The sequence below is a fragment of the Anomaloglossus baeobatrachus genome, chromosome 2 (genome assembly GCF_048569485.1).
Source record: "Anomaloglossus baeobatrachus isolate aAnoBae1 chromosome 2, aAnoBae1.hap1, whole genome shotgun sequence".
NCBI classification, from domain to species: Eukaryota; Metazoa; Chordata; class Amphibia; order Anura; family Aromobatidae; genus Anomaloglossus; species Anomaloglossus baeobatrachus.
Window position 1 is genome coordinate 96,204,882 of NC_134354.1, and position 288,358 is coordinate 96,493,239.

Consider the following 288,358-nt stretch of genomic DNA (forward strand, 5'->3'; position numbering starts at 1 on the left):
TTTAAAAGAAAAAAACATGACAGACACCATAGCAGAATCTGATGACTGCTTTCAAAGTCAATCCGATCCAAGAGTGCAAAAAGAAGTGGCACTGTGCTGTGGCTTCTGTTTATAGTGGAAAATGACACAAGATGACAATGTAACCCAGTCTCATGGGAAACGTGTCAGAATCTTCCCATTCTGTTTTCGGCATGCAGCTATTCACTATTTATTACAGTACAGTAACTTCACAGTGATATGTAAAGAATATTTATTATGAATATACATGTAAAACTGATATAAAGGCATGATTCCATAAAAAGTACAAATATTACAAAAGCCAACACACTTTTTTTTGCTTCCATGCAGGTAATAAATGGAGGAACCGGCTTCATTTCTAACTTACTGACAATGTACAATGATTATATTTTAATGATATAGAAAGGTAGATTTAAAGCAGAGCATTGTTCTTACACTAGCAGACAATCCTAATGATACAGCACATTTACTATTGGTTTCTATTGCACCATGATATGGATGCATTAATACTATTGGAAATTAAAGTCACTACTACGTCATCTGTTTTGACATTCCATTATGTCTCTCATTTCAGCATCAGTGCGAACGTATCTAAAAATTCATAATTATAGAGGAAATCTGGATTTTACATATTCATTTTGAACAATAACTGAAAAAAAAGTCATAAAAAAGCAAGTAAACAATACAAAAAGGAGTTCTCAAAGAGTTATACAGACCAGAAAACCCCAATCAAGAGAGATTACATTGTAACCACAGATGGCTGTGATACTCAATGTGGCAGAATGCTGTGACGACTCAGGGTTTGGCCACTTGGTGGGGGTGAACTGTTCTTAATTAGGCCAGACATCTTTTGTTAGTTATACCAAATGAAGTTAACCATTGTCTCATGCGAGACTGATTGGAGCCTTATTGTCTGTAAATGTGTATTCCCTCAGCCTCTTTGACTACAAAATTCAGAGGAAACTTATGCTGTCAGATTGAACTAGCGACCCATGAGAGAGGAGCCATATCCACCAATCCGGTAAAGGAACTGAGGGTATGAAAGGACCCTGTTTCCATCACCAAAAAAAGATTTTACGTGCTCTCGGTCGAGGAACTTCAGTTCCAGCTGGGGAACCACAGAACTGGTTCACTTCCATTTCAGCTGAAGGTTCAGAGAACTGCTTCACTGCTCAACACTGCGCCCACAAATTTGCTTGGAGAACCCAGGTTGAGACAACTCTGTCTCCTGGCTACATATATTGATGCACTCGGTCAGCTTCCTAAGATTGTGACTATCCCTGCTCAATCGGGGACCACCAAAAGCTGTACTGGGATAGTTGGCCCTGGAAGCCCCGAAGTGACGAAGACTCTAATCCCTGGTGGTCCAGCGGAAGGGTGAGACTCTGTTGATTTTACCATCTTGTGTTCTTGTTGGGAATGTACAATTTGTTTTTTCCTGTTGGTGAACCAATAAAGCCTTACCAATGTGTGGTTTCCTCACCCTGTGTTGTCTGAGTAGTATTTTGCCCACAGGAAGGAGTGAAAACCAGTGGGATGAGCCCAGGTCAGTACAGTCTTTCTAAAGATAACCAGGCCAGCAGACATGAGCACCCACTGACCCTCATGTTTCCACAGATGCAGTCTTACATTGTGGACAATACATCATGTAAAATAGAAGGACATTAAGGTAAGCACTAGGCAGGGATTAGTAGTGCTGAAACACCCTGTAGTTGGCAATCACAGTGTAGCATGTGCTGAAATTCCCAGTGCCGTAGCAGTGAGCCACATCCTACGTGAGACTGAATCAGCCATTACTTAAAACCTGTCCACAAGTCAACCCAGTGTCAAAACTATTAGGCTGGGGCCACACGGGCACTACTGCGATCCACTTGCATGAGACTCGGCTCGTGCTGGCAGTACAGCAGAGCCGAGTGTCATGCCTGTGTCCTTGCAACTGAGGTCCGTTCGTGCGAGCAGACCTCAGCTGCGGGGGGCGGGCCGGCACTCAGGAGGGGAGGGAGGGATTTCTCTCCCTCTCTACTGCGTAGCCGGCTATTGCCATTCTCGCACTGCACTAGCAGTACACCGGTGTACCGCGAGTGCAGTGCAATTTTTCTCTCGCCCCATTCACTTGAATGGGTGCGAGAGAAAGAGACTCAGCTTACAATCGCAGCATGCTGCGATTGTTTTCTCAGTCCGATTAGGGCTGAGAAAATAATCGCCCATGTGTGCTGACACACAGGCTAGAATTGGTCCGAGGGGAATGCGATGTTTTATCGCACTCCACTCGCACTGTTTTTCTCGCCGTGTGGCTTAGGCCTTAGTGCTAGGCTAGACCTTCCAGCTACTACAAGTCATGAAAACATTGCAGCATTTTCAAGACTTGTGCTCAAACTCAATGTTTCTTGTAGCATACCAAAGTTGTTCAATAATAGAAATACTTTCGACTTGGTCAGAATTCTTGTGATTGTTTCAAGTTGACGATTTCTGTCACTGTCATACAGAAGTTTTTCACAAATTTTGGTACTGCTACGATTTTACCATGATTCGTTGACTGAGAAATCCAAGCCTTAGGCCGGGTTCAGCTGAGGGTATGAAAAACTCTTTTTCAAAAGGAAAAAAAAACTATATTCATCCGCATTGTCGTCCATCTTTCTGTTTATTACATCTATGTTCTACCATTTTTTACACATCACCAGTTACAAAAAAAACATTTACCAAATACAGTTTCCTATGTTAATAATGGCAAAAAAGAGACGAAAAATGGATGACAATATTGCATGCTGGGATTTTTTTTCATATATACACTGGGTCTATGTGAATAAACTGTCTTCTGAACAGTGGTGGATATTAAAGAGATTATCTGGTCTAAAATGACAAGTCTGTAGTCACTCAGTGTCACTCTATGTGACTGCAGACTTGTGAATCCTCACACCGCACGCACTGTGCCCTGTGAGGATTTTCCGGGGTCAGAGCTGAGAACAGCGGTCACGTGATATACCAGAATCCTGCATTGGGCAAGGCTGTGCCCACCTAGATGGACTGTGGCAGGAATATTGACAGACGTATGTATATCGCATACTCGCGGCCACATGACTGCCATTCCTAATTCAGAAACTGGTGAATCCTCACAGCGTGCAGTGCGTATGATGTGAATATTCACAAGTCTGCAGTCATAGAGTGACACATAGAAGGACTGCAGACTTGTCATTTTAGACCTGACAGCCCTTTTAACATTAGTCAGTGTGCTGTCCATGTACTTTCCAATTTTAACACAGGCTGCACAAAATGTGAACATCTGAATCTGGACTAAAAGAGCATTTTGCCCAAAACTGGACTTTACCAGGTGGAGGTTGATCAGATAAATTGAATAGGACCTTGATACTAAATATTCAGTCAATAAACTGCCACCATAGTGTTACCACGCGGGAGGATATCTTTCTGACTGTGTCAGCTATAAGTAAGACACCCACCAACAACCATCTGTTGCTGCTAAACAGTCATGCTGCACTGTCTGTAATCACGCCTGTTCTGATTTGATTGACATCCCAGAGGCCAGTATACAACATTACAAACCAGCTCTGGGGAGACATGGCGCATGTGCCTAACGAAGCAAGCAGAACTGCCCTCGGCGTCAGCTGCACACTTAGTGATGACACCAAGTCTGGCTTATCAAGATGGCTTTGTCTTGTAGTGAGATGCTAATCCAGGCTTGATGGGTGTGACTGCACACAGGACACTTCACCTAACTAGAACTACCCTTGTGACTCTTTTTGGGTAATATACACATAGTCCAAGATGTATTCTAACTTATTTATACTCCTGAAAAATACATATTAGACAAGAGTAAGTTTAGAATACTATTCCTCAGCATGGTGGAGTTTAAGGGGCAAAAACCTACTGACAGGTTATTTTAAGTAAAAGTTTATTCTGAATTTGTAAAGGGGGCTTTTGGCTTTTTGGTAAAAATGGAGGGAAAGATAGAAAATGACAATAATAATAGACTGTTATTATAGCTCTATATAGACTAGAATAAAGTTTACTAAACTCCTCGGCCATAGTCAATACTTTTGTGTAGAACTGAGAATGTTCCAAACTTTTCTGAGCTTGTTGTATCTAAGTTGTATGTGATATGTGGAGCTTAGTAAGTCATCGGGCATAAAAACAGAGAAAATTCAGTGCTTATATGAGATATTGCAGTAAGAATACTTTTCATGGAGCAGATGGAAGACATTACCTCTTCTTACTCTACGGTTGGTGATAGGGGATGTAGACAAATACAACAATATACTCTATATGGCACATATTACTGAATGTGGTATAAGTATAGATGTAGTGAATACGGCCTGGTAATAGACAGTTCCTGGTGTATTGCCAATGTCAGTCAGATGTATCAGCAGTAAACATGAACCACTTAATATAGAACAATCTTAAACTTTTTCCCCATCTGATGGACTTGTGGACACAGAGTTTAATGGCACTTGCTCCTCCTCGCGTGCTCTTTCTTGAACTCTGGAAACCCAATGGCTCCAGCCTGTAAAAGAAATTGGTGTTAATAATAACATAATCCATATTGTGTCTAAATCTATGAATATTTATGAGTTTAGTTATTTTTATGTGATATTAAATAATTGTATGTTCTTTTCTCAAAATAAGATTGCATGAATAGGTCTACGCAGCCATAAGGATAAATAGATATGTTTATATACTCCTAAAGAATCAGTCACCCCAAATTGCAAATTCAGCTACTTAAACATTTATATAAGGGTCGGGACTTACTTCTATAAAAATACCATACTTGTACTATATATACTTAGATCTTCATACTGTATCATGCATTGTCCCAGAGCTTCATTGACAGTGCTTTCTGCTTTCTCACAGAGAGTGCTCTTTAAAGTCAAATCCTTCTTGCTTGTGCGCACTAACACTGTCTGAGTCATGAGCATGTTGGGGTGAGCACACACTCTGTGCGGATGCAGGTGCGCTCTCATCTCTAGCTCCTCTCTGAAGCCATTTGTTTGCAACAATTCCAGGTATAGTAGGCCGTGGCCCCAGAATGACAGGAGCCAGACATCAGAGCCGAAACTAAAGCTCTGACCTTCAGCTTCTGCCAGTCTGTGGCCGGTGCCCAGTACACCCAGACGTGTAACATGCAAGTGGCTTTAAAGAAGAGCCAGAGATCAGAGTGTACGTGCACCTACACAGTGTGTGTGCTCGCCCTGACACTGTGCACAAACGCCTGGGTCCTCCGATTTCTGTGCGCACATGAAGGAAGAAGGATCTGATGCGATCTCCATACTTCTTCTGCTGAGGAGAGCCATTAGATCAAATACTTAATTAACCTCTCTATGCAGAGGATTGTGAGAATTGTGTTAAATGACATCGATTCTCTATACATAAGCCAGGTTTTCAGATAAACTAAGATGGCCACTGATGACATCACAAACCCTCCATCAGCATGAATCCACCAGATGACGACAGACCCTCTCATTAGCATCACCATGGATCCATCCAATGATGTCATAGACCCGCCTACGATGATGCCCACCAATCAGCTCATGGACTAACACATTGTTCAACCCACTGACCAATGAACACATCCGGACATGTTCCTTTCCAAGGTTATATCAGGGCATGCTTCAGTTGAAATGAAGCAGAGTCTGGGCTGACTTTGGTCGAGGAAGGATGAATATCTGACTGTATGTCTGAACTCATTTTTCAAGCATGCACTCGATCTACACCAATTAGAATCAGGCAGTAGGCAACTTTTGGAACTTTGTAAGAGTTCACCCTAACACTTCTACACAGCCCAGTATGGATGACGTGTCCTACATCATCCAAACAGTCCAGCATTGCGGTCCTCCGCAGGTGCACTTTGATCTGCCCTGCTAAGGGCGGATCAAAGTATTGTAATGCGCAGTCGTGAGGAACGGTTAAAGACCGTCGCGCATGTGCACTACAATACTTTGATCTTCCCTGAGCAGGGTAGATCAAAGTGTGCCTTGTGCAGGACTGCAATGCTGGCCAGTGTGGATGATGAAGGATGCGTTATGCACACGGGCTTCAGAAGAAGGAGGACGGCGATCGCAGAGAGGAGGTGCTGGACCAGAGAGCAGTGACACCCATTGGACCGGACTGCCCCCTAGGTGAGTGAAGTAAAGGTGTTTTTTTATGTTATACAGAGCGACCTGGGCTCTTATATGCAGTATTCTGTAATGCTGTATATAAGAGCTCACTGGTGCTGGCTGCAGCTTAGAGTCGCCAAATCTGGTGACAGGTTCCCTTTAAAGAGTGCCGGCTATGAGATCGCACCAAGCCATTGGCCACTCCAAAGGTGCACCGAAGTGCCCTCATTTGCGTATGCATTAAAAGTGAATTTTTCTACAAATACAACACTAAAATATGTTACTGGTATGACTTTAAAGGGGCTATAACCCGTATATAGATGTTTAAGTATCTAAATTTACTATTTGGGGGAGTCAGACTCCCTATAAATCTGATAGATACCTACAAGAATTTAAACAATAAGAGCATCCTTTCTGCTTTCAAATTTTATATCCACGAATTATTTTTGTTTTTCACTTTTATAAAGCCGATTAGCGCAGAATACAACAAATAACGTTCATACAGTATGGTTTGATTATCCTTATAAGGTATATCAATGTAATAATACCAAATGGATATATTTTTATTGTTCTCACCTTTTGGTTGTTTGTAAAGTTTCAGGTTTGCTTTAACCTTGTCACCCGGTTCCTCATTAATGCTGACTTGATCCTTCCCAAATGATCCCCATTGCATTTCCTCCACCCTTCAAAGCAGAAAACACATGTTATGTGACCATCTATCCATCCATCTATCCAGGTATGCCGCAATTTATGATTTCAAATCTACATTTCCATTCATGTCTGGTCCTTGATAGCAATGGGGCCTTGTTATGATGCAGTATTAGGGCCCAGGGGCTTCAATGTACATAGCTGGATATTTCTAATATTCAGTAAAACAGATGAATTGCAAAGGTTATAAGATGTTTTCCACAAGTGATTTTTCTTACCTCTCCACTGCATAGATAGTAAATGTCTCATCACTGTGGATTTACCGCTGAGTCTGTTCTTCATCACTTTGTTAGACAATGAAAGCGTAACATTGTCACACATGGGCCACCCTCTTCTTACCATACATGAACACTACTGCTAATTCTACTTCTATGGCCTGCAACACACATCCGTGCCACCGGTATGTGTTTGGGATTTTTTGACACATACCGGCGGCACGAACACACGTGCACCAATGTTACCCTATGGTAACAGGCACACACACATAAAGCCACACGGAACGTGTGTCCGTGTGGTTTGTACGTGTGTGGGTTTTTTAACACGGATAACATGTCCGCGTTTCACCGGCAACACGCAGACACGGACCCGCTAAAGTCAATGGGTCCGTGTCTGCACGTACGTGACACGGACGTGTGTTTTCCGTACAGTCCGTGTGTTTTGTTTTTTTAAAAAAATGGTGAAACGGCTCAAGACACACGGACTGCACACGGACATGACACGTACCTATCTCACGCATACACGGACATTCAACACGCACGCACGGTAAGCATACGCCATCACACTGATGTCACACGTATCAGAGAAACGGACATTCAAAACGGAACACGGACCCAAAAAACAGAACGCAAGACACGCACGTGTTTAATGCGGATGTGTGTTTCAGGCCTATGGCTGTACATGCTTAGATAATGAGAGTCTGCTCTTGGGTCCACCATGCTGAATACGTTTGGAGATAGAACTTTCAGTGCATGTACCAGACAAGTCTGCTTTACCTTCTGTATCTCACCAATGCCAAACAGAAGAGTTAATTAGTCCTACCTAAAACACCATCTTTCATCTGTTTTTCCATCACGTGTTTTCCCTACTGGGAGGAGGAGACCACATCTCAGTTTTTTCCTAACGAATCTTGGAAGGAATCTTTCAATATCCAATATTGTAGCAGCTCTCTGTGGAGAAAAAAAAAATCTCTTTGACCCCACACAGAATCCATAGCATTTTAAAAAGCATGAAAAGCACATTATACTAGGTGTTTTCATTGGCACTCTTTGTAACTTTTTTTAACTAATAAGTTTGCACATATAGAGAGATATATAGTAGATGGATATGAAAAAGAGAATTAGAAAGTTCTGGTGCTCACAGATCCTGGATTTCTCCTTTCTCATTTCACTGTAACATAGTAGATTAAAACAGCCAGAAAGTATTCAGACCCCTTTAAATGTTTCACTCTTTATTTCATTGCAGCCATTTGGTAAATTCAAAAAAGTTAATTTTTTTTCTCATTAATGTACACTCTGCACCCCATCTTGACAGAAAAAAAAACAGAAATGTAGAAATTTTTGCAAATTTATTAAACAAGAAAAACTGAGATATCACTTGGTCATAAGTATTCAGCCCTTTTGCTCAGTATTAAGTAGAAGCACCTTTTGAGCTAGTACAGCCATGAACCTTCTTGGCAATGATGCAACAAGTTTTTCACACCTAGATTTGGGGATCCTCTGCCATTCTTCCTTGCAAATCCTCTCCAGTTCTGTCAGGTTGGATGGTGATGTTGGTGGACGCCATTTTCAGGTCTCTCCAGAGATGCTCAATTGCATTTAGGTCAGGGCTCTGTCTGGGCCAGTCAAGAATGGTCACAGAGTTGTTCTGAAGCCACTCCTTTGTTATTTTAGCTGTGTGTTTAGGGTCATTGTCTTGTTGGAAGGTGAACCTTCGGACAAGTCTCAGGACCAGAGCACTCTGGAAGAGGTTTTCTTCCAGGATATCTCTATACTTGGCTGCATTCATCTTTCCTTCAGTTACAACCAGTCGATCTGTCCCTGCAGCTGAAAAACACCCCCATAGCATGATGCTGCCACCACCATGTTTCATTGTTGGGATTGTATTGGGCAGGTGATGAGCAGTGCCTGTTTTCTCCACACGTATCGCTTAGAATTATCACCAAAAAGTTCTATCTTCATCTCATCAGACCAGAGAATCTTATTTATCATAGTCCGGGAGTCCTTCATGTGTTTGTTTGCAAACTCTATGTGGCTTTCATATGTCTTGCACTGAGGAGAGGCTTCCATTGGGCCACTCTGCCATAAAGGTCCAACTGGTGATGGCTGCAGTGATAGTTGACTTTGTGGAACTTTCTCTCATCTCCCTACTGCATCTCTGGAGCTCAGCCACAGTAATCTTGGGGTTCTTCTTTACCTCTCACCCAAGGGTCTTCTCCCTTGATTGCTCAGTTTCGCTGCACGGCCAGGTCTAGGAAGAGTTCTGGTGGTCCCAAACTTCTTCTGTTTAAGGATTATGGAGACCACTGTGCTCTTAAGAACCTTGAGTACTGCAGAAATTCTTTTGTAATTTTAGTCATATCTGCGCCTTGCCACAATTCTGTCTCTGAGCTTCTTGAGCAGTTCCTTTGACCTCATGATTTTCATTTGGTCTGACATGCACTGTGAGCTGTGAGGTCTTATATAGACAGGTGTGTGCCTTTTCAAATCAAGTCCTATCAGTTTAATTAAGCACAGCTGGACTCCAATGAAAGAGTAGAACCATCTCAAAGAGAATCACACGAAAGTGGACAGCATGTGACTTAAATATGAGTGTCTGAGCAAAGGGTCTAAATACTTATGACCATGTGATATTTCAGTTTTTCTTGTTTAATAAATTTGCAAAAATTTCTACATCTCTGTTTTTTCTGTAAAGATGAGGTGCTGAGTGTATATTAATGCAAAAAAATGAACTTTTTTGAATTTACCAAATGGCAGCAATGAAACAAAATGTAAAAAATTAAAAGGGGTCTGAATACTTTCTGTACCCACTATATATATATATAGATATATATATATATATACAGTGCCATGCAAACGTTTAGGCACCCGTTATCAAAATTACAAAATTATTGTTATTGTGAGTGTCTAAACAAGTTGAAGATGAAATGATCTCTAAAAGACATTAAGTTAAAATTACACATTTCCTTTGTATTTTAGGCCAAAAAATGTTTTCATCTTTAAAATTTTAAAAATTACAAAAAGGAAAATGGGCTAATGCAAAAGTTTGGACACCCTTGGAGATTTGTGTGCTCAGATAACGTTAGAGACGAAAGAAGAAAAATCTAGTTCTTCAAGCGAGGAAAGCCACGGTCTTTATTTTAGTATGCAGAAGCAACGGATAGCATGACCAGCACTACGTGTTTCAGGTGAAACAATCACCCTTAATAATTTCTTCTTTCTTCACTTGCAATATTGGGCTGTGGCAGCGCCTGTCCGTGCTCCAGGGAGAAGCCAGGAGTGAGCTTATACATGGTGAACTGATACATACAAATTGGTCAGATAACGTTGACTTAAGGTACCGTCACTCTAAGGGACGCTCCAGCGATCTCACCAGCAATCTGACCTGGCAGGGATCTCTGGAGCATCGCTACATGGTCACTGGTGAGCTGTCAAACAGGCAGATTTCCACAGCGATGAGAGATCAGCCACCAGCGACCTGTGTAACGACTCTGTGCTTCATAACCATGGTACACATCAGGTTACTAAGCAAAGCTCTTTGCTTATAGTTACCCGATGTGTACCTTGGCTACGTGTGCAGGGAGCAGGGAGCCGGCTTCTAGAAGCTGCGGACGCTGGTAACCAAGATAAATATCGGGTAACCAAGCAAAGCCTTTGCTTGGTTACCCGATGTGTACCTTGCTTACCAGCGTTCGCAGAAGCTGGCTCCCTGCACATTCAGATCATTGCTCTCTCACTGTCAAACACAGCAATGTGTGCTTCACAGCGGGAGAGCAACGACCAAAAAATGGTCCAGGACATTCAGCAATGAACGGCGACCTCACAGCAGGGGCCAGGTCGTTGCTGGATGTCACACACAGCGACATCGCTAGCAAGATCACTGTTCCGTCACAAAAAACGTGACTAAGCAGCGATGTCGCTAGCGATGTCGCTTAGTGAGACGTGGCCTTTAGGTGTCAGACCTTAATTAGCCTGTTAGGGTTAAGTCTTGTTCACTATCAAGGTTAGGGAAGGCCAAGTGATGCGAATTTCACATTTTTATAAAAACCCAGCCCCCTCTAATCTTGTGCCAAAAAACAGCAGCTATGGGTTCTTCTAAGCAGCTGCCTAACACTCTGAAAATATAAATTTTGGAGACTCACAAAGCAGGAGAAGGCTATAAGAAGATAGCAAATTGTTTTCAAGTTCATCTTTCTTCATTTCTAAATGTAATTAAGAAATATCAGTTAACAAAAAATTTCTGTGAGAGCTGCTTGCAGGATTGCTAGAGAGGCAAATCAGAACCCCTGCTAGACTGCTAAAGACCTTCAGGAAGATTTAGCAGACGTAGTACATTGTTCACCTGCACAAAAATGTCTTCAAGGAAGAAAACCTCTCCTGTATCCTCTCTATAAAATTCAGCGTCAGATATATGCAAAAGAACATCTAAACAAGCCTGATGCATTTAGGATACAAGTCCTGTGGGCTGATGAGGTTAAAATAGAACTCTTTGACCACAATGATCAAAGGTATGTGTGGAGAAAAAATGGCACAGAATTTCAGGAAAAGAATATTTCACCAACCATTAAATATAGGGGTAAATCAATCATGCTTTGGGGTTGTGTTGCAGTCAATTGCAAGGGGAACATTTAACGGGTATAGGAAAGAGCGGACTCAATGAAATTCTTGATGCAAACATAATACCATCTGTAAAAAAAGCTGAAGTAGAAAAGAGGATGGCTTCCACAAATTGAAATGATCCTATATAAATGTCAAAATCCACAACAGACATCCTCAAAAGGCCCAAGCTAAATGTTTTACGACCTCACAGTCCCCTGATCTGAACATCATTGAAAATCTGTGGCTAGACCTCAAATGAGCAGTGCATGCAAGACGAGACAGGAATCTCACAGAACTTGAAGACTATTCTAAAGAAGAATGGATAAAAATCCTTCAAACACAAATTGAAAGTCTCTTGGCTGCTACAAAAGCGTTTAAAATCAGTGATACTTGCCAAAGGGGGTGCTCATAGGTACTAACCATGCAGGGTGCCCAAATTTTTGTACTGGTCCAGTTTCCTTTTTGTAAAAGATGAAAATTATTTATTTTTTTATTTAAATGCAAAGGAAATGTGTCATCTTTAACTTTATGCCTTTTAGAGATCAGTTCATCTTGAACTTGCTTAGCAGTTCACAATAACAGTAATTTTGACCAGGGGTGCTGCCTTTGCAGAAATACTCGGTGGGGCTGGCATCATTCCAGCAGGACCCCAATGGGTATGTGCACATTTGTACACTTTTAATGTACCTTGATCATATACTGTTTTTTTTTTTTCTTTGATCATTGCCCTTGTATTGTATATTCCATATTATTTTATTTACTGGTACAAGCTGTACTATATACCCTCTCCTGTTACGTCTGACACATTTTCATACTGATATCCAGGTGCTTCTCAATAAATTAGAATATCATCAAAAATATAATTTATTTCAGTAATTCAATACAAAAAGTGAAAACACATATTATATAGAGCCATTACACACAGAGTGATCTATTTCAAGTGTTTATTTATGGTAATGTTGGTGATTATGGCTTCAGCCAATGAAAAGTCATTATCTCAGAAAATTAGAATATTATATAAGACCAACTGAAAAAAATATTTTAAACTGAGAAATGTCCTACTGAAAAGTCTGTACAGTAAATGCACTCAATACTTAGTCAGGGTTCCTTTTGCATGAATTACTGCATCAATGCGGCGTGGCATGGAGGCGATCAGCCTGTGGCACTGCTGAGGGGTTATGGAAGCCCAGGTTGCTTTGATAGCAGCCTTCAGCTCGTCTGCATTGTTGGGTCTGGTGTCTCTCATCTTCGTCTTGACAATACCCCATAGATTCTCTATGGAGTTTAGGTCAGGTGAGTTTGCTGGCCAATCGAGCACAGTGATACTGTGGTTATTAAACAAGGTATTGGTACTTTTGGCAGTGTGGACAGGGGCCAAGTCCTGCTGGAAAATGAAATTACCATTTCCAAAAAGCTTGTCGGCAGAGGAGGGAAGCAAGAAGTGCTCTAAAATTTCCTGGTAAACGGCTGCGTTGACTTTGGTCTTAATAAAACACAGTGGCCCTACACCAGCAGATGACATGGCTCCCCAAACCATCACTGAGTGTGGAAACTTCACACTAGACCTCAAGCAGCTTGGATTGTGGCCTCTCCACTCTTCCTCCAGACTCTGGGACTGCGATTTCCAAATGAAATGCATTTACTTTCATCTGAAAACAACACCTTGGACCACTGAGCAACAATCCAATTCATTTTATCCTTGGCCAAGGTAAGACACTTCTGGCATTTTCTATTAGTCATGCCCATGTCCTGGATACGTCTGTGTGGTGGCTCTTGAAGCACTGACTCCAGCAGCAGTCCACTCCTTGTGAATCTCCCCCAAATTTTTTATGTCCTTTTTGTAACAATCCTATCAAGGCTGTGGTTATCCCGGTTGCTTGTGCACCTTTTTCTATCACACTTTTTCATTCCACTCAAGTTTCCATTAATAGGCTTGGATACAGCACTCTGTGAACAGCCAGCTTCTTTAGCAATGACCTTTTGTGTCTTACTCTCCTTGCGGAGTGTGTCAATGACTGTCTTCTGGACATCTGTCAAGTCAGCAGTCTTCCCCATGATTGTGTAGCCTACTGAACCGGACTCAGGCACCATTTTAAACACTTAGGAAGCCTTTGCAGGTGTTTTTTGGTAATTATTCCAAATTTCTGAGATAATGACTTTTGGGTTTTCATTGGCTGTAAGCCATAATCATCAACATTAACAGAAATAAACACTTGAAATAGATCACTCTGTGTGTAATGACTCCATATAATATATAGAAATAGATCACTCTGTGTGTAATGATTCTATATAATATGTGTTTCCCTTTTTGTATTGAATTACTGAAATAAACTACCGTAACCTTTTGATGATATTCTAATTTATTGGGAAGCACTTGTACCTTTTCTTTGTCCTGTATTGTTTTTTAAATAAAGTTTTTTTTATTACATTTATTTTTGTTGTTGGGTCACTTCCATTTTTTGTTTTTCTTTGTTGTTTTCTTTTGGTTTTCTGTGCCCTATATCTGTTTTTTGTATTAATATACCCTTTAACACTTAGTATTATAATTGTATTTACATATTGCATATATACAAAACGTTCCTTTAGGGTGTTTTACGTTGAGTCTATTAGATTATTTATTTACAGTATAGTATAGAGTTGAGCGCGGTTCGTGGTTCGTGGTTCTCCAGTTCTAGGCTCGAGTGATTTTGGGGCTGTTCGAGATCGAACTAGAACTCGAGCTTTTTGCTAAAAGCTCGATAGTTCTAGATACGTTCGAGAACGGTTCTAGCAGCAAAAAGCAGGGCTTTTTACAGCTACAGTGTGCAGGAGCCATCGCTGGCAGCCTGCCACAAGCTGGTAACCAAGATAAACATCGGGTATCCAAGCAAAGCGCTTTGGTTAGTAACCCGATGTTTATCTTAGTTACGTGCAGGAAGCCCACACTTTCCCGCTCAGCTCGCTCCGCCCCCTCCTGCCCGCGGCATGTACACATACATACACACACACACACACACACACACACACACACACACACATCCCCCCCCCCGCTCGGCTTACCTGCGGTGATGAAGTCCCGCCATCCCGACCTCAGCGCTGTCACTGTCCTCCATGGCCGCCGCTTGTCACATCACCTCTCGCTTCCGACCCGAGACTGACTAGCGGTGACGTCACGGACCTCTCGCGATACTTGCTGTGAAGGCGCCGGTCATTGACCTCAGTGACAGGGGCTGTCAGTGTGCTGGAGATCAGCGCAGGTAATGTACCTCGCTCCTGACAGCAGCACTTGTCACCCCCCTGCAGTGACCTGGGCTGACCCATTGATGTTAGCTCAGGTCACTGCATTGCTCTCCCAGCCAATGGGGAACATCCTGCTCTTCATTGACTGGGACAGTGTGGATCGTCATGGCAACCCCTTGGATTACACCAGACCTGGATTTGTTTTTCAATCTAATAAATTGGTTAAAGAGGGAATGTTTTGGGGAGTGTTTTTTCAAATAAAAATGTGTTTGTCGTCTATTTTTTTTTATTACTGACTGGGTTGGTGATGTCGGGTATCTGATAGACGCCTGACCTCACCAACCCCAGGGCTTGATGCCAGGTGACATTACACATCTGGTATTAACCCCATATATTACCCCGTTTGCCACCGCACCAGGGCGCGGGATGAGCTGGGGCGAAGCACCAGGATTGGCGCATCTAATGGATGCGCCACTTCTGGGGCGGCTGCGGCCTGCTATTTTTAGGCTGGGGAGATTCCAATAACCATGGACCTCCCTAGTCTGAGAATATCAGGCCCCAGCTGTCTGCTTTACCTTGGCTGGTGATCCAATTTTGGGGGACCCCTACATGTTTTTTTTTTAATTATTTATTTAATTTAAAATAACAGCGTGGGGTGCCCTCAGTTTTGGATTACCAGCCAAGGTGAGGTTGCCAGCTGTGGTCTGCAGGCTGCAGCCGTCTGCTTTACCCTAGCTGGCTACAAAACTAGGGGGAACCCTACGTCATTTTTTTTTCATTTTTTTGGCTAAATACAAAGCTAAGCACCCCTTAGTGCCACATGAAAGGTACCAAAGGGTGTTTCACTTTTTCTCCATTTTTTTCTCCACTTTTTCTCCACTTTTTCTCCACTTTTTCTCCATTTTTTTCTCCACTTATTCTCCACTTTTTCTCCTCTTATTCTCCACTTTTTCTCCACTTTTTCTCCTCTTATTCTCCACTTTTTCTCCACTTTTTCTCCACTTTTTCTCCTCTTATGCTCCACTTTTTCTCCACTTTTTCTCCACTTTTTTCTCCACTTTTTCTCCTCTTATGCTCCACTTTTTCTCCACTTTTTCTCCACTTTTTCTCCTCTTATGCTCCAATTTTTCTCCACTTTTTCTCCTCTTATGCTCCACTTTTTCTCCACTTTTTCTCCTCTTAATCTCCACTTTTTCTCCACTTTTTCTCCACTTTTTCTCCACTTTTTCTCCACTTTTTCTCCACTTTTTCTCCTCTTATGCTCCACTTTTTCTCCACTTTTTCTCCTCTTATGCTCCACTTTTTCTCCACTTTTTCTCCTCTTAATCTCCACTTTTTCTCCTCTTATGCTCCACTTTTTCTCCACTTTTTCTCCTCTTATGCTCCACTTTTTCTCCACTTTTTCTCCTCTTAATCTCCACTTTTTCTCCTCTTATGCTCCACTTTTTCCCCACTTTTTCTCCACTTTTTCTCCACTTTTTTCTCCACTTTTTCTCCTCTTATGCTCCACTTTTTCTCCACTTTTTTCTCCACTTTTTCTCCTCTTATGCTCCACTTTTTCTCCACTTTTTCTCCACTTTTTCTCCTCTTATGCTCCACTTTTTCTCCACTTTTTCTCCTCTTATGCTCCACTTTTTCTATACTTTTTTTCCACTTTTTTCTCCACTTTTTTCTCCACTTTTTCTCCACTTTTTCTCCACTTTTTCTCCACTTTTTCTCCTCTTATGCTCCACTTTTTCTCCACTTTTTCTCCTCTTATGCTCCACTTTTTCTCCACTTTTTCTCCACTTTTTCTCCACTTTTTTCTCCACTTTTTCTCCTCTTATGCTCCACTTTTTCTCCACTTTTTTCTCCACTTTTTCTCCTCTTATGCTCCACTTTTTCTCCACTTTTTCTCCACTTTTTCTCCACTTTTTCTCCACTTTTTCTCCTCTTATGCTCCACTTTTTCTCCACTTTTTCTCCTCTTATGCTCCACTTTTTCTCCACTTTTTCTCCACTTTTTTCTCCACTTTTTTCTCCACTTTTTCTCCACTTTTTCTCCACTTTTTCTCCACTTTTTCTCCTCTTATGCTCCACTTTTTCTCCACTTTTTCTCCTCTTATGCTCCACTTTTCTCCACTTTTTCTCCTCTTATGCTCCACTTTTTCTCCACTTTTTCTCCACTTTTTCTCCACTTTTTTCTCCACTTTTTCTCCTCTTATGCTCCACTTTTTCTCCACTTTTTTCTCCACTTTTTCTCCTCTTATGCTCCACTTTTTCTCCACTTTTTCTCCACTTTTTCTCCTCTTATGCTCCACTTTTTCTCCACTTTTTCTCCTCTTAATCTCCACTTTTTCTCCACTTTTTCTCCACTTTTTCTCCACTTTTTCTCCACTTTTTCTCCTCTTATGCTCCACTTTTTCTCCACTTTTTCTCCTCTTATGCTCCACTTTTTCTCCACTTTTTCTCCTCTTAATCTCCACTTTTTCTCCTCTTATGCTCCACTTTTTCTCCACTTTTTCTCCACTTTTTCTCCACTTTTTTCTCCACTTTTTCTCCTCTTATGCTCCACTTTTTCTCCACTTTTTTCTCCACTTTTTCTCCTCTTATGCTCCACTTTTTCTCCACTTTTTCTCCACTTTTTCTCCACTTTTTCTCCACTTTTTCTCCTCTTATGCTCCACTTTTTCTCCACTTTTTCTCCTCTTATGCTCCACTTTTTCTCCACTTTTTCTCCACTTTTTCTCCACTTTTTCTCCTCTTATGCTCCACTTTTTCTCCACTTTTTCTCCTCTTATGCTCCACTTTTTCTCCACTTTTTCTCCTCTTAATCTCCACTTTTTCTCCTCTTATGCTCCACTTTTTCTCCACTTTTTCTCCACTTTTTCTCCACTTTTTTCTCCACTTTTTCTCCTCTTATGCTCCACTTTTTCTCCTCTTATGCTCCACTTTTTCTCCTCTTATGCTCCACTTTTTCTCCACTTTTTCTCCACTTTTTCTCCACTTTTTCTCCTCTTATGCTCCACTTTTTCTCCACATTTTCTCCTCTTATGCTCCACTTTTTCTCCACTTTTTCTCCACTTTTTTCTCCACTTTTTTCTCCACTTTTTCTCCACTTTTTCTCCACTTTTTCTCCTCTTAATCTCCACTTTTTCTCCTCTTATGCTCCACTTTTTCTCCACTTTTTCTCCACTTTTTCTCCACTTTTTTCTCCACTTTTTCTCCTCTTATGCTCCACTTTTTCTCCACTTTTTAATCCACTTTTTCTCCTCTTATGCTCCACTTTTTCTCCACTTTTTCTCCACTTTTTCTCCACTTTTTCTCCTCTTATGCTCCACTTTTTCTCCACTTTTTCTCCTCTTATGCTCTACTTTTTCTCCACTTTTTCTCCACTTTTTTCTCCACTTTTTTCTCCACTTTTTTCTCCACTTTTTCTCCACTTTTTCTCCACTTTTTCTCCACTTTTTCTCCTCTTATGCTCCACTTTTTCTCCACTTTTTCTCCTCTTAATCTCCACTTTTTCTCCTCTTATGCTCCACTTTTTCTCCACTTTTTCTCCACTTTTTTCTCCACTTTTTTCTCCACTTTTTCTCCACTTTTTCTCCTCCTATGCTCCACTTTTTCTCCACTTTTTCTCCACTCTTTCTCCAGTTTTTCTCCACTTTTTTCTCCACTTTTTCTCCTCTTATGCTCCACTTTTTCTCCACTTTTTTCTCCACTTTTTCTCCACTTTTTCTCCTCTTATGCTCCACTTTTTCTCCTCTTATGCTCCACTTTTTCTCCACTTTTTCTCCTCTTAATCTCCACTTTTTCTTCTCTTATGCTCCACTTTTTCTCCACTTTTTCTCCACTTTTTCTCCACTTTTTTCTCCACTTTTTCTCCTCTTATGCTCCACTTTTTCTCCTCTTATGCTCCACTTTTTCTCCACTTTTTCTCCTCTTATGCTCCACTTTTTCTCCACTTTTTTCTCCACTTTTTTCTCCACTTTTTCTCCACTTTTTCTCCACTTTTTCTCCTCTTATGCTCCACTTTTTCTCCACTTTTTCTCCTCTTATGCTCCACTTTTTCTCCACTTTTTCTCCACTTTTTTCTCCACTTTTTTCTCCACTTTTTCTCCACTTTTTCTCCACTTTTTTCTCCACTTTTTTCTCCACTTTTTCTCCACTTTTTCTCCTCTTATGCTCCACTTTTTCTCCACTTTTTCTCCACTTTTTCTCCACTTTTTCTCCACTTTTTTTTCCACTTTTTCTCCTCTTATGCTCCACTTTTTCTCCACTTTTTTCTCCACTTTTTCTCCACTTTTTCTCCTCTTATGCTCCACTTTTTCTCCTCTTATGCTCCACTTTTTCTCCACTTTTTCTCCACTTTTTTCTCCACTTTTTCTCCACTTTTTCTCCTCTTATGCTCCACTTTTTCTCCTCTTATGCTCCACTTTTTCTCCACTTTTTCTCCACTTTTTCTCCTCTTATGCTCCACTTTTTCTCCTCTTATGCTCCACTTTTTCTCCTCTTAATCTCCACTTTTTCTCCTCTTATGCTCCACTTTTTCTCCACTTTTTCTCCACTTTTTTCTCCACTTTTTTCTCCACTTTTTCTCCTCTTATGCTCCACTTTTTCTCCACTTTTTCTCCTCTTAATCTCCACTTTTTCTCCTCTTATGCTCCACTTTTTCTCCACTTTTTCTCCACTTTTTTCTCCACTTTTTTCTCCACTTTTTCTCCACTTTTTCTCCTCTTATGCTCCACTTTTTCTCCACTTTTTCTCCACTTTTTCTCCAGTTTTTCTCCACTTTTTTCTCCACTTTTTCTCCTCTTATGCTCCACTTTTTCTCCACTTTTTTCTCCACTTTTTCTCCACTTTTTCTCCTCTTATGCTCCACTTTTTCTCCTCTTATGCTCCACTTTTTCTCCACTTTTTCTCCTCTTAATCTCCACTTTTTCTTCTCTTATGCTCCACTTTTTCTCCACTTTTTCTCCACTTTTTCTCCACTTTTTTCTCCACTTTTTCTCCTCTTATGCTCCACTTTTTCTCCTCTTATGCTCCACTTTTTCTCCACTTTTTCTCCTCTTAATCTCCACTTTTTCTCCTCTTATGCTCCACTTTTTCTCCACTTTTTCTCCATTTTTTCTCCACTTTTTCTCCACTTTTTCTCCACTTTTTCTCCTCTTATGCTCCACTTTTTCTCCACTTTTCTCCTCTTATGCTCCACTTTTTCTCCACTTTTTTCTCCACTTTTTTCTCCACTTTTTCTCCACTTTTTCTCCACTTTTTCTCCACTTTTTCTCCTCTTATGCTCCACTTTTTCTCCACTTTTTCTCCTCTTATGCTCCACTTTTTCTCCACTTTTTCTCCACTTTTTTCTCCACTTTTTTCTCCACTTTTTCTCCACTTTTTCTCCACTTTTTTCTCCACTTTTTTCTCCACTTTTTCTCCACTTTTTCTCCTCTTATGCTCCACTTTTTCTCCACTTTTTCTCCACTTTTTCTCCAGTTTTTCTCCACTTTTTTCTCCACTTTTTCTCCTCTTATGCTCCACTTTTTCTCCACTTTTTTCTCCACTTTTTCTCCACTTTTTCTCCTCTTATGCTCCACTTTTTCTCCTCTTATGCTCCACTTTTTCTCCACTTTTTCTCCACTTTTTTCTCCACTTTTTCTCCTCTTATGCTCCACTTTTTCTCCTCTTATGCTCCACTTTTTCTCCACTTTTTCTCCTCTTAATCTCCACTTTTTCTCCTCTTATGCTCCACTTTTTCTCCACTTTTTCTCCACTTTTTCTCCACTTTTTTCTCCACTTTTTCTCCTCTTATGCTCCACTTTTTCTCCACTTTTTCTCCACTTTTTCTCCACTTTTTCTCCACTTTTTTCTCCACTTTTTTCTCCACTTTTTCTCCACTTTTTCTCCACTTTTTCTCCACTTTTTCTCCTCTTATGCTCCACTTTTTCTCCACTTTTTCTCCTCTTAAGCTCCACTTTTTCTCCACTTTTTCTCCACTTTTTTCTCCACTTTTTTCTCCACTTTTTCTCCACTTTTTCTCCACTTTTTTCTCCACTTTTTTCTCCACTTTTTCTCCACTTTTTCTCCTCTTATGCTCCACTTTTTCTCCACTTTTTCTCCACTTTTTCTCCAGTTTTTCTCCACTTTTTTCTCCACTTTTTCTCCTCTTATGCTCCACTTTTTCTCCACTTTTTTCTCCACTTTTTCTCCACTTTTTCTCCTCTTATGCTCCACTTTTTCTCCTCTTATGCTCCACTTTTTCTCCACTTTTTCTCCACTTTTTCTCCACTTTTTTCTCCACTTTTTCTCCTCTTATGCTCCACTTTTTCTCCTCTTATGCTCCACTTTTTCTCCACTTTTTCTCCTCTTAATCTCCACTTTTTCTCCTCTTATGCTCCACTTTTTCTCCACTTTTTCTCCACTTTTTCTCCACTTTTTTCTCCACTTTTTCTCCTCTTATGCTCCACTTTTTCTCCACTTTTTCTCCACTTTTTCTCCACTTTTTTCTCCACTTTTTCTCCACTTTTTCTCCTCTTATGCTCCACTTTTTCTCCACTTTTTCTCCACTTTTTCTCCGTTCTTTTTCTATGGTCAGTCTACCCATTAGCTCTGCCATGCATACTGTAGCTCTACACCTACTGCACATGTTACTTTATGATTGACATCTCTTTCGTACCAGAGCTGTCTAAGCCTACTCTGACCCCATATTTGTCATTACTATATTGTCCTTGTACTGTATTATGACATTTGTATCATGTGTTTCATTTCTTGCTGTGTTGCAATTTTTTTGCTGCATCCCAATTGTACCTCTACATTGTTCGAGTTTATGTTATTGTTCTCTCACTCTTATGTGATACTGATTATTGTCATTTTTCATGATTACATGCAGATAAGTCCAATCTGACGAAGGCTCAGGCCGAAACGTCATTTGTAACTTGTTTTGGACAAAAACATATATGCTTATGAAAATTTGTTTTTTCTTAATACGGACCAATAAAGAGTGATTTTGCATTACTATCCGTTGTGACTTACTGACTTAGTCTGGGAGATATAGAGTGCCGAGGTTACTCACTAATTTTATCTATTATTACCTCTGAGCACCTATATACCAGTGAGCAGAGCTTCCTCTACAGTAGTTCTCCTGATTAGGCATGCCCTTACCTCATGAGCAGGGCATTGCAGCTTTGGTAGCAACCATTACGACATGGACTCTGCTGCTGTGGACCCGGGGAGAGTGAGTGCAGATTCATTGCACCCACACTCCTCACATGAAGGGTCCGCACTCCTAGAAAATGGGGGATACGTTCCCTGAGTGTCTCCCCCCCATATTCTAGACGGTCCAGAGTCGTCGTGGGACCCCTTTATTTTTTTTCTTACAATAAATTGGTGAAAGAGGAAATGTTTTGGGGACTGTTTTTTCAAATAAATTTCTTTTGTCGATTTTTTGTTTTTGTTAGTACTGACAGTTTATGATGTTGGGTATCTAATAGACGCCATGACATCACAAACTGCTGGGCTTGATCTCAGGTGACTTTACAGCTAGTATCAACCCGATTTATTACCCCGTTTGCCACTGCACCAGGGCACGGGATGAGCTGGGGTGAAGCGCCAGGATTGGCGCATCTAGTGGATGCGCCACGTCTGGGGTGCCTGCGGCCTGCTATTTTTAGGCTGTGAAGGCCCAATAACTATGGACCTTCCCACCCTGAGAATACCAGACCACAGCTGTCCGCTTTACCTTGGCTGGTGATCCAATTTGTGGGGGACCCTACTTTTATTGTGTAATTATTAATATTTATAAAATAATTATAAAAAAGAGCCTGAGGGGACCTCCACATTGGATCCCCAACCACGGTAAAGCTGCCAGCTGTGGTTTTCAGGCTACAGCCGTCTGCTTTACCCTAGCTGGCTATCAAAAATGGGGGGACCCAACGTAATTTTTTTTTTTTAACTATTTTTTAAATAGAAAAAATTAATGGGCTTCCCTGTATTTTGATTGCCAACCAAGGTAACGGCAGGCAGATGGGGGTGGCAACCCATAGCTGTCTGCTTTATCTGCGCTGAGAATCAAAAATACCGCGGAGCGCTACGTCATTTTTTTAAAGATTTATTTTTACAGCACTGTGATGTCCAGCAATCAAAATACAGGGAAGCCCATTTTATTTTTAGTTATTTAAATAAATAATTAAAAAAAATATATATAGGCTCCCGCTGCATTTTTTGTATTGCTAGCTAAGGGTAATCCAAGCAGCTACTGGCTGCTAACCCCCACTGCTTGGTGTTACCTTCACTGGCAATGGAAAATCCAGGGAAGCATTTTTTATTTTTTTTGCCAAAAAACTACAAAAAAAGGACGTGAGCTTCGCCATATTTTTGTATGCTAGCCAGGTATAGCAGGCAGGTGCTGGAAGAGTTGGATACAGCGCCAGAAGATGGCGCTTCTATGAAAATGCCATTTTCTGAGGTGGCTGCAGACTGCAATTCGCAGCAGTGGGGCCCAGAAAGCTCAGGCCAACCGGTGGTGCGGATTCCAATCCCCAGCTGCCTAGTTGCACCTGGCTGGACACAAAAATGGGGCAAAGCCTACGTCATTTGTTTTCTAATTATTTCATGAAATTCATGAAATAATAAAAAAAGGGCTTCCCTTTATTTTTGGTTCCCAGCCGGGTACAAATAGGCAACTGGGGGTTGGGGGCAGCCGTACCTGCCTGCTGTACCTGGCTAGCATACAAAAATATGGCGAAGCCCACATAATTTTTTCAGGGGGCAAAAAACTTCTGCATACAGTCCTGGATGGAGTATGCTGAGCCTTGTAGTTCTGCAGCTGCTGTCTGTCTGTATGGAGAAGAGCAGACAGCAGCTGCAGAACTACAAGGCTCAGCATACTCCATCCAGGACTGTATGCAGAAGTTTTTTGCCCACCAAAAAAATGACGTGGGCTTCGCCATATTTTTGTATGCTAGCCAGGTACAGCTGGCAGCCACGGGCTGCCTCCAACCCCCAGTTGCCTATTTGTACCCGGCTGGGAACCAAAAATATAGGGAAGCCCGTTTTTTTTAATTATTTCACTTATTTCATGAAATAATTAAAAAACAAATGACGTGGGCTTCGCCCTATTTTTGTGTCCAGCCGGGTACAACTAGGCAGCTGGGGATTGGAATCCGCAGCACAGGTTAGCCCGAGGTTTGTGGGCGCCTCTGCTGCGGATTTCAGTCCGCAGCCGTCCCAGAAAATGGCGCTCTCATAGAAGCGCCATCATCTGGCGCTGTATCCAACTCTTCCAACAGCCCTGGAGCCGGGTGGCTTGTTGGGTAATCATGAGTTAATACTGGCTTTGTTTTACCAGCCAGTATTAAGCCAGAGATTCTTAATGTCAGGCACGTTTGACCCGGCCATTAAGAATCTCCAATAAAGGGTTAAAAAAAAGACACCACACAGAGAAAAAATACTTTAATAGAAATAAATACACAGACACATTAGAGACTCCATCTTTATTACCCCTGTCAGCCCTCCACGATCCTGCTCTTCTGTCTTCTTTCTTTCTAGTGTAGTAGTAGTGACGATTGTAGTGAGGAAAAGATTCACCAGCTCATCACTTGGGGCTGGGGAACCTCCATCCTCACTACAATGCTCACTACAATCGGGAAGCAGCGTACAGCCTTCACTCCGTGAGTGATCACTGCTGGCTGTCAGCGGTAACAGCGGTAACGCTGACAGACGCGTTACCATAGCAACGGTGCTCCCGGAGCCGCGGTTAGCGGTGACGTCACCGCTAACTGCGTTGCTATGGCAACGGTGATCTCCGTTAATGACCGGCTGTGTCAGCCGGTCCCTAACGGAACGGGGAGTCGACCGTGTGCTAGAGCATGTCGCCGGTACACGGCGATACACATATGTGCACCGTGTACCGAAGAGATGCACTCGCAGGTCCTACATGACGTGTCATAGTCATGTGACCAGTCTGTAGCCAATGAGATAATAGCCACGTGACTGGTCACATGGCTATTTTGACGTCACGATAGGTCCTGCTTCTCTGCTGGCAGTGCAGGTCACCGGGAGGATTCAGCGATCATCGAATGGAATAGCGGCAGGAGACAGAGTGCAGAAGGGATCGCGAGGACCGGTAAGTGTTATGGCAATGTTTATTAACTGTTTGTGTACATTTATAATGCATTTTTATGTGTTTGTGATTGCCTCCCATTATAGCCTATACGTTCGAGTTCGGTCCGTCGAACGTTCGACGAACTGAACTCGAACGGGACCTCCGTTCGGCGAACCGCCTCGAGCCGAACCGGGACCGGTTCGCTCATCTCTAGTATAGTACAACTATCATAAGCAAAGTAGTCTTATTCCTGTGTATTGCAAAGCAGTACAATTTATGGATGCAGTGTGGGTTACTATATACTGTATGTATGTGATATACACCAGTATTTATGTATTGCTGTGAATATAAATTGTAACTTCAGTTCTGACTCTGTAAACGGAGACAGATTTTAATGAGTGGAGGGTGAAAGAAATTCTATGTATGACTTTGGCTAAAGTTTGGCAATAAATAAATATATACGGTATATATCATATCTAAACCTCCTCATTCTCCCCAGTCATAGCCATTAGATAGCAGATACTGTAATTTTTCTATATAAAAAGAAAAGTATTATAAATTAAGGTTTTACTATGGAATTTACTATTGAGCAATGATGTCTACAAAACAAGAATCAAGTATAATACAGTGATGAGTATACAGAGAAAATGAATCATGTATCATGCAGTATAATTAGTGATGAGCGAGTACTAAAAAGCTCGGGTGCTCGAAGCTCGGGCCGAGCCTCCCAAGATACTCGTGTACTCGGCCCGAGCAACGAGCCCAATGTTATCCTATGGGAGACCCGAGTATTTTTGTGAAATGACCCCCCGGCAGCATGGAGAAACCCTAAAAATGGCACAAAAGTCTCAGAAGAGTGCTCAAATGACATGGCAACAGCATGGGGAAGACCCCTTGAAGCATTTATCACTCAAAAGTCACAGCTGTGAACAATTTTGTCCGCGTTTTACGCCATTTTTACGGACTCACCAGAAAACCTTCCAAAATGACCCCAAAATGTTTTTTCATGGCGGAAATGTTAAGGGCACATACCCAATAGTGAGATAGAGCTGGTGTATGTTACTTTTTGAGATTAATACATGAAAGATTTTACGTGAAAACATTGTGTGGCACTCCGATGTCCCTGAGAAGAGACGTACATGAAGGCCTCTTGAGTCTAATGTGCCCATTTTGAGGAAGTGAGTCTTTGTAGTATTTTCCTTTGCCAGGGCAGTCCAAAATTGTGAGGTTCACCAATGCCCCTGCATACAGACGTGCATGAGGGCCTGTAAACCTGAAGTGCCCATTGTAAGGAAGTGGGTGTATTATAGTATAGCCCTTAGGCAGGGCAGCCAAAAATTGGGAGGCTCCACGTTGTCCCTGGATAGAGACGTGCATGAGGGCCTGTAAACCTGAAGTGCCCATTGGAAGGAAGTGGGTCTATTGTAGTATAGCCCTTAGGCAGGGCAGCCAAAAATTGGGAGGCTCCACGTTGTCCCTGGATAGAGACGTGCATGAGGGCCTGTAAACCTGAAGTGCCCATTGTAAGGAAGTGGGTCTATTGTAGTATAGCCCTTAGGCAGGGCAGCCAAAAATTGGGAGGCTCCACGTTGTCCCTGGATAGAGACGTGCATGAGGGCCTGTAAACCTGAAGTGCCCATTGGAAGGAAGTGGGTGTATTATAGTATAGCCCTTAGGCAGGGCAGCCAAAAATTGGGAGGCTCCACGTTGTCCCTGGATAGAGACGTGCATGAGGGCCTGTAAACCTGAAGTGCCCATTGGAAGGAAGTGGGTCTATTGTAGTATAGCCCTTAGGCAGGGCAGCCAAAAATTGGGAGGCTCCACGTTGTCCCTGGATAGAGACGTGCATGAGGGCCTGTAAACCTGAAGTGCCCATTGGAAGGAAGTGGGTGTATTATAGTATAGCCCTTAGGCAGGGCAGCCAAAAATTGGGAGGCTCCACGTTGTCCCTGGATAGAGACGTGCATGAGGGCCTGTAAACCTGAAGTGTCCATTGGAAGGAAGTGGGTGTATTAGAGTATAGCCCTTAGGCAGGGCAGCCAAAAATTGGGAGGCTCCACGTTGTCCCTGGATAGAGACGTGCATGAGGGCCTGTAAACCTGAAGTGCCCATTGGAAGGAAGTGGGTGTATTAGAGTATAGCCCTTAGGCAGGGCAGCCAAAAATTGGGAGGCTCCACGTTGTCCCTGGATAGAGACGTGCATGAGGGCCTGTAAACCTGAAGTGCCCATTGGAAGGAAGTGGGTCTATTGTAGTATAGCCCTTAGGCAGGGCAGCCAAAAATTGGGAGGCTCCACGTTGTCCCTGGATAGAGACGTGCATGAGGGCCTGTAAACCTGAAGTGCCCATTGTAAGGAAGTGGGTCTATTGTAGTATAGCCCTTAGGCAGGGCAGCCAAAAATTGGGAGGCTCCACGTTGTCCCTGGATAGAGACGTGCATGAGGGCCTGTAAACCTGAAGTGCCCATTGGAAGGAAGTGGGTGTATTATAGTATAGCCCTTAGGCAGGGCAGCCAAAAATTGGGAGGCTCCACGTTGTCCCTGGATAGAGACGTGCATGAGGGCCTGTAAACCTGAAGTGCCCATTGGAAGGAAGTGGGTCTATTGTAGTATAGCCCTTAGGCAGGGCAGCCAAAAATTGGGAGGCTCCACGTTGTCCCTGGATAGAGACGTGCATGAGGGCCTGTAAACCTGAAGTGCCCATTGGAAGGAAGTGGGTGTATTGTAGTATAGCCCTTAGGCAGGGCAGCCAAAAATTGGGAGGCTCCACGTTGTCCCTGGATAGAGACGTGCATGAGGGCCTGTAAACCTGAAGTGCCCATTGGAAGGAAGTGGGTGTATTATAGTATAGCCCTTAGGCAGGGCAGCCAAAAATTGGGAGGCTCCACGTTGTCCCTGGATAGAGACGTGCATGAGGGCCTGTAAACCTGAAGTGCCCATTGGAAGGAAGTGGGTCTATTGTAGTATAGCCCTTAGGCAGGGCAGCCAAAAATTGGGAGGCTCCACGTTGTCCCTGGATAGAGACGTGCATGAGGGCCTGTAAACCTGAAGTGCCCATTGGAAGGAAGTGGGTCTATTGTAGTATAGCCCTTAGGCAGGGCAGCCAAAAATTGGGAGGCTCCACGTTGTCCCTGGATAGAGACCTGTTAGGTTCTTAGTGCCTCCGTGCTTGCATTTAAAAACCGCACGTGTGTGCCTGTTGGTGGCAGCTTTCCGCTGCATTTGTGTGAGTTTTGCAAAAACTTGGATATAACGCACAAGTCTAGTGAATACACATCAGCACAGCATTGCAAAATGCGCAAGGGCGTTGTCAACGAACAAGGAAGTGGACGTGATGGTGGTGCAGGCAGAGACCGAGGTTGTGTGCAAGCTCTAATTTCGCCACAACAAAGGGCCACATCTAGTCGCTCGCACGTCCTGTCCCAAATTCTTGGGGACCGCAGCAGTACACCGCTCTTGAACCAAGACCAGTGTCAACAGGTTGTTAGTTGGATAGCGGATAATGCTTCCAGTCAGATTGGCACCACCACAAACACTCTGTCTTCCACACGGTCAAGTGTCAGTAGCTGTGATACTGCACCGCACATTTCAGAACCTGATCCTCCTTCCTACCACCAGGCCGAGTACACGTCCACGGACATTACTGATCCCACACTTGGACACTCGGAAGAGCTGTTCGTTCACGTTTCCATTCACAAATTCTGGCCTCTCGCCAGCTCCTGTTGAAGTGGGCCATGACGAGATTGTATGTACAGATGCCCAAATATTTGAGCAGCCACGTTCTCACGAAGTTGGCAACGTGTCTCAACAAGGGGTGGACGATGATGAGACACAATTGTCAGGAAGTCAGGAGGAGGAGCAGGGTGCGGAAGAGGAAGACGACGTGGTGGATGATCCAGTAACTGACCCAACCTGGCAGGAGGATATGCAGAGCGAGGACAGCAGTGCACAGGGGGAGGGAGGCGTAGCATCACAACAGGCAGTAAGAAGCAGAGTGGTGGCCCCAGGCAGACGTCAGGCAACTGTTCCCCGGAACAACACGACACAAGGTGCCTGTACAAATGTTAGGTCTTCCCGAGTCTGGCTGTAATACTATTGTATGTATTGAGGATTTCGATTGCGTTAGGGCAATGACAACCAGAGACGAGTTCTTGGTGCAAGACGTTTATAATATGCAACCAGCAAATATGTACATAAACGGAACAAAAACACAGTAGAACATAAATACAGGAAATACCTTCCAGGGACTGAGCGAAAGGGAATTCCCGGGACCGCGCACCGGACTCCCCCAGGGAGACCACCAAGAGCGAACCCCTATACAGGGACTGTCTGGCAATCACCCCAGAAGCCCTAAATGCGCAGCAGCCGGGACACAAAAGGGCAATAGGTAAGTCCAAAAATGTCCGTACGTGATGTGAGTCCAGAGTGGTATTAAACGGAAGGAACCGGGCAGAAGTGCCGACCAAAGACGGCAAACGGAGTCCAGGCACAGCTAGATGATACCAGATGAAGTCCAGAGTCGGTGTCGGTTGTTTTCCAAGAGGATCCGAATAACAATCAGGAACCAAAAGCAGCAGGGCAGGAGCACACAGGAAGCAGTATACTCAGGCACTGGACTAAGCTTTAGGGGTGGCTTTTAAACAGATGGACAGGAAGTAGGGCAACAGAACAGAAAACTCCATGTTAACAAAGGGCAAGCTCTTTCAAAAGAAAACTGGAAAACCCGGAACTCTGACACTGGCAGTTTTTTAAGTTGGCTCCAGATGATTCTAAAAAGGCCATTTGCAACACCTGCCGTGCCAGCATCAGCAGGGGTACCAAAACTAGCAGCCTGACCACCACCAGCATGATCAGGCACATGTCAGCCAAGCACCCGACTTTGTGGGAAGTACAACAGAGTCGAGGAGCAGTGCTTGCTGATGTCACTGCTACGTCTTCGCTGGTTGTGCATGCGAGCCAATCCCCTGTCCATGCTGCCTGCGAACAAGCCTCCTCCACTCCTGCACCTGCAGTTGCCTACGCAGAAAGAACACCATCATCAATCACGTCCTTGTCCCAGCGCAACGTTCAGTTATCCATTCAGCAAACCTTTGAACGCAGGCGCAAATACACTGCCAACACCCCACATGCCACAGTTCTAAATGCTAACATTTCGCGAATGCTTGCGCTGGAAATGTTGCCTTTTAGGCTGGTTGAGACAGAAGCATTCCGCGACCTGATGGTGGCAGCTGTCCCACGTTACTCGGTCCACAGCCGCCACTATTTCTCCCGGTGTGCCGTCCCCGCATTGCATAACTAAACACGTGTCACAAAACATCACACGTGCCCTGAACAACGCTGTTTCAGCCAAAGTCCACCTAACCACAGACACGTGGACAAGTGCATGTGGGCAAGGCCGCTACATCTCGTTGACGTCACACTGGGTTAATATTGTGCAAGCTGGGACCCAGTCTGAGCGAGGGACGGAACACGTCCTTCACACACCAAGTTTTGCAGGCCCTACCTCAGTCAGGGTTTCACACACACTCTACAGCTCCGGAATGTCATGCTCCTCAGCCTCCTCCTCCTCCTGCGCATCCTGATCCACTTTACCCTCCACACCAGTCCCAAGCTGGAAGTGTCGCGGGCGGAGGAGGGGACGGTGCGCTCTCCCACTGCTCGGGTCCGGCTGACGCAGCTCTACGGCTGCTGCTGCTCGTTGGCTCGAGCGATGGCCGGATCCCGGGGACTCGAGCGGCGCTACTCGCCCGTGAGTGAAAAGGGGTGGTTTGGGTTTTGGGGATATTGTCCGTGATGCCACCCACGGTTGTGGTGATTGTGTGGACACCACCGCTGCTCTGGACGGGGATCCCGGGAGCCTGTGACAGGGAGCAGCTTTGTTGTTATTTCTCCCCTCCGTGGGTAGGGGGGTTGGTTGTCCCGGGGCCTGGTGATGGGGTAGAGATGGATGACAGGCGGGTTGCGGGGCCTGATGAAGTGCAGGGTCGCAGGGGCAGCGCTGTGCCGCACGGCACGGAGGTACTCACTCAGCCCAATGATGATGACACAGTTCACGGTAAAACAAGTGGCTGGATGGACGGGTCACTCGGACGGCTGCGGTTGTTCCTCCCTGCAGGTTAGTGATGACTGTCTCTCCCTGCACCTAAGTTAAGTGTTGGTAGTGATGGTTTCCCAACGGTAACCCGCTCCCTGACCTGGATATGGGCCGGAGGAGCCCCTTTTGCCCACAGGCGATGGCACTGGGAGACGGTTGCCCTTGGCGGTGGCTGTGTCTCCCCTTCACGGTTGTACGGTTGCCTTCTATCTGGACTTGGCTGTTTGGAAACCCTGAGGTCCCCTTCACTAACGGGTTTGGCAAATTCACGGCGACACCAAGCCTTGCCGGGATCCGAAAGTCCTCTGCCAATGGTGCTGGCTTCTCTTTGTATACCGGTCCGGTACGGCCGGGTCACCACCCGTCCACGGTCCTTACGGCAGACTCCAATCGGCCTCCACTGCAGACGGTCACCACATCCTGCCAACCTTGCTGTCCTGTCCAGGCCACACACCCGGACCAACTTCAGGCTCTTTGCTGTCACTTTTCTCCTCTCTACTACTTTCCTCCTTCCACTTCCTTAGCTTAACTCTCACTGCCTGTGTTTTCCCTCCTCCTCGGTGGGTGGAGACCAACCGCCTGGCTCCACACCCTGGTGTGGACAACAGCCCCTGGGGAAGGCAACAAGGATTTTGTGTTTTGACTATGATATGCCTGCAGGGAGTGTGGGGTGTTTAAGTGTTGTGCTCTGTGGCCCCTGGCTTGTCCAGGGCGACACAGAAGCACTGCAGCACTGCCTCGGCGAAGCGGCAACAGGCAGTGCTGAAGCTAATCTGCATAGGTGACAAACCCCACAATGCAGAAGAGGTGTGGACAGCTCTGAAACAGCAGGCAGATCACTGGCTCACAACTCTGAACCTAAAGCCAGGAAAGGTCGTGTGTGACAATGGCCGGAACCTGGTGGCGGCTTTGAGGCGAGGCCAGCTGACACATGTTCCATGCGTGGCCCATGTGCTCAACCTCGTGGTTCAGCGGTTTCTAAAGTCATACTCAGAGCTGTCTGATCTGCTGGTAAAAGTTCGCCGCCTGTCTGCACATTTTCGAAAGTCACCTACTGCTTCAGCCGGCCTTGCCGGCTTAAGACGCCGTTTGCATCTTCCGGCACACAGACTGGTGTGTGATGTCCCCACGCGTTGGAATTCAACTCTGCACAAGTTGGTCAGGATATGTGAGCAGAAGAGGGCAGTTGTTGAGTACCTGCATCACCTAAGCCGTCGGGAAATGGGTCAAACTCCACACATAACACCTGAGGAGTGGAGATGGATGTCCGACCTATGCACCATCCGCCAAAACTTTGAGGACTCCACCAAGATGGTGAGCGGCGATGACGACATTATTAGCGTCACCATACCGCTTCTCTGCCTTCTAAAATGGTCTCTGCTCAAAAAACAACCATGATGCATTGCAGGCGGAGCGCGATGAGTTGCAGCAAGAAACAGTAGTGGGTGTGGGTGATGATAACACACAGCCCAGCATTGTCTCATCACAACGTGCAGTGGAGGACTATGACGAGGAGGAGGATGAAGACATGGAGCAACTCTCTGGCCAAATTGAGGATATGACATGCAGTCATATCCTCGGTTCAGCGTGGCTGGCCAGAGGACAGGGTAGATGATGAGGAGGAGGAGGAGGAGGACAGCATGTTCAGTCATCGTGTTGGTCAGGATACTGAAGTGATGGCTGTTAAGAGTCTGGCACACATGGCTGACTTTATGGTAAGCTGCCTGTCTCGTGACCCTCGCGTTAAGAACATCTTGGCCGACAATCATTACTGGTTGGTAACACTGTTAGACCCACGCTAAAAGGAGAACTTTATGTCTCTTATTCCCGAGGCGGAGAGGTCAGGCAAAATGCAGCAGTTCCAGAAGGCCATAGTCACGGAAGTAGGCAAAGCATTCCCCTCACAAAACGCTAGCGGCATAGGTCATGAATCAGTGGACAACCGAGGCGTACAGCCGAGAGAGGCACAAGTCCAATCCGCCAGAGGTAGGGGAACAGTCTTTAAGATGTGGGACAGTTTTCTCAGCCCCTCATGTACCACAGCCCCTGAGGTGCGGGGTAGTGCCACAAGAAATCCTAAGTTTGTCCAGATGCTGAAGGAGTACCTTGCAGATCGAACAACTGTACTCCGACATTCCTCTGTGCCTTACAATTATTGGGTATCCAAGCTGGACACGTGGCATGAATTGGCTCTCTACGCCTTGGAAGGCCTGGCCTGCCCTGCTGCTAGCGTTTTGTCAGAGCGTGTTTTTAGTGCCGCAGGTGGAATCATTACAGATAAACGCACCCGCCTGTCAACTGAAAATGCTGACAGGCTGACTCTGATCAAGATGAACAAGGGTTGGATTGGGCCAGACTTCACCACACCACCAGCAAATGAGAGCGGAATTTAAAGTTTGCCATGTACCTCCACTCACCCATGGGTACACACTTCTGGACTTTGGATAATCGCTGGACTGCTCCTCCTTCTCCTCATGCGCCAATATGATGATGACCGTTACAAATTGCAATACTTAGGGCTTTGTTTCAGGTATACCCCCAGTGGTAAATTTTTTCGCCCATTCTTTGCAGAATGGACATTACAACGACAGGAGACCCGCTCCTTTGCAATGGGAACAATGTTTTGAGGCCCTCATGCACGTCTCTACCCAGGGACAACGTGGAGCCTCCCAATTTTTGGCTGCCCTGCCTAAGGGCTATACTACAATAGACCCACTTCCTTACAATGGGCACTTCAGGTTTACAGGCCCTCATGCACGTCTCTATCCAGGGACAACGTGGAGCCTCCCAATTTTTGGCTGCCCTGCCTAAGGGCTATACTACAATAGACCCACTTCCTTACAATGGGCACTTCATGTTTACAGGCCATCATGCACGTCTCTATCCAGGGACAATATGGCACCTGTACCCTGCCACCGACTGCCACACACGTGCTGTTTTTAAATGCAAGCACGGACGCAATAAGAACCTAACTGGTTTTTAGGAGCGACAATTACTGAGAAGTCTGACACTATCAGACACTGCTGACTGACGTGTATTATACACTAGACTTGTGCGTTATATAATAGTTTGTGCAAAACGCGCACCTGTACCCTGCCACCGACTGCCACACACGTGCTGTTTTTAAATGCAAGCACGGACGCAATAAGAACCTAACTGGTTTTTAGGAGCGACAATTACTGAGAAGTCTGACACTATCAGACACTGCTGACTGACGTGTATTATACACTAGACTTGTGCGTTATATAATAGTTTGTGCAAAACGCGCACCTGTACCCTGCCACCGACTGCCACACACGTGCTGTTTTTAAATGCAAGCACGGACGCAATAAGAACCTAACTGGTTTTTAGGAGCGACAATTACTGAGAAGTCTGACACTATCAGACACTGCTGACTGACGTGTATTATACACTAGACTTGTGCGTTATATAATAGTTTGTGCAAAACGCGCACCTGTACGCTGCCACTGACTGCCACACACGTGCTGTTTTTAAATGCAAGCACGGACGCAATAAGAACCTAACTGGTTTTTAGGAGCGACAATTACTGAGAAGTCTGACACTATCAGACACTGCTGACTGACGTGTATTATACACTAGACTTGTGCGTTATATAATAGTTTGTGCAAAACGCGCACCTGTACCCTGCCACCGACTGCCACACATGTGCTGTTTTTAAATGCAAGCACGGACGCAATAAGAACCTAACTGGTTTTTAGGAGCGACAATTACTGAGAAGTCTGACACTATCAGACACTGCTGACTGACGTGTATTATACACTAGACTTGTGCGTTATATAATAGTTTGTGCAAAACGCGCACCTGTACCCTGCCACCGACTGCCACACACGTGCTGTTTTTAAATGCAAGCACGGACGCAATAAGAACCTAACTGGTTTTTAGGAGCGACAATTACTGAGAAGTCTGACACTATCAGACACTGCTGACTGACGTGTATTATACACTAGACTTGTGCGTTATATAATAGTTTGTGCAAAACGCGCACCTGTACGCTGCCACTGACTGCCACACACGTGCTGTTTTTAAATGCAAGCACGGACGCAATAAGAACCTAACTGGTTTTTAGGAGCGACAATTACTGAGAAGTCTGACACTATCAGACACTGCTGACTGACGTGTATTATACACTAGACTTGTGCGTTATATAATAGTTTGTGCAAAACGCGCACCTGTACCCTGCCACCGACTGCCACACACGTGCTGTTTTTAAATGCAAGCACGGACGCAATAAGAACCTAACTGGTTTTTAGGAGCGACAATTACTGAGAAGTCTGACACTATCAGACACTGCTGACTGACGTGTATTATACACTAGACTTGTGCGTTATATAATAGTTTGTGCAAAACGCGCACCTGTACCCTGCCACCGACTGCCACACACGTGCTGTTTTTAAATGCAAGCACGGACGCAATAAGAACCTAACTGGTTTTTAGGAGCGACAATTACTGAGAAGTCTGACACTATCAGACACTGCTGACTGACGTGTATTATACACTAGACTTGTGCGTTATATAATAGTTTGTGCAAAACGCGCACCTGTACCCTGCCACCGACTGCCACACACGTGCTGTTTTTAAATGCAAGCACGGACGCAATAAGAACCTAACTGGTTTTTAGGAGCGACAATTACTGAGAAGTCTGACACTATCAGACACTGCTGACTGACGTGTATTATACACTAGACTTGTGCGTTATATAATAGTTTGTGCAAAACGCGCACCTGTACGCTGCCACTGACTGCCACACACGTGCTGTTTTTAAATGCAAGCACGGACGCAATAAGAACCTAACTGGTTTTTAGGAGCGACAATTACTGAGAAGTCTGACACTATCAGACACTGCTGACTGACGTGTATTATACACTAGACTTGTGCGTTATATAATAGTTTGTGTAAAACGCGCACCTGTACGCTGCCACTGACTGCCACACACGTGCTGTTTTTAAATGCAAGCACGGACGCAATAAGAACCTAACTGGTTTTTAGGAGCGACAATTACTGAGAAGTCTGACACTATCAGACACTGCTGACTGACGTGTATTATACACTAGACTTGTGCGTTATATAATAGTTTGTGCAAAACGCGCACCTGTACCCTGCCACCGACTGCCACACACGTGCTGTTTTTAAATGCAAGCACGGACGCAATAAGAACCTAACTGGTTTTTAGGAGCGACAATTACTGAGAAGTCTGACACTATCAGACACTGCTGACTGACGTGTATTATACACTAGACTTGTGCGTTATATAATAGTTTGTGCAAAACGCGCACCTGTACCCTGCCACCGACTGCCACACACGTGCTGTTTTTAAATGCAAGCACGGACGCAATAAGAACCTAACTGGTTTTTAGGAGCGACAATTACTGAGAAGTCTGACACTATCAGACACTGCTGACTGACGTGTATTATACACTAGACTTGTGCGTTATATAATAGTTTGTGCAAAACGCGCACCTGTACCCTGCCACCGACTGCCACACACGTGCTGTTTTTAAATGCAAGCACGGACGCAATAAGAACCTAACTGGTTTTTAGGAGCGACAATTACTGAGAAGTCTGACACTATCAGACACTGCTGACTGACGTGTATTATACACTAGACTTGTGCGTTATATAATAGTTTGTGCAAAACGCGCACCTGTACGCTGCCACTGACTGCCACACACGTGCTGTTTTTAAATGCAAGCACGGACGCAATAAGAACCTAACTGGTTTTTAGGAGCGACAATTACTGAGAAGTCTGACACTATCAGACACTGCTGACTGACGTGTATTATACACTAGACTTGTGCGTTATATAATAGTTTGTGCAAAACGCGCACCTGTACCCTGCCACCGACTGCCACACACGTGCTGTTTTTAAATGCAAGCACGGACGCAATAAGAACCTAACTGGTTTTTAGGAGCGACAATTACTGAGAAGTCTGACACTATCAGACACTGCTGACTGACGTGTATTATACACTAGACTTGTGCGTTATATAATAGTTTGTGCAAAACGCGCACCTGTACCCTGCCACCGACTGCCACACACGTGCTGTTTTTAAATGCAAGCACGGACGCAATAAGAACCTAACTGGTTTTTAGGAGCGACAATTACTGAGAAGTCTGACACTATCAGACACTGCTGACTGACGTGTATTATACACTAGACTTGTGCGTTATATAATAGTTTGTGCAAAACGCGCACCTGTACCCTGCCACCGACTGCCACACACGTGCGGTTTTTAAATGCAAGCACGGACGCAATAAGAACCTAACTGGTTTTTAGGAGCGACAATTACTGAGAAGTCTGACACTATCTGGACTGTTTTACACTGTGTACACCAGCCCCAGATATGATGAAGGCTGGTATACGGTCACCACTACCCTGCCTGCCTGCCTGTATACTGCTACAATAGTCCTGACAAGGACTCTTCTGGTCACTAGCCTGTATTCCGACCTGGCTATACCCTGCCTGTATATAGCAACAATAGTCCTGAGAAGGACTCTGCTACTGTACTCCGACCTGGCTATACCCTGCCTGCCTGTATACAACTAGAATAGTCCTGAGAAGGACTTCTGGTCACACTGTTTGCAGCCCTGCTCCGGAACTAACTATAAAGGGCCGCAAAGCTTTCCCTGACTCAGCGACACTCTCCCTGCACTCACTGTCTGGATAGCTGTGAGCAGAGCACAGCGCGCCGGCCGATATAAAGGCTCGGTCACGCTGTGCAGGCCGGCCAATCACTGCAATTCCACAACTAACAGGGCTGTGGCATTGCAGTGGTCTGCCAGCCAATCCCTGCATGAGGGCTGGCTCTCAAAAGAGCGCCAACATGCAGAAATGAAGACCACGAGTACAGCACGAGTATCGCGAGATTACTCGGTCCCCGCCGAGCAGCCCGAGTACAGCGATACTCGTGCGAGTACCGAGTAGTGACAAGCATGCTCGCTCATCACTAAGTATAATGTTTCCAATTTTAACTCCTTAAGACTAATATTGAAACTAAGAAATAAAATGTAAGAACAGTTTATGATGTGTAATTGCAGTTTGATAAAATTGCGAGACAACCATGACGGTGTCAGAAAGCTGATAACAGATCACAATATTCTTAAAGAAAGGTTAACATCCTTTTAAGGAAAACGCCTCCCTCAGTAATTAGCATATCACAAAAAGGATTTAGACTTTTTTTGCCATTTACTGCAACAAATATACAGTACAAAGGGCTTGTTAGGAAGGGTATTATCATAAGAATAAATACATGGGGGCGGTTTGGGGGGTCTGGGACACTAGTCAGGTTCCCTTTAAAAATGTACTTTGCATTACTTCTTTGGTTACTGATCCTCACTCAGTATTATTGCCCACAAGCTCTATTCACAAATATCCTAATTTCTACTAAAATGAAATAACATTTTCCATTATATCAATGGGAAATACAAGACTGGCCCACTGCTCCCAAGGCTACAATAGAATGCTATATATGCATGTATACACGGCTGGGGTGTGGATGGAGCGCTCCCCTAGGAATAAATCAGGCTTTCACAATCTGTGTAAAGCACCACTCTAGCGTTAATTTTTGTTCAGCACTGTAGTGATGCTTTAAATCTAAGTCCTTTGCCCCTGGTATTGTCGGGGGAGACCACTAAGGGGCCTTTAGGGTCACAGAGTCGGAGTCCAAATCAAATCTGCACAGATGTGTGTATGAGGAAAAATGACCACACAGAGACGTGTCTATCTGGGAGAAGCTCAAAGTCCTTCTAACTAATATTATAAAATTATAAAATACACACAGTTATTCAGTTCAACATTGTCCCTGATTGGTCAGAGATAAACAGCAAAGTCCATATAGTACGTCATCAGACTGTTACTGGCTTTCTAATACCAGTTCAAACCAGCTACTGAATACTTCTTTGTTCATTGTACATTTTGGCTTCATTCTCTTTGTTAACACCTTGCTGACCATACATCTTAGCTGGTGAGAATGAACGGATTACAAATTCTCTCAGTATATTATGAATACTTGCATTGTTCAGCCTAGAATAATTTGTTTCAATGACACATTCCAAAGGCGCATCCTGGTATGTACATCAGCATCTGAACAATATTCATACAAACACAGATGATCTTATTATATGGGCAATTGATTCATAGCCTGGACCTTCACAGTATTATACTCATCCTCCAGCGTTTTTACTTTTAGTCAGAATCACTCGGATCCCTCGGTGACATCTGGTGTCTGTAACTTCTGACCAGCTGTGAGTCAGAAATTACGTCGCAAGATTTCAATACAAGTCTATGAAAGCCAGAACGAGGCCCCAATAGACTTGTATTGAGTTGTGACCATCAGCGCGCTCCACGAAACACTGGCGCTGCCAGCAGGTCACTAAGTGTCGAAGCCTGATGGGAGCAACACTGAAGACAGATGAAGACGCCAGATGGTGAGTATACTATAGGGGGTTAAGATTTACAGCATAACTCCAGCGCTGAAATAAAAATAAAAAACACTGGAGTGGTGCTTTAAGTAACTATTTTTAATTTGTCTTGTTGTATTTGTTTTTTGAGTTCTTTAAATTGGTGCACAAGATTCATGAAATAAAAAAAAAATGTTTTTTAATTTTGTATTTAAACGGTTTTGTGACTTTATCAAATGTTGCAGAATTTGATAAAAAAAAATATATGGAAACCCCAATCCCCGTTAACAATGGCAAAGATAAAAAAAAAACACTTGAATATAAAATACACTTTAAAAAAAGGCACAATTTAAAAGAAGAAATAGGCGCAAATGAAAAATAGGTGAAAAACACCAAAAATTAAGACAAAAAAGGAGCAAGTGCAATAATGATGAGGCTCTAATTGTTGGGTTAGGTGTATGCTTTCAGCTCTTCTAACAGCCAAACAGCACAATGTTCTTTGTGCCGTATTAGCTACTTGGCAGTATAGAATCCTTGACTGGTAGCCTGTATGCTGTGTGACTTCAGGCAAAGGAGTCGAGGAAGCAGAAGAGCTGGAGTGACAGAGGTTAAGATCCACGTATAGTTCTTTAGCTTTATTTGCATAAAAAATTGAAGCGCTAATTCCTCAATAATAGGGTTATGGACTGGCCATGCAATGTATTGCTGGACTTGTCTTTGAACATACATCAGCATACAAGTAGTTTTGAACCTGAAATCCTGCTGACCGATTCCATTAAAAAATAATTAAAGGAATCCTGTCACCAGGTTTTTCCCTTATGAGCTGCGGCCACCACCTGGGAGCTGTTATATACAGCTTTCCAGAAGTAAAATATTCGCGGGCGGTCTTTGACCTTTCCTCATGCCTGTGCATTAGAGCACTTTCCCCTGCCCTCAGCAGGACAGATCAAAGTGCACATGTGCAGGAGCGCAATGGTGGCCTCTATGTGGATGACGCAGGATGCGTCATGCACAAGGGGCTGGGAAAGAAGACGACGATCGCACAAGATGGAAGACACTGGACCAAGACTAGTGACACCAATAGGACCCAACCACCCCCTAGTTGAGTATAATAAAGGTCTTTTTTACATTATACAGACCGGCCTGGACTCTTATATTGAGGGGCACTGCAGCCAGAAACTTGAGATGCTGCCCCCTGACTGCTGGCCCCTCTGCATGTTTAAATAAAGTTCTCCCCCCTGGAAAGACACTGACCTGCCGCCCCCGCCTCCTGTGGTGTGACTGGCCTAAGCCCCGCCTCCTGGATACATATCACCGTGCTGCCCAGCTTCCAGCCTCTCGGCTGCAGGACCCGGACCTGTTTCCCACCCTCCCTCCCTTTTGTTTTCCAAGTTTGTTGGAGTTTACTGTGTTTTAAGTCGCAGCAGCGGAAGGGGTAGGAAAAGTGGTGGTGAAATACCCGCGCCGGACGGCCGGAAGGCGGTACATTTGCCTGAACCCCGTGATGTTGGCAAGTTATTGCCTGGTTAGAAGCTGCGACCAAATTTTATGCCAAAAGATGAGAGTGGTTTTTTCCCCATACCTCTCTCCAAAAATGGAAAATTCAAATAAAAGTATTTTAATTTATAAAAGAACGGTGTTGTGTCTTTCTAGGGGGGGAAAAATGGTGGTTGTTGGGTCCTGGCAGTCAGAGTATTCTGGAATGATGTCTATAAGGGCTTGCTGGTGGTGGCCGCAGCTTATAGGAGAAGTCTGGTGACAGGTTGCCTTTACTTCAGAGTTACTCACTGTCTCAAGATCTAGGGCTGTGCCTATGTGACACCCCTGGACTATCAGGTTGTCACAGGTTACTGCATGCTCTTTTCCCTTAGTGCAGTATTCAAATCCATCATGGTTCTGGGTCCCCATCTTACAGTGCTGCCTCCAACAGCAAATCAAATCATAGGAACACCCTGCACCACACCCACCAGACACACCAGTAGGCAGCTTGAGCAAAATAGGGTCCCCCACCTAGGGGTCAGGTAGGGAGGGTCAGGAGAGTGTCAGTGAAGTAGAGAGAGTGAAGGGAAGTGGAGGAAGCAGGGAGCGGTGACTCCCCAGAGTAGCTGTCTAGGTTGCAGACGGTGGTCTGGACCTAGAGGAGTCGGATCCCCGGTCGCAGGGGATTGAGGCAAGGTGCCTGGACCTATTGAGTGAATGGTCGGCAGCCTGGTCGTATCACTGGTTCGGCACCGAAAGCACCTAGAGACTTAGGTTACCCGGTTGTCAGAGTCTGCTTATTGGCTGAGTGAGGGTAACAATACCTTGATGCCCCATTCCATCACCCTGGGTACTCCCAACACCAGACGTTCCCAGAGGGCTGGAGACCCTCGAGGCACGAACGGATATTGCCCACGGATCCGAGCGGTACGATCCGCTGCTGGGGCGGCACACTAGTGCCCTCGTCTTTGTTGACTGGCCGCAGCGGCAGCATCATTACTATAGAGCAGGTTACCTCTGCAAACAATCCCAGTGATTTGCAGCAGAGGTCATGTGGGCTGTAGTCATAATGTCACCGCTGCAGCCAATCCACAAAGACATGTGCAGCGGTGGTGAGAAATTAACAAAAATTAAATTTACTGTTTTAACCTAGTGGGATGCCAAAGAAGAAGGAATGTCCTCATTTACAATATGAGTTCAGATATTGTAGATGGAGTCTGAGAAACACAACTATCCAATTTGATGCTCAGCGTTCAGGAACAACAGAAAGGCATAGGACATGTTACAAAGACACCAAGTTGACTTTATTATGAATATTTGTACATAGATAAGATCACTCAAGCACACGGACTTTATCAGTGGTCACACATAATGGTCACAACTATTAAAACCAGAGGTCATCATCAGTCACTTCTGTATCTCGTATCTAGCGTGATGATATCAAATATGTGTGAAATCTGCTGTTTGCAGCAGAGTGAGTCATAACTTTGTGAATGGAGAAGGATGAGAATATTCTGTGGGACGTGAGTACGTCTGGTCTGGAACTAAAATTAACTTTGTTCTGTTTTTCTTTCTCATAGTTACAATAAGTCATGCCACTGAATTTCCATATTACTGAACAGAACCATCAACTTATTTGGAAAACTGAGAGATCAAAGGAGTCCAAAGTCCATGACTTGAGTGTAACCTTCTTTGAGTACTGATAAGTAATGTAATATCTCCAGTAAAGAACTCCTGCAAGTCTACGACATAAGGAGGGAGATCGGTTTTCTCGCCTGGCATGGTAACAACAGGCACAGATACATGGGCTTCAAATGTTAGCATACAAGAAAGGTCAAGATAATATACTCAAGCCATTAACATGTCATGGCAGCACCAAAACTACCTCTCGTAAGAGGTTAGAAGTATGAAGGAGTAAGGCTATGTGCGCACGTTGAATATTTGGTGCTGAAATTTTCTGCATCAAATCTGCACCTTCTGGCAGAAAAACGCATCAGAAAACGCATGTGTTTTTTTGTGCATCTTTGGTGCGTTTTTGTGCCATGTGTTTTTCTTAGTAAATTCAATTGGTAGAAGGGCTAAAAAAACGCACCAATAATTGATATGCTACAGATTATTTTCTGCACCAAATCTGCATGGAAAACATAACAACGTGAGCATAGCACTTCAGAATTCTCATTGACTTTGCTGGCATAAAGATAGTGACAATAAAAAAGTATAAAAAAAATGCACAGTGCGTACACAGCCTAAAGCTGCTTCTGAGAGGGACCCAGTTTTTATCTGTTCTCAGTCCTCTGCCCTCTATGATGAATTTAGGGAACTTTTTATTATTAATGTTATTATTATTATTATTATTAATGTTATTATTATAATATGCTAACAAAAAAGATTATTTTTCTTTGCTTATAATGCAAAACCTTCTTAGAAAAGTAAGGATAAATTTACAATATTTTTCGTAATAGACTCTTATGTCAGTGATCAGTATCCTCTAAAGCCCGCTTTACACGCTGCAATATATCTTACGATGTGTCGGCGGGGTCACGTCGTAAGTGACCTACATCCGGCATTGTAAGGTACATTGCAGTGTGTAACAGCTACGTGCGATTGCAATTGAACATCAAAACGTTCATCGCACGCACGTCGTTCAATTCCTAAAAATTGAACGTCAGGTTGTTCATCGTACCCGGGGTAGCACACATCGCTGTGTGTGACACCCCAGGAACAATGAACAGATCTTACCTGCGTCCTGCGGCTCCCGGCCAGCAATGCGGAAGAAAGAAGGTGGGCGGGATGTTTACGTCCCGCTCATCTCTGCCCCTCCGCTTCTATTGGCCGGCTGCTGCGTGACGTCGATGTGACGACGAACGTCCCTCCCACTCCAGGAAGTGGATGTTCACCGCACACATCGAGGTCGTATGGACGGGTAAGTACGTGTGACGGGAGTTAATCATTTGTGCGGCACATTCAACAAATTGACCGTGCCGCACATACGGCGGCGGTTACGATCGCATACGATATTGTATGCAGAATCGTAACATGTAAAGCAGGCTTAAGGGTATCATCTCCTCTCATAAGCTCCATAGATGTACATAACTTGGTTCTTCATACATCTGGCTTTACTTTGTCATGGTCCCTCGCTCATAGCTAGCCTAGTGTATGTCATTTCCTTCCTCACTGTGGTATGCTGCTGCTACTCTACGACACGGCTGTGTGGTTTCTAAACAGTCTGTACACCTGTCACACAATTTGTGACTCACAATTGAGTTCTTAAATGGAATCTGTCACCACATTTGATCTATCTAGCTTATTAACATGCCCATGAATGTTATAAACTGCTGAAAATGTCATACTTGTATGTCTCATATCAGATGTCTTGTTGTGGAAAAATTATCTTTTATTACTTTATGTACAGTAAATGTACTCTTCCAGGCTATGGGGCAGATGCTGCCTGGAAGATAACTCCGCCTCCAGGGATTATTATAACTAAAAGGACGTTACCAGTGTGATGTCAGATGGTCACCAGTGATATGTGTGATGATTACAAGCGTGAGACAAGTAACTGACACAGAAGAGGACAAATGACATTTGTCTTCTTGCAAATAGAGTTTGTTGCAGCTCCCTAAGCTTTCATTCATTGAAACAATATTGAACAATGTCTGCCTGTGAGATGGAAACTGAAGCTGAGAGGCACCTGTGGAAGTGTCAGTTATAATCACATACAGCTCTGCAAGGAGAGAAAAGAGCGACCATCACACATCACACTGGTAACGCCCCTTTTATTTATAATAATCTCTGGAGGTGGAGTTATCTTCTAGGTAGCATCTGCCCCATAGCCTGGAAGAGCGGCATCTGATATGAGGCAGACAAGTATGACATTATTCAGCAGTCTATAACCTGTATGCTCTGTGAGACTGTGACCGGGGTTATCTATGACGGCCGGTATGTCTCGCCCCGGTTGTGCTCACTATATGATAATCCACTATAGGGTTAATGCTGTTTTCCCCACAGGCTGAAGGGAGGGATAAATAGATTCAGGAACAAGGGCAGGTGTGCCGGGTGTGAGGGAGTGATCACATCTCCCTGAGTTCTCTGCCGGAAAGGCACATATGTACTATTATGGACTTTTTCTTTTGAATAAACCGTGTGCTGTGAACCTTGGTGCCTGGATCCCGTGTCTTCTGCAGCGCAGCCGACGACGCTACCTCACATATGGTGGAGAATCGGCGGGCATGACAGCCGGTGAGGTGTAGCATTCATCCCTGGTGACCCAGCTGCGCATGTCCTGGATTCGAGCGGCTATACTACAGCCCAAACCCGGCGACGCCATGGAGGACATACTAAAGCATTTGGCTCAGGCTAATGCACAGCAGCAACAGGCTAATGCACAGCAGCTACAAACCAATGCACACCTGCTCCAATCCTTGCAAGTGCAGGAAAAAAAATTCCAAGAACAGATGGATCAGGCCAATGCACGTCAGCAGCAAGCCTTGCAATTGCAGGAAAAAAGGCACCAAGAACAGATGGTTCTCCTGGCCAAGTCGATCCGTGCCGGACCGGCAGCAACAACCCAGGGACCGGGTGACGACGGCAGCGTCCGGAAAGCGGTGAGACAAGCGTTGCAAAAGATGACCCCGGGTGATGATGTGGAAGCGTTCCTGGCGGTGTTTGAACGGGTGGCCGAGCGGGAAAAGCTGCCGACCCCGCAGTGGGCTGAGGTATTGTCACCTTATCTAACGGGGGAACCCCAAAAAGCATACCTGGACCTCTGTACCGAGGACGCCATTGACTATGTGACCCTGAAAGCCGAAATACTGGCTCGGTTGGGGGTGAATACCTATGTACGGGCTCAGCGGGTAAATCAGTGGTTCTATGAGGAAGCCAAACCCGTACGCTCCCAGGCCTATGACTTGTTACATCTTGTAAAAAAGTGGTTGCAGCCTGACACTCTGAGCCCGGCGCAAATGGTGGAAAGGGTAGTAGTGGATCGTTTTGTGCGCACTTTACCCGTCACCGTTCAACGGTGGGTCGGACAGGGTGACCCGAGTACCCTGGACCAATTAGTGTCCCTGGTAGAGCGGCATGTGGCTACGCAGGACTTGATACGGGACACTGAGACTTTGCGTACCGCCCGTCGGTCCGGCCCCTCCAAGCCTAGGGCCAAGGACCCACCGCTGACACCAGTGAGGGAGTCCGCTACCGTCCCGTCTGAAGCCGCACCCTCCGTCCCTGAGGTCCGGAAAACTATGTACCCTAAACGACAACTCGTCAAGGGGGTGTCCTTCCCTATTAGATGTTGGCGGTGCCAGCGGGTGGGACATATGGAAGCCCAGTGTCCACTCACCACGGAGCCCATGGATTGTGGGGTTACCCGGCGGGGTTCACTGTATGCTCAGGTGGTGTGTACCGCTGACCTGGTCTACCCAGAGACTGAGCCCCACTTGTGCCAAATTCAGGTGAATGGATGTCCGGTTACAGGCTTGTTGGATTCCGGAAGCTTAGTGACCCTCGTGCGATCAACCCTAAGGGCTAAAGTAAAGGCCACCGGACGTACCGTGGGGGTGGTTTGCATACATGGGGACCGCCGAGACTATCCCACGGGGATAGTCACCATCACAGCACCTTGCGGTCAGGTGCAACATGAGGTGGGACTTATTAATACTCTTCCCTATGATGTGATCCTAGGAAGGGATCTGCCCTATTTTTGGACTTTATGGAAGGGACCTCCTAAGTCCCCTCAGATATTGGTCAGTCCGGGACCTGAGCCCTACAATCCTGAATCCGGGACGCCTGCCGTAGGGGTCCCCATGATAGGGACAGGATGTGAACCTGATAGGTCGCCCCTAGAGGTATTGGCAGGAGAGGCTGAGACGGTCGAGCCCATCCCGGAGTTGGAGGCGTCCCCGGATACGTTTGGGACAGCCCAACTCCAGGACCCTACATTAATACATGCCCGGAGTCGGGTGACAGTAGTTGACGGGGTGGCACAGCTGCCTGGTGCCCAGGTAAGATACCCCCATTTCGCTCTTAAGCAGGATTTACTCTACCGGGTAGATGAAATACGGGGCGTAGGGGTAGAGCAGTTGGTGGTGCCCCAGCCGTATCGCCGGCGGGTCCTCGACTTGGCTCATAAACACCTGATGAGTGGTCACCTAGGGGTCAAGAAAACGCAGGAGCGAATATTGCAAAGGTTCTATTGGCCCGGGGTCTTTGGGGAGGTAAAACGGTTCTGCGAAACCTGCCCGGAGTGTCAGCTTACCGCACCCCTGACCCACTTTCGCAGTCCGTTGGTACCGTTACCCATTATAGAAGTCCCTTTTGAACGGATAGGGATGGATCTGGTGGGGCCCCTCGTAAAGTCTGCTCGAGGGCACCAGCATATCCTAGTGATCGTTGACTATGCCACCCGGTATCCAGAGGCGATACCTCTCAGACATACTGCAGCCAAGCTTATAGCTCGGGAGTTGTTTGCTGTGTTCTGCCGGGTGGGGTTGCCCAAGGAGATCCTTACGGATCAGGGGACCCCATTCATGTCTAAAGTGACCAAAGAGCTATGCCGGCTACTCCAGATCAAGCAGTTGCGTACGTCTGTGTATCATCCTCAGACGGATGGTTTAGTGGAACGATTCAATAAAACCCTGAAAACCATGCTCAAAATGGTGATTTCCAAAGACGGGAAAGACTGGGATATGATGCTTCCCTATTTGATGTTTGCCATACGAGAGGTGCCACAGGCATCCACGGGGTTTTCGCCTTTTGAATTGTTATACGGGCGACATCCCCGGGGATTGTTGGACCTGGCAAAAGAAACCTGGGAGCAGGAGCCCACCCCCCATAAAAGTGTGATTGAACACATTTTGGGTATGCAGAACCGCATAAGCGCGGTCATGCCAATTGTGAAGGAGCATTTACAGGAGGCTCAGGCCGCGCAAAGCAGCCGCTACAATAGACAAGCCACCGTGCGGACCTTTAAACCCGGGGATCGGGTGTTGGTATTGATCCCCACGGCGGAGAGTAAATTCCTGGCTCAGTGGCAAGGCCCCTACGAGATAAAGGAAAGAGTCGGGGTGGTTAACTATAAAGTGTTGCAGCCCGGTAGGCGGAAACCTGAACAAATATACCATGTCAACCTATTAAAACCTTGGCAGGAACGGGAAAACCTGATGGCTGTTTTTTCCCCACCTCCCTCCTCCTCGGGTCGTTCACATCCGGCTCCAGCGACCTCCGGAGAGGACGAACCGGAAGTAAGGATTGGAGAAGCCCTCACCAAGACACAGAGGCGAGAGGCCAGACGGTTGGTTCAGCAGAACCCCGATGTCTTCTCCGAGCTGCCCGGTAGGACCAGTCTGATACGACATGATATTGTCACCGAGCCCCACCTGAAGGTACGCCTGAAGTCATACCGGGTACCGGAGGCTCGACGACAAGCCATATCAGAGGAAGTAAAGTCAATGTTACGCCTGGGGGTCATCGAGAAATCCCGGAGTGAATGGGCTAGTCCGATTGTCCTAATACCAAAACCCGATGGCTCCTTAAGGTTCTGCAATGACTTTAGGAGATTGAACGAAATATCCAAGTTTGATCTCTACCCCATGCCCCGGGTGGACGAGCTGATTGATAGGCTGGGACAGGCGCGATATTTTACCACGCTCGACCTGACCAAGGGGTACTGGCAGGTGCCACTAACGGAGTCCGCCAAGGAGAAAACCGCTTTTGTTACGCCGGAGGGTCTCTTCCACTATGTTGTCTTGCCTTTTGGGTTACATGGCGCTCCGGCCACGTTCCAGAGGTTGATGGACTTAGTGCTGGAACCCCACCAGGCGTATGCTTCAGCGTACCTTGATGACATCATTATTTACAGCTCCGATTGGCAGACCCACTTGGAACAGGTACAAGCGGTGGTGGACGCGCTTCGAACAGCCGGATTGACAGCCAATCCCAAGAAATGTGCGTTGGGACTCACGGAAGCCCGCTACTTGGGCTACGTAATAGGCCAAGGAGTGATTAAGCCCCAAATTAACAAAGTTGAGGCGATCCAGAAGTGGCCTAGACCCCTGACCACAAGCAGGTTAGGGCCTTCCTGGGTATCGTGGGGTACTACAGGAGGTTTGTAAAAGATTTTGCGGGACTATCGGCCCCCTTGACGGACCTTCTCAAAGGCAAGAAGTCCGTCATGGTGCACTGGACTCCGCAGGCCGAGGACTCCTTCCGGGCCCTGAAGGGGGTCCTGTGCGGACAGCCCGTTCTTGTAAACCCTGATTTCCGGAAAGAGTTCATAGTACAGACTGACGCCTCGGAGGTCGGCCTGGGGGCAGTGCTGTCTCAGGTGGTTCAGGGGGTGGAACACCCCGTCACCTTCTTAAGTAGGAAACTCACCCCTCCCGAGCGGAATTATAGCGTAGTGGAGAAGGAGTGCCTGGCGATCAAGTGGGCCTTGGAGTCCCTACGCTATTACCTGCTGGGACGGCAGTTTCGCTTAGTGACGGATCACTCTCCACTGGTCTGGATGAGGTCCGCCAAGGAACGGAATGCCCGGGTTACCCGGTGGTTCCTTTCTCTGCAGAACTTCCGGTTTACGGTTGAACACCGGGCCGGTAGGTTGCAGGGCAACGCCGATGCCTTGTCCCGCGGCCCGTGTTTGATGGCAGGAGTTCAACCCCGCACGCTTGAACTGAGGGGGGGGGTATGTGAGACTGTGACCGGGGTTATCTATGACGGCCGGTATGTCTCGCCCCAGTTGTGCTCACTATATGATAATCCACTATAGGGTTAATGCTGTTTTCCCCACAGGCTGAAGGGAGGGATAAATAGATTCAGGAACAAGGGCAGGTGTGCCGGGTGTGAGGGAGTGATCACATCTCCCTGAGTTCTCTGCCGGAAAGGCACATATGTACTATTATGGACTTTTTCTTTTGAATAAACCGTGTGCTGTGAACCTTGGTGCCTGGATCCCGTGTCTTCTGCAGCGCAGCCGACGACGCTACCTCACAGCTCATATTAATAGGTTATATAGATCAAATCTGGTGACAGATTCCCTTTAAGTTATCACATAATATATTTGTCTGTTTGCTTAGAAGCTCTGTCTGTTTTGTCTGTCCACCTGATCTTAAGTACTTCTTGTTCTGCTTACTGTAGGGCTTTGTCTGTCTGGTCAGTCTCTGTTTAGTCTCTGCTCTGTCTAGCCTGTTTTTTCCCTGGCACGTTCCTGTTTGTCCTGACTTCTCCTGCCTTGCTTTCTGTTTGTCCTGATCTGTTCTCCCCTCTCTTTGTCTATATGTTGTGCTTGTCTGTCTGCTCAAGTCTCTGGATTGTGCCCTGTCCGTCTCCTGCACCCTGACTCTATGGTCAGCTGCTGCAGGCCGAGGGACTGACCTGGAGTAACACCTAGTGCCTAGCTGCAGCTCAAGTCTATCCTCACTACTAGAGGCTCTAGCAAAAACCAGGTCGTTGCTTAGTTATGCCCCTCTAGGGTAAGTCCAGCTCCGCGGCACAGTGGATCTACACAGCCTGCCCATTGTCACACACTTTAAAGTACCTGCAATATTACAACAATAAGGTAGTAACAAATATTCAACCCACCTGAAGTTTCCAAATGCTTTTACTCTCACTTGACACTCTGTTGACAGTTTCACTCATTAAGGCAATGAGCATGTTCAGGAGGAGAACGTAAGTGAGGACCACATACAGGATGAGCAGGAACATGAAGAAGTGCTTGAACTTCAGATTCTCATTAAACTGCAGATCCCCCATACCAATGGTGAACTTGAATAATTCCAAGCAAGAGATGTAAAGACTAGAGTATGAGTTTGCTTCTTCCTTCTCCCCAGATTCAGTGCCATTTGCGGCCTCTTGTGGTGCTTCACCAATAAGTGTTACCAAAGCTGTAACAGGAAAGAGTGTTAACTGTTTTATTTTTACATTCAGACACATAAAACAATTTCACTCATTATCCTGGTTTATATTTGGACAGCAACTCTTCATCAGTCTGGAGTTAGTTTGCATTTTGAGGAAAGTGTTACCAGCTCAGCTACATGGTTTTAACCCTTTTCTGAAATAGGACATAATAGTACATCTTATTTTTGGTTCAGGTAAATGGAAAGGGGTCAGGAGTTGCGCTCACTGCACATATGGCAGATGTTGGCTATGTTGTCCAGCTGGCATCCACTTTTAACAGCAACATCCTGTAGGGGGTTCAAGGCTATGCCACCCCCTGCAGAAGTAGGCGGCACACAGAAAGGTTTCTCAGATATGTTAATTGTAATATGTATTTTATAAATGACTACCAGATGGCAATGTGGTTTAGTGATGGCTGTCCAGGCACCTAGTTAGGTAGGAAAAGGGTTAAGTGAAAGGAGGAGTATAGTGTATATATAGGGCAGGATACAGAAGGAGGGGAGGAGAGTTCCCAGTAGGAGAAAGAGAGAACAAGCCAAAAGATTTGATTAAAGATCCTAAGGATCAACCCTTTGACACCAGACACGTGGGGCCTACTCTTGAGAGGACTGTTGCAACTGCACCCCCAGAAGAGGGGTTGAGTCCGATTGGTCCGGGTGCCATCTGTCTTTCCTGGATTAAAAACCCAACGAAATCTCCTGCGACACTGAAGGTCAATGGGCTCTTAAAGGAGAAGAGTAGTATCGTGGCCCGAGGAGTGCTGTTACAATAAGCCCCTTCAATAGCATCAACTAAATCCCTGTGGGTGGGACAGAGAGGCTAAAGGACTTTTTAAATCGGCTAGTGCAGTGTGACGTCAGACAGGAAAATGAAGGGCCTTGCAGTATCCGAAGGAGCTCAGGTTCCGGGAAAGCGGTCATCCAGTAAATTCTATTATGGAACAGAGTCTGGAGGGAACCCCATCGGGGTCAGAAGTGGTGCGCGTGTCATGCAAGATTAAAGTTTCCCTGTAAAGAATTCAAGTAAAGTTCCACTGTTTGAAGGAAGTATATCGGTGTCTGATTTATTGACTCAGTGGAAGCATGGACTGTGGCGAAAGCATCCATGCAATGGAGTGGTGACAGGGAGGCAAGGGGTTACTGAGCGGCTGCTCTGCGGCCTGGCAATGCCTGCACACACGACTGCTACTGACTGCCCCATCCCTCCACAATCCAGAGCTAGTTCCAATTGCAGCTCATAAAACTCTCTATTGTCATTACCCACAGTGGCGTTTAAAGTATGCGATCTTGCATGAGCATCTATTCAGGCGCCCATTGACCCACCCCCACGATATGTTTGCAAAGGTGCAATGTATAGACATGACAGTCTAGCGCCTGCTGAAGACCCCTGGACCTCCATCTTGGTACTCCTGTGCAGATGACATGGATTTCATTGAACTAGGGATTGACAAAAAGCAGCCATAGGACATTAACCAAATAGCATGCGGTTTTATTGCATTGTTTTGAGCTCACCTTGTGATAATGTGAAAACACAGCACTTGATTAGCCTTTGATAACAAACAAAATTCCAGCTGCTGCTGCTCCACTGGATAGACAAGCCAGCATCAATATATACCAAAAAAGAGAAATGCAGGAGTGCTGTGCTGCTGGTGAAGAATTCGTAGGTTTCAGGTGAATTAAAATGGATTGTAATTTAAGCCCAAAATGCGTTTCTAGGTTAAATAAAGATAGCTGTATTGTGGTTCACCTGAGGAAGAGGGACATTCAACCTAGAAACGCATTGGAAATAAACCACAATGCATTTCTAGTCAACTGAATCCAGTGAATTCTTCACCAACAACTCAGCACACTCACATTTTTCCTTTTTGGTATATACATATGGATTTCATGAGAGACTGCCATTTTCCCTAGACAGTATATTACGATGATGTGATGTTCTAGATGCCATGGCTTGGTTGGAGGATTTGATCCGATGACCTGTCGCTGCTTGGTCAGTTCCGCTGTCTGCTGAGCTATTGCCTTTTTTCCCTGTCCAAATGCTGATGGTTCCTATTGTCTTTGTTCTCTCTTCTTGGTTTGCTCAGCTCGAGGTGTTTCTCATTTTTCCATTTTGGTCTGCCCGATCACATCCTGGATTTGTTTTTTTTATATGTTCACCATTCTCTACACCTCCTTGCTGCCTATACCTCAAGGTGGACTTGTGGTTAGTAGTTCAAGCCTATCATCTAAGAGGTTTCCTTATTGGGTAAACACCAGTTTATTTCCTGCGGTGAGTTGGTTTGTTTTCCTTCCCAGCACCTTCTCCTTTCACATGTTCTAGGTTTCTGTGAGGTTTTACTTGTTCCGCATCTTTGTAGCTTTCTTCAGCTTCACTCTATACCTAATATGAACGTGTTTTAGTTTAGTCACTTTGGGCTTTTGTATCTTCCTGCACACCTTTCTCTCTCCTTGTTGACAGTGTGTTGTGGCCTACCCTCTGGTCCTTCAGAAGGTATGAGAAACGCCTCAACGTCTTTTAGCTAGTCAGGTCAGGTAGTGTTTTGAACTGTTCGGCTAGGGTCTTTCTAGTCTCTACAGGGACCAGTTGGGTGCTGTTGCAGCGTTTCCCTCTAGTAGATCTTCCCTTTTTCCTTTACCCGTGTGTGAGGGTGTTTCTGTTGTTATAATAGTAGTGTATAGACTAAATGATCAACTCATTGCACATACAAGTCCAATATTGATACTGTTCTTAAAGATTAAGTAAAAATTAAAATTATAAAGAAAAAAAAAGAAAACAATCACCCCCCTGTTCACCTTTAAAAATAAAGACATTAAAATATTATTTCCCCCATATTTTAATTGCTGTAAAGAAAAAAAATCAAATGTCAGAATTGGCGTTATTCCACCTCCCTCCAAAATGCACAAAAAAGTGATCGAAACACTTTACCAGAATGGTATCAATAAAAAACAACAGCTTGTCATGAAAAGTAAAGTCCTGACACAGCCCCATCAATGGAAAAGTAACAGAGTTTCGAGTCTCAGAAATTGTTGATTCAAACCAAAATTGTTTTGGTTTTTTTTAACCACTTAAATGGTGAAATAAAAAGAATCAGAAAAATGTTGTCATCCCAGTAATCCGAAGAATCAGGTTACCGTCCCATTTTTAGAATCATAGAATGGTAGAGTTGGAAGGGACCTCAATGACCATCGGGTCCAACCACCTGCGGGTGTAGGTTTTCCTAAATCATCCCAGCTATATGTTTATCCAGTTTCCGCTTGAAGATTTCCATTGAGGAAGCGCTCACCACCTGCAGCAGTCACCTGTTCCACTCCCTGACTGCCCTCACTGTCAGAACGTTTTTCCTAATGTTTAATCTGAATTTCCTTCCTTTAAGTTTCATACCATTGCTTCTTGTACTTCCTTGTGCTAATGAGAATAGGGTAGTCCCCTCTGCACTGTGACTACCTTTCAGATATTTGTAGACTGCTATTAAGTCTTTTCTCAGCCTTCTCTTTTTCAAACTAAACATTCCTAGTTCTTTTAGCCGTTCTTCATATGACATGGTTTGCAGACCTTCTACCATCTTGGTTGCTCTTCTCTGGACTTGCTCCAATATATCGATGTCTTTCTTGAATTGGGGCGCCCAGAACTGTACACAATATTCCAGGTGGGGTCTGACCAGGGCAGAGTATAGGGGAATAATTACCTCTCTTTTGCTGGTTATTAAACACGAAACCCAAGAAACAATGGCGAGCTTGTGCTCGTTTTACTATCTCAACGCATTTGCAATTATTCCCCATTTTCTAATACTTTGTAAAGTATAATGCATGGTGTCATTCAAAGCTACAACTCATCCCACAAAACAGCATGCCCTCATATGGCTATATTAAAAAACGGGAGAAAAAAAAACAAAAGTTTAACAATCTATTGGCCATGGTGAGAAGGAGGTTAAAAATTACAGCAATGTATATGACTTAAGCCTGGTTTACACGCTGCAATTAATCATGTGATCGCATTTGCGATCGTACCCGCCCACATCATTTGTGCGGCAGGGGCAATTTGTTGCCCGTGTCGCACAATGTTGTAACCCCCGTCACACGTACTTACCTTCCAAACGACCTCGCTGTGGGCGGCGAACATCCACTTCCTGAAGGGGGAGGGACGTTCGGCGTCACAGTGACATCACACAGTGGCAGGCCAATAGAAGCGGAGGGGCGGAGATGAGCGGGACGTAACATCCTGCCCACCTCCTTCCTTCCGCATTGCCGGCGGGACGCAGGTAAGCTGCAGTTCATCGTTCCCGGGGTGTCACACGGAGAGATGTGTGCTGCCCCGGGAATGATGAACAACCAGCGCGCAGAAGGACGTGCGATTTTTAGAAAATGAGCGACGTGTCAACGAGCAACGACAAGGTGAGTATTTTTGCTCGTTAACGGACGCTCGTAGCTGTCACACGCTACGATATGTCAAATGATGCCGGATGTGCGTCACTTACGACGTGATATATCGTAGCGTGTAAAACCCGCTTAACACTATTGTATGATCAGGGCTGGCCTTAGGTCTGTAGATTGGATGTGCCTTTTACTAATAGTGCACCATATACAATCATACAGCATGCAAATAACATCACTAAATAATTATATGAAGAAGTGGGGCATTTTAGATGTTCACACACCAAGTGTGGGATTGTAGACTCAATAGTTAAACCCTTCAATATACAATTAATGTTTAAATAACAAGCAGGTAATATATCTGCAAAAAAAATTATTATGGTGTTTATCTGTTCTTTTTGCCTGGAAGCAAACATCCAACGCTCTAGAAGTAAAAAAGCAAGTTTATATCATGTATTCCCAATTAGGAAAGCTGCTTAAAGCCTGTGAAAAAGCAAGAGTGACGTCTGCTGGCTGAATTAGTGAAATACATGCAGTAAATAAAAGTTTTGCAAATTGAAAATATTCAACGGAAGCTGCTTTATAATATATTGGTAACAGTTCAGTATCTGATAACTTTCCTTATTCTATTTAAGTTTATACTCTTACATACAGAATGTTTCCAGAGTGTAAAGAACGTTTCATCTGCATAGGGAAACTGTGTACACCCCCCACCCACTATTTCTATTACCTGCCGCAAAACCAAAGAGGAAGACTATGTAGACTAGCAGGAAGCGGAGCATGTCACGCAGAATCGTCTGAAAGAAAAATGTGACTAATTAACATTGTGCAATACTTTTCCCAGCATTTGTGAGATGCATGACTAAATTAACTTAAAAGTCAAATTTGACATAAACATGTATAGCAGAGTGGGGAATGTTAAAGGGAACCTGTCACCAGATTTGGTGACTATAAGCTGCGGCCACCACCACTGGCCTCTTATATACAGCATTCTAACATACTGTATATAAGAGCCCAGGCCGCTGTGTAGAACGTAAGAATGACTTTTTAATACTCACCTAAACGGTCGGTACGGTGCAGACAAGTCAGATGGGTGGCTCCGTTCTCCGGGTGCGGCGCCTCCTCTTTCGGCCATCTTTGTCCTCCTTCTTCTGAAGCCTGTGTGCATGATGCATCCTACGTCATACACACGTGCCGGCATTGAGGTCCCGCGCAGGCGCACTACAATACTTTAACTGCCCGAGGTCTGCTGGCGGCAGCATGCCGCCATCGGCGCACATCTCAGCTGATTTTCACAGCTGAGATGTGTGCCTGCTAGGCACGAGCAGAATCGTTATCTGCTCGTGCCGTTTAACCCCTTAAATGGCGCTGTCAATATGTGACAGTGCCACTATAAGCGCGATCGCGGTAAACTTTTACTTACCGCCCGATACCGGAAGTCACGTGACGCGATCACGTGACTTCCGGTAGTTGTCATGGTAGCACAGGGTCATGTGATGACTCCTGTACTACACATGAATTGCTTTCACTTTCGCTGTGCCCGCGGCACAGTGAAAAAGAAAGTGAGCGTATCTGCTGTTTACAGCTATGTAGCTGTGATCAGCAGATAGTGCAGAGCGATCGGATTGCTGATCGCTATAGCCCCCTAGGGGGACTAGTAAAATAAAAAAAAAAAGTTAAAAAAAAGTATTAAAAAATAAAAAAAAACAAAAAACCTAAAAGTTCAAATCACCCCCCATTCGCCCCATTGAAAATTAAAGGGTTAAAAAAATAAAAAATATACACACATTTGGTATCGCCGCGTTCAGAAACGCCCGATCTATCAAAATATAAAATCAATTAATCTGATCAGTATACGGCGTAGCGGCAAAAAAATGCCAAACGCCAAAATTATGTTTTTCTGTCGCCCCAACTTTTGCGCAAAATGCAATAAGAGGCGATCAAAATGTAGCATCTGCGCAAAAATGGTACCGTTAAAAATGTCAGCTCGAGACGCAAAAAATAAGCCTTCACTGAGCCATAGATCCCGAAAAATGAGAACGCTACGGGTCACGGAATATGGCGTAAAACGTGCGCCACTTTTTTCGGACAAATTTCCGATTTTTTTTAACCCCTTATATAAAAGTAAACTTATACATGTTTGATGTCCACGAACTCGCAGTGACCTGAGGCATCACACCCACACATCAGTTGTACCATATAGTGAACACAGTGAATAAAATATCTCAAAAACAATAGTGCTATCGCACTTTTTTTGCAATTTTTCTGCATTTGGAGTTTTTTTGCCGTTTTCCAGTACAGTATATGGTAAAACTGATGGTTTCATTTAAAAGTACAGCTCGTTCCGCAAAAAATGAGCCCTCACATGACCATATTGACTGAAAAATAAAAAAGTTACGTCTCTCAGAAAAAGAATGGCGAAAAAAAAAAACGGAAAGGGAAAAATCGTCCAGTCGTGAAGGGGTTAATCTGTTCAGGGCAGATCAAAATGCGCCTGCGCAGGACCTCAATGACGGTGCGTGTGTATGACGTAGGACACATCATGCACACAGGCTTCAGAAGAAGGACAAAGATGGCCGAGCAACGTCAATCAGCCACAACATCAAAGCCATTGACAAATGGAGAATATCAAAGTGCACCTGCGCAGGACCTCACTGTCGGCTAGTGTAAATGACGTAGAATGTGTCATCCACACTAGCTTAAGAAGGAGGACAAAGATGGCCGAAATAGGAGGCACGGGACCCGGAGAATGGAGACGCCCATCCTACCAGTCTGCTCCGCACCGACCATTAGGTATTATAAACATCTGGTGATAGGTTCCCTCTAATATCAGATACACAAAAAATTGAGAATTTAAACCTTGCAGACCAGATCCACATGAGAAAACACCTATTTTTTAAGCATAGTTTTACAAACGTTACTAAGAAAAATCTGGACTGCTGGAAAGTATTGGAAATCTCATTATAATGGCTGCTGTCAAGCAATGGGATGTATAAAGGGGGGTAAGAAAGGGAATTTCCAGCGCCAAGGATGAAGTATAAATCCTTTTTTATTAAATAATGAAATATAAAAATCCAGCAGGTACCACAGGCATGTCGGATAGCTTGCAGAACAACGCGTTTCGACGCTTCAGGTCTTAATCACGGCTAACCACTTCCTTTCTAAGGGGGCGGCTCTTTCGGCGTCACAGCGGCGTCACTAAGCGGCCGCCCAATAGAAGCGGAGGGGCGGAGATGAGCGGCCGTAACATCCTGCCCACCTTCTTCCTTCTTCATTCCCGGCGTCCGCAGGTAAGCTGTACTTCGTCGCTCCCGAGCTGTCACACATAACGATGTGTACTGCCTCGGGAACGACGAACAACCTGCGAGCTCAACAATCTACAATTTTTTAAAAAGGAACAACGTGTCAATGATGGACGATAAGGTGAGTATTTTCCATCGTTAACGGTCGTTCCTTGCTGTCACACGCAACGATGTCACTAACGATGCCGGATGTGCGTCACGAAATCTGTGACCCCGGCGATATATCGTTATATACGACGCTGCATGTGACGGCCTTTAGAAGGCAGTTCTAGAGGTTGATGTGATGGAAGCAGAAAAATGACAAATATATGAATATGAGTGACTGAAAACAGGCAAATTGTGATGGATAGACAACCCTTTATAGGCAGCAGGGGATTGTCACAGTAAAAAAACCTCTTTAAAGGGGAACTCTACTACTTGGACAACCCCTTCTCATTCCCCTTGTTTGCTCCAGAAAAATAAATAAGCTTATACTCACGTCCCGTGCCACCGCGGTTCCAGCGATATCTTTAGTCGCGTTCCCAAGGCCTACACGACATTATGACACACGAGCACTGCGAACAATCCGTACCGGCTTCCTTCACCCCATCTTCAGACATATGAGAAGGAAGTTAGCGCTCCACTTTCATACTGCTGAAATGTCCAAAGGTGGGGAGACAGATGCCGGGCGCTGATTGGTCATAACAATTTCTCGTGGGCCCCGGTAACGTGGTTTTAGACATCGCTGGAACTGTGGCCACACCGGAGGTGAGTATAGGCTTATATATTTCTATGGGGGTAAACAAGGGGAATGAGTAGGGGTTGTCCAAGTAGTGCACATCCCCTTTAATTTGGATTGGGTGTCTCAAAAGAAAAAAGGGAATGTAATGGACATGTATGTGCAGGAACTGAAGATAATACTGGAGGAGATTTATCAATATTAGTGCACTTTTCCATTGCACTAGTTTTGATAATCTCTCTTCACCATCTCTTTAAAAAGAGGATTAAAAAGACTTTGGCTCAATGATAAATGCTGGTTCATTAATAATAGTCTCCTACAATAAAGTGTTGAATGTGCGAAAACAGCATACAATCTCACCTTCTGAATCATCACACTGTAAATTCCAGTCTGCTGGAAGCCGCGGGTGTAGTATAACATATTCACCCAGCCAATCACCAAGGCAAACACCATTAGAGCCACATAGACCTCATTTCCTGCCAGGTAGACGATACCGCTGCATAGCAGAAGGGAGGCTTGGAGAAAACTGTAAAGAGAGATAATATATTTTTGTTTAATTGACCCCACTATAAAATTATAATTTCACCACATATATCTATTTACAGGTTCAACACTATATACTGCATATATGCTGGACAAAATCCTGGCGCATGCTCTGAGCTTATCTGCGAGGCACCATTAACTCAACGTAAGTGTGCCGCCCCCACGCCAGCAGCTGGGCTGCTTGAATCTGGACCCGTAGTGTGGCTAGAGGGATCTGCGGACCCGGGGGTCTCGCGGACACTTAAAATAAAAAGGGGAATTGGTTGTATGTGTGATTTTCTGTACAGTCCGTGACGCCACCCACGGCGTGTGGTAAGATGGGGTACCACCGCTGCTATTAGGGAGCACCCGGGGGTGTTGGAATGGCAGCTAGTTGTTTTGAACCCTCCGTGGGTAGGGGTGGATGCCCCGGGACCCAGTGTCACTGTGCTGAGGATGGTGGCTACAGGGGCCGGCGCGCCCGGTCGGACCGGGGGATGTTAGTGGACTCACAGTCACTTGCAAGTGTGACTCCGGCCTAAAGTTTAGTTCTGGACCCGGACTTGACCTGAACCCTAATGGAAGTCACTCAGTGGGCAGTTCGGGTTTAAGCCCACATGCAGACAGGCATAAACAAAGCACTTCCAGTGGAGGGTGGGCAGGGTTTTTCCCTTTTATTTTGTGCACTACATCCGCTAACGTTGATTTTAACCCCAGTGCGAGACATTCAAACACTGAAAGCGCCTCGCACTGGACTGAGCACTGAGCATACCTCAGTACATGCTCAGTAAATGCTCATTTGAGTATTTAGTATGTATTTGCATGCATAAAGCATCTAAACTCCGAACTGGAACACTGATTTTTTAGTAAAGTCCATGTTCAACGCGAACACCGAACTTTACTATTTGAGTCCACTCATCTCTACTCCTAACATATACCTCTGATGGAAGGCTGATATGTCATGTGAACAGAGCCTAAATTATATGACCTCTGTGCAAATAATAAAATGATTGTTTAGCATCTAATTACTGCACCGGCATATTTTCTGCATAAACTGGTGGTCATCCCTCAGAATCATTTCCTCCAGGCTGTGAATACCTCTACACACCATCCGCACCCTCTCTACAAAAACACCACTATATTTTCTCCCACTCGCTAAAACTTACAAAAGGACTTCAAAGTATCCATCCATCATTAATATTTGTAATGAAGGTCGTCTCTTCCAAAAGTATATGATCTGCATGGAAAGAAAAAGGAATAAGTTCTGTAGCGGCTCTAAATCGGATCCGAAGATTATAAAATACATGGATGTAACCGTTCTTAAACGAACACACAGAAAGTTAACTTAACAAAATCCATTGAATCTGTATTCTTAGCTGTCAAATTACACTCTTCCATACCAGGATATCTTTCTGCATCATGATATTCTCATCATTTTAAGAATAGCTGCCTTTGTACCATTTAAAGGGTTATTACCATCTTTAGACAAATAGGTAGAATTACACTATGCTTTTGAAAGCAATTTTCTTGTTACTAAAATTCCATTAGTTTCTTAAGAACGGAGTGATTTTTCATTTGATAGTTTATGTCTCATTACCTAAGAAACTGGCCTCCTCTACAGTCTCACAGCTGAGGATGACTATGCGCAGGGTTTATCCACACGCACTATGTATCAGACACTGGCTGCGTGATTTCAGCTATGTATATTTGATTCTGAAATGCTGCAGCATTTTAGAGAAACACATACTATAAAAGCTGCATGGGAGACTAATCGGAAAGGTTGGTTCCCGCCAGCTTTGGCTAGATGACCCAACGTCACCTCTTTCCCATCTAGCCCTGGAGCAGGAAATAGATGGGAGGTGCGGAGCAGGACACCACCGATCATCTGGTCATCTGGCCAGGGCATGCGCAAGACGGTGGAGGCAGAGGGGAAAGCGCGGGCACGAGATTATGGGCGGGAGCTTGCTGATGAAAATCACAGCACCGCCCATAATCTCGTGCCTGCGCAACGTCACCAGCCGTCCCACTATGCACAGTCCCGCTACAGTGGCACGGCGCATGCGCAAGACATCGGACACACTGGGCGGCGTCCTGAGGTATGTAAATGAGCGTTGGGTGACAGCCTAAAGCAGCAGGAGGGACAGTAACGGACAGCAGACAGCCCGTCCCTGTGTACCATTAACAAGATTTTCAAACTGAAAGGTACCACTTTATAAACTATTTATTTTGATCTAAAAGGGGGCAGAATAACTATAGGAACCTCACTAGAATGCAGCCCAGGAGCTGCAGAAGGGGAAACTTTTAGGTTTAGGGCAAAATTTCTGCTGACAGGTTCCCTTTAAGAGTGCATGGTTCTGGCCACCATTTTTTTTACCATGAGCCAAAAAACTAAACCTCATGTAGTTAACTAGTTAATAACTACCTGTCTGTTCTATTCTATACTGGGTCAGAGCGGATACAGACCGCTCCGGCCAACGATTCAGCTGATGCATATCAACCAACCAGCTCTTATTATTCCACATTGCTTTGTCTATGGGGCTTGACTGTCGATCTCATGCTGATTAACAGCCCATTCCTGCACTTATCCAGTGGGTAGCTGGCTGTCAGTCAGCATGACAACAGCAGAAAAGAAGCCGCTGTTCTATAGATGTGAATTCATAGAGCAAAGCTCATAAAACTAATACATACTTATCAAATGGCCGAGTGCAGTCCCACAAGGTTGGAAATTCCAGAAGAAGACCCCCTGACGCGTGGTCCGTTTATGGAGTTACAGCTTAATCAAGGGGAAGTCTTCCCCTTTTTAAGTATGATTCGTTTTATGAGCTTTGCTCTATGAATTCCTGTGCCATTTGGCTTAGTAGCTTCCTAGTACTGCACAATAGCATCTGGGAACAGGATTCTTCTTCCCTTTTGGGAGTATTGATTCATTGTATCTACGTCTGTATACATATATGTGCAGTTCCATATCACTACCTACCAAATCCTTTTTTCTGTTTTTAGTTCTGTCTTTTTGTATTGTCTTTTTCTTGTGTATGTTTGTAATATGACTATAACAATTTTAATAATGACAAATAAAATGTTATATTTTATCAAACACTCCATTTTCTCAGTTTTTCATAAGAGCTCATGAATATTCTGGACTACCTGGCAGCATGCAAAGTAGTCATCTAATGATAATCTACTGCTGATTAATCAGTGATTTTATCAAAGCTACACTAAAGGGCGCTTTACACGATACGACACTGCTCAAGCGATCTCGTTGGGGTGATGGAATTTGTGACGCACATCCGGCCACATTAGCGATGTCGTTGCGTGTGACACCTGTGACGACATGGACTCTCATGGGTTAAAGTTTCTTAACATTCAGCCAGACAAGATGATAGATTGTTTATAGACGGGGGATAAGTCCCTCATTGTTTTTACAAGACTCTTGTGGACTCATGTAATTGTGTTGGCCACTGAAAGCCAGACGTATTGTTTTCTCCAGACTTTTCCAGTAATCATTGTATTGTAGTTGTGTATTGCTAATGTGATTACCTTAGTAGCCATTGTCTAGTCGGTGACTCCCAGACTACATGTATACCCTCAGTCTTTCTGTAGACATCATTTGGATGAACATTGTCCATGCAGCTTGAGATTCATCCAATGGGAGAGGCGATCTTGTCCAACCAATTGATGAGGACGCAGTGTATCCAAGTGGAAGGCTGTGGCTATAAAAGGGATTTCTTTAAGCCACCAGGTTGTTGATGGATGCTGATGGATCCAGTCTAAGCTCTTCGGAGCTGACTAGAGGATCAGGATATCTTATGGCTTCAATCTAGGGACTCCGGTTCCGGTTGGAGACCATATCCACAGCCTAGGGATTTCGACCCCGGCTGCCAGGATTGTAACATCATATCAGGACTACCTAAGGAGGACACTCAGGTTGGGACAGTTCAGTCACCTGTTACAGACTTTGCAGACCTCAGCCACCTTCATAAATCTGGCATTATTCCTTTCTCGGTGGGCGCCCGCCAAAAGCGGGGTGCTGCTGGATTGGAGTAAGTATCCCTGGAACCTCTGAGACACAGACATTCTAATCCCTGGTGAGCCAGCGGAAGGGTGAGACTATGTTGCCTGTTACATTTGTGTGTTTTGCTGGTTATGTGTTATGTGCCGTTAATATTTTGGGGATCCAATAAAGTCTAATTATTGTGGTTCCCTCACCCTGTGTTGTCTGAGTAGTGTTACGCCCACGGTTAAGGAGGCCGGCGTTCAGTTGGGATGAGCCCTGAGCCACGCTGTCTTTCTAAAGGCGGTGAGTTTTAGTGGACGAGAGCACCCACTGAGCCCCGTGTCCCCACAACACCTATGAGCGATTTTGAATCGTCGCAAAAACGTTCAAAATCGCTCATTGGTGACATGCCCTTCTAATCTCAATTATCGTTGCTGCTGTGTGTACGATGTAGTTCGTCATTCCTGCGGCAGCACACATCGCTATGTGTGACACAGCAGAAACGAGGAACCTCACCTTACCTGCGTCCCGCCAGCAATGAGGAAGGAAGACGGTGGGCGGGATGTTACGCCCATATCATCTCCGCCCCTCCACTTCTATTGGGCGGCCGCTCAATGACGTCGCTGTGACGCCGAACGAACCGCCCCCTTAGAAAGGAGGCGGTTTGCCAGTCACAGCGACGTCGCTAGGCAGGTAAGTAGTGTGATGGGTCCGCACGATTTTGTGTGCCACGGGCAGCGATTTTCCCGTGACGCACAAACGATGGGGGCGGGTGCGCACACTAGCGATATCGGTCACGATATCGCAGCGTGTAAAGCGGCCTTAAGCAGCCCAGTAAGTAACACATCGCTGGAATAAGGATCTCTGCCCCTACATTATGCTGTTCTCAGATTAGCTACCAAAAATCTGGTGACAGATTCCCTTTAACTCTTGTATGAACCCTTTCTAATCATCGATTGTGTGTTCTTGCGAGCAGAATCCACGTAACATGGTTTACATTTTTTATTAGTTTATTACTCCATATTTTCTTATTTTGACAGTACATATACCCGCTAAATAGTAAGATGCTGCAGAATATATTGCAGGAAAAATACAATTATAATATAGGAATTTTGATTATTTTAATTCCTATTAAGATCGCATGCATTTAGTTTCCTATAATTGTGGTCCGACTCCTAAGCAACCGGTTATCATATCTTATACAAGCCCGCCTACAATGTTTATTATTGGTGGTTTGGTAGCAGAGCTGTGGTGGGACTAAAACCTGCCTAAGTGGCCAGCATGAATGTTGGTCAGTTCAGAATGTGTAGTAGCTTTAATAATGTGTCTCCAATTTCTATCCATTCTTGATGTGAGCACAGTAATAGATGAGAGCAATTATTTTCTCTAGAACTGAGGTCTCCTAAACAATCCAAAACATAAAATAGAAAAAGAGAAGTACAAATCCTTCAGTCATTCTCCTCTTCTTTTAGGCTCTGCTCATTCTTCTGGTATAAACTAACACTTTCCTTCATTTGTTAAGGAAATAAGATTGTTGGAAAAAAAAATGCAATGCAAATCAGCTTTTGTGCAATAAGACATTTCCAAATATCCACTTTAACGTATATTATAAACAAGCATTTTTATAAATGTTTAACCTGAAACTAGGGAGATCCCTCTTTACCTGGCAAATGAAAATGTAAATTGCTCCAAACATGATGATGACTTCTCCAACTACACGTATGTTATCTTTGGCTGTCCCCTTCAGTGGAAAGGGAGGCTGAAATAAAAATATATGTTATATATCACAAACATTAATTCATAAAAAGATCATAAAAGGTAGATAAATATTTAAAGGGAACCTGTCACCAGGTTTTTATAAAGTAGGGCCAGCTCTTATAAGCTCTCATATACAGCATTCTGGAATACTGTATATACTGTATGTCCTCAAGCCGCTCTGCAAGGCAAACAACCCTTTTATTATACTCACCTATGGCCCCGTTTCCTCTCTTCTTGTGACCTCCATTATCCTTCTTGCTCCTTGTGGATGACAAATTCTAGAAGTGTCTTACATTACTCTGTGCATACATACTTCTTTCTGTACTGGTAAGTGCAGAGCAAAGTAGTGTAATGTGCATGTGCGGGAAAAAGAGTTTTGGCGCATGCACAGTACAATTCTTTGCTTTGCCTCAGCAATGAAGAGAGAAGGTATCCAATCAGTTTGTGAGAGCTGCAGTGCAAGGCAGCTAGAACGGCGTGGGACCTCACAGCAATGTAGATCTATGAGTGAGAGTCCATCCACCATCGGCACTTGCCAATTCTAATTGTTTGGGGTCTAGTGGGTGTGATTTTTTTTCTTGGGTGTCTGCTTTTTTTTCTGGGGTGTCTGCTTTCTTTTGGGGGTGTCTGCTTACTTTGATGAAGAGTCCCGCTGTAGTCTTTAACTTTTTGAGCTGCTTGAACACTTCCCAATGGAACCGCAACTAGAATTTATTTTTAGAGTAGGGCTTATATTTTAAACATACTCAAAGAAGCCACAAAAATCCTACTAGGGCTAATTTTGGGAGTAAGTCTTACTTTCGGGAGAAAGGAAAAAGATAGAAGGCACTATTACTGTATGGAGGTCAATGGGCATGCTGTTACTATGTGGTGGCATAATGAGGGCACTATTACCATGTAGAAGCACAAAGAGGGCACTATTAGTGTATGAAGGCAGAAGAGGAATGTATTATTACTGTGTGGGGGCCACCAGGTTCTATTGTCATTGTCTAAACACATGGATGTTTAAAGCAGTAAAGAGTTTGTGTAGAGGTGTGAAAAAATAGACAGGTTCCTAGAAAAGTATTGACTGAAAGATGTCTGTGTGTTCAATTCTGCAGAGAAGTGTTGTGAATGGAAGTAGTTGATATGTGCTGAATACAAGAGAAAACATTCTGTGATAGGGCGTTGATCCAGGGAACTAGTCTGATTGCCGTATGTGGTGTCTGGAAGGACTTTTTTCCCCTAATGTGGTGCTTACTGTCTGCTCCATGGGGTTTTTTGCCTTCCTCTGGATCAACATGTTAGGTTAGGTCATGGGTTTAACTTGATGGACTTAAATCTACCTTCAACCTGTATGATGACAATATTGGTCTTAGTACAGTGGATTTTTATTTGATCAGTATGGTGGTAATATTTGGTTACTATATGGTGGCAGCCAGAGGAGGCATCAGCTCTGTTCACTGTGTAGTGGCTGTTATCAAGTACTGCGGTCCAATTGCAATTTACCTAAATGGAAGTTGAGCTGGTGCACTGGAAAAACAGCTGTTAGATCGTGTACAAGAATTGTGCTGTTCAAGCTCTCTGTGGTGTACATCTGTTCAAACATAAGAAAAATGTGTTTATTGTAATGTTTTAGCTTCACTCTAAAAGGACTTTTCTGTGTCATAGTCACAGTAAAGTCCCTGAGTCCTGTAAGGTATGATGTTTTGGTTTTATGGCTATACTGTATGCAGTGGCGTAACTAGAGTCTGATGGGCGCCGATGCAGAGTTTGAGCTTGTCCCCCCATGTGTTCATCAGATGCATGGGCCATTGCAGCATTCCACATCCTATAAAGACATACAAGTTGCCCCCCCCTTCATTATGTAGTTATATCCCCCAACCTGTACTATTGTCCCCCATCCTTGGCTGCTTCCTGGGAAATATGTCCGACATCCTGATATATAGCCTCCTCAACCTGGTATATAGCCATCCATCATGGTATATAACCCCCTCATCCTAGTATATAGCCCCCTCATCCTGGAATATAGCCCTCATCATGCTATAGCCCCCTCACCCTGGTATATAGCCCCCCATTATGCTATATAAGCCCCTCATACTGGTATATTGCCCCACATCATGCTATATAGCCGCCCACCTAACCACACACAGTAAAAAAAAAAAAAAACAGTTGTACTCACCTACCCTTGCGCTCCCCCTGGCATCCTCCTGTGATGCTGGAATGCCGGCAACTGACCAGCATGTAAGCGGCACAGCGCATGACATCAGTGTCATGTGCAGCCACTTACAGAACCGGCAGCTGTCAACATATTCTCTGCTCCCCATGCCCAGGATTGTGTGCATGGGGAGCAATGCATATTCATTGGCGGCTGACACATCGCAGTTCAGGGATCTGACAGGCCTCTGTGTTGCAATGAATTTCAGCTGGATGTGTGCTCTCGGACACACATCCTTCTGAATCAGTGGCTGGGGCAGACGGGCCCCCTGCACCCCTCGGCCTGATCGCAGTGGCGATCTCTGTGACCACAGTTGTTACACCCCTGACTGTACGCAGCTTAGACATCATTTTTCCCTAAAATCATGGTAGCATCTGCTAATGTCTCAATGACTCATGTCATTACGACTTTCATCCTTGCACTCCCTATTTACTGCAATATTGGGGGAAATAGTAGCCTAGGCTGTGGTGATACTTGTGAAAGTATAGAAATTATTTAGAAAAAAGTTTCAGACTTAAGGAAAAATGGATAGTTGTCCATGGAGTACATGGATGGACCAAATGCATCGTCTGGGACCACACTACAGTATGTTGTCCACATCACATACTAAGGATGAGCTACAACCACTCATTTCTATTATTGAAATCACATCTCATGTCATCTTCATACCTGTCCTTCCAGAGGCCTGTGGTAAGCTGTGGCAGTGAATATACTCATATATAAAATGTACAGGAAGAATTTTAGATAAAATATCTTCCCAGCAAAGGAGTCCCACTTTTCTTGAAGCAAATGGTTCAAGGGTTCCAGTACAATCATCTTGTGCCGGTTCTAAAGCAAAGACAACATAGATTGTATGTTACATCATGATATTAGTTGATGTTTTAAATTTAAAGAATTAGAGTAATAGTTATACTCACATCGGCCCTACTCCTAAATACAATGGTTTCCAAAACAGAATCAGGCTCATATGTATCTACAGATGAGATGTCATACAGAGAAGTGTGAACGGGGCCATACGTCCATTCGGTGAACTTCCGAGACAAGTGTCTGTATTCTGGCTCCTCAATTTCTCTACGAATTATGTGTTTCAGCAACTAAAAAATTAGAAGCATTCATGTTACAAATGAAAAACATGAAGAAATATAAAATTAGTCACTAATGCTAAAGGTCAGAAGATGCCTATTAAGGTCCATTCACATGGACAGCTTTCTACCCATAACAAGCAAAACTTGGCACACATTTAAGAATTCCTTTCCATGGATTCCTTGCTCATTCGGCAGCTGATTATTGCCAAGTTAAAACAGACAAATGATCCCAATGAGCCCTTTTATGAAAGCTTATTCATCCTAGTATTGGCCAGTAATTATGAGAAAATCTACAGAGAGTGGAATTCAGCAGTTTGTTCGATGTTGGTTAGAAAATTAAATATTTTATAACATTCATTAAATGGAAGTCACATGTTCCACCGCTACAAATGAAGAAGATGACAATTTTAGGCCATTTTTACACTGGCTTCATAGAGATTAGCAAATTGATTCAAGGCTGATAAAATTTACTCTAAAGAAAAAAATCAGTTTTGCCCTTTGTTTTGGGCAAATCGAGTAAAATAGTGTCCAGATGCCATTTTGCTGAATATTTATACAAGCCAGAAAAGGGGTTAAAAAAATTATACTCACTCCACCACTCGCTTTAAAGAGGTATTCCCATCTCCGAGATCCTATCCCAATATGTAGTAGATGTAATAAAAAGAATATTCGTAAATACTTCTAATTTGAAATGTAGTATAGTTTTCCTGATATCGCCATGTCTCTTACCTCATGTACAGGGAATTTCAGTAGCGTGGGTATCAAAGGTTACAGCCACGCATATAGGGAGCTAGCTAGTTGCTTGTGGTCGTAAACATGGATACCTAAGCTACTGCCATGCCTGCACATGAGATAAGTATCATAGAGGATATCAGGAGAGCTAAACTACATTTCTAATTGGAGGTATTTGCTAATATTCTTATTATTACACCTACTACATATTGAGATAGGAATAACCTTTTAAGTTAAATATCAATAAAAATGTGTACAAACAACTGCAGCAGCACACGCTTCACATTTGACTCATTTTGCTAGGAGGTGGTGGTCAATTTTGTGTTGTTTTTTACTGTCTAAGTTTTTGTGTTTGGTTGACTTAGTAGTCTCATGTTGTTAAGGGTGTGTTCCCTCCAACACGGCGTACGAAAAAAAAAATATATGAAAATTAATAGGGATTCATTGTGACTAACCTCAAGTTTGCCCAATTTTGCTGCCAACTTCAAAGGAGTAAGACCTTCTACATTATCCCGTTCTTCAAGTTTCATCTGTGGATCAATCTTGATGGACTTCTTCAGAATGTCATCATACATGTTGGTGATGATCTCAGTATTCTCCTCAGTGTCATCAGCCACTAAGACCAGAGCATGCAGAACTGTATTTCCTTGGGTATCCTTGGCAGACAAATCAGCTCTATGATATGAGTTATTTAGGAGATATTCAACCATTTCAGGCTGGTTAGTGCAAGCAGCAAGTGAGAGGGGTAGTTCTCCTGTAATGAAAAGATATTCTCAGTACTAGACTCTACAGATCGATCCTTTAGGTACATTGATTTCACCAGCATCTGAGCACCTATTGCTCTCAATTTTAAAAGCTGTGAGCAACCTGGAAATAAGTCATAAGAAAATAAACTACAGTGGAACCTTGGTTAACGAGAACAATCCGTTCTGGGAGTGTGCTTGTTAACCAAGTTACTCATTCAGCAAATCAAGATTTCCCATAGGAAATCATTGCAATGCAGACAATTCGTTCCACAACTTGTTAAATGTCCCATCCTGGTCCCCTATTGTGCCATTCCACACACGTACAAACACGCACAAACATACACAAACACACACAATATGCACGCACACTCACATATTATGCTCATCTTACCTTCCGTTCCATCGCCAGCCTCCTGGATCTTGCAGTTCGCTGGTACAGGATGTGTATCGGGTAAACATCGCGATGAGGGAGGAACTTCCGCTGCCAGAGTGCTGACGTCAAAGGCAGGAGCCGCTTGCCTCTGATTGGCCAGCGCGCTGCCTTTGAGTAGCAGAAGACAGTGGAAGTCCCTCCTTCGTCATGATGATTGTCGATAGCGGCGAACTACAAGAACTATGAGGTCGGTGATGGAACGAAAGGTAAGGTGAGCATAATATGTGTACCTTCCATTTCATCGCCGGCCTCATGGATCTTACAGTTCACCGGTACAAGATGTGTATCAGGTAACCATCGCGACGAGGGAGGAACTTCCGCTGCCAGAGCAAGATACTCCCTTGTCACGATGGTTACCGATACACATCCTGTACCAGCGAACTAGAAGAACCATGAGGCCGGCGATGGAACGGAAGGTAAGGGAGCATAATATGTGTGTGTGCGTGCGTCCGTGTGTGTTTTTGTGTGTTTGTGTGGACTGCAAGAGCGGGTTAGAGCGCGGTGGATGTACGGAACCGGAAGTCTGTGCGGTGAGTATTTTGCTCGTTCAGCAAAGCTTGCTCATAAACTGAGTTACAAATTTACAGCAAGCTTTGCTTGTTAAGCGAAATACTCGCTAACTCAGTTACTCATTAAGCGAGGTTCCACTGTATTACTTAAATAAAAAAAAATCATGTTAAAAATACCACAGGTATGCAAAATTTGGGTTTATTAATTTTTTTCACAATCAAGGACTGATTCTTGTTTTTTTATGCCCTGATTTAAAAAAACACTTCTATTTTTAACCATCACATATGGAGTTTGCACAAAACGTCTGTGAAATTACGAACAAGAGAGGTGACCAAGAAAAATCTTTATTGTAGCCAAAAATGTACACAATATTTTATATATATATTATATATATATATATATTATATATATATATATATATATATATATATATACTTATTGAACACTCATTCTACAACATTATTGGAAATTAATTATTGTGCCTTTTCATTTTCTCTCCAAAGATTCTCTTGATCACTTTTCTCTTATCAAGGCTGCATATCTTCTCTGTGAAGCATCCAGCAGTCGTCCCCCGTCATGTTCACGTTCAATCTACCTTGGTATCATCATTCGATCTTCTTGATATCCTGATGAAATGTTTCTCCTTGCTCTTTGCTAACAACAACAAGGCTTTCAGTAAACTAGTCCAAATTGGAATGTAAAAATTGTATCTCCAAATTCATAAGACAGCCCAAGGCTTTGAAATGTTCCAGCATGTTCTCCATGATGGACTTAAATTTTGAATCTTCGTTGTTACCTAGAAATATCTTCATGACTTCTTTATAATAATTCCAAGCCATTTTCTCAACAGCTTTCATTTTTGTGTTAAGGCGGCGTTATACGCTGCGATTTATCTGACGATTTGTCGTCGGGATCACGGATTCCGTGCCGCACTTCCGTCATCGTTAGCAACGTCGTTGCATATGACACCTACGTGCGACTCCGAACGATCGCAAATAGGTTGAAAATCATTGATCGTTGACACGTCGTTCACTTTCAAAATATTGTTCATCGATTGGAACGCAGCAGACATATTGGTATGTTTGACACCCTGCCAACGATGAATAACATCCACACGACCGCCTTGGGCACACAATATATCGCTGAACGATTTTGCGTCGTTTGTAAGATCGTTACGTGTGACCACTACTAAATGACCTATGTGCAATCTCGGCAAATCGTAACTATGATCTGGGCGTGTCACATCGCTAATGAGATCGTCAGATAAATCATAGCGTGTAACGGGGCCATTAAACACGTCATCCTTAATGAGTTTTCTTACTTCCAGACCCACAAAAATGCCTTCCTTCAATTTTGCTTTGGATAGTTCCTGAAACTGGGTACACAGGTACTTAAAGGTCTCTCCTTTCAGTGGATCTTTCACTGACTGCTTTATCAGTCCAAGTTTAATTTGGAGTGGTGGCAGTAGAACATTAGTGGGAACAAGTAAACTTTCTGCAATTATGTTTTTGAGTCCAGGTTGCAAAGATGTTCTCGTTGGCCAACTTTCTTGGCTCCAGTATTGAGTCCTATCCTGGCTGTCCCATTCACACAAAAAGCATGGGTGTGTCGTGTATCCTTCTTGCTGCCCAAGAAGCAAAGAGAGATCTTTCAGATCACCACATATTGACCATCCTTGAGCCTCGTAGTTAAGTTTCTTGAGAATAAAATCTAAATTCCCATATCTTTCCTTTAAATGCACAGAATGATCTTCAGATACTGAAGTATACTCGTTCCATTGTGCAGGAGCACCTTTCAGACTTTCTTGATGAATCAATAGAGTTTCCACTCGATCACTTTGTACTCAATGTTAAATATTTCCATCAGCCCAGCAACATTGCTGCAATACAATAGAGCACCATCTTGAGAAAAGTATGGAACGAATTCCTTTTCAGAGATATCAGGCTCTTTTAATTCAATCTAGAGCCTAAAAATTCTGCAGAATGTTTAGGAAGGTCCAAGTTCCTGCCTAAATAATTGAATTGTGAAAAAATCTGTGGCTCATTGAGATTAATGTAAAAGTCTTCATCAGTATCTTTATGTTCTGAATCTTCTGGATCAGGTATTTCTTCAAATTTCTCCGGAGGTGATGGGACAGGTATTCCTAGACCATAAGGCAGAGGGCAAATCACTGACAGAAGGTCCAGGTATATAATTTCCTTTTTATTTTTGAGATTGAATCTCTCCACATTGCACGTACAAAAGTAGCAGTCATCCCTATGACTTTGTTGTTCCCTCCAGATCATAGGCACGTCAAAATGAAAACTCTCTTTTTTACCTTTAGACCACTGTCATAGTTCTACACAAACAGAACACACTACATCTGGAGCCCACAACTTGTGCTATCCACCTAGTTTTACACCAAAGGGCGCATGATACACTTTTCTAACGAAGTCCGTAATGTTCCTTTGTTGTTTTTTCAGTACAAAACAACTGCAAATATAGCAAAAGTTGTTGGGTGATTTACAACACCCTCTTAGTGCCATTTGGATCATGTTGTTAGAAACAGAAGCTTAATCCACAACAACCACTAAATACTGAAAGGAAATGTGGTAAGCAGCACAGCACCACACTCTTATGAAATTTGCCTAAAAGAAAATCTGTCTTTGATCCTCATAGCAACCAATCACATCTTTAATTTCTTACACTGCTGAGGTTAAATGAAAGATAAGCTATGATTGCTAGGTATAGGATGCTATGGACACCACCACACTCTTTGGACGCTGAGGTAAGAAAATATCTGGCCACAGAAGTCAATCTATGCAATAGAAGTCATCTATGCAATCTAATGACACCACAATTATCCACCAAAGATCATGCAAATGGGTCAAAGTATGGTGCAAGAAAAAGCCTATGGAGTCAGTGTTTGTGAAAAACTGTGTGATGGAATGTTTTCAATATTTTTACTGAGTTCAGAGTTCGAAAGTATATAAAAATCACTTTTTACTTTTTAAACAATATTACCCTTGCAGACCATTTAATGTGCATTTATTAAAATTATGTTTTTTTTCCCTTTTTCATATATATATATATATATATATATATATATATATATATATCACTTCAGTAGTCACATTATCATCACAGGCAGAATTACACTAAAAGATACCACTTATATTTAGAGCACAATATAGGGGATGGTACAGCTCACTTTCTCCCACACCCTTTACAATGACCTCTACACACACATCACAGAGCATGCCTTTAGAAGTCAGTCTGTCTACTGCAATCTATGGTCCATGTGTTTGCTGTAATGCAGATTTCTAAATGTTATTACTAGTAGTTCAGCAGGTAATTATGTAATTAGTGAATAAAAAAAAGTGTAAGAAGTCTCTTTTTTTATTATTATTATTATTATTATTATTATTATTATTATTAAAGAGGACCATAAAGGTGAAAAAAACCAATTAAAATATAACTTTTAATATTATCATTAACAGGTCATGTGACCAACTACACACAAAAAAAAATAGTAGTAGGGTACAGCAGGTATAATGTTACACGCCAGGAGGGAGAATAACAACACAGTGGCCCTAAGTAGGCCCTAGTAACCTCTCCCTACCTAGCAATGGAGGGTATGACGCCTTAGGGTTGTGGCACCCCCATTCACCGACGGGAAGCCCTAAATAGCACTGTAGGACCCTACATAAAACATACACCAAAAATTACAGATTGACAATAGCTCCCATCGAAAATGCAACAGTAGGAGCACAGATAGTAACTTATCTGATGATAATGTTGAGAGACACAGTCCCATGATATTCAGAGACACAGGCCCGATGCGTTTTCTCCCATGGATACTAGGGATTCATCAGGGGACACAGACCAGAGGGTAGACAGCAGATGAATAAGTCTCCCTGGGGTGCCAAACGGATGGTGCAAGAGGGTGATACCTGTTTTATGTAGGATCTGACAGGGCTATTTAGGGCTTCCCGTCGGTGAATGGGGGTGCCACAACCCTAGGGCATCATACCCTCCATTGCTAGGTAGGGAGAGGTTACTAGGGTCTACTTAGGGCCAGAGTATTATTTTTCTCCCTCCTGGCATGTGACATTATACCTGCTGTACTCTACTACTATTTTTTTTTTATCTGTAGTTGGTCACATGACCTTTTAATGATAATATTAAAAGTTATATTTTAATTGGGTTTTTTCACCTTTATGGTCTTTGGTCTTCTTTGTTGTATACCCTTTAATATTGGCTGTGGCCTGGTTTTGCATATTATTAATAATAATAATATATTTTCACTTTAAGCTAACTACCAGTGATTAAACAAAACCTAGTATAAAACCAATAAGTAAATACTCTGTAGTAAGTAAATAACTAATAATAGTCCATGTAAATAACATAGGGTACTTAGTTGACATTATGTGATCAAAAGAGTGGAAAATCACCTCACCGTCACAAGGTGTACCTAATCAGGATGGTCGCTATTAGGGATGATTGAATACTTTGATTATTCGGCTCCGCAAATATTTTCCGAATACCTCACCGCTATTTGATTATTCGTGAATATTCGATGCGCAATGTAAGTCTATGGGAAACCCGAATAACAACTATTCGGTACTATTCGTGCTTCCCATAGACTTACATTGCACATCAAATAGTCGAATAGCTGTGAGTTATTCGGAAAATATTCGCGAAGCCGAATATTTGAGGTATTCGATCATCCCTAGTCACTATGTCTAGTATCTCACCTCACTATATGCCAGCAGGCCTCAAAGTAGAAGGGAGAAGAGCTGAACCTAGATGTGACTTTTTTACTCCTGCCTACGGAAAGCCATATAGACAAGTTGTACAATCCAAACTAACACTGATGTCTACAGATCGGTGTCTCTGGTTTTGCTGACTCAAACCATGATTTAAAGCTGTAAAGCTTTAGATTTTAATATTTACTTAGAAGGTAACTACTTATTTGTGGAACCAGAGAGACAATTTTCTTCCATTCAAAGCTCAAGAAAATTACATGTATAAGTAGAGAGATTAGGGCAATTTAAGGCCAATTTAATAATTACAATATATAAAAAAGTTTTCAAGATCAGACAATGTAAAATGAAACAACCATGACTGACATTTCCTCCAATGGCATATTTGTCACAATTTAAATTTCATGTATTTATTTTACTACAATCTTTCTTAAGTGATGAAGTCTGATAAAATAATGTAGACTGAGTTAGTTTAAATTAAGTAAAATTAGATTGGACCTTTTGGCTTTCCTGACATGTCTGGTTTAGTAACTGCAGGTATTCCCCAAATTTAGATTGTGAGCCCCGATAGGGACAGTGATGCTGATGTATGTAAAGCGTTATGGAATTAATAGTGCTATATGTGAATAAATATTATATTATTAATTATTATTATGTAATTCTGTAACTTCTTTTCTTTAGCACTGTATATGCAGCGCATGTTGTCATATCAGCTCATAGCCTTTATGTAGACATTGTGTATTAAGCTTAAAGAGGTACTTTCTCTTGCTCAACAAATTGAATGTCCCTGACGCTCTTTTCCGCTTTATGCTGAGTTGCTCCATTGCAGAGATATTCACATTTGTTTCTTCTGGAGCACACTATGTGAAATCTCTGCTTTGTAGTCCAACTGGGCATTTCTACAGAGTCTTCTCTTGGGCGTGCACTTTCATCCTTTCCTCCCACACGCCACCAATCACATCCCAGCAGCATCTGAGACAAATAGATCAGCTGCCTAGCTGTGATTGGCAGCATCTAGGAGAAAAGACCCTGAAGAAACGCCCAAGTTGGACTGCAAAATAGAGATTTCACAGTGTGCTCCAGAAGAAACAAATGTGAATATCTCTGAAATGGAGTGACGCAGCGTAAAGCGTAAAGAGGAACAGAATCAGAGGAACTCAGGAGTTTGTACAAATATTTAACTCAATTTTTTTTTAGCAAGTTACAGGCCCTCATTAAAACTAGAGCAGTTTTCTGTTATTGCATTCTTTTATTAGACAGGGTTATTAATATAATTAGTTCATTGTCACATTTGTTAAAAAAAAACTTACCAAAGTAGAAACTGACACCTTTCTTTTTCTGCTGGAAAAACAACCCATCTGCCGTTACGTGCACTCTAGCCTTGTTTTCCATCAAAAGCTTCACCAAATCTAAATTTCTCTTTTCTATTGCTATGTGAAGCGCTGTCTGTCCTGTGGGCAACAAATGAAAGAGGAAATATAAATAACATAAGCCAATGACATAATAAATATACATATATACATAATAAAAGATAAAATGTTTTAATGATGCAAATTATGCAAGGGGAAAGCATGAAAGCACAACATAAAGTAGTTGTCCTACAATGAAAACTTATCAGCTATCAACTGAATAAGTGATTAGTCTTTGTCCACTTGGGGTCCCACCACTAGAACCTTCACAGATCATGAAAAGGGTCATCTTGTGTCATCCATTTCAATAGAACAAGGATTGCATGAACACTTAAGGGTACGGTCACACTTTAGCGACGCTCCAGCGATCCCACCAGCGATCTGACCTGGTCAGGATCGCTGGTGCGTCGTTACATGGTCGCTGGTGAACTGTCAAACAGGCAGATCTCACCAGCGACCAGTGACCAGCCCCCAGCCAGCAGCGACGCGTGGAAGCGACGCTGCACTTGGTAACTAAGGTAAATATCGGGTAACCAAGGGCTTGGTTACCGGATATTTACCTTTGTTACCAGCGCACACCGCTTAGCGCTGGCTCCCTGCACTCCTAGCCACAGTACACATCGGGTTAATAAGCAAACCGCTGTGCTTATTTACCCGATCTGTACTCCAGCTACGTATGCAGGGAGCAGGGAGCCGGCACTGACAGCCTGAGAGCGGCGGTGCTAGTAACTAATGTAAATATCGGGTAACCAAGAAAGGGCTTCCCTTGGTTACCCGATATTTACCTTAGTTACATCTTACCACAGGCTGCCAGACGCCGGCTCCCTGCTCCCTGCACATTCAGATTGTTGCTCTCTCGCTGTCACACACAGCGATGTGTGCTTCACAGCGGGAGATCAACGTCCAAAAAATGAACCAGAGCTGTGTGTAATGAGCAGCGATCTCACAGCAGGGGCCAGATCGCTGCTCAGTGTCACACACAGCGAGATCGCTAATGAGGTCACTGCTGCGTCACAAAAAACGTGACTCAGCAGCGATCTCACTAGCGATCTCGCTATGTGTGAAGCACCCCTAAGGGGTACTTTGCACGCTGCGACATCGCAGGCCGATGCTGCGATGCCGAGCGCGATAGTCCCCGCCCCCGTCGCAGCAGCGATATCCTTGTGATAGCTGCCGTAGCGAACATTATCGCTACGGCAGCTTCACATGGACTCACCTGCCCTGCGACCGTCGCTCTGGCCGGCGACCCGCCTCCTTGTTAAGTGGGCGGGTCGTGCGGCGTCACTGCGACGTCACACGGCAGGCGGCCAATCGGAGCGGAGGGGCGGAGATGAGTGGGATGTAAATATCCCACCCACCTCCTTCCTCGCGCATATCCTACGGAAGCCGCAGTGACGCCGGTAGGAGATGTTCCTCGCTCCTGCGGCTTCACACACAGCGATGTGTGCTGCCGCAGGAGCGAGGAACAACATCGGACTGTCGCGTCAGCGTAATTATGGATTATGCCGACGCTGCACCGATGATACGATTACGACGCTTTTGCGCTCGTTAATCGTATCATCGAGCCTTTACACACTACGATGTCGCATGCGATGCCAGAAGTGCGTCATTTTCAATTTGACCCCACCGACATCGCACCTGCGATATCGTAGTGTGCAAAGCCCGCCTAAGTGTATTTTATAGAGCAGTAATACAATCTAAAGTTCATATATTCATAGTTTTCCCACATCTTGGCACTTAAGGAGTGCTGCTGTATTCTTTTGTTTGCTCTATTCATTGTCTATCATAGCACAGGTAAGTACAACACTTGTCTGTCTTTACCAATCTCTGCTAACCCTATAGACAATGAGTGAAGTTGCAGCAAACATGCTTGACTACTGCTTCTTTTAAATGGGGGACACCTCCCTGATGTGATTAACGGTGAGGTTGTCAGTGGTAGGGTTTCCAGTGATCAGACACTTATCCCTATTCCTGGAATAGGGGATAAGTAGGGATGAATAAACCCGAATGGTAAAGTCTCAGGTGCCAGACTCGACATGGACTTTTTAAAAAAGTCCCAGTTTGGTGTTTGGGTACAGTTCGTATGGTAATAAAGTTTATTGAAAGACTGAAAGGTTTAGTGCATGATGAAGTTGCCTGTACGCTGCTGTGATTAATAAAGAAAAAAAAAAAGTTACGTGAGCTACTGCCTATTTTTGATAACCAGAGCAGGTAAAAGAGACAACTGCAGGCTTCAACCCTCAGCTGACAGCTTTACCTTGGCTAGTTATGAAAAATAGAGGGCATCCCACATTTTTAATATTATTTAAATACATAATTGAAAAAACGGCTTGGGGTCCCCCCTATTTTTGATAACAAGCGAAGGTAAAGCAGACAGCTGGAGGCTGTTATTATCAGGGTGGGAAGGCCCTTGGTTATTGAGCCCTTCCCAGCCTAAAAATAGCAATCCACAGCCATTAGATGCGCCAATTCTGTCTCTTTACCCGGATCTTCCCGATTGCCCTGATGCGATGGCAAGCGGGATACTATTTTTGGGGTTGATGCCAGCTGTGAATTGAGAGCTCCACACAGCAGTGGATACTGCTAATGACAGGCTGCAAACCACAGAAATTCTCTTAATAGCATTACTACAACTGCCCATGGCAGAAATAACAGGGTGCAGATCACAGTCACATATCTGCTAGCATTCCAAGTACTGCCAATGAAAAGAGTGAAACTATAATCTATCTCTATTCATCTCAGGTGCTAGTTACTGATGAAGGCCATGTTTGGGCTGCAACGTCTGACTTGACTATACTGAGTATGAAATAATAAAAAATCATCATATTTTACTGAATTCAGGAGTGCCTTGTATATATTACTACTGTATATGGTCTGGAAACCTACCTGAGCACCCTGGTAACTAGAAATTCAGTAGAAGTGCCTTATCAGTTTGAACTGTGAATTGAGAGCTGACATCAAGCATATGGGTTAGTAATGGAGAAGTGTCAATCAGACACCCCCATTGCTAACCCGGCAAGTATAGAGTTGAAAAAAAACATAGCGGAAAAAAACTTTATTTTAATAAACACTCCCCCACACTGCCTCGTTCAGGAAGTCAGTGACGTTACCACTCGTGAGAAATTCCAGGCTGCACTGACCAGCAGTATCCTATGAAGCTTCATAAGAATTGATGGATGTCGTGGTACATTACTCTTTTTATTATGTTGGAACTTCCAGGATTTATTGTTAATTATTCAATTGGTACAGGGGTGAGTGTGGGGGAGTGTTTATTTTCCAATTGGATTACATCAGAACATCGAGGAATTTTTTTAATAAATTGGTGAATGAGGCAGTGTAGGAGTGTTCATTCAAATAAACTTTTTTTTTTCCCTGTGTGTGTGTTTTAACTCTACACTTACTGGCTTAGTAATGGATTGTCTGATAGATGCCTATCCATTACTAACCCCTGGGCTTGCTTTCAGCTGTCAATTCACACCTTAAGCAAGGATGGTTGACCTTAGGAAGATCAACATCCAACACCGCAGAGACACCATCACGTGTTTCTCAACGCAGTGATTCTAGAGCAATGCCCCCTGGGAAATATTCAAAACAAGAAAGCCTGAGGAGACACCATCACATGTTTCTCAACGCTTGACTGGAGACTGCCCTTCCCGTGGGTGTTCCTTCCCGGTGAAAGACCTGGCTAGTTTCCTGCCGGCGTTGAGAAACATGTGATGGTGTCTCCGCAGGCTTTCTTGTTTTGAATATTTCCCGGGGGGCATTGCTCTAGAATCACTGCGTTGAAAAACACGTTATGGTTTCTCCGCGGTGTTGGATGTTGATCTCCCTAAGGTCAACCATCCTTGCTTATGTAGTCTTCTACTAGGCATTGCTCCCACTAGCCAGTTTCCTACTCCACACTGATGAGGGGCAAATACCCCGAAACAGCTGTCTGTGGATGGATAAAATGTTTGGCATAGGTGGTCTCCTTGACTGGAGACTGCCCTTCCCGTGGTTGTTCCTTCCCGGTGAAAGACCTGGCTAGTTTCCTGCCAGCATTGAGAAACATGTGATGGTGTCTCCGCAGGCTTTCTTGTGTTGTCAATTCACACCTGACATTAACCCCAAAACCATAACCTTGTTTTCCACCACACTAATCGAAAAGAGCTAGGCAAAGTGCCAGAATTGATGCATCCAATGGATGCGCCAATTCCGGGGTGGCTGCAGCTGCTTTTTTTAGACTGGGGGGACCAAATAATCATGGACCCTCTCACCCTGTTAATACCAGCACCAAGCTGTCTGCTTTACCTTGGCTGGGTATCAAAATTAATTTAAAAAAATCCCCTTCATTTTTGATAACCAGCCAAGGTAAAATAAACAGCTTGGGGTATTAGCTGACAGCTGAGGGTAGCAGCCCACAATCTACTTTACCTTCACTGGTTATCAAAAATAGGCAGGAGCCCACATTTATTTTTTTTTTTTTTTTATTCCCTATCCACATTTGTTTGCAGTTTAAGTTAGAATGTGTTTTTATGCATTTTTGTAGTGGCAACTGAGCAGAATATCTCCAAGTCCTTTTCAAATGCTCAAATCTTAGTTCTAGTGATGTATTAATGACAATGGTTCTGGTGATGTATTCATGTAAGTACCCCTTAAATTATTTTGCAACCCTTGGGATTTTGTCAGTATGGCAATGTGGCTCTTGAACTGAAAAATGTGTAAAATGTTGTGCACTCCTGGGTTAGACTGATCCAGTAGAGGATTGAAGTGGTGCTGGAAACTGTTGAAGATGTAAGTATTTGAATACATTACATCATACAAAAAAATAAACTTTAATATCTGTATGGACAACAAACTCTGTGATTGCTAGTGATAATGTTTACATACATTATTAATATCATTGCAATGTTTTTTTTATCTTTAATCCTCCCAAGGTAGACTTTTAGTAAATGCATTTATTTCCTTGGCTTAAAAAGCATTAAACTGCTTAGGCTAATGTCCAGATGATGTCTCAACAGACATATACAACTTTACTCTTAAATACTGATTGAAAATCACTAATGTATTTAAAATGTATCTGAAAATGACATTCTAAAAACATTTTAAGAGGTTATACAGTTTAAAAAAAAATGTCCTTTCTTTCAGAAATGGCGGCACGGTTGTACATATATGGAGTGTGCTACTAAAGCTCAAACCTATTAACTTTAAAGGGTGCTTTACACGCTGCGACATCGCTAATGATATATCGTCGGGGTCACGTTGTTAGTGACGCACATCTGGCGCCGTTAGCGACATTGCAGCGTGTGACACCAAGGAACGACGATCAACGACCGCAAAAACGCCAAAAATCGTTGATCGTTGACACGTCGCTCCTTTTCATATCATTGGTGGTGCATGCCGCTGGTTGTTCGTCGTTCCTGCGGCGTCACACATCACTATGTGTGACGCCGCAGGAGCGACGAACATCCCCTTATCTGCGGCCGCCGGCAATGAGGAAGGAAGTGGGTGGGAGGCATGATCCGGCTGCTCAACTCCGCCCCTCCTCTGCTATTGGGCGGCCGCTTAGTGACGCCGCAGTAACATTGCTATGACGCCGAACGCACCTCCCCCTTAAAGGAGGGATTGTTCGGCGGTCACAGCGACGTCGCTGAAAAGGTATGTGCATGTGACGCTGCCGTAGCGATAATGTTCGCTACGGCAGCGATCACCAAATGTCGCACGAATGACGGGGGCGGGTGCTATCGCTAGCGATGTCGCAGCGTGTAAAGCACCCTTAATAGAACTTAGCTGCAAAACCAGACCCAACAGGTGGTGTTATTTCTGGATGAAAGTAGCAGGTATACTACACTCTTTAACCATGCTTTATAAAGTTATCTTTATAATACAATTTTAAACACATTCTCTTTGTATGAGCTCATTTAAGAAAATAATTATTTTATATCCAATACTTCTTCATGGAGTGCGATCTTGTGGCATGTAACAACATCAACAGTTTAATGGAAGCTCTGAAGATAAGTCATAATCCAGAGGAATGGAGGCTCTTCATTGATTCGTCCAAATAAGCCTATAAGCCGTCTTACTGCATAATGGACATGTGCTACCTTTGATTCCAGTTCGTTATGCCTTCCACATGAAAGAAACATTTGACAACGTGAAACAGCTGTTGTGGTACCTAAAGTATGAGTTACATTTGTGGTCCTGATATGGTGACTAGAGGTGCGCAGACCCGGACTATAAAAGTCCAGATCCATGCAGCTTCAAAAGTACCCCAGCACTGACCCTGGGCCCAGAAATCTCAGGGAACTCCAGATAACGATCCGGGTTTGGCCACCCGGTTAATAAAAATAAAATCAAAGAAAAAAAAAGAAAATAAGAATAAAGCAAGCGCTTTATACTTACCCGTCTCCGGACAACTTTAACTCTGCCTCCAGGGCACTCACTCTACTTCCAGGGCCGCTCATTATCTTCAGGTATATGCACTGCTTCCCCCACCCACCGGCACTCCCGGTGTCTTTGGTTGCAGTCAGACCGCCCACAGCCTGTGACACAGCGTGTCTGACTGCAACCAATAAGAGGCGCTCTGTGTATGTCTGGATTGGTGTAAACATAAATAAATAAAAAACTTGGAGTAGGGTCCCTCCATATTATGATACCCAGTAATGATAAAGCATATAGCTACAGGCTGAAGTCCCCAGCCGGGAGCTTATTTTGGCTGTGTATCAAAGTAAGAGGAACAACATGCAGTTTTGATTTTTTTTTCTTTAATTATTTAAATAAATAATTAAAAAAAACTGCATGTGGTCCCCCCATTTTTGATACCCAGCCATGATAAAGCCGATAGCTGGGAGCTGGTATTCTCAGGCTAACGAGGCTTATGCTTATTGGGCCCCCCAGCCTAAAAATAGCACCCTTCAGCCACCCAGGATTGTTGCATCCATTAGATGCGACAATCCCGGAACTTTACCCTGCTCATCCCAATTGCCCTGGTGCGGGGGCAATTGGGGTAATAAGGGGTTAATAACAGCTCACAGCTGCCACTTAACTCTAGTTTATTAATGGGTCTATGAGATCCCCCATTACTAATCTGTAAGTTAAAAGAAATAAACACAAACAGAGAAAAAAATCCTTTATTTGAAATGAAGCACAAAAAACACGGGCTCTTTTACCCCTTTAATAAACCCCAAAATACCCAGGTCCGACGTAATTCACACAAGGTCCCATCATGATTCCAGCTCTGCTACATCTGAAGTGACAGTGCATGGCCATAGAACATGACCACCCAACTTTATTATGGCTGGGGGGGAACGCTCGCCAGTTTTTTAAACTATTTATTCAATTACAAAAAAGATGCATATAGTCATTCTTATATTGATACACAGCCAAGATAAGCACATAGCAGTGGGCTGCAGCCTGTAGCCATATGCTTTATCATGGCTGAGTATCATCATATGGGGGAACCCTACGACAATTGTTTTATTTACTTAGTTAGTTTAACAGCAATAAAAACACACACACACAGTGCCTCTGATTGAAAGCATTCAGCCACGCTGTCGCACAGGCTGAGGGCATGTCTGACCGCAACCAATCAGAGACAAGGTGACTGCCAGTGGGTGGCAGAAGCAGTGCATTTGCATTTAGGATAATGAATGGCCCCAGAAGTAGCATTACAGCCACGCAGGAGACTCGGGAGACTAAGTATAACATACTTGTTACAATCCCCCTATCCCATCTACCACCATTTTAAAGAACTGGATTCTGGTCCACATAGACTTATATGAGGACTGATTCTGGGCCCAGGCCGGGTTTTTTTAGAACCCGATTGGAAACGCTGATCCCGGGTATCTGCAAGTCCGCCCATCACTAGTTATGACTTAAAGGTGGTTGCCCTCTTACTTGGTCTCCAGGGTGAATACATAATGTACTGCTCCTTTCTGTGTGAGATGAATAGCCATACAAGAGAATATAATTACAATAAAAGAGACTGGCCTCTCCGACATTCACTTCAGCCAGGTAGTAAAAATGTCCTGCATCCAACATTTGTTACCCACTGTCATGCCTCAGATTTGATCTGGCAGTCTCTTCTACTGTGGTCCATTTCAATCTCCACTGAGCCACAGTCAGGTTTGGTTGCTGTCCTAGTTCTGAAACCTTTGTTTGTGTGTATTGCCTTTCTGAAACAAGTGTTCTCAAAGCTGTAATTCAGTCTGCCCTATCACCAGGTGGGTGCAAATATTAGAAGCCTCCCCAGGCTTGCATTTCCCGCTGTTGATATTCTGAAGTGGACCCTGCTTGGAATTATGGCCTGCCTGCCAAGTGCTTTCCTTGGCGGACCATTACTTTTGGTTTGTCTTATTACCTTATTATTCAATTTGTACCTTCTCCCAGATTCTTAAGTAGGTACGTGATACCCTCGATGGCCACTTAGGAAGCAAAGGTCTGAGTGGTAATCTTAGTCATCCAGTTAGGGTTTCTTTCAGTCTACTCAGTGGCCTTTAGGGACTGTGCAGCTGGGAGCTTTAGTCTGTACAAGAACTGGGAGGGTCAGGTGTAATAGTTTTGAGTTAGACCTCAATTTACTTTATTTTTTACGTGTGCACTATTTTGGGCATAACACCAACATAAGATTTTGTTACCGCCATTGCATATCAAGTTGGGCATAATGAATAACTTTGTAAAGGCAATAAAGGATAAAAATACAAAAGCATTCAAGTATCTCACGAATAAATTTCCAAGGTTGAGTGAAGCAAAGATAAAGGAAGGAGTCTCTATTGGACCTCAGATTTGTAAGCTTTTTCAAGATGAGGAGTTTCTCTGTTTGTTGTAGGGAAGGAAAAGGCTGCATGGGAGCATTAACATTAGTGGTAACTAATTTTTTGGGAAACTCAAGAGCAGATAACAATGAAGAGTTGGTGGAAAATCTCCACAAAACATATAAAGATCTTGGATATAACATGGCCTTAAAGATTAATTTCATATATTGGCATCTAGACTTTTTTCCAGCAAACTACGGAGCAGTGAGCGACGAGGACAGTGAGATATTTCACCAAGATATTGCGGCTATGGAGAAAAGATATCAAGGAAAATGGAATCCATCAATGCTCGCAGATACTGCTGGACAATTGTAAGAGATGATCCGATGCAGGAGGACAAAAGGCACGAAAAAAAGAGTTATCACTAAATGAGGACCAAATTTTGTAGTGCAATTTCTAAAACTGATTATTCACAAGTGTTTAGGTGTTTAGAAACATTTAATTTATATTAATTGCTGCTAAGTTTCCTCTAAATAAATATCAGAAAACTGGAATAACAAAATATTCTGCATCTTTATATTTGCAAAAATAATATTGTTTCAAAGTACTGAAACTATAGGGGGTCAACCTCCTTGGATAGGTAGGGTTTCATATTTAGGGTATTACAGGGATAGATTCAGAAACCAATCTCATTTGATGTTCGTACCTTGTACCCTACGTGGTTTTTATAGGTATACATGTACCCTTTTGATGTTATCTGGATTCTATTGACTTTTTTAATGCATATCTAAAAAAAAAATGTTTTAAAGTCAGTGCCTAAAATGCCAAAAGAGCATCTGCAAATAAATCCACTAAGAGATAACAGAGCCATTTAGTGATTATCAGATTTATCTGCTTCTTTCACCTCCGCCTTTATACAAATAACATTAGCAGTGTAATTGCCATTAATGTATTGTGATTGTGAACCACTAAGTCTAAAGGCATTAGAAGAAATGCTTTCAAATGTATTAATAAGAAATGATGTTTTCTTTTCTTTTTCTGGGATTCATGTTCATTTACTGACTTATCATTCATAATACAACCAGAAAAAATGTATAACATTTATCTGCCCATTTTTATGAGGCCTGCAATTTGCATACATGCCGTGACATGCCAACTAGACGTGTGCGGCCTCCCTCAATGCAAGTGAACTGAGCTAGGTACGGCTACATCTAGTCAGAATGTGGCAAATCGCATACTTACAGTCACATGACTGCCCGCTCCCAGCATTGGAGAATTTTCGTGGAGCGTGGAGTGCATGCGCTATGAGGGTTCAGAAGTCTGCAGCCACATAAAGTGACTGCAGACATGTACCATAAGGCTGGACAACCCCTTTAATTAATTAGACAGGGAAGACTTGCTATGTGTAGCTATGTTAATACAGGATGGGGTCTACTACAGGGGGACACTATTACAGGATGGGGACCTGGAACATTATTACAGGTTGAAGGGTACTATTACAGGGGCCTATCCATCTAACTAGCCTGCAGGTAGGAACACAGGTCCAAAATTTGCATTTGGGCCTATAGGACTCTAGTTACATCACTGGTTGCTAGGATTCTATAAACTATAAGGGAGCATCAAGATGATTGAATACATCAGTCCGAGATCAGACCGCAATGCTCAAAGCATGCAGCTGTATAGAAATATGCACCTGAATGCACTTTTCGAGTATTTATCTATTCGGTCCCAATTTTTCTAGGGCTAACACTGTTTTAACACTATATTTGATCATTTTTCACTTGTTAATTTTGGACATTGTATATATTTTGCTTCAACCACGCCCGGGCACTGACTGAAATCTGGCTCTGTACTGGTGCAACGCTGAGACGGCTGTCAGTCAGTGCTGGGGTAATGGTTACCGCCACTGGTCACTATGCCCTAAGCAGTGACTGAAATTATCTCCAGCCCTGCTTCGATGCCTGAAAGCTTGAGGCTGCCAGGAGAAAAAAACTTAATTTCCTACCAACAACAGGGCTCTCATTGCAGTAGCCTCATGGCTTCAGAATGCTATTAACCTGCACATTAACTGCATATCTGCAAGTTAAAGAAGCATTCCCATCAACGTTTTTCATCCTCTTAATGTATTGCAATCATCATATAATCTAACATTGTGTATTTACAATTGCTCATTTTGCCCTTCTACTCAGTTAATTCTTTTCTTTTCCATTAAGTCTATGACATCATGTGATTAAAAGAAGACTAGCTTAATCCTTCTGAGCTCTATATAGAAACATGAAGTCACATTTCCCTGCAAGTCATCTTTTTTCATTCATCAGAAACTTCTGTATTCTCTATATTGCCATCAGTTTAGTGACCACTTTTAAAATATAATTTTTCACTTTTCTTTTTGTGATTCATATTTTAAACTTTGGCATAGGGTTGAGGGGTTCTTAGTATTTTGTAACACCTTCAGTTTTAATATTTTGAATTTATGGGGGACTATTTCTATTATTTTAATAACATTTCATACTTCCACACTCTTCCTTGTGCCTTTCAAGTTGCAAAAATAGGCAGTGTAACAAGACTGAAAAATGCCAATATTCCTAGAAGTATCATCTCATATCTCATGTCAGCAGCATTTTGCTGTTTAATTTGAGAGTAATATGATGTAGGGGCAGAAACCCTGATTCAAGGTATGTTTCATTTGCTCAGTATCTTGTTGTAGTTTCAATACAGTGTTTTATCAGCACGCGATTATCACTGTAAGACTAGATGTCACATACCAGGCAGTCCAGCCAATTTGTGTAAGCCCAACCCCACCACTGATTAACCCTAACCCAACTGTACCCAGAAATCTGCCAGCCAGTGGTGTGGGCAGTTTAATAGCATTCCTAGCACAAATACAGATACAGTCCAAACAAGAAAAAGAAAGTTGTGGTGCTGCGTGAAGTCTACACACTGGGATACCTATAGTGGTTTGGGTACTTAGGGCAAATGTGCACTGATGGCTTCCACATCAGAGGTTATGTGGCCCAGAATTTAATTCAGTGATAAATAGGCTCTCCCTCCACTGTTTTCCTTGACTAATAAGGATAACCGAAATAGAATAAAATAAATAGTCCAAACGAGGGATACTTAGCATCATAAAATAGGCTTCCTACTGATCCAAAGGAGGTTTTTGCATTGGTAGGTCATACCCCCCCAACACTGATCAAGGATGAATTGTGTTGAGCAATAACCCAATCTCTATAGTCTCCTATGTTATGTCCATGGTGCCTTCTGGCAGGTATAAACCTGTAATCTGCCTGTACAACCCTTCATAGGCAGCAGTTAATATGATCTGCCCAGGAACCTGTATTATCAATGACTTAGGGTGGTGTTACACGCACCGATTTATCGTGCGATCGCACCCACCCCCGTCATTTGTGCGTCACGGGCAATTCATTGCCCATGTCGCACAAAGTCGTTAAACCCTCGTGTCGCACAAAGTCGTTAAACCCCCATCACACGTACTTACCTCCCTAACGACGTCGCTGTGGGCGGCGAACATCCTCTTCCTGAAGGGGGAGGGACGTTCAACGTCACAGCGACGTCACACAGTGGCTGCTCAATAGAAGCGGAGGGGAGGAGATGAGCGGGCAGGACGTAACATCTCGCCCACCTCCCTCCTTCCGCATTGCCGGCGGGACGCAGGTAAGCTGTGTTCATCGTTCCCGGGATGTCACACGGAGCGATGTGTGCTGCCTCGGGAATGACGAACAACCGGCGCGCAGAAGGAGGAATGACTTTATGAAAATGAACGACGTGTCAACGAGCAACGATAAGGTGAGTATTTTTGCTCGTTCACAGTCGTTCGTAGCTGTCACACGCTACGATATCTCTAACGATGCCGGATGTGCGTCACAGAATCCGTGACCCCGACAACATATCGCCCGATATATCGTAACATTTGAGGCCTCCCTAAGTTCTCTTAGTGCTCTGGAGATTGTATTTACTCCTCTTAGGGCTGAACTTTTGCCTGCTAACGCCTCTACCTACTATACCAAGCATAGTACTAAAAAATGTGTTAATTGGAATAAACCACACAGTTATATAGATTTTCTCTTGGCTTCACTTACCTCTATAATAGTCATCAGTATATGGTGCATTAACCAGTTTTTCCAAATTATCAGTGTTCTCAGCAGCCTTCAGCAATATTGGGATAGTGTCATTCTTTCTGTTTCTTAAATTCCACATGGCCTTTAATAAACACGTCTTTCCAGTATCAGGATCTGGATAAGTAAAGAAACAAAGGGGGAAAATTTATTAAGGGACTATTTGAAATTACTTTTTCTTGTGGCTACATTGCTGTATATTGCTGCAAATTCTCATATTAAAGGGAACCTGTGAGGTAGAATATGCACCCAGAATCAAGAGCAGTTCTGGGAGCATATTACTAATCCCTGCCTTAAGGCCCAGTCACACACAACGACTTACCAGCGATCCCGAAAACGATGCGACCTGGTCGCAGGTGAGATGTTACACAGTCAGATCTTACCAGCGATGCAGGAACAATACAGGTCGCAGTAGCAAGCTGTATAACGATCTCAGCAGTCACTGTGACCCTGTCACACAGTGTCACACAGCGATGTGTCCTGCCCAGCAGGACATCGCCTTTGAAGAAAATGGCCTGAACCATTCTGCAATGACTAGAGATCTCACAGCAGGGGCCTGATCGCTGGTAGGTGTCACACATAACAAGATCGCTAACGGGATCACTACTGCGTCACAGAAACCGTGACTCGGCAGCGATCTCGCTAGCAATCTCGTTATGTGTGACGGTACCTTAACTGTCCCTGAATACACTAGCAGAGATAAAGAGATCTTTAGAAAAAGTATTTCTTAAGATCCTTTATGATATGCTAATGAGCAAAGGGACTAGTTGCAAGGATGTTATTTCCCTCAACTAGTCTGCCTTCTTAGCATGTTAGCACGCCCACAGGGGCGTGCTGACATGCTATTTGATGCTCATTGCCCAGCATCAGCGGTCATGCGCTTACCTGTGTCCATTTTCACAGCTTCGGAGGCACAGTTGGCTACACAAAGTATTTGAGAAAAGTCTTCTTTATGAGCTTTACATCATATGTGGCCACTATGCTTTTAGCGGACCCCCCCTCTAAGTTAGGGTTGTCCTGAAAATTAAAGGAGATTTATCATCATGTGTTTTCTAGAGCACACTACTCTCCCTGCCTTTCATCTTCCTAGTTGCAGGGGGCAGGGCAATAATGGATTGTTTGACAGTTTGAACAGACTGCATTGTCACACAAAGTGATTGAACTATGCATTCTCTGATTATCTATTGATACATAGCAGCATGTTAGGACCAAACCTGATAATACCAGAGGGCCCCTTTAATACTCTCCAAATTCAATAGGCAACCAGTATTAGCTTCTGTGCTCCCTGTAATGTTAACTGAAGACTTCTGTAGAGATAAGACACAGTGTGATCATCTGCGAAACACTAGAGAGCCTCAGCTGATGCATCCTCATATGACTGGGCTGGGCTCAGACAAAGTGCCTTTTCAGGAAGCCCAGTTATAAAGAGCAGATAAAAGCCCTTAAATAATCCTTTAAGTGTTAGAAATCAATCCGGAGTGAAAACTGAATTACCTAATCAGCTAAGCAATTTAATAACAACACTAATTTTAGGGGAAAGTCCGGCACCTTCCCACTTAGCTGTTTCAGATGTTACAAAAAGCAAAACTTATCTAATTACGGACTTTGAAATAACATTCTTTTTGCTTATTTGTGGTACAATCCTAACAAATGCCACGTTTTTACTTGCTGGAAAAATTTCCAAAAATATTTTTTTAAATGTGCAACTGTCTGTTAGTAAATTGTGGTGTTCATTTGATTGGAATCACATTTTGTGGTTTTGCTTTTCCTGGAGAGTGTTATGATTGTTTTTTTCTGTGCCATTAAAATGTTTACTGATGATTTAGTCATTTAAAGGCTATGTTCACTTAATACCATTTTATACTATTTCTATATTGATCTGTTTAATTGAGTCATCCTACACAAGAACAACAGCTAAGCTTGAATGCAAACAGCTAGAGCAAAGTTAGACATACGTACATTGAACCTGCAAGGAATGTTGGGTGATGTCAGCTCTGGACTATACAATAAACAATACAAATAATGGAATATAGCAGCACACTGTAAAGGCGGCGTTACAGGGGCCGATAGATTGTGCGATCGCAAGAGCGATTGAACCCGCCCCCGTCTTTTGTGCGTCACGGGCAATTCATTGCCCGTGGTGCACAAAGTCGTTAAACCCCCGTCACACGTACTTACCTCCCTAACGATGTCGCTGTGGGCGGCGAACATCCTCTTCCTGAAGGGGGAGGGACGTTCGGCATCACAGCGACGTCACACAGCGGCCGCCCAATAGAAGCGGAGGGGCAGAAATGAGCGGGACGTAACATTCCGCCCACCTCCTTCCTTCCTCATTGCCGGCGGGACACAGGTAAGCTGTGTTCGTCGTTCCCGGGGTGTCACACGTAGCGATGTGTGCTGCCACAGGAACGACGAACAACCGGCGCACAGAATGAGGAACGACATTATGAAAATGAATGATGTGTCAACGAGCAACGATAATGGGAGTAATTTTGCTCGTTAACAGTCGTTTGTAGGTGTCACACGGTACAACATCTCTAACGATGCCGGGTGTGCGTCACGAATTCCGTGACCCCGACGACATATCGTATGATATATCGTACCGTGTAACGCCGCCTTTAGCGATAAAAAAAAAAACATTAAATATATGAAATTTGAACTGCATTACTGCCATATGGAATTTACTTACAAAAATGAAGGTGCTTGCCACATAAATTTGCCATTTCATGAGAGCCCATCAACAGCGGCAAGGTGACTTTTCTTTGATGGTACCCTAAAGAAAGGTCATCTTGCTGTGGTTGATGGGCAATATAGAAGTAATGAAGTTCAAATTTCATACATTCATTGTCTGCATATACTGTATCTTGGCACTTGCATAGTGCTGCTGTATTCTTTTCTTTGTATATTATGCAGTGATAGTAGCTTGCACCTGTTCACACTTGCCTTGTTCTGTTTAGAGGTGCTGGTCAGTCTTTTGCTTTTATATAGTTTTCAGTAAACAATGACTCAAGATTACAATAAGAAACCTTTTTAATTAGATTGATTTTTTTTAAAGCAATCCATACTAATTGTAATTAAATAGTCTCAACTTGGCAAGTTGTCACTAAACATGAGCGAACATGTCAACATTTGAATTCGGCAAATCCACTCAAATTCAGCCTGGAAATGTGATTCTCATTGAATGACAATGTATTCAATGTACCCATTGCTGTTAAAAAAAGCTGTTTATTATGCTCTGAGGTCTGCAAACCAAAAAGTATGATAAATAGATGGGCCAAGATGAGTCGATAAAATATCGTACTTACCCTGCCCCTTACCAGTCCCTGATGTTGCATCTCCTCACTTATCCTCCGCTGACTTTTTTAGGCACCTGCTTTGGTTATGACCTCCTCTGCACGCTTCACCTTTGCTTCTGGTGCTTACTAGGTCTCAACACAATTAAGGCATTATTCCGTGTAATGACATCATGATGTCAGAACTTGCTTGAAAGCCTAACTGGCCAAAGTAGCGACAGTGAAGAATGCGAGGAAACTAGAGCCGCCGCTGATGCCTTAGGAACCCCGAGGAGGACCGGAGGACCATTGAGGAGCTGTAACAGCAGCAATAGGTGAGGGGAGAGGTGAGTATGATAAAAAAAAATTTAACCCCTTACTGGCCAATATCAATCTAGAACATGACAAGTTGGCCGCCAATTTGCTGGATTCATACAAATCAAATACCCAAGAATTCACATATGCTAAAATCCACAAACTTTTAGAAATTCTAAATGAGTTTCATTTGTTTATAATTAATGTTTATCATTAGTTATCACCTATCCACAATATCCCCATCGATACAGAAAACAGGAATGCCCCGTTAGAATACAGAGGTTGCTCCCTCATTACACACCACCTCCTCATTCATTGTCTATAGGACCTCCCCATTCTTATAGGATCCCAACATGCACAATTAGGACAACCGCTTTAACCGTAGGAGACTTCTGCATAATCCTTGAAGGGTTGTCCAATTTGGTTAGTTTTCTGACTTTTTTTTTCTTTAAGGACTACAGAAAGATATTTCTATGTAAAATCCAAACACAATTTGATGATGTAAGATGGCATGCAGTATGACTATTGTATCACTCTGCACAAATGAGTAAGATGTCTGCAACATCCTCCATTACCTATAAATTCATCATTAGTCAGCTTCTTCAGGGTTCTTTGCAGGTATCTTTCCAGCCCAGCCAGGTCTTCGGTATCTTCGTTAGCCACGGCAGCAAAGATTCTGTCTCTTGTGTAGACATCTTTAGGATCAATGTCAGGGGCTCTGTCAATATAAAAGTATTGTTTATATAAAGACTTGGGTTATATAATGGTTTGTATATCTGATCTATGGACTTTAGGATTGACCTGTTAGGAATTGCTGAGAAAAAAAAATATCTCTCTTTCTATTAAATTACAGAGGCTGTCACTTGAATGGGTATCTGCACCAAGGCATAAAATGTCATCACTAATCTTCATAAATGATTCTAGGTAGCTGTATATTCATGGAGACAGAAAGCCTGGTCATGCAGTCATATTCCTTCCATATGTTTCAACTTCTTTGTTAAACCTTAAATAAATTAAAAAAAAACATGGAGACCTGGGCAAGAAGCATCCAAATCACAGCCCTATATAATGCTTTAAAGTGACTGTGGTCTATGGCGATGGTCAACTATCAAGGTGTTCATAATGATCCAGTTGTTGGGAGCCCTCTAGGACATGAGGACCCTAAATAATTGTCCAATTTTCCAATTCACAGCAGTTCTGGATGCACATTACTAATCCCTGCCTAACCGTCTCTGTATACACTAAAAAGATCTTTAGAAAACGTATTTTTAAAGATCTTTTATCTTATGCTAATGAGCGCAGGGACTAGTTGCAAGGGCATTACGTCCTCCGACTAGTCCATCCTCTTAGCATGTTAGCACACCAACAGGGGTATGAACATGTTTTTCAATGCACATTGGCCAGTATCATCAGCGGTGACGCGCATACCTGTGTCCGTTGTCACTGCTTCAGATGCTGAGTTTAGGGTCAGTGCACATGATCAGAAGTCACCGAACGTCCGGTCATGCACACTATGAAGCCGGGTGTATGCGTCCCGGCTTCAGAGAGGTCTAGTGTGCATGACCAGAAGTGCTGGGACTTTTGATCATGTGCACTGACCCTAAACCTGGCGTATGAGAGGTGGTGACAATGGACACAGGTACATGTGTCACTGCTGATGACGCTGGTCATTGGACATTGAATAGCCCTGTGGGCGTGCTAACATGCTAAGAGGGTGGACTATTCGGGGAAGTAACACCCTTGCGACTAGTCCCTGTGCTCATTAGCATATCATAAAGGATCCTTAGAAATACTTTTTCTAAAGATCCCTTTATCTATGCTGCTATAGCCTGGGACAGTTAGGGAGGGATTAGCAATATGCACCAAGAACTGCTCATGGCTCTGGTTGCATATTACACCTGACAGGTTCCCTTTAAGATGATCATAATGATCCAGTCTTTGGGAGCCCTCTAAGACATGAGGATCCCAAGTAATTGGCTAATTTTCCAATTCACCTTAAACTTGCCATGTTAACAAATGTAGATTAGCAAGAAGCACGGACAAGGTATAAGGGAGTATGACTGCAGACTATTCAGGCTTTATCTCTAGTTTATTACCATGAAGTCACATAAGACTGTATAGGAGCTGTTCACACTAAACAGTAGGATATATTTAATGGAAACAATCTACATATTTTCATTTTCCTTTTGGCTACATTGATCCAAAACATAACATTTTTACATCAAAGATAAGTGAACCTTCAGTAATTTCGTATTTACACCATTAAAGTCTACACAAATGTAATAATATGGATTCTTCTAAGTTTTTCATAAGAAAGGAAGATCCTTGAAATGTTCGGAACAGAATGAGTCGTGTTTTGCTACAAACTTTACATATGAATGACTCATCTCAATGTTTGTACTGATAACACTAAAACAACCCCAAGAATAGACTCTAAAAAGAAATTCTACTAAACATGGACCATATTAAAAATAAATATCTGAACCATACAGAATGATGCTAGATTTTTTCTTTTTTTTTCATGTGTGGAGTGTGGAATAGTGTTTTTATCTCTTTTAGGGGGCTTGTCTTGTGAGAGAATAGAATCCATTTTGTTCTTATAGAAACCATCTTGTCTTAAAACTGAATGATGTTATAGGGCTCAGCTAACACTGATGGGCGGGGAATTTCATATTTCCGTTCACTCCCCTACTGATCTTATTGGAGCATAGTTCAGAGAAGTTTCTTCTTTGTTTGAGGTACTATATAAACTGGTCACATGATGTTATAAAGCAGAAACTTTCAGTACACCACAAAGCGAGTGTGCTGTATTGATTTCCCAAGCACTAATTTGGAGTTCCAATGGCATAGAAGGAGTGTGTTTCACTCAGTCTCATTTTCTAACTTCAGAAGTGCACCGCTTCTCTGCCTCTTGCTTGCTGTGGTGCTTTGGCTTTTGATGATTGACAATTCGAATCATGGCATGGCTGAGCAGCTGTTCAGAAATGTGTGCCACAACCAAGGACATCTTTATCTCAGCAGTAATGGAGGAGGAGGAGGTGGTAGTGGCACTGAAGCAATTTGCTTGGCTTCAGAGCAGCGCTATCAATCTGATTAAGCAAATAGCTTTCAAGTGATATGCTTGTTGTCTAGGAAACCAGCCACCTTTGATAGACTGGAAACAAGCAGTAAACTATAAAATTAAAAAATTGCTTCATTCCCAAATTTTAATTAGAATCAATTTGCAAATTTGCTTCTTTTTAAAAACACTAAGAAATTCAAACAATTTACAAAGATAAGACAACCTTTTTAAAGGGGTTGTCCATTAAAAGGACAGCCCCTTCTCATTCCATGTTTCCTCATATTAAAAAGCCAATCCTTACCTCTGGTGGTGGCATGGTTTCAGCATTGTCTGGGCTCGCGTTCCCAGGGCTCTTGTGAGCTTTTGACATTACCCAAGCCCTGTGATCAATCACCGCCGGCTTCTCTTTCCCCGCCTTCAGACAAGTGAGCTGCCGTCCACTTCCTGTTGACTGCTACTGTGTCCGAAGGTGGGGAGAGAGAAGCCGGAGTTGATTGGTCACAGGGAACTGCTCCACAACCAGAGGTGAGCATAGGCTTTTTTATATTAATATGGGGACACATGTGGAATGAACTGGGGTTGTCCCAATAGTGGACAACCTCTGTAATGCCTCTACCTTCCTTCTTTACTCCATTGTTAGTCATTAGGGACCATCCCCACTGGGCTACACCTTGTTGCAGTTGCATGGCTTTATACTTTTTTCATCAAACACGATGAGTACTAAGTACTCTATCTTATTTATATGCACTATTACGTCTTACTTAGTTTTTACAGAAGGGTATATGCTTATTTTGTTTAGGTTTTGTCTGTTAAATGGCCACAGTGTGAACATGCTTCTATGCAGTGTATGTATACCAACTTATACTTCAGCTCATGTCTTCGGTTTGGCCTTGTCGTTTTTTTTGTGCTATGTACAAACAGGAGTGTGCCCCCTCTCATTGAGCTGTATATTTCATTTACGTAGTTTCCCATGGTGGGGTGTCCATGCATACGGACCCTGGTCATTCTCTGCCCCATCTATATTAAGGTTTTAATATTAGAGGATTAGAGACCAACCAGACTGGGATACACCATGTCACGGTGGGATGGCTTTACGCTTTATTTGATCAAAAACAGCATGTACTAAGTACCCTATGTTATTTATATGTACTATTGACTCGCCCCAGGGCTATGGGGTTCTCGGTCCTGGGCGGTGTACTGCTGGGATATCTCACTGGGTGGCCGTTGCCCGGTTCCGTGACCCTGGGGGTCGCTTGAAGGGGGTTATGTACAGGGAAATCTTTATAAAGTTTGTATCGTGACGCCACTTGCGGGTTGCGGTTGTGGTGATGGAACTGCCACTGCACAGTTTCTCACCGCTGGGGCTGATGTTAGTGGCAGCCTGGATGTTGGGCCCTCCGCAAGTAGGGCCGGTGCCCCAGGGGGGTAGGTGATGGAGTTAGGCGCGGAAAGAAGGTAGGCCACACAAGGGATTGCAGTTTAACTGGGTTCTTTTCTCACAGCAGGTTGATAACTGGTACCCGGAGGAAGGCTGGTATTCACCGCTGTCCGCACTGTCTGCCCCCTCCCACCTGGTTGTCGTCTAGTGGACTGGATCGACTCCACCCCTGGGTGGCCATCCATTGGGTCCAACTGTAGTCTGTCACCAGTTCTTGGGGATGGGGAAAACTGGAATTATACTGTGTTTCGCTGTTACTGGCACTGGTCTTTCAGGTTCCTGGAGGTAGGCTTTGCATCTTTGACAGGATGCAGTACCTTGTAGCTCCTGATGGGTTCAGGGGCGCTACACTATTATGACTTCTTCTTTTTTTTTTACAGCAGGGTAAATATTTATCTTGTTTTTATCTTAGATTTTGATATTGTCAGTCATTAGTCAAACCATCAAAGGTCAGATCTTGTCACGGACATAGAGGCTAATATTTTATTGCTGTTGGTTTCTGAGAGTTTTGATATTGTGCATTGGCTAAAAAAAAAAACCAAAACATTTTATATTTGCTAGAGCCTTGGTTTACAAGAACAATCCGTTCTGGGAGTGTGCTTGAAACCAAGTTACTCGTCTAGCAAAGCCAAATTTCCCATAGGAAATAATGCAAGCTCAGACAATTCGTTCCACAACTTGCGCAATGTCCCATCCTGGTCCCCTATTGTGCCATTCCACACATGCACAAACACACACAAACACACACAAACACGCACAAACACGCACATTTTGCTCACCTTACCTTCCGTTCCATCGCCTGCCTCCCGGTTCTTGAAATTTGCCGGTACAGGATGTGTATCGGGTAACTATCGCGACCGATGCCGGAGCTTCCGCTTTAAGAGTACTGACGTCAAAGGCATGAGCCACTTGTCTCTGATTGGTCAGTGCGCTGCCTTTGAGAAGTGGCTGACAGCAGAAGTTCCTCCATCGTCGCGATGGTTACCCGATACACATCCTGTACCGGCAAACTACAAGAACCGGGAGGCCGGCGATAAGCCGAGTTACAAATTTACAGCAAGCTTTGCTCATATAGTTAAATACTCGCACACCAAGTTACTTGTAAACCGAGGTTTCCTCTGTATATTATTAAATTAAGATTATTTTAGATTAAAGTGTTAAATGTCAATATAAAGCTATCTGCACACCCTGCATGTTTTTGAAGCTTTTTGCTGTGACTTGCAGCATTTTTAATGATTTTTTTTTTCATTGCTTTCAATGGTAAAATCGCTGGAAAACACGCAGAAAGAATTGACATGCTGCACAGCACTTCAGGATTTTCATAGACTTTGCTGGTGTAAAGTGCCAGGGAGGGGCAGTCATAGGCGAGGGTTACAGTCCTCAGCCCACCCCAGCACATTACAGACACCAGGGGCAGAGTGGTGCATGGAGTGAGTGTGGAGGCGTTACTTGCCTACAGCTGCATTTCTGTATCTTCATCCGGCTTCTCAGGACCCCATTTACTACAATTAGCTGCGCACCCAGTATTGTCGGTAACGAGTCCACCACCAGATGCAATTTTAACAACTTTACTTAACACTTTGTTTGCAGACTGTTCCAAGCTTTTCAAGGCAGATTTTACAGCATCGACAGTTACTTGCATTCTATTCCATACTGAGCTAGGCTCTACAGTTCTTGCAATCAAGGTGGATCATTCGGCTCAGCTAACAAATGGATGGACTCCTTTGATGCCTTCCCACTGTGACTGCGTTCCCTCAAGTACTAGCAGGTTCTGGCCTAGGAAGGGGTGCCTTTCTCCTCTACTTCTTCTCTTTACTAGTATACACCTCCCTGCAGACGAGGTCCCCTTTCACTGTATACTGCTCTATTTCTCCTCTTCTTCACTGTCTTTTGTCTCTCACTTCCACATCATCCACTCCACTCCGCTGCTTCTGACCCTGCAAGTCCTTGTTTATTGTTCTGCTCACTGGCTCTGCATCTCCCTATCTGACTAAATAGGAAGTTACTTCTACCTATATATTTTTTCCTGTACTGGTGAACCACCTCCTTGCTTAACCCCTGCTGCCCTGTCACTTCCAATCCATCCTTTCTCACTAAGGGACCCAGGAACCAGTGACATTTGGTGGCAGCCGGCCGTATTACAGGAGAATGCATTACATTAACACAAAATACAATACAATAGTCACAAACATTTACATTGCGGTTTCCCTAGTCACCACTTTGGTCTGGGGGCGGTAGGGCACTAGATACCCTATTACAATGGCATCAGGATATTGTTGCAGATTTGTGAAAATCTGCAACAACAAAAAACGCACAGTGTGCACTCAGCCTCAGGTAGGTTGAGAAGTATCGCTGTCTTTGTACTTTAGTTTTCCCAAGGCAGTCAGATGCTTAACATTCAGTGTGTACAGGGTGCGGCAAAAACTGTCAATAATAGTGATGAGCGAGTACTAAAAAGCTCGGGTGCTCGAGGCTCGGGCCGAGCATCCCAAGATACTCGTGTACTCGGCCCGAGCAACGAGCCCAATGTTATCCTATGGGAGACCCGAGTATTTTTGTGAAATGACCCCCCGGCAGCATGTAGAAACCCTAAAAATGTCACAAAAGTCTCAGAAGAGTGCTCAAATGACATGGCAACAGCATGGGGAAGACCCCTTGAAGCATTTATCACTCAAAAGTCACAGCTGTGAACAATTTTGTCCGCGTTTTATGCCATTTTTACGGACTCACCAGAAAACCTTGCAAAATGACCCCAAAATGAATTTTCATGGCGGAAATGTTAAGGGCACATACACAATAGTGAGATAGAGCTGGTGTATGTTACTTTTTGAGATTAATACATGAAAGATTTTACATAAACATTGTGTGGCACTCCGATGTCCAAAACGCACGTTTTGTGCTTTTTACTAGTGATGTCGGTCATTTTTTTTTTCATTCTATCTCCCGTCGGTCGGTCTCGCTCTGTCGGTCTCTCTCTGTCTTGTCTGTCCCCCTCTCACAGTCTGTCGGTCATTCTCCCCCCTCTCTCTTACTCACCGTTCGCCGATCACTGCTGCGGCACTGCACGGCATTCACACTGCTCCTGCGGCTTTTCCTCTTTTGAAAAAGCCGGCCGCTCATTAATCAATCTCGTATTCTCTGCTTTCCTGCTTTTCGGCGCCTATGATTGGTTGCAGTGAGACACGCCCCCACTCTGAGTGACAGGTGTCACACTGCACCCAATCACAGCAGCCGTTGTGTGTGTATACTGTGCAGTGAAATAAATAATTAAATAATTAAAAAAAACGGCGTGCGGTCCCCCCCAATTTTAATACCAGCCAGATAAAGCCATACGGCTGAAGGCTGGTATTCTCAGGATGGGGAGCGCCACGTTATGGGGAGCACCCCACCCTAACAATATCAGTCAGCAGCCGCCCAGAATTGCCGCATACATTATATGCGACAGTTCTGGGGCTGTACCCGGCTCTTCCCGATTTACCCTGGTGCGTTGGCAAATCGGGGTAATAAGGAGTTATTGGCAGCCCATAGCTGCCAATAAGTCCTAGATTAATCATGTCAGGCGTCTCCCCGAGATTCCTTCCATGATTAATCTGTAAATTACAGTTAAAAAACACACACACACGAAAAATCCTTTATTAGAAATAAAAAACAATAACAAAGTCCCTCATTACCAATTTATTAACCCCGACAAACCCTCCATGTCCGGTGTAATCCACGGTCCTCCAGCGTCGCGTCCAGCTCTGCTGCATGCAGGTGACAGGAGCTGCAGAATACACCGCCGCTCCGGTCACCTCCACGCAGCTAATGAGGTGAGTATAGCGATCAGCTGAGCTGTCACTGAGGTTACCTGGATCCAGCGGTGGATGCAGCGGTGGCCGCGGGTAACCTCAGTGACAGCTCAGCTGATCGCGCTACTCACCGCCGCTCCGGTCAGCTCCATGCACCAACTGAGGAGAGTATAGCGATCAGCTGCGCTGTCACTGAGGTTAATCGCGGCCACCGCTGGATCCAGCGGTGGCCGGGAGTTACCTGACTGACAGCAGCTGATCGCGCTTCTCACCTCAGTTGCTGTGTGAAGCTGACCGGAGCGGCGGTGAGTAGCGCGATCAGCTGAGCTGTCACTGAGGTTACCCGCGGCCACCGCTGCATCCACCGCTGGATCCAGGTAACCTCAGTGACAGCTCAGCTGATCGCTATACTCACCTCATTAGCTGCGTGGAGGTGACCGGAGCGGCGGTGTATTCTGCAGCTCCTGTTACCTGCATGCAGCAGAGCTGGACGCGACGCTGGAGGACCGTGGATTACACCGGACATGGAGGGCTTTGTTGTGGGTAATAAATTGGTGATGAGGGACTTTGTTATTGTTTTTTATTTCTAATAAAGGATTTTTCGTGTGTGTGTGTTTTTTAACTGTAATTTACAGATTAATCATGGAAGGAATCTCGGGGAGACGCCTGACATGATTAATCTAGGACTTATTGGCAGCTATGGGCTGTCAATAACTCCTTATTACCCCGATTTGCCAACGCACCAGGGTAAATCGGGAAGAGCCGGGTACAGTCCCAGAACTGTCGCATCTAATGTATGCGGCAATTCTGGGCGGCTGCTGACTGTTATTGTTAGGGTGGGGGGCTCCCCATAACGTGGAGCTCCCCATCCTGAGAATACCAGCCTTCAGCCGTATGGCTTTATCTGGCTGGTATTAAAATTGGGGGGACCGCACGCCGGTTTTTTTAATTATTTATTTATTTATTTTACTGCACAGTATAGACACGCCCACCGGCTGCTGTGATTGGGTGCAGTGTGACACCTGTCACTCAGCGTGGGGGCGTGTCTCACTGCAACCAATCATAGGCGCCTGTGGGCGTGGAAAGCAGGGAATATGAGATGGCTGTGTACAGAGCACAGCGCGCCGGCCGGTATAAAGGCTCGGTCACGCTGTGCAGGCCGGCCAATCACTGCAATTCCACAACTAACAGGGCTGTGGCATTGCAGTGGTCTGCCAGCCAATCCCTGCATGAGGGCTGGCTCTCAAAAGAGCGCCAACATGCAGAAATGAAGACCACGAGTAAAGCACGAGTATCACGAAATTACTCGGCACCCGCCGAGTAGCCCGAGTACAGTGATACTCGTGCGAGTACCGAGTAGTAACAAGCATACTCGCTCATCACTAGTCAATAACTGTATTTAGTATACTTGGATGAATAACAATAATAATCTGTAAGGAATAACATAATCATCTTCTATATAATTATAATAAAATAATTATATATGTGGAGTTAATGTATCTGGCGACCTTTATAAGAATGTGCAGCATAAAGGAAGAATTTAAGTTTTGTTTATTAATCTTTAATGATATATATTTACCCATCAAGTGTATATAGGAAGGAGGCAAATATATAAAAAAATACACTACTTTGTTTTATGCCACTGTGTCATGGTGTCCTCTCTTCCCCAATGCTCGTTTCAAAATCTCTTCCTCAGGAAGCACCTTTTTTGCTGGGCAGAGGTGTAGCTAGGTGTTCGACTCAAGGGGTTGCCTCTAACTAGGTAACTGTGTTTACCCCTCTTATAGTCTGTGCCCCACTATGCCACACAGTCTGCACCCTTCTATCACAGGCTGCCCCCCCCATCCCTGCAACATTCTGTCACAGCCTGTACCTCCCCTGTCATAGCCTGCACCCTCTTGTCACAGCCTGCACCCCTGTCAGTCTGCACCCCTCTGTCACAGTCTGCACCCCTCAGTCACACTCAGGACCCCCCATGTCCTCTTCTTCCCTCTGTACCTGACATATGTGCCCTCATCTTAGACAGCTTTTCCTTTTTCTTCTGGCCCCTCCCACATGGGTCACATGGGCATGACATTATCGCACGTCCTGCACATCTAGCAGGTATTTTTTTCCATCTGGTCCGGGATCAGATTAGAGCTTCCCTGCCTCTGCAGCACTCATGTATTAAATCCCCTTTCCCCTCCCCCTTGAAAAAATTGCCGGATTTGCTACTTGGCCCGGCAAAGGGGAAAACAAACAAACTGGTGTCTTAACATGGCCCTGGGAGGCAGTAGCTCCTAGTGGCCCCCACTATGTTATGTACCTGGGGCGACAGCCCCCTCTGCACCCCCAGTAGCTATGCTACTGGTGCTGGGTAACTGTGTAAGAGAGCAGATGGGTGATCAGCATCCGCCAAAGATGTTATAGTGTACCGCCCCAGTGTCAGCGGCCGAGCTGCTCGGATCCGGAACCGCGGTGGCTCGAGGGGTCTCTGGACTCGGGGGGTTCGTGCGGACACTCGAATTTGAAAAGTGGAGTATGTGCAGAGGAGTTAGAAGTTCGTGACGCCACCCACGGTGCGTGGTAAGATGGAGTACCACCGCTGCTGTTGGGGAGCCCGGTGGCGTTGATATGGCAGCAAGGTGTTTAACCCCTCCGTGGGTGGGGGGTTGTGCCCCAGGGCCCAGTGATGGTAGTGAAGGGGTGCCGTTGGGAAAGGAAAGGGTTTCTGCGTACTCACTCAGTCCAGGAATACTTACACTGACAGCTTGTAAACCAGAATTCTGAGCACCGCTGCAGCAAGGAGGGAGCACGCCTGGATCCGTGCCCTTGGTGTTGCTTGTTAGCCTGTGACCTTTTCCGTGGTACCTTGTTCACTGTTTGGACCCTATAGTGTGGAATTAATCGGGTCCAACTCACCCCTATGGCTAACGGAGTGAGCTTGCTCTCAGGGTTCACGCTTGGGATTTGATGGACTGTGTTTTAGGAAAAGTCCTATCCCCTCGTTGTGCTAGTACCATGATTTTGGAGCGGGTGAGAGATGAATCTTGAAGACTTCACACCCATCGGGTAAATTACCAGGACGCTTGAAGCTACTTCCCAGCCTAGGGTCCGCGTACCGCGTCGTGTCCTGGCCCCTGCCCAGAGATGACTCAAGGCCGCCGGCTGCCCTCCTCGGCAATCCGTGCCCCTTGACACGATCCCCTGCGACCAGGGTTCCAGCTCCTACCAGGTCCAGACCAATGTCTGCCACCAAGTAGTCTTCGATAACAGAGAAGAGTAGAGAGGGGTGATTAAATGCCGCGCCAAATGATCACTGTTCAAATGTCAGATTAACGTGTCTTTATTGTTGGCATGGGTCTACGCGTTTCAGGAGCTCAGCTCTCTTCCTCAGGACCGTCAAGCACAAAGAGAAACATCAAATCAGTGATATGAATGCTATTTACATTGGAGATATGAAAGTAATAAAACATATTTTATTACTTTCTTATTACACAATATAACAGGGATGGGTAGGAAGGGGTTAATAGCTCACACATGCTCCTGCTTGTAGGTCAGGACGCTTTTTTGACTTGACGGGTTCCCTTTAGTGGGAAGATGGTAGAGGCCCAGAGGTAGAGGAGCAGAGTTACTGGTGGTCCTGAGAATACTTTGAGCAGGACAGTGTTGCCCTGTAACAGTAGTGAACTGCAAGGTGTCAACCTAGTGTGTAAGATTTAGAGATGGATGTCTCTGTTACCCTCATGGGAGCATCTGTAAAGGAAGATGTTGCAGCCGGAGCGCAGGAAATGCTAAGGAATTATCCTCTGATATGGATCTGTAATGTTGTGAGATTGAATTTAAAAAGTATAACGCAGATGCCATGTATAACCATCTGTATGAAAACTCTGTCAATTTCATCTGTGAATATCATCGGGTCTATCTGTTATGTCTTTTTAACTTCTACTACCTCAGTAAAACACTTTCTGATGCTAACTAGGACGGCCCCTCCTGCCTCCTCACGCGTTCCCTCCACTACACTACATCACAGGATGTTGCCACCAGCCTCAAAGTGAGGAGAACAGATAGCGTGAGGATGGTTTCCCCGAAAATAACAAAACATGAATGTTAGAATATAGACATGCATTACTGCTCAGACTGCATGTTGGGAGTGCCATCAGTCTTTGTCCCCGAAAATAAGACCTATCCCGAAACTAAGCCCTAACACAATTTTACAGGATTTTTGGAGTATGATTGAAATAAAAGCCCTACATCAAAAATAGGCCTTAGTTACAATCAGGGTCAGTGTTAGGGGGAGTCAAACCGCTATTTCGGTAGTGACCATACCACGTTTGTCACTGGTGTTCAAAGTTTCCTAATTACACTTACCCAAACAACTACTCAATGTCCCCACCCACACTCCATCCCCCACACTGCCCACAGCCAGATAATTTTCAATAGAGATCTTTTTTTATCCATAATTTACCCCTTTCTCCCAAGTTGACCTAAGCTTTCATCTGGAATGTGACAGGAGAGAATCACAACTAGGTAACAGGTTGATGATATCACAGGCTGTGCACTATTCCGCAGGTTACCGGCCTTCGCTGACTACTTGCTAACATCAGGGTAATGGAATCTAAAGCCATATTCAACACTGTAATATTTACATCCTGTAAGCCGGCCATAGGCACAACCCCAAGAGCAAACAATGTAATCCTTAGGCTTTATTTTCTTCACTAATTGCATAATGAATAGAAAGAATATAGTTCAGTGGGAAAAAAGCAGTACACGTGGTAGTGACACCACAGCGGTGACACAAAAGTACAGACTTGCAGCTATTACCCCAAACTTTATAGAATAATGTTTAGAAAACCTTATGTAAACTTTTGCAGCTTCTCCTTTTTTATCCTCCTTCTCTAATTCTGTTTTTAGCACTGATTTTCTAGACTCTCTTCAGATGAAAGTTTGAGAAATAAAAGGTAAAAGGCAGACCATATTGTGTTGGCTGCAACACGTACACAGCTCTTATATTGGTTGTGTTACCCTGGACTCTATTTGGTCGCCCATGAAAGATCGTAAATCTTTTCTAAAAGAGGACATGAAGTAGAAAAAGTAATTTATGTGCTGTCAATGGAATTACACAACACAAAGAGAAAAACAAAAAGAACAAAATAAAATTGAGGCAACAACCTATTTTTCTATTACTGTGAAAATTATGAAACTCAGAAGCATGAAAACTGCAATTTGGAAATTAATGCTATCTTCTATTATTTTTTTGTTTGTTTTAAAGCAAATAGTATCACTTACTTTACTTAAAGGGATGATCTAAAATAAAAATTAGTTTCCATCCTAAATGCTTATCTGTTTAATGTCATAATCTAATCTATTTTCTGGTTAAATTTTGTTAATAGAAAATCCCCATGCATTCCCTAACTACATTATCGCACTGCTTTCTTCTTTTTTTTTTTACAACTTCCTTTTTGATGATGCTTTGTTTTGATATTCTCAGTGCATGATGGGATACTCAAACTAAGCGTCATCAGGTGGCACTGCTACATGGCTCGGCTCGTCAAGGGGCTCATTCCTGCTCTGTCACTGTGCGATCTACACAATGACAGTACACTCTTGGGTTTGAAAAGACCAGTACTGCCCATTCGTTTCTACAAGCTGGATATTTGTTGTACAACGCACACTGACTGTGCGCTCTGTTGCTGGCTCGTTACTACAGTTCTGAGCCGGTAAGAGAGCACACTGTCTTTGTGTATACCACATAATGACAGAGTAGGGACGAGCCCAGCCCCTGAAATGAAAGTCACTGATGACACTTCATTTCAGGGAGGGTGCAGGGGCAGCCTCTTTCCCCTGATGATACTTTGTTTGAGTAACCCAGCATGCACTGGGATTATCCAACAAAGCATCATCAAAAAGGAAGTTGAAAAAAAAAGAAAAGCAGGTTGTGTAGTTAAGGAAGAATAGGGAAGTTTTAATTAAAGTTTATTAGAAAATAGATTAGATCGTGGCATTAAATATGTAGGGATTTAGGATGAAATTAATTTGTATTTCAGACCACCCCTTTTTTCAGAAAACATAAAGGATTAGGACACCTTTGGGAACAATTTAAATAATAAAATATATGCTTTATTTTAATTAAAAAAAAATTACAAAATGTCCCCTGAAAGTTTCACATACTTTAATTTTTGGAATAGTGATGACTGGGCACTACCATGCTCGGGTGCTCGGTACTCGTTAAGAGCAGTTGATGCTCGCATGGACGTGACTCGAGAACCCGAGTATAAATGAAGACAATAGGGGACTCAAGCAATTTTCGAGAAATTTTACGAAAACATGCTTGAGTACATCATTGACTTCCATTATACTAGGGTGCTCGAGTCACACCCATCAGAGCGTCCAACTGCTCATTACGAGTACCGAGCACCCGAGCATGATAGTGCTCACTCACTATTGCCAATCAGGTTAGATTTTGCCACTAAAGGTCAAACTACAAAATTATTGATGACTTTATTCAATGACCATCCATTCTATCCAGTTTTCCATATGCAGGGGCTGGCTGCCTGTAGACAGTCCCTTTTCATTATAGTATATGGGAGATATCTAAAAAAAAGTGTAAGTGAGCAGGCTCAAAGGTTTCCTAATCACTATCATGAAGGATATTGAACAATTGATTTCAGGATTGTAGTGGGGTTCCATTATTTTCAACAAACTGGTTTTGCACTACTCTATCTTACTACATGATTCGCCCTGTTTTTTTAGGATATTTACCCAAAACATAGTTAAACGGCTGCCAGGACCTACACCATGTATAAAGCTGTGGACAAAAAAGCGCAGATAGGGTATTACCCCAATAATATGGGGTGAGGGAAGGAGAGTGAATACTCACCAGATGGAGTTGTGCAAGTCACAACCCCTTTAACAGCATGTAAATCGTTAATCCAGGCAGCAGCCACCCAACGGCAGACAACAGAGAACAGTAGAAAATAGGTGATAATGCCGCGCCACAGATCACTTCAGGGACAGTAAGATTAACGTATCTTTATTGGCATAGGTCTACGCGTTTCAGGAGCCACGCTCCCTTCCTCAGGACCGTAAGGAACCAAGAGACATCAAATCTTGATGTCTCTTGGTTCCTTACGGTCCTGAGGAAGGGAGCGTGGCTCCTGAAACGCGTAGACCTATGCCAATAAAGATACGTTAATCTTACTGTCCCTGAAGTGATCTGTGGCGCGGCATTATCACCTATTTTCTACTGTTCTCTGTTGTAGGACCTACACCATGAGTGCTAAGGAAGGCTCAAACACAAGTCCCCCTTGGCCAGAGAAATAAGTAATATAGCCAAAAATAAATCTTTCCCCTGGGTGAAATAGAGTCAACACCTTTGGGGTTTAGCATGAAAGTGGAAAAGATGTGGTTGTAACTGATAATTTTTGGAGATACTCAATTAATATGGCCCATAAATATAGATTTTTATTTTTGGGCTCTATCAATTCCACTTAAATACCCACCAGCACTGCTGTTAATCAATGAGTTCAATTGCCACCATCATTCACAAATAACATCACATATGACTGATAGACTTACTTGCCACCATTTCCTTGTGCTTGCCCCAAAAAGTCAAAGTTGATGCCAATACTTGGAGGGATCTTGCCACTTTCTTTCTGCATTGCGGAATCCATTGGAGGTTTTCCATCTCTCTTCCCCTCCTTTTCTCCTTTGCTAATGGCCTCCTCTGTGGTCGTGTCGTGAAACTGTAAGGAGAACTTATTACTTGGAGAACCGTCTTCAGAGTCTGAACTGGACATGGTGTCTTCTAGAAGTGCAGCAATATGTCTAGAAGGTTCTTGATAGAAAAGCAGTCGGCATCTGCTGCTAATACCTGGAGCAGAACACAAGATTTAAATTAGAGGAAGATGGGACAATGACGCTTCAGCAGTTCTGTTTACCCACTACCTGTGAGTCACCTGTGCAGGAGCAGCAGCTGTCAGGTGTATACATAAGTAAATCAACAGCAGCTCGGCCGTTAGAGGCACATTAATGCAGAATGTTTAGGTTTAACTTGGTTGTTCAGCCCTTAATTCTTTTTCCAAAAACACACAATTCTCTAAAATTATAAACTAAGTAACGCTTATTTTACCAAACCCAACCACTTACAAAAAAAGGTTTCCTGTGTAAGCGCTGCACGATTCCTCTGTGCAGAGCATCTTGCCTTTGGAGATGCTCTGCTGCACTTTCCTGTGTTACTAAGCTAGCAGTTGTGTTTGACAGCACAGGATTCCATGTTGGCGCTTATTAATCAGGTATCCCACCTTCCTGTAATTGCTCAGGCTTCTTTACTGAGCATGCTTGCCCAGGACATCTCCAGTTGGTTTTTTTTGGATTCTCCAGTGTGCTGTTGGTTTGTGTCTCTGCTAGTGCTCTGATCTTTGCTCTCTGACCCCGGACTGTTATTGGACTCCTCTCTGCCTTCTCCCTGGTCCAGTCATTACATCCTGGCTTCTGACCTCAGACCGTTACCTGACAATGTCTCCTTCTGCTCCCTGAATCTAATACGTACTTTCCTGAAATTCTGACCCTCGGCCTGTGACTTGACTACACTTCTGCTTACTCCCTGTGTTCTGATCTGTCCTCCTGTTTCCTGACCCAGGATTGTCTGACTACTCTTCTGTCTATACTATCCATAAGCAGTGAATAGCATTACAATGACCACATTATTTACGGGGCTTCTTTATTAATTTTCAAGCATGCACAGGTATAGTCGGGCAAATATTCAAATAACTTAAGTAAAGAGGCTACTCAAACTTGTCCGTCTGTTCAGAACAGTGTCCTCTTTCTTTTATTTGGCAACATATAAGCACACAGTATTAAAATGTTACAGTTTCACATGACGCGATATATTATGGGAACATGTTCCCTTCCTTATAGATGGAACAAGTTTTTGATAGCTTGGATATTGATGTTGGATAAAGTATGGATTGTACTAGTCCTTGTATGATTGAATGATAATTTCCATTAAGAGCATCCAAAGTACTCTAATATCTATACACTGCCTTAAAGGGAATCTGTCAGCAGGTTTTTTGTACCTCATCCGAGAGCAGCATAATGTAGGAACAGAGACTGTGAATCCAACGATGTATCACTTAGATTAATGGGTGCCGCAATTGTGATCAAAGTTATTATAAGTGAGTTATTAAATTTAGCAATGCAACAGGGCTCAGAAAGTTAACCCCATCCACACCAGGCTCTCTATATAGAAATAACACAAAAGAGGTCTGTCTATGGAAGGACACTTTCATTACATAACAATAACAATTATGAAAACAATTGTGACATTTTTTCAAAAGAGGAGTAAACAGTCCCAATTAGTAAAATATTAAACTATTAAAACACACAATTAAAAAGAGATGTATACAGCAAAAGACAGAGGGTCTAGCAGCATAGTAATATTGCACATAGAAATATCCACAATAAAAAAGTGACTAATGCTAGGCAATATTTCGGAGAACTTCCTTATTCTAAATCAATAAAAGTAGGGCTATATAATTAATATATTTACGTGCATCACAATAAATTGCATAAAGCCCTTATTAAAATTCATAAATAAATAGAGGATAATTCAACACTTAGTTATGAGAATATGGCAGAAATGGACTTATAGTTGTCACTCAAACATAAACATATTGTGAACCACTGTGCAGTATAACCCAGTAGCATGAAGGTGATGGATGTCTTCTTAAATTACGTCCATAGATGGAGCTATACCCCAAACAGACGGGATAGTAGTAAAGAAAATGACTGGCGTAAATTTATATCAGCTGGTAATTGCTGTCAACCCCTAGAGGCGGACAGCACAATTCAATACCGTGCCAACTAATCGCCCCCGGTTGAAGCCGGGTAGCGAAACGTACGTCGGGGTAAGAGGCTGGCGGCATGCTGTTATAATATACCCAGGTAACCTCTGAGCGTGTGGTTAGTGGATCGGTTCTGCCGATTAGTTGGCACTAATCTGCTGACAGATTTACTTTAACAAGAGAAGCTTAGGCTGCTGTTTTGTCTCTCCACAATACTTTACATTACTGCTTCAGTGATCCTGTCTGTCTTTGTTAACCAAAGGGATGACATCTCCTCAAAAGTCATATACTGACCATGCTGCACTCACCACTATGGATAATGATTGGCTGCAGCAGTCATCTGCTGATAGTTCACTACAAAACTGCTAACAAGGACTGGTGGGAGTCAGTAGTAGAGTGGTGGGAGAATTACCAGAGGAGTATATGGTGAGATGGTGTAAGGATATTTTGTTATTTTAGCACATTCACAGCTTTTTGGCCTCTTTTTACTCTAAACATCCATTTAAAGCCTTAAAAAACTTCAACATTTCAGTGCAGGACCTAAAACCAGATGATTTCCCACACTTCCTAATGTAGTAAAACAGACTCCCCATGGTCTCTTCTCCTTTGACCTCTTCAGCTGACGAGAGGCAGGAAATTGTCATGAATCCAGTCAGTAAAACTAACATATGAGATCATGGTCTATGAGAGATATTTAATCACTTGCCAATATGGGAAACTGAGTTATATCCAAATGACTATTACAGAGAGGAATATACAGGAAGAGACTGTAATCCTGAGAATTCATACATAATGCACTATCATACAGTATAGCTTAAAAAAAAAAAGAAGAAGAAGAAAGGAACAGAACACATGGAAGTTACTGTAAAAGTATTAACTTGGATGGTAAAGAATATCCTACTGGAGATTTATAAATTAAACATTTGGAGTAAATGTACAAAAGTGACTAACAGTAATAATCAATAAACTAGATTTCATTTTTCAAAATTGACTTGTAGAATAAAAGTCTGATTGATTTCTGTAGACAATAATACTCTTATTTGCAGAAGTTTACAGACAGGATTTTAGCAGCACGTTGAGATTTAAAAGGACATCAACAAATCAACAAACTGCATAAGTTCATAATACAAGTGAATGTAAGAAACTTTGTGATATAGCTTAAGGGGAATCTGTCACCCTCTTTGACCATTTTAAACTATTATTCTGGAACATTCAGGTAATAGAATGGTGAAATCTTGCAGGCAGAAAGGGAGGAAGTCGGGAGGACAACTTTAAACAGTGCACCGATAACAGAAGTGCCGTTGACTTCCCAGTGCATGTGTGACGCCCTGGACCCCAGGGGTCACAGGTAACAACACCTACCACATTACACACCCCCCCCCATCCCCTGTGAGGACACACCCGTCACCCGAAAGGGAGACCTGATGCCTCCGTCAGGGCCAGTAGGGAACACCAGGTGGGCAGTGTCAGGCGGAAAGGCACGCCCAACGAGGAGACTACTGGCCTGAGGCAGGAAATACAGTCAGTTTAAAGTTGTAGAGTTGTAGAGTGTGACAGTGAGAGGAGGGGAGTTGCAGAGCTGTCAGGGACCCGGGTAGGAGCCTGGGACCCTTGAAACGTCAGGCAGGCAGATGTTGGTGGCCGTCTACAGGAGTACCGGTTCAGCAACCTGCGGAACCGTAGGGACCGGGCCAGGGTTGGAGCCCGCCGACCCTGAACCGGGGAGTCAACCGTGTACCAGAGCACCAGAAACCGGGTACTCAGACCCCGTCCTAGCTTAGAAGCCACTGAGTTTAGGCAAATTGACTGATTGCTGGCTGGACCTCATGGGTTCATCCACACCCAAAGTCCCGAAAGAAGGCAAAAGCCCACCGATACCGGGTGAGAGCCACCGCCAAGGGCCAAACATCCGACGGGCCAGCACCTGCGGGCAACCGAGGGCTTCTCCGGCAGCTCAACGCCGGGGAGCGGGCTACCACTGTCCAGGCAGGGGAGCCGAAAAACCACAACAAGAGGTGAAAGGGAAAGGGGCCACCATCAACCTCACAGGGGACACAAGCAGCCGGCTGCGGGACCCGACCATACCCGAACTTTGGTTTACCAGTGACTCTGAGTGTGAATTAATCGTGAGTACACCAGTGCCATCCGGACACGACACTGCACCACAGCACGGCACCCTGCACCCCAACAACAACACCGTCGCCATCAGTCTCCCCCCCCCACCGGGCCCTGGGACACACCGCCCCTACCTGCAGAGGGGCTAACATCTAGGCTGCGGCCGCAACACCGATCCCGGACAAGCCCACCTTCACTCCAGCCGTAGCGGTGGTGCATCCCATCACCACGACCCGTGGGTGGCGTCACGACCCATAGGACGACAACGCGGCCCACCCGGCTGCGCATCCCGTCCCACACCACCACCACCCCACTGCCTCCCCTTTAACAGAGCGACGTGGCCCCCGGTCCGGAGGCGCTCGTGCCACCGACAACCCGAGCCCGGACCTCGAGTGTCTCGGCCCGAGCCGCGGGGAAACGGCCGGGCCCCTCTCAGGGCGGTACACATGTGCAGTAGATTCAATGGGGGGGTCAATTAACTCAGGTTGAAGAAGACTTTACTGCACACGCGCGGGATTTACCAGCTTGAAAACAATGTCACAGACACACTGTGACGCTCAGAGGAGGTGACAGGAAGGATAATGAAGCACTCAGGAGGGGATTTCTTACAGGGAAGGAAACGCCCAGTAGCCGAAGCACAACGCCCAGTAGCCAAAGCACAACGCCCAGTAGCCTGATAGACTAATTTGCATATGGCGATCTAAGCTAAAATTTCTTGAACAAAGCTTCTGCTATGGGTATACAGGTAAGACTACTTTCAACACCCTGTTACCTGATGTGTGGCGCCCCTGAGGCTTCAGTCGCCAAAGGGTACTGCACTTCACTTAAGGTGCGGTACTCATCCCGGGTAAGGAAGAGGTTAACTGCTGGTGTTTCTCACAGTCACAAACCACACACAATTAGGTGCTTTCCCACCGGGATTGGCAGAGGGTAGATAGGGGGGTGGCAATCACGAGGCATGGGACTTTCCTGGTCACTAGAACAACTAACTGGGAGGCAGGCACTACTTGGGGAAAAGGAAGGAGCATCTTTCACACTTAGTCAGTTTTACCCCGGGCACAGCTTGGGGTGAGGAGCACAGTCAGGACCTCAGTCCAGGCATCACGTCATACTTCTGGGAGCGCTACAGACCCGTGGCTTGGAGCAGGCAGCTCAGCCAGAGCTCTATACAGCTATCGGGGATTCCAGGGTCTGCGGAGAGTGCAGGAAACACCCGCAGCCCGTTCCACAATCGATCCATGGGATTGGAGAGACCCTGACCAGAAAATACACACAGTGTGAACACCGGCGGTGACTCCAAATTATCCAGGATTGGCTGGGATTCATCACGGCAGAGACCGGCACTCTAAAGGGGGCTTTATATGCAACGACATCGCTAACGAGATGTCGTTGGGGTCACAGAATTCGTGACGCACATCCGGCCTCGTTAGTGACGTCGTTGTGTGTGAAACGCAGGAACGACCATTAACGGTCCAAATTACTCACCATATCGTTGAACGTTGACACGTCGTTCTAATCCCAATTATCGTTGCTGCTGCAGGGCGCAGGTTGTTCGTCGTTCCTGCGCAGCACACATCGCTATGTGTGACACCGCAGGAATGAGGAACATCCCCATACCTATGGCCACCCGCAATGAGGAAGGAAGGAGGTGGGCAGGATGTTTCGCCCGCTCATCTCCGCCCCTCCGCTTCTATTGGGCGGCCGCTTAGTGACGCCGCTGTGACGCCGAACGAACCTCCCCCTTAATGGAGAGATTGTTCGGCGGCCACAGTGACGTCGGTGAAGAGGTAATTGCATGTGACGCTGCCGTAGAGATACTGTTCGCTACGGCAGCAATCACCCCATGACGCGCCACCGACGTGGGCGGGTGCTATCGCTTGCGACATCGCTAGCGATGTCGCAGCGTGTAAAGCCCACTTTAGGGTGACAACTGGACAGTGAGTAAAAATCTTGAACCGCAACTACTGAGTCAGCCCTTTATTGCCGCCGCTGTCGCCTCGCGCTCCAACGCCAACAGTTACAACCACCTCCATCATCCTCCCTGGGGCCCAGCTCCACCTGTGAGGAGCTGAACCATCCCAGCTGCGACAAAATCCGCCCCAGAGGACAGCACCCCCTGGGCTAATCCCTGGCCACACACCACAGGTGGCGTCACGAGACAACTACAACTCCCAACATCCTCATCATCCCACCATCCTGCTCCATCATCCATTCCCCTTTTTTTGTGGACACCTCAAGGTCACGAAACTGGGCAAGGGCCACCCGTGACAACCACCTGACCCTCCACCGGCCCGGTGACGAGTATTCCCCAAGATCCCGTGGGGTGCTCCATATGCTCATAGTAATAGCTTAAAACAATCAAAGGGGTGACAGATTCCCTTTAAATAAATCTGCACCTTTCTTCACTTCGCTATTTTTCATTTCCCCCTAAAGTCATTATTGTCTTAAAAATACAGCTAAAATCCATCTTGATTAAAACAAAACAGACTTCCAGCTCACTGAGGGATCATGATATAGATATTTATTTAAGTGTTTAGTGTGCGGGGAAAGATAAAGCTGCAGTGTGAAAAATATAAGTTTTCAAAAATGGTGCTGTTGTTCTATAGTATGTGTTTTATCTCACCCAGTGCTGGATTCATGGCTACATTGCTCAGTACCACTTCATAATTTCCTTCATGCCGGTGTTGCTCCTGAATATGTGCTACAGAGCCATGGGAGAGCAGAAATCCCTCTTGAATCTGTTTAGTGTGCATGAGAAATATTGTTATAGTCAGGCTTCACCCAATAGCTGAGAGACAACTGTCCACAGTAGATTTACGGATATCTGGAGAAGAAATTCTGCAGAAACTTTTCTAAGGGAATGTGACGCTCTGGCAAAACCAGGTAGTTACAAATAGCTCACATCTTCCTTGTTACCATCACAACCCACATCTAGGCAACACATAGCCACAAAACCCTGGTCACCCCCTCATGATAACTAGGACACACCAGTGGGCGGGATCAGGCAGATGAGAATGCCCACCTAGGGGTCCTGAGGAGTCAGGGGTGGGAACACAACTCAACAGTTTTGACAGTTGAAGTGTGGAGAGCTGACAGCAGTGTAGTCAGGAGTCGTAGCCTCTGGACTACTTGGCTAGGTGGCAGACGGTGAGCAGAGCCACAGGCGACGGAGATACGGTCGCGGGAGACCTAAAGCGGACCGGGGCAGTGTTGTAGCCCACCAGTACCAACAGCGGGAATCCGGTCCGGATGCCGTGCACAGTCGGGGTGCCTGGACCCTAGGGCGAGGAAGGTTGCAAGCCCCCTCACCATTTAACCAGCTGGGGAAAAGGTTCCAGACGTTGTCCCAATTTACTTCCCAGATAGAGTGAAATGGAAGCCCAATGCGGGGGATAGGGTGTCCACCAAGAATCCACTAAAATCCCAAGGGTCAGCTTTCGCGGGCCACAGCTCCCAACACAAATAGAACCGGGAGTGGACTTCTCCGTTCCAAGTGAAGTTGTCCAAAAGAGAAGGAAACACGAAGTGCAGGAGGAAGGGTTATCTGCTCTTCAACATGGGTGCGGGATCCGAATGCACCCTCCAGAGGTGGCCGGCCACTGACAACTTTGTTTACTACTGGCCTTGTGTGAAGTTATTGAACTGTGAGTACACCAATGTCCCCAGGTCCGGTCCGGCGCGCCACCTCCAGCAGCCATCACTCCCATGTTCCATCGCCGGGCCCTGGGACTACACCTCCCCTACCCGTGGAGGGGATCCCAACTTGCTGCCCCGCTCCATCAGCCCTGGGCGCCCCCATCAACAGGCAGCGGCGGTGCCAACATCCTTCACCGCAAGCCACGGGTGGTGTCCCAGACAACCTCCCTTGTAAATACTCCCATTTCCGACAGTTGTGAGGACGGGCGGCCGTGCGAGCCCGGGTCCGGTCACCACTCGAGCCGCAGCAGCGAACCCGGATCCGAGCAGGCCCCCGAGAGAAGCGGCAGCGGCCCCCGCCCGAAACAGGAATATCCGCACTAAAATGTGAATGAAACTGGTGGTAAATAACTGCAGTATAGATTGATAGGCTGCGGATGTCAAATCTCTGTAATCTGTAGATGAGATTTCTTAAAAATCTATCTATGATGCTGGTCCTGTAATACTTAGCAAATTTTTCCAGATGAAAAAACTGCTGTAAATATGTACCATGTGGATGTAGCCTTAAGGCTACTTTACACACTGCGATATCGGTCCCGATATCGCTAGTGTGGGCACCCGCCCCCATCTGTTGCGCGACAAGGGCAAATCGCTGCCCGTGCCGCACAACATCGCCCAGAGCCGTCACACATACTCACCTGTCCGGCGACGTCGCTGTGACCGGCGAACCGCCTCCTTTCTAAGGGGGCGGTCCGTGCGGCGTCACAGCGACGTCACTGAAGCGTCACTGAACCGCCGCCCAATAGTAGCGGAGGGGCGGAGATGAGCGGGACGTAACATCCCGCCCACCTCCTTCCTTCTGCATAGCAGCCGGGAGGCAGGTAAGGGGAGTTTCCTCGTTCCTGCGGCGTCACACGCAGCGATGTGTGCTGCCGCAGGAACGAGGAACAACTTCGTTACTGCTGCAGTAACGATTTTTAAGAATGGACCCCCATGTCGCCAATTAGCGATTTTGCACGTTTTTGCAACGATGCAAAATCGCTTATCGGTGTCACACGCAACGGCATCGCTAATGCGGCCGGATGTGCGTCACGAATTCCGTGACCCCAACGACTTCGCATTAGCGATGTCGCAGCGTGTAAAGCCCCCTTTAGAGCATAGGCGGACATATTATCGGTGCAACCTATTTGGCAGCACAGGGGCCAAGAGGTTAGGGGGCCCATTTCTACCAGCAAAGTAGGTGGTTTTGTGCATTTTTATAAGTTTTTGGGCTGCCAAGTGTCCACCAGTGTCTTAGAGATGGGGAAAACTGCAGGATTAAAGTACTGTATTAGAATGACCAGATTGAATGTCATTCTTCATGCATAAGCATGTCGGGTTATTCTGAAAACTGACTTGAAATGACAACTACGCTTGGACAGACACAGCATGGAACGGGGAGAACCAAGCATGAAAATCCCACTCACTCCTCCACTTCCTTGCACTTTCTTCCAAGTTTAATTACAGTAATTATGCACATGTTAGAGTAACGGGGCAGAACATAAAACAACAAATTTTTAGTTTCCATCCACAATCCTTAAATTGGATTTTTTTTCCCTTTTTTTCTGCATATTATGCATGTGTGAATGTCAATATAATCCATTTTTAATAAGGTCTTGATATATTTGGACATTTTCCACTATTACAAGCAGAGGCTTTAAGGCAAACTGTCTCTTCCAGTAACCATATTTACCTGCAGATATCACCTTAATCTCCAGGTAAATAGCATTTATATCATGTCTGGCTAAGGCTACTTTCACACATCCGGTTTGAGCCGTGCGGCTCAATCCGGCTGTGAAACCTATGCAACGGATGCGGCGAAAACACCGCATCCTTTGCATTAGTTTTTACATGCGGCCGGTCCGGTTTATTCCGGTTGCGGCACGCTACTGACATTGCGCAGTGGAAAAAACCGCATGCGGCGGCCGGATGCGTTTTTTTTTTGCCGGAGCAAAAAACGTTGCAGGGAACATTCTATCCGGCCGCCGCATCGGCTAAATCTGCCGCATGCGGCAAAAAACGGATCGGACGCAAGCCCCTGCGGCACAATACAGCACTAATGTAAGTCTATGCAAAAAAAAAACGCAACCGGCATTACAAAAGCCGGTTGCGGTTTTTCTGCAGAACGCCGTATTGTGCCGCAGAGCAAAAATCCGGATGTGTGAAAGTAGCCTTAGGCTAAGTTCACACTTCCGTTGTTTTCAATCCGTCAGGTCCGCCAGCAACGGATCAGTTGTTTTTTAGATGTCAACTGATGCAACTGATGTGTTTTTCACAGGATTCCTTTCACAGAAATCCTGTGAAAAAACGGATCAGTTGCGTCCGTTACATCCGCTGTGCGTCCGTTTTTTGACGGATCAGTCATGATCCGTTTGTGTTTGGGACAGCCCAGTGGGTGTGCCAAACATGCTGGGCATGCTCAGTAGAGCATGACGGAATCCAGCGCTGGATTCCGTTGTAAGACAGATTACGACGGAATCCAGCACCATAGACATACATTGCAAGTGTGACGGATGGCGACGGATTCCTGCGCGGTGCGTTGTTTTCGACGGCCCGAAAAACTTTACATTCTGCGTTGCTCCCCGCCCGGCGGTCAGTCAAAAAACGATGGACCACGACGCAGCGGACGCAACGCAGGGTCATCAGTCGCAATCCGCCACTAATACAAGTCTATGGGACACAACGGAATCCACTAAACGGATTCCGTTGTTTACCATAGCAGCATATTTCGACTGATACATTTTAGCGGAAATGTGAACTTAGCCTTACGTGTATATTCTCCCTGAGATCACCAACTTTCAGCCATCGAGTCGGAGCAGGGAACGCATAAACGCACAGCGTAATATATAGTGAGTACAGCTGTAATCATTCCCCGACATTTCCATTGACAGTCAACTCTGCACACACACTCTGCACAGTGTAGGGGAGTGAGAGTGAGCACAGCTGTATAGTGAGAAGTGACTGTTCTACACTTCCCTGCACATTCTCGATGACTGGAAGTGTGTGGCTACAGAGAGAATAAAACTTATTTTTCTACCTGTAGCCACCGTTTAACTTGACAATGTGATTTACCTACAGAATACTCCTATATTTGCAAGTAAATAGAGCTTTCCAACATGACTAGTTCCCTTTAAAGGGGTTGTCCACTGCTTTGACATTGATAGCCTATCCTGTAGGCCAGAGTCCAACATGCCACACCCCCACGATTAGTGGATCTCGGTCCCGGTGGTGTCAACAGGCGGCTGGAAATGCTCAGTTCCAGGGGCTGCTCCGTCTTCTGATAGCGGCCACTGCCAGGTACTGCACATCCGCCTACCATTCTAATCAATAGGAGGTTAATCTGCAGTACCCGGTCGCGGCGACTATCAGAAGATGGAGCAGCTCCGGAGCTGAGCCTTCCGGTCACCTGCTGCCGCCGCTGGCACCTAGATCGGCGGATTGGTGGGGGTGCGGCGTGTCGGACGATCAGACATTGATGACCTATTCCAAGGATAGGCCATCAATGTCAAAGTAGTGGACAACCCCTTTAAAATCTTGGATCAGAAAAACTAAGGCCTTGAATTATTAAGACTAGTGTATTCCACCATTGTCTTAATGAAGCGTGCACTGGAGTAAGGTGAGCCAAATTTGTGTATGTGCCTCTTAATGCATTTGGTGCAACACTGGAGTGCATTTTCTTTTGTAATATATGACACTTTTTTGGTCTAAAACCCCTCAATAATAAAGAATTTGTCTGTTGTATTTGGCCACTCCTCATCCTAGCTAAGCTCTACCCACTTTTCATAAAGTAGGTGGAACTGGCTGGTCTGCTCTGCTGTAAACATAGATATACACCAAAAAATAAATGTGCAAGCCAAAAAATAGATTTCAAGCAAAATATTTATTATTAACAACAAAATTGAATGAATACACAAATGGATCCGCCCAGAAAGGACGGATGAAAAGTGAGAAACATCGGGCACTTGTTATTCAATTACCGGACTGGCAACCATAGGCAATGCATATTAGAACATAATGTCCAAGCTGATTATAAGTTGCAATCCCAAGTGTCTCTAGTAAATATCAGTTGATATACATAATGTAAGATTATAGCAAAAACCAGCTAAATTAGAATCCAATAAGTGAAGAGCATTTACCAAAAGTCCGGATAAGTAATTGCGCCACAGCCTCCCACCGACACACTGACGCGCGTTTCTCACCCAAACGTGCTTCGTCCTGGACGAATGGAATAACGGGTTGTCAATAGGACCTTCGCTAATTGGACTGTAGTAATGAGCTGGGTTGTGGTGAAGGAATCGAGATAAGTTAAGGCAGTGATAAGTGAATTTGAGAAGTAAAGAAATTGTGTGGACACAAGTAAAGAGATTGTGATTTACAGAAGTAAAGAGATTGGGTTTGAAGAAGCAAGAAACTGTGTATAAATATACTCCGTGTTGTAAAGGAAACGTTCATGAAACTATGCATCCACTATCTACTGTATATAATTTTCACCAAGCTATCCTTCAGTAAAGAGTTTATTATTGAATGATGGTCTTTCTCATTGAACATTCTAACATCTGGTCTTTGCCAGACAAAGTCACCGGCATCATGCGCCCTGCCAAGACACATCGTCTGCTTAGCACAGATCCACACACCCAGCCAGGATGCCCACTTTGATGTAATTTGCCGGAGAGTAAGAGTTAACTACCTCACCCATGGGTACTGCTCTGCACCATGTTACACTTGACGTAGTCAGCCGTATAGAGTTTTGAAGCTGGAAGAGCAAAATGATGCAGGAAAGACTCAAGTGGCATGGTGAATGGCAACCGGTACGGAGTCTAAGATGGCCGCGAGTGCGAACTTTAAAATGGCGGTTGGTGGTGCAGTACAGAAAGAAGCTCCCACCCATCGTGGGCATAGAAGATATGAATAGTCGTGAAGAGCAATTGAGCCCTCCAGAGGTTACGCCTATCGAAGGGAGTGCAGTGTCTGGAATTGCCAGCCTGCACTAAGAGGTGTCCGTCCCAGTAGGGTGAAATAGAAAAAGTACTCCTGCCCAGTGCAATATGACAAAGGAAAAAGCATGGAGGTGATAATGAAACAAGATGTGAGCTGAAGAGAACCCCACTCAGTGAAAGGAGGAACAGTGACTTACAACACCGAGTGATGAGAGACACAGCGCCAATTGTCAGTTGCAGGTCGGAAAAAATGCAGTTCATTATGGTGAAGAGTTGCCAGGGAGCATAGTGGAGCCAGACCATAAACCCTAAGGAGCAGAAAAGGGGGGTAAAATATCCAGGACTGGCTAGTCCTGTGGAAGACGCAGGAGCACGCAATGGGGATCAGGTACCAAATGGTCCCATTTGTGTACCAGGAACTGAGAGAGAAATACAGTCTCTGAGCTTCCTGAGGTCGCCGGCTTCCAGTCATCGAGGTGGAGCAGGGAGTAGTTGCCGTCACTACTCACTATACAGTAAGTACAGTTTTAATCAATCCCTGACACTTTGATTGTCAGGCAGCTCTACACACACACACACACACACACACACACAAACAAAGAGGGCAAAGCAAGTATTCAACAGTTCGTCAACTACCTAATGGACCTTGGTCTGTTCATGGCGGATAGAGGGCGGACTAATTCCTGAGCCAGAAAAATGCTGATAAATCCTTTAATGAGTGTTATCAGGAGCTGGATTTCTGTGAAGAAGTCATTAGTCATGACCTACAGAGGTGGCATGGTTTCATTCGGGATCTCTGGATCGGGAATCAGGTCTTTGTGGAGAGGATCATGATGAACACTGAGCAGTTTCCTGAGAGGCTGCAAAACCTCACAACAGGCCTGTGGGTGATGTTGCTTAAAATGGATGGCCTCCACTAGTGGCATGCACCTAGCGGAGTGAGTAATGGGCACGAACCTTGCCAAGTTTTTCTAAAAAAAAAAAAAAGGCCCTGAGAGAGGTCCATTTAGGCCAGTCAGTCTGAAGGTGCAGCAATGATGCTGCTATTGGAGTATTGAAGAATACCCTAGCTAGTGCATGACTGGAGCACATTTTCTGACACTGGCATGTGTTATTACAGAAGACTCAAGACTGGAATATAGAATGATTTCTCCCAACGTCTTACACTTTGTTTAGATTGGCATGCTGATGAAAAAGAATATGTACAGCAAACTGGAAATTGCAGCACCACCTATCATTAGCTGTGACTGCATATTCAGCAAATGTCAAATCCAGACATATTAACCAGCTAAGTCTTTATATTTTTTATGATTTGTTTTGATACCCAGAATAGTTTTATATTTTTACATACTCATTTTTATATAAGCATCAAAATACTTTATCAATCTAATGTTTGGGTATTTCAGTATTTATGAGTATGCAGCATTTAAAGAAATCCACCATGTACAACAAATAAATGGTTGCAGAGCCCTGTTTCCATAGTAACTCCATCCAGTGCCGCACATGCTCCATTGCTATTCTGTCTATATGTAGATATTTTTCTCATGTATCTCTTTTGCAGCTATGGTATATAGAAAACATTGTTTTTATCTGTCCATAAACCCTAAAAATCCTAATCAGATTTTACTATTAAATAACTTGCCCACAGGAATCAAATTGTGGGAAATAAAGTAGTAATTCATACTTACCGCTTTACTCCCCCAATGGCTGCAGCACTGCGATTTTGGGGCCCCCTACAAGTGTCCTTTTATTTCCTGCCCCACATGTGACCACTGCATCCAATCACAGGCCTCACAATTGGCTAGTGATTAGTGGCAGTGGTAAATGCTTCAGGAAGTAAGCAGAAAATCAGAAAACAAATGCTGGCAAAAATCCAATACCAAATCAGGGTAAGCATGGAACTAGAGACGAGCAGATTTATTCACGGGACTCCAGTGCAGCATCCAGGTCAGTGATACCTGACAGCTAGATGAGAGTCTCATGACGTCCCCAGAGAGGAGAAAGTGAACTATAGCTGCGGCTGCAGTGGGCCTAATAGGCCAGAAGCCCGTTTGAAACAATTCGGCCAGACCTTTGGTGTCAGACTCAGACACCGGACATGCAGGGTCCTGTATGAGGAAGGACTGAGTGTAACTGCATCCCTAGAAGTAGGTTCTAGTCTGTGCAGTCGGAGTGGCATCCGTTTCCCTGGAAGGAATACCCAAAGAACCCCCTCAAGGGACAGACGGTTAGTGTGACCCCTAAAGAGAGGGTGGGAACCGAACGTGAGAGCAGAGGTTGAACCTGCCACATACAGTGACGTCCTTACAGGAGATGAGGGGCCTAGAAATCTTCTCAGAGACTCAGGTGCCAGGGAAGCGGTTGGCCTGTAAATTGAATATTGTGACTGTTGCTATGGGAAACCCCGTTGGGGTTAAAGACTGTGCCCGCATATTGCGAGATAAAGATGTACAGTATGTGCGAAGCTAACAAGTAAAGTTCTGGTGACTAAAAGAAACTCCACTTGTCTGATTTACTGTTTCAGCAGATGAATGGACTTTTGTTGCTTTTTTGCACGATTGGTGACTGGTTTGCAAGGAGTTAATGTCAAGCTGCGCTGCGGCCAGGAAGCCTCTGCAACGACTACCATGGCCCCCGTTAGCCACCCCAACACTGCACAGGGCTCATATATTATTTTTGCACAAGGGCCTCTTTTGTCTGTGTCCGCCAGTGACTTGCACAATAAGGCTATGTACCCACGTTGCTTTTTTGTGTGCTTCTTTACTGCCCACAAAAAAGCTTTTTTTGGCAGGAAAAAAGCAGCTGAAAAACACGTTCATTTTTTATTGCATTTTTTCACTTGTATTTTTTCCTGTTTTTGTGTTTTTTCTAATCATGGCGATAGTGGAGGTTCGGGCGCTGGACCCCCGTGATCACCGCTCGGTCTTCGGCTGATGTTACAGCTGGGACCCGGCTCTCACTGCCCAGAGCGGTGGCCATACCGCTCCCGGCAGTTTAACCCCCTGAATGCTGTGATCAGTGCCACCGCAGCATTCAGAAGGCAGGGAGAGGGATCACTTACCTCTCCCTGGCAATTTGGTCCCTGTAATGCGATCACAGGGACTCAATCTCTGCCATAATAACCCTGGGTCTTCATCATGACGACCCCGGGTTACTGAGCTACGAAGAGACTCACACACCATGTAATATGCATGGTGAGTGAGGAGTAGTGCTGCTCTATAATCCACTGTAGTGTTAAAGCATTAAAAGGGATTATAGAAACACATACAAAAACACGTAGAAACAATTGACATGATGCTTTTTTCTTTAGCAAAAAAATCTGCAAGGAAAAAAGAAGCAGCGTGTGCACAGCAAGTTAGGATTCTCATAGACTTTGCTGGGATGCTTTTTCCTTGATTTATTGATTAAAAATAGCAAGGAAAAATGCATGAAAAACGCAAAAAAAAAAAAAAAAAAAAAGGCCACGTGGGCACATAGCCTTAATCCAGCCTTGTCAAATCAAATGCCATTCTTGTAACACTCGAAGTTAAGAAACTTGTGGAACTCCTTTAAAGCCGCCAAGTACCACTGACATGGACATTGGACTGGAGTCCTGCAAATCCATCTGCTCATCTACATGTAAGTATTCTGCCTCAGTGTACTTGGGGAAATCTTTAGCTGTCATTACACCTGTATTGGGGTCTCTTAGGATCACTATTCCTTGGGAAGAGGTGTAGATGTAGTCCATGGACCCTCTTTGAAAAATTAATATTGTTCTCCAGGTAAAAGAAGTAAAAGGTAAAAGACTCTCACTATTCTCGCGAGCAAAGTTACAAAAACCCAGATGGTGGCTCATAATCAAAGTTGTATAACCCTCTTGTCAGATGAGTCACAAGACAAAATAATATTAAAAATATCTTAGAGTTGAACATATATTTTAACACATGCATTTGTCACCAGATTTTACAATGACATTTCAATACATTATTAAAAAGATCCCTTAGACCTGATGAGGCATGTATGATTATTTTTGTAAATCAATGTCAGAATGGTTATATAATCCCAATATTTATTAAAATATCTTTTATGAGCCCAGCTATAGAGTGAGCAACCTTATATATATGAGTGTGTTCAGTCCCTGCCCACCCAGACTGATTGACAACTGCAACTTGTACTGAGCAGAGGGAGATCTCAGCAGGGAGGAGGGCCACTACAGAACTGTCAATCAGCCTGGGTGGGTGAAGCTTGAATCTTGAACTTTATACCAGCCTCATCAGGTTATAATGGATTTAATTATAGTGCAGTTTGTATTGTGAAATCTGGTGACAGATGTGCTTTAAGGGATGATTTTGCACTGTCTGCTTAATATTAGCTATTGTATAGTGTCAGGACCGGGAGGACTGGTGGGCCCAGGAGGTGGATCCACTGGACCGAGTACGCCACCAGGTGGCAGAGTACACGGAAGCCGGAGCACTGGCGTGGCCGGGACGGTTGTAACCGGGTCAGCAGGATCACAGAGTTCTATGGGATAGTGCAGGAAACAGGCACAGGTACCCGATAGCAAAAGACAAACAGTCACAGGAGAGAGCACAAGGGGACCTGAGCATCTAGCTCTAAAGACAAGCTAAAGGACACGTTGATCAGGCAACGCCCCTATGGAAAGGCAAGTCTTATATACCCAGCACAGCCTCATGTCATTTCCTGCTGCAGGTGTGCTGGGCCTATAAGACCAGGAGAGTGGGCGCGGCCCGGTCCTATACAGAATCCTGAGGCCAATACTCAAAGTCAGACTCCTGAGACCAGGAGCAGGACTCAGGGGAGCAGGAGCGGGAGCGGCAGCCATGACTGGTGGACACATGGATTGGATCAGTGGGCAAGGAGTGGTGCTGGGACACGGGGAGCGTGACAGTACCCCCCCCTCTAAGCCCCCCCCTCCGAGCACAGAACCCCAGGGGCACCCCGGATCGAGACACCGGGCCGGGACCCAACGCAAAGGCGGGGAAGGACCGCTGACCCCGCACCGCCTTCTTAGCTGCACGGCGCTTAGCCAATCTCCCAGCAGAGGCAACGGGGGCAACGGGGAGAGGAGGACCGTCAGAAACAGGACTGGCAGCGAGGACAACCGGCCCGGGCGTCTCGGACCGGACACAGGACAGGGACTCATCCCCGGCAGCCGTAGGCATCAGAGTCTCAATCGTCAGGGACGGTGGAACGACACTGGAGAGCGTCGTCACTTCCGGTTCTGGTGGCACCACAGGCACAGGTGCCAGGAGCTGTGGTACAACGCAGGACTGCGTCATATGCCCCTGTTCTTGTGCCATGATAGGGTCAGGTACCAGGGGCTGTGGTAAAACGCTGGACTGTGTCAAATTCTCCTCATCATGTGCCATGATAGGGTCAGGTGACAGGGACCGAGGAACAGGCTGTAGGCAGGTATCATGGCACGAGGGACTCCAGCGAGAGATTGCGCTAGAGCGCCAACTGATGTCAGGGTCATGTAGTCGCAGCCAGGGCAAACCCAGCAGGAGCGCAGGAGTCATTCTCGGGATGACGTAGAACGCAATAGTCTCAGTATGCTGGGCACCAATACAAAGTCTCACGGATTTGGTGGTGTACCGGACAGGTTCGTATAATTGTTTTCCGTCCACGGAGGCGAACCAGAGGGGTTTTACAAGTGGAATGACCGGTATCTGATAATGATCCACGGTAGCTTGTCGGATGAAATTAGCCGCTGCTCCCGAATCAATGTGAGCCTCCACCGTGAACTGGGTCTTCTCGGTCGTGACCTGGACCGTCTGTGTGACCGGGACTGAAGGAATTCCGGTACCAAGGGTGGCGGTTCCCACCATCCCTTGGACTTGGGGTCTACCCGGTCTCTCCGGGCAAGAGCGGAGCAGATGAGAACCGCTTCCGCAATAGAAACAGAGGCCCCGGGCGAGTCGCTCTGCGCGGCGTTGCTCGGCTTGGCTCAGGCGGTCTATTTGCATGGGTTCCGGGAACATGTCACAGGAAGGCAGGGGCAAAGGAGCGGTAGACCTCTGCGGGGACAAGGCGTGACGGGGTGGTAGCTTCTCCCGGAATACCTCTTTGGTTCGCTCCTGGAAACGGAGGTCAATCCGGGTGGCTAAAGATATTAAGGCGTCCAAGGTGCGTGGAACGTCACGGCCAGCAAGCTCGTCCTTGACGCGGCCAGAGAGTCCTTCCCAAAAGGCCGCCGTCAAGGCCTCATTGTTCCAGCCCAGCTCAGAGGCGAGCGTGCGGAACTGGATGGCGTATTGGCCGACGGTCAGGGTCCCTTGGCGTAGCCGGAGGAGCGAAGAAGTCACTGTGGTGGTACGTCCGGGTTCATCGAATGTACTCCGGAAAGCGTGCAAGAATTCCCGGATGTTAGTAGTCATGGGATCCTCATTCTCCCACAGGGGGTTAATCCAGGCTAGAGCTTCGCCTTCCAAGTGTGACATCAGGAATGCCACTTTAGCCTGGTCTGAGACAAACAAATGAGGAAGTAACTTGAAATGCAGGGAGCACTGGTTCAAAAATCCCCGGCAGTTCTTGGGGTCCCCAGCATAGCGAGGCGGAGCAGCGAGGCGAAGTTGCGAGGCTGCGGAGACAGCAGGTTCAGATCCGGACACCGTTTGCTGCGTGGACCGAGACGAGGCGGCAGTCTGTAATGTGTACAACCGGTGGTCCACAGACGTCAGGAACTTTAGTATGCGGTGTAAGGTGTCACGCTGTTGCACCAGTTCCTGGCGTAGTTCGGCCAGCTCGGATGTTTGTGCTCCAGCGGGATCCATGGCCTGATCAATCTGTCAGGACCGGGAGGACTGGTGGGCCCAGGAGGTGGATCCACTGGACCGAGTACGCCACCAGGTGGCAGAGTACACGGAAGCCGGAGCACTGGCGTGGCCGGGACGGTTGTAACCGGGTCAGCAGGATCACAGAGTTCTATGGGATAGTGCAGGAAACAGGCACAGGTACCCGATAGCAAAAGACAAACAGTCACAGGAGAGAGCACAAGGGGACCTGAGCATCTAGCTCTAAAGACAAGCTAAAGGACACGTTGATCAGGCAACGCCCCTATGGAAAGGCAAGTCTTATATACCCAGCACAGCCTCATGTCATTTCCTGCTGCAGGTGTGCTGGGCCTATAAGACCAGGAGAGTGGGCGCGGCCCGGTCCTATACAGAATCCTGAGGCCAATACTCAAAGTCAGACTCCTGAGACCAGGAGCAGGACTCAGGGGAGCAGGAGCGGGAGCGGCAGCCATGACTGGTGGACACATGGATTGGATCAGTGGGTAAGGAGTGGTGCTGGGACACGGGGAGCGTGACATATAGAGAAGGTGGGGTATTTAGCAGTAATAACAGTGTGCAAAGTGTGAGAAAAACAAATAATTGATAGCATAATCACTTTAGGTTTACAGAATAGGGAAGTATTACGCACATTGTACAACATTCTCCTTTTTATTATAAAGCCGGAACACATATTTTCCATGCCTAAAGGTTTCATGATATTTTTCCTAGGTCATAACTTAGGCCTTTCCTGTGCCATAGAAGCCTGTCGGGCATGTATGGAAAGTGTCCAAAAAGGTGCACAACATGGTAAATTCATTGTTTTCTTTCCATAATTCATCTTTCATTAAGATATTTTATGCAAGGAGATATCAGGATCCTAAGAATAGTGATACAAATGTTATTCACACGGGATGGGACAGATTTGTCATAAAGCATGACTATTATGAGGCATAGCAGGGGTTGAGTTGTTCTTTTCCTACATGGTATGTAATATCAAACTTCTTATATTATGTTTAACCTGTTCAGCCCCCAGCGATTTTGCGTTTTTCATTTTTTCCTTCCTTTCTTCCAAGAGAAATAACTTTTTTATAATTCCGTCAATATATTACTCCATCAATTGGAAAATGGGAAAACAAATCCAAGTGCGGTGAAATTGCAAAAAAAAAAGTGCAATTCCATAATTAATTTTTGGTTATTTTATTTACCATGTTCACTATATGGTAAAACTGACCTAGCAGCATGATTTCCCAGGTCAGACTGAGTTTCTAGATACCAAACATGTATAGTTTTACTTTTATTTAGTAGTGAAAAAAAAATCAGAAGTTTGTAAAAAACTTTTGTCGCCATTTTCCGAGACCTGTAGCGTTCTCATTTTTTGGGATCTCGGGCTCAGTGATTGCTTATATTTTGCATCTTGAACTGACATTTTATCATTTTTGGGTAGATACAATATTTTGATTGCTTGTTATTGCATTTTAATGCAAAGTCGCGGCAACCAAAAAATGTAATCTTGGCATTTTGTTTTGTTTTTTCTCTCTATGCCCTTTACTGATCAGATTAATTGATTTTATATTTTGATAGATCAGATGTTTATGAAAGCGGAGATACCAAATATTGTATGTTTTATTATTATTATTATTTTGTTTTCAATGGGGCAAAAGGCGGTGATTTGAACTTATATTTTTTTTATTTTTTCATATTTTTTAAACTTTTTTTCTTACATTTTTTATTAATTTTATTAGTTTATTTAGGGAACTTTATGTCTGTACTATCAAATCGCTTCTGCTGATCAGAGCGGTGCTTCAGCATTCCTTTGATCAGCAGAAATGCTGATCACTTCTGCGTGCTGGCACTCTGCTGGTATTCACAGGAAGTGAGTCATGACAGCGACAGTGGTTTTAGCTGACCTCCCGCTGTCAAGACCCATCGACTCTCGTGACAGCTGTGAGGAACTGCACAATTCCCTCTGTATCGCGTTAGAATGCGCTGTCAAAGTTTGACAGCATGTTCTAAAGACAATTGGCTCCCCGAAGACAATTGGCTCCGAGCGTCGTTCTGCGGGGAAAACTTAGAAGTGAACGCATCACTTAGTAATAACTCTGCATTATTGGGGGTCCATATTTTAGTGATATACCATCAGTATGAAATTTAGAAAAGCCCTTAATCTCTAAGTGCAAGAGGCACCTCGTCTGATGTGTGTTCAATGAAAATCTTATTGTAATCCAGTTGGATAAATTGTACGAATTTAGAGAAAAAAATGTTCAGCCTAATAAGAGCCACTATAATATTAACAACAGTACCCTCTGCCCTATCTTCGGAAGCTCCATCCAATAAGTAAGAAATATGTTCCCTTCTGTCCTTGTTATGTGCTCCCTTCCCAGTGACTTGGACATGGGCACATTGGGCAAACCGGTTCAGAGAACTATCCAAGCAAATACTCTGAGCATAAAATCCAAGATCACTGCCAAGATGGCCTTAGGCTTCAATGCTTATAGAGGAGAATAGCTCGGCATATACAGTGCCCAGCGGATCATGGTAGAGCTGCACGTGGAAACTTTAGGCATCAAGCCTAACACTACCAACCTGGAGACAGAGGGCACAATATGACGCCAAGTCACCCTTTCCAAATACAAGTAACTCTAACACATTTCTTCACATGATTACAGCAAGGCTCTTACATGATCCTTGTTAATCTGAAATTTTATCTCGATTTCGACATTTTGTACTCAGACTACTGTAAACATCTTTGTAGTTTTAATATAGGAAAATGAGCTTCTGAAATACAAAACATACCGACAAGTTTTATGCAAGATTTGTTAAATTTTCTATTTCTTTTTTTTTATAACCAGATTTTATTTAAGCAAGGAACTATGCAAGAACTGTACACAGTGAGGGGAATGAACTATTATCTTTGGTTTACACAGAACACATGGAAACAGAATCAGGGGAAAAAAAGCTGTAACCACTGGCAAAAATCCAAAAGAGTTTTCTGGATTCTGTTCTATTTTTAAGGCTTGGCTGAAATGAAGAATTAAAAAAGTCTCAGCAGAGGGCTCTTTCCTTATAAGAAGCTATAAAAAGTTTTGCTCTTTGTTCACTGTTAAAACATTAATGGGCATCTTTATGGGTTAAAGGGGTTTTCCACTGCTAGGATACTGATCACTTTTAGGGATGAGCAGACCCGTTCATGTTCGGGTTCGCCGGGTTCGGCTGGACTTTAGCTAAAAGTTCGGTTTAGGACCAGAGCTTAACCTGAACGTAACCCTGGACCCCCAACCCGATATAAATAATTGGGGACCCGAACTATGGAGCCGTAAAATCACTGTAAAATGGTCGTAGAAAGGGCTAGGGGGCTGCAAAATGACTCAAAATTTAGGTAAGAGGACAATTGCGCTACAAACAAATGTGGATAGGCAGTAAATAACCAGCGCAGGTACAGCAGACAGCTTAGGACTGCAGCCCTCGCCTGCCTAAATTACCTTGCCTGGTTGTTAAAAGTAGAGGGGATTCCACACCATTTTTTAGAATTATTTATTTAAATCATTTTAAAACAGCATGAGATCTCCCTATTTTTGATAACCAGCCAAAGTAAAGCAGACAGCTGGGGGCTGGTATTATCTAGCTGTGAAGGTCCACAGTTATTTTGCCCTTCCCTAGCTAAAAATAACAGCCCACAATCGCCCCATAAGTGGCGCATCACATTAGATGCACTAATTCTGGCACTTTGCTGGTCTCATCCTGACTGCTCTGGTGCGGTTGCAATTGGGGTAATATTTTTTGGGTTGTTGTCAGCTGTGAATTAACCGCTGGCATTAAGTACAGTGGTTAGTAATAGATAGGTGTCTATCAGACACCCACATTACTAACCTGGTAAGTGTACAGTTAAAACATACACACTGGAAAACATAGTTTATTTAAATAAACACTCCTTCCTTCACCAATTTATTAATTTAAAAAAATCCTCAAAGTTCCAAAGTAATCCAATGATGTAATGTCCCACGAATGCTATGGATCCTCGCTCTGAGAATGTTCTCACAACGAGGCTCCAAAAGTCACTCCTGGGCAGCTGCAGGCACAGAATTTGTGACCATGTGTGACCTATGGAGCCTCGTTCACAGAAAAGGTTCCATAGGGTTTGATGGACGTCGTGGGACATTACACCATTGGATTACATCAAAACTTTGAGGATTTTTTTTAAATTAATAAATTGGTGAACAAGGGACTGTGGGGGAGTGTTTCTTAAGATAAACTATGTTTTTCATGTGTGTGTTTGATTCTTAATGGGTTAGTAATGGGGTGCCTGATAGATGCCTATCCATTACTAACCCCTGGGCTTGATGCCTGCTGTCAATTCACAGCTGACATCAACACCACATCTTTATTGCCATTGCATCAGGGCAATGAGGAAGAGCAGGGCATCTAATGGATGCCCCACTTCTGGGGTGGCTATAGGCTTCTATTTTTAGGCTGGCAAGGGCCAAAAAACCATGGGCCTTCCCAGCCTGATAATATCAGCCCCAGCTGTCTGCTTTATCTTGGATGGTTATCAAAAATAGAGCTGACCCCAAGTCATTTTTTTAACCTATTTAAATTAATAATTAAAAAAAGGTATTGGATCTCCTCTACTTTTGATAACCAGCCAAGCCTTTCAACAAACTTCATTAGCATACAAACAGCACTCGAACTCTGAACTCGGACATGGACTTCCGTGGAATGTCCGCATTCGAGTTCAAGCCTCGGACACTAGGTGTCCAGCACCAACCCTGAACTTTACTTTTCAGGTTGCTCATCCCTAATCACTTATCCTTTGAATAGATCATCAGTGAAGATTTGGCTTCTGACACCCTAACTAATCAGCTATTACCAGCACTGGCAATGGCCGGTTATACAAGGAGCAGAATAGCACTGTTCAGTCACAGTCACACTGTTTAGTGGCCACTTCTGGGCACTGCAGATCAGCTTCTATTATGGCAGGCTTCCTTTATTAGCCAGAGGATGACTCTGTAAATAGGATCTAGCAGATGGTGTTTGTTCTCTCAGGTTCAAGGTGCGACTCTTAGGATTTACTACCTCCTCTTATACCTGGACACATTGACAGCTCATAGGTAAAAACTGCGCTACAGTTTCACACTCAGTCTCTCACTCTCTATGAGCAACAGTGAATCAGCCTGGCTTGGACCACATTTCCCTTAGCTGGATGGGTTCTTTAGTCTTCATCAACCAAGGAAAGTGTCATCTCAAACATGGTCTCTATTACTTGTTCTTCCAAGCCTGGCTGCCTCAGGCCATACTCTCAGTAAGGGAGATTCACCTACATCAAAGGTTCATATTAATCCCAAATGCCCTATATCACCAAGCCCAATACTAACTATGCCAAAAAATACAATGGAACTTGACTCTGCACCAACAGGTTCTAAGGACATGATATGAGGGTTACTAAGATCCTTCAAAACAGTGAACAGGACTGTCATTCCTTCCATCATCTGGACAGCCACATATAGGAGATTAATTCAGCCCCTATGGGATATAACTACTCACCCAAAAAACAAGTGCCATAACATATTTTAGTATCAGTAGGTCACAAAACAGTCATAATGACATGAACAAAGACACAAGGCATAATACATAAACTAAAGAAGAGACAAAAAATAGCAAAAAAAAAAAGGAAATAAAAACCATCCCCTCTGCACTCGCTCTCACATTTATTCATTAATTGCAATACTGCATTTCTTCTACAGCAATCACAAGAAGAGTGTGCAGCTCTAGTAGTTTTCTCCAATAATAATGGCAGATTGCCAGGGATTTTATGGGATTGAGTCTACGGGTTTCAAGTGAAACCAGACTTCATAGGCTGTAATGGAGTGTGCCCCAAGGGCGCGGCCAGCTCCTCAGTCTTCTCCACCCTTTCCATGTGGTTCTTATATCAGCAAATGACAGCAGCAGACAGTTTCAATTGGTGGAGATTAGCAGCTGAACCTCCCCCAACAAACATTTATCCTATAGAAATGCTATAAAGAATATTGTTGGGATAAGCCTTTTTTTTATTAAGGTAATATGAGAATACACAGAAACTGTACCCAACCCAGTTTCTGGAGTAAATGATAAAAAAGACAATACCATCATGTTTCATGGCTATAAAATGGCACAGTCATAGTTCACAATGTGCAGATTTAGGGTGTATGTTAAGGTACTGCAAATATGGTTACTTATTTAGGGTGTGAGTGCTATTGGGATATAATATCATACACATAGTACATGCGTGAAACCAAAGTGCATGTGTGATCAGGGGTGGCTATACCACTGACGCAACCTGTGCGGCCGCACAGGAACCCAAGACGCAAGGGGTACATTTCTACCTCCAAAGCAGATGCAATTTTGCATTTTTATGAGCTCATGGGCTGCAAAGGGCCCATATATTGTTCTTGCACAGGGACCCTTTTCTGTCTGTGTCCACCAGTGTGTGTGATAGGAGCATACCACATACAGAAGGACATGATGACGCACATTGAGGTGCAGGGAAGGACAAGTGTGAGCATATTGCTTATATGGTGATAGGATTGTAGATAAAGATATTATAATATATAATGATATATATATACTGTATATTAGACTATATATTATATACTATATACATATATATATATATAGTCTAATATACATTATATGTATATATAATATATACTGTATATATATTATATATACATATATATCTATATATACATATTTATACTGTATATATTATACATATATATATTGATAAACAATCAAACCTAATGTATATATGATGAATAAATCCTGAACACTACATTTTTCTGTCTGTCGAAGTCAAATGTTTGTTCCCATGTAAAAAAACAACCCAGCAATTGACCTTATGTGATGGAATTTTTCCAGTCTATCAGATTTTGGCAAGCCCTCACAAGCCTCCCCGTAATAAAGGCATCTACCACCCTCACATACCTCACTGACTTTCAAGAATCTGTGTGTATAAGACAAAAAATGGCATTTCTGCACTAAGGAAGTGATATACAAAGCATATATTCCGAACAAAGACAGCCACATCCACCATTAATCACAAGTAAATGAATCTGTCTGATGTCCAACCCTGGGCTCCTCATATCAGACCAGTTCCTGTGGGAACCAACAGTAGTTGTTTGTTTCCCATGCAAAATATCCAAGCCCCCAAAATCTCCCCCATGCCATTCTGCAAATATCAAGCTGACCATATATTAGGAGCAGAAATTCCTATGTGTAAACTTGTAGCTTGTATGACCGATGCCCAAGACACACCCTACCATATTCTAGAAGAGCTGATGTGTAACATATGGAACCTATTATACTTTTCTCTAGTAATAATGCGCAGAGGAGTGTCTAAGGAAAAAGGTAACAAATCTGAATTAATGTAACTGAATAAACTCAATGAAGGAGAATATAGGGGAATACATCTCCTGATACTTTGTTTCCTTCCCCCATGGTACTGATTAGATATTAAGGTGACTGTAGGGGAAAATATCTCATGATACTTTGTTTCCTTCACCTATGATACTGATTAACACTAACCCTTTCCATAGAACTGAATGTATTTCTCAGACAGACCCAATATTTGGGAGAGGGCATACCCAGACACAGATTCCAAACCCTTAAAAACCTCCCATCATAGCTTTTCTCTTTCTTCTTCCCTAATTCTAACTCATTGTATAAAACTTCACAATTTTGTGATTGCAAACATCTCAAATATTCCTTAAAACCTCTAAAAAGGAAGACATTTTACCTAGCCCCCCTTTCTGTCCCCTCCCCAGCTCCCTGGTAAACTCCATCAGTCTTAGATTTCAAGCAAAACTGATGAGAACAGGTAGGACAGTCATTACTAAAAACACTAAAGAAGAAGAAGACAAGATCCACTTACTGTGCCAGCAGGTCTGAGCCTTCAATCCTGGTAGAAGAAGCCACCAAAACAGCCAGAAAGTGACCACACTGATAAGTCCTATGTGCAATGAAAGTCACTGATGAAGATCCAAGGCAGAGTAATAGAAGCCTAGCACACTCCTGTGCCTAAAATCCCATCTACAAGCCTTTGCATGCCATTGGATGGACTGTCTGTCTTTATAAGTCACGTTGTATAAGGTTAACCCTGTGTGCTGAGGAGAGAAGTGGTGAATAGATGGAGGAATAGGAACTTTTAGCAGCATTTTCTATATATTTAGACTTTTTTTGCTCCTATATGACTATTATATAGACTCTTTAAATGAAGTTTGGCTTCTCTGGCACCAAGCACTACACCCAGTCCCTTCTGTATAACCCCTCTTACCCCTCCCATGTTCCATCTGAGTGCCCCCTTTTCTTCTAGCACACACAATCCCTCCCTTTCTTCTCTCTCTGTTCCTCCATTGTACTCTATTCTCTGAGTTCTTTGCAGCCCCTATGAGTTATTATGTTTCTTCTTGAGTTTGTTTTTTACACCCTTGTATCTGTTAATAGTGCACATCAGCCTTGATATGAAGTTTCTGTTACTTTTTAGCAGCAAAATGTAAAGGAAAGAGTTGACATATCTGCTTAAAGAGATACATTTCCTGGGCTGCAGAACCACCCATGCTGTGCTGGGCTGAGAGATAAGAGCACACCCAACCTACAGGAACCACAAAACTTGCAAAATGAGGAACTAGAAGTATAAAACTGCAGATGACACCATGTACAGCACTGTCACACTGACCCAACTCATCACCAAGAGCAAACTGCATAATCTAACATATTGAACTAAGAAAAAACATATTGGAACTCTTTAGATCTTGAGGAGGTAATGAATACAGAGTACTCACCTACAGTTCTCTAAATTCTACTATTCATTTGACATTCTAAACACAAACATTCAGTATATCTTCTATCAAATAACAGACCAGGAAAGTATAATAATGATGAAGATGCTTTATTGTGAGTCATCATTCTTAAATTCTTCAAGTCTTCTACTTACACAGAGGACATCTACCTGCCAACTGGAGTTCAGCCCATTATCTTCATTGTCCAACCAATGTGTTCACTCTCCAGTGCTGAAATGGTAGCAGGGTCTTATTTCTTCACTTTGGTCCCACACTGAGATATAACCATGTTTAAAAAAAAGTCACATCCTTCCAAGGAAAAAAAGAAAATTCTCAATAATCCTTCACATCAGTGGGAGAAGCTCTTGCAAGTGTCCAGCGCAAGGTGCTCTTCAATCCTTCATCCGATGGCAGCTCTGCTTGTGTTTTGCTGTTTTACAGACTGAACAGTAAATGCAGGAAGTTCAGCATTGAATTGATGCACAAATGAGCACCCAGCAAAATAAGAGAACTGACTCCAGGGAAGGAGGGGGCTGAAGCTCATCTTCTTCATCACCGAAGCCTTCCTGTGCAAAGTTTACATCATGCTCCTGTGCAGATTGTCTAGACTCAGTCTCACTGTGTATGCTGCACCTGACATGTTTGCCAATGTAGAATAATCACATCATTTTCTTTAATAATAGCAAATTACTGTCTGATAAGTAGGAAATGATGGTGAAAGAGTTAATGTGCTAGATGTCACCACTGAACAGGATGTAGGGTGAATGAGGCCGCGTATCAATACTGGTAATTGTATAACTACACTGAATACACAAGTAGAGAGCAATGTATTAATAGAGAATAATGGGTGCATTTACATATTATTGGTGCCGCCTGTGCGCCCGCATAGGGCCCGAGAAGTAAGGGGGCCGACTTCTACCTCCACAGCAGCAAAGCAGGGGGAACTGTGCATTTTGATGAGCTTTTGGCTTGGTCGCGAAGGGCCCATATTTTGTTCTCGCACAGGGGCCCTTTTCTGTCTGAGTCTGCCAGTATATATATATTGCCCAAAAAATAAAGGGAGCACCAAAATACAAAATCCTTGTTTAAATGTTCCCTTTATTTATTTGAGCAGTATAAATACTGTGTGTGTGTGTGTGCGTGTGTGTGTGTGTGTGTGTGCGTGTGTGTGTGTGTATATATATATATATATATATATATATATATATATATATATATAAAAAATATGTCTTATATTCTAGGTTCTTCAAAGTAGCCACCTTTTGCTTTGATTACTGGTATACTGTAGCACCCCATCACTCTCCTTCTTAGTCAAATAGCCCTTACACAGCCTGGAGGTGTGTTTGGGGTCATTGTCCTGTTGAAAAATAAATGATGGTCCAACTAAACGCAATCTGGATGGAATAGCACGCCACTGCAAGATGCTGTGGTAGCCATGCTGGTTCAGTATACCCTAAATTTTTAATAAATCCCCAACAGTGTCAGCAGCAAAGCACCCCCACACCATCACACCTCCTCCTCCATGCTTCACGGTGGGAACCAGGCATGTAGAGTCCATCTGTTAATATACAGTATATATATATATATATATATATATATATATATATATATATACAGTACAGACCAAATGTTTGGACACACCTTCTCATCTCTAGAACAACTATTAAGAGGAGACTTTGTGCAGCAGGCCTTCATGGTAAAATAGCTGCTAGGAAACCAATGCTAAGGACAGGCAACAAGCAGAAGAGACTTGTTTTGCTAAAAAACACAAGGAATGGACATTAGACCAGTGGAAATCTGTGCTTTGGTCTGATGAGTCCAAATTTGAGCTCTTTGGATCCAACCACCGTGTCTTTGTAGAAAAGGTGAACGGATGGACTCTACATGCCTGGTTCCCACCGTGAAGCATGGAGGAGGAGGTGTGATGGTGTGGGGGTGCTTTGCTGGTGATACTGTTGGGGATTTATTCAAAATTGAAGGCATACAGAACCAGCATGCCTACCACAGTATCTTGCAGCGGCGTGCTATTCCATCCAGTTTGCGTTTAGTTGGACCATCATTTATTTTTCAACAGGACAATGACCCCAAACATGCCTCCAGGCTGTGTAAGGGCTAATTGACTAAGAAGGAGAGTGATGGGGTACTACGCCAGATGACCTGGTCTCCACAGTCACCAGACCTGAACCCAGTCGAGATGGTTTGGGGTGAGCTGGACCGCAGAGTGAAGGCAAAAGGGCCAACAAGTGCTAATCATCTTTGAGAACTCCTTCAAGACTGTTGGAAGACTATTTCCGGTGACTACTTCTTGAAGCTCATCAAGAGAATGCCAAGAGTGTGCAAAGCAGTAATGAAAGAAAAAGGTGGCAACTTTGAAGAACCTAGAATATAAGACATATTTTCATTTCTTTCACACTTTTTTAAGTATTTCATTCGACATGTTGTAATTCATAGTTTTGATGCCTTCAATGGGAATCTACAATTTTTAGAGTCATGAAAATAAAGAAAACTGTTTGAATGAGAAGGTGTGTCCAAACTTTTGGTCTGTACTATATATATATATATATATATATATCTATCTATATATATATATATATAGATATATATATATATATATCTATATATATATATATATATATATAGATATATATATATATATATATACACACACACACACACACACACACACACACCCCCTTTGGATATTAAGATTGCAATCAATGTCTTACGGAATACAAGATCAATTTCCAAAACTTTGACAAGCCTGAACTTTTCTTACGCCCCACATCAAAAACTACTACATCTACACAGACAGAAGACGACTCCTGTCCGAGAACAGTATATGGGCCCTTTGCAGTCCAATAATGTGTCTGATGTGGAGATGCAAATGGGCCTCCTTCTTGGACCCCTGTGCAGCTCCACAGGTTACATCAATGATATCTGCCCATGATGTATGCTTTTGTATGACTACCATGATTTGTAAGGACAGCACCAAGTCTTTTATGCATGGAATGAAAAAGTTAGAGACATATTGCAACATGTATTCTTCCATTCTACAAGAACGACCTCTTTTAGAGCCTGGATGCTGGTTTGGAGAGTGATGGCAACTTGTCTCTTCAGAACTCACCATAGATGTCTAAGTTCAGGAGACACTTGGCCACTGAATCAATTTTACCCTGTTCTTCAGAAATGCAACAGATGTGTTTTGGATCATTGTCATATTGGTAAAGTGCACATCTACCAAGTGCACGGAGTGATAGTAACATCTTCTCTTTCATTATAGATTAGAACATCTGTGAATTCATGATACAATGAAATGTAGCCCTCCGACACCAGCAGCTCTCATGGAGCCCAACATAACATTTCACTAAATTATTATTTTTTTTAAATGAACCATAGACTGTGCATGAGACACTTGATACGCAAACAAAAAAAGAAAGAATGCAGCTACTTTCCTAGATAATTAAAGGAAATCTGTCAGAAGATTTTTGACCCCTAATCTGAGAGCAGCATAATGTAGACACAGAGACCCTGATTCCAGCAATGTGTCACTTAACGAGCTGTTTCTGGCAGTTTTGATAAAAACATTATTTTATTATCCGGAGATTATCACTAGAGGACTAGTAAACCTTTTGCCTTCTAGTCCTCTATATTCTAGAGTTCTATATAACCCTGCCCTCACCACTGATGGACAGCTTTTTTTGTTCAGTGTACATGAGCAGAAAGCTTCCAATCAGTGGTGTGGGAGGAGTAATACAGAGCTCAGCAGTCAGAGAACTTGGAGATCTGCAGCAGGGAAAACTGTGATTTTATCAAAATGTCAGCACGCAGCTCAGTAAGTGTAACGTTCAGTCCAGAGGTGGATCCACGGGACCGTGCACAGGACTCCCCCAGAGAGACCACCAGGAGCGAACCCCTATACAGGGATTGTCTGGCGGTCTCCCCAGAGGGCCTAGATGCACAGCAGCCGGGACACAAGTGAGTTCAGGTTTCGCGTCCTTCAGATGTCCATACGGGATATGGCGACTAGTCCAACGGTAGCCGTGAGCAGGACGGATGACAGGAACCGGGTACAGGTGCCTAGTGGAAACAGCTGACGAAGTCCGGGTCCAGCGAGGAGTGCAGGCTGATGTGGCCAGATGGAATCCAGGACCGGTGACGGTTACGGGCTGGCAGAGGATGACGGGATCCACAGCTGAAGGTCACTGGGGCAACTCCTGGGAAGCGGCAGGCTGGACACACTCGGGTCGACAGTTGGACACTGTGGGCAGAGACAGTGTTAATCAGGGTACCAAGCACAGAGGGACCTGAACATCTAGTGCAAGAGATAGACTACAAGAACACATTGAACAGGCACAGCCCATAAGAAACGGAAGTCTTATATACCCTGTACCTGTAATCAGCCATATCCTGTTTCAGGGATGCTGGCCCTTTAAGAAGAGGTGAGTGAGCGCGCCCTAGTGCGCATGCGCGAGGCCTGAGTGCCAGAGACCAGTGCAGGACGCAGACGAGGAGATGGAGAGGATGCAGGAGCCAGGAGCAGGGTCCCGGACCACAGTGGGACGCTGGGACTGGCTGGCGGGGAGCCTGGAGGACGCACAGGAGGAAGAGCGGGGACGGCAGCCGCGACCAGGGCGCCCAGGGACCGGATCGGTTAGTGACAGGCGGCGCTGGGATCCCAGGAGCGTGACAGTAAGTGACACATCACTGGAATCAGGGTCTTTGTCTCTACATTATGCTGCTCTCAGATGGGGGAGCAAAAACCTGGTGACAGATTCCCTTTAAGGCCAAAAACACATTTCCGCATAAAAAACGTACGTGTGACACGGTCCGTTTTTCGGGTCCATGTTCCATTTTTTTGGGGCGTTTCTCCAGTACGTATGACATCCGTGTGATGGCGTATGCTATCCGTGTGTGCGTGTGGAATGTCCGTGTGTGCATGTGGAATGTCGGTGTATGTGTACGTGAAATGTCCGTGTGAAATGTCCGTGTGTGTGGTAAAATGTCGTTTGAGACATACCCGCTGACAGCAGACAGAGTTGCATGATGAGAATGAACTCGGGTGAACTTCACCCGACTTCATCCTCATACCGCGGCTCTGTCTGTGTCGCCTACTGATTAGTGGTCACCCGTGAAGGACTCACCGGTGACCGCTAATCCCCTGAGTGACTGAAGTGAGCAGCGCACTTAGCGCTGCCGTCACTCAGGCTACCCGCGGCTAGCTGGATCCTCCACCCGTGACCGCAACTCACCTGTGACTTCATTGCTGTCACTCGGGTGACTTGCTGTCACAGTTGGAGGATCCAGCGGTGGCCGCGAGTAACCTGAGTGACAGCTCAGCTGATTGCGATACTCACCTCAGTTGCTGCGTCTAGGTGACAGGAGCGGCGGTGTTCTTCTGCAGCTCCTGTCACCTTCATGTAGCAAAGCTGGAAGCGACACTGGACCTCCGTGGATTACGCCGGACATGGATGGGTATATGGGGCATAATAAATTGGTGAACGAGGGAATTTGTTATTGTTTTTTATTTCAAATAAAGGATTTTTTCACTGTGTGTGTTTATTTACTTTAACTTGCAGTTTAATTATTGGGGGTGTCTCATAGACGCCTGCAATGATTAATCTTGGACTTATTGGCAGCTATGGGCTGCCAATAACTCCTTATTATCCTGATTGCCAATGCACCAGGGCAAATCGGGAAGAGCCGGGTAGAGTCCCAGAACTGTCGCATCTATTGTATGCGGTAATTCCGGGCGGCTGCTGGCTGATATTGTCAGGCTGGGGGGCTCCCCATAACGTGGGGCTCCCCATCCTGAGAATACCAGCCTTCAGCCGTATGGCTTTATCTTGGCTGGTATCAAAATTGGGGGGGACCGCACGCCGTTTTTTAAAATTAATTATTTATTTATTTCACTGCACAGTATATACCCGCCCACCGGCGGCTGTGATTGGGTGCAGTGAGACAGCTGTCACTCAGCGTGGTGGGCGTGTGTAACTGCAACCAATCATAGGCGCCTGTGGGCGGGGAAAGCAGGGAATATGAGATTGATTAATGAGCGGCCGGCATTTTCAAATGAATTGAAGCCGCGTATTTTCAGCACAGCTGTTCCTCGCCGCGCTGGTGATCGGGAATTGGTAAGTATGAGCCGGGCGAAGAAAAAGACCGAGCGCCAATGAAAGTATGACTGAGAACAGCAGAAAAAAAGGTATGTAGACTGACTTTAATAATAATAAAAAAAAAAAATAGATCGCTCGTTTAAAAACGCACACGGACGAAACGTGCTGAACACGGACATGCTCCGTGTGCCGTCCGTGCAGGCATGGACCCATTGACTTTAGCGGATCCGTGCCTGTGTGCTGACCGCCAAAAACGGACATGTTGTCCTTGCGGGAAAACGCACACACGTACTTATCACACGGACACACGTTCCGTGTGATTTTACGCGTGTGTGCCATCACCCATAGAGTAACATGGGTCTCCGTGTGTACGTGTCTCCGGTACATGCAAAAACGTACCAAACACGTACCGCAGGCATGGATGTATGTTGCGGGCTTAAGAGGGTTAGTTAGGCACTGTATGGTTGTAATATTTGGGCACTACTGGTACTATCTAAGGTGAGGGGGCCTCCATAGAGGGTACTGCGCATGTGGACACTAACTTATGCCCAGATCAGGGTGTACTGTAGGTTTATCGCAAAGAAGAGCATTGTAATCAGCTTAGATCAGGCAACAGAGAAGATTCACAATGAATGATTGCAAGTAGAGAGCTTGAAAATTGTTAGAAATTAATACTAAATGTTTATCAGAAAATCATATAACGCTGCTTTCTATAATGAATAAGCTTCATTTACTGAAATGGATTTAGCACTTTAAGTTACTGAAGCTTTCCACACCCTCCGCCCCTGTGCCACACAGGAAGCGGTGTGAAGAAGACAAACTGTGCGATTTTGACTATTTAAATAATTAATATGTTTCCTAATAAAATACACTCTCTACACAATGTAAGTTTGTTGTGCTGGTTTCAATAAGTAATGAGGCAGAATTGGCTGGATCCGTTAACCACCACATTACACTGATGGGTTAATGGCCGGTTCCCATTGTCTGGTGTATAAATAATATGTTCTTGTATTAAGAGTTATCGAAAACAGTGATAAAACTGAAGACAAAACAAACTGTTATCAGCACTTTGCTGTTCTTCTCTTAGCTTCGGCCATGAGAAGAAATCTATCTATATCATTAGAACATGAAGATAAGGTATTTTCATGGTCATTGTCATGTCCGTACTTCAAAACATAGGGCCTGACTCATCAAGACCTGCATTTTCCATGCCAGTCTTGATGAGGGGGCATGCTGGAGTCAGACATACCTGATTCATGAAGAGATAGAAGGTTGAATGCCGCTCACCTGTTCCTAGGAGACCACTGGATTGGACCGTGCACAAATGCAGGAAAGTCGGCCAGTCTTGTACGATATAAAGTCCATGGTGATCCAGCAAGCAAGTCCAAAAAAGGCTTTTTTTAAAAAAAAATTGAAAACTTTATTCTAAATCATTAAAAAAAGGTCCATAATAATCATAAGAATTCATGATACAGAGTACGCGTTTCGAACAAGGTAGTTCTTACTCCTTCTTAGAAGTAAAGGGGGCTTTACACGCTACAATATCGTTGATGTTTTATCGTCAGGGTCACGTCCGGTGTCATTAACGTTATCGCAGCGTGTGACACTTCTGTGCGACCTAAAACGATCGCAAAAGTGGCAAAAATTGTTTGCCGTGGAGAGGTCGTCCTAAAACTAAAAATCGTTCACCTCTCCTTAGCGATATTGTTCATCGTTCCTGCGGCAGCGCACATCGCTGTGTGTGACACCGCAGGAGCGAGGAACATCTCCTTACCTGCCTCCACCGGCAATGCGGAAGGAAAGAGGTGGGCGGGATGTTTATGTCCCGCTCATCTCCGCCCCTCCGCTTTGATTGGCCGGCCGCTTAGTGACGTCGTGGTGACGCCAAACGCACCTCCCCCTTTAAGGGAGGGATTGTTCGTCGGTCACAGCGACGACGCCGACCAGGTAAGTGCGTGTGACGCTGCCGTAGCGATAATGTTCGCTACGGCAGCGATCACACAATATCGCATGTGCGACGGGGGCGGGTGCTTTCGCGCTCGATATCACTAGCAATTGTAGCGTGCAAAACCCCCTTTAGAGTAAAGAAGGCATAAGAACTACCTTGTTCGAAACTCATACTCTGTATCATGAATTCTTATGACCGAATTATAGACCTTTTTTTTAATGATTTAGAATAAAGTTTTCAATTTTTTTTAAAAAAAGCCTTTTTTGGACTTGCTTGCTGGATCACCATGGACCTGATTCATGAAGAGGTCTACACTTGTTCGTGAATCAGGAGCGTCTGACGAGTGGCATGCACCACCATGAGCCACGCCAGAAAGCGCACTTCAGTCAGGGAGTGGAGTGAGATTTCTGGTGTAGGAAAGAAATAGATGAGCTGTGGCATCCTGCCCCACCGTGTCATGTCCTGCGCCAGCACTGCCCCTTGTGGTGGAGCTAGGAGTGTCACACAGAAATTTTTACAAGTATCGCTGACTGTCATGGCGGCGTCCAGATCTGTTGATACTAATGATTCTGACACTCCGCACTATAACCTTTCTGATGTCTGTGATCAACACAGGCAGACTTGAGCAGTGACCTGCTGAGTGGTAATTGATGGGCAGGATAACAAGAATTAATCTCTGTTAGTCAGCTTGTTAGTCTCCTTTGATCACATGTTGTGAGGAGCCAATTACATCTGCTTATCTCCTATATACTGTATGCTTGCTAGATCCTTCAGTCTATGCCAGCTACAGTTTATCTTAGCTGGTCTGGTGAAGTGTTGTGATCCAGACAGTATGGTTGTTGTTTTCCTTGTTGGTGAAGTTGTGGAGTTAACGCTTGTTGCCTTTTGTAGTTACATTCCTGCTCTTGCTTTGGTCCTGAGTCTCTTGTTCTATATTCCTGTGAGTTTGCAGTGTGTCAGAGTTTTGGTTTTCCCATGTATGTCTTTATCTGCGTTTGCTTCTCACTTCTGCCCCTTCCCTTCCTGGTAAGAGGGGGGAAACAGATAATATCTGGTTAGGAGCATAGCCAGGCATGGGACTCAGGCATCTCCACCATCAGGAGTAACTCTGAAATTAGGAATAGCCCTGTTTCCCCTAGCACCGTGACAGCATCGTGACAGGGAGAAACTGGTTTGAAAACATCAAAAGTTGCAAGTTTTGGCATAGCCCCAAGTTGCACAAAAAGTTTTGATTTTCAAAGCTTTTACACCAGAGTTCTGATGTGAAAGCTTTGATGAAGTGAGCATATAGTCTTTCTGAATTACAGACTACTTTGTGTATTTAAGACTTATCTGTGATGGTGATACCATACTTCCCCTTACCAGAAATGATGTCTATATAAGCACTTGCGCTCCTATATGTTTGTACCTTACTAGCCATTATCATCTCCTAGAGTATTTTTAAAGGAACTCTGCATTTTAGTTTAGTGTGTTCACCCACACCCACGCACAATTCCTCTGTACTTAGACGTTAGCCTTACAATCAGTTGACTTTCTTGGTCTTGATTTCTCAATCTACTAGCAAATTGAATGTAATTTATGAGCTTCTGTCCATTTTGGCTTGTTAAGCGTGGTCCAAAATGATGTCCATATGTCTGAATGAGAGAGCCCTCTCATTGATTTCCATGTGCCCTAGTACTAGTAGGACATATCTCTATATAATATTATTACTAGTGAAAATCAATAATGGTACAAATGAAAGAACTAAAACAGTATATTAGAGAGGTATTGTGGCCACTTGTTCAGCTGCTCTTTGTTTGACTTAGAATATACTTTTAATATTACATAACTACACACATAGAGGCCGATTCATAAGACTGGCATATACACACCCATCCATGATGTGTAGGAGTAAGATTAACTAAATTCTGTAAGAGGTGTGTGCTTTTTAATGATCTCGATGCATGATTTAGCTGCCATTGCCCATCATCAGAAATTATGTTTATGTTGGCCCTTTCATACTATCCTGTATATTTTCAATGACACCAGGCAAACAATGATCAGTCTTTCACAAAACAATCTTTGATTGTATAATGCAGGGGTCCCCAACCTGTAACTCAGGAGCCACATGTGGCTCATAGGCCAATGTTGTGAGGCTTGCAGCTGTCTGCCAGCCTGATCAATAGCACCAAGTCTAACAAACAGCTATGAAGAGCAGGTCTCCAGATGATGACTTTTGAAAGGAGCCCCTGTTATGAACTAGTAACCGTGGACGATCACAAAAATTCCCATTAATCAGGAAAAAACAAAACCACAAGAGTAGTTGGAAACTAAGCTGACTGCAATCCCCTATCTATCGGACAACACTAGAAGTAGCAGTGGGATGTTCTTAACACACCTAGACACCTCGTCACTGCCGGAGAAACTTGCTACACCTCAAAGAGCAGTTCTCAAAGATATAGCAAGCCCCCAACATGTAAACGACAGTGATGTAAGAAAACACAATACACAGAAAATATAGATTAGCAAAGGTGACTTTACTGGACTTACTAGATACAACAGGACAGAACAGATAACTGATTGCGGCCAGCAAAAAACCCTGCAAAAAATACCAAACTCCTGATAGAAAATATTCTAAGACCACATAGTCTCTCCCCAACTATATCAGGTACTCTTGTGCCAGACACTTTAAACAGAACTGCAGATATAATGGCAAGAAACAAAATCACAGAGTAAATAATATTCTAAAGTGCAAATAATCCAAGCATGAACAGGGAGCAAGCTCCTTTTCTTGCTGGAGGAACTGCCCAGCTCACGAAAGCAGAGAGACAGATCTGTTATGATCCGGAACCATGGAAGACCACCACAAATCATTGGTCAAAGGTGACAAGAGCATTGGCAACTAATCTGGCTGCCATCCCCTTACTAACCATCACAACTAGAAGTAGCCGAGGGGTGAACTAACAACCTGTGCACCGCGAACCCAGCCGGAGAACTAACTATCCTAAAGGAAGGAAAGATGAATAACTCTCTGCCTCAGAAAATAGACAAGAATAGCAAGCCCCCCACATTCAAAGACTGCGGTGATATAGGAAAAACATAATACACAGATAGATGACAGGATTAGCAAAACGTGAGGCCCCCACTGACTAAAATAGGAAAGGACAGGAAAGGGACTGATGGTGGCCAGAGAAAAACCCTGCAAAATTCCAAATTCCTGATAGTACAAAAAGGCCCTCAGATCGCACGATCTGAACTCCGTCCTATACCAGGTGCTTTTGTCATACCAATGAACAGAAAACAAGAATCATAACAAATTCAACAAGCCACAAACACATGGACCCAAAGGAGCTATACTCCAAACAGAACTGCAGGGAGTTCCCCAGCCAAGCAACTGAGGGGGAAAATCCCTGCATGCAAATAAACTGAAAACAACCACAGCAAATGACAAACCCAGATAAGAGCAAAAGAACCAAACAATAAATAAAGAGCAAGCACTTATCTGGGCTAGATGTGGTGTGGAGCAGAATGAAGCAGGCTGGTGATACAAAGAACAACTGACATCCAGCATAGCCTGCTATCAGACCAGGATTTAAATAAGCAGAGAGTTAGCAAAGGAAATGCCCATTGCACAACACACCTGGTCCAAGTCCAAACCATTCCTGGCCACCAGAGGGAGCCTCCCAGCAGCCAAAACATAACTAACATTCACAACACAGATCCTCACAAACAGGAAACCAAAACACAGAACAAAATGGAATAAGCAAAGACACCCTTAAGTGCAATTCCAGCAATTAAGCACAGAAACAAGTAAACTTATCTGGAGTAGATTCAGGCACAGAATAAATGGGAGAAACTGAAGGAAAAACTCCCAGCCATCTTCAGAAGCCGTAGGAAACATCTATCACCGACGGCCATCAGGCTGATCTGCAATAGGACTTCCTGAATTCCTAATTAATTACATCACCTGTTTGAGTCACAGATCTAGACTCAGCTTCATTACCATTCCTGCCCACCAGAGGGAGCTCCACACCAGCACCCACTTGGATGACATTCATAACAAGCCTCACACAGAAGAGCAGATCTGAATTGAGGTAGGATCTTGGTATACTGCCTCAGTGTGATTTCTGTGGAAAAGCTATGGCTGCCATTATACTAGTAATGGGGACTCTGGGTGTCACTATTGTGATGGAGGGCAGGAGCTGGCTATGAGTCGCGACCCTCTCAGTGCTGAATATGCATCTCAAGGTCAGAAAGTTTAGGGACCAATGGTCTAATAACTACTAAAAAGCATAAACAATTTCTTTCCAGATGAGGATGATGTGTAATCAGTCAGTTAAAACAATCGCTTGCTGTTAAAGTGTCAGAATATTTTGGTTTAAAATTGACAGTTTTTGATCAACTATATAGTGATTTATATGGCCACCTTAAATTGACTATGTTAGGTTTTATGTGATTACAACCCCCAGTTGATCCAGATTACAGCAAAAATAAAATACAAAACATTTCTATGACTAGTGCATCTTTTTGTGCACCAGAAACGCGTCAGGTGTTAACATGCTACAGTTTCTTGGTGTTTTTAAAATGCTTTGAATAAAGATTTTTTTATTTTACTCATTGCTCCTTGGAAGATGCCGTTCCTTCACTCCTTCAGTTTTAAAAATAAAACACCTTTCTGATGTCTGCTGGTAATTGGGAAGATCTCTTGATCAACTTTGATACCTATAAACCTGAACACTTTGTTTACAAGAAAAGAATCTACAAATCAGTTACATGTGCAAGTACAACGGTTGGCTAAATAGCAATCTATCAATGGGTCCGTTGTCCATAGAGTCCACATGTTAAAAGACGGGTTTGTCTGACATCCGTTATTTAACAACGGACAAAAAAGTTGTGTTTGCAGAACTTTTTTGACAACGGATCTCTAATTGATCCATGATAACGGATGAGTCCAGGGCATGTGAACCCAGTCTAACAGCCGTGATGGAACATGCAGAGCTGCTCCAGTTCATGACCTGAACAACCCCTTTAAGACAGTTATAGTCAGTAGCTAATTTTGAGTGATGATGAAACGAGTATGTGCTCCAAATCTTTGTTAGGTCGGTGTCACACTTGCGACTGCCTCACGTGTATCTCGCACGAGTCTCGCGTTGCATCACCCGGCCCGAACTCACACTCTCCTCAGAAGAGCAGGTCGGTTGCATAGAGATGCATAGAACCGACCTGCTCCTGTGAGGAGAGAGTGAGTCTGGGCCGGATGATGCAACGTGAGACTCATGTGAGGCAGTCGCAAGTGTGACACCGGCCTTAGTTTCTTCATATTAATAATTTTCCCATGTCTACAGCCGGTCAGTTCTCATAGCGTTTTTTGTGATTGCTTATTTGATTAATTATAAATTGATGGAAGTTGAACTCAAAGATGGTGAAGAACCATCCTCCTCCATGTATACACAGGATATTTATGGAAACAGAAGGAATCCTAGGTTGAAATCCCAAGGACAACATCTGCAAGGAGTCTGTATGTTCTCCTCGTGTTTGGGTGGGTTTCCTCAGACTTTCCAAAATAGATCATTTTCTAAGACAAACAATACTCAAACGAACATACTAAACATCTGTGGAGATTTGAAGTTGCACTTTATTTTATTTTTATCTGATTTCTTTCATATATTGCAATTTGCATATATGTGTAAAATTACAATCATCCAAAGCTGTCCACAATCTCTTTTGGGGAAGTGGGTCTAAAACACAAGAAATAAAAGCAAAAAAAAGAAAGTATCATAAGATTATATATTCTTATGATGATGCTAAGAAACTGCAGCAATTAGCAAGTGTTATCATGGGTATACACTCTGTGCAGAATTATTAGGCAAATGAGTATTTTGATCACATGATACTTTTTAGACATGTTGTCCTACTCCAAGCTGTATAGGCTTGAGAGCCAACTACCAATTAAGTAAATCAGGTGATGTGCATCTCTATAATGAGGAGGGGTGTGGTGTAATGACATCAACACCCTATATAAGGTGTGCTTAATTATTATGCAACTTCCTTTCCTTTGGCAAAATGGGTCAGAAGAGAGATTTGACTGGCTCTGAAAAGTCCAAAATTGTGAGATGTCTTGCAGAGGGATGCAGCAGTCTTGAAATTGTCAAACTTTTGAAGTGTGATCACCGAACAATCAAGAGTTTTATGGCAATTAGCCAACAGGGTCGCAAGAAGTGTGTTGGGCAAAAAAGTCGCAAAATAACTGCCCATGAATTGAGGACAATCAAGCGTGAAGCTGCCAAGATGCCATTTGCCACCAGTTTGGCCATATTTCAGAGCTGCAACGTTACTGGAGTATCAAAAAGCACAAGGTGTGCCATACTCAGGGACATGGCCAAGGGAAGGAAGGCTGAAAAAAGAACACCTTTGAACAAGAAACATAAGATAAAACGTCAAGACTGGGCCAAGACATATCTTAAGACTGATTTTTCAAAGGTTTTATGGACTGATAAAATGAGAGTGACTCTGGATGGGCCAGATGGATGGGCCAGAGGCTGGATCAGTAAAGGGCAGAGAGCTCCACTCTGACTCAGACGCCAGCAAGGTGGAGGTGGGGTACTGGTATGGGCTGGTATCATCAAAGATGAACTTGTGGGACCTTTTCGGGTTGAGGATGGAGTGAAGCTCAACTCCCAAACCTACTGCCAGTTTCTGGAAAACAACGTCTTCAAGCAATGGCACAGGAAGAAGTCGGTATTGTTCAAGAAAAACATGATTTTCATACAGGACAATGCTCCATCACATGCATCCAACTACTCCACAGCGTCGCTGGCCAGTAAAGGTCTAAAAGATGAAAAAATAATGACATGGTCCCCTTGTTCACCTGATCTGAACCCCATAGAGAACCTGTGGTCCCTCATAAAATGTGAGATCTACAGGGAGGGAAAACAGTACACCTCTCGGAACAGTGTCTGGGAGTCTGTGGTGGCTGCTGCATGCAATGTTGATCGTAAATGTGGCGCCCTGGACAAGCCAGGTCGTCACAGAACAACACCAACACACACCACACTCCCGGTCAGGCACACCGAAGTCAGACAAAACCCTTGTTGCCTTCCTCCAGGGGCTGATGTTCACACCAGGGGGTGGGCCATGCGGTTGGTCCCTCCCACCAAGGAGTACACAGTCCTGGAGGCGGGAAAAGCAGTTTGCAGTTGAGTTTTGAGGAGAGATGAGTTAGGGAAGTGAAAGTGAGAGGAAAGAAAGTGGTAGAGGAGCAGACAGAAGTTGGTCCGGGTGTGTGGCCCGGACAGAACAGCAAGGTTGGCAGACGGTGGTGACCGTCTGCAGGAGAGGCCGATCGGAGCCAACCGTAAGGACCATGGACGGGCGGTGGCCCGGCAGTACCGGACCGGTACGCAAAGAGAAGCCAGCACCATCCGGCAGGGGCTTACGGACCCCGGCAAGGCTAGGAGTCGCCGTGAATTTGCCAAATCCGTTAGCGAAGGGAACCTCCTGGGTTTCCCAGCAGCCAAGTCCCGGCAGAAGGCAACAGTCCAACTGAGAGAGGGAAACACAGTCATCGCCAAGGCTAAAGTTCCCAGGGCCAGAGCCTGCGGGCAAAAAGGGTTCCTTCAGCAACCTTCAAAGCTGGGGAGCGGGTTACCGGTGGGAACCCATTGGAACCGTTACACTACATAGGTGCAGGGAAAGGCAGTCACCATCAACCTGCCGGGAGGAACAACACCGCAGCCGTCTGTGGGACCCGTCCATCCAGCCGTTTGTTTCATCAGAGACTCTGTGTACATCATTGGGCTGAGTGAGTACCACCGTGCCGTGCGGCACAGCGCTGCCCCCGCGACCCTGCACCTCGCCAGGCCCCGTAACCCGCCTGCCATCCATCCCTACCCCATCACCGGGCCCCAGGACAACCAACCCCCTACCCACGGAGGGGAGAACTAACATCAAAGCTGCTCCCTTTCACCGCTCCCAGGATCCCCGTCTAGAGCAGCGGTGGTGTCACAACCTCACCACAACCGTGGGTGGCGTCACGGACAATATCCAAATCCCCACAATCAAAACCCCCTTTTCACTCATGGGCGAGGAACGCCGCTCGAGTCCCCGGGATCCGGCCCACCGCTCGAGCCACCACCGAGCAGCAGCGGCAGCAGTAGCCGGACCCGAGCAGTGGGAGAGCACAGCGTCCCCTCCTCCGCCCGCGACATAAACAGATCAAGATACGGACAGAATTTATGGATGGTAGGCTGTTGAGTGTCATCATATAGAAAGGTGGCTATATTGGTCACTAATTTTTTTGGGGTTTTGTTTTTACATGTCATAAATGTTTATTTCTAAACTGTGTGCAGTTATATTGGTTTACCTGGTGAAAATAAACAAATGAGATGGGAATATATTTGGTTTTTATTAAGTTGATATTTATGAGCCTTTTGGGTTGATTGAGAACATAGTTGTTGATCAATAATACAAAAAATCCTCTAAAATACAACTTGCCTAATAATTCTGCACACGGTGTACAGACAGAAGTCAATCTCAGCGCAGCAGGTGCCGTGAAGTCGTTAGATTGCATCTGCTGCGTGGAGACTCGGGTTTTTTAGGGGGGGGGCGGGGATTGCCTTCATACTGTGTATGTGGAGGAGTTGTGTGTGGGCTGTGGGCCATAAATCTGTCATGCTGTGTAGTTGAGCATCATTTTGTGTATGGGGGTCTATGAAAGCCACAATACTTTGTGTGTGGGCTGTGGGGCCATCATACTGTCATACTGTGTGTGGGGGCTACATGGGCATTATGTTGTGTATGGGTAGGGCTTTTGGGGCCTCCATACTGATTGCGACGGCAGAGTAGGGGCATCATATTGTGATTGGGGGGACTGTGGAAGCCATAATACTGGGGGGCTATGGCGGCATCATATTGAGAGGGAGAGGTAAGTGGGGGCCATCACACTATGCTGTGTATCACTGTGGGAACCTTGTATGTGGAGGAACTGTGAACATGATACTGTGTGGGGGTCATTATACTGTGTTTATTCGCTATAGGGTCCATCATACAGTGATTGGTGGCTGTGGAGGCCAGAATACTATGTTGTAAGTCGAAGTGCTCATCAAAATGCACAATCCCACCTTCTTTGGAGGTAGAAATGGGCCCCCTTTCCTCTTTGGCCCCTGTTCAGTCGCACAGGTTGCAACAATGATATATCCGCCCTGCTATGTCGGAGGTCACTGTGGGGTATTAGACTGTGTGGAGATCACTGTGGGAGCATCATAATGTCTGTGGGAAAATTGAGGAACACGATACTGTGTTGGTGGGGGAACTGTTGCAAAATCGTTTGTGTTGGGAATGTTAGGGCATCATACTATGTGGAGATCACTGTAGGAGCATCATCAGGAGTAGACATATCATTGCTGCAACCTGTGTGGCCGCACAGGAGCCTAAGAGGGGGGGCACATTTCTACCTCCAAAGCAAGTGCAATTTTGCATTTTTAGATGCTGTTGGGCTGCAAAGGACCTATAAATTTGTTCTTGCATAGGTGCCCTTTTCTGTGTCCACCAGTGAGCATTATAATTTCTGTGGGTAAATCGAGGAACATAATACTGTGTGGGAGCACTGTGGCAGAATCGTCTGCGTTGAGGGGACTGGGGGGGCATGATACTGTGTGGAGATCACTGTAGGAGCATCCTAATGTCTGTGGGTAAATTGAGGAACATGATACTATGTGGGTGGGGGCACTGTGGCAGCAACATCTGTGTTGGGGGGACTGTGGGAGCATCATCCTGTAAGTGTGGGTGGCAAATTATGAGAGAATTCACAGCCATGGTAAATGAAATGTCGTATGACATGTTGCTTACTCAAATCAATAGACAACTATTTAATTCGAGTTACGGCCAGGTTTTCAGAGATGCAGTTATTATTACCTTTCAGTTCTAAACATTACTTATTATGAGCAAATGTATTCGCACAGGGCCCGTCACTTAGCATTTAATTTCTCTGCGTTCCCTGGTGCTTACTCATGTTTGCATACATTAGTAGAAGATAAATGCTGAACACAGGCCAAATTATGTCAATGGCCATTAAAGCTTCCATATGTACTGTCATATAACCTGAGCTAAAGACTTTGTATGTTTAATGGAACGTCAGCAAATCCATTCCAGACAGATCCAGTGATTAGTTCTCCATTTAAATAATGAGTGCCACTTAATCAATGAACAGTATAGTAACAACATAACTGTCCAGATGCTAACAAAAACACTATTATTTGTGAAATTATGAACATTTTATTACGGCAGGTATCGGTATTTTGCCAAATTGACAAGCAAACATTTACCGCTTGCCTTTCTTCTTGATAACGTTGTGTGGACGGCTCTAATCTCTGTGATTAGGATTTGACTCCGATGTTTGAGGTCAGTTCTTGTGCCTCATATCTCTGCAATACTAGACATTTCCATTTCAAACCTGAATCTAATTTGCTATATGAAAGAAATGTTAAAGTTACTAAGGCTGTGTGCACACTTTGCGTTTTTTACCGCGGAAACGCTGCGTTTAGAACCGCAGCGTTTCAGTGGCAAATTGCATGCGTTCAGCTTTCCCAGCAAAGTGTATGAGAAAGCCGAAAAATCAGTGCACACGCTGCGTTTCTAAACGCAGCGTTTTGGATGCCAAAAATCGGTGCGGAAAGAAAAGCAGCATGTCACTTCTTTTGTGCGTTGTGGCTGCGTTCTCTCCCCCATTGAATCAATGATGTGGGGTCAGAACGCAGCTACACCGCAGTGAGCTGCTTTTTTGTTGCGGTCCGCGGGCTTTGTCGGCACACAGAACGCAGGCATTTACCTGGAAGTGAGGTCAAGAGGTTTCCTGTTGACCTCACTTCCTGGCAAAGTCCTGGAAAGCCCCCGGGGCCGCCAAAGTGCCCACCCCGACCCCGACCCCCCTCCCGAAAATCCAACATGGCCGCGCGCACAGTAGCGCACCGGCCGCCCTGCTCCTATGATTTCTGTCGCATGTGCCTTGAGACATGCGACAGAAAAATGCCCCCCCAGGCCCTGCCAGGTCACCCCCTATTCCCCCCGGTATTCCCCCTTACCTGTCCGGTCGCAGCGCTGATCCCCTGTGGCCCCCTCCTCCTTCACAGTGCACGCTGGCCGGTCACATGTGCAGAGCAGCTGACAGCCAGCACTGTGTTCAGTGTGAGCTGTGCTGGCTGCTCGGCACTCTGCAGCTGTGACCCGGGGAGAGTGGGTGCAAATTTTTGGCACCCACTCTCCTCAAATGGAGGGTCGGCCCTCCTAGAAAATGGGGGATACGTTCCTTGAACGTGCCCCCATATTCTAGAAGGTCCAGAGGCGACGTGGGACGTCCAAATGGATTTCTGCGGACCCATTTTTTTCAAATTTTTTGATTAAATTGGAGAACAAGGGAATGATTTGGGGAGTGTTTTTTCTAATAAAAAAATTTTTGTCATTTTTTTTTGCTTTTGTTTACTGTCAATTAGTTATGTCTGGTATCTGATAGACGCCGTGACATCACAAATTGCTGGGCTTGATGCCAGGTGACATTACACATCTGGTATCAACCCCATTTATTACCCCGTTTGCCAACGCATCAAGGCGCGGGATGAGTTGGGACGAAGAGCCAGGATTGGCGCATCTAATGGATGCGCCACTTCTGGGGCGGCTGCGGCCTGCTATTTTTAGGCTGGGAAGAGTCCAATAACCATGGCTCTTCCCACCCTGAGAATACCAGACCCCAGCTGTCAGCTTCACCTTGGCTGGTGATCTAATTTGGGGGGACCCCACGTTATTTTTTTTTTAATTCTTTATTTATAAATAAAAAAAAAAAGCCTGGGGAGCCCTCCAAATTGATCACCAGCCAAGATGAAGCTGCCAGCTGTGGTTTGCAGGCTACAGCTGTCTGCTTTACCCTGACTGGCTATCAAAAATGTGGGGGACCCCACGCCATTTTTTTCATTGTTTTTTTTTTTGTTTTTTTTTGGATAAATACTAAGCTAGGCACCCTTTAGTGCCACATGAAAGGTACTAAAGGTGCCAGCTTAGAATATGCAGGCGGGGGTGGGACGTTATATATATTTGACATCCATTCATCCATTGACGCTTTTTAGGCTATGTGCCCACAATCAGGGTTTGCAGCATTATGGGCGCTGAGTGTTTTCCCTGCGTCCATATCGCTGCATTGTGCAGTAGAAGCACAGTGGAAGGATTTTTGGAGATCCCATGCCCACTGTGCTTCTTTTCTCCGCAGCATAAACTGACCGGTGGCGTGGCTTCCCGAGCCTCAGCATGTCAATTTATGCTGCAGAGACGAGAGTGTTCTCTGCAGGTAGCATAGAGCTCCACAGCAGCCTGAACCCAAATCGTGGACATGGGCAGCTGCAGGAAGGCTGGCACTGTGTACTAGACGCCGTGTCGCTGGATCATGGCCACATAGCCTTAGGCCCCTTTCACACGTCAGTGATTCTGGTACGTTTGTGCTTTTTTTTAAACGTACCAGAGTCACTGACATACGCAGACCCATTATAACGAATGGGTCTGCTCACACGTCAGTGATTTTTCACTGCACGTGTCTCCGTGCGGCGTACCCGCGTGTGCGTGATTGCCAAACGGAGACATGTCCATTTTTTTCTGGCATCACTGATGTTCCACGGACCACGCAGTGGTGTGGTCCGTGAAACACGTGCCAGAAAAAAACGTGCTTTTAAAATAAAAATCATTTTAACTCACCCGGCGTCCAGCGATGTCCTCTGCAGCCCGTGCAGCCTGCTGCTTCTGAACCGGCTCATTATTGTCGCGCATATTCATGATGCGCGACACAGCCAACCCGGAAGCAGCTGCTGCGGGGGTCAGCACCAGCCGGATGCTGCACCGCGGGAGCGATCAGCACCATGGAGAGCGGGAGCGAGCGCAGGTGAGATGATTACTGAGTGCAATCACGGGCCACGGAGAACTGAGCCCGGATTGCACTTAGACAACCCACGTGTGCCGTGATTCAAGGCACACGGAGGGACATGTGCGTGTTTTACACGCCAGTGAAAAACGTCAGTGTTTTTCACTGACGTGTGAAACGGGCCTAAAAGTGAGAATATTGTTGCTACAGCAACATTTTGGGGGAAGTAGCTGTGGATTCAAAATGCTTAATATACTCCTGAATAAAATCCTTGAGGGGTGCAGATTCCAAAATGGGGTCACTTGTGGGCGTTTTCTGACGTATAGGTACCCAAGGGGCCCTGCTAATGTGACATGGTGCGCGAAGTTTATTTCAACTTTTCCAAAATTCAAATGGTGCTCCTTCCATTCCAAGCCCTCCCATTTATCCAAACAGAATGTGAAGGAAATTACATCACAGGTTTTTTTATCCAAAGGTCTGTGTTCAATCAACTTTATTAACACTGACAAGTCTTAAAAAAACGCACCTAAAAAAACGCATGCGTTTTCGATGCGTTTTTCTCAAAAAGCATTGTTTACAATTCTCCCCTCTGCCAGAGGGTGCGTTTTTTTCTGCGCTGAAAAAAAAGCAACGTGTGCACATAGCCTTAAGAAGAGCGAATCTGAGAAATTCCATTTCCCAGATTGTCTGACATTTGTCAGCGAAATCTGATTTGAGTTAAATTTATTCAACATGAATCAAATTGCTGGTAAAAGGTGATGATTATGGTGAGAGGTTTCTCAAGGCCCCAGAGCGTAAACAGAGGCGTCCAAAAAAATATATATTATCCTCATTTTACCCCTCTTATGTGTTGGTTCTGCAGCTTCCTGTTCAATCTTGCATTGGTTCGCTTTTTCCCTCTGATTCCCGTATTGTTCTCCATTTTTGGTCCTCTTCACTTTTCATCATCTTTGACGCTCACTAGGATTGTAGTTCTGGCGTATCTGATTTTTTTTTTTAATTTGGAGCAAATTCACACCAAATTAATTTGCTCATCTTTAATTAACAGCATCAAGCCAGCAAATAGATAGAAAAACAACGGCACATACAAATGAAGATCCAGATATTAACATTCTTTATTTCATCCAACGGTGCAGGTAAAAAACGGGAGGAGAGCTGAGTGCGGGTCCCCTCAGGACGACGGCCGTTTCGTGTCCAAAAGCACTTCTATGGGTCCATTTAGTTCACAGCATCATCCATCTATTTACGTACATTTATATTTTTAACTGTGTAGAGTAGCGCAGGGCTGTAGTTGTGGGCGAGGGATTGACTCCGGATACCCAAGCACGCTACTTGCAAACCATGGTCCTGGCTGGGTGAATGGACTTGTGTAGTGTAGGCCGTACCTTACTGCAGACCGCAGCTCACCGTCGGTTTCAGCTGACCAGGCAAAAACTGTCAATTTAGACTTACACGGAGACCACCAATTTGTTTCAAACTGTTTGTTACCTAACACTTTCAGCAGTTCTTTAGTCACAAGTTCAGAAGTGGGATAATGGCCACATAACTGAAGCACAATTCCAGTTCCACAGTATTGCATCAGACACAATCCTAGTTCCTACTGGGTTCCTATACTTTATGTTTTTAATCCTTTGAATCAGGTGTATCTTCAAGTTTCTCTGGAGATTAAGGGACAGCTATTCCTGGACCATGAGGCAGAGGGCGAATCGCTGACCGGATGTTTGGGTGTATAATTTCCTTCTTATTTTTAAGATTGAATCCCTTCATGTTACAAATGTAGCATTCATCACTATGATCTCACAGTTCCCTACAGATCATTGGCACGCTAAATCGAAAATTCTCTTCTTTCCTTTAGACCACTGTCTTAGTTCTTCTACATAAACAAGCCCATGACTTGTGCTGATCACCTAGTTTTACAACAAAGGTCACGCAAAGGGGTGAAAGTATGGTGCAAGATAAAGTCTATGGAGTCAGTGTTCATGAAAAAAATGTAAGTGATGGAATTTTTCAATATTTTTACTGAGTTTCGTGATTGAACGTAGATAAAAAAAAATCACCTCTTACTTTTCAAACAGCTTTACTCTTGCAGACCTGTCTTATTGTTTTATGTAAAAACCTGTTGCAACCTTTACACAGTAAAAAACACCAAATGATTTGTCCATTGTATCGGTGATTTATTCAAGGATACAAGGGAAAACCGTAACTCCCTCATTTGTCATTGATTATACCGTAAATGAGGATAGAAAAATAATCCTGGGACCTGTTTACATGAGGGAATTGGGCTACCAAAATCAGTGGAAGTTGTACATCGCAAACAATCAAATCTCTGATAATTGCACCATGTAAATATTTACCAATATGCACCATTATTCGGGGTTCAGTTTGTGCAGTTTATCTGGCATAGAAAAGGACTCTGACAGCAAGATGCTACATGACCACCTGGAAAAAGGGTCTTTAATTATAGAGAAAATGTATTCTCTCCCAAATCTTTTTTGTTAACCGCATCCTTCTGATAATGTTCCACATAGATAAAATATTGGTTGCCTCACCTCTACCTTGGCCAGTGCCACCTTCCCTGCTTCCTTCTGGCTGGCTCCCACTGCCTGCTACTTCTACTTTGTCCAACTATGGGTCACATGCTGAATCCAATTCTTCTGGCTAACTGCTTGATTCACCTTATTGAACAAAGTATGTTTTCCATGAAAACCAGGTTGACTACACTTTACAGATTACGGCTAACTTACTATTGAGATTTTCTGCAGTCAGCTATTTCTAATGGAGATGTTACCAAAGGCTTCATTCTACAACTTGTCTGGCCTACCTAGTGCAAATCAGGGATCTAACACTTTCAAGTAGATGTACTATAATGATATATTTTCTCTCATCACCTAAAAGCTGTCCATACAAAGGAGAGTATTTTCAGTAGATCCCATCAATTTTGCCAAGAGCAAAGGTAAAGTGCCAGAATTGACACATCTAATGTGATGCTCCACTTCTGGTGCAGCTGCGTCCTGGTATGTTTAGGCTGAGAAGGGCCTAATAACCATGAACCTTCCCAGTCTGATAATATTAGCCTCCGGCTCTCTGCTTTACCTTTTATGGATTATTTTCTGCATCAAATCTGAAAATCAAATAAGCAATGTGTGCATGACACTTCAGGATTCTCATTGACTTTGCTGGCATCAGGATTTCAGGTATTGTGACAATCAGCACTGAAAAACACATTACAGAATGCAACGTGCACAAAACCTTAAAGTCAAGTTATATATTTTCTTTTACCTTTGATAAAGTCCATGATCAATTTTATTTACCACCAAACTATCTATGTCTTGTTATACATTTTAAAGAGTGAGATTTAGATAGATGATTTGGTAAGGGACTATGATAGGTGGTAGGGGAGTAACTAAAATAGGTTGTGGGGTTGTATTAAAGCAAAAAATGTGTATTTACCTAAGATAAGCAAAAACGAAAGCAGCAGGGTAAAGTGAGAAATGTATGTGTCGCGCAAGAGGTAAAACATACCTGTTACTAAATCTCTTAAAAGGTTAAAAAGAAGACACACAAACAAACATTGATTGCACTTGGCAACCTTCAGTCACAATATCTGTTAGACAATATAAGCAGAACAAACCGTCTGCAGTTTAGGAATGAAGACTGTTCAAAAAATTATTTTTGTCAAACAACAGAATTATATGTCTAAGTATGTGCTACTATAATTATTTGCTTGGCAACATTAAAAGGAACCACAAAAAAATTCAAAGAAGCACATCCATTTCTCAAGACAATACATGAAATAGAATCCGGTTAAACATACCGTGTGTTATCACAAATGGGGGTATCAAATCCATGGCCACACAATATCAATCAATACCACACTCTGACTTAATAGTTGAATAATGCTCCTGGGCCTCCTGAAGTGTTTCGTTGGTGGACTCATCAGGGGAGCAAATGGCCAGAAGAGCAAACCATCTACGGTAATATAGTAATAGGAAAATACAATTCTGCAATATAGTAACACTCAAACAGACGTGAGAGCAACAAGCTATTCCCACCTTCTGAAAGAAGAAAACAGTCATCCATACTTTATGATGACAGGGCTATGTTGTAGCCCTAGCAGCTGATGCCTACCTAACAACAGAATTAGTAACATCTTAAACTTCAGGGTGCTCCCATTCCATGACGGCTGTTCCTAGGGTCCCTACCTGTCTCTGTTGTTTAAAGAAAGTAGCTAAAAGTAAGAGTCTCATTCAGGCCAAAAGGCATCTGTGATTTCAAAATATAGATCCACTTACTCTCCTGTTCGAGAATCTTATGATCCCAGTTGCCACCACAGACCATACAGCCAATGAGGTCAATACCCATGAACCTAAGGTCAGAGACATCTCCATTATTTGTAGAGTTAATATGTTTTACTACCGGGGTATCCTTTTTGTTGCCTATATCTCTGAGTTGCTCACCAACCTTACACCTGAATTCTCTAATTGATTTTCCCACATATTCAAGACCACAAATGCATCTAGCCTTCTATATGACACCTTTGGAGCAACAGTTTATAAAGGCTCTGATGTCAAACTGTTGTCCAGTAATGGTGCTAGAAAAAAAATTTCCGGTCTGCAGATGCGGGAAGGTGACACTTCCCTGGCAATTAAAATAACTCTTCAGGTTGGAACTAAGCCAGGTAGTTTTTTTTAGGTTGAACAAAATGACTGTGCACCAACCTATCACCAATAGATCTACCCCTCCTATATGTACATAGGGGTTAGGGCCCAACAGCATCACCAATGTCCACATCCATCATTAAAATGGGTGAATGTTTATTCAAAGTGGCACGTATCTCTGATGCACTGTTGTCATAAGTGGTGATGAAACAAAATTTGGTTTGGTTCACCTTGGGAGGAGCGGGAATCAACAGATTGGTTCTCTCTCTTGATTTCACATCTCTACTGTATAAGCTCTGGTGAGGACATGATCAAAGTATCCTCTCTCCCTAAACCGTTGATGCAAGTTCTCAGCCTGCCTTGTGAATTACGAGGGGGTAGAGCAGTTGCACTGAACTCTGAGGTACTGGCCCTTAGGGATGCCAGCTCTCCTTGGCTTAGGGTGATTACTCTCCAAGCGGAGGAAAGCATTGGAAGAGGTAGATTTATGGTACATTTTGGTAGACAGAGTGCCATCAACATTTTTGGTGATTGATATGTCCAAAAAGGATCATTTCTTTTCCTCAGTTTGGGCTGTAAAAAATAAACCCAAGGCATAATTATTGAGTTCTGACACAACTTTTGTAAACGTCTCACCACTACCATGCCTGATGACGAAAACGTCATCTATATAGTTCATCCAAAAAATTATCCTGTCAATGTCCAGCCCAGGAGAAAATTTGTGTAAGAGGGCACACAGGTGCTTCCCATTGCAATGTCCCAGAGCTGGTGGTAGAAGGCCCCATTGAAGAGAAAAAGTTGCTCATGAGACAGAATTGCAGTATTTGGAATAACCACATGTTGTGATTAGCAAAATGACAACCACGACCCCTGAGAAAATGTTTGGTTGACATTAGACCATCTTTATGTACAATAGATGAGTATAGGGCTTCTACATCAATGGAGCCCAAGGTCATACCCTCACCAAAATAATGTCCTCTATTTTTTTAAGGAAGTCAGTGGAGTCCTGAGTATATGAGTTGAGGGCAGTAACAAATGGTTTGAGGATCTGATCTATATAGATGCTCACATTTTGACAAAGGCTCCCCACCCTCGAGACAATAGGTCTCCCTCTCAAGGGTGAGAAGCCCTTCTGGACATTAGGGCGGCGGTAGAAGGGGGCCAGGACCAGATGTGCTGGAAAGAGGAAGTCATATTAATTTTTATCTATCAATTTTTGATCCAACCCTTCCTTAAGAATTTCCTTAAGTTGAGTCCTGAATGAGGGTATGGGATTTGATTCCAACCTAGAATAGTTTCTTCCGTTATTCAAGATTGTATAACACATCTTTTTATACTGTGTACAGTCCAAGACCACTATATTACCTCTCTTGTCAGAGCTTTTAATAATTATGGGCTGATCTTTCACCAAGGTTTCTAATGCCTGCATCTCCTCTTTAGTAAGATTATGAGTCACCAATCTCTTTCCAACTTCCAATTTTTCTACATCTCTTGTCACCAAATCACAAAAATGTCAATAGTGGACAAATCCCCCTGAATGGGTGGCATGTGGCTACTATTAGTTTTAATTGAAGTGAAAGGGCCTTCTCCACTTAGTCCTCTGAGACATTTCCCTACTATTACGCTTATCTTCTTGAAGGACGTCGGCATAAAGGAGAGGCTAAGAACACACATTTCTGATGCATTTAGTGGTCTTGAGGACAGATTTAAGACCTGTGGTTGTCCGCTATGCTGCGTGTAACTGACCTGTTTGCCAAGAAATACCCCTGACCAAAAAAATGTGCGTTAGAGGACTTTTCACCCTGGTAGCCTCTTCCCCAACCCCATCCAATGCTGTCTCCCTCGTGATTTTTTTATGGCTGTCACTATCTGAGACCTCCGTAACATTGGACGACAGCTCAGAATCTACGTTAGTTGGTTCACTTTTTAGAATAGAGAAACAGTACACTTTCCTGTCCCTGAACTCCTGGTTATCCCTAGCAAAGTTGTTATGTTTTCTCTCTTTGAGATAGTATTGAAATCGCTCTTACTGATTCTGTAGGGTGGTTTGCTTGGAACCAAAATCAATTTCACCTGAAAACATTTTTGTTAACTCAATTTGTTCCTTGAATTTATCAGACAAGGTAGAAAGTGTCTGTTTTTCCTCCTCTAGTAGCAATCTCATAAATCGCAAAGAGCTGTTTGTGGCTTCTCTTTCCCACTTCTCTAATAGGGTTGGATTCTTATACTGTATCCCTGGTGACAGTGAAATTTGCAAGTAGCAGGGGATGATTTCAGATTTTATATAATTTCCGATGCTCTCAACCTCCCACCAGGATGTGATCTGATTCTTATATATTTTCGCCAGTTCTTTAAACACTGCACTATATGTGGGAGTATATTTTGGCTGTGAAAAATTACTGTCGGAAAAGATCTCCTTAACCTCAGCTACCCAGCTGTCAGTATCCAGTCCTATAGAAAGAAATCCTGCCATTCCAAGTAGTATATATAAAACAGGGCTATTTCACACTTGTGTTTTTGTTAGCCACCCTTGTCCAGAATCGTGTAGCTATGTGTACCGCCCCACATCAGCAGCCGGGCTGCTCGGATCCAGATCTGCAGTGTGGCTCGAGGGATCTCCGGACCCGAGGGCCTCACTGACACTTCGAAATAAAAGAGGGGTTTGATTGTGTGTGGGATATGGTAAACAGTGCGTGACCCCACCCAGGGTGTGTGGTAAAACGGGGTACCACCGCTGCTATTGGGAAAACACCCGGGGAGCTGGGATGGCAGCTAGTTGTTGTTAACCCTCCGTGGGTAGGGATGGATGCCCCGGGGCCCAGTGTCTCTGTGCTGAAGATGGTGACTGCAGGGGCCGGCGCACCCGGTTGGACCGGGGGGATGTTAGTGTGCTCACAGTCAATGAATTCACACGAGTCCGTGGTAAACCAAGGTGCCGGTGGCCGGAGCTCCGCAGCCGGGTGTATTCTGGTCCCTCACCCGGGGTGATGGTCTGTGTCTTTTCCTCTGCACTATTGTAGTTTCCTTTTAGACTTCTCGGTGTGGAACTCTGGAGTCCGCTCCCAAAACTACGGGCGGGAGCCTTGCCCGCAGACTCTGACCCTTGGGATCTAACAGGCCCTGGCGGATGTGGGCTGCTGGTCTGCTTTTGGGACTTTTGGTGGGACAGGACCTATAATCCTGCCCTCAACTGGTTAATTAGCAAAGTTGGTGGTTTCAGTTCTCTGCTTCAGAGTCCAGGTACCCCCTCTGTGCACGGTTTCCGGGTCAGTTCTCCAGTGTCGGTACCGGCGGGCTAAAACCCTGCCCCGGTCCACTTCGGATCTCCAGCAGCCGTCTTCCCGTCTCCTGTCAGACACGAACCACCGTCTGCCACCTAGCCAGAATACCGGGGCTCCAACCCCGATGCCTCTTCTGTCAGACTTCAACTTCACTTTCTCCTCTCTCTCACTTCACTTCCACCTCCACTACCCTTGAACTCTACTCCAAACTCCAAACTGAAAAAACTCAACTGAACTGAACTGAACTGCACCTTTTTCCCGCCCCCGGATCCTCTAGACCCCTAGGTGGGCATTGTCCTTCCGCCTTTTGACGCCCACTGGTGTGCCTGTCCTATCCTAAGGGGGGTTGACTAGGGTTTTGTTGGTTGGTGTAACCCTGTGAGGGAAGGTGTTGTGCGGGGGCCTTTTCTATGTGTGACCACCTGGCGGTCACACATGCCGCCAGGGCGTCACATATGCCTATGTGTGACCACCTGGCGGTCACACATGCCGCCAGGGCGTCACATATGCCTATAGGTTGAGTTTCCCTCTCCATATGTTGACCATGTGGAAATTAAGCAAGGGATCATCATATTTGTTTGCCTTCTTTATTAATAATTTTTGGTGGATTTGCTTTAATTTACGTTTTTTGCTATACCTATATGCGCTCTATTATATTGCGTTTTGACTAGCATGCTTGGGTTTATTTATTTTTTATTTAAATTATTTATTTAACCCTTTTGTGTTGGCACCTTCGTCATTTGCCCCTTTGGCGCTCTAATGGGGTATTATGCATACAGCACAGTCCTCCCAGCACTGCCACATAGGGGTGGACGATCCCCCACTGTGTTTCAGGAAGGACACAATTCCTCCAGCAAAACCGTCCAGGTGACGTCAGCGGTGTTGTACAATGGCTCCCAGCACTGCTGTATAGTGGTAGGTGTTCCACTACTGCATTCCAGGAAGGACACATTCCTGCCAATGCAGCCACCCAGGTGACATCAATGCTGTTGCACAATGGCTCCCAGGGCTGCTGTATAGTGGTGGGTGTTCCAATACTGCGTTTGAGGAAGGATACATTTCCGCCAGCGCAGCTGCCCAGGTGACATCAGCGCTGTTGCGCAGTGGTTTGCACTCCACCACTGTGTTCCATCGAGAGGAAGTTATCCATCCTCGGGTGGATACTTTCATGGTGTGGGCAGGTACTACCGGGACACGTGCCATGTGATCAACTTTAAAAGGACATCACAGAGTATGGATGCCCGGTTTCTTTTTTCATAAGGTGGGAATAGCTTGTTACTCTCATGTCTTTTTAAAGTAAATATTATATTGCAGAAATGTATTTTTCTGTTATTACATTACCGTAGATGGTTTGTTCTTCTGGCCAGTCACTCTCCTGATGAGTTCACCAACGAAATGCATTGGGGCCCAAGAGAATTATTTAACTATAAGGTCAGAGTGTGGTTATTGAGGGGTATTGTGTGGCCGTGGATTTCGCCTCTCCCGTATTTGGGATAACACACGGTATGTTTAACCTTATTCTATTTCATGCTTTGTCTTGAGAAGTGGATGTGCTTCTTTGAATTTGTTTGAGGTTCCTTTTAATGTTGCCAAGTAAGTAATTATAGTAGCACATACTTAGACATATAATTCTGTTGTTTGACAAAAATAATTTTTGAACAGTCTTCATTCCTACACTGTTCTGTTTTGATTGTCTAGCAGATATTGTGACTGAAGGTTACCAAGTGCAATTAATGTTTGTTTGTGTGTCTTCTTTTTAACCTTTCAAGAGATTTAGTAATAGTTACGTTTTACCTCTTGCGTGTTACATACAGTACATTTCAGCCTTTACACTGCTACTTTAGTCGGTGCAGTGGTTGCATTCGCACCTGGACCCTGGAGACTATGGGGCTCAAAATTTCCTTTAGCCTATATGAAAAGACCAATTCTATCAAATATTTGCAATAATTGGGGCTCCTTTTGGAACTTTTGTATTGGCGCCTGTCACAAACCACCGGGGGGGGTCACTCAGAAATCCCCCGCGCGGGCTACCAGTACGTCACAATCGGGGGGTAACAAGTGGGGGTCACCCCTACTTTATACCTCCCGACCGACAGACAGAGCACGTGACGCGCTCTCTAGCGCCCCTCTTATAGTCAGGCCAATTATGGAATTGCCCGACAATAAGCAAGGAGGCCGCTATACTACTTATGCCGATTATTGAAGGGTCCCCGGTGAGAGTAAGGTATATATTCCCCCGACCTCCGCGGGCGGAATATATAATATCTTCCCGAATCTCACTGGCCTCCCCACAATAATCCTTGGCACAACTCGCTGCCACCAACCGCTTCACGGTAACTATTAGCCGAACACACAGACGTGGGATTCAAGATCGAGATAACAGAACAGCCCAAGATTAATTATATAATTTAATCGCCTAAAGCACACTAGAAACTACAATATATACAATAGGGAATCTACAGAATATACATATGTCAGAGTACAGTTACAGATAAAGCATGGGTTACAAACAGGTATACAATTACATCAGTTACCTTGTGTGTCTGGCCACAGGGGGGCGCTGTAGACCAGGTTTCCAGGAACTCCCTCACAGGTCTTTCCCAACCAGGCCCCCGAGCAGAAGAACCCTGGAAAATGGCCGAAGTAGGGTTATCAACCTGGGCAAATCCAGGTCCCCTCCTACCTTAGTGACCTCACAGGGAGCACTGCTCCACCCCTGGCTGGAGTTATGGACAAATTCACAACATGGAATATGGGCCATAACTTTGCCTGGGAGCGTCGTAGGCGGACGCCAATGCTCTCATTGTGACAGTTATGAATTTAGCTACAGAACGAGGGGACTCATGACCTGTCTACGAGTTCCCATATGGCTGATATCACGCCTGGGGTATTTCCCAAGCTCCCCCTTCCATAAAAAAGGTGTGCCAGCATCGTCCGCCTGCGCAAACACCATTCTTATGGTTGCCATATTTATCGGAGATATGGCTTGCGAGATATGAACCATTTTTTACTGGAGTCGTTCTGTCTGGCTACTTCCAAGCCTTGCTAATGAGATACAACTCTTGTTACAGGGTGACGGCAGGGAGCCATCCTGTGTCCATTGTCCTCACATCATCTCATCTCCATATCAGAGGAGATGGCTGTTGGAGGTGTAAGTGGGATGTGACACCTTCACAGATGCTGGACATTTGAGCACAAGAAGGGAGGGGGGCACTGCCAGGGAGTGATGAGAGCAATTATGACTTCTAGTCATAATTCCTCTTCATATCCCAGGATTTACCTCACACCTCCCCCCTTTTGAGGGCGCTAGGGGGCAGCACACTCCGGTGTTCCCCCGTGCGCCCGTCCGCGACCTCTCCTTGTCGGGACAGCCCGTCTGCGTTACCGTGGTCACGGCCCCTTTTGTGGCGAATGGTGAAGTCGTATTGCTGGAGCGCAAGGCTCCATCGCAACAATCGCCCATTCGTCCCAGAGACGGTGTGCAACCAGCTGAGGGGATTGTGGTCCGTCTCCACGATGAAGTGGCGCCCGTATAGATAGGGTTGCAGACGCTGCAGGGCCCACACTATGGCCAGGCACTCCTTCTCCATTGTAGAATAGGCCACTTCCCTTGGTAACAGCTTCCTGCTCAGGTACAAGACTGGGTGCTCTTGGCTCGCAGAGTCCACCTGGCTGAGCACCGCACCGAGGCCGAAGTCACTGGCGTCGGTCTGTACTACAAACGGCCGCGTGAAGTCGGCTGCCTGTAGCACGGGCGGGCTGGACAGGGCGTCCTTTAGGGCCCGGAAGGCTGTCTCGCAGTCCACTGTCCAATCGACTGCAGAGGGCAGCTTCTTCTTGGTGAGGTCCGTCAAGGGCTTTGCCAGGCTACTATAGCATGGAACAAACCTCCTATAGTACCCAGCGGTCCCCAAGAAGGACATCACCTGCTTCTTGGTCCTGGGGGTGGGCCAGGATGCGATGGCCTCCACTTTCTCAGGCTCGGGCTTCAGCGTTCCCCCACCTACCCGGCGACCGAGGTACTGGACCTCGCTCATGGCCAGCTGACACTTTCCCGGCTTGATGGTCAAACCTGCCCGGTGGATCCGCCTGAGCACCTGTGCTAGATGCTCTAGGTGGTCCTCCCAGGTGGGACTGAAGACGGCAATGTCATCCAGGTACGCGGCCGCGTACCCTTCAAGTCCCTTGAGCAGGGTGTTGACCATCCGCTGGAAAGTGGCAGGGGCATTCCTCATCCCGAATGGCATCACCGTGGACTCGTACAGTCCAAATGGGGTAATAAAGGCAGAGCGTTCCCTGGCCTTGCGAGTCAGGGGGATCTGCCAATATCCCCGGCTCAGATCCATGATGGTCAGGTACTGAGCCCCGGCCAACTGATCGAGCAGGTCATCGATGCGTGGCATTGGGTACGCATCGGCGACCGTGACCGCATTGAGCCCCCTGTAGTCCACGCAGAACCGAGTGGTTCGGTCCTTCTTAGGGACGAGGACTACAGGCGAGGCCCAAGCGCTGTTGGATGCCTGGATCACCCCCAGCTCCAGCATCTCGTCAATCTCCTGGCGCATGTGTTGCTGCACCTCCAGGGAGACCCGATATGCTGAACGCCGGATCGGGGGATGATCCCCAGTGTCCACGTGATGGACAGCCAAGTCAGTCCTTCCGGGCTGGTTGGTAAACAACCCCCGGAAGGGGTGTAGGGTGGCCCACAGCTGGGACCGTTGGTCCTCCAAGAGCTGGTGGCCAACCTCCACATCCTCAATGGATCCGCCTGCCCTAACCTGGGCTAGCATATCCAAGAGGGTTTCCGCTTCTCCCTCCTCGGGCAGGTTGCACACAGGGAGTGCGCATGCCTCCCGCTCATGATGTGCCTTCATCATGTTCACATGGAAGGGCTTCCGCCTTCCACGGGCAGGGTCCAGGGTGACCAGGTACGTTACAGGGTTGAGCTGCTGGTACACGAGGTATGGGCCTTCCCAGGCTGCCTGAAGCTTGTCCTGTGGTACGGGGACCAGTACCCACACCCTTTGACCCACTTGGTAGGTCCTCTCACAAGCGTTCTGGTCGTACCAACGCTTCTGATCGGCCTGGGCTTGAGCCATATTGTCGTGTACCAGTTGCGTCAAGGCCTGCATTTTGTCCCGGAAGCGCATGACATACTCGATAACCGACACTCCAGGGGTGGCCAAATCCCCTTCCCAAGCCTCTTTCACCAGAGCCAGGGGGCCCCGCACACGTCGCCCGTACAGGAGCTCAAACGGTGAGAATCCTGTTGAGGCCTGTGGGACCTCCCGGTAAGCAAATAACAGGTGTGGGAGATACCGCTCCCAGTCACGCCCATGGGAGTCGACCAACATCTTAAGCATCTGCTTTAAGGTGCCATTGAACCGCTCGCACAGGCCATTAGTCTGTGGATGGTACGGGCTGGCCACCAGATGTCGCACCTGGACTTGCTTACAGAGGGTCTCCATCAGCTGGGACATGAATTGGGTCCCCCGGTCAGTGAGCATTTCCTGGGGAAAACCCACTCGGGAGAAAATCTCCAGCAATGCGGTGGCCACCTTGTCAGCCCGAATGGACGACAAGGCCACTGCTTCTGGGTACCGGGTGGCATAGTCCACTACCGTCAGTATGAAGCGTTTCCCGGAGCTGCTGGGGATGGCCAGCGGGCCGACCAGATCCACAGCCACCCTCCTGAAAGGCTCATCGATGATTGGCAGAGATACCAGTGGGGCTTTGGGGTGTGGCCCCGCCTTCCCCACTCTCTGACAGGTTTCACACGAACGGCAGTAGGCAGCCACATCGGCCCCCATTTTTGGCCAGTAGAAATGCTGGTTTAACCTGGCCTTGGTCTTAGCGATCCCTAGGTGTCCGGCCATCGGAATCTCATGTGCGATCCGCAACAACTCCGTCCGGAACGGATAGGGTACCACCAACTGTCGGTCCCTGGGCCACGCCTCCGGTGAACCCTGCTGGACCGTGGCCCGGTACAGCCGTCCTTGGTCCCAGACCACTCGCTCCGGGTCCGAGTCCGAGGGAGGCTGTGCCGCCTGCTCCTTTAGAGCTTTCAGGCTGTCGTCAGCTTCTAACGCTGCCTGAAACTCCTGACTAGATGTGGCCAGAATCGACGAGACTGTCACATCTTCAGTCAGTACCCCGGGACCTGTGTCCTGGCCTCCACCTGACTCGGCTGCCACTTGGTCAGAAGGGGAAGAGCTATCGGACCTCCGGGAGGCCCCTTGGCTTCCAGCACTCCCACTGCGGGTGACAGCGGCCACAGCCGCTGCGACCGTGGGTCGTGCCTGCTCCTCCTCCGTTCCTGACCAAGTCGCCGGTTCAGGCAGACCTACCTGGCTTCCTGACACCCCGGTTGTGGGGGAACCATGCACCGAGATCTTACCTGGGAGCACTTCCGCTCCTGGACTGACCCCAATCTCACCTGCCTGTTCCCCCCCTGCAGCAACAGAACCCCGCTGTGAAATCTCTGGGGACCCCACATTTGCTGTGGTAGCCCCCACCCCACACACTGGTCCTCCCCCTGCAGCACCCTGCTCTCTGCTTATCCCTGCAGAGGGCAACAGATCCCAGCTCACAGGCTGATTACTTGTAGAGGCATTGTCACACCTTTCTCTGACCCCCTCCCCTCCTGTCACAGCTGCAGCTGCGTGTGTGTCTATGGTGTCTGTGCAAGCAGAAATATCAGAGTTCACTCCCTCCTCCCTTACATCATTCATAGATAACACATTAACATTGTCCGGAGGCACGTCAGCACTGGCTGAAGGTTCAGCCTTTGGGGCGGGGCCAAACTGGGAGGTTATTTGCCCCAAATCTGTCCCAAGTAGCACGTTTGCAGGGATCCGATCAGTTACCCCCACCTCCCTCACCCCTCGCCCTGCGCCCCAGTCCACATAAATGTCAGCAACAGGCAGCGCCGGGTCAATGCCTCCAATCCCGGAGACAGCGAGGGTTTTTCCAGGGATCAAGTCTTGGGGGGACACCATCTCAGGCCGCACCAGAGTCACCTCCGAGGCGCTGTCTCGCAGTCCTATGGTCACAGACCGGCCGACGGTGACAGGTTGGAAGCTGTCCAGGGACCTACCACCACCCCCACCCACACAATACACCTTGGGCGGCCCTTGGGACGGGGACGGAGCCGGGGCCTTGGGACGCTGAGGGCACATGGCCTTGAAGTGTCCAGGTAGGTTGCACTGGTGGCACCGTCTTGGTTCTGCCCCGGGCCTGGAGAGGGGAGTTGAGGGGGACACCCCCTGCAGTCTAGGGGCAGGTGGGGCAGTCGCAGAGTTCATCTTACCCCCTCTCCAGGTGCTGCTGGTGGCTGCTCTCCTGGCTTCAGGAGCCCGATTGTTGGTGTAGTCATCTGCCAGGGCAGCTGTAGCCGTGGATCCCTTTGGCTTCTGGTCTCGGATGAACTGGCGGAGATCCTCAGGGCAGTTCCACAAGAGTTGCTCCGTGATGAACAAGTCCAGGATCTCCGGTCCGGTGGAAAGCTGCAGGCCTTGGGTCCAGTGGTCGGCAGCTCGGGCAAGTGCCCGCCGGTGGTCAGCCCAGGAGTCCTTTGGTCCCTTCTGTAGGCTCCGGAACTTCTTGCGGTAGGACTCTGGAGTGAGGTTGTACTGTTGGATCAGGGCCCGCTTGATGGTGTCGTAGCCCTGATCCGCCTCAGCAGGCAAGTCCCCAAGGATATCCAGGGCCTTACCCCTTAAACGGGGGGTCAGGTATTTGGCCCACTGGTCCTTGTTCAGATGATGCTGCAAGCAAGTCCGTTCAAAAGCAGTCAAGAAAGAGTCCAAGTCTCCATCCTTCTCCAGCACTGGGAAGTCCTCAACACGGACCTTTGGAAGTTTGGTGTCTGGAAGGTCACGGGTGGCTGATGAGGGCCGGAGCTGAGCTAGCTGCAGCTGGTAGTTACGCTCTGCCTGGCGCTCTTCACGCGCTGCTTGCCGCTCACGCTCGGCCATGAGTTCCTTGTAGCCCTCCCGGTCTCCAGCCTGGCGTAGGGCCATAGCCATTTGAAGAAGGCTATCCGAGCCTCCCAGGCTCGGTGGAATGGCACGTGGTGATCTGCGGCCCGCTGCGGAGCCTGGTGCTTCACTGTCCATTGCAGAGCGGAGGGCTGGCATCTGGCTCGTTGAGGAACCTTGGGCGAGCTCCTCCTCATCTTGTCCAGCAGTGCAAGGTTGTGCGATGTCCTCTGCAGAGCTGTTCTCTGGCGTCGGGCTCCTGGAGGACTCGTGGACAACCTCCTCATCGTCTCTGGCCTGAGCATCGGCCATTCCTTTGGCTTTGCTCCTGGTGCTCTCAGCCATTGTTGCAGACTTTGGTCACTGACACAGAACTGACACCTGATGCACCCACACACCTTACAGTATCTGCACTCTGACACTCTAGTGTTGAGCTAGTCTGAAGACCCCAGCAGCCACAGCTGCTGCAGGCAGTCTTTAGTGTCTGGGAGTATGGGTCTCACACTCACACACACTATTATCTCGATCCCACCGCTATGCCACCAATATGTCACAAACCACCGGGGGGGGTCACTCAGAAATCCCCCGCGCGGGCTACCAGTACGTCACAATCGGGGGGTAACAAGTGGGGGTCACCCCTACTTTATACCTCCCGACCGACAGACAGAGCACGTGACGCGCTCTCTAGCGCCCCTCTTATAGTCAGGCCAATTATGGAATTGCCCGACAATAAGCAAGGAGGCCGCTATACTACTTATGCCGATTATTGAAGGGTCCCCGGTGAGAGTAAGGTATATATTCCCCCGACCTCCGCGGGCGGAATATATAATATCTTCCCGAATCTCACTGGCCTCCCCACAATAATCCTTGGCACAACTCGCTGCCACCAACCGCTTCACGGTAACTATTAGCCGAACACACAGACGTGGGATTCAAGATCGAGATAACAGAACAGCCCAAGATTAATTATATAATTTAATCGCCTAAAGCACACTAGAAACTACAATATATACAATAGGGAATCTACAGAATATACATATGTCAGAGTACAGTTACAGATAAAGCATGGGTTACAAACAGGTATACAATTACATCAGTTACCTTGTGTGTCTGGCCACAGGGGGGCGCTGTAGACCAGGTTTCCAGGAACTCCCTCACAGGTCTTTCCCAACCAGGCCCCCGAGCAGAAGAACCCTGGAAAATGGCCGAAGTAGGGTTATCAACCTGGGCAAATCCAGGTCCCCTCCTACCTTAGTGACCTCACAGGGAGCACTGCTCCACCCCTGGCTGGAGTTATGGACAAATTCACAACATGGAATATGGGCCATAACTTTGCCTGGGAGCGTCGTAGGCGGACGCCAATGCTCTCATTGTGACAGTTATGAATTTAGCTACAGAACGAGGGGACTCATGACCTGTCTACGAGTTCCCATATGGCTGATATCACGCCTGGGGTATTTCCCAAGCTCCCCCTTCCATAAAAAAGGTGTGCCAGCATCGTCCGCCTGCGCAAACACCATTCTTATGGTTGCCATATTTATCGGAGATATGGCTTGCGAGATATGAACCATTTTTTACTGGAGTCGTTCTGTCTGGCTACTTCCAAGCCTTGCTAATGAGATACAACTCTTGTTACAGGGTGACGGCAGGGAGCCATCCTGTGTCCATTGTCCTCACATCATCTCATCTCCATATCAGAGGAGATGGCTGTTGGAGGTGTAAGTGGGATGTGACACCTTCACAGATGCTGGACATTTGAGCACAAGAAGGGAGGGGGGCACTGCCAGGGAGTGATGAGAGCAATTATGACTTCTAGTCATAATTCCTCTTCATATCCCAGGATTTACCTCACAGCGCCCATGAGCTTCAAGTTGTGCCACTAATGGGTGAGTTTCTGGTATATTTTACAATCATAACAATCAACAACTACATTGTTTCCCCAAAAAATAAGCCCTAGCAGGAATTTTCAGCCTTTTTAGAGTAAAGGTGCCTTCACACATAGCGAGAGCACTAGCGAGATCACTGCTGAGTCACAGATTCTGTGACGCAACAATGACCTCGCCAGCGATCTCGCTACGTTTGACACATAGCAGCGACCAGGCCCCTGCTGTGGGATCGCTGGTGGTGTCAGAATAGCCTGGATCAATTTTTAATTGTCGAGGTCCTGCTGGGCTGTATGCATCGGTGTGTTTGACACCTTACCAACGACCTTGTTGACGACTCAGAGCTCAGAAACGTACAGCTATGTAGGCATAGCCCACAAGATCGTTATACAGGTCGCTATGGTCGCTGTATTGTTGCTGCGTCATTGGGAAGATCTGACTGTTTGACATCTCACTAGTGACCACGTAGTGACTTACCAGCGATCCTTATAAGGTCATATTGTTTTTGGGATCGCTGGAAAGTCGTTAAATGTGACGGGGACTTTAGGCATAAATATAAGCCCTACTCAGGAAATAAGCCCTTGTCACGGTTCAATAATGAAATGTCCATGTAGCTAAAAAAGTTAAAGAATACTGCAGGACACTTTACTTCATTATAAACAGCGGGCACCCCCAAAAGAGAGATGACAGATTACCAATCAATCGTACTCACCAGATGCCGAATGGGAGGAACTGCAATGGAAGACATCAAGGACCTGCGGTGGAACGCACAACCACACACATCAAATTGCACACACATCAGATCGCACACCCACACACATCAGATCATACCAATTGCTTCTAGCCAGCAGGGAAACCTGGGACTCAGTGCAGTGGAGAGTGAGGATCTGCGGTGAAACACATGGACGACCTGTGGGGAAGCCATCATGTGTTCCACCGCAGGTCCTGATGCTCCACTGCACTGCGTCCTAGATTCCCCTGCCGGCCGGAAGCAATAGGTATCACCAGATGTTGTGTGTAATCTGATGTGTGTGTGCTATCTGATGATATGTGTGTATGTGTCTGTGTGTTCCCAGCTGGAAGCAGGGGATTACCACTGTGAAGCTTAGCTGCTGGGAGCGCCCACCGAAGATCGCAAGAGGACCTGGGAGCGATGCAAACGTCCAAGGTCTGGTATGAGTCTTCTGGGAAAGGGGTCTGCTTTTGGGAGGGGTAAACTTACCCTCAATCCATGTTTCTTCTAAAATTAGCCCTACCCTGCATTTTTCAGTGCCAAAACTAATATGGCAGTGTCTTATTTTCGGGGAAACACGGTATCTGAACTTTATGTCATAAAATCTTTAAAAAAATTGTCTCTTTTATAATGTACTATATGGTATGGCTGTCTTGTGTACTGGGTTTATGGACTTTCCTCCCATAACTATCCTAATTACATGACTAATACAGTTGAAGAAAGACAAATGCCATCTTTTTGAACAAAGGGATAAGAAATGATAAAAGGGATGGGGTCTATGTACAACCACAATGCGTGATCCAATTCGCCCCCAAAAGAAATGATCTTTCTCTCCTGATCCCAATATCGATCCACTGGAACAAACATTCGTAAAAAAAAATCTACAAAATTGCATCATTGTTTACATGTCTGATTATTGCCAATATTTCTCATGTCCTATAAACATTTGATATTTGTTAGATGATTAGTTAGATGCTCTTATTATTCTATTGATTTATACTAGATCGCTTCTGATGGGCTGGGCTCATCCACACCAATAACTGAACTCATCCACACTAATAGCTGGGCTCATCCGCACCAATAGCTGAGCTCATCCGCACCAATAGCCGAGCTCATCCTCTGCACCAATAGCCGGTCTCATCCACACCAATAGCTAAGCTCATCCACACCAATAACTGAGCTCATCCGCACCAATAGCTGAGCTCATCCGCACCAATAGCTGAGCTCATCTGCACCAATAGCTGAGCTCATCCGCACCAATAGCTAAGCTCATTCTCACCAATAGCTGAGCTCATCCGCACCAATAGCTGAGCTTATCTGCACCAATACCCGAACTCATCCACACCAATAACTGAGCTCATCCACACTAATAGCTGGGCCTATCCGCACCAATAGCTGAGCTCATCCACACTAATAGCTGGGCTCATCCGCACCAATAGCCAAGCTCATCCTCTGCACCAATAGCCAAGCTCATCTGCACCAATAGCCAAGCTCATCCACACCAATAGCTGGGCTCATCCACACCAATAACTGAGCTCATCTACTCCAAATATCTGAGCTCATCCGCACCAATAGCTAAGCTCATTCTCACCAATAGCTCAGCTCATCCGCACCAATAGCTGAGCTCATCCGCACCAATAGCTCAGCTCAATCTCACCCATTGCTATGCTCATGCGCACCAATAGCTGAGCTTATCCGCAACAATAGCTGAGCTCATCCGGAACAAAAGCTGAGCTCATCTGCACCAATAGCCGAGCCATCCGCACTAATAGCTGAGCTATTTTTTATGATATATGTACTTTTTGCTAGGTGTACATTTTTCTTGTTTATCTTATGTTTTTACTTGTACTAAAATTAAGGTGCAAGTGGCCTTTGTGATATAACAGAAGGATCTATTTGATGTGAAATGGTTACCTATTTAATTGATAGTTTTGCCAATGTTATTGACTGGGGAAACAGAAAGTACTGTTTACAGGAAAAAAAAGTCTCCATTGAGAGTGGTCCATAGATCAGATTTAATGATATGCTTGTCTGATCATTGCTTTGATTGACAAGTGAATTTAATGATACATAGAAAGGAAGCACTTTGCTTAATTACAGTGAAAGTATACTTCTACTTTTGCACATGACTGCATTAATGGTCTGATTGCAAGTCTTGTTCTGTGCATTACTTTCTATTAAACGACTGCCTCCCTGATCTAGAGTGCTTAGTTCAGCACCTACAACTGCTTCATTATTCAATATGACACAAATGACCATCAATAAATGATTTTCACTTTCCCAAGCAAATAATTATTATAATTCCTAAATTTCAATATATAAACAACAATTTGAATTAAAAAAGTGCTGTATAGGAATATAGTTTAATGCACGCATAAAAGGAAATTCGGAATAGAAAAGCAAATTTTCAGTTATTTCATCATTCCTGATGTCCTAAACAGTTTGAAGGGGACTTCATCAGAAATAATAACTTTGCAGGAAGTCCATGGATTGGGCTGCAGAGGAGCGAGGTAAACTAGACTTTTAGGACATCTGGAAGAATGACTGTCCAGAGAAGAAAAGGTAAATTGTGTGTAGAGATGAGTGGATGTGACAAAATGTCCCTATTCGGATGAATTTTGTCGAGAAATTTGATTTGATTTGCAGAGAAATTATTCTCCCCAATTGAATGTCCCTTATTATGCTCTGGGAGTCTTTTCTGACCTCAGACCATATTAAATGTAAGAAGTAAAAATAAAAAAAATACTTCTATTTAACTCTCCAGCTCCTCAGCTCTATTACTCCAGCGGGGGGGGGGGGGGGGGGGGGTTCAGCCCTGGAGTGGCGCTTTAAACGTAAGTTCCCTGGCCCTGGTCATATATTCACCCTCCGGATTTTTTAAACTTTTTCAGCTCAGTGGTGCCATATTGTCACTGTAACCTCTGACTGGTTGGAAGTCAGATGTTACATCACAAGCTCTCAATACATCTATATGAGAGCGAGAATGAGGCCTGAATGAGGTTAGAATGAGGCCTTGACAAGGCCAGAAAGAGGCCCTGACGAGGCCAGAATGAGGCCTTTATGAGGCCAGAATGAGGCCTGAACGAGTCCAGAATGAGACCTCAACAAGTTCAGAATGAAGCCTGAACGAGGTCAGAATGAGGCCTGAACAAGGTCAGAATAAGATCTGAACAAGGCCAGAATGAGGCCTGAACAACTCCAAAATGAGGCCTGAACAAGTTCAGAATGAGGCCAGAACGAGTTCAGAATGAGGCCTGAACGAGGTCAGAATGAGGCCTGAATGAGGTCCAAACGAGGCGCTCATAGACTTGTATGCTGTTGTGACCTCTGGCACATTCCATGAAACACTAGAGCTGGCAGCAGATCACAAATGACAGGAGACCAAGCAAAGCAGTGGCAATTGAAGCTAAAGATGCCAGAGAATGAGTATAAGGACTAAGCCACAGAGCATGAAAATCGTAGTGAGTGGAATGCGATGTTTTATCACATTCCACTCAGACCAATATTAACCTATGTCCCAGCACCCATGAGCGATTATTTTCTCAGCCCTAATCGGACCGAGAAAACATGACCGAGAAAGCATGCTGCGATTGTAATGCGAGTCTTGTTTCTCTCGCACCCATTCAAGTCTATGGGGCGAGAGAAAAATCGTACTGCACTCGCAGTACACCGGTGTACCGTGAGTGCAGGGCGAGAATGGCAATAGCCGGCAACGGGGGCAAGAGGGAGATAAATCCCTCCCTCCCCTCCGCAGTGCCTGCCCATCCCTCTGCAGAGCCGGCCCGTTCCCCGCAGCTGAGGTCCGATTGCATGATCGGACCTCAGTCGCAGTGACACTCATATGACCCTCGGCTCCTGCTGTGCTGCCAGCGTGAGCCGAGTGTCATGTGAGGATTGCAGTAGATCCCCGTGTGGCACCATCCTTACACAGGGGTCATGGGAATTTAGATTTAAAGCACCCCTCCCGCGATGAAATAACAAAAAAAAATGCTGGAGTGGTGCTTTACAATTATGCCATTGTGCCAGAACCTGTTTCCTGAGCAAAAACTTGGCACTGGGAAACAACCCGTATGACCGTCATGATAACCAATAAAGCCAAGTCAATAGGATGGATATCTGAGAAAGAATGGACACTACCCCTAGTGATGTCAAATAGTATTCAATAAAGAAGAAAGGTGCAGTGCACATGTACAGTTCATACATGATGCAGTATCAAAAAACCTAATGAGGGTCCTCCTTCCCATATGATGCTTGTTCTTAGTCTTTTTCAAAAGCTCAGATCAGCAAGGATGAAAAACAAAAAGATTAGTAATTCTGAAAGAGTCCAGAAGTGGTATAAATAGTCTGAGATAATCGTCTATGTGTCTGTTAGTCATTGGTGTAGTGACATACTGTATAAACAGCAGAGCGCACAGCATTGTGCAGGGATAAAGTATATGGTCTGTACAGTATCATGTACAGAATACAGGTTTTATAACTACATTACATTTAAGGAATTTGTATTTTACAGAACACATATTTCTCATATATCATTAACTGCAATTGTCTTATAAAACAGCGCTTATATTCTTTTTTCTTGCATGTTATAAAAAAAAAATCGGAAAAACTGCCATTTAGAATAATGATTTACAATACCTATTATCTATGCAAATACTTTTATGTCGGAAAACTCAACATAATTATAGTGTGTTACTTTTATTGGCTAACTATCATATAGAGTTTTGCGCAAACATCGCCAACTATCATGGCGGCGTTAGACACTGTTCAGATGGCAAATTCTGACACTCCACCCAATGGTTCTCTAGTGTCTGGGATCAGCACAGGAATTCTCGCATTGACCTGCTGTGTGTTGATTCATAGTCAGGCTAGCAACAGTTAATCTCTGTTAATGTGTTTCCTCCTTTGGTCACATGTTGTGGGGAGACCTATCACATCTGCTCCCCTCCTATTTATGCTGGTGGAAACCTTCCACCCAACCTAGCTATAGTTTATTCTATGTTGGTCTGTAAGGTGTGGTGTCCCAGACCTACTGGTGAAAGTTGTGCTCGTTGCTTGGTGCGGTTGTAGAGTTTAGCCCTGTTGTTTTGTAACTTCCTTTCTGCTCTTGTTTTCCTCCTGAATCTCTTATTGTCTTTACCTTTGTGTGTGCGGGCTCTGTGACAAAGTCTTGGTTTTCACTTGTCTGTCTTCATCTGTGGGTTTCATCACACTCCTGTCCCGTCCCTCCCTGGTCAGGACTGGTCAGGAGCAGGGCCAGGAAGGAGACTCAAGCCTCTCCACCATCAAGAGTATCCCTGAGCTGAGTAATAGTATAGGGTCCCCAACCTTAGGAGCCCTGGTTCCCCCCAATCCCATTGTCATCGTGACACTAACTAGAAATATTTTATTTGTAAACTTCTGGAGCGCAGAAGACTCTTAGTCAACCAACTTTGGAAACGAATGACTGAGGCAAGAGCATAAGATTTGAAAGAGATCACTTATTCAGTTTTTATCAGTTTCTTCAGTAGATCTATTGGTGTTCAGTACATTAGAGTATCTTCTGTTGTTACAAGGTATAGAATAAAATTATTGTGGTGGCGTCTTATAAAGAAAAATCAATGTATAAACATAGATGCCTACTGAAGAAACTGGCACAAGTAAATAGTAGAATCTCAGATGTTGTGGTCTTGGCATTCATCTGCATACTTGTCTGAAGATGGGGCCTCTGTGCTGCAGAAGTTTAGAAAGATATTTCTAGCTTGCCAATAAAAGTATCACTCCTCCAATTATTTTGTATTTTGTAATATAAAAGTATTGACACAGTAATATGTATTGTAAAATGTTGCTCTGAACCGCCGGTATCCTGATTACAGTAAATATAGTTTTTCTGGTTTTATTCAATAAAGGGTTTTACTTCTACGCCATTCTTGTCTTTTTTTATATAAAAGTATTTACATAGTTGTTTCTGTCTTACATGGAAATCCAATATTTTTTGCTGCAAAACAGATTACACTGGAATATAAACAGTTTAAAAAGCTTGAAGTTTGATGTAAACAGTCTGTGACGCCACCCACGGTGGGTGGTGAGGTGTGACACCACCGCTGCTGTTGTGGGACTCCTGGGGGCGATGGGCTGGCAGCTGGATGTTAACCCCTCCGTGGGTAGGGATAGATGCCCCTGGACCCAATGTCTCTATGCTGGGGATGGTGACGGCAGGGGCCGGCGCGCCCGGTCAGACCGGGGGATGTTTGCTTACTCTCGGTTGAATAAATCACACAAGTCCTGTGGTAAACCAAGCTGTTGGTGGCCGGCCGCTGTGGCTGGGTGTATTCTGGTTCTACACCCGGGCTGATGGTCCATATCACTTTCCTCTGCACTATGTATTTGCTGTGTTGGACTTCCCGTTCCTTTTGTTGGGAGCCGTGCCCGCTGACGCTGACCCTTGGGATCTACAGGCCCTGGTGGATGCCCTATCCCTCTCGGTGGGTGGTTGTCTGCTTTTGGGACTTTGGTTGGGACAGGACCTATAATCCTGCCCTCAATTGGTTAATTAGCTAGGCCGTTTGTTCCGGTCCTGGCTTCAGGGTCCAAGTACCTCCTCTGTGCACGGTTTCCGGGTCGGTTCTCCGGTGTCGGTACAGGCGGGCTACAACCCTGCCCCGGTCCACCACGGATCTCCGGCAGCCGTCTTCCCGTCTCCTGGCAGACACGGACCACCGTCTGCCACCTAGCCAGCACGCCGAGACTCCAACCCCGACGCCTTTCCTTTCTGTCTCCTCAACTCCAACTTGAGTTACTCTGCTCCACTTGAACTTCCACTTCCAACTCTCTGCTTGTACTGACTTGAACTCACTCTTTTACCACCCCGGGTTCTCCAGACCCCTAGGTGGGCGTTCTCCATCCACCTGGTCCCGACCACTGGTGTGCCTTTCCTACCCTCGGGGGGTGACTAGGATTTGGTCGGCTTAGGTGTAACCCTTTGTGGGAAGGTGTTGAGCGGGGGCCTAAACTGTGTGACTACCTGGTTTTGCCAAAGTGTCACATTCCCCCTTGGTTAAATACAGACCGTCCACGGGCTGTCCGACCACGAACGTTTATTGTTTTTCAGGAACTGTAAAAGAAAAACAGGAAAAACTGGGATAACAAGCATAATAACATTTTCAACATTTCTTCCCTTTATGGAAGGCACAAATCTTAAACTGTTGCAAACATCGGAACGGGACGGACTGGACCACCTTCCTATTGCACCACCACCCAAAACAACCTGTTCCCTTGTGCCACCACTAAGCACTGGTGCACACCCCTTTGCCCAAGTCCAGGAACAGGTCCGGGTGACGCCCACACGAGCCGGGTAAAAAGTTCCTTACCCGGCAGTCCTTGTCACGGGCCCCAAGTCCGAGGACCCCTGGCCTGGAGGGTAGTCACCGGTTGCAGTGGTGACTGGGCCTCGGCCTACTCCACCGCAAGCCCTTCCTCCAATCAGCCTCTCCAGAGACTGCGGCGGAACAAGAAGGGTAGTCGGTTCTAAATAAAACACAATGTTCCAAAACCGCTGCCGGGACAGCCTCCTTTCACAGCTTTCCCACAAGACCACCGCTGAACAGCCTGAATCCCCAATGCCACCTTCACTCATGGTGCTACACTGTCCAAAAAGAATCCGTCTCCTCGCTGCTGACGGTGCGAGTACGACTGCTCCTCCGGCATAGCTCCATCCTCCACCAGGGGCTCCGACCTCTGATGGCATCTCCACTTTCAACAAGCAGGGGTGAAGATGTTCAACAAGAATGGAGTGCTAAACAGTTAACTTCTTCAACTACCCTGCCACCCTCCACCTGCGGTGCAGATGGCCTCCTCCGGAACATGAGGACGTTCAACAAGGGTGACCGGGTTCTGTAACTTGAAACTTGTAAACTTTTATGGTAGACTTACGGGTTCCGCTACTGTGCCGCCCCCACGCCAGCAGCCAGCGCTGCTCGGATCCGGGCCTACAGTGCGGCTCGAGGGGTGCTCTGGACCCGGGGGTCGCGCGGACACGTCGAATAAAAGGGGGACGTAAATATACAGGATTTGTGGTAAAGTGTCTGTGACGCCACCCACGATGTGTGGTGAGTTGTAACACCACCGCTGCTGTTATGGGATACCCGGGGGAAGATGTAGTGGCAGCTTGATGTTAACCCCTCCGTGGGTAGGGATGGATGCCCCGGGACCCAATGTTGTGCAGAGTTGCAGGTTTCACACACTCACGGTTCAGTAGTCCTGGATGAGGTTGTATGGCGGTATGGAGACAATAAAGACAACGTTCTTTGGTAAACCAAGGTGTTGGTGGCTAGCTTCCGCTCACGGGTGTATCTGGTCCCACACCCGGGCTAGTAGTCAGTACCCCTCTCCTCTGCACTGCGTGTTTCTGTTCACTAGACTTTCCGGTATATAACGCGGGAGTCCGCTCCCGGTCCTTTTTGTGGGGAGCCGTGCCCGTCGACGCTGACCCGTGGGATCTCCTGGGCCCTGGCAGATGCCCTATCCCTCTCGGTGGGTGGTTGTCACTTTTCGGGACTTAAGGTGGGACAGGACCTAAAATCCTGCCCTCAATCGGTTAATTAGCTAGGCCGTTGGTTTCGGTCCTGGCTTCAGGGTCCGAGTACCCCCTTGTGCACGGTTTCCGGGTCGGTTCTCTGGTGTCGGTACCGGCGAGCAACCCCGGAGCCTTTCCTTTCTGTCTCCTCAACTCCAACTTGAGCTACTCTGCGCCACTTGAACTTCCACTTCCAACTCTCTGTTTGTACTGACTTGAACTCACTCTTTTCCCGCCCCGGGTTCTCCAGACCCCTAGGTGGGCGTTCTCCATCCGCCTGGTCCCGTCCACTGGTGTGCCTTTCCTACCCTCGGGGGGTGACTAGGATTTGGTCGGCTTAAGAGTAACCCTTTGTGCAAAGGTGTTGTGCGGGGGCCTAAACTGTGTGACTACCTGGTTTTGCCAGGGCATAACACTAGTCTAGCCTAGTCATAAGGCCTGATACATGAAGACCAGCATTGTTTACACCGATCTTGATGAAGAGATGAGCTGGAGTGAGACGCTCCTGACTCATGAAGAGGCATATACAGGCACCTCTGTGTGCGCGTCTCCAGAAATTCTAGTCCAGTCCCTGCTGGAGAAAGATTTATGTCGTAGTACACGCCGTCTATCATCATGAATTTGACTAGAACCGGTGGCCATTGGCCACTGCTCCAGTTCAGCCTACAATGTCAGAGCTGGGCAAAAATGGCACGAGTACGCCGAAAGTCACATTATTTTAGTACAGCCTCCAGTTGCGTCCACGTTATGTAACTTTTCAAGACTTTTTACGGGCATTTTGTTCCATATACAGTGAAAAAGGCCTGTCTGAACCTGGCCTTACCCAAATGTCTCTTAGGCTTCTGCCACACTCACGTGAAAATCACGCACGTGCCGAGAGACATGTATTTTCCCTGCGTGTTGCGTGCAGGTAAGTACGTGTCTCTGGTACGTGCGTGACACGTGTGTTCTACGTGTGCTATCCGCGATAGCACACGTAGAACCGGTAATTATCATACTCACCTGGTCCTTCCTGATGTCCGCGCTGCTGTCCGTGGTGCTGATCCTCGGTCTCCAGCCCTCCCGTCTCCCCGCTGCTGCTGCTGCCAGGCAGTGAAGTGAATATTCAATGAGAATAATGAGCGGCGGTCGGCAGCAAGAGGCAGCAGCGGCAGAGACAGGAGGGCTGGAGAAGGTGAGTTAATGTTTTTTGTTTTATTCACTGACATGTGTGTTTTCTCCGGCACGTGTCACACGGGACCGCATCCACACTACACCCGTGTGGTACGGGTGCGGGCCGTGTGACACCCGTGCTGCCGGAGAAAACACTGACATGTCAGCGCTTTGAAAAACACACACACGTACAAACGCACACGGACACACGTTCCGTGTGGTTTTACATGTGTGTGCCTGCTACAATAGGGTAGCATTGGTTAACGTGTCTCCGTGCCGCCGGTACGTGTAAAAAATGACAAACACGTGCCGGCAGCACGGATGTGTGGCGCTAGCCTTAGAAATACTCCTTGAATAATTTTTGTATATTTACTCCTCATTTAGTAAGATTGAAATGATATAGCAATCATTGTAAAACAAAAAGGCACTCAAAGTCTGGGAAGACTTGTAAGGCAATTTTAAAAAGTTGGGCACATTGGGAAGTAAGTTTCTCCTTAAAATAGGTAAGTTTTAGTTACTACATCAAAGACCTATTCACAAGTTAAAGGTAAGGTATTACACGCTGTATAGGAATAATATGCTTTAAATTTTTAGCACTTCTCCAAAAGCCAGTACCAACATGTACTATTACATAGTGTAGTGTGCAGACATAATGCAATTATGTGGTGACTATGATCTACCCACACCACGGATCTCTAGGCTTCTGGTTTTATTCCAATGATTACTTCACATAACATAATGAACAAACATGTCAAATTCCTGGCTGATCCTGCAAAAAACGTTTTGCAGATTTTTTTGATTTCTTTCTAAACTAATTTGTATCTGAGCTTTAATTAATCCAATGGTTAATGGCCTATTCCATACTTTTGGAGAAACTTCCAATAAAGTTAGAAATCATCAACAGAAGTTTAACCACTATGGAAGCCAAGACCATAATTAGAAGGGGTACAAATGTAGCAATTGCCCTGGGGCCCAGAAGCCTGAGGGCAACTAAAGACCAAGATGTCAGTATTAGAAATGGCAGATCATACGTGACAGTCCTTTTACAGATTTTGCACTGGAGACCAGGAGATTCAAGTTAACCTCCAATGAAAGCAGGCATCACAGCAACACATCAGTTTTACCATATAGCGAACACTTTTAATAAAATATCTCAAAAACAATAGTGCAATCGTACTCAGCTCCACGAAGCTAATGAAGGGAATAGCGCGATCAGCTGTATTCAGCGTTGGCCGCGAGTAACCTCAGTGACAGCTCAGCTGGTCGCGCTATTCCCTTTATTAGCTGCGTGGAGCTGACAGGAGCGGCGGTGTCTTCTGCAGCTCTGGTCACCTTCATGCAGCAGAGCTGGAAGCGACGCTGGACCATCCTGGATGACGCCGGACATGGAGGGCTTTTTCGGGCTTATAAAATTGGTGAACAAGGCAATTTGTTAGTGTTTTTTTTCTAATAAAGGATTTTTCGGATGTGTGTGTTTATTTACTGTAATTTACAGATTAATCATGGGAGGTATCTCGGGGAGACGCCTGACATGATTAATCTAGGACTTATTGGCAGCTATGGGCTGCCAAAAACTTCTTATTACCCCGATTTGCCAACGCACCAGGGCAAATCGGGAAGAGCCGGGTACAGTCCCAGAACTGTCGCATATAATGTATGCGGCAATTCTGGGCGGCTGCTGACTGATATTGTTAGGCTGGGGGGCTCCCCATAACGTGGGGCTCCCCATCCTGAGAATACCAGCCTTCAGCCGTATGGCTTTATCTGGCTGGTATTAAAATTGGGGGGGACCGCACGCCGTTTTTTTTAATTATTTATTTATTTATTTTACTGCACAGTATAGACACGCCCACCGGCTGCTGTGATTGGGTGCAGTGAGACACCTGTCACTCAGCGTGGGGGGCTTATCTGACTGCAACCAATCACAGGCGTCTGTGGGTGGGGAAAGCAGGGAATACGAGATTGATTAATGAGCGGCCGGCATATTCAAAGTAATTGTTGCTGCGTATTCTCTGCACAGCTGTTCCTCGCTGCGCTGGTGATCGGGGAGCGGTATGAGCTGGGGGAAGAAAAAAACCGAGCGCCAATGTAAGTATGACTGAGAACAGCAAAAAAAAAAGCTAAGTATACTGAATTTAATTTAAAAAAAAATAAAAATAAGATCGCTAGTGTAAAAACGCACACGCACAAAACGTGCTGAACACGGAGATACTCCGTGTGCGGTCCGTGCAGGCACGGACCCATAGACTAAAGCGGGTCCGTGCCTGCGTGCTGCCGGCCAAAAACGAACATGTCGTCCAGGTAGAAAAGCGCACACACGTACTTACCACACGGACACACGTTCCGTGTGATTTTACGTGTGTGTGCCATCTACCATTGACTAACATGGGTCTCCGTGTGTACGTGTCTCCGGTACGTGCAAATACGTACCGCACACGTACAAATTAAACGGATGTGTGTTGCAGGTCTGATATACTGGTCTGCAGCTACAAATTCAGTAGTTTACTTTCACCGCTGCCAGAACTGATTACATATGAACCACATTCAGAAACTGAAAATTAAATGTAGCTTTGTAATTATTTTGTTTTTGCCAGATTTATAAAAATCAAACTGTAGGTGGCTGATAGTTGTATTCATAGTCACAACTTTGCTGACAATTTAGCAGATTGCCGAGCTGATATGTCTTAAGGGTGCTTTACACGCTGCGACATCGCTAGCGATCTCGTTAGCAATGTGACACGCCAGATCGCACATAAGTTGTTTTAGAGCGCCGGTCACATGTGCGATCTTGGAAGATCGCATCTGCGATCTGGCATGTCACATCGCTAACGAGATGGCTAGCGATGTTGCAGCATGTGAAGTACCCTTTAACATATATTGCTCATTTAGGCTGTGTGCGGACTCTGCGGATTTTCTGCAGAAAATGTGTCGAACATTGCTGCATTCAATTCCCAGCAAAAACTATGGGTATAAAAAAAATGCTGTGCGCACACTGTTTTTTTTATACCTGCGGATTTACCCGCGGATTTTCCGCTCTGAAATTAATGTGCTGTCACTTCTTTTCTGCAGGTGCCTGCGTTTTTTGCCATAGATAATGGTAAAAATCCGAAGGGACCATCCTGCGGAAAAATCGTGGCAAATCCGCACCAAACCGCGGCAAACCACATGCGGATTTCGTTGTAGTTTTGGTGGGTTTTTTTACCACAGGTGCGGGATTCTTTAAGATGGACTGGATTTTCCTTGAGAAAAAGTCACTTTCTAGTGCGCACATGGCCTTAGGCTACGTGCACATGCTGCGGATTTTACCGCGGATTTTACCGCGGATTTGCTGCAGAATATGTGTCTAACATTTCTGCTGTCATTCCCCAGCAAAACCTATGGGTATAAAAAAAATGCTGTATGCACACTGTGTTTTGTTATACCTGCGGATTTACCCTCGGTATTAATGAGCAGGTCACTTCTTTTCTGCAGGTACCTGCGGTTTTTGCCATAGATAATGGTAAAAAAAATGCAGGGACCAACCCGCCGCAAAACCGCGGCAAATTGTAGCAAAAACGCGGGTGCAGTTGTCTGCCAGAGGGTGTGGATTTTTCTTAAGAAAAGTCCATTTTCTAGTGCACACATAGCCTTAGGCCATATTACAGGTTTTTACCGGGCAGAGAGATATGATAGGGCGCCAATAAACTTCCATGTAGTCTTAAAGGGAATCTGTATTGGACACCAAACGCTTGTGCGGCGCTTGTGTGGACTAGCCAGGTCGTCACAGGTAACACACACACACCCCCACTAGACAGTAACATTAGCCAAACACAAAACCCTTGTTGCCTCCCTCCAGGGTCTGATGTCCACACCAGGTAGAGTGGAGCCAAGCGGTTGGCCCCGCCCACTGAGGAGTTCACAGGCCTGGAGGCGGGAAAAGGAGCAGTTTAGTTGAGGAGGTTGAAGTGAGAGGAGTGAAAGGAGAGTGTCTGGGTTGGTGGCCCAGGCACTGACAACAAGGTTGGCAGACGGTGGTGGCCGTCTGCGGGAATGGTGGATCGACGCGGAACCGTAGGACCGGGGTCGGGCGGTGGCCCGCCGGTACCGACCGGGGAGCGGAGTGAAGCCAGCACACACAGGCAGGGCCATCGGACCCCGACTAGGCTTGGAGTCGCCGTCAACAGTCAAATCCAAGTGTGACAGGAACCCCAGGGGTTTCCTAACAGCCAAAGACCCGTTAGAAGGCAACCGTCCACACCGTGAGGGTATACAGCTACCGCCAAAGACTAGAGACCCAAGGGCCAGCGCCTGCGGGCAAACGGGCTCCTCCGGTATCCATACACCAGGGAGCGGACTACCATTGGGAACCTATCGTAGTCAAGATACTACACAAAGGTGCAGGGAAAGACAGCCGCCATCACCTGTCCGGGGAGAGACACTGCAGCCGGCTGCGGGACCCGTCCATCCAGCCGTTTGGTTTACCGGAGACTTTGTGCATCTCTTGCTGAGTGAGTACACCCGTGCCATCCGGCACCGCGCCGCGCTGTCTCCGCAACCCTGCACCTCACCTACCCTGCCTCCCCGTCTCACCACCGGGCCCCGGGACCACCGACCCCTACCCACGGAGGGGGAAAACAACATCCCAGCTGCTCCCTACCATCGCTCCCGGGATCCCCGTCACCAGCAGCGGTGGTGCCCAACTTCATCACGACCCGTGGGTGGCGTCACGGACTAAATCCCCCAAACCAACCACCCTTTTCACTCACGGGCGAGGAGCGCCGCTCGAGTCCCCGGATCCGGCCCACCGCTCGAGCCACCGAGCAGCAACCGCAGCAGCGCCGGACTCGAGCGTTAGCGAGCGCAGCGCCCCGCCGCCCGCGACACTTGCTAATTTTGTCCCCTGGAAGCATTGATTTGAAAGAATAGGATCCGATCTGCAGTACCAGGCAGCAGTCACTACACAATTGATGGAGCTGTGCTATTCTGCTCTGCAACTGCTAACATCCGGCAGCCACTTGTGCCTAGAACAGTGGATCGGTGAGGGTGCTGAGTGATAGCCCCCCCACTGATCTGATATTGATGACCTACCTTTAGGAAGCCACACTTTAAATGTTGCTTTATAATACTAATCTCCCCCAGAAGTAATGCTCACAGAGGAGGAAAATGCCATAATGGTTTGTCATACAGTAATAACAAAGAATAAAAAAGTGGGGGTGGGAATCAGCTGACCAGTCCATGTATTAAGATATCCAATTCGGTGTGGTGCACTGATAACTCCTGGGCCGGCTTTCTAGGTAAGTATGAAGAAAAAAAAAAAAACAAAAAAAATTCCAGCTTACGCATGAAGGAGGAGAATATATTACAAGGTTAAAAATCCATATTACATTGGGTCAATTAATATCAACGCATTTCAGGTATATTGTGCCCCTGGTACCATGAGTAAGAGCACAACATGCCTGAAACGCATTGGTTTTAATTGATCCAATAAAATATGGATGTAACACTCACTGCTGGTGTACTGGCAACAAGTGGGGTTAGTGGACCCACTGGACCACAGGGGGACCCAGGCTTATCCTTTAGTGGAAGGGGCTTAACTAAGCATCTACCGCAAAGCGGACACCAGGTATCACTCCCAGGGCAGTGACCAGGATCTTGGCAGCTGACCACCAGGACAGGAGATGGACTAAGGTACTGACACAGATGCAAGCAGGTACAGGTGGGATGACTGAGGCAGTCAGGCAGGCAGATATGGACAGATATGGTGGGCACAGCAGGGACAGATGACAGACACAAGAATAAAGGGAAGGAGCTCGGGACCTGACAACTAACTAGCTAGTAGACAAAGTCTGACTAACTAAAGGTGATGCACAGCTTATGGCTGAGAGACATTTCCTAGAAATATTGCACCAGCCCTTTAAGAGGAGTGAACTTGCGTGTAGCATGCTCCCTGAAGACCTGAGCTGAATGCACAGGTCCTGGGAGGGGGAGGAAGCAGGAGTACATGTGGACTGCCGCAGAGCAGTGGGGGAGGAAGCAACCCAGCCAGGGTGGTAAGTCGTTGTACCTGCAGGGACGCTGGCGCTACAATGGATTTTTAAGCTAATAATATATTTCTTCTCCTTCATGCGGAAGCTGGAATTTTTTCTTTTGTTTTTTTTTTTGTCATACAGTGCAGGACCAGCTGCATATCTGCATAAGCCTTTTGGTCATTGAGTAACGGAGGTGTGACACCCTGGCCTATCAGGTCGTCACCGGGTATTGTGCAATCTGCCCTTCTTTGCAATATCCACCTCCTCCTTGGTTACAGGTCCCTAATCAATGGTGTTGCGAAAACCAGCTAATCAAAATCCTAGGAACACTCTGCACCACACCCACCAGACACACCAGTGGCCGGCCTGAGTGGAATAGGGTCGCCCACTTGTGGTGTTGGTTAAGGGGAGGTCAGGAGTGTCAGGAGTAGGCGAGTGTAGTGTTGGAGGTGAAGGAGAAAGGAGGTCAGGATCTAGGCTCCTTGGAGTTACTAGGTAGCAGACGTTGGTCTGGGCCTGGTAGGAGCTGGACCCCCGGTCGCAGGGGATTGTGACAAGGGGCACGGCATTGTTGGGGAGGACAGCCGGCGGCCTTGTACCATCACCGGGCTGAGACCAGGGCACGACGGGGTACGTGGACCCTAGGTCAGGCAGTAGCTTCAGGCAACCTGACAATTCACCCGACGAGAACGGAGCCTTTAAGATCCACTCTCCACCCACTCCAAAATTGGGGTACTAGCGCAACGAGGGGGATAGGACTTTCCACTAAAACAGGCCAGGAAATACCAAGCGTGAACCCTGAGAGCAAGCTCCCTCAGTTAGCCACACTGGGGAGTGGGACCCGACTATTTTCAAGCTACAGAGGCCAACTAAGGAGTGAACTAATTGCCAGAAGGAAGGTCACAGATTACCAGGCAACACCATCGGGGACGAGACCCAAACTAGCTCCCCTCAGCGGCACCGGTGTCCAGAACTTTGGTTTACCCAGTTGTTGGTGTCAGCTTTATGGACTGTGTGAGTACAAAAGTGTCCCTCTTCGCTCCCCACGGCACCCCCCCCCCCCAGCTCCCATCACCGAGTCTCCGGGCACTACGTTGTCGGTGTCAGCGTTATTGGACTGAGTGAGTACGCAAGTGACCCTTACCTCCCCAACAGCACTTCCCTGTCACAATCACCGAGTCCCAGCGCATTCCACCCTACCCGTGGAGGGGTTAAACACTTGGCTGCCCACTCCATCACCAACGGGTACTCCCCAGCTGCAGCGGTGGTAATCCACCTTACCACACACCACAGGTGGCGTCACGAACTGTAAATACACCATCTCCTGTAAATATCCCCTTAATTCGAGTGGCCGAACGACCCCTGGGTCCGGAAGCCCCCCCGAGCCACCGCGGATCCGGATCCGAGAAGCCCAGCTGCTGACACGGGGGCGGCACAGAGGACCACTATATGCCTCAACTTCTTTCATCCCCGTAGTGTATGCTGTATACCAATAATGTTGCCAGTGACTTCCCGTTGTGCTTTTTGCTGCATTTCTTTCCCTTTAAAAAAATACATTAATAACTTTTTTTGTCATTATTATGCCAAAAATGCCTTACATGGCCATACAATTAAAAGGAGAGAGAATGTACGCCTCAGGTTATAATTTAACTTTTTTAACAATGGCTGTTGTACTTAAGCAGATAGCCAAAAGATTTAATCTATTTATGATTATTATTATTATTAATTAATAAATTTGATAGCCATAACTTCTTTTTTATATTTTTAATTAAAGGCTGTATGTGGTCTTGTTTTTTTGTTAGATTAATTTTTTAATGCACTTAGTTACACATATAACAAAGTATTTATATAACAAAGTATTTAATATATTAATTTTTATTATTATGAGTTACATGCAAAAAAACTTATTTGCTGCTTACTAGAAAAACAATGCGCTCATGTTATTCACAGCGGTATGGTGTTTTATTAATAAAGTGCATTAAACATGTATATTGTTAATGTTTTTACACCCTCATTTTCAGAAAAGAATGCTGGGGTGTTTGAGGTAGACAAAATGCTCTCATGGATATCAGTGAACCCTGTGGTGCACAATTAGAATTTATTACTGTTATACAATAGGTCCCAAGTTTGTTAAGGTACTGTCACATATAACGAGATCGCTAGCGAGATCGCAGCTGAGTCACCGTTTGGTGACGCAGTAGTGATCCCGTTAGCGATCTCGTTATGTGTGACACTTACCAGCGATCAGGCCCCTGCTGTGAGATCGCTAAGCGTTGCAGAATGGTCCAGGCCATTTTCTTCAAAGGCGATGTCCTGCTGGGCAGGACACATCGTTGTGTGTGACACTGTGTGACAGGGTCACAGTGACTGCTGAGATCGTTATACAGGTCGCTACTGCGACCTGTATCGTTCCTGCATCGTTGGTAAGGTCTGAAGGCTGCTTTACATGGTACGACCGATTGTGCGATTTCACAATCGATCGTACCCGCCCCCGTCCTTTCTGCGTCACGGGCAAATCGCTGCCCGTGTCGCACAAAGTCAGTAACCCCCGTCACACATACTTACCTCTCGTGCGACCTCGCTGTGGGCGGCGAACGTCCACTTCCTGGAGTGGGAGGGACGTTCGGCGTCACAGCGACGTCACACGGCCGCTGGCCAATGGAAGCGGAGGGGCGGAGATGAGCGGGACGTAAACGTCCCGCCCACCTCCTTCCTTCACATAGCCGGCGGCGGCCGCGTGACGCAGGTGAGCTGCTGTTCATCGTTCCCGGGGTGTCACACGGAGCGACGTGTGCTACCCCGGAAACGATGAACAACTAAATTAAACGATATTATGGAACCTAACGAGCAGTACATGACTCACGATTTGTGAGCGATACTGCGTCGCTAGGAGGTGTCACACAGGCCGGCATCACCAGCGATGCCGGATGTGCGTCACAAAAACCGTGACCCCGACGATCTATCGCACGATAGATTGTCTGGTGTAAAGCAGCCTTGACTGTGTGACATCTCACCAGCAACCTCCCAGCGACTTACCTGCGATCCCTATCAGGTCGCATCGTTTTCGGGATCGCTGGTAAGTCGTTGTGTGTGACTGGGCCTTTAGTCATGTAGAGAAGTTAAAAGAAGAGTTGAATAAACATACAGTGTATATATGTAGGGATGAGCAAAAATCATTTCCAGAACATCATGCTGAGTATGTTGCACCAGGCTGGCTAATGAAAAGAGGAGCTGGGGATGCTGGCAGGTAGTAGGCAGCTCGCAGGGCTCCCATGTGGCATACACAGAATATTGATGTGGCAGCTGAACCAGAGTCCTGTGCAGTGGCGTACGTTGAAGCTCATGGGCCGCAAAGCAAAAACTCCATCAGGGCCCCCAAGTATTGCAAGTCTTAATAGCATTGGTCTTTTTGGGCCCGCTAGACTCCAGGATCCGGGTGGGATTGCAAACCTTGCATCTATTGTAGTTATGCTCCTGGCCCTGTGAATTTATTTGCTCATCCCTAAATAGAGGCATTGTCTGAAAGCTCCTCACCATATCATGACCAGCTGAGGGAGTATTCTCCGGTCGTGAGGTCTGTATTACCAAAACCTTTATCCTATAAATAAACACACATGCGACTTGGTTCAAAATGGCCACAGCAGCCTTTATTGCCTATTGTTTACAAACTAAACACCTTAGGGACGCCGTCAAACGGGCGACCCAGAACAACAACACACAGATAACAATAGACAATGCCATTTACATGACCCTCCCGGGGGCAGGCCCAGTCCATAACTACTACTCCCCTTGTCCCTGGCCGCAAAACACCGACCCAGAGACGAGGTGCCAATCACCCACAGATTGACACCCCCACACTTTGGCAGAACCCCGTGCCTGCCACATTCCGGAACCGAGAGCCACCATACCAAGACAATGACTCCCGGTCCAGTTACCAGTCACTTCCAACCGCTGGACGAGACCTACCCCCCCGCCGCTGTGACAAATAGCATCCCAACTTCCCAAACCACGTCCCCCAGATGACAACACAAAAAGGGAGGGTGGGCGGGGATCTCTTGGCGTCCGGAAGAAGAAGAGGAGGTAACCCCCTCCTCTCCCAGACTAACCCTTTCCCTACTCCTCCTCTTCCTACCAAGCTAAAACCACCCCTTAGTGCCATATTAAGCCTGCCTACCAATCTCTCCCTATTAACCCCATCACTCCCTAACTCCCCCTTGGTCATGTCGCCCCTCCTCCCCAAGGGGGGATCCATGGCTTTCTTGACCAGCTGAGGGAGTATTCTCCGGTCGTGATGTCTGTATTACCAAAACCCTTATCCTATAAATAAACACACGGACTGCATGCGACTTGGTTCAAAATGGCCACAGCAGCCTTTATTGCCTATTGTTTACAAACTAAACACCTCAGGGACGCCGTCTAACGGGCGACCCAGAACAACAACATACAGATAACAATAGACAATGCCATTTACATGACCCTCCCGGGGGCAGGCCCAGTCCATAACTACTACTCCCCTTGTCCCTGGCTGAAACACACCGACCCAGAGACGAGGTGCCAATCACCCACGGATTGACACCCCCACACTTTGGCAGAGCCCCGTGCCTGCCACATCCCGGAACCGAGAGCCACCATACCAAGACAATGACTCCCGGTCCAGTTACCAGTCACTTCCAACCTCTGGACCAGACCTACCCCCCGCCACAGGACAGACCACGTAACACCTTACGTGGCCTGGACCCGCCACACACCAAAAGCTCGCTCAACACCATCCTGCAGGCCCAATGCCCGTAAATCCACTACAATGTCGTTGAGGTGCACTCCGTCACCCCTCCGAAACTGCCAATCTGCCGGCTCCAACTCCCTGTGCCTCACCACAATCCCACTGTTCCTGGTCACAAACCTGGCAACCACCCGATTCACCTGGGCCCTGGCCTTATTGACCTTTTCCACCGATCGACTCCCCTTCCACGACAACCTGGTCACTATGTCTGACCACACGACAATCAAACCCGGGTACTGCTTCCACAACCGCAGCAAGTCGATCTTTATATCCCGGATCAGATCCCGCGACGCCCGGACACCCAGATCATTACCTCCCACATGTAATACCAGCACATCTGGAGGCCGGTCAACCTTACAATGACGACTAAATTATGGGACCACCCTGCCCCACTCCATGCCCAGAACACCGATCCACCGAACAGTCGCCTTCCCACGATCCAGACCTAGCTGCCGACCATTTGGGCGAACCTCCGCCCGCCGAGCACCCCAAAACACGAAGGAATGCCCCAGAATCCAGATTAGGCACATCCCTACAACAAAGAACGACAAAACGAAAAAAACAACAAAATTAAAACCAATAACATCACAACCATCAACGCCTCTCAGAAATCCCATTCTACCTCCGTACTCTAACACTGTACTTTACCCTTTTTTTTTTTTTATATATATATAAACCACTTACGAACCACCAGACCACCTGTACCTAGACTAAAGTTACCATAATGCTACAACAGCTGCGGTCTCACGTACCGCCGAAAACAAGAAGATTCCCATCTACCAATACGCTTTACCACCTCATCTCCAAGCCTCCAACGAGCGGCCTCCGTAGCCGCCCCTATCCGGAAGGAATGCGACCCGAAATCCTCCGGGCGCTCCCCCACGTTCCGCAAACTTCGCCGCAGAACCGCTACAAACTGAAACCTCGATAAGAAAGACCCATCCACGTGCCGCAAAAACGGGCCCGGTAAACCCCCCCTTACGGCCATGAATCTCTCCACCAAACGCACTGGGCACAACTCCTCCCCTGGGACCGCGTATAACACCACCAACCTACCACGGCCCAGCTGATCCGTCTTTGACCGACTAATCCGGCACTCCACCTGACCACCGCCCACTCGCACATCCTCAAGCAGCAACCCGCCGCCTGTCACCCTGGACGGGCTTACCAACTCACCGATCCGGAAAGCCCCATAAAAAGCAAGACCAAAAGCCGTTGTAAACAAAACAGTCTCGTAAACCAACTTACAAATGCCACTTAGGCCGCCCACCAACCGCCTCAACAAATCAAACGATACGGGACGCCTCTTGTCCCTCTCCCGCACACCGCAGCGAAAACCCCGCAAGGTCTGACGAACCCGAAAATCCTGCGAAACATCGCGCTCCCCTCTCATTTTTAACCAAAACTCCACTGCCGCCACCCGATGTGCCACGGCCGACGCCGATCGCCCGGCCGAGAAATCCACACTCACGAACACCAGTAATGCCACCAAGTAATCCACGCTCACCCCATCAAACATCCGACCCAACAACTCCTCACATTCAGCCCACACCTTAGCATATCGGCACCAAGTCACCTCAGTCAACGAATTCCGAATCAATTCTGAGATCACCGCCTCACCAGATTCCACAAATCCACGGGACACTCCACTCCGACTTCGTCGGCCCAAGGCAGTAGCGCCCGAAACCTGCTGAACTGAAAACGAGACAAAGCGTCAGCCACCCCGTTGTCAACTCCCGGAACGTGCTTTGCCACTACCTGTACATTCAGCTGCAGACATCTCAACACTAAATGCCGCAAATACACCACCAATGGCTCCGACTTAGCAGACAAGTTGTTAATAGCAAACACCACTGCCTGGTTATCGCAATGGAAGCACACCTTCCTCCCGGCAAAACGCGACCCCCACAGCTCCACCGCTACCACATTAGGAAATAGCTCCAACAGAGCCAAATTCCTGACCAAACCGCTCTCCCGCCACGCCTGTGGCCACCGACCCACACACCAGTGACCTCGAAATACGGCCCCAAACCCTGCCGACTCAGCCGCATCGGTGAACAGCTGTAATGCCCCGTTTGACGCCACCTTCTCCATCACCAGGGCCCGGCCATGGAAACACTGCAAAAATTGATCCCACACCAAATGATCATCCTTGATCGCCTTCGTGATTCGCACGAAATGTGTTGGCGACCGCACACCTGCCATCGCCGTTGCCATCGGCATAATCCTGCAAGCGAAATTCAATTTCCCAAGCAACGACTGCACCACCTTAAGCCGCACCTTCTTTGCCACTTTCACCCCTGCCACTGCGGCCCTCAAATCACGAACCTACTCCTCAGGCAACCTACATTCCATGGCAATGGAATCGATCTCAATCCCCAAAAAACGCATCACCGGCGCCGGGCCTTCCGTCTTATCGGGAGCCAAGGGAATTCCGAAACTGCCCGCGACTTTCTGCAACGCAAATAACAACCCCGCACAAACCATTGAACCCGCCGGCCCAACACAAAGAAAATCGTCCAAATAGTGAATAATGGACGTAAGTCCAGACACATCCCGAACCACCCACTCTACAAACGAACTAAATGCCTCAAAATATGAACACAAAATTGATCAACCCATTGGCAAACAGCGATCAACATAATAACTGCCATCCCACCAGCAACCTAACAAATGCTGACTATCTGGATGAACCGGTAACAACCGAAACGCCGCTTCCACATCCGCCTTCGCCATCAACGCACCCCAACCCGCTGCCCTGACCAGGTCCAACGCCTTGTCGAATGACACATAATATACCACCGATAACTCCGGTGCAATGCCATCATTCACCGATAACCCCTCCGGGTAAGACAAATGATGAATAAGCCGGAATTTGTTCAGCTCTTTCTTCGGCACAACCCCCAATGGCGAAACCACCAATTTCGAACACGGCGGGGCATCATAAGGACCGCCCATTCTGCCCAAAACCACCTCCTTTCTCAGCTTCTCATCCACCACGTCCGCATGATCCCGAGCAGAACGTAAATTACGGTACGGCGGGGGCGATGGATTAACAGCCGACGGGATACGGAAACCGTCAGAAAAACCAAACCATAACAACGCCGCTGCCTCGCCGTCCGGATACCTATTTAAAAAGGGGGCCATCGCTTCTACCTTCACCGGCGTCATCCCTTTTACCAACCCCGTCACCCGCCTTTCCTTTCCCCTTTTTAAAACACTTGGACAGGCTATGTTCTCCCCCACAACCTGAGCATTCATGCTTAAAGCGGCATGTCGCTCCAAACCTTCACTGCCCTTCATTATATTGCCAACAGAAACCTTTTTTCTGACTTGCCGGGGACCCGGCCCCCGGTCCCCCGGTACCCCCCCGAAAGGGCTGAGTCGGTGCCGACATCAGTCGCATCCATAAGGAAATATCCTTATCGCCCCATCGCATATCCAGCCGCAACGCCTTCCGCTGCCGGAATTGCTCGTCGTAACGCAGCCATGCCAGCCCGCCATAAACCCGATAACCCTCCCCTATCGCATCCATGTAACCGAACAAGGCCGAACAATGCTCCGGCTCCTTTTCCCCGACCACGCTCGCCAAAATTGCAAACGCCTGCAACCAGTTTGCAAAAGTCCGAGGAATAAGCCTATAACGGCGCTTTTCCTCCTCGTCCTTCTCCTTTTTGGAGTCGCTCGGCTTAACCCTATACAGATTAAATTTCCCCAGGGGAAGAAGAGAAAAAATCTCCACGTATTCCCCTTTCCAAATTTTTTCCCGCACCTCCTTCTTTAAATGAGCCCCCAGCGGGCCCTCAAAACAAACATAAACTTTGCTTCCAGCCCTATCATCTAGGCGCACCACCTCATCCTCCTTCTCCTTTTCTTTTTCCTTTGCCCCCTCCACTGCACTCACCCCTTCACCCCCCCTTCCGCCGCGCCCACCCCGTCCCCCTCTCCCACCGACACCGCCCCCCGACCTGTCATCCCCACCCATGCCGCCGCCTGCGCCCCCCCCCCCCGCAGCCCCGGCAACTGCCGCCAACCCCTGCAACAGCCCCAACAACTGGCTCCACACTGCTGCTCCGCCGGGCGCTGCCGTTTCCACAGCCGCCCCCCCTCCCCCGAAACACCCCACCAGCGCAGCCCTTGCCGACTCCGCGGCCGTCTCACCCAACCGCGGCTCGGCGTCCCCCGAGACCACCGCCTTGCTGTCCTCCGTCTGCCGTCCATCCGACTCATCTAATAGCACGACCTCCTCGTCCTCGCCGCTGACCTCTTCTTCCATCCGACATCCGGGGGGCGCCGCCGCGGCACTCCCCCCCCCACGGCTGCCAGACCTGGCTGTCACGTGGGCAGAGCCGTCCCCGCTCCGTTTCTTGCCCCAGGGCGACAGCCCAGGAGACCGTCCTGTCCCCCGCGCCGGCACCCCGGGCCTCGACCTCTTGGGCCCGCGCCCGCCCCCTCGCCGACTGGCAGGGGACTCTGGACGCGGACGGACAGACGCCCAGCTCTGGATCCCAGCCGTCGCCGCTTCTGGCCCTCCTGGGCCGTTGCAGGCCTCCTGCCACCGGGTCCTCCCACTCCCACGGGAGACCGCCACATCCGGGGGCTGCACAGAGGTCCTGAGTGACCAGCCGGTCGCCGCAGGGCTCACGCCGTCACTCCTGCTGAATGCCGCGCCAGGGTCAGGCACCACAGATCTCCCCCTGGCGCTGGACCTACCGCCGCCTGCAGCCCCTCGGTTCCCCCACCGACTGCAGGGGGAACTGCTGGCCTCCTTCCCTCGCCGAGCGCGCTCCCGACCTGGAGCCGCTGCTGTCCCAGTAAATCCAGCCCGGAGGCCGGGACCGGGAGTAGGCCCCGCGCTGGCCACTCCCACCTCCCGACCACCGCGGCTGGAACGCAGATTCCTCCAGCTGCTGTTGGGAGCAGCAGCCAGACTCCGCTGCTGCTCGGCCCGCTGCGGAGGGTCCCTGAAGGGGCTCTGGCATCTCCTCCTCGCCCCCCCTGCACCCGGGGAATACCTGCGGGGGGGCCGCGACTGGCACCCACCGTGGCTGGGGGAGCGAGGGGCAAGCGCCAACGGGTTAACCCCGGCAGCCCTGATGTGGGTCTGCACTGCCAGGGGCCTGTGCACTGCAACTGCTGCTCGGATCAGGCGCTGGAGTTCCTGCAGATCTGCCATGGTGGTCCTCATGCTGCTGATCTCTTGGCGTCCGGAAGAAGAAGAGGAGGTAACCCCCTCCTCTCCCAGACTAACCCTTTCCCTACTCCTCCTCTTCCTCCCAAGCTAAAACCACCCCTTAGTGCCATATTAGGCCTGCCTACCAATCTGTCCCTATTAACCACATCACTCCCTAACTCCCCCTTGGTCATGTCGCCCCTCCTCCCCAAGGGGGGATCCATGGCTTTCTTATCAAGCCAGGGACAAAAAAGCAGTCCTGGCACACAAACAATATCAGCCTACATACTTTTATACCCTGACCCCAATCAGTGAATTTTTTTTTACTTGGTCATGCCCCTCACCACTCTCTTGAGGAAACTATTTGAAAAGCCATATGTGAATGGCACAGTAGTGCATATGATAGACCCATGTGCCATCCGTGTGTGACGCCCTGGCAAAGCCAGGTTGTCACAGAAAGAGTTAATCCTCCTTGGTAATCTGATCCCACACCAGTGCAGCAGGACAAACCACAGCCCCCAGTGTAAGAGAAAAACAGAGGAGAGGGGAGGGGCTGGAGCAGAGTGTTTGGAGAGACAGACAGAAGAGGAGTCTGGAGTTGTAGCTCCCAGGCAGATAGTGAATCGTGCTCCGAAAGGGCCGGGACAGGCTGTAGTGAGGAAGGGTCCAGAGGTAGCCGGAGCAGGGTAGTGGCCTGTCGGTACCTAGGGTGACCCGGATGACTGCAGGGGAGTGGATTCCCCGTTCCCGGCTGAGGAGAAAGAGGAAGACAGTGGAGAGAGAGGCACTTGGCTGCAGGGAAAGAACAGGAGCTGCTGCACCGTGTGTGGGACACTAACACCCCCGTACCGAAGGCTGCGGACACCGGCAATTCCTAGTTTACCAGTGACTCTGTGTGAAATGAACCCTAATACAGATACTTAGAATTAAGGCGGCGTTACACGGTACGATATATCTAACGATATATTGTCGGGGTCACGTCGTTAGTAGTGATGAGCGAGTACTAAAAAGCTCGGGTGCTCGAAGCTCGGGCCGAGCCTCCCAAGATACTCGTGTACTCGGCCCGAGCACCGAGCCCAATGTTATCCTATGGGAGACCCGAGTATTTTTGTGAAATGACCCCCCGGCAGCATGTAGAAACCCTAAAAATGTCACAAAAGTCTCAGAAGAGTGCTCAAATGACATGGCATCAGCATGGGGAAGACCCCTTGAAGCATTTATCACTCAAAAGTCACAGCTGTGAACAATTTTGTCCAAGTTTTACGCCATTTTTACGGACTCACCAGAAAACCTTCCAAAATGACACCAAAATGAATTTTCATGGCGGAAATGTTAAGGGCACATACCCAATAGTGAGATAGAGCTGGTGTATGTTACTTTTTGAGATTATTACATGAAAGATTTTACATGAAAACCTTGTGTGGCACTCCGATGTCCAAAACGCACGTTTTGTGCTTTTTACTAGCGATGTCGGTTATTTTTTTTTTTTTATTCTATCTCCCTCAGTCCGTCGGTCTGTCTCTCTCTGTCTTGTCTGTCCCCCTCTCACAGTCTGTCGGTCAGTTCCCCCCCCTCTCTCTTACTTACCGTTCCCCGATCACTGCCGCGGCGCTGCACAGCTGTTCAAACTCCGGTGGCTTTTCCTCTTTTGAAAAAGCCGGCCGCTCATTAATCAATCTCCTATTCCCTGCTGTCCTGCTTTTCGGCGCCTATGATTGGTTGCAGTGAGACACGCTCCCACACTGAGTGACAGCTGTCTCACTGCACCCAATCACAGCAGCCGGTGTGTGTATACTGTGCAGTGAAATAAATAATTAAATAATTAAAAAAAACGGCGTGCGGTCCCCCCAATTTTAATACCAGCCAGATAAAGCCATACGGCTGAAGGCTGGTATTCTCAGGATGGGGAGCTCCACGTTATGGGGAGCCCCCCACCCTAACAATATCAGTCAGCAGCCGCCCAGAATTGCCGCATACATTAGATGCGACAGTTCTGGGGCTGTACCCGGCTCTTCCCGATTTACCCTGGTGCTTTGGCAAATCGGGGTAATAAGGAGTTAATGGCAGCCCGTAGCTGCCACTAAATCCTAGATTAATCATGTCAGGCGTCTATGAGATACCTTCCATGATTAATCTGTAAATTACAGTTAAAAAACACACACACCCGAAAAATCCTTTATTAGAAATAAAAAACACTAACAAAGTCCCTCATTACCAATTTATTAACCCCGACAAACCCTCCATGTCCGGCGTACTCCACAGTCCTCCAGCGTCGCGTCCAGCTCTGCTGCATGGAAGTGACAGGAGCTGCAGAATACACCGCCGCTCCGGTCACCTCCACGCAGCTAATGAGATGAGTATAGCGATCAGCTGAGCTGTCACTGAGGTTACCTGGATCCAGCGGTGGATGCAGCGGTGGCCGCGGGTAACCTCAGTGACAGCTCAGCTGATCGCGCTACTCACCGCCGCTCCAGTCAGCTCCATGCACCAACTGAGGTGAGTATAGCGATCAGCTGCTGTCACTGAGGTTAATCGCGGCCACCGCTGGATCCAGCGGTGGCCGGGAGTTACCTGACTGACAGCAGCTGATCGCGCTATTCCCTTCATTAGCTGCGTGGAGGTGACCGGAGCGGCGGTGTCTTCTGCAGCTCCTGTCACTTCCATGCAGCAGAGCTGGACGCGACGCTGGAGTCCGTGGAGTACGCCGGACATGGAGGGTTTGTCGGGGTTAATAAATTGGTAATGAGGGACTTTGTTAGTGTTTTTTATTTCTAATAAAGGATTTTTCGGGTGTGTGTGTTTTTTAACTGTAATTTACAGATTAATCATGGAAGGAATCTCGGGGAGACGCCTGACATGATTAATCTAGGATTTAGTGGCAGCTATGGGCTGCCATTAACTCCTTATTACCCCGATTTGCCAACGCACTAGGGTAAATCGGGAAGAGCCGGGTACAGCCCCAGAACTGTCGCATATAATGTATGCGGCAATTCTGGGCAGCTGCTGACTGATATTGTTAGGGTGGGGGGCTCCCCATAACGTGGAGCTCCCCATCCTGAGAATACCAGCCTTCAGCTGTATGGCTTTATCTGGCTGGTATTAAAATTGGGGGGGACCGCACGCCGTTTTTTTTAATTATTTATTTATTTATTTTACTGCACAGTATAGACCCGCCCACCGGCTGCTGTGATTGGGTGCAGTGTGACACCTGTCACTCAGCGTGGGGGCGTGTCTCACTGCAACCAATCATAGGCGCCTGTGGGCGTGGAAAGCAGGGAATATGAGATGGCTGTGTACAGAGCACAGCGCGCCGGCCGGTATAAAGGCTCGGTCACGCTGTGCAGGCCGGCCAATCACTGCAATTCCACAACTAACAGGGCTGTGGCATTGCAGTGGTCTGCCAGCCAATCCCTGCATGAGGGCTGGCTCTCAAAAGAGCGCCAACATGCAGAAATGAAGACCACGAGTAAAGCACGAGTATTGCAAAATTACTCGGTACCCGCCGAGTAGCCCGAGTACAGTGATACTCGTGCGAGTACCGAGTAGTAACAAGCATACTCGCTCATCACTAGTCGTTAGTGATGCACATCCGGCATCGTTTCACATATCGTTGCATGTGACAGCTACGAGCGACTGTGAACGAGCAAAAATACTCACCTTATCGTTGCTCGTTGACACGTCGTTCATTTTCAAAATATCGGTCACATTCCTGGATGCAGGTTGTTCGTCGTTCCTGAGGCAGCACACATCACTCCATGTGACACCCCGGGAACGACGAGCACAGCTTACCTGCGTCCCTCCAGCAATGCAGAAGGAAGGAGGTGGGCTGGATGTTTACGTCCCGCTCATCTCCACCCCTCCGCTTTGATTGGGCGGCCGCTGTGTGACGTCGCTGTGACGCCGAATGTCCCTCCCCCCTTCAGGAAGAGGATGTTCGCCGCCCACAGCGAGGTCGATTGGAAAGTAAGTACTGTACGTATGACAGTGGTTACCGACTTAGTGCGACACGGTCATTAAATTGCCCATAACGCACAAACGATGGGGGCAGGTGCGATCGCTCCCGCCGGCTATGTGGAAGGAAGGAGGTGGGCGGGATGTTTACATCCTGCTCATCTCCGCCCCTCCGCTTCTATTGGCCGGCCGCCGTGTGACATCGCTGTGATGCCAAACATCCCTCCCACTTCAGGAAGTGGATGTTCGCCGCCCTCAGCGACGTCGCATGGGAGGTAAGTACATGTGACGGGGGTTGTGCCCGTGATGCACAAACGACGGGGGCGGGTTCGATCGATCATGAAATCGCACGATCGGTTGTCCCGTGTAAAGCAGGCTTTACATCTAGGAAAGGGAGGGACGGATGTCCAGCAAGCATGTCCGGGTCGTAATAAAATAAAAAAATGTTTATTCAGTTCGTGTTAAAAAAAAAAATGCATCCGCATATAACATCCATGATAAATCCAAAGCAAGATGTGACAAGGATGCGTTTCGGACTCTATGTCCTTATTCAATCTCAGATTGTACAGTCCATTTTATAATATACACACACACAGCCACTCTCCATAATATCCCTCCATGCTGCACCTCTCCAAAATATCCACCCAAACTGCCCTTTTCTATAATATTTCCCCACACTGCCTTTCTACATAAAGTCCCGCCACCCTACTGCCCCTCGTTATACTGTGCAACATGTCACAATTCCCCTAATTGTCCCATATTGTCCCAAATTGCCCCATTAGGCATCCTTGTAGCAATTCAACACTCCTCTCCCCCTGCCACTTCAAATAAAATAAAGCACATTTTATCTGATGCCTCTGTGGCACCAGCAGTAGCGACGCCAGCAGTGTGCTAACCTCATTACACTGCTGCTGTCAGGGCCAGGGCTGATAAACTCTACTCTGCCCCAGCCCAGCGCCATAGTGTTTCAATGTATTTGCATCTGAAAGACGTTTGAACATAGGAAGAAAGGAGCGGCATCTCCCAAACAGCACCGCGGACTGCAGCAAACTTTTTGGCAGGCCGCATGTGGTGCAGGCCTGGCGTTTTAAAGAGCCAGCAGCACTATTTGTAATATATTGCTGCAGCCCACTGGGCATTTGCCCAGATTGGCACATTGCCAATCCAGGCCTAGAAGGAGCTGCCTACTATTTAGACTCGCAACACACATCCGTTTAATTTGTACGTGTGTGGTACGTATTTGCATGTACTGTCGCGGGCGGAGGAGGGGACGCTGCGCTCTCCCACTGCTCGGGTCCGGCCGCTGCTGCTGCGGCTGCTGCTGCTCTGTGGTGGCTCGAGCGGTGGGCCGGATCCCGGGGACTCGAATGGCGCTCCTCGCCCGTGAGTGAAAAGGGAGATTGATTGGATTGTGGGGATTTGGATATTGTCCGTGACGCCACCCACGGTTGTGGTGATATTGGTGACACCACCGCTGCTCTAGACGGGGATCCCGGGAGCGGTAACAGGGAGCAGTTTTGTTGTTAGTTCTCCCCTCTGTGGGTAGGGGGGTTGGTTGTCCCGGGGCCCGGTGATGGGGTAGGGATGGATGGCAGGCGGGTTACAGGGCCTGGTGAGGTGCAGGGTCACGGGGGCAGCGCTGTGCCGCACAGCACGGTGGTACTCACTCAGCCAATGATGAGGACACAGTTCTCGGTAAAACACACGGCTGGATGGACGGGTCCCACAGACGGCTGCGGTGTTGTTTCTCCCGGCAGGTTGATGGTGACTGCCTTTCCCTGCACCTATGTACGGTAGATGGTTCCAATGGGTTCCCACCGGTAACCCGCTCCCCAGCTTGGATATGGGATGGAGGAGCCCCTTTTGCCTGCAGGCTCTGGCCCTTGGAAACGGTTGCCTTGGCGGTGGCGGTGTCTCCCTCTTCTGTCGGGACTTGGCTGCTGGGAAACCCAGGAGGTTCCCTTCACTAACGAATTCGGCAAATTCACGGCGACTCCAAGCCTTGCCGGGGTCCGTAAGCCCCTGCCAGATGGTGCTGGCTTCTCTTTGCGTACCGGTCCGGTACCGCCGGGCCACCGCCCGTCCACGGTCCTTACGGTAGACTCCGATAGGCCACTCCTGCAGACGGTCACCACCGTCTGCCAACCTTGCTGTACCGCCGGGGCCACACACCCGGACGCTGTCAGTTAGTTGCTCCGCTACCACTTTCCTTCCTCTCACTTTCACCTCCAAAGCTAAACTGTTTACTTTTCCCGCCTCCAGGACTGTGAACTCCTCGGTGGGCGGGGCCAATCGCCTGGCCCACCCCCTCGTGTGAACATCAGCCCCTAGAGGAAGGCAACATGGGTATTGTGTCTGACTTCGGTGTGCCTGACCGGGAGTGTGGGGTGTGTGGGTGTTGTGCTCTGTGGCCCCTGGCTTGTCCAGGGCGCCACAGTACCGGAGACACGTAGACACGGAGACCCATGTTATTCAATGGTAGATGGCACACACACGTAAAATCACACAGAACTTGTGTCCGTGTGGTAAGTACGTGTGTGCGCTTTTCTACCCAGACGACATGTCCGTTTTTGGCCGGCAGCACGCAGGCCGGCTTTAGTCTATGGGTCCGTGCCTGCACGGACCGCACACGGAGTATGTCCGTGTTCAGCACGTATCGTCCGTGTCCGTTTTTCATCACAAAATCTGAAACACTTGTTGCCAATCTATCAGGTCAATTGTAGGCCATTAATTCTGGCGCCAAACATACATTTCCTGTCTCATTTGCACGCCAGACAGCAGCTGGGCACCTGTCCTCTCACTGCAGGGGAACTTTGAGCACAGAGAACAACACAGGTACTGAGCATGGCGCCCAGAATCGATACAGAGAGGCTGATTGGAGAAGTAGAGAGGCATCCAGAGCTGTGGGACACACGTGTTGATAGCTACCATGACAGGTTAATGGTGGAACGAGCATGGATGTCTGTGGCAGAGGTAGTCTACCCTAGGAATGGATGGTCTCAATGTACCCCATGAAAGAAAAATAGATATGGTGAGTACACATATTTGCATTGCTTCTGTGTTTACCTACATGTGCACATTCTGTAGGCAGATTATATCCATATCTGTATAGTTTGTTTAGCATGTATTATTGGGCCTGACTCATTTTGAGCTACACTGGAGACTCACAAACAGGATAGTGTAGTTTTTTGGCCTTTTGAACTATTCATTGCAGTTTTCTAGTAATGTCAGCATGTGTATATATGGGCTGCAAAGCATTTTATGCATGTACAAAAGGCATTTCAGGGTGGTCAAGCAAAAATTAAACATGTTTGATTTATATTTTTGTATTCAATTTTTTGCTATTTCTATTGTAAATGTGCTGTGAAATGTCTATACATTTTGACTTGTATTTTCATGTTTGGTTTATTATGCATGTCCCTTGGTGTCACCATGTCTGGAATGGTAACAGTAATGTGTAGTGTATAATGGAAAATCTTTGAGGAACATATGGCACTTCATGGGATTATAGACATTTTGTTTCTCATGGCTTACTGAAGGTTTTTTTTTTTTTTATTTTTGTAAGTAAAAAAGGAGATAAATGATTATACAGTGGTTTAATATTTTTACTGGAGATCTTGTTTACTTTGTCATGCTTATTGTGTTATTATGTCACTATATGAGTGTCATGGGTTTTAGTTTCCATACACATGGATGTGCGTTCCAATTTATTTAAATTGCTGCAATACAAGAATAATGTTTTTTTTTTTATTATTGTTCAATTGTTATAATTTGTGACCTTAGTAGACAATTTTTTTTTTTTTTTTTAAACAGTGGATCTTGTTAAACGGCGATGGTGCTCAGCACGTGACCAGTTCAGAAGAAAATATAACCCAGTGGCAACCACAGCTGCCGCAGCCAAAAAGAAAAAATATGTCCATTATGAAAGACTCACCTTCCTCATGCCCATTATGGAAGTACCAAAGTAAGTTTAAACCATTACATCACATGGCTTTTTTTTTTTTTTTTAAATGCACACATTCATTTTTTTTTTCTTTCTTCAAAGTACAGAGGATAATCTTGAAGATAGTGAGGAAGCCCAGTCAGCAGTATTAACAGCGACCTCTGCTTCTGAGATGGAGCCTACCTCATATCAACCACCAACAATCCCCAACACCAGCCAGCCAGACGCAGAAGAAATGTCCTCTAATTTGGGTTTGGGAACAAGTCAATCCACTAATGTAATTCCAGGCCAGTCTACAGGGCAACAAAGTGGCCCTTCACCAGTTCTTGCATAGAGTAGTCCACAGCAACATGCAGGCACACAGCCAAGAATAACAACTAATACCATGCGCACAGTAGCCCAATCTATCCGTGGTCGCAGACATAGGCGTTATGAAGATTTACGTTCCCTGCCAGATATCATTGATACCAGAATTATACACATGATGAATTCACTGATACCAGAGAGTGATGGAGAGAGATTTTGCCGCTCCCTTTCTCCCTCTCTTGCATTGGTTGCACCTGATAGGCAGGACAGATTGAGGGCGTCCTTAATAACACTAATATCTGCTACTCAACGTGAGCCAGAACCCATATATTGTTTTGAAGTGATAGAGCAATGGAGAGCTAATCCACGTGGTCCACACACAAACACAACCCAACAAACTGTGGAAACCCAAACTGATGAACATTACTCTAATGTTCAACTAAATCCTGTAGTGCAACAAACACATATACAGTGTCCATCTTCTTCTATGGGAAGTGATGTACAAATTAGGCCAACAATTGTCCCACACCAAACAGGTACATTAATGACACAAAGGCCATCTCAACAGCCATCATTTGTCCCACAAGTACCCCAACAGACACCAATGCAAACCTCTGTTAACTGTTATGATCTGGAACCATGAAAGACCATCACAAATCATTGGCAAAAAGGTGACAAGAGCATTGGCAACTAATCTGGCCGCCATCCCCTTACTAACCAACACAACTAGAAGTAGCCGAGGGGTGAATTAACATCCTGTGCACCGCGAACCCAGCCGGAGAACTAACTATCCTAAAGGTAGGAAAGATGAATAACTCTCTGCCTCAGAAAATAGACAAGAATAGCAAGCCCCCCATATTCAAAGACTGCGGTGATATAGGAAAAACACAATACACAGGTAGATGACAGGATTAGCAAAAGGTGAGGCCCCCGATGACTAAAATAGGAAAGGACAGGAAAGGGACTGATGGTTGCCAGAGAAAAACCCTGCAAAATACCAACTTCCTGATAGTACAAAAAGGCCCTCAGATCGCTCGATCTGAACTCTGTCCTATACCAGGTGCCCTTGTCATACCAATTAACAGAAAACAAGAATTATAACAAATTCAACAAGCCACAAACACATGGACCCAAAAAGGAGCTATACTCCACACAGAACTGCAGGGAGTTCCTCAACAATCCACTGAGGGGGAAAATCCCTGGAAGGAAATAAACTGAAACCAACCACAACAAATGACAAACCCAGATAAGCAAAGAACCAGACAATAAATAAAGAGCAAGCACTTATCTGGGGAAGATGTGGTGTAGAGCAGGATTAAGCAGGCTAGAGATACAAAGAACAACTGACATCAGGCAACAGCCTGCAATCAGACCAGGACTTAAATAGGCAGAGAGTTAGGAAAGGAAACACCCACTGCACAACACACCTGGTCTCTATCCAAACCCTTCCTGGCCACCAGAGGGAGCCTCCCAGCAGCCAAGACATAACTAACATTCACAACAGTTAACTATCCTAGTATTGTTAGTAATGTTCATAGACTACCTCAAATGTTTCAACAAACAACATCCTACCATGTTCCTAATAATCCACAACAACAGTACTTTCAACATCAGACTTACCCAACTAACTTCACATACACACATACTCAGCCTCTTCCAACACATCAATATGTACCACCTACACTTGGTCTTCCATCTGCTCAAACAACTGCATCATTATTTGTTCCAAGTACAACAACTGTTACTAGTGGAAACACTGATCAGTCACTCACTACAACATCTAGTGTTGTGTAGCAAACATATTCTGTAGGTGTCAATGCAATGGAGACTACACAGGAAAGCATCACTAGCCTAGAGGATTTAGTTGAATCATAATGTGATATTGTATGTATTATTATACATTTTGGTATGTTTTCTAGGGTATTGCTGGTTGGAAAACATTTCAAAATGTAACACATTACTTACTCTATATGCATGGGGTCATATTTGTGTTTTCCTTTGAAAAAATTCATAGCAATTACTCTATCACTTCAAAAACATTACCTGCCTGTTAGAATGTTGCCTTGCTCTGGACATGTTGTTTGGACCATCCATTAGAAAAAACTGGGTTTAGGGATAAAATACACGCACATAAACTACTACACTAACATTCAGACACCTTTATTATTAAAAAGCCAGCCACTATGCAGTATCTGCATATGGTCTGGTCCCATACTTGTATTCCAATAGTGTCAAACAAATTATGTTTGCGTGACATTATTGCATAATAAAGTATGGTGTTTTGTATGGGCTAATGTCCCTGACAAAATTCTGTAAAAAAAAAAAATAGAATACAGGGTGTTTTGCAAAAGAGAACATACACACATAGGTTCAATTAAAAATCTGGACTAATTTTTACAAATCCAATTTGCCATATTTTTATTAGTCATGTAGATTCAGTAGTACTGTTACTTGCAAAAAAAAAATTCCTGATTTTATAGCAATAAAGTTAAATCACAATAGCTTATTGGGACCACAAACACAACCAACCAACGAAAAAAAACACAAAGTATGCCTATGTATGGTCATTTTCTCTTTTGTATTGCATATGTGTTTGTGCTTATGTAACCAAGTGATATAAACTATAACAATGTCAAATTTATACATGACTATGGCGATTTAAACTAAAATAATCTTTAAACTGATTCCTCACTTGTAGACCAGAAGTGGACACATTGGTTCTAACAATACCATTCTCTACAAATGGTGCATTTAAAGCAGGCAACTCCTCAATGTCTTCGTCATTGCTTTCATGTAATCTACAGTAATTATGTAACACTACTGTAGCTTTAATGACAGCCTTGACGGTGGTTGGTTGGAGTTGGATAGTGGTTTGATAAATGCGCCATCTTGAGGCCAAAATGCCAAAGGCACGTTCAACATAGCAACGTGCTCTGGCCAATTTGCTATTAAATAGGGCTTTTGATCTGTTCAGCCCCCTTCTGGGATATGGACGCATCAAATGCCTAGACAATGCAAACCCCTGATCTGCACCCATGACAAAAGGAACAATAGGGCCATTATTACCGGGCAATGGTCTTGGTGCAGGCAAACTTAAACTATCAGACATTAATCATCTTGCTAAACGTGAGCTTCTGAAAATGCGTGCATCTGAGGCACTGCCATAGGCCCCAATATCAGCAAATAAAAAGTAGTAGTTTGTATCTACCATGGCCAAAATAACTACAGAAAAAAACTTATGATAATTAAAATATCTTGATGCAGAGTTAGGTGGTTTCTTCACTCTAATGTGCTTCCCGTCAATGGCGCCAATACAATTAGGGAAAGCTGTTTTCTCCAAAAATTCATCTGAAATGTGCATCCATTCCTGTGTTGAAGGCAGCTGCATGACATGATGCCTAAGGGTCTCCCAAAGCACAGTGCAGGTATGCAGGATAATCTTGCCAATTGTAGACCTTCCCAATAAGAATTCGAAATGTAGACTGCTGATGAATTGCCCAGTTGCAAGGTAACTGAAATAGAAAAAAAACATCACATTACTTTGACTATTCATGAAAGTTGTTTTTCAAAACAAATATTTGTGTCATCCAATGACTGGTGAGATACTGTGTATGACTATTATTTTATTGCTTTTGTTGGAAATACATATGTGTTGATATTTACTTTCCATATTGGAAAAATAATTACTTTTCTGTTTAATAAACAAGATTGTTTGATTTATGACTCTTGTTTCTTTAATTTTGATAGAAATAGAATGGTAGATGTGAGCACTCAGATCATATTTTAAGATTACAATGAGGTTATTTGATCTATATGTTTTCCAAAAAAACCTAAATTTAAAATTACATAATTTCTACAAAATGATGCATTTGAGATTTAACATGTATTTCAAAATACCAGATAAAGCATGGGTATACATGACAACACCTACCGTAAAGTCACCAACAGTCGTTCCTCAGGGGAGATGCTGAGGCGCATACAGGTGTCCTGATGCTTCAAACGATGGTACACAAGGCCAAGGATGTTGTCAAATGAATTCATGGTGAGATGGCAGTAGGCTTGGAATTTTGGTGGAAATTTCCGCATTTCGCCATAGAGAATATTAAAATGCCCATGTGTTTTCCTGAGCTTCACAAGGGGGTGAATCCACATCCTTTTCTTCAGTGGTGGCTCTTCTTCAATCATATGTCGCCTAACCCCAAATCTCCTAGATATCAACCAGAGCAAATACATGGTTGCTTCATTGGAGAGAGACATTTTGGAGTGTGTATAATGTGAGAATGAGCTCAGAAGCCATGTTTTTAAAGGTTTTTTAAGCAAACTAACCAAATTGGGTAGTTAATTGACCAATTAAACACACCAGGAGCACATTATGATGGGCTAACAAGGTTATTTGTGTGAAAATACGGATCTTGGAAAACGGACGGCACACGGACTGCTCATGTACGTATTTAATGTCAATACGGACATTCCACACGCACACACGGCTCGCATACGCCATCACACGGATGCCATACGTACCGGAGAAACGCCCCTAAAAAACGGAACACGGACCTGAAAAACGGACCGTAAGACACGTATGGTTTTTTTTGCGGAAATGTGTTTTAGGCCTTACATGTAGTAGTCGGAAAATTGGATCAGACTAGCACATGCTGTGATTTTGTTTGAGCACAGACCTGGGGTTCATGTGAAAAAAGCTCTTGTGTACAAGCACAAAGGCTTCCATGAATGTATGCTTATGCTTTTTCCTCCTTTTACAGTAGCAGCAAGCTCAGGTTTAAATAAGAACTCCCATCAACGTTTGTATCCTCTAAATATAATGCGATCATCATATTAGCACTGTATATTTACAATTGCAATTGGACTTTTTGCCCTTCTACCCAGTTAATTGTTCTGTTTTCTATTAGATGTATGATATCACATGATTAAAAGAAGACTAGCTGAAACCTTCTAAATTCTACGTATAAACAGGAATTCTCTTTTCCCTGCATGAGTCATCATAAGAACTACAAAGCAAGGTAACTGAAAACATTTTGTAGTTCTAATGATAACTCATACAAGTAAAAGAGACTTCCTGTTTCTACATAGAGCTTAAGATTATTCAACTAGTCTGTTTTTAATCACGTGATGTCATAGACCTAAAGGAAAACAGAAGAATGAACTGGGTGTAAGGGCAAAATGAGAAATTGCAAGCACACAGTGCTATGTAATCTAATAATAGCAATATATTAAGAAGATAAAAATTTGGATGGAGGGTTTGTTTTAAATAATAAATACTTTTCTTTTACCAATGTAACCTGTGTCAGAGAGATGTCTCAGAGTATGTGGGAATATCAGTAGAAATTTATAATAACACTCCTGTCATGACATAGCAATTTCTAGCTATACCATATAAACCATTAAACGTGTAGTAATGTCAACCTGTCAACCTGCTTCTGAAAGTGGCTCTTGCAATAGGAAAAAAGTCTGTGTAGGAGTAATAAGGGCTTATTGTTATAGTATAGCCAGGTACTGAGTAATAACAGGGACACACCTCTGAATGTGATACTTTATAGCATCAGTGATGATTAGTCTCCTGTAATAATGAACACTTTCCTTTTGTTAAACTTCTCTTCTGTCCGCCTCATTTCCTTGCAGCTCATGAGAAATTCCAGTTCTCACATTCACCTTTCTTTTCTCAGGCAGTAATGCAAATCGTTGATTAGTCTCACAAACAGTAAAAATTACAGTCTGGGAAAGATTCTCATGAAATATTCTGTTCTGTAATTCATCATCATCGCAAACATGTTGATTAGTGTCTACAAGGGATTATTATTATTATTATTATTATTATTGATATTATTATTATTATTATTATTATTATCATGACCTTCATCAGGCAAAATTCACACAGTTTTTTGCTGCCTTTTTGTTGTTTTTTTTTTTTTTTTGCATTTTTGTTCATGTTTTTTTACAGCCAATGCTGAGTTCAGATGTCTACATACACTATGTTTAGGTTTTTAACATAACCTAGCATTTTGGGTAACTGCTGTTTTTCAACGTATACTGTAATTTGCTTTTAATATGGTCACTTATTTGGGATGGAGGAGAAGTTCCGATAGGGCTTTAAAACTACAGAAAGAAATAATCCAAAATTAAAAAAGCACAAAAAATACTTGATGTTGATGGCTTTTTAGGTATGGTAAATGTGGTGCCCCTGAGGCTTCAGTCGCCACAAGGTACTGTACCTGACTTAAGGTGCAGTGCTCAAACCGGGTCCGGAGGAGGTCGGTACCGGTTTCACTTATACAACTCATACACACAAAATATGGTTGCTCTTATTTTACCATGGACCGGGCTAGGTTTGAGTCAAAAGGGGTCACCAGCGTGGTTGGGTCTTTAGCACACCACCACACCTGGGATCTCCAATCCACTAGTGGCGGGAACCTGGGACGGGAGGAGCAACCACCTGGGGAAGTAGGAACCAATACAACAGTTAGAGAGTTCTCCAGCAGGAGAGGAAGCAAGCAGTTAGGTTTCACCAGTGGCTCTGGGGGGACATAGGAGTTCATACGGATGCTAAGGCGAGAGCTTGATTGCTCCCTCGGGACCGACGCTGACAGGGTGCAGAATCCTAGGGTGGATTATACTTCAAGTTGTCCACCAAAATCTGCAGGCTTGGGGGATTGCGTGACCCTCCGGCCCCCGCAGTTCCCGGAGCACAGTGCCACATAGGAGCCGGGGTCATGTTCCAAGGTAGGCCCCACATCGGACCCACGGCACCTGCATACGGGCAGGGAGTAGACACACTTTTCAAGAACCAGGGGTCCCCAAGAGCTTCAAGACACGGGGATCCATACCAAGCACAGGAGGAAGGTCTCACCTTCCAATTCACCGGCATTGACCTCTAAAGGATCTGGGTTCGACGGGGCTCATCACAGCGGATGACCGGTACTTCCCGAGTGAGCGGCATAAACTGTGAGTAAAACAACTTGAACCCACAGAAACTGTGTCCGTCTGTCATTCCCAGCGCTGCCAACCTGCACCTAGGTGCCCGCCATTGCTACTCCCCTCATCATCCTCCCCGGGGCCCTCTCCACCTGTGGGGAGCGGAAACACCTCGGCTGCTACTGCCATCCGTCCCGGAGGACAGCGACAGCAGCGGTGGCTAATTTCCTGGCCGCATACCGCAGGTGGCATCCCAACAACAACCTCCATCATCACCCTGTCACTGCCACTGCCTGATCCTCCTGTCACTACCGCTTCCCTAGTTCTCCTGTCACCGCCACTACTCGGATCTCCTGTCACCACCACTTCCCTAGTCTTCCTGTCACCACCAATGCCCAGACCTCCTGTCACTGCCACTTCCCTAGTCCTGCTGGCATCGCCGCTGCCCAGACCTCCTGTTACTGCACGAGCCTCCTGTCACTACCACTTCCCTAGTCCTCCTGTCATCGCCGCTGCCCAGACCTCCTATCACTACCACTGCCCGGACCTCCTGTCACTACCACTGCTCAGACCTTGTGTCACTACTACCACTTCCCTAGTCCTTCTATCACTGCCACTGTCTGGATCTCCAGTCACCGCCACTTGGACCTCCTGTCACTGCTTGACACTGAACATTGCATAAGTGGTGAAAGGGAAATTGTAGCTCAGAGCACAGCTATGAGCTACAATAAAATGGCACGTGGCTCTCCCCACAGCTGTGAACAATACAGCCTAGTGCCATGCACAGTTCACATGTGAGGCCCCATAGTATAGGAGATAGGATCAGATACAGAACCACAGTCTACTATTGGCCATGGCTGCCATATTTGCTGATGTGTAGGTTTCATACTTTGGCCCTTTTGCACCAGCAAATAAAAATGGAAGTCCCTAGTGGCTGCAGAAAAAAATGATTAATTAGATAAATGTTAAAACAAAACATTTTATCTTCTTTAAAAATAAATGATTATATTATCAATAATAAATAATAATAATAATAATAATAAAAATTGTTATACATTCATTTTAAGTTCCTACAATGAGTTTTCAGTGTATTTTCAATGTGCAAAAAACCCAACATCTTACAGTTCCAGCAAAGTGAACGGGATATCTCCTGCCAACTGCTTTTTTAATGTTTTTTTTAATGCTACCTAAACAGACATGGGTTGCGTGCTTCAAACCCGCAGCATATCAATTTCTATTGTTGGTAAACTGTGTTTTATGTGCAGATTGCATTTAATTCCCTTGTATTTCAACCTTGACTGTATCGATAAAGTTTTGTCAAAGCCAAATACCAGTAAGTATAAAAAACAAAGCAGATTAATTTCTAAAGTGACATACCAAAAGGAGACCAAAAACACAGTATCAAAAATGCCATACAGATACATGAAAAAACGTAATGAACAAAACACACGTAACTTAATTTAGCTAATAGGCGCTGAAAGTCTGTAACATCAAAAACTCAATAAATATTCATTGTGGGAACTTAGGGGTACTTTGCACGCTACGACATCGCTAGCCGATGCTAGCGATGCCGAGCGCGATAGTACCCACCCCCGTCGCACATGCAATATCTTGTGATAGCTGCCGTAGCGAACATTATCGCTACGGCAGCTTCACACGCACATACCTGCCCTGCGATGTCACTCTGGCCGGCAACCCGCCTCCTTCCTAAGGGGGTGGGTCGTGTGGCGTCACAGCGACGTCACACAGCAGGCGGCCAATAGAAGCGGAGGGGCGGAGATGAGCGGGACGTAAACATCCCGCCCACCTCCTTCCTTCCGCATAGCCGATGTAGGCAGGTAAGGAGATGTTCTTCGCTCCTGCAGCTTCACACACAGCGATGTGTGCTGCCGCAGGAACGAGGAACAACATCGTATCTCCTATTTGTGAGACATTATGAAAATGACCGACGCTACACAGATCACCGATTTTCGACGCTTTTTCGATCGTTTATCGGCGCATCTAGGCTTTACACGTTGTGACGTCGTTACCGGCGCCGGGTGTGCGTCACTTTCTATTTGACCCCAACGATATCGCAGTAGCAATGTCGCAACGTTCTAAGTATCCCTTAGCCTTAGGCTGGAGTTGCACGACCATTTTTCTGTCTTCCAAGAAAATCAATCTGATTATGCTAATTAGGCCTCGGTTCCACTTGGGTTTTGTACGGACGAGTGCAATCCGATAAAACATTGGACTGTACTCACACCAATGCAAAACTATGGGGCAGTGTCCATCTGCAATTGATTTCTCATGCCATATCAGCATGAGAAAAGAATCTCAGCATGCTGTGTTTGGCAATGATTCTCGGCTCACACACCACCATACAAGTCTATGGGAGTGTGTGAAACATCACACTGCAATCGGATGACATCCGAGTGCAGTGCGATGTACGCAGAGACAGGATGCGGAGGAGATGGGGAGAAAGTGCTCCCTCTTCTCTGCACCTGTGATGCGATCGCAAGATCGTATCACAATCGCATGACACTCAGTTCACACCCGCAGCAGAGAGTCATTAGCATATCGCTTCCAATGCTCTCGGATCAGAAGCAAAGCACAAGTGGAACTAAGGCCTTACACTTGGATCAGACTCTGAGTTTGATGAGAGTTTGATCACCTTTTGATCTGAATGTAAGCCGATTTTCTCGGAGGTGGAGAAAAAAAACAAATGTTTCTACACCTTCTCTATGTTGTCAGTCCATGAAAATCCAAGTGTGGTCTGATTTTTTTCATGGACCCATAGAGTTGAATGGGCAAGTGCCATCCAATTCTTGGAGACAAATCATACAGGGTGCGATTTTTTCATTGGACAAGTTCAATCCAAAGAAAGAAATCATAAAATCAGACATGTGGACTGCACGATAGACTACTAAGGTGATGAGTGCTATCAGTCAAAATGAGTTAAGCACTCATCCAATTTGTTATGGTCATGGGCACAAACCCTTAAAGGGAACCTGTCACCAGATTTGATAACTATAAGCTGCGGCCACCACCACTGGGCTCTTATATACAACATTCTAAGATGCTCTATATAAGAGCCCAGGCCGATGTGTAGAACATAAAAATTACTTTATAATACTTACCTAAACGGTCAGTAGGGTGCAGACGGGTCAGATAGGTGGCTGCCTTCTCCGGGTGTGGCGCCTCCTCTTTTGTCCATCTTTGTCCTCCTTCTTCTGAAGCCTGGGTGCATGACGCATCCTACGTCATGCACACGCGCCGGCATTGAGGTCCTGTGCAGGTGGCAGGTGCACTACAATACTTTGAGTGTACCGACCATTTAGGTAAGTATTATAAAATATTTTTTAAGTTCTACACAGCAGCCTGGGCTCTTATATACAGCATGTTAGAATGCTGTATGTAAGAGCCCACTGATAGTCACCAAATCTGGTGACAGGTTCTCTTTAAGGTACAGTACACTGCTATAGAATCATAACTGTATTTCCTGCTGTTACATTTCAATATTCTTTATTGCAAAAAATCAACCATCCAGCATCTACCATGCTGAGGAACAAGGTCGGACTGGGGTGTCTGGGGCCCACCAGGGGAATTGACTCTAGGGACCCACCCTACAGCTATATGCATATACCCATTAGCCGTTATGTCCTTTAAGGTACGTGCCCACAAGGAGGACTCACTGCATCTTTGACGCAGTGAATTCTGACATGCAGGGCCACAAGTCTCCTCCGCAGGTGAACACAGGAGACTGCAGCTGCTCGTATAATCTTCCCTTATTGATAGAGAGAATATGTGACCTCCATACACAACACAATCCACCATACCAAAACCAATGCCACCATATACAAGGGAAAAATACCGCCACACCGTGGCCAGACCACATATTACCACCACATAGTGACCAAATACAACCTCATACAAATAGAAATACCACCACTCCATGACCAGACAACATATTACCACCACCTAGTGACCCAATACAACCACATATAAGGGAGAAATACCACCACACTGTGACCAGATCGCATAGTGACTGAATGATACTACATACAAGGGAGATATACCACCATAGCATGACCGGACCACATATTACCACCACATAATGACCGAAAACAACCACATACAGGAGTCAAATACGAACACCCCATGACCAGACCACATAGTGACCAAATAATACTACAATAATGATCATGACTAAAAACCAAATTCTGAGACGTTGTCAGTAGTTTTATAGAATAAAAAAACAATTTACATTTTACTCAAAAATATAAAGAGAAAAATCAGAAAAACCTGAACATTTTGCAGTGGTCTCTTAATCTTTGCCAGAGCTGTATATATAGAGTGAATAAATAAAAAATAAAAATGATTAATGTTTAAATAAAAAAAAAAGTTACCACTACTCAGAGAAGGACTGTAGAGGTAACGTATTCCAAAGTGAGATCAGTAGTCTTGGTACAATGTCAGGCTGCCCGACTTGTACTCAACTCCACTTCCCTAATCCTCCTGTCACAGCCACTGCCCAAACCTCCTGTCACCACCACTTCCCTAGTATTCCTATCACCACCACTTCCCTAGACCACCTATCACCGCCACTGCCCAATCCTCATGTCACCAGCACTTCCCTAGTCCTACTGTCACTGCCTGATCCTCCTGTCACTACCGCTTCCCTAGTTCTCCTGTCACCGCAACTACTCGGATCTCCTGTCACCACCACTTCCCTAGTCCTCCTGTCACCACCAATGCCCAGACCTCCTGTCACTGCCACTTCCCTAGTCCTGCTGGCATCGCCGCTGCCCAGACCTCCTGTTACTGCACGAGCCTCCTGTCACTACCACTTCCTTAGTCCTCCTGTCATCGCCGCTGCCCAGACCTCCTGTCACTACCACTTCCCGGACCTCCTGTCACGGCCACTGCTCAGACCTTGTGTCACTACTACCACTTCCCTAGTCCTTCTGTCACTGCCACTGTCTGGATCTCCAGTCACCGCCACTTGGACCTCCTGTCACTGCTTGACACTGAACATTGCATAAGTGGTGAAAGGGAAATTGTAGCTCAGAGCACAGCTATGAGCTACAATAAAATGGCACGTGGCTCTCCCCACAGCTGTGAACAATACAGCCTAGTGCCATGCACAGTTCACATGTGAGGCCCCATAGTATAGGAGATAGGATCAGACACAGAACCACAGTCTACTATCGACCATGGCTGCCATATTTGCTGATGTGTAGGTTTCATACTTTGGCCCTTTTGCACCAGCAAATAAAAATGGAAGTCCCTAGTGGCTGCAGAAAAAAATGATTAATTAGATAAATGTTAAAACAAAACATTTTATCTTCTTTAAAAATAAATGATTATATTATCAATAATAAATAATAATAATAATAATAATAATAATAAAAATTGTTATACATTCATTTTAAGTTCCTACAATGAGTTTTCAGTGTATTTTCAATGTGCAAAAAACCCAACATCTTACAGTTCCAGCAAAGTGAACGGGATATCTCCTGCCAACTGCTTTTTTAATGTTTTTTTTAATGCTACCTAAACTGACCTGGGTTGCGTGCTTCAAGCCCGCAGCATATCAATTTCTGTTGTTGGTAAACTGTGATTTATGTGCAGATTGCATTTAATTCCCTTGTATTTCAACCTTGACTGTATCGATAAAGTTTTGTCAAAGCCAAATACCAGTAAGTATAAAAAACAAAGCAGATTACTTTCTAAAGTGACATACCAAAAGGAGACCAAAAACACAGTATCAAAAATGCCATACAGATACATGAAAAAACGTAATGAACAAAACACACGTAACTTAATTTAGCTAATAGGCGCTGAAAGTCTGTAACATCAAAAACTCAATAAATATTCATTGTGGGAACTTAGGGGTACTTTGCACACTACGACATCGCTAGCCGATGCTAGCGATGCCGAGCGCGATAGTACCCACCCCCGTCGCACATGCAATATCTTGTGATAGCTGCCGTAGCGAACATTATCGCTACGGCAGCTTCACACGCACATACCTGCCCTGCGATGTCACTCTGGCCGGCAACCCGCCTCCTTCCTAAGGGGGTGGGTCGTGTGGCGTCACAGCGACGTCACACAGCAGGCGGCCAATAGAAGCGGAGGGGCGGAGATGAGCGGGACGTAAACATCCCGCCCACCTCCTTCCTTCCGCATAGCCGGTGGAGGCAGGTAAGGAGATGTTCTTCGCTCCTGCAGCTTCACACACAGCGATGTGTGCTGCCGCAGGAACGAGGAACAACATCGTATCTCCTATTGGTGCGACATTATGAAAATGACCGACGTTACACAGATCACCAATTTTCGACGCTTTTGCGATCGTTTATCGGCGCATCTAGGCTTTACACGTTGCAACGTCGTTACCGGCGCCGGATGTGCGTCACTTTCGATTTGACCCCAACGATATCGCAGTAGCAATGTCGCAACGTTCTAAGTACCCCTTAGCCTTAGGCTGGAGTTGCACGACCATTTTTCTCTCTTCCAAGAAAATCAATCTGATTATGCTAATTAGGCCTCGGTTCCACTTGGGTTTTGTACGGACGAGTGCAATCCGATAAAACATTGGACTGTACTCACACCAATTTAAAACTATGGGGCAGTGTCCATCTGCAATTGATTTCTCATGCCATATCAGCATGAGAAAAGAATCTCAGCATGCTGTGTTTGGCAATGATTCTCGGCTCACACACCACCATACAAGTCTATGGGAGTGTGTGAAACATCACACTGCAATCGGATGACATCCGAGTGCAGTGCGATGTACGCAGAGACAGGATGCGGAGGAGATGGGGAAAGTGCTCCCTCCCTCTTCTCTGCACCTATGATGCGATCGCAAGATCGGATCACAATCGCATGACACTCAGTTCACACCCGCAGCAGAGAGTCATTAGCATATCGCTTCCAATGCTCTCGGATCAGAAGCAAAGCACAAGTGGAACTAAGGCCTTACACTTGGATCAGACTCTGAGTTTGATGAGAGTTTGATCACCTTTTGATCTGAATGTAAGCCGATTTTCTCGGAGGTGGAGAAAAAACCCAAATGTTTCTACACCTTCTCTATGTTGTCAGTCCATGAAAATCCAAGTGTGGTCTGATTTTTTTCATGGACCCATAGAGTTGAATGGGCAAGTGCCATCCAATTCTTGGAGATAAATCATACAGGGTGCGATTTTTTCATTGGACAGGTTCAATCCAAAGAAAGAAATCATAAAATCAGACATATGGACTGCACGATAGACTACTAAGGTGATGAGTGCTATCAGTCAAAATGAGTTAAGCACTCATCCAATTTGTTATGGTCATGGACACAAGCCCTTAAAGGGAACCTGTCACCAGATTTGATAACTATAAGCTGCGGCCACCACCACTGGGCTCTTATATACAACATTCTAAGATGCTCTATATAAGAGCCCAGGCCGATGTGTAGAACATAAAAATTACTTTATAATACCTAAACGGTCAGTAGGGTGCAGACGGGTCAGATAGGTGGCTGCCTTCTCCGGGTGTGGCGCCTCCTCTTTTGTCCATCTTTGTCCTCCTTCTTCTGAACGCTGGGTGCATGACGCGTCCTACGTCATGCACACGCGCCGGCATTGAGGTCCTGTGCAGGTGGCAGGTGCACTACAATACTTTGAGTGTACCGACCATTTAGGTAAGTATTATAAAATATTTTTTAAGTTCTACACAGCAGCCTGGGCTCTTATATACAGCATGTTAGAATGCTGTATATAAGAGCCCACTGATAGTCACCAAATCTGGTGACAGGTTCTCTTTAAGGTACAGTACACTGCTATAGAATCATAACTGTATTTCCTGCTGTTACATTTCAATATTCTTTATAGCAAAAAATCAACCATCCAGCATCTACCATGCTGAGGAACAGGGTGGGACTGGGGTGTCTGGGGCCCACCAGGGGAATTGACTCTAGGGACCCACCCTACAGCTATATGCATATACCCATTAGCCGTTATGTCCTTTAAGGTACGTGCCCACAAGGAGGACTCACTGCATCTTTGACGCAGTGAATTCTGACCTGCAGGGCCACAAGTCTCCTCCGCAGGTGAACACAGGAGACTGCAGCTGCTCGTATAATCTTCCCTTATTGATAGAGAGAATATGTGACCTCCATACACAACACAATCCACCATACCAAAACCAATACCACCATATACAAGGGAAAAATACCGCCACACCGTGACCAGACCACATATTGCCACCACATAGTGACCAAATACAACCTCATACAAGGAGAAATACCACCACTCCATGACCAGACAACATATTACCACCACCTAGTGACCCAATACAACCACATATAAGGGAGAAATACCACCACACTGTGACCAGATCACATAGTGACTGAATGATACTACATACAAGGGAGATATACCACCATAGCATGACCGGACCACATATTACCACCACATAATGACCGAAAACAACCACATACAGGAGTCAAATACGAACACCCCATGACCAGACCACATAGTGACCAAATAATACTACAATAATGACATGACTAAAAACCAAATTCTGAGACGTTGTCAGTAGTTTTATAGAATAAAAAAACAATTTACATTTTACTCAAAAATATAAAGAGAAAAATCAGAAAAACCTGAACATTTTGCAGTGGTCTCTTAATTTTTGCCAGAGCTGTATATATAGAGCACACCACTAATAAATGACAATGAAATATTTTTATTAAACACCACACATGTTGCAAGTATACAAATAAAACCATTTAAAATCATGGGGCATGAAACCCCAAATAAGACCATCAGTCACCCAGCCACAATATAAACAATGGTGTGCTCTATATATGCATATGCTGGCGCTTCTTTCTTTCCCTCCACCTGGTTATTCACCAGCATGAAGCATATCTTTTATTATGCTTAGGTATTTTCAGCTGTTCATAGCGTTTAGTTTTTTTGTCATCCAGCAACACAGAGCACAGATAGGTCCACTCATAGACAATCACAAATACCTAGACACAAAGGCACATACATGTTATACATGCCCACACACAGAGCACAGTCAGGCCCACTCATCGACAAACACTAATACACAGGCACATGAGAACATGTACCACCCCAACAGCGGTTGAACCGCTCGGATCCGGGTGTCGCTACTCGTGGCTCGAGGGTCTCCGGACCCGGGGGCGCAGGGTCACTCTAAAACGTGATGGGGAATTATATACATGGGATTTAGATAGTTTGTGACGCCACCCAGTGTGCGGTAATATGGAGTACCGCTGCTGCCATTGGGAGTACCCGGGGTGATGGAGTGGGGAAGCCAGATGACGTTACCCTCCACGGGTAGGGGAAGGCCCCGGGACTCTGGATGGAGGGGAGTGGATGGCAGGGGAGCGCAGGCTATCTGGTAGCAGGGAGTTAATCAGGTACTCACTCAGAAGGAAAGTAGACATGGACAACGTAGTAAACCAAGTCTCTGGGTGCCGCTGCACTCTTGAGGAGCTCGTCCGGGTCCCGTCCCCTGCAGCATTGCCTGGTGGTCTGTCGCCTGCCTCCGTGCACAGAATTTGAAAGTGTTCAAGTGGCCCATAAGCTTGAAGCTGTCCGGGCCCCGCTCCCTACTATGGGTAGCAGAGGAGCTTGCTCTCAGGAGCTCAAGCTTGGGATTTCAGTGGGCTGCTCTGCTTGGAAAGCCCTATCCCCCTCGTTGTGCTAGTGCCCCCGATCTCTGAGCTTCGCGGGAACAGTCCATAAAGGCCCTGTCCCCCGCAGGTTACTTGCCAGAATGCTTGAAGCCTCTCCCCGACCTAGGGTCCAGTACCCCGACGTGCCTTCGGTCCCAGACCGGCTATTGTACTGCAGCTGACGACCGTCCTCCTAGACTCAGTCAGCACCCAATCCCAATCTCCCGCGATAGGGTCTCCGACTCCTCCGGACCCAGACCACCGTCTGCAACCCAATCTACTTCTCCCCTGATAGCTCCAACTCTCATCGTCCTCACACTTTGCTCCCCTGGAACCTACTGACTTGTCACCTCCCACCTCCCTGCCTGACCCCTAGGTGGGCGGCCCTATTCCAGCTTAGCAGCTCACTGGTGTGCCTGACAGGGTGTGGTGCGAGGTGTGATTAGGATTTTTAGATGCTGGTGGGGGCAGTACTGCAAGTTGGGAACCCAAAACCATGGAGGTTTGAGTCCTGCACTGGGAGATAAAGATCGTGCAGTCCCCTGTGACGCCCTGACTAGTCCAGGGGCGTCACAAACATACATGTCATACATGCACACAGAGCGCAGTCAGGCTACTCATAGACAAGCACTAATACATAGATCCATGGGCACATACATGTCATATATGCACACAGAGCACAGTCAGGCCCACTCATAGACAAGCACTAATATGCAGGCACATACTGTACATGTCATACATGCACACAGAGCACAGTCAAGTCACTCTTAGACAAGCACTAATACACAGACACATGGGCACATACATGTCATACATGCACACAGAGCCCAGTCAGGCCACTCATAGACAAGGACTAATACACAGGCACATACATGTCATACATGCACACAGAGCACAGTCAGGTCACTCATAGACAAGCAGTAATACACAGACACATTAGCACATACAGTACATGTCATACATGCACACAGAGCGCAGTCAGGTCACTCATACACAGGCTCATACATGCACACCCAGACACCCCAGTCTGACTTTGTACACAGACATACACATATTAGAGGAGTTCTTACCTTCCCCCGGCTTGTCTCCCGTCCATCCCACAGGCTCCATGGTAGAGTCCAAATTCCAATAGGCTAAAGGACCTGTGCTGATGTCATTCTCATGTGATCAGAAGGGGCAGGACCAACATAGCTGATACCAGGAAGAAACTCCCCCCTTTTACCATATAGTGAACGGGAGACAACATGGCCATGCCCATCAACTAAGCCGATCACGCCCACTAGGAAGGTCCTGCAAGCCACTGGGATCAAGCTACAACCCAGGCTCCATAGCAGATCGCAGATCCTCGGTAAGTATCAGTGCTGAGTGCAGGGTGCACTCAGACGTCACAGCAGATGCGGCCACTTCTGTTAACTGTGACATTACCGGCGCAGTGCAGACCCGGACGACATAGAATCAGGCGGCCTCAGCACTGCCGCTGGTGGTGCCGCCTGGGGCCCCCTGCCCTAGCCCAGCCTGCGGTTACCAGCTTGGGACCCTATGTGAAGTATGAAGGGCCCACTAAGAACCCAGGGTCTACCGGGGGATTCCCCGACACCCCGGTGCCCCAGACCGACCCTGCTGAGAAATACCCCTATAATCCCTTGTTTTAAGGACCAGGGGAGTTTGTCCCTATTTTATTTTGTCCCCCTGTTTTCTCCTACACGTGTTTCAAGGTTCCAACACCCAAAACATTGCTCTCATGAAAGATTTTCACATGGACCTTAGAAACATTTACAATTAATCTTCCAGTAGGCGAGAAAGTGTGAGAATTGCTCCAGGAATTCCCCAGCTCCTATTAGGACGATTTTCACACAATACAGATTATGTTAATCTGCTTCCTGTTTCATTATAGAATATAAATAAGACGCCATTAAACTGTTGGAGTGAGACTCCGTAAAGATGAATAAAATAACCATTACAGTAGCGCCAGAGAGTGGGAGAGAAAACAGATTGCAACAGAGACGGCAACAAAGATACCAGTGTTTTCCTTCCAGTCCTGTCCCTGACACCACAAGGACACTACTGATAGAAAACAATGTCTAAGAAAAACCCTCTTTTTATAATACCGAAAGTTCCTGCTATTTCCAATTATCACTGTCATCAATGTCAAAATAATAGAGAATTTGGGCAGCACCTGTGAAAAGGGAAAAATGACAGAAAACGATGTATTTTATGGCGACAATAAAGAAAGAATATTAAAGGCTTATTATATGGAAAGGTGATGAATGAGATTGGATGGATCCAAATCTATGCATTCTGTGCATGCTTTAGTAACTATTGTGCAGGGTATTGAAGAGTTGTCCAATTTATTGGGATAACCCTTCAATACCTGCAATTCTGCTGATATGTAGGTATCTTGGAGGTAGACAAAATAATGCAATTATTATGGAAGCAGTAGGACGCTTCACACATCTTTACCTCCTATATACAATTTCTCGCCTGCACCTGTCGCTTGCACCTCAAGAACATCTCTAGAATCAACCCTTTAATCCCCATGGAAACTACAAATACCTGGCCCTGATCCACTCCCGCTTTGACTACTGTAAGCCAGAGTTAACTATGTGGCTAATCGTTACTCAGATGCTTCTGTTCTGTGCCAGTCATTGCAGTTGCTGCTCATATATCACAGGATCCAATTCAAATTGCTTGCTCTCAGCCGCAATGCTCTGCACAGTGCAGCACCCCCCTACATCTCCACCCTAATCTCTGTCCATCGCCCTATCAGTTCTCCATGCTCAGCAAACGACTTTTGACTAAGGCGGGCTTTGCACAATACGACATCGCAGGTGCAATGTCGGTGGGGTCAAATTGAAAATGACGCACATCCGGCATCACATGCGACATCGTAGTGTGTAAAGCCTAGATGATACGATTAACGAGCGCAAAAGCGTCGTAATCGTATCATCGGTGCAGCGTCGGCGTAATCCATAATTACGCTGATGCGACGGTCCGATGTTGTTCCTCGCTCCTGCGGCAGCACACATCGCTGTGTGTGAAGTCGCAGGAGCGAGGAACATCTCCTACCGGCGTCACCGCGGCTTCCGTAGGATATGCGGAAGGGAGGAGGTGGGCGGGATGTTTATATCCCGCTCATCTCCGCCCCTCCACTCTGATTGGCCGCCTGCCGTGTGATGTCGCAGTGACGCCGCACGACCCGCCCCCTTAATAATGAGGTGGGTCGCCGGCCAGAGCGACGGTTGCAGGGCGGGTGAGTCCATGTGAAGCTGCCATAGCAATAATGTTCGCTACGGCAGTTATCACAAGGATATCGCAGCTGCGACGGGGGCGGGGACTATCGCGCTCGGCATCGCAGCATCGGCCTACGATGTCGCAGCGTGCAAAGTACCCCTTACATCCACACTAATCCAAACCTCCCACTTCCGGCTACAAGACTTCTCCCAAGCTGCACCAATCCACTGGAATGCTCTACCCCAAGAAATTAGGATGAAACACAACTTACTCAGCTTCAGACACTCCCTAAAAACACATCTTTTTTAGGGTGGCCTATCACCCTCCGTAATCAAATTCAATTCATATGGTCCCGCCACTACTTCTCAGAACATAACTGTCTGTCAAACTCCACCAAATCCAAAAGCATCACAAAGATTGGCTAATGGCTGGCTCATGTAGCCTTTATCTATACCCCATTTCTTTGAGATGGCTGGACCATCATTGTAAAGAAGCACCTGTACCTTGTCGCCCCCCACCTCATTATAGATTGTAATCTCTCACGAGCAGGGTTGTCTTTATTTTTGCCCTAATTATTGTATCTTCTATAACTGTTACGTGCTTGTATATGAACCACGGAATTGTAAAGTGCTGTAGAATATGTTGGCGCTATAGAATTAAAGCTTATTATTATTATCTGATCAGCAGAGTGCCACTATTGACATCATATTGATGGCTGCACCTAAGGATTGGCCATTATTGTTCTGATCCTGGAAAAAACCTGAATTATGTAGTACACGCAACACAGATAACCCCCATATTATGGTTCCATACAATCCATACAACCTTATATGGAGCCCTAAGACCCTAAGATGGTACCCACTGTGGTGTATGGCACCCTATGGGGCACTGTGTGCCACTGATTGTCTACATAGTCAAGTATAACACTCTGAGAGAAGAATAAAGCAGAGATTACGGTACCTTTATTGCTGAGCTTGACTGCAAAGTTGGTACAAGTTGGTAAAAAGTCACTAGGTTGTGAGAAGCTCAATGCAGCAACTCTTCTGTCTGGCTAAAGGCTGCTTTACACGGGACGACCGATTTTATGAATTCACAATCGATCGTACCCACCCCCGTCGTTTTTGCGTCACGGGCAAATCGCTGCCCGTGGCGCACAAACTCGTTTAACCCCCGTCACAAGCACTTACCTTCTGGACGACCTCGCTGTGGGCGACGAACGTCCACTTCCTGAAGAGGGAGTGACGTTGGGCGTCACAGCGACGTCACGCGGCAGCCGGCCAATAGAAGCGGAGGGGCAGAGATGAGCGGGATCTAAACATCCCGCCCACCTCCTTCTTCCACATAGCCGGCGGGTTCCGCAGGACGGAGGTAAGCTGCTGTTCATCGTTCCAGGGGTGTCACATGGAGCGGTGTGTGCTACCCTGGGAACAATGAGCAACCGGTGCCATTTTAATTAAACGAGATTATGAAACCGAGCGACGAGTACACGACTCACTATTTGTGAGCGATACTGCGTTGCTCGGATGTGTCACTCAGCCCGACGTCGCAAGCGATGCCGGACGTGCGTCACGAAAACCGTGACCCCGACGATCTATCGCACGATAGATCGTCTCGAGTAAAGCAGCCTTTATAGAGAGGAGTCTTCTCCAGGAGCTTTATTTATAGTGACTCTATGACCTAATACTGTAGTTCAGTTTTAATCAGGAAGACATGTAAGATGTAAGCGTGTCTTTACATGGTCGTTTCAAACATTAACAATTCTGTGTTTATCAATATTACATCATTAATATCATTGACTAGAAAGTACATGTCGACTAAAAAAATATAAATAAATGTGAATACCAAGAAAAACATCAACCATAAAGTGAAGCTCAATGGTACTTGTCCCAGCAGCAACAGATTTCTAGATAACATGTAGCCCGGGGCTTAACACGAAGAGAGTCCCATGAAAAGATTCAAATACACCTTTCCTTAAGTAAAGGTCCCGTTACACGCAACAACATTGCTAACAAGATATCGCTGGGGTCACGGAATTCATGACGCACATCCGGTCTCGTTAGCGACGTTGTTGCGTGTGACACCTACGAGCGACCGCTAACGATCCGAATACTTACCAAAATAATTGATTGTTGACACGTCGTTCATTTCCCAAATATCGTTGCTCGTTTGGTACACAGGTTGTTCGTCGTTCCTGAGGCAGCACACATCGCTACGTGTGACACCCCGGGAACGACGAACAACAGCGTTCCTGCGTCCTCCGGCAACGAGGTGGGCGTGACGTTAATGTGGCTGCTCTCCGCCCCTCCGCTTCTATTGGTGGCCCGCTGTGTGACGTCGCTGTGAAGCCGCACGAACCTCCCTCTTCGAAAACAGTTTATTCGCCAGCCACAGCGACGTCGTTAGGAAGGTAAGTACGTGTGACGCGTCCAAGCAATATTGTTCGCCATTGGCAACGATTTGCCCATGACGCACGTACGACGGAGGCGGGTGCGATCGCTAGCGACATCGATAGCGATGTCGCTGCGTGTAAAGCAGCCTTTAGACCCTAAATCAGACCCCAAAGGTAATCATATGCCACAGCAGCCAAAAGCACAGCCATTGGCATATCTCTCAATATACAGTTATAATCAAAAGTTTACATACACCGGCAGATTTATTGCTTTCTTGGCCTTTTTTTCAGAGAATATGAATGATAACACAATCTTTTTTTCCACTCATAGTCAGTGGTTGGGTGAAGCCATTTATTGTCAAACTACTGTGTTTTCTCTTTTTAAATCATAATGACAACCAAAAACATCAAAATGACCCTGATCAAAAGTTCACATACCCCAGTTCTTAATACCGTGTTTTGCCCCCATCTAACATCAATGACAGCTTGAAGTCATTTGTGGTAGTTGTGGATGAGGCTTTTTATTTTCTCAGATGGTAAAGCTTCCCATTCTTCTTGGCAAAAAAGCCTCCAGTTCCTGTAAATTCCTGGGCTTTGTTGCATGAACTGCACACTTAAGTTCTCTCCAAAGTGGCTCAATGATACTGAGGTCAGGAGACTGAGATGGCCACTCCAGAACCTTCACTTTGTTCTGCTGTTGAGAAAGACAGGTCAACTTCGCCTTGTGTTTTGGATCGTTGGGTCGTTGTCATGTTGGAACGACTAAGGTAGAAGCTTTGACCACCATAAATGGCAGTATTGAACGCAATCAAGGAATTATTTGCATTATTCATCTATTATAAAAATAAAGGTTTTTTTAGTCCTGTAGCTCTACTGCATAATTTTATTTTTGTTTCTTTCTTTTATTTCATTTTAAAGTTCCATATTTATCCAGAATTAAGGGCCTATTTATTCTGATTTTTTATGGTGTTTAAACTGAATTCATTGAGGATGTGTCCTTAGGCCACTCATCATTATTACCCTGCAAGCAACATCCACTTGTTAAAGGGAACCAACCAGAAGGATTTTCCCATGCAAAGTAAAGGCAGTGCAATACTGGCACTGGCATGGTGAATAAAATCCTACCTTCAGTTTCCATATTGGATATTTGATTGCAGAAAGAAACATTCTCAATGGTCCAGAAATTGGTGCATTCTTTAATTGTGGCGTGCAGTAGGGTGGGCCATTGTGGATTGGGTCCCCAGTGTAAATTCCTCCTCTTGCATCCTCCTACTTTACCTCCTTTTCTTTTTTAATTTCACACTGCACTGACATTGCTGATGAGTCAGCGCATACGTGTATATGATCTCTAGTGCCATTTTATTGAAGACACTGTGGAGACAACTAAGAGCGTCAGGAGCGTGGACGCAGATGAAAAAAAAAAATCACTCTGCGCATGCACTGATGCCATTCATAGTCGTCTCCACAATGACTTCAATAAAATGGCGCCGGAGATTAAGGTACATGTATGCGAAGACTATAGTGCTATTTTAATGAAGACAACACCATAATAGCGATGCGCACATGCCACCAACATCATCAATGGCGACGCAGTGCAAAATTTAAAAAAGAATAGTGGGCAAGCCAGGAGGACGTATGACTCGCCCACCCCAGGGCCTTGGGCGACTCGGTGTCAGGCCGGACTAGTCCGGGGTAGTCAGAGGTGGCGGGGCCCGACTCCGTGACCCTGGTGGAGTCAATTAAAATGGCGGTATGGGGGAGATGGTACTAAAGTTTATATAAAATTCGTGACGCCACCTGTGGGAATTTGCAGCTATGGAGCCGCAGCTGCTGGAAAGGACCTCCGGGGCTGATGTTATGGCAGCTGAGGTATTTCTTGCTCTCCACAGGTAGAGCGGGTACCCCGAGGCAACCTTTGGTGCTTGGTAGAGTCTATGGTGTTTGTGGATGAGGTGCAGGGCCAACAGGGCAGTGGAAAGGAACATACACAGACAGTAATTTCTTTTACCTTCTCCTTTACTTGTCCTCAGTCAGTGACCTCCAGGGAGCCTGTTACAGGTGGTAGTGGCGATCCAGTGGCCTGAGGGCAGTCAGGGATTCACACTGGCCAGGTGAGTAATGAGGCCTGCTCCCTACGCTCTGTCTGGGTAAACGGGATCCCACTGTTTCATCAATCCTGAGACCCGTTCTGTTGCTCCCTGAGGTAATTTATTACCTCCCCCGTATGGCGGGCTGCGTGGACTGTCACAGGTGCCGCACGTTTTATCCTGGCTCCTAGTCATGGCTCTACAGCTGCGCCTCCGGGTGTGGGTTGGACGGAGACCTGCAGTCCTCTCGTCCTCTGGATATGACCACCGGTACTCGAGTACTCGAGTGGCCCCGAACTCCGGTATTCGAGTTTTCAGCAATGACGTCGGGGTGAGCTGGCTGCGCTCCACTCCCCGATGTCCTTCTCCTCTTTTGCCTCTCTGTGGACTGTGTTTTCCTGGGCTGAGCGGTCCGGCTCAGCTCCCAGCTCACACACCACACTACTTGAGTTCCTTTCTCACTGAACTCTCCTCACAGACTACCTAACTCCTCCCCACAGGTCAGAGCTTAAGGAATTCTCCCTGGAACTCCAGGTTTAGAGCTCCCTCTGCTGGCCTTGGAGAGAAACTGTGTTGAATGATGGTACTTACTAGCCAATGGACTTCCCCAACTACCTCCAGGCTCAGCATTAACCCTTTTGAGGAGGGCAACACTGCTGTGGCAACCAGACCGCTGGGGCGAGTACTCGAGTGGCCCCGAACTCCGGTATTCGGTTTTTCAGCAATGACGTCGGGGTGAGCTGGCTGCGCTCCACTCCCCGATGTCCTTCTCCTCTTTTGCCTCTCTGTGGACTGTGTTTTCCTGGGCTGAGCGGTCCGGCTCAGCTCCCAGCTCACACACCACACTACTTGAGTTCCTTTCTCACTGAACTCTCCTCACAGACTACCTAACTCCTCCCCACAGGTCAGAGCTTAAGGAATTCTCCCTGGAACTCCAGGTTTAGAGCTCCCTCTGCTGGCCTTGGAGAGAAACTGTGTTGAATGATGGTACTTACTGGCCAATGGACTTCCCCAACTACCTCCAGGCTCAGCATTAACCCTTTTTGAGGAGGGCAACACTGCTGTGGCAACCAGACCGCTGGGGCGCCACACGTACAAGGAGGAATTTACACATAGGACCCGACCCACAAAGGCCCGCCCGCACTGCACTGCTGCACATGACAATTAAAGAATGCACCAATTTCTTGACCTTTGAGAATGTTTTTTAATGGAATCAAACATTCAATCTCGAATTTATTCACCATCCTAGTGTCGCGGGCGGAAAAGGGGACGCTGCGCTCTCCCACTGCTCGGGTCCGGCTGCCGCTGCTCTGCGGCTGCTGCTTGGTGGTGGCTCGAGCGGTGTGCCGGATCCCGGGGACTTCAGCGGCGCTCCTCGCCCGTGAGTGAAAGGGGTGTGTTGGTGGTGGGGGAAGGAATTTGGTTATTGTCCGTGACGCCACCCACGGTTGTGGTGATTTTTGGTAACACCACCGCTGCTCTGTATGGGGATCCCGGGAGCGGTGACAGGGAGCAGCTGAGTTGTTAGTTCTCCCCTCCGTGGGTAGGGGTTGGTTGTCCCGGGGCCCGGTGATGGGGTGGAGAATGGGTGATGGCAGGCCAGGTGCGGGGCCTGGTGAGGTGCAGGGTCGCGGGGGCAGCGCTGTGCCGCACGGCACGGTGGTACTCACTCAGCCTGAGACGATGACACAGTTTTCGGTAAAACACACGGCTGGAAAGACGGTTCCCACGGACGGCTGCTGTTGCTTTTCCCCGGTAGTTAACGGTGACTGTTTCTTTCCCTGCCCCTAGTACTTCTGTTGGTTCCAATGGGTTCCCACCGGTAACCCGCTCCCCGGCTTGGATATGGGCCGGAGGAGCCCCTCTTTGCCCGCAGGCGCTGGCCCTGAGAAACTGGTGCCTTGGCGGTGGCGGTGACTCTCTCATACGGTTGGACTGTTGCCTTCAATCGGGACTTAGTTGTTTGGAAACCCGGAGGTCCCCTTCACTGACGGATTTGGCAAATTCACGGCGACTCCAAGCCTTGCCGGGATCCGAAAGGCCCCTGCCAATGGTGCTGGCTTCTCCTTGTGTACCGGTTCGGTACCGCCGGGCCACCACCCGTCCACGGCCCTTACGGCAACTCCGATAGGCCACTCCTGCAGACGGTCACCACCGTCTGCTAACCTTGCTGTCTCTGTCCGGGGCACACACCCGGACACTCTCAGATAGTTGCTCTACTACCACTTTACTCCTCACACTCTCCTGTCCAAAACTAATCTGTTCTCTTTTCCCGCCTCCAGGACTGTGATCTCCTCGGTGGGCGGAGCCAACCGCCTGGCCCACCCCCTGGTGTGAACATCAGCCCCTGGAGGAAGGCAACAAGGATTTTTGGGTCTAGCTTTGATGTGCCTAACCGGGGTGTAGGGTGTGGTGATGTCATTACCTGTGACCCCTGGCTTGTCCAGGGCATCACATTCCCCCTTAGCAAAATGCAGACCGTCCGCGGGCTGCCCGTCCAACACCGGTTTTATTTTTATTTTTAACTGTAAAACTATAAAAATGTAAAACGGTGACAGACATACAATTAAAATAACATCTTCCCACATCGGGAGGTACTCTTAAGGCCCCGTCACACTAAGCAACATCGCTAGCAACATCGCTGGTAACGAACAACTTTTGTGACGTTGCTAGCGATGTTGCTGTGTGTGACATCCAGCAACAACCTGGCCCCTGCTGTGAGGTCGTTGGTTGTTGCTGAATGTCCTGGGCCATTTTTTAGTTGTTGCTGTCCCGCTGTGAAGCACAGATCGCTGTGTGTGACAGCGAGACAGCAACAACTAATGTGCAGTGAGCAGGGAGCCAGCTTCTGCTGAGGCTGGTAACCAATGTAAACATCGGGTAACCAAGAAGCCCTGTCCTTGGTTACCCGATATTTACCTTTGATACCAGCCTCCTCCGCTCTCACTGTCAGTGCCGGCTCCTGCTCTGTGCACATGTAGCTGCAGCACACATCAGGTAATTAACCCGATGTGTGCTGTAACTAGGAGAGCAAGGAGCCAGCACTAAGCAGTGTGCGCTGCTCCCTGCTCTGTGCACATTTAGCTGCAGCACACATCGGGTTAATTAACCTGATGTGTGCTGTAACTAGGAGACTGGGGGCTGGTCACTGGTTGCTGGTGAGCTCACCAGCAACTCGTGTAGCCACGCTCCAGCGATCCCTGCCAGGTCAGGTTGCTGGTGGGATCGCTGGAGCGTCGCAGTGTGACAGCTCACCAGCAACCTCCTAGCAACTTACCAGCGATCCCTATCGTTGTTGGGATCGCTGGTAAGTTGCTTAGTGTGACTGGACCTTTACTTAAACGGTTTCAACGGTTTCAAACGGTTACGGCTTCCGCTCTCTCCCACCCAAGCAACCTGGCCCTGATGCTGCCCCTAAGCAAACAGGCAGCACCCCTTGACCCCAGTCCTGCACAAGTTGCCCGAGCGGGTTCTGTCCTTTTCAGGGGACCCACGTCCATGGGGAGCCCCTGAAACTCCCAGAGGGTAGCCACCGGTTCCGGTGGTGGCTGGGCTCCACTGCGGGCCCTCCCTCCAATCTGCCTCTCCGGAGGCGGTAACGGTGGAAGCTGCAACAACATAATTATTTACAGGCCACAAGTTTGTGGTTGCCTTGCAAGTTCTCAGGCATGTTCATAGAAGTTTCTATGTGAATTTGTAAAGGGGGTCCCAACGGGGACCAGTTGCCGGCTACGACCGGTTCCAAATCAGGGTGCAATCAGGTGACTTTCCAGCGATTATTCATTTTCATTTTCAAACTTCAAAACTTTTAACACACACAGCTGGTGGTCCCAACGGGGACAATTTGCAGCGGTGGACCGCTGCCTTTTGCGGCTCAACAGTCCATTCCCACTCGTGGGGCTCTAGTGCCACCTTCACATGGTGCACCGCTCGGGACCCCGATGGTAGCTCGCTGCAGGCGATCTTCCTCCATATACATGCGGGCATGCACATCCGCTCTACACCCCTCTCGGGCAACAATCTCTCTGCGCAGCTGCCGTTGCCGCCGCTCCCAGTCTGGAGCACTTTCTGCTTGCTCCGGTTTAGCGTGTGCGGGGGACGGACCCAGCCAGAGTCCCTCCGTGTCAGCTACGACCGGCACCTTCAGTAATGAGGGACCCCGCTGTGACATGGCCTGCTCTGCCTCCTGGCAGCTGCATCCCCGCCGTGCCTCCGATGCATCTTTGCTAACGGCCTCAGCCTTCGGCTTCTTCCATTGAAGCGGATCAGGGTGGTCACGAGCTTCTGCTGCAGGTCGGTCCGCCGGGGCGGATTGTCAGGGTACCGCTACCGGTGGTGGTGGTAGCGGGCCTAGTGGCGGGCAGCAGCAGCCAACACGGGTAGCGGGGGAGGTAGCAGGGTGAGCGGGTACGGACCGGGTCCCTCAGCCGCGATGACTGACCCACTAGGGGTACAGGGGCGTGGGTCACCTACCCTCCCTTCCAAGACTCCCTCCACCTCTCGTCTCCATATGGCCGCCACCACCTCCGCCATGTCAGCCTCCCACTCCTCCAGGAGGAGCTCCATGCGGACCTGCAGATGGCTGCTTAGCTGGACGGTCCAGACTTCCACCTATGCTGCGGTGCCAGGCGCGCGGACCACGGTGTTGTCGGTCGGACTCAGCATCCTTAGCAGCGGCCTCTTCCAGGTACCAGTAAATGGCCGCAGGGTCCTGGCGTCCCTGCTTCCACAGCCGCGTTCACATGCGGCCAGCCGCCATTCCGTCTCCCTTAGCCTCTTTCCGGCTCCTCCTCTATCGGGGCGGGGTTTTGGCCTTCGCGCCTCCACTACTCGAGGAGACGCTCGAGCGGGAACTTTCCGCGCCAAAGATGGCGGCTTCTGAAATTTTCTGGCCGGACACCTCCGGCAGTAACAAGGCGCACCTCTACCAAACGGCAGAGCGGTAAGATCCTGTTCGTGACGCCAAGTTGTCGCAAGCGGAGGAGGGGACGCTGCGCTCTCCCACTGCTCGGGTCCGGCTGCTGCTGCTGCTGCTTGGTGGTGGCTCGAGCGGTGTGCCAGATCCCGGGGACTCGAGCGGCGCTCCTCGCCCGTGAGTGAAAGGGGTATGTTGGTGGTGGGGGAAGGAATTTGGTTATTGTCCGTGACGCCACCCACGGTTGTGGTGATTTTTGGTAACACCACCGCTGCTCTGTATGGGGATCCCGGGAGCGGTGACAGGGAGCAGCTGAGTTGTTAGTTCTCCCCTCCGTGGGTAGGGGTTGGTTGTCCCGGGGCCCAGTGATGGGGTGGAGAATGGGTGATGGCAGGCCGGGTGCGGGGCCTGGTGAGGTGCAGGGTCGCGGGGGCAGCGCTGTGCCGCACGGCACGGTGGTACTCACTCAGCCTGAGACGATGACACAGTTTTCGGTAAAACACACGGCTGGAAAGACGGTTCCCACGGACGGCTGCTGTTGCTTTTCCCTGGTAGTTAACGGTGACTGTCTCTTTCCCTGCACCTAGTACTTCTGTTGGTTCCAATGGGTTCCCACCGGTAACCCGCTCCCCGGCTTGGATATGGGCCGGAGGAGCCCCTCTTTGCCCGCAGGCGCTGGCCCTGAGAAACTGGTGCCTTGGCGGTGGCGGTGTCTCTCTCATACGGTTGGACTGTTGCCTTCAATCGGGACTTAGTTGTTTGGAAACCCGGAGGTCCCCTTCACTGACGGATTTGGCAAATTCACGGCGACTCCAAGCCTTGCCGGGATTTGAAAGGCCCCTGCCAATGGTGCTGGCTTCTCCTTGTGTACCGGTCCGGTACCGCCGGGCCACCGCCCGTCCACGGCCCTTACGGCAACTCGATAGGCCACTCCTGCAGACGGTCACCGCCGTCTGCTAACCTTGCTGTCTCTGTACGGGGCACACACCCGGACGCTCTCAGATAGTTGCTCTACTACCACTTTACTCCTCACACTCTCCCATCCAAAACTAATCTGTTCTCTTTTCCCGCCTCCAGGACTGTGATCTCCTCGGTGGGCGGAGCCAACCGCCTGGCCCACCCCCTGGTGTGAACATCAGCCCCTGGAGGAAGGCAACAAGGATTTTTGGGTCTAGCTTTGATGTGCCTAACCGGGGTGTAGGGTGTGGTGATGTCATTACCTGTGACCCCTGGCTTGTCCAGGGCGTCACACTAGCACCAGTTGGCACTGCCTTTATTGTATGTGGGAAAATCCTGCTGGTTGGTTCCCTTTAAAAACATACAAATAATTAAGTTAATAAAAAAGGATATCTCTGGAGCAATATGGTGCATTTATTAAAAAAAGGAATACTCAGAGGAGCAACAAGAATAAAATGTGAGCAAAAACTGGCGACTTTCGATCTGGTGTAAGGACCTACAGTATGTAAAGAATCTATATTGAAATGAATGACAATTAAATACGGTGCATTCCATGGATGCTAAACAAAGTAAGAAAAACTTGTTGGAATAATGGACAACTCCCAATAAATCGCATTGGCTTAACCTGATTCTTTTTCCACTTACATGTCAGAATCAGAATATCACCGATCAACAGTAATGTTTGCACCTACCATAACAAGTTTGTATATAATAAGATAGTTGGTCAATTCTTCCTAAGGATAAGTTCCCATGATGAGTTTTGGTGAGTTTTTGATGCTCAGTATTTTCACTGCACAAATAGCAACATCTTACAGTTAAAGAAAAGTGGATGGGATTTATAAAAATCTCCTGACCGCTTCTTTTTTTATTTTTACTTGGACCTGTGGTGTGTTTTTGAATTCTGCAACATGTCAATTTCTCTCAGTTTTTAGTGCATTTCTGATGTGGAGATGCACTAGAAACGTGTGTAATCCGCACATGACTATCATTAATTGTTGAAGACCAGTGTTAAAGGGGCACTCGGGTGACGTGGTAGACGCAGCAGAGACTGCCGCCGCGCAGCACTGTGGTATTTCTCTGAACCATGATCGCTTCTTTAGTGCAAGGGATTTTATGCTGGGACTTGTGGTGCATAGTACTCCCTTTTAGGCCGGATGTCAGGGCTGGTTCACTCTTCTGGACCGCTTCCAAGTTGCCGGCTACAGCAGGTCCCAGTACCTTCAAGAATAATCAGTAAAACCGGGCACTCCAATTGAAAAAAAAATCAGATGATATTTATTTTATATTTTCAATCCAGTTGTGAAGACGTTTCGGTCAATTTATTGACCTTCTTCAATTCACGTGCTGGAGATTAAGTATTGTTTGATTTAGAACTGGAAGATACAGAGCGGTGTCCACCGTTGTCTGAGCGTGTCGGACACACCTTGAAGAAGTGGGTGTTCGCCAGGTCTCCTTTGTATGTGCAGGCTTCATGGTACTCCTGGTCATTTGTCCCAAACTGGCTGCTTTCCACATGGCAGGTTGTATGGCTCCCTCCCATTGAGGAGGTGTCTATTTGCGATTCTAGACCAATTGGTTGTACACTATCAGGCCCCCTTCACACGTCCGTGAAACATGTGCGTGATTTTCACGGACGTGTCAAAGCTGCGTTTTCCCCTCCGTGTTTTTTTTGTGTACGTGATAACACACGGAGAACGGATAATTTCTACTCACCTGTCCCTGGCGTCGCTGTCTGTGGGGATGAACTTCATTCTCCAGCCCTGCCGACTCCCCGCTGCTGCCGCTTCCGCCGCAGTGAAGTGAATATTAAATGAGCATAATGAGCGGCGGTCAGCAGCAAGTGACAGCAGCGGCAGAGACAGGAGGGCTGGAGGAGGTGAGTAAATATATTTTTTTTCTCTGACACGTCTGTTTTCTCCGGCGCGTGTCACACGGGACCACATGCACACTACATCCACGTGGTACGGATGCGGGCCGTGTGACACCCGTGCTGCCGGAGAAAAGCGGACATGCGTCTGTGAGGAGCACACGGACACACATATGCTCCACACGGAGGCACGGGCCAATGGCTGCACACGTGCGTGCACATAAACCCATTGATTTTAATGGGTTTACGTGTGCCCGTGTCTCCGGTACATGCGGGCACGGACCTAGCACGTACCGGAGACACGTGCGTGTGAAGGGGGCCTCAGACAGTTTTTATAGGGGTTGTGGACCTTATCTTAGGTCTTCCTGTGATAAGCATAGTGTGTCTCATATACAGGTATCGGCCATAGTATTCATGGGCGTATGATAGACCAAGATTTTTGCTGATATATATATATATATATTTCTTTATGTACTGGTATTATGCATCTAATATGTACATTAATCATTGGAGTGCCCTGGTGAGGGATTCATTGTTTTATTTGTGTTTTAAATTTATTGCTCAATAAAGTCTTTGCATTTTTTATATAATTGGCGTGCTCTGTTCTATATGCAGTGTCTCTTTCTCTCCTTGACACGTATCTTTATTCACTGCATTTGTGACGCCCTGGACTAGCCAGGTAGTCACAGATATGTCGCGGGCGGGGAGGGGACGCTGCGCTCACCACGCTCGGGTTCGGCACTACTGCTGCTGCTCGGTGACTCGAGCGGTGGGCCGGATCCGGGGCCTCGAGCGGCGCTCCTCGCCTGCGAGTGAAAAGGGGATGGTTTGGGTTTGGGGATGTTGTCCGTGACGCCACTCACGGTTGTGGTGAGGTTGGGACACCACCGCTGCTCTGGACGGGGATCCTGGGAGCGATGACAGGGAGCAGCCGAGATGTTTTCTCTCCCCTCCATGGGTAGGGGGATTTTGGTGGTCCCGGGGCCCGGTGACGGTAACTGTAAGGTGGATGACGGGTTTGGCGAGGTACAGGGTCGCGGGGGTGGCAGCGCAGTGCCAGGCAGCACGGTGGTACTCACTCAGCCAGTAACGTACACTGAGTCTCTGGTAAAACAAACGGCTGGATGGACGGGTTCCGCAGACGGCTGCTGTAGTTTCTCCCCTGACTCCAGGCTAATAGTGTGGGTCCTTTCCTGCCCTTTCTTTATGACAGGGAGCAGCTGAGTTGTTAGTTCTCCCCTCCGTGGGTAGGGGTTGGTTGTCCCGGGGCCCAGTGATGGGGTGGAGAATGGGTGATGGCAGGCCGGGTGCGGGGCCTGGTGAGGTGCAGGGTCGCGGGGGCAGCGCTGTGCCGCACGGCACGGTGGTACTCACTCAGCCTGAGACGATGACACAGTTTTCGGTAAAACACACGGCTGGAAAGACGGTTCCCACGGACGGCTGCTGTTGCTTTTCCCTGGTAGTTAACGGTGACTGTCTCTTTCCCTGCACCTAGTACTTCTGTTGGTTCCAATGGGTTCCCACCGGTAACCCGCTCCCCGGCTTGGATATGGGCCGGAGGAGCCCCTCTTTGCCCGCAGGCGCTGGCCCTGAGAAACTGGTGCCTTGGCGGTGGCGGTGTCTCTCTCATACGGTTGGACTGTTGCCTTCAATCGGGACTTAGTTGTTTGGAAACCCGGAGGTCCCCTTCACTGACGGATTTGGCAAATTCACGGCGACTCCAAGCCTTGCCGGGATTTGAAAGGCCCCTGCCAATGGTGCTGGCTTCTCCTTGTGTACCGGTCCGGTACCGCCGGGCCACCGCCCGTCCACGGCCCTTACGGCAACTCGATAGGCCACTCCTGCAGACGGTCACCGCCGTCTGCTAACCTTGCTGTCTCTGTACGGGGCACACACCCGGACGCTCTCAGATAGTTGCTCTACTACCACTTTACTCCTCACACTCTCCCATCCAAAACTAATCTGTTCTCTTTTCCCGCCTCCAGGACTGTGATCTCCTCGGTGGGCGGAGCCAACCGCCTGGCCCACCCCCTGGTGTGAACATCAGCCCCTGGAGGAAGGCAACAAGGATTTTTGGGTCTAGCTTTGATGTGCCTAACCGGGGTGTAGGGTGTGGTGATGTCATTACCTGTGACCCCTGGCTTGTCCAGGGCGTCACACTAGCACCAGTTGGCACTGCCTTTATTGTATGTGGGAAAATCCTGCTGGTTGGTTCCCTTTAAAAACATACAAATAATTAAGTTAATAAAAAAGGATATCTCTGGAGCAATATGGTGCATTTATTAAAAAAAGGAATACTCAGAGGAGCAACAAGAATAAAATGTGAGCAAAAACTGGCGACTTTCGATCTGGTGTAAGGACCTACAGTATGTAAAGAATCTATATTGAAATGAATGACAATTAAATACGGTGCATTCCATGGATGCTAAACAAAGTAAGAAAAACTTGTTGGAATAATGGACAACTCCCAATAAATCGCATTGGCTTAACCTGATTCTTTTTCCACTTACATGTCAGAATCAGAATATCACCGATCAACAGTAATGTTTGCACCTACCATAACAAGTTTGTATATAATAAGATAGTTGGTCAATTCTTCCTAAGGATAAGTTCCCATGATGAGTTTTGGTGAGTTTTTGATGCTCAGTATTTTCACTGCACAAATAGCAACATCTTACAGTTAAAGAAAAGTGGATGGGATTTATAAAAATCTCCTGACCGCTTCTTTTTTTATTTTTACTTGGACCTGTGGTGTGTTTTTGAATTCTGCAACATGTCAATTTCTCTCAGTTTTTAGTGCATTTCTGATGTGGAGATGCACTAGAAACGTGTGTAATCCGCACATGACTATCATAGTTTCTCCCCTGACTCCAGGCTAATAGTGTGGGTCCTTTCCTGCCCTTTCTTTATATGCTCCTCCTGTGCTCCGGTTTCCAGCTGGCTCCCCGGTTCAGTACCGGACGGGCCACCACCCTGTCCCGGCTACCTACGGTTCCACCAGGTCTGTCTTCCCGGCCCCTGCAGATGGCCACTACCGTCTGCCTGACTGACTACTAGAGGGTCCTAGGCTCCAACCTAGGCCCCTGTCTGCTTCTGCCACTCTGCACACCTCCTCTCCCTTCTTCTGCCTGGACTTGTCTGCCTGTTTCCTGCCTCAGACCAGCTAGACTCCTCGGTGGGCGTGTCCATCTACCTGACTCTGCCCACCTGGTGTGTCTGTCTGAACACGAGGGAGGAAATCAGGTCTCACTGGAGATGACTGCTGTGACCTGCTGGGGGTGGGGGTGTGTGTTGTTACCTGTGGCCCCTGGCTAGTCCAGGGCGCCACAGATAGAGCCCCGCATAACACCAGTTCCCTAACAAGGTGACAGCAGCCAACCATTAAAAACCTGATCACCTCCCTCCGGGCTTGATGGGCACACCAGGGAGCGTGCCCAGGCGGTTGGACACGCCCACCAAGGAGTTCACATGTCCTGAGGCAGGAAAAACAGTTAGTTAAGTTTGGAGAGATTTGTCTAGAGTTCAAGTCTAGAGGCAGACCTGTGTGTCAGGTCTGCAACTCACTGACAGGTGCTGGGGTAGGAGCACTCAGACCCTGAAGCTAGCTCCAGAAGCTACTGGGGACTAGCTAATTAACTGATTGAGGCTAGGACTTTAGGTCCTTTCCCACCCAAAGTCCCGATTGAAGACAACAGCCCACCGAGGGGGATAGAAAGCCACCGCCACGCAGAGAGATCCCACGGGCCAGCGTCTGCGGGCAAAGGGCTCCTCCGACAACCACAAGCCGGGGAGCGGACTCCTGACATTGCAGGCGTAGTTAGTCCACCATCACAAAGCAGGTGCGGGAGAAAGACAGAGACTATCAACCGGGTAGGGGACCAGACTGCAGCTGGCTGCGGGCACCAACCACCATCACCTTGGTTTACCAGAGACTTGTGTGTTTACTAATCGTGAGTAGATCAGTGCCCTCCGGCCGCCCATCTCCCTGCACCAGCCCAAGCCCACCGGGTCCCAGGGTCACCACCCCTACCCATGGAGGGGTCAACAACTTGCTGCGCAACATCTCCCCCGGGTGCCTTGTAACTGCAGCGGTGGTGTCCACCTTCACCACATCCCGTGGGTGGCATCACGAACTCGACACGGCTCCGGCCGTACACCTACATCCCCACACCGCCAGACCCCCTATTTATCAGAGTGACTGCAGGACCCCCGGGTCCGGAGACGCTCGAGCCACCTGCCGGAAAGACTGGACCCGAGCGGCTCGGTAGCTGCTGAGCACAGGGGCTGCACACCTCCGAACCTGGCATCACGAACAGGATACTTACCCATTCACTTACCTAGTGAAGTGCGCCTTGAAGTTGAAGTCAGCGGTGACCCAATGTAGAAGTTTCAGAATCCGCCATCTTGCCGCCATCTTTTGGCGCTAAGATTCCCGCCAAAGCCGTCTTCCCCGCGAAAAGAGCGTGAGAGTTGAAGCCCAGCCCCCTGGGAACACGGCTGGGCTGCAAAGCCGGAAGTCGCAAAACGAAACTTACCGTCCGGCTGGAGGAGTGCCACGAAAAGACCAAGGGGGAGCGGATGGAGGATGTCCGCTCCCAAGCCTAATGCCGGCCCTGCGCCGACCGCTGGAGCGGCGGCATCCGCGGGAGAAGCCAGCGAGGAGACTCCAGCTTCCGCTCCGGTCGCAGGAGCAGGGGGGCCCCGAGATTCCGGTGGTGATTCCCCACGCGGCGGCACCTGAGGATGAAGAGGCCGCAGCTCCCCCTTTGGACGCTGAAGCTGAGGCAGCGGGGTGCGGGTTACCGCCAGGGACCGCTGCTTGGTTGGAGCGAAAGATGGCGCAGTTTTGCATCCAGGTACGGGTCGAGTCAATGCAGCAGGCTTTGGGCTGGAGGGGGGAGATGGAGAAAATGGTGGCCATGGTGTGGGCAAATGAAAAGCCTGCTTCGTGGAAGACACCCCGGCAAGATAAGGCCACACAGACCCCTCCAGTCCCATCGCCCGGTCCAGGGACAGGACCCACGCATGATGGAGCCGGTGGGCCCCAGGTGGCTCAGTCCCTGGAGGGAGCGGCGGTGCCTGCCGAGCTGCCCCAGTTCTCCATGAAAGCAGTGAATCCCAGGATGTACCGTGCCTGGTTTGGCGGGCCTGACTCCCAGCAGCAACGTGAGCGGCCCGACTCTGTGCAGTAAAAGAAAGTTGAATAGGTAGCGCTTCCCGGCTACCTCACTGCCCGTCCCCATTGGGACTATGTTGAGTGTTCCCGTTTTATTTATATGTACACTAAAGACAAGGCCGAGAACTTGCAGGCCACCCAAAACTTATTGGGCCTTGTAAATAGCCCTTGGACCACCCTTTTCATGTACCGCAGCCTCCGGAGAGGCTGGTTGGAGGAAGGGCCTGCAGCAGAGTAGGCCGGGGTCCCGTCACCATGGAAACCGGTGACTACCCTCCGGGTCGGGGGTCCCATGGACGTGGGGCCTCTGAGAGACTGCCGGGTAAGGAACTTATTACCCGGCCCATGTGGGCAACACCCGGACCCGAACCCATTTCCTGGACTGGGGTGCTGACTTGGTTTTCTTAGAGGCAGCATCAAGGCTAGGTTTGCTTGGGTGGGAAAAATGAAAAGGACCCGGTCCTGTCCCGTTCCCGGTTAATAAAAATGTTTTATTATGCAACATTTAAGCAAAATGCCTCCCGCAAGGGATGAACACTAAGCCTACTTGAAATGTAAATATGTTATTATACTTGTATATATGTTTCTCCTTTTTTATCTTTTTCAGTTCAGAAAAATAAACGGTGGTGGTCGGACAGCCCGTGGACGGTCTGTGGTTAACCAAGGGGGAGTGTGACGCCCTGAACTAGCCAGGTAGTCACAGATAGACCCCCGCATAACACCAGTCCCCTAACAAGGTAACAGCAGCCAACCATTAAAAACCTGGTCACCTCCCTCCGGACTTGATGGGCACACCAGGGGGCGTGCCCAGGCGGTTGGACACACCCACTGAGGAGTTCACATGTCCTGAGGCAGGAAAAACAGTTAGTTGAGTTTGGAGAGATTTGTCTAGAGTTCAAGTCTAGAGGCAGACCTGTGTGTCAGGTCTGCAACTCACTGACAGGTGCCGGGGTAGGAGCCCTGGTGCCTTTGGCTAGGAGGCATATGGAGGCCTCTATCTGCAGGAGCCGGAAAGACGGCTCGGTGGAACCGAGGTGGTTCGGGACAGGGTAGTGGCCCGCCGGTACCGACCCGGAGAACTGACCCGGAAACCGGAGCACAAAGGGGGGTACTCAGACCCTGAAGCTAGGTCCAGAGGCTACTGGGGACTAGCTAATTAACTGATTGAGGCTAGGACTTTAGGTCCTTTCCCACCCAAAGTCACAATTGAAGACAACAGCCCACCGAGGAAGATAGAAAGCCACCTCCACGGCAGAGAGATCCCACGGGCCAGCGTCTGCGGGCAAAGGGCTCCTCCGACAACCACAAGCCGGGGAGCAGACTCCTGATGTTGCAGGCGCAGGTAGACCACCATCACAAAGCAGGTGCGGGAGAAAGACAGAGACCACCAACCGGGTGGGAGACTAGACTGCAGCCGGCTGCGGGCACCGACCACCATCACCTTGGTTTACCAGAGACTTGTGTGTTTACTAATCGTGAGTACATCAGTGCCCTCCGGCCACCCATCTCCCTGCACCAGCCTAAGCCCACTGGGTCCCGGGGCCACCACCTCTATCCACGGAGGGGTCAACAACTTTCTGCGCAAGATCTCCCCAGGGTGCCCCGTAACTGCAGTGGTGGTGTCCACCTTCACCACATCCCGTGGGTGGCATCACGAACTCGACACGGCTCCGGCCATACACCTACGTCCCCACACCACCAGACCCCCTATTTATCGGAGTGACCGCAGGACCCCCGGGTCCAGAGATGCTCGAGCCACCCGCCAGAAGGACCGGACCCAAGTGGCTTGGTAGCTGCCGAGCACGGGGGCGGCACACCTCCAGTAGCACCCGTTTGTATTTATATATACAGTATAATTCTTGCTGTGCACCTTATATATTTGTTAGCAAGGACACACCTTGAAGAAGGTCAATAAATTGACTGAAACGTCTTCACAACTGGATTGAAAATATAAAATAAATATCATCTGATATTTTTTCAACTGGAGTGCCTGGTTTTACTGATTATTATTACGGCTTTGGAACCTACCTGCGCACCCACAAATAACCAGAAGTGTACATCAGTACCTTAGGGAGACACAGAGACACATTTCTCTTTAACTACCAACGTTTCTTTACTGATCAAGATCTCAAACAGACACTAATCTCGCCTGCGGCTTGCACACTCTTTTACGGTTGCAGGGGTCATGCATGTTCTTCTCTTTAGCACTTTATCTGATCTGCACGCTCCGATCCCCCGACGGGGTTGCCAATAGCAACCGGAGTTACACTTAATTTGCAGGCCAGCCACTTCCCTGATAATCAGGATTCTGGTCGAGCTCCTAAGCCCCTCATCCCCTCACTCATATTCATACTGCTGTACAGGTTCAAATAGTCCAGTGCCCGGTTCTGTCAGGACCTACTCTTGTTGTTGGAGCTCGCTGATTGAGGGGGTTTGCTGGGTATCTGCCAGAGGGTGGCCACCATCCATGCCGCTCGGACTTCACTCACACACTGGGACGTGGTTAGCACAGCCCTCTCCACACTAGGGCCCCACGTGTCCGTTAACGGGATTTAACCCAGAAGGTCAGTCTCATTAGAATTGTTGGGGTCTGTTACTTGTCTCTCTCCCACGGGGACTTTCCTGTGTCTTCCTGGATTCCAACCCTTTTTGCTCCCTAAACTCCTCTCTGCTATTAACTCTCCCTAGCCTCAGAGAACCAAGGGAAGCAGCTTACTCAATGTGGCCAACCTAGTGGCCACACACATATTACACCATTAAATTATGTCAACAGTATACAACATAAACCACATCCTACACATGACGGATTTCCAGATCTGGGGTAGGCCGAGCCCTACAACCCTTACACCAGGAAGTATCGAAAACAAAACAGCTTTATTTTAAACATGACATATCAAATAGGGATGAAAACCGCAGAGTCAAAAGCGCAATAAAAACGCATCTAAACTAACCACACTCAAAAGCACAATGAAATAAACACAAGTAACTTAATTTAATAGATGCAGGAATGCTGTAGAAAATCTGCAACATCAAAAACTCACCAAATGCTCATCAATGAAGTTTTCGAACTTTTTGCTGTATTGTGTCTGTGTGTCGCCCTGGGCAAGCCAGGGGACACAGGTCACACACCACCACACCCTACATCCCAGGTAGGCACATCTAAGCTAACCAAAAATCCTTGTTGCCTTCCTCCAGAGGCTGATGATTCACACCAGGGGGGTGGGCCAGGCGGTTGGCTCCGCCCACCGAGGAGGTCACAGCTCTGGAGGCGGGAGAAACCAGGCAGTTTAGCCCAGGCAGGGCAAGAGTGAAGGAGAGCCTAGACAGGGCTAAAGAAAACAGCTAAGTGAAAGGAGTGAAAGTAGAAAAGTGAAAAAGGAGGAAAGCAAGTGAGGTGACAAGAAGGAAGGAAAGCCTGAAGGGTCCAGCTTTGTGTAGGGCCAGATCAGCAAGGTCAGCGACGGCGGTGACTGTCTGGAGGGGGACCGTTTGGAAGTTCCTGGAAGGACCCCGTTGGCTGTGTGCCCGGCGGTCTGGAGCAGTGTTCCGAAGGACAGTCAGCACCAGGGCAGGGGCCTCTCGGACCCCGGCAAGGCTAGGAGTCGCCAAATTTGCCAAATCCGTCAGTGAAGGGGACGTAGATCCCCCAACAACCAAGTCCCGATTGAAGGCAACAGCCTAGCCAGTATAGAAGAGACACTGCCACCGCCAAGGCACCAGTTTCTTAGGGCCAGCGCCTGCGGGCAAAGAGTAGAGCTCCCCCGGTCCAGCTTGAAGCCGGGGAGCGGGTTACCGGTGGGGACCCATCGCAACCAACCAGTACATCAAGGTGCAAGGAAAAGGGACATCACCGTCACCTACCGGGAGAGCAAGTGCAGCCGTCCGTGGGACCGTCTATCCAGCCGTCTGGTTTACCGTAAAAACTGTGTCACGTCTCAGGCTGAGTACCACAGTGCCGCAAGGCACAGCGCTGCCCCCGCGTCCCTGCGCCCACCAGGCCCTGCACCTCCCAAGCCATCACCGGGCCCCGGGATCACCAACCCCTACCCACGGAGGGGCAACACAACACCTGGCTGCTCCGCATCACCATCCCCGGGAGACCCGTATAGAGCAGCGGTGGTGAAATCACCACAACCGTGGGTGGCGTCACGGACAATAATCATCCCCACACCCAACAAACCCCCTTTCACTCACGGGCGAGGAGTGCCGCTCGAGAACCCCCGGGATCCGGCCTACAGCTCGAGCCACCACTGAGCAGCGGCCGCCGGACCCGAGCAGAAGGGGGTGAGCGTAGTGTGCTGACACCCTCCTCCCCGCCCGCGACAACTTGGCGTCACGAACAGGATCTTACCGCTCTGCCGTCTGGTAGAGGTGCGCCTTGTTACCGCCGGAGGCATCCGGCAGAAAAATTTCAGAAGCCGCCATCTTTGGCGCGAAAAGTTCCCGCTCGAGCGTCTTCTCGAGCAGTAGAGGCGCGAAGGCCAAAACCCCGCCCCGAGAGAGGAGGGGCCGGAAAGAGCTAAGGGGGACGCGATGGCGGCTGGACGCATGTAGCTGCAGCTATAAAAGCAGGGACGCCAGGACTCTGCGAACATACCGTTCCTGGAAAGAGAAGCCATCATGTGGATGCCGTCCCGTGACACCGTAGCCCCCGCGCCTGGAACCGCGGCGTGGGTGGAGATCCGAACCGCGCAGCTCTACCAAAGGCTGCAAGTCAAGATGCAGCTCCTCATGGAGGAGTGGGAGGCCGACATGGCGGATCTAATAGCCACCGTGCGGAGACGCGAGGAGGAAGCGGAGAAAGGGAGGGTGAGTGACCCACGTCCCGATGCCCTTGAGGGGCCGGTCATCGCGGCTGTGGGGCCCGGTCCAAGCCCTCTCCCCCCGTTGCCTCCCTCGCCACCCGTCCCGGAGGCCGTAACTCCGCCACTAGGCCTGCTACCACCGCAACCGGTAGCAGTACCCAGCGTCCCCGCCCAGGCAGGCCGACCTGTAGCCGGAGCCCGCGGCACACCGGAGGTGTTACCGTGGAAGACTCCGAAAGTGAAACCGGAGGCATCCCCTGAGAAGTTCCCCGAGCCGGAGCCGATGACCCGTTCCGAGCCGAAGGCCCAGCAGCGGAAAGCCCGTATGCCCATCCCCCACACTTCGGCTGAGGTAGCGCCGGGTTGTTGTTGCAAGGCAGCGCCCAAGGCCAAGACACCGCGGGACATGCCGCCCAGAGTCCTGACAGTGGGCAACGTCCTGGATGTCCCGCGGGGCCCGACCCGTGCGCCGGCGCTGGCGGCAGCGCCGTATTGGGATAGGGAGCCGGTACCGCTGGGCCTGGAGATCGCCGAGAGGGAGCGGAAGAAGGCCGAGCTGGTGGCCCGAGCTATCCGGGAGAAAGAAAGTCTCCGCCAGGCCACGTTCCGTGTCCGGGGCCCGTTGTACGAGGGGCAGGTGAGGCGGTTTGATGTCCGCCGGGGCTACGGGTTCATATACGAGCCGGGCCTGGAGGCTGAGGTGTTAGTAGCCCGGCGGGATGTGAATGCCCACCTGCCTGAGGAGCATCCCAGCCGCAACCTAATGCCGGGGGACCTTGTTCGGTACACCCGACACTGCGGAGAGAGGGGGTGGTTTGCCCTGGATGTGAAGCTGCGGGGCAGCCAGGAGAGCAGAGTGAGTCCTGCACTCCCTCCCTCGGATGAAGCTGAAGGCCTGGAGTAGGGCAGCGGAGCACCGTTGTCCAGTCCCCGTTGGGACCACCATTTTGTTTGCTGTTTGTTTGAAAAGTTTAAAAAGAATGAAGAAAATGATAATTACCGAACAGTTACCTGATTTGCTAAGTGATTTGCAACCGGCTGGAGCCGGCACCGTTGTCCCAGTGGGGACTGTTTAAAATTGCATGGGAACTATCCATGGACAAGCCCGTGAACTTGCAGGGCAACCACAAACGTTAGTGGCTTGTAAATATGTTGTTTACCGTTACCGTTTTCCGCAATGCCGCCTCCGGAGAGGCAGGTTGGAGGGAGGGCCCTGAGCAGAGCAGGCTGGGGCCCAGCCACCAAAGGAACCGGTGGCTACCCTCTGGAGGGAAGGACAGATCCCGCTCGGGTACCATGTGCTGGACTGTGGGTCAAGGGGTGCTGCCTGGGCTTTAGGGGCAGCATCAGGGCCAGGTTGCTTGGGTGGGAGAGAGCGGAAACCGTAACCGTAAACCGTTATGCAACGTTAAAAGTAAATGTGCCTCCCGTCTTGGGAAGAGTTATTATTAAAAATGTAAATATGTTATATTATCATTATGTTATCTTTTTCAGAAAAATAAAACCGGTGTTGGACGGCAGCCCGCGGACGGTCTGCATTTTGCTAAGGGGGAATGTGTCGCCCTGGGCAAGCCAGGGGACACAGGTCACACACCACCACACCCTACATCCCAGGTAGGCACATCTAAGCTAACCAAAAATCCTTGTTGCCTTCCTCCAGAGGCTGATGATTCACACCAGGGGGGTGGGCCAGGCGGTTGGCTCCGCCCACCGAGGAGGTCACAGCTCTGGAGGCGGGAGAAACCAGGCAGTTTAGCCCAGGCAGGGCAAGAGTGAAGGAGAGCCTAGACAGGGCTAAAGAAAACAGCTAAGTGAAAGGAGTGAAAGTAGAAAAGTGAAAAAGGAGGAAAGCAAGTGAGGTGACAAGAAGGAAGGAAAGCCTGAAGGGTCCAGCTTTGTGTAGGGCCAGATCAGCAAGGTCAGCGACGGCGGTGACTGTCTGGAGGGGGACCGTTTGGAAGTTCCTGGAAGGACCCCGTTGGCTGTGTGCCCGGCGGTCTGGAGCAGTGTTCCGAAGGACAGTCAGCACCAGGGCAGGGGCCTCTCGGACCCCGGCAAGGCTAGGAGTCGCCAAATTTGCCAAATCCGTCAGTGAAGGGGACGTAGATCCCCCAACAACCAAGTCCCGATTGAAGGCAACAGCCCAGCCAGTATAGAAGAGACACCGCCACCGCCAAGGCACCAGTTTCTTAGGGCCAGCGCCTGCGGGCAAAGAGTAGAGCTCCCCCGGTCCAGCTTGAAGCCGGGGAGCGGGTTACCGGTGGGGACCCATCGCAACCAACCAGTACATCAAGGTGCAAGGAAAAGGGACATCACCGTCACCTACCGGGAGAGCAAGTGCAGCCGTCCGTGGGACCGTCTATCCAGCCGTCTGGTTTACCATAAAAACTGTGTCACGTCTCAGGCTGAGTGAGTACCACAGTGCCGCAAGGCACAGCGCTGCCCCCGCGTCCCTGCGCCCACCAGGCCCTGCACCTCCCAAGCCATCACCGGGCCCCGGGATCACCAACCCCTACCCACGGAGGGGCAACACAACACCTGGCTGCTCCGCATCACCATCCCCGGGAGACCCGTATAGAGCAGCGGTGGTGAAATCACCACAACCGTGGGTGGCGTCACGGACAATAATCATCCCCACACCCAACAAACCCCCTTTCACTCACGGGCGAGGAGTGCCGCTCGAGAACCCCCGGGATCCGGCCTACAGCTCGAGCCACCACTGAGCAGCGGCCGCCGGACCCGAGCAGAAGGGGGTGAGCGTAATGTGCTGACACCCTCCTCCCCGCCCGCGACATCTGGACACCAGTTGTTAATTTATTCACACATTTCTATGAGAAATAACAGAGGCACGACACTAGGCAGAACTCTAATCAAATATGTTCCAGAACTACCGGCACTTGCCAACTGTAATTGTTTGGGATCTGGTGAGTGCGATTTTTTTTTTGTTGGGGGGAGGGGGTGGTCTGAATACTTTTGGGGGTATCTGCTTTCTTTGATGAAAAGTCCTGCTGTAATCTTTATCTTTTTTAGCTGCTTGAATACTTCCTTAATGGAACTGCAACTAGGGCTTATTTTTGGAGTAGGTCTAATATTTTAAGCATACTCAAAAAAAGCCCCCAAAATCCTACTAGGACTTATTTTCAGGATAGGTATTATTTTTAGGGAAACAGGGTACTATTCATAAAGAATAAAAGTATTTGCTAAAATGGTTTTGTCGACAAAACTGGGAAGCAAACCTTGCTCACTTTTTACTGTCTTATCCAATGAAATCCAATGCACCTATCAGAAGATTATAGGATGTGGACCATTGATATACTTTAAACAAGGTCTTGTTGATGAGACATGTAATATAAGATCCTTATTTCATGTGTATAAACGTGTGTTAATGAAGCGTGAGCTGCCTTCACTCTACATACATGAAATGTAAGTTTGTCTTTACACCGACCTTTCAAACCCAAGCGTTCCTATGTATAACAAAATGACATCATTATAACAATCTGAATTGCTTGTCGATTTTCTCTCTGGGGTGCACAAACTTACTCCACTGTTATCTTTTCTAATTAGTTTTAGCAACAACCAAAAGGCATTAGGTGGCCACTATCATGTTTATAAACATATCTCCCTTTCATATGTAGCACCCATGGGCAAGGGGTTAACATACTCGTGGCCGGTCCGGTGATGTTGGGTCTGGGATGTCACGAGTGGCCCTGCCCGGCTTCGTGGCCCCGAGGTGCACACCAAAAAGGGGGGAATGGAGATGGGATGAGGATGGGGAATGATGAGGATGGTAGGAGTTGTAGTGGTTGTCTCGTGACGCCACCTGTGGTATACGGCCAGGGATTAGCCGCCGCTGCGGTCACTGTCCTCTGGGGTGGATGGTGTTGCAGCTAGGATAGTTCAGCTTCCCGCAGGTGAAGCTAGGTCCCAGGAAGGATGATGGCGGTAGTAGTGGCCGTTGGCGCCAAAGCGCGGAGTGATGGCAATGAAGGGGCTGACACAGTAGTTGCGGTTCCAGGTCTTTACTCACTGTCCTTTGGTTGCCTGGGGGTACCGGCCTCTGCCGTGATGGGATTCAGCAGATCCCGGGTAAGTCAAAGGTCAGAACTGGTGCGGTAGTCTGTGGGCGCTTCTTAGTGTGGATCTCCGTGACCTGAAGTGCTTGGGGACCCCTGCTTAGTGTTAAAGTTCCTGTCCCGTGTGCAGGCAGCGTGAGTCCTCCTGGGGCCTGACCGTGATAACGATTCCAGGCTCTATGTTGCTACTGTGGTCCGGGATCTTGTGGTGGCCAGAGAGACATGAAATCCCCCTATCCGGCAGATTCTGGTGGCGCAACCTGAAGTATGCACCACCCTAGGGCTCTGCACCCTGAACAGCGCCGGATCCAAAGGAGCAATAAAGCTCTCCCCTCAGCAACTGTATTACTCCTATGTCCCACAGGAGCTACCGGTAACCCAGCTCCTCCACTGGTCACCTCCTGCTCCTTCCAGTCTGCCCGGTCCTAACTGTGGAAGCTCTGAAGTACTCTCCACAGTGACCGTGTTGTTATGAGTCTCAGACTATTCTGAGGTAAAAACTGTCTTTTACCCTGATTAGCTGCAGCTACAATATCATCTTCTGCAGCTAATCGGTAAGATCAGCTGTTCTCCAGTCCTGTTGTGACCGCGCGCGCTCCCGCAGTCATAACGAGATCTGAAGAAGCGAGGGCACATGCTCCACCCTTAGGCACAAAACTGGGTAATGCTGGCTTCAAAAACATGGCGCCGGAGATAAGCGATATGCGCAGGTGCAGACAACGACGCCGTGTTTCTGAATAGCGAAATCTGCATACAGCCAGAGAGAGGGAGGAACAGGCGGCGGTGGGGGGGGACGGGAATCATGTGCATAACCCGCCCGAATATTATCTGGAGAAGTGCACACATCAATCAAAAAGTGGATGAATTTTCAAACTTCATAAACTTGGATTTCACAGCCTAAACATCCGAGTTGCCGACTAATGGTATGTACACACTGTGCCTGATAGTGCCAGTACTGGCTGCACCTTACCTGGCTATACCAAAATCCTGATGTTTGGTTCCCTTTAAGGTTTCTTTAAAGGAATCAACTGGTAAATATTAATAGTTTGGAGGCTGTTTAATAGCCTGTTTACAGGTGCAAATCACGCTTAATGCTGCGCTATGACCAATTAATGATAGATCACTCAAACTGCCAATGTGCTAAGCAGCGCAAATCGTGTCTACACAGAAAAATCTGCTGCCTAGAACAATGCTCTTTTGTGCTGCGCAAAAGATGATGTCACAACCATTTTGCCCATTCATGGTGTGATTGATAGACTGTTTACACTGACCGATAACACTGTTGTATATATTTCAAAAGTTGTCCGGTTCAGTTATGAAATAAGCCATTACTTAATGATTTTAACCTCCTGAATTCAAATTTGCCAATGAAAATTTTTGCTGGCTTTTGTTTTTATTATGTAAAAGAGTTTTCCTTTTACTGCTACATATAATTAATGCATAACAGTTTTAGTACTTTGAAATATTATTTTGTTTTGCAAACATAGAGATGCAAAATATTTTATCATTCCAATTATCGCAAAATTTATTTACAAAACATTTAGCAACAATTCAAATAACTAAATAATGTCTAAAAACTATCGCAAATTATAAACAGTTACAGAAATTGCACTACAAAATTTGATCCTCATTCAGGGATAACTCTTTTTTCCTCATCTCTTGTCCTCTTGCATTGGTTGATCTCATAGGCGGGCTTTGCACACTACGACATCGCAGGTGCGATGTCGGTGGGGTCAAATTGAAAGTGACGCACATCCGGCATCGCATGCGACATCGTAGTGTGTAAAGCCTAGATGATACGATTAACGAGCGCAAAATCGGCGTAATCGTATCATCGGTGCAGCGTCGACGTAATCTATAATTACGCTGACGCGACGGTCCGATGTTGTTCCTCGTTCCTGCGGCAGCACACATCGCTGTGTGTGAATTCGCAGGAGCGAGGAACATCTCCTACCGGCGTCACCGCGGCTTCCGTAGGATATGCGGAAGGAAGGAGGTGGGCAGGATGTTTACATCCTGCTCATCTCCGCCCCTCCGCCGCTATTGGCCGCCTGCCGTGTGACGTCGCTATGATGCCGCACGACCCGCCCCCTTAGGAAGGAGGCGGTTCGCCGGCCAGAGCGACGGTCGCAGGACAGGTGAGTGCATGTGAAGCTGGCGTAGCGATAATTTTCGCTACGCCAGCTATCACGCGATATCGTACCTGCGACGGGGCGGGGACTATCGCGTGCGACATCGCAGCATCGGCTTACGATGTCGCAACGTGCAAAGCTGCCCTTACAATTGTCCAGCAGTAATCTGCGACCATTGAAGGATTCCATTTTCCTTGATAACTTTTCTCCGTAGCTTCAATATCTTAGTGAAATCTCTCACTGTGCTCGTCACTTATTGCTCCGCAGTTTGGTGGGAAAAGGTCTAGATGCGAATGTAAGAAATTAATCTTTAAGGACATGTTACATCCAAGATTTTTATATGTTTTGAGGAGATTTTAAACCAACTCTTCATCATTATCTATTCTTGAGTTTCCCAAAAAATTAGTTACCACTAATGTGAATGCTCCCATGCAGCATTTTCCTTGCTCTGCAACAAACGGAGAAACTTTTCGTCTTCAAAAAGATTAGGAATCTAAGGTCGAATAAAGACTCCTTCCTTTATCTTTGCTTCACTCAACCTTGAAAATGTATCAATTACATACTTGAAAGCTTTTGCATTTTTATCCATTGCCTTTACAAAATTCTTCCTTACTTGATATTCAGTGGTGGTAACCAAATCGTATGTGGGTCAACAGTTGCTGGATGCAGGAGATTTTCACTCCCTGGCTGAAGTGCATGTCGGAGAGGCCGGTCGCTTTCATTGTAGTGATATTATCTTGCTCGATTATCCCACGCACACAGAAAGCAGCAGTACTTTGTCTATCCACCCTGGAGGCCAAGTAAGATGGTAACCATCTTTAAGTCACAAATCTTACTTATAGTTCAGGCACCACAACAGAGGTTTCATGTTGTCATAGGTTTTTTTCACGTGGACAGCATGACCAAGTTGAATTGAAGGTAGCACTCTGCCATTATTATATTTTTAGGCTTGTATTGGATGGACCGATGAAGATGCGCCAATCCTCTGGATCATGACTTCTCTTCAGAGCTTCCATTAAACTGTTGATGTTGTTGCTGCTGTAGCTGGGAACATAAGAGCTCAGCCTTAAGGGTACTTTACACACTGCGATATCGGTACCAATATCGCCAGCGTGCGTACCCGCCCCCATCGGTTGTGCGACACGGGCAAATCGCTGCCCATGTCGCACAACCTCGCCCGGACCCGTCACACTACTTACCTGCCCTGCGACGTCGCTGTGATCAGCGAACCACCTCCTTTCTAAGGGGGCGGTTCGTTTAGCGTCACAGCGACATCATAGCAGCATCACTGAACCACCGCCCAATAGAAGCGGAGGGGCGGAGATGAGCGGGACGAACATCCCGCCCACCTCCTTCCTTCCGCATTGTGGCCGGGAGGCAGGTAAGGAGAGCTTCCTCGTTCCTGCGGTGTCACACGTACCGATGTGTGCTGCCGCAGGAACGAGGAACAACTTCGTTACTGCTGCAGTAACGATATTTGAGAAAGGACCCCCATGTCACCGATGAGCGATTTTGAGCGTTTTTGCGACGATGCAAAATCGCTCATACAGTCATATGAAAAAGTTTGGGCACCCCTATTAATGTTAACCTTTTTTCTTTCTAACAATTTGGGTTTTTACAACAGCTATTTCAGTTTCATATATCTAATAACTGATGGACTCAGTAATATTTCTGGATTGAAATGAGGTTTATTGTACTAACAGAAAATGTGCAATCCGCATTTAAACAAAATCTGACCGGTGCAAAAGTATGGGCACCCTTATCAATTTCTTGATTTGAACACTCCTAACTACTTTTTACTGACTTACTAAAGCACTAAATTGGTTTTGTAACCTCATTGAGATTTGAACTTCATAGGCAGGTGTATCCAATCATGAGAAAAGGTATTTAAGGTGGCCACTTGCAAGTTGTTCTCCTATTTGAATCTCCTATGAAGAGTGGCATCATGGGCTCCTCAAAACAACTCTCAAATGATCTGAAAACAAAGATTATTCAACATAGTTATTCAGGGGAAGGATACAAAAAGTTGTCTCAGAGATTTAAACTGTTAGTTTCCACTGTGAGGAACATAGTAAGGAAATGGAAGAACACAGGTACAGTTCTTGTTAAGCCCAGAAGTGGCAGGCCAAGAAAAATATCAGAAAGGCAGAGAAGAAGAATGGTGAGAACAGTCAAAGACAATCCACAGACCACCTCAAAAGACCTGCAGCATCATCTTGCTGCAGATGGTGTCATTGTGCATCGTCAACAATACAGCGCACTTTGCACAAGGAGAAGCTGTATGGGAGAGTGATGCGAAAGAAGCCGTTTCTGCAAGCACACCACAAACAGAGTCGCCTAAGGTATGCAAAAGCACATTTGGAAAAGCCAGTTACATTTTGGAAGAAGGTCCTGTGGACTGATGAAACAAAGATTGAGTTGTTTGGTCATACAAAAAGGCGTTATGCATGGAGGCAAAAAAAATACGGCATTGCAAGAAAAGCACTTGCTACCCACAGTAAAATTTGGTGGATTTTCCATCATGCTTTGAGGTTGTGTGGCCAATGCCAGCACCGGGAATCTTGTTAAAGTTGAGAGTCGCATGGATTCAACTCAGTATCAGCAGATTCTTGACAATAATGTGCAAGAATCAGTGACAAAGTTGAAGTTACGCAGGGGATGGATATTTCAGCAAGACAATGATCCAAAACACCGCTCCAAATCTACTCAGGCATTCATGCAGAGGAACAATTACAATGTTCTGGAATGGCCATCCCAGTCCTCAGACCTGAATATCATTGAAAATCTGTGGGATGATTTGAAGCGTGCTGTCCATGCTTGGCGACCATCAAACTTAACTGAACTGGAATTGTTTTGTAACAGGAATGGTCAAATATACCTTCATCCAGGATACAGGAACTCATTAAAAGCTACAGGAAGCGACTAGAGGTCGTTATTTTTGCAAAAGGAGGATCCACAAAATATTAATGTCACTTTTATGTTGAGGTGCCCATACTTATGCACCTATCAAATTTTGTTTAAATGCGGATTGCACATTTTCTGTTAGTACAATAAACCTCATTTCAATCTAGAAATATTACTCAGTCCATCAGTTATTAGATATATGAAACTGAAATAGCTGTTGCAAAAACCCAAATTAAATTTGAGAGAGAGAAGGCGCAATAGGGTATTACCCGATTTACTGGGTAAAAAGTATGAGGAAATGGTGCACTCACCTGGTTGGGTTGTGCCAGTCACAACCCCTTTGAGAGCATAGGCGAGCGCTATGGTGGTCCAGCAGCAGCCCTGTTGTACAAGCAAGACTTCAAATTCGGGACTGGAGAAAACAGGTTTAACACCGCGCTTGAAGACCACGGACATCAGTGTTGAACAGACAATTCTTTTATTTTACTTCATTCCTACGCGTTTCGGAGACAACAGCTGCCTCCTTCTTCAGGGAAAAGAATTTTACAGATACCAAGGAGGAGCCCTTAAAAAGGATATACAGAAAAAAAGGGGGGTGGGGAGGAGGAGGATGAGGGATCCCTGGCTATGACGTCAGTTCACCGTGTGCTGTAGAGCAATGACTCATTGCCACGTGGAGTGAAGCCACATTACATGGCCCTTACAAAAATTAAATAAATATACATTGATACATTTAGATCAAACAGAGAAATCATAATCAACAATGAAAATAATGAAAAAAACAGACAAAATAAATTTGAAAGTGAAAACGTGGAAAAAAAAAGGGGAGTGGGTAATATATATACTATTATCAATGATCTTTGACACGAACCCGGGGTAGAGTGGCCGTGAAATTGACCGGCCATCACACTGTCATTGTGCTAACAGAGAGGTCGAGTGATGATTCATGATTGGCTATAAAAACCATTGGCCACTAAAACTGCACTAGGCAAAAAATCGGCAAATAGAACAGGGCATCTATTGCATTTACAAGTAGGACCGATAGTGACATCGTTTCAGTTATTATTAGAACTCAACCTTTTTAATTGATGGGTGAAATGCACTTGAATAGAATCGACTAGTGAAAGGGATCCGTTATGATAAACCAGGAGGAACAACAGAGGAACGGTGTAGTGCGCATGTATAAGAATGGAAGCAGGTTCTCTTAATGAGAAGAGGTGAAAAGGAGTTCAGATCGTGGGAAAAAATTGCAAAGCGCAGGCGCGCTTCACATAAAAAGTAGCGAGTTCCTCACATCTCAAAAAGAGATGAAAAAAAGAATGTCTAAACAGATCCAACAGTGCAAACAATGTGATCTGTGATGGTGCTATATCGAGAGAGACTGCTATCACTAATAACATTTTTAATCTCTCTGATCATGTCTTAAGCAAGGGTGAAATCCAAGTTCTAAATAAGGGCTTGTCTTTTTGCCCATCGTATAGGTCAAAAGACTTTGACCTCTTCCTGGATGTTCAAAAGTATATCAGAAAATTAACCCTGAAAAGGCATTTTTTATTAAAAAAGGATGACACTAACTTTGTCAATCTCCCAGAAACAACTTCTTATTATCATACTGCGGTTAAGGCGAAATCGAAGTTCTATCCTATAGCCAGCCAAGGTCATTTCATAAAAACCTTTTGCGACCTAGTATTGGCGGATTTAAAAGTAGCAGTTAATCGAAAAAAACTTTTTAAGCATAACCTGTCACATATAGAAAAGAAAGCCCTAATTAGTCTTAAAAATAATAGCGATATAGTAATTCGAGCAGCTGATAAAGGTGGAGGAATAGTTATCCAAAATAGGGCAGACTACATTAAAGAAGCCCTCAGAATCCTATCGGACCCTTTTTATTATGAAATTGTCAGTAAAGAAAAATATAACCAAGCTGTTGTATCTTATAAAGTTTTAATCCAAGGTGCAGTGGATGCTAATATGCTGAGCCCAGCTGAAAAGAAGTTCCTTCAGGTGAATAATTCGCCATTATCCTTTTTTTATCACCTCCCAAAAGTCCATAAGAATTTACTTAATCCACCTGGGAGACCTATTATCTCTGGCATAAACTCCCTCACAGCGAATTTAGCCCACTATGTGGATCTATTAATGCAGCCACATGTCAGGAACCTTAAAAGCCATCTCAGGGACTCAGCCCATTTAGTAGAATTTCTAAATGAAATCGCATGGAACAAATCCTATATTTTTGTTTCAATTGATATAGCATCATTATATTCAAATATTCGCCACCATTTGGGCCTATTAGCGTTCTCTTTTTTTCTGGAGAATGATAACAGATTTCCTCTTCTACAAAAAAACTTTCTTTGTGAAAGTATGCACTTCATCCTTCACAACAATTTTTTTACTTTCTTGGGAAAATTGTATCATCAGCATGTCGGTACAGCTATGGGATCTAAAGCCGCTTGCTCGTATGCTAATTTGTTTATGGGGCTATTTGAATTTTTATTTATTGAAAATGGCTCACATGGGAGTAGCATTATCCTGTATAAAAGGTTCATTGATGATCTCTTCATAATCTGGGATAGTGACCATTCAGATATCAGAACCTTCCTTGATGAACTTAATAGTAATGACTGGGGGTTGGATTTTACAGCTACTATATGCGATAAGGAGATCAACTTTTTGGACCTAACAATCTTTCATGACAATGAAAAAATTCTTACTAAGACCTTCTTCAAGAAGGTAGATGCTAATGCCTATATACACTTTGGAAGTGAACATTATGCCAAATGGTTGCAAAACATTCCTCTCAATCAATACAAGAGGATTAGGAGAAATTGTTCGCGTGACATTGATTTTAGAGATCAAGTAGATGTATTGAGGGGGCGTTTTTCAGAGAAAAGATACCCTGGTTCTTTGGTCCGGAGAGCCTACCAGGAGACTGCTAAACTCAAACAGTCTGATCTCATTAAAAGGAGAAAGGCCCCCTTGGATTTAACAAGGGGTAAAATGTTAGATGGATTTGCATTAAATTTTATTACTACCTTCAGCAGGGATAATCTGATTATAAGGGACACTCTATCTAAGCATTGGTCGATCCTGCAAAAAGATCCCATCCTTAGCTCCATTTTGCCCTCAGCTCCTGGTGTTACTTTTAAACGGGCACCAACTATCAAGACTATAGTAGCCCCCAGTAGGCTCAGAACAGTAACTTCTAACCAAAATAAGAATACCCCTACCATAGGGGGAGCTTTTAGATGCGGGTCAAAAAAATGTTTGTGTTGTAAGAATATATGTCACGGGAGGACCACTTTTAGTACTCCTGGTACCTCTGAGAATTTCCCAATAAGAGATCATCTGACATGTCAGTCCGATCATGTGGTGTATCTGGTGGACTGCAAATGTGGTAAGCAATATGTAGGTCGGACCAGTCAGGAACTCCATAATAGAGTCAATTCCCATCGCCATAACATCAAGATTGGCTTCCTAAAACATGGGTTGTCTAAACACTGCACTATTGCACACAATAAAAATCCAGATTTCAAAATCACACCCATTGAGCAGGTTCCCCCTAATGCCAACAATAGGGCAGAAGCACTCAGCAGAAAGGAAACCTGCTGGATACACAGATTGAATACCCTCAAGCCCTTTGGTCTCAATGAGATTACTGATTTATTTTATTAACTTGTGGGAATATGTCCTTGTGATTTTTTATGATTGATTCATCGTCATAATGATTGCCTTTTATGTTTTATTCGCCATATATTCTTTATATATATTTTTATATATATATATATATATATTTTTACCTATAGATTTACGTTTTTATATTTACATATTTTTATATCATGTTTATATCATTTTTCTCCGATGGACTGTTTTTATATTCATGTCTTAAATGTTCTTTTAATCACCAGTTCAGATATTTTTAATTTCCCCTCCCCCCTCCCACCCCCACCCCCACCCTCTCTCTCTTTTCATGTTACTAATGATATACTGTCAACATATGTATTTGTCAGTAATCCCTGTGCGCATCGCACATATATCCTGACTCTCCCCCCTTTTTTATTAGTTCATTTCTTGCTCAAATTACTACGTGTTTCAAATAATGCATTACTGTTTTTAAGCTACCCTTGTCCTTCCCTTGCTTTTTCAGTGTCAAAAATCAGCTTTTTTGGTAAACCAATTATGAGTGATTTTTGGATGGTTTGTCAGATTAAGATGGACTATCTTTTATTCTGCCTAGCACTGTCGGGCTTGATCCCGTTTCACAATTCTCTGAGCATTTCATTCGTGATTTGTCTTTCCTTCTCCACGGCTTGACTACATGTTTTTTCGGGTAAATCCTGAACTGTCACTGGCTGCACGCACGCGCACTAAAGTTAGTTCCCACGCTTCTGAACTTTCTTAACCTTGAGATGTGAGGAACTCGCTACTTTTTATGTGAAGCGCGCCTGCGCTTTGCAATTTTTTCCCACGATCTGAACTCCTTTTCACCTCTTCTCATTAAGAGAACCTGCTTCCATTCTTATACATGCGCACTACACCGTTCCTCTGTTGTTCCTCCTGGTTTATCATAACGGATCCCTTTCACTAGTCGATTCTATTCAAGTGCATTTCACCCATCAATTAAAAAGGTTGAGTTCTAATAATAACTGAAACGATGTCACTATCGGTCCTACTTGTAAATGCAATAGATGCCCTGTTCTATTTGCCGATTTTTTGCCTAGTGCAGTTTTAGTGGCCAATGGTTTTTATAGCCAATCATGAATCATCACTCGACCTCTCTGTTAGCACAATGACAGTGTGATGGCCGGTCAATTTCACGGCCACTCTACCCCGGGTTCGTGTCAAAGATCATTGATAATAGTATATATATTACCCACTCCCCTTTTTTTTTCCACGTTTTCACTTTCAAATTTATTTTGTCTGTTTTTTTCATTATTTTCATTGTTGATTATGATTTCTCTGTTTGATCTAAATGTATCAATGTATATTTATTTAATTTTTGTAAGGGCCATGTAATGTGGCTTCACTCCACGTGGCAATGAGTCATTGCTCTACAGCACACGGTGAACTGACGTCATAGCCAGGGATCCCTCATCCTCCTCCTCCCCACCCCCCTTTTTTTCTGTATATCCTTTTTAAGGGCTCCTCCTTGGTATCTGTAAAATTCTTTTCCCTGAAGAAGGAGGCAGCTGTTGTCTCCGAAACGCGTAGGAATGAAGTAAAATAAAAGAATTGTCTGTTCAACACTGATGTCCGTGGTCTTCAAGCGCGGTGTTAAACCTGTTTTCTCCAGTCCCGAATTTGAAGTCTTGCTTGTACAACAGGGCTGCTGCTGGACCACCATAGCGCTCGCCTATGCTCTCAAAGGGGTTGTGACTGGCACAACCCAACCAGGTGAGTGCACCATTTCCTCATACTTTTTACCCAGTAAATCGGGTAATACCCTATTGCGCCTTCTCTCTCTCAAATTTAGTTTACTCAAGTCCGTTGGGCATCGGGATTTGGCGGTGTGACCAAGTTCCCTTTTCCTCTTGAGAACCGGGCAGCAGAGGGTACATCATCAACTCCTCTATCGATTCAAGAGACATGGATTATTACAGTAATCGACTCTCCTCTAGAGAGAGGTTAATACTTCAGACTGTGGGTACACCAGAAAGCAATGATCCTGAATCCAGTATGGACTCAGGGGTCCCTTTTTCTGAGGATGATACTTTCCTTATGAAGAAATTGTTTCATACTTTGGAGGACCTTATGAAAGAAGAGATGCATTACAGCCTGGATGCCAGGTTTTTATCGATATACCTGGATGAAGGACTTTGTCCTAAAGGCTTGCAGATTGGACGTGAATCACCCTTTCCGCAGGACCAAGTTTTTACAGCCAAATGGAGTGACTTATTTAAGGACTGCATGAAAGGTATGTTGCTTTGCCTTCATGAGAAAAGGACTAACATTGCCATAGCTTCAGCCCAAAAAATCACTGAGCTAAATTGTGAACTTTCCAAGTTTTGTTTGCACCCAGACTATAAATATTTGAATTCAGGGCTCAATACTCGTCTCCTGCAGCTGGAGCATGACACGATCATGAGAAAGTCCAAAAAACTCCAAAGGGATAGGCATGACAAGAGTAAAGCTAAATCCCACCCTTCTAGTGTGGATTCAATGCCCCCCCTCCCTCCTAGAAGGATTTCACATAGGAGTTTTAGCTCCTCCTCCAGCAATAATTTTAATAATAGAAAAAGTTTTATCAATAGTAAATTTCATAAGCTTAACAATGGTCATCAGAACGTAGCTGGAGGTTCTAGCAGCATTGCGGTAAAACCATCAGCTGCTAATGGGGAGACCGACTCCAGCAAGCCCGTCAGGCAGCCTGATAAGATAGATTTGCTGGCAGATGAAGTCTTCCAGCAGGTCAATGCTCCTATTGAAAGCAAGGCTGTAGTGGCAACTTCTGCAGCCCAACCGTCCATCTCTAGAGATTGCATTAATCCCCTGCCGTTGAACCCGGCCTCCCTGAACCCGGAGGAAACACGGGCTCATCTGGCTAGAATTAGACTCCAAATAGATAAAATCAGAAAGGAAAGAGCCCTCATCGAACAGGAAGAAAAGGTCCTTATCACATCGCAAGATGGTGATATTATTGACTTATTAAACATATCCGTGCATGATGACTATACCCCTTCATTTGGTTCACCAATACTACTAGTCCCTGAGATTGCACCCATAGAACCTGAAAAAATCATTATCGATAATTCTAATATGTCCCAGCCGTCAGTATCGTTTTTACCATCGGCGAAAATCCAGAAAACTAATTTAATAACTGATTTTTTAGTCCCACGATCATCAACCAAAAAAAGAAAAAACAGCGTAGAGGAGTCAGAGCAGGTTCCAAATGCAAACAAAAAAGAAAAAAAGAATGTCTAAACAGATCCAACAGTGCAAACAATGTGATCTGTGATGGTGCTATATCGAGAGAGACTGCTATCACTAATAACATTTTTAATCTCTCTGATCATGTCTTAAGCAAGGGTGAAATCCAAGTTCTAAATAAGGGCTTGTCTTTTTGCCCATCGTATAGGTCAAAAGACTTTGACCTCTTCCTGGATGTTCAAAAGTATATCAGAAAATTAACCCTGAAAAGGCATTTTTTATTAAAAAAGGATGACACTAACTTTGTCAATCTCCCAGAAACAACTTCTTATTATCATACTGCGGTTAAGGCGAAATCGAAGTTCTATCCTATAGCCAGCCAAGGTCATTTCATAAAAACCTTTTGCGACCTAGTATTGGCGGATTTAAAAGTAGCAGTTAATCGAAAAAAACTTTTTAAGCATAACCTGTCACATATAGAAAAGAAAGCCCTAATTAGTCTTAAAAATAATAGCGATATAGTAATTCGAGCAGCTGATAAAGGTGGAGGAATAGTTATCCAAAATAGGGCAGACTACATTAAAGAAGCCCTCAGAATCCTATCGGACCCTTTTTATTATGAAATTGTCAGTAAAGAAAAATATAACCAAGCTGTTGTATCTTATAAAGTTTTAATCCAAGGTGCAGTGGATGCTAATATGCTGAGCCCAGCTGAAAAGAAGTTCCTTCAGGTGAATAATTCGCCATTATCCTTTTTTTATCACCTCCCAAAAGTCCATAAGAATTTACTTAATCCACCTGGGAGACCTATTATCTCTGGCATAAACTCCCTCACAGCGAATTTAGCCCACTATGTGGATCTATTAATGCAGCCACATGTCAGGAACCTTAAAAGCCATCTCAGGGACTCAGCCCATTTAGTAGAATTTCTAAATGAAATCGCATGGAACAAATCCTATATTTTTGTTTCAATTGATATAGCATCATTATATTCAAATATTCGCCACCATTTGGGCCTATTAGCGTTCTCTTTTTTTCTGGAGAATGATAACAGATTTCCTCTTCTACAAAAAAACTTTCTTTGTGAAAGTATGCACTTCATCCTTCACAACAATTTTTTTACTTTCTTGGGAAAATTGTATCATCAGCATGTCGGTACAGCTATGGGATCTAAAGCCGCTTGCTCGTATGCTAATTTGTTTATGGGGCTATTTGAATTTTTATTTATTGAAAATGGCTCACATGGGAGTAGCATTATCCTGTATAAAAGGTTCATTGATGATCTCTTCATAATCTGGGATAGTGACCATTCAGATATCAGAACCTTCCTTGATGAACTTAATAGTAATGACTGGGGGTTGGATTTTACAGCTACTATATGCGATAAGGAGATCAACTTTTTGGACCTAACAATCTTTCATGACAATGAAAAAATTCTTACTAAGACCTTCTTCAAGAAGGTAGATGCTAATGCCTATATACACTTTGGAAGTGAACATTATGCCAAATGGTTGCAAAACATTCCTCTCAATCAATACAAGAGGATTAGGAGAAATTGTTCGCGTGACATTGATTTTAGAGATCAAGTAGATGTATTGAGGGGGCGTTTTTCAGAGAAAAGATACCCTGGTTCTTTGGTCCGGAGAGCCTACCAGGAGACTGCTAAACTCAAACAGTCTGATCTCATTAAAAGGAGAAAGGCCCCCTTGGATTTAACAAGGGGTAAAATGTTAGATGGATTTGCATTAAATTTTATTACTACCTTCAGCAGGGATAATCTGATTATAAGGGACACTCTATCTAAGCATTGGTCGATCCTGCAAAAAGATCCCATCCTTAGCTCCATTTTGCCCTCAGCTCCTGGTGTTACTTTTAAACGGGCACCAACTATCAAGACTATAGTAGCCCCCAGTAGGCTCAGAACAGTAACTTCTAACCAAAATAAGAATACCCCTACCATAGGGGGAGCTTTTAGATGCGGGTCAAAAAAATGTTTGTGTTGTAAGAATATATGTCACGGGAGGACCACTTTTAGTACTCCTGGTACCTCTGAGAATTTCCCAATAAGAGATCATCTGACATGTCAGTCCGATCATGTGGTGTATCTGGTGGACTGCAAATGTGGTAAGCAATATGTAGGTCGGACCAGTCAGGAACTCCATAATAGAGTCAATTCCCATCGCCATAACATCAAGATTGGCTTCCTAAAACATGGGTTGTCTAAACACTGCACTATTGCACACAATAAAAATCCAGATTTCAAAATCACACCCATTGAGCAGGTTCCCCCTAATGCCAACAATAGGGCAGAAGCACTCAGCAGAAAGGAAACCTGCTGGATACACAGATTGAATACCCTCAAGCCCTTTGGTCTCAATGAGATTACTGATTTATTTTATTAACTTGTGGGAATATGTCCTTGTGATTTTTTATGATTGATTCATCGTCATAATGATTGCCTTTTATGTTTTATTCGCCATATATTCTTTATATATATTTTTATATATATATATATATATATATTTTTACCTATAGATTTACGTTTTTATATTTACATATTTTTATATCATGTTTATATCATTTTTCTCCGATGGACTGTTTTTATATTCATGTCTTAAATGTTCTTTTAATCACCAGTTCAGATATTTTTAATTTCCCCTCCCCCCTCCCACCCCCACCCCCACCCTCTCTCTCTTTTCATGTTACTAATGATATACTGTCAACATATGTATTTGTCAGTAATCCCTGTGCGCATCGCACATATATCCTGACTCTCCCCCCTTTTTTATTAGTTCATTTCTTGCTCAAATTACTACGTGTTTCAAATAATGCATTACTGTTTTTAAGCTACCCTTGTCCTTCCCTTGCTTTTTCAGTGTCAAAAATCAGCTTTTTTGGTAAACCAATTATGAGTGATTTTTGGATGGTTTGTCAGATTAAGATGGACTATCTTTTATTCTGCCTAGCACTGTCGGGCTTGATCCCGTTTCACAATTCTCTGAGCATTTCATTCGTGATTTGTCTTTCCTTCTCCACGGCTTGACTACATGTTTTTTCGGGTAAATCCTGAACTGTCACTGGCTGCACGCACGCGCACTAAAGTTAGTTCCCACGCTTCTGAACTTTCTTAACCTTGAGATGTGAGGAACTCGCTACTTTTTATGTGAAGCGCGCCTGCGCTTTGCAATTTTTTCCCACGATCTGAACTCCTTTTCACCTCTTCTCATTAAGAGAACCTGCTTCCATTCTTATACATGCGCACTACACCGTTCCTCTGTTGTTCCTCCTGGTTTATCATAACGGATCCCTTTCACTAGTCGATTCTATTCAAGTGCATTTCACCCATCAATTAAAAAGGTTGAGTTCTAATAATAACTGAAACGATGTCACTATCGGTCCTACTTGTAAATGCAATAGATGCCCTGTTCTATTTGCCGATTTTTTGCCTAGTGCAGTTTTAGTGGCCAATGGTTTTTATAGCCAATCATGAATCATCACTCGACCTCTCTGTTAGCACAATGACAGTGTGATGGCCGGTCAATTTCACGGCCACTCTACCCCGGGTTCGTGTCAAAGATCATTGATAATAGTATATATATTACCCACTCCCCTTTTTTTTTCCACGTTTTCACTTTCAAATTTATTTTGTCTGTTTTTTTCATTATTTTCATTGTTGATTATGATTTCTCTGTTTGATCTAAATGTATCAATGTATATTTATTTAATTTTTGTAAGGGCCATGTAATGTGGCTTCACTCCACGTGGCAATGAGTCATTGCTCTACAGCACACGGTGAACTGACGTCATAGCCAGGGATCCCTCATCCTCCTCCTCCCCACCCCCCTTTTTTTCTGTATATCCTTTTTAAGGGCTCCTCCTTGGTATCTGTAAAATTCTTTTCCCTGAAGAAGGAGGCAGCTGTTGTCTCCGAAACGCGTAGGAATGAAGTAAAATAAAAGAATTGTCTGTTCAACACTGATGTCCGTGGTCTTCAAGCGCGGTGTTAAACCTGTTTTCTCCAGTCCCGAATTTGAAGTCTTGCTTGTACAACAGGGCTGCTGCTGGACCACCATAGCGCTCGCCTATGCTCTCAAAGGGGTTGTGACTGGCACAACCCAACCAGGTGAGTGCACCATTTCCTCATACTTTTTACCCAGTAAATCGGGTAATACCCTATTGCGCCTTCTCTCTCTCAAATTTAGTTTACTCAAGTCCGTTGGGCATCGGGATTTGGCGGTGTGACCAAGTTCCCTTTTCCTCTTGAGAACCGGGCAGCAGAGGGTACATCATCAACTCCTCTATCGATTCAAGAGACATGGATTATTACAGTAATCGACTCTCCTCTAGAGAGAGGTTAATACTTCAGACTGTGGGTACACCAGAAAGCAATGATCCTGAATCCAGTATGGACTCAGGGGTCCCTTTTTCTGAGGATGATACTTTCCTTATGAAGAAATTGTTTCATACTTTGGAGGACCTTATGAAAGAAGAGATGCATTACAGCCTGGATGCCAGGTTTTTATCGATATACCTGGATGAAGGACTTTGTCCTAAAGGCTTGCAGATTGGACGTGAATCACCCTTTCCGCAGGACCAAGTTTTTACAGCCAAATGGAGTGACTTATTTAAGGACTGCATGAAAGGTATGTTGCTTTGCCTTCATGAGAAAAGGACTAACATTGCCATAGCTTCAGCCCAAAAAATCACTGAGCTAAATTGTGAACTTTCCAAGTTTTGTTTGCACCCAGACTATAAATATTTGAATTCAGGGCTCAATACTCGTCTCCTGCAGCTGGAGCATGACACGATCATGAGAAAGTCCAAAAAACTCCAAAGGGATAGGCATGACAAGAGTAAAGCTAAATCCCACCCTTCTAGTGTGGATTCAATGCCCCCCCTCCCTCCTAGAAGGATTTCACATAGGAGTTTTAGCTCCTCCTCCAGCAATAATTTTAATAATAGAAAAAGTTTTATCAATAGTAAATTTCATAAGCTTAACAATGGTCATCAGAACGTAGCTGGAGGTTCTAGCAGCATTGCGGTAAAACCATCAGCTGCTAATGGGGAGACCGACTCCAGCAAGCCCGTCAGGCAGCCTGATAAGATAGATTTGCTGGCAGATGAAGTCTTCCAGCAGGTCAATGCTCCTATTGAAAGCAAGGCTGTAGTGGCAACTTCTGCAGCCCAACCGTCCATCTCTAGAGATTGCATTAATCCCCTGCCGTTGAACCCGGCCTCCCTGAACCCGGAGGAAACACGGGCTCATCTGGCTAGAATTAGACTCCAAATAGATAAAATCAGAAAGGAAAGAGCCCTCATCGAACAGGAAGAAAAGGTCCTTATCACATCGCAAGATGGTGATATTATTGACTTATTAAACATATCCGTGCATGATGACTATACCCCTTCATTTGGTTCACCAATACTACTAGTCCCTGAGATTGCACCCATAGAACCTGAAAAAATCATTATCGATAATTCTAATATGTCCCAGCCGTCAGTATCGTTTTTACCATCGGCGAAAATCCAGAAAACTAATTTAATAACTGATTTTTTAGTCCCACGATCATCAACCAAAAAAAGAAAAAACAGCGTAGAGGAGTCAGAGCAGGTTCCAAATGCAAACAAAAAAGAAAAAAAGAATGTCTAAACAGATCCAACAGTGCAAACAATGTGATCTGTGATGGTGCTATATCGAGAGAGACTGCTATCACTAATAACATTTTTAATCTCTCTGATCATGTCTTAAGCAAGGGTGAAATCCAAGTTCTAAATAAGGGCTTGTCTTTTTGCCCATCGTATAGGTCAAAAGACTTTGACCTCTTCCTGGATGTTCAAAAGTATATCAGAAAATTAACCCTGAAAAGGCATTTTTTATTAAAAAAGGATGACACTAACTTTGTCAATCTCCCAGAAACAACTTCTTATTATCATACTGCGGTTAAGGCGAAATCGAAGTTCTATCCTATAGCCAGCCAAGGTCATTTCATAAAAACCTTTTGCGACCTAGTATTGGCGGATTTAAAAGTAGCAGTTAATCGAAAAAAACTTTTTAAGCATAACCTGTCACATATAGAAAAGAAAGCCCTAATTAGTCTTAAAAATAATAGCGATATAGTAATTCGAGCAGCTGATAAAGGTGGAGGAATAGTTATCCAAAATAGGGCAGACTACATTAAAGAAGCCCTCAGAATCCTATCGGACCCTTTTTATTATGAAATTGTCAGTAAAGAAAAATATAACCAAGCTGTTGTATCTTATAAAGTTTTAATCCAAGGTGCAGTGGATGCTAATATGCTGAGCCCAGCTGAAAAGAAGTTCCTTCAGGTGAATAATTCGCCATTATCCTTTTTTTATCACCTCCCAAAAGTCCATAAGAATTTACTTAATCCACCTGGGAGACCTATTATCTCTGGCATAAACTCCCTCACAGCGAATTTAGCCCACTATGTGGATCTATTAATGCAGCCACATGTCAGGAACCTTAAAAGCCATCTCAGGGACTCAGCCCATTTAGTAGAATTTCTAAATGAAATCGCATGGAACAAATCCTATATTTTTGTTTCAATTGATATAGCATCATTATATTCAAATATTCGCCACCATTTGGGCCTATTAGCGTTCTCTTTTTTTCTGGAGAATGATAACAGATTTCCTCTTCTACAAAAAAACTTTCTTTGTGAAAGTATGCACTTCATCCTTCACAACAATTTTTTTACTTTCTTGGGAAAATTGTATCATCAGCATGTCGGTACAGCTATGGGATCTAAAGCCGCTTGCTCGTATGCTAATTTGTTTATGGGGCTATTTGAATTTTTATTTATTGAAAATGGCTCACATGGGAGTAGCATTATCCTGTATAAAAGGTTCATTGATGATCTCTTCATAATCTGGGATAGTGACCATTCAGATATCAGAACCTTCCTTGATGAACTTAATAGTAATGACTGGGGGTTGGATTTTACAGCTACTATATGCGATAAGGAGATCAACTTTTTGGACCTAACAATCTTTCATGACAATGAAAAAATTCTTACTAAGACCTTCTTCAAGAAGGTAGATGCTAATGCCTATATACACTTTGGAAGTGAACATTATGCCAAATGGTTGCAAAACATTCCTCTCAATCAATACAAGAGGATTAGGAGAAATTGTTCGCGTGACATTGATTTTAGAGATCAAGTAGATGTATTGAGGGGGCGTTTTTCAGAGAAAAGATACCCTGGTTCTTTGGTCCGGAGAGCCTACCAGGAGACTGCTAAACTCAAACAGTCTGATCTCATTAAAAGGAGAAAGGCCCCCTTGGATTTAACAAGGGGTAAAATGTTAGATGGATTTGCATTAAATTTTATTACTACCTTCAGCAGGGATAATCTGATTATAAGGGACACTCTATCTAAGCATTGGTCGATCCTGCAAAAAGATCCCATCCTTAGCTCCATTTTGCCCTCAGCTCCTGGTGTTACTTTTAAACGGGCACCAACTATCAAGACTATAGTAGCCCCCAGTAGGCTCAGAACAGTAACTTCTAACCAAAATAAGAATACCCCTACCATAGGGGGAGCTTTTAGATGCGGGTCAAAAAAATGTTTGTGTTGTAAGAATATATGTCACGGGAGGACCACTTTTAGTACTCCTGGTACCTCTGAGAATTTCCCAATAAGAGATCATCTGACATGTCAGTCCGATCATGTGGTGTATCTGGTGGACTGCAAATGTGGTAAGCAATATGTAGGTCGGACCAGTCAGGAACTCCATAATAGAGTCAATTCCCATCGCCATAACATCAAGATTGGCTTCCTAAAACATGGGTTGTCTAAACACTGCACTATTGCACACAATAAAAATCCAGATTTCAAAATCACACCCATTGAGCAGGTTCCCCCTAATGCCAACAATAGGGCAGAAGCACTCAGCAGAAAGGAAACCTGCTGGATACACAGATTGAATACCCTCAAGCCCTTTGGTCTCAATGAGATTACTGATTTATTTTATTAACTTGTGGGAATATATCCTTGTGATTTTTTATGATTGATTCATCGTCATAATGATTGCCTTTTATGTTTTATTCGCCATATATTCTTTATATATATTTTTATATATATATATATATATATTTTTACCTATAGATTTACGTTTTTATATTTACATATTTTTATATCATGTTTATATCATTTTTCTCCGATGGACTGTTTTTATATTCATGTCTTAAATGTTCTTTTAATCACCAGTTCAGATATTTTTAATTTCCCCTCCCCCCTCCCACCCCCACCCCCACCCTCTCTCTCTTTTCATGTTACTAATGATATACTGTCAACATATGTATTTGTCAGTAATCCCTGTGCGCATCGCACATATATCCTGACTCTCCCCCCTTTTTTATTAGTTCATTTCTTGCTCAAATTACTACGTGTTTCAAATAATGCATTACTGTTTTTAAGCTACCCTTGTCCTTCCCTTGCTTTTTCAGTGTCAAAAATCAGCTTTTTTGGTAAACCAATTATGAGTGATTTTTGGATGGTTTGTCAGATTAAGATGAACTATCTTTTATTCTGCCTAGCACTGTCGGGCTTGATCCCGTTTCACAATTCTCTGAGCATTTCATTCGTGATTTGTCTTTCCTTCTCCACGGCTTGACTACATGTTTTTTCGGGTAAATCCTGAACTGTCACTGGCTGCACGCACGCGCACTAAAGTTAGTTCCCACGCTTCTGAACTTTCTTAACCTTGAGATGTGAGGAACTCGCTACTTTTTATGTGAAGCGCGGGTGCGCTTTGCAATTTTTTCCCACGATCTGAACTCCTTTTCACCTCTTCTCATTAAGAGAACCTGCTTCCATTCTTATACATGCGCACTACACCGTTCCTCTGTTGTTCCTCCTGGTTTATCATAACGGATCCCTTTCACTAGTCGATTCTATTCAAGTGCATTTCACCCATCAATTAAAAAGGTTGAGTTCTAATAATAACTGAAACGATGTCACTATCGGTCCTACTTGTAAATGCAATAGATGCCCTGTTCTATTTGCCGATTTTTTGCCTAGTGCAGTTTTAGTGGCCAATGGTTTTTATAGCCAATCATGAATCATCACTCGACCTCTCTGTTAGCACAATGACAGTGTGATGGCCGGTCAATTTCACGGCCACTCTACCCCGGGTTCGTGTCAAAGATCATTGATAATAGTATATATATTACCCACTCCCCTTTTTTTTTCCACGTTTTCACTTTCAAATTTATTTTGTCTGTTTTTTTCATTATTTTCATTGTTGATTATGATTTCTCTGTTTGATCTAAATGTATCAATGTATATTTATTTAATTTTTGTAAGGGCCATGTAATGTGGCTTCACTCCACGTGGCAATGAGTCATTGCTCTACAGCACACGGTGAACTGACGTCATAGCCAGGGATCCCTCATCCTCCTCCTCCCCACCCCCCTTTTTTTCTGTATATCCTTTTTAAGGGCTCCTCCTTGGTATCTGTAAAATTCTTTTCCCTGAAGAAGGAGGCAGCTGTTGTCTCCGAAACGCGTAGGAATGAAGTAAAATAAAAGAATTGTCTGTTCAACACTGATGTCCGTGGTCTTCAAGCGCGGTGTTAAACCTGTTTTCTCCAGTCCCGAATTTAAAAACCCAAATTGTTAGAAAGAAAAAAGGTTAACATTAATAGGGGTGCCCAAACTTTTTCATACGACTGTAGGTGTCATACGCAACGGCATCGCTAAAGCGACCGGATGTGTGTCACAAATTCCGTGACCCCAACGAGATCACTTCAGCGATGTCGTAGCGTGTAAAGCCCGCTTTACTCTTGGGCACAGCCAAATCTCTAACAATATCGTTCAGTTCACTTTATGTAATAATGTGGAGTTCAGTCTGAATTGTGAGAGGAGGATGCTTCATGACACCAAACACCGTCTGTTTCCTCACTTAACTCAACTAAAAATGTTTCTGGAGCTTTTGAAACCATCCGATCTTCTGTATGTGGTACTGGGCATATTACAGATGGAATGCTTGGATACTGTAAAGTGCATTTCTTCCTCCTTGAAACTCCTTTCTTAATGGAGGCACCATGCAAAAATAACAATTGGTAGTGTGATCAATTGTCTCTCCAGATCATTGGGACTTTAAAAAGCATAGATTGCCTCTTCCCCTGCAGCCACTGGTTCCGATGTAATGTACTTCTATTGCAGTATATATGTGGAGCCCAACTCTTGTCCTGAACTCCTAACAGGCAGCCAAAATACAGGTAGTAGGCATTCCATATCATGGTGGTCAAGTTTTGCCTTTGTGGCATAAAACTGACTTATGTGCATATGTATAAAACACTTTTCACTTTGTTAATGCAAGAACGGGGCATATCTGAAAAAAACCCATATAAAAACATGTCAACTCAATATGGTGAGAAATTAAGCTAAGAAATCCTAAAACTATATACTTTACAGAGAGAGTATGTATAAAAGGTGGCAGCGAGTATTTTGCTTGGAGTTATTGTGGGGCTGCCAGCAACTGTATTGAGGTGTGTGTGTGCAGGGCTGTATTTTGCCTTCGTGCTGCCCTAGGCACTTTAAGTGGTCGCGCCCCTTAGTGACAACGTAAAACTGAGTTTTCGCACACGACATCTGTTTAAGGCAGATCTACCCTGTAAAACACTTTAAAAAGTATAAATGAGAAATGAAGGGCACTAACCCCCCCCCAATGGGGATCACCACAGGCACAGCAAAAGATAGCATGAGTATAAAATATTCCCACCACACCGTCCCCACTTATATACTGTGACTGTCACACTGCCCCTAATAAACTACACACTGCCCTACCTTATAACTTATACCCACCACACCTTCCTCAATTATGAAATATGATCTGTACTGTCCTCACATCATGCTGCCCCCTCCTCACAATGTCCCATGCATGCTGCCCCCTCCTCACAGTGTCCCATGCATGCTGCCCCATCCTCACAGTGTCCCATGCATGCTGCCCCATCCTCACAGTGTCCCATGCATGCTGCCCCATCCTCACAATGTCCCATGCATGCTGCTCCATCCTCACAGTGTCCCATGCATGCTGATCCCTCCTCACAATGTCCCATGCATGCTGCCCCATCCTCACAGTGTCCCATGCATGCTGCTCCATCCTCACAGTGTCCCATGCATGCTGATCCCTCCTCACAATGTCCCATGCATGCTGCCCCATCCTCACAGTGTCCCATGCATGCTGCTCCATCCTCACAGTGTCCCATGCATGCTGATCCCTCCTCACAGGGTCCCATGCATGCTGCCCCCTCCTCACAGGGTCCCATGCATGCTGCCCCCTCCTCACAGTGTCCCATGCATGCTGCTCCCTCCTCACAATGTCCCATGCATGCTGCTCCATCCTCACAGTGTCCCATGCATGCTGCTCCATCCTCACAGTGTCCCATGCATGCTGCTCCATCCTCACAGTGTCCCATGCATGCTGATCCCTCCTCACAATGTCCCATGCATGCTGAGCCCTCCTCACAATGTCCCATGCATGCTGCTCCCTCCTCACAGGGTCCCATGCATGCTGCTCCTTCCTCACAGGGTCCCATGCATGCTGCCCCCTCCTCACAGTGTCCCATGCATGCTTCCCCCTCCTCACAGTGTCCCATGCATGCTGCCCCCTCCTCACAGTGTCCCATGCATGCTGCCCCCTCCTCACAGTGTCTCATGCATGCTGCCCCCTCCTCACAGTGTCTCATGCATGCTGCCCCCTCCTCACAGTGTCCCATGCATGCTGCTCCCTCCTCACAGTGTCCCATGCATGCTGCTCCCTCCTCACAGGGTCCCATGCATGCTGCCCCCTCCTCACAGGGTCCCATGCATGCTGCTCCCTCCTCACAGTGTCCCATGCATGCTGCCCCCTCCTCACAGTGTCCCATGCATGCTGCCCCCTCCTCAGTGTCTCATGCATGCTGCCCCCTCCTCACAGTGTCTCATGCATGCTGCCCCCTCCTCACAGTGTCCCATGCATGCTGATCCCTCCTCACAATGTCCCATGCATACTGCCCCCTCCTCACAGGGTCCCATGCATACTGCCCCCTCCTCACAGGGTCCCATGCATACTGCCCCCTCCTCACAGGGTCCCATGCATACTGCCCTCTCCTCACAGGGTCCCATGCATACTGCCCCCTCCTCACAGGGTCCCATGCATGCTGCCCCCTCCTCACAGGGTCCCATGCATGCTGCCCCCTCCTCACAGTGTCCCATGCATGCTGCCCCCTCCTCACAGTGTCCCATGCATGCTGCCTCCTCCTCACAGTGTCCCATGCATGCTGCCCCCTCCTCACAGTGTCCCATGCATGCTGCCCCCTCCTCACAGTGTCCCATGCATGCTGCCCCCTCCTCACAGTGTCCCATGCATGCTGCCCCTCCTCACAGTGTCCCATGCATGCTGCCCCCTCCTCACATTGTCCCATGCATGCTGCCCCTCCTCACAGTGTCCCATGCATGCTGCCCCTCCTCACAGTGTCACATGCATGCTGCCCCTCCTCACAGTGTCACATGCATGCTGCCCCTCCTCACAATGTCCCATGCATGCTGCCCCCTCCTCACAATGTCCCATGCATGCTGCCCCCTCCTCACAGTGTCCCATGCATGCTGCCCCTCCTCACAATGTCCCATGCATGCTGCCCCCTCCTCACAATGTCCCATGCATGCTGCCCCCTCCTCACAGTGTCCCATGCATGCTGCCCCTCTCCATGAGCTCCTAATGCTGCCTTACTCTTTTCCATAATGACACCTCCATGCTGCCCCATTCATCATACTAAGACCACCACACTAGCGCTTATGCTGAGACCCCCCACACACACACACTACCCCACTCTTGATATTGACTCCCCTACATTGCTCCACTCCATACTGAGCCCACGCATGCTGCCCCTTCTCCATAATGAGCTCCCAATGCTGCCCCCCTCTTATTCTGAGTCCTCACACTCCCATCGATTTTGTCATTGCACTATCCCTCAACCCTTGTCCTCTGTCTCTAGCATTGGCCCCTCTCTCCCATTCCCCCAGCAGCAGCCTCTCTCCCCCGCCTTCAGCAGCAGCCTCTCCCCCAGCATCAGCCTCTCTCACCCCAGCATCAGCCTCTCTCTCCCCCAGCATCAGCCTCTCTCTCCCCCAGCCTCCCCCAGCATCAGCCTCTCTCTCCCCCAGCCTCCCCCAGCATCAGCCTCTCTCTCCCCCAGCCTCCCCCAGCATCAGCCTCTCTCCCCCCAGCATCAGCCTCTCTCTCCCCCAGCATCAGCCTCTCTCTCCCCCAGCCTCCCCCAGCATCAGCCTCTCTCTCCCCCAGCATCAGCCTCTCTCTCCCCCAGCCTCCCCCAGCATCAGCCTCTCTCCTCCCAGCCTCCCCCAGCCTCAGCCTCTCTCCCCCCAGCCTCCCCCAGCCTCAGCCTCTCTCCCCCCAGCCTCCCCTAGCCTCAGCCTCTCTCCCCCAGCCTCCTCCAGCCTCAGCCTCTCTCCCCCCAGCCTCCCCCAGCCTCCCCCAACATCAGCCTCTCTCTCCCCAGCCTCCCCCAGCATCAGCCTCTCTCTCCCCAGCCTCCCCCAGCATCAGCCCCTCTCTCCCCCAGCCTCCCCCAGCATCAGCCTCTCTCTCCCCCAGCATCAGCCTCTTTCCCCCCAGCATCAGCCTCTCTCTCCCTCCAGCCTCCCCCAGCATCAGCCTCTCTCTCCCCCAGCCTCAGCCTCTCTCTCCCCCCAGCCTCCCCCTCAGCCTCAGCCTCTCTCTCCCCCCAGCCTCCCCCCCAGCCTCAGCCTCACTCTCCCCCCAGCCTCCCCCCCAGCCTCATCCTCACTCTCCCCCCAGCCTCAGCCTCTCTCTCCCCCCAGCCTCCCCCCCAGCCTCAGCCTCTCTCCCCCCCAGCCTCCCTCCAGCCTCAGCCTCTCTCTCTTCCCAGCCTCCCCCCCAGCCTCAGCCTCTCTCTCCCCCCAGCCTCCACCCAGCCTCAGCCATTCTCTCCCCCCAGCCTCCCCCCAGCCTCAGCCTCTCTCTCCCCCCAGCCTCCCCCCCAGCCTCAGCCTCTCTCCCCCCAGCCTCCCCCCCAGCCTCAGCCTCTCTCTCCCCCCCAGCCTCAGCCTCTCTCTCCCCCCAGCCTCAGCCTCTCTCTCCCCCCAGCCTCCCCCCCAGCCTCAGCCTCTCTCTCCCCCCAGCCTCCCCCCAGCCTCAGCCTCTCTCTCCCCCCCAGCCTCCCCCCCAGCCTCAGCCTCTCTCTCCCCCCAGCCTCCCCCCCAGCCTCAGCCTCTCTCTCCCCCCAGCCTCAGCCTCTCTCTCCTCCCAGCCTCCCCCTCCCTCTCCCCCCAGCCTCCCCCCCAGCCTCAGCCTCTCTCTCCCCCCAGCCTCAGCCTCTCTCTTCCCAGCCTCCCCCCCAGCCTCAGCCTCTCTCTCTTCCCAGCCTCCCCCCAGCCTCTCTCTTTTCCCAGCCTCCCCCGAGCCAAAAAGAGGCATCGCAACGATCATCAACTAACCTGTAAGGTGCCCATACATTCTAGGCTCTGCCTTACGCATACCTGGTCCGGTACCTGCTGCCCTGCTCTGCTGTTTATCCTCTTCTGGCTGGCTCCAGCTCCAGTCGCGTCCTCCTCCGCGGCGTGTGTCGTCTGCAGCATTGGACACTGCAGTACGGGGCAGTGAGCTGATTGGCGCGCCCGCGCGCCTCTGACCCGGAAGTGCAGGCGCTGGAACCTCCGGGGTTAATCAGCTCACTATGCCTGGCGCCCTCCGTGTATTTAAAGAGACAGAAGTGGGCCTTTACTCCCCCCCCCCTCCCCGAGAACACAGCGAAGTGCAACGGAGGGAGGGGTGGGGGCGGGGATGTAAAAAAAATTTATATATATATTTTTTTTTTTTTCTGCCAGAAAGTGCCGCCCCCCCCGCAACGTGCCGCCCTAGGCACGGGACCACGGGTACCTAGTGGCAAATACGGCCCTGGGTGTGTGCATATGTATATATATTTAATGAGCGGGAATCAGTGATATATACACATTACCCTCACTGTGAGCACCTTGTTAAAGCAGAACAGCCACAGCCTCATTTACTTATTGTCTGTCAATTCTGTAATTGTCCTGACGGTAAGGGGGCACCAGAGGGCTATTTCCTTGACAAATTGATTAGGGAAACATTATCTCCTGACCTCATTATCTCTCACCTAGACTACTGTTACCTCCTGCTCTCTGGCCTCCCTTCTAACACTATTACACCCCTCCAATCTATCCTAAATTCTGTTGCCCGACTAATTCACCTGTCCCCTCGCTATTCCCCAGCATCTCCTCTCTGCCAATCTCTTCACTGGCTTCCCATTGCAAAAAGACTCCGTTTCAAAACACTAACTATGACATACAAAGCCACACGCAACCGGTCTCCTGGTACTTACCTGCACGCAACCTCCGATCTTTACAAAATCCCCTTCTCTATTCCCGTCTTATCTCCTCTTTCCACAATTGCACGCAAGGTTTCACCCGTGCCTCCCCCATACTCTGGAACTCTCTACCCCAATATATCAAATTCTCCTCTACTGTGAATACCTTCAAAAAGAACCTGAAGAATCACCTTTTCTGACAACCTGCAGTAACCCACAGTCCAGCATACCCTCTGTACCCTCACCTCCGTGAGCCCTCGCGGGCAGGGTCCTCTCTTTTCCTGTACCAGTCTGGGCCTTGAATTGTTCATGATTATTGTACTTGTGTGTGTATGCCCCTTTTTCACATGTAAAGCACCAGGGAATAAATGGCGCTATAATAATAAGAGTAGGCGATGTAACTCTAGTTAGGATTACGCCATCGGAGCTGAGTTGCCGTTTTTTGATTGGTCACCCTAAAATAATAGATTAATGAAGGCTCAATAGACTAAATAGATGATTTAATAGACTAGCTATCAAGAATGCACTAATGATGATGAAATAATAAAGATGCAATTTTTCTATACTCCTGCATGAAACATGTCATAAGTAATTAAATCTTCTTCTGGTTCTTGAAGATTACAGCCAATCAGAAATGTAAGCATTATTTAAGCATAGTGTTCTGTGCACTATGTAGAATGAGTTTTTTCATGGTGTTAATTAGGAAAACTCATATAGAACTTCTATGCTTGAGAATGCTCTATGGAAGATGGCTGCTGGGACCGACCAGTGGAGACAGGATATATGTATTATTTCCAGTAAGCTGTGAACTAAACAAACTTTGCTATTAATATTTAACTTCGTCATCTATAATGTATTAAATTCCCATTCTTTAAACTTTTTGTTCTTATTGGTTATGTTTTTTGTTTTATTGTTTCTGTGGGCAGTTTCAATACATAATTAAAAAGAATAGGAAAAGCCTGCAATCAATTAATGGATGTTTCCTATCTGTTTCTCATTAACCTATAATAAATAATATTAGTAATAGACATATCTACACCCAGAAACCAAGAAATGCAAACAGCACAGCACAAGGCACGGCATGTGACAATAATAACTATCGCCAGACTTCAGTCATTAAAGCGCACCAATCACCAGGATGTTCCTATATAACCTAAAGCCAGTGCTATACTGGCACTATCAGGCTGATTCTATACATACCTTTAGTGGTCAGCTCGGATGTATAGGTTTTGAAACACAAGCAAGTACATTTTGTAAATTGAGCAGCTTTTTGATTGGCAACAGATGCCGATCAGCTGATAGCTGGGGGGGTATTCATAGTGATTCCCACCCCCATACCTGTCCATCCTCCCCCTATCTGTTTTTTATGCTAATTCTATTATAAAAGCATTTTACTAAGTGGCTAGAAGGACCTTTGCTGATGTCCTACCCATTTGACCAGAAGGGGCAGGGCCTCAGCCAACATAGCTGATACCAGGAAGCAACATTATTTTTCTGTTGGCTGAGGCCCTGCCCTTTCTAGTCACATGGGCATGACATCAGCAAAGGTCCTTCTAGCCACTTAGTAAAATGCTTCTATAATAGAATTAGCATAAATAACAGATAGGGGAGGAACAACAGGCATTGGGCGGGAATCACTATCAAAACCCACCCCAGCTATCAGCTGATCGGCAGCTGCTGCCAATTAAGAAGCTGCCCATTTTACAAGTTTTACTTGCTTGTGTTTCAAAACCTACACATCCTAGCTGACCACTAAAGGTATGTATAGAATCTGCCTCATAGTGGCAGTATAGACTGGCTTTAGGTTATATAGGAGAATCCTGGTGATTGGTGCACTTTAACAAGCCTCTATCTGACCATTATGCAATATATAGCAAATAATGTAATATTTTGGGGTGTTTTTCACTTTCTGCTAGAGTTTCCTGTTCAGAGTGATAGTTTTCTGGGTCATTGGGCTCAAAGGCTCTGTAAAGAATACAATTCAGATCATGGCACGATGCTGAAGTTGCTTTCTTATTCGTCCAGTTTCTTATTCGGGGCTGAAGTTGCTTTCTTATTCGTCAGTTTCTTATTCGGCAATTTAGTTTTTTCAGTTTTTGTATACATTTAACAACAAAAATAACACATCACAATAATAAAATACAATGCACTGATGCGCCCTAATATAAATACACTCAAACTCAGCTGCAAAAATTATAAAACTGGCAAAAAAATGGGCATCAAAGTGGGCAACAAAGTATGTTCGTGAAAGGGTTAAATGGCGTTGGGCCACTGATCTAACACCACAATTGCATATCTAGTGATGCCTCTAATCAAACTCAAGTGACTCCAGCCTGGCCCAAAGGGGTTCTGGGCATCAAAACTGGCATCAAAGTGGGCACACAGCCAATTTTCACAGATTTGAATAAGTAACTGGTGTTTTAAGGGGTTAAATGGCTTTGGGCCACTGATCTCACACCACATTTACATACCTAGTGATGCCACACATCAAATTCAGATCACTCCAGCCTGGCCCAAACAGGTTCTGGGCATCAAAACTGGCATCAAAGTGGGCAAAACCTCAGTTTTCACAGATTTGAATAAGTAACTGGTGTTTTTGAGGGGTTAAATGGCTTTGGGCCACTGATCTCACACCACATTTACATAACTAGTGATGCCACACATCAAATTCAGATCACTCCAGCCTGGCCCAAACAGGTTCTGGGCATCAGAACTGGCATCAAAGTGGGCAAAACCCCAGTTTTCACAGATTTGAATAAGTAACTGGTGTTTTTGAGGGGTTAAATGGCTTTGGGCCGCTGATTTCACACCACATTTACATACCCAGTGATGCCTCACATCAAACTCAGATCACTCCAGCCTGTCCCAAACAGGTTCTGGGCATGAGAACTGGCATCAAAGTGGGCAAAACCCCAGTTTTCACAGATTTAAATAAGTAACTGATGTTTTTGAGGGGTTAAATGGCTTTGGGCCACTGATCTCACACCACATTTACATACCTAGTGATGCCACACATCAAATTCAGATCACTCCAGCCTGGCTCAAACAGTTTCTGGGCATCAGAACTAGCATCAAAGTGGGCAAAACTCCAGTTTTCACAGATTTGAATAAGTAACTGGTGTTTTTGAGGGGTTAAATGGCTTTGGGCTACTGATCTCACACCACATTTACATACCTAGTGATGCCACACATCAAATTCAAATCACTCCAGCCTGGCCCAAACAGGTTATGGGCATCAGAACTGGCATCAAAGTGGGCAAAACCCCAGTTTTCACAGATTTGAATAAGTAACTGGTGTTTTTGAGGGGTTAAATGGCTTTGGGCCACTGATCTCACACCACATTTACATACCTAGTGATGCCACACATCAAATTCAGATCACTCCAGCCTGGCCCAAACAGGTTCTGGGCATCAAAACTGGCATCAAAGTG

General features: G+C 46.1%; 1 protein-coding gene across 5 annotated transcripts; it reads right to left on the reverse strand.

Annotated features, from left to right (window-relative positions):
- Positions 1-226: 226 nt before the first annotated feature.
- On the reverse strand, positions 227-138,710 carry LOC142291007 (transient receptor potential cation channel subfamily V member 1-like). 5 transcript variants are annotated; one of them, XM_075335185.1, is made up of 17 exons: positions 138,390-138,710; positions 137,313-137,544; positions 109,643-109,937; positions 94,374-94,516; positions 90,176-90,328; positions 77,245-77,385; positions 69,956-70,254; positions 68,601-68,777; positions 68,353-68,511; positions 65,392-65,487; positions 60,901-60,971; positions 59,573-59,738; positions 55,923-55,989; positions 50,508-50,809; positions 7,872-7,999; positions 6,702-6,808; positions 227-4,534 (listed from the first exon to the last, which is right to left on the reverse strand). In XM_075335185.1, the coding sequence occupies exons 3-17, from the start codon at positions 109,861-109,863 to the stop codon at positions 4,431-4,433; spliced, it is 2,334 nt and encodes a 777-aa protein (XP_075191300.1). In that variant the 5' UTR covers positions 109,864-109,937; positions 137,313-137,544; positions 138,390-138,710; the 3' UTR covers positions 227-4,430. The 5 variants fall into 5 exon arrangements, with proteins under 5 accessions (XP_075191300.1, XP_075191301.1, XP_075191302.1 ...); XM_075335186.1 differs by having other exon boundaries at positions 138,375-138,710; XM_075335187.1 differs by lacking the exon at positions 138,390-138,710 and adding an exon at positions 138,223-138,317.
- Positions 138,711-288,358: the final 149,648 nt, after the last annotated feature.

Bases quoted from the DNA above. Each gene is read 5' to 3' on its own strand.
- LOC142291007 (XM_075335188.1), bottom strand. From the start codon at position 109,863: ATGTCCAGTTCAGACTCTGAAGACGGTTCTCCAAGTAATAAGTTCTCC. The intron at 68,778-69,955 runs GTTAGTCACAAT...CTAATTTTTTAG, and splicing joins CAAAATTGGGCAAACTTGAG to TTGCTGAAACACATAATTCG. The intron at 60,972-65,391 runs GTAAAGAGGGAT...CTTTCCATGCAG, and splicing joins TTTACATTTTCATTTGCCAG to ATCATATACTTTTGGAAGAG.